The sequence below is a fragment of the Oncorhynchus kisutch genome, linkage group LG19, assembly GCF_002021735.2.
Source record: "Oncorhynchus kisutch isolate 150728-3 linkage group LG19, Okis_V2, whole genome shotgun sequence".
Taxonomy (NCBI): Eukaryota; Metazoa; Chordata; class Actinopteri; order Salmoniformes; family Salmonidae; genus Oncorhynchus; species Oncorhynchus kisutch.
In genome coordinates this window covers 60,283,599-60,571,956 of record NC_034192.2, presented here as the reverse complement: position 1 = coordinate 60,571,956, position 288,358 = coordinate 60,283,599, and the positions used below count along the sequence as shown (strand labels likewise).

General features: G+C 43.8%; 8 protein-coding genes and 1 pseudogene across 43 annotated transcripts in view; 5 read left to right on the top strand and 4 right to left on the bottom strand.

The window, feature by feature from the left end:
- Nucleotides 1–42,295, top strand: part of tnip1 (TNFAIP3 interacting protein 1) — a 52,147-nt gene extending 9,852 nt beyond the window's left edge. Inside the window, exons 1-19 of one of the 22 annotated variants that reach the window (XM_031798466.1) lie at nt 8,552–8,721; nt 9,223–9,280; nt 10,331–10,529; nt 12,088–12,237; nt 13,700–13,785; nt 17,937–17,993; nt 21,464–21,664; nt 23,575–23,669; nt 24,113–24,260; nt 28,408–28,506; nt 28,809–28,874; nt 30,316–30,447; nt 33,982–34,110; nt 34,193–34,336; nt 35,253–35,378; nt 35,612–35,695; nt 36,209–36,427; nt 36,763–36,853; nt 39,829–42,295. In XM_031798466.1, the coding sequence (XP_031654326.1) occupies nt 9,242–9,280; nt 10,331–10,529; nt 12,088–12,237; nt 13,700–13,785; nt 17,937–17,993; nt 21,464–21,664; nt 23,575–23,669; nt 24,113–24,260; nt 28,408–28,506; nt 28,809–28,874; nt 30,316–30,447; nt 33,982–34,110; nt 34,193–34,336; nt 35,253–35,378; nt 35,612–35,695; nt 36,209–36,427; nt 36,763–36,853; nt 39,829–39,893 (2,130 nt within the window). In that variant the 5' untranslated portion in view covers nt 8,552–8,721; nt 9,223–9,241 and the 3' untranslated portion in view covers nt 39,894–42,295. Of the gene's footprint in view, nt 1–8,400; nt 8,722–9,222; nt 9,281–10,330; nt 10,530–12,087; nt 12,238–13,699; nt 13,786–17,936; nt 17,994–21,463; nt 21,665–23,574; nt 23,670–24,112; nt 24,261–28,404; nt 28,507–28,808; nt 28,875–30,315; nt 30,448–33,981; nt 34,111–34,192; nt 34,337–35,252; nt 35,379–35,611; nt 35,696–36,208; nt 36,428–36,762; nt 36,854–39,828 lie in introns of those variants that run through there. The other 21 variants (XM_031798465.1, XM_031798468.1, XM_031798467.1 and 18 more) reach the window with 21 other exon arrangements.
- On the bottom strand, nt 42,295–51,864 carry LOC109865025 (glutathione peroxidase 3-like; annotated as a pseudogene). The gene is made up of 5 exons (XR_002251523.2): nt 51,516–51,864; nt 49,183–49,333; nt 47,261–47,378; nt 46,153–46,252; nt 42,295–43,414 (listed from the first exon to the last, which is right to left on the bottom strand). The product of XR_002251523.2 is annotated as a glutathione peroxidase 3-like (transcript).
- A 3,152-nt stretch (nt 51,865–55,016) lies between these two features.
- On the top strand, nt 55,017–67,521 carry gpr137 (G protein-coupled receptor 137). Of its 4 annotated transcripts, none has more exons than XM_020453136.2 (8): nt 55,017–55,122; nt 58,599–59,207; nt 59,446–59,501; nt 59,618–59,858; nt 61,543–61,692; nt 64,067–64,195; nt 64,910–65,025; nt 65,225–67,521. In XM_020453136.2, exons 2-8 carry the CDS (start codon nt 58,830–58,832, stop codon nt 65,322–65,324), a joined length of 1,170 nt encoding a protein of 389 aa, XP_020308725.1. In that variant the 5' UTR covers nt 55,017–55,122; nt 58,599–58,829; the 3' UTR covers nt 65,325–67,521. The 4 variants fall into 4 exon arrangements, with proteins under 4 accessions (XP_020308725.1, XP_020308727.1, XP_020308726.1 ...); XM_020453138.2 differs by having other exon boundaries at nt 55,052–55,131; XM_020453137.2 differs by lacking the exon at nt 55,017–55,122 and adding an exon at nt 57,818–57,971.
- Nucleotides 67,396–78,175, bottom strand: LOC109910207 (E3 ubiquitin-protein ligase synoviolin-like). 3 transcript variants are annotated; one of them, XM_031797316.1, is made up of 16 exons: nt 77,512–77,776; nt 75,743–75,894; nt 75,553–75,645; nt 75,094–75,246; nt 74,877–74,925; nt 74,398–74,501; nt 74,103–74,229; nt 73,369–73,468; nt 73,203–73,268; nt 72,916–73,032; nt 72,265–72,425; nt 70,052–70,201; nt 69,637–69,780; nt 69,224–69,407; nt 69,021–69,133; nt 67,396–68,860 (listed from the first exon to the last, which is right to left on the bottom strand). In XM_031797316.1, exons 2-16 carry the CDS (start codon nt 75,872–75,874, stop codon nt 68,661–68,663), a joined length of 1,893 nt encoding a protein of 630 aa, XP_031653176.1. In that variant the 5' UTR covers nt 75,875–75,894; nt 77,512–77,776; the 3' UTR covers nt 67,396–68,660. The 3 variants fall into 3 exon arrangements, with proteins under 3 accessions (XP_031653176.1, XP_031653177.1, XP_031653178.1); XM_031797317.1 differs by lacking the exon at nt 77,512–77,776 and adding an exon at nt 77,897–78,175 and having other exon boundaries at nt 68,402–68,860; XM_031797318.1 differs by having other exon boundaries at nt 68,402–68,860; nt 77,683–77,758.
- A 657-nt stretch (nt 78,176–78,832) lies between these two features.
- Nucleotides 78,833–98,906, bottom strand: LOC109865020 (mothers against decapentaplegic homolog 5). Of its 8 annotated transcripts, none has more exons than XM_031797980.1 (9): nt 98,627–98,906; nt 93,612–93,829; nt 93,187–93,380; nt 92,770–92,985; nt 91,823–92,095; nt 86,458–86,559; nt 81,493–81,714; nt 80,296–80,552; nt 78,833–79,979 (listed from the first exon to the last, which is right to left on the bottom strand). In XM_031797980.1, the coding sequence occupies exons 3-9, from the start codon at nt 93,371–93,373 to the stop codon at nt 79,836–79,838; spliced, it is 1,401 nt and encodes a 466-aa protein (XP_031653840.1). In that variant the 5' UTR covers nt 93,374–93,380; nt 93,612–93,829; nt 98,627–98,906; the 3' UTR covers nt 78,833–79,835. The 8 variants fall into 8 exon arrangements, with proteins under 8 accessions (XP_031653840.1, XP_031653841.1, XP_031653838.1 ...); XM_031797981.1 differs by having other exon boundaries at nt 93,187–93,377; nt 98,627–98,805; XM_031797978.1 differs by having other exon boundaries at nt 91,817–92,095; nt 93,526–93,829; nt 98,627–98,793.
- A 22,673-nt stretch (nt 98,907–121,579) lies between these two features.
- Nucleotides 121,580–152,055, bottom strand: LOC109865028 (transforming growth factor-beta-induced protein ig-h3-like). The gene is made up of 17 exons (XM_031797753.1): nt 151,835–152,055; nt 151,459–151,557; nt 141,144–141,208; nt 140,779–140,936; nt 137,185–137,349; nt 136,590–136,736; nt 136,221–136,362; nt 135,637–135,849; nt 134,353–134,490; nt 134,019–134,161; nt 132,708–132,844; nt 128,508–128,638; nt 126,748–126,872; nt 124,180–124,282; nt 124,001–124,059; nt 122,345–122,372; nt 121,580–122,245 (listed from the first exon to the last, which is right to left on the bottom strand). The coding sequence occupies exons 1-17, from the start codon at nt 151,948–151,950 to the stop codon at nt 122,184–122,186; spliced, it is 2,031 nt and encodes a 676-aa protein (XP_031653613.1). The 5' UTR covers nt 151,951–152,055; the 3' UTR covers nt 121,580–122,183.
- An 18,953-nt stretch (nt 152,056–171,008) lies between these two features.
- On the top strand, nt 171,009–198,918 carry LOC109865026 (START domain-containing protein 10). Its single transcript, XM_031798686.1, has 6 exons — nt 171,009–171,549; nt 184,927–185,074; nt 187,113–187,216; nt 187,746–187,863; nt 196,797–196,849; nt 197,394–198,918. The coding sequence occupies exons 1-6, from the start codon at nt 171,370–171,372 to the stop codon at nt 197,613–197,615; spliced, it is 825 nt and encodes a 274-aa protein (XP_031654546.1). The 5' UTR covers nt 171,009–171,369; the 3' UTR covers nt 197,616–198,918.
- Nucleotides 198,919–199,973: 1,055 nt separating this feature from the next.
- Nucleotides 199,974–255,706, top strand: LOC109910211 (arf-GAP with Rho-GAP domain, ANK repeat and PH domain-containing protein 3). Of its 2 annotated transcripts, XM_031797453.1 has the most exons (32): nt 199,974–200,100; nt 223,310–224,478; nt 224,924–224,961; nt 225,230–225,312; nt 225,651–225,724; nt 225,984–226,220; nt 230,737–230,806; nt 230,902–231,022; nt 231,607–231,898; nt 232,036–232,235; nt 233,002–233,087; nt 233,371–233,553; nt 234,620–234,770; nt 236,266–236,370; nt 236,877–237,030; nt 237,199–237,301; nt 237,687–237,885; nt 238,189–238,252; nt 238,491–238,654; nt 240,095–240,307; nt 244,395–244,503; nt 245,607–245,754; nt 246,010–246,078; nt 246,194–246,268; nt 247,241–247,358; nt 247,728–247,856; nt 248,051–248,187; nt 248,336–248,454; nt 248,828–248,891; nt 249,080–249,223; nt 252,781–252,819; nt 253,922–255,706. In XM_031797453.1, exons 2-32 carry the CDS (start codon nt 223,391–223,393, stop codon nt 254,369–254,371), a joined length of 5,226 nt encoding a protein of 1,741 aa, XP_031653313.1. In that variant the 5' UTR covers nt 199,974–200,100; nt 223,310–223,390; the 3' UTR covers nt 254,372–255,706. The 2 variants fall into 2 exon arrangements, with proteins under 2 accessions (XP_031653313.1, XP_031653314.1); XM_031797454.1 differs by lacking the exon at nt 252,781–252,819 and having other exon boundaries at nt 253,931–255,706.
- A 9,052-nt stretch (nt 255,707–264,758) lies between these two features.
- Nucleotides 264,759–266,525, top strand: neurog1 (neurogenin 1). The gene is made up of 2 exons (XM_020509346.2): nt 264,759–264,979; nt 265,103–266,525. The coding sequence occupies exon 2, from the start codon at nt 265,113–265,115 to the stop codon at nt 265,779–265,781; it is 669 nt and encodes a 222-aa protein (XP_020364935.1). The 5' UTR covers nt 264,759–264,979; nt 265,103–265,112; the 3' UTR covers nt 265,782–266,525.
- The last annotated feature ends 21,833 nt before the right edge of the window (nt 266,526–288,358 follow it).

Below are 288,358 nucleotides of genomic sequence, written 5' to 3'. Positions count from 1 at the left end.
AAGGAGTAGTGACGTCTATGTGACTGTACTACAGCCTCTACCTAGAGGTGTGGAGCTGTAAAGGAGTAGTGAATGTGTGACTGTACTACAGCCTCTGCCTAGAGGTGTGGAGCTGTAAAGGAGTAGTGAATGTGTGACTGTACTACAGCCTCTGCCTAGAGGTGTGGAGCTGTAAAGGAGTAGTGAAGTCTATGTGACTGTACTACAGCCTCTGCCTAGAGGTTTGGAGCTGTGAAGGAGTAGTGAAGTCTATGTGACTGTACTACAGCCTCTGCCTAGAGGTGTGGAGCTGTAAAGGAGTAATGAAGTCTATGTGACTGTACTACAACCTCTGCCTAGAGATGTGGAGCTGTAAAGGAGTAGTGAATGTGTGACTGTACTACAGCCTCTGCCTAGAGGTGTGGAGCTGTGAAGGAGTAGTGAAGTCTATGTGACTGTACTACAGCCTCTACCTAGAGGTGTGGAGCTGTAAAGGAGTAGTGACGTCTATGTGACTGTACTACAGCCTCTACCTAGAGGTGTGGAGCTGTAAAGGAGTAGTGAATGTGTGACTGTACTACAGCCTCTGCCTAGAGGTGTGGAGCTGTAAAAGAGTAGTGAATGTGTGACTGTACTACAGCCTCTGCCTAGAGGTGTGGAGCTGTAAAGGAGTAGTGACGTCTATGTGACTGTACTACAGCCTCTACCTAGAGGTGTGGAGCTGTAAAGGAGTAGTGAATGTGTGACTGTACTACAGCCTCTACCTAGAGGTGTGGAGCTGTAAAGGAGTAGTGACGTCTATGTGACTGTACTACAGCCTCTACCTAGAGGTGTGGAGCTGTAAAGGAGTAGTGAATGTGTGACTGTACTACAGCCTCTGCCTAGAGGTGTGGAGCTGTAAAGGAGTAGTGAATGTGTGACTGTACTACAGCCTCTGCCTAGAGGTGTGGAGCTGTAAAGGAGTAGTGAAGTCTATGTGACTGTACTACAGTCTCTACCTAGAGGTGTGGAGCTGTGAAGGAGTAGTGAAGTCTGTGACTGTACTACAGCCTCTGCCTAGACGTGTGGAGCTGTAAAGGAGTAGTGAATGTGTGACTGTACTACAGCCTCTGCCTAGAGGTGTGGAGCTGTAAAAGAGTAGTGAATGTGTGACTGTACTACAGCCTCTGCCTAGAGGTGTGGAGCTGTAAAGGAGTAGTGACGTCTATGTGACTGTACTACAGCCTCTGCCTAGAGGTGTGGAGCTGTAAAGGAGTAGTGACGTCTATGTGACTGTACTACAGCCTCTACCTAGAGGTGTGGAGCTGTAAAGGAGTAGTGAAGTCTATGTGACTGTACTACAGCCTCTGCCTAGAGGTTTGGAGCTGTGAAGGAGTAGTGAAGTCTATGTGACTGTACTACAGCCTCTGCCTAGAGGTGTGGAGCTGTAAAGGAGTAATGAAGTCTATGTGACTGTACTACAACCTCTGCCTAGAGATGTGGAGCTGTAAAGGAGTAGTGAAGTCTATGTGACTGTACTACAGCCTCTGCCTAGAGGTGTGGAGCTGTGAAGGAGTAGTGAAGTCTATGTGACTGTACTACAGCCTCTACCTAGAGGTGTGGAGCTGTAAAGGAGTAGTGACGTCTATGTGACTGTACTACAGCCTCTACCTAGAGGTGTGGAGCTGTAAAGGAGTAGTGAATGTGTGACTGTACTACAGCCTCTGCCTAGAGGTGTGGAGCTGTAAAAGAGTAGTGAATGTGTGACTGTACTACAGCCTCTGCCTAGAGGTGTGGAGCTGTAAAGGAGTAGTGACGTCTATGTGACTGTACTACAGCCTCTACCTAGAGGTGTGGAGCTGTAAAGGAGTAGTGAATGTGTGACTGTACTACAGCCTCTACCTAGAGGTGTGGAGCTGTAAAGGAGTAGTGACGTCTATGTGACTGTACTACAGCCTCTACCTAGAGGTGTGGAGCTGTAAAGGAGTAGTGAATGTGTGACTGTACTACAGCCTCTGCCTAGAGGTGTGGAGCTGTAAAGGAGTAGTGAATGTGTGACTGTACTACAGCCTCTGCCTAGAGGTGTGGAGCTGTAAAGGAGTAGTGAAGTCTATGTGACTGTACTACAGTCTCTACCTAGAGGTGTGGAGCTGTGAAGGAGTAGTGAAGTCTATGTGACTGTACTACAGCCTCTGCCTAGACGTGTGGAGCTGTAAAGGAGTAGTGAATGTGTGACTGTACTACAGCCTCTGCCTAGAGGTGTGGAGCTGTAAAAGAGTAGTGAATGTGTGACTGTACTACAGCCTCTGCCTAGAGGTGTGGAGCTGTAAAGGAGTAGTGACGTCTATGTGACTGTACTACAGCCTCTACCTAGAGGTGTGGAGCTGTAAAGGAGTAGTGAATGTGTGACTGTACTACAGCCTCTACCTAGAGGTGTGGAGCTGTAAAGGAGTAGTGACGTCTATGTGACTGTACTACAGCCTCTACCTAGAGGTGTGGAGCTGTAAAGGAGTAGTGAATGTGTGACTGTACTACAGCCTCTGCCTAGAGGTGTGGAGCTGTAAAGGAGTAGTGAATGTGTGACTGTACTACAGCCTCTGCCTAGAGGTGTGGAGCTGTAAAGGAGTAGTGAAGTCTATGTGACTGTACTACAGCCTCTGCCTAGACGTGTGGAGCTGTAAAGGAGTAGTGAATGTGTGACTGTACTACAGCCTCTGCCTAGAGGTGTGGAGCTGTAAAGGAGTAGTGAAGTCTATGTGACTGTACTACAGTCTCTACCTAGAGGTGTGGAGCTGTGAAGGAGTAGTGAAGTCTGTGACTGTACTACAGCCTCTGCCTAGAGGTGTGGAGCTGTGAAGGAGTAGTGAAGTCTGTGACTGTACTACAGTCTCTACCTAGAGGTGTGGAGCTGTAAAGGAGTAGTGAAGTCTATGTGACTGTACTACAGTCTCTACCTAGAGGTGTGGAGCTGTGAAGGAGTAGTGAAGTCTGTGACTGTACTACAGCCTCTGCCTAGACGTGTGGAGCTGTAAAAGAGTAGTGAATGTGTGACTGTACTACAGCCTCTGCCTAGAGGTGTGGAGCTGTAAAGGAGTAGTGACGTCTATGTGACTGTACTACAGCCTCTACCTAGAGGTGTGGAGCTGTAAAGGAGTAGTGAATGTGTGACTGTACTACAGCCTCTACCTAGAGGTGTGGAGCTGTAAAGGAGTAGTGACGTCTATGTGACTGTACTACAGCCTCTACCTAGAGGTGTGGAGCTGTAAAGGAGTAGTGAATGTGTGACTGTACTACAGCCTCTGCCTAGAGGTGTGGAGCTGTAAAGGAGTAGTGAATGTGTGACTGTACTACAGCCTCTGCCTAGAGGTGTGGAGCTGTAAAGGAGTAGTGAAGTCTATGTGACTGTACTACAGCCTCTGCCTAGACGTGTGGAGCTGTAAAGGAGTAGTGAATGTGTGACTGTACTACAGCCTCTGCCTAGAGGTGTGGAGCTGTAAAGGAGTAGTGAAGTCTATGTGACTGTACTACAGTCTCTACCTAGAGGTGTGGAGCTGTGAAGGAGTAGTGAAGTCTGTGACTGTACTACAGCCTCTGCCTAGAGGTGTGGAGCTGTGAAGGAGTAGTGAAGTCTGTGACTGTACTACAGTCTCTACCTAGAGGTGTGGAGCTGTAAAGGAGTAGTGAAGTCTATGTGACTGTACTACAGTCTCTACCTAGAGGTGTGGAGCTGTGAAGGAGTAGTGAAGTCTGTGACTGTACTACAGCCTCTGCCTAGACGTGTGGAGCTAATAGCTAGAATCCATAGTTGCTACATCATTTTTTTTATACTAATAATTAATTATATATACCCGTTGATTCCTGAAGAATACAATTGGTAAATGCCTCATGAGATTAGTTTAACAGTCATACCCCATCTGAACCCGAAATATAAACTTGTTTTACTCCAATGTTTGTAAACAACTTAAAAGTAAACTAACACTGTATAGCCTCATAACAATAAGTTATATCATGGATGGTCAGTCCTCCTTGCATCTACAGCTCTGTCTATGAATTGGAGAATGGTTACATGACTCCAGGTCCATATCAGAGGCGTGATAACACAGTGTGTTGTCTGCTTTGTTATTGTTTCAGCTAACCGTTGTAGCTTTGAAGCCCTGGGGCCTGTTGCACAAAACTAGGATAAGGGATTAAGCCAGGATCCTGGCTCAATTGATCCGTAATCCGGTTGCACTAAAGATGGATAGGGGGCAGGAGGATATGTTATGGTATAAATTACCATGGAGATTTATTCTGTGGAGCTAGCCTGCTCCAGACCAGGCTAAATTCCAGGATCTATTTAATCTCATCCCTAATGTCAGTCAGCAGTCACCACAAATGGAAACCAATAGTTATTTCACTGCTCACTATACATTGTTATCACATAACTAGACCCACTGTTATTTAAACGTTTGTGATCATTAATTTCAATGATTTTGGATAAAAAATGATTTTTAGATGATGTTGCTATCATTAGATAATTTACAGTTTCCCATAGACTATATATATAAAATGATAGAATATTAGGGCCACAGAGGGGAAAAAACACAAGTCATAATATTGTAACCAGTTGTTTTAAAGGAGGACAGTTGTTAAAATGACAGATGTGGGGCATTTCGTGAAATTGTACTTCAGTATGGTTTCATAAACAAAGACATGCTGATGTGCCAGAATATTAAGTATCACATTGTCATAAGTATCAAAACTGTAAAAACAATATGTAGCTTTTCTGCAGAAAGAACCAGCCTCATAAATGTATGACTTTATCCTTTTTCTTCAGTGTGGCCCTAGTACTCTGTCATATAAACAAATACACATTCCATATGAATATAAAAACACAATGTGTAACATTATGTTCCTTTATTGAATAAGGACAAAACAAAGCAGGTAAACCATCAGCTCCTTTCGAAACTGAAGTCACAGTGACTCTACAAGATGGAAAGCACAGAATCCAAGCATATTATACAAAATGATACATACACATTCAAAGGTCTGTATATAACACACCCTGCATGTCTGCACACTAAAATAAATGCAGGACAAATCCATACACATCAACTGAACAGACAAATGAATGGATGCAGTAGCCTCCCTGCAGCCTTGTATTACACACAGTATACCGCACAAACATCATAAGAGGCCAAATTCGTCAAAAAAACGAACCCAAAAAAACCCAAATTCCTCTGCCACCGCAGGACATATTTAACCAAAATTGAAAGCACACATACTAACTAAAATAATTCAACACATATTGGTCCCTCAGCAGCCGACCACTGTCGTCATCAGGGAAGATTGCCGGATTGTCCCAGTCCATGGCTGGTGGCACTCTGGGGGCCCTCTCCTTCCTCAGGCAGGCCACATTGTGGAGGACAGCACAAGCCACAGTAATATCACATGCCCTAACAGGGCTGACCCTTAATTTGTGAAGGCAGTGAAAGCATGCCTTCAGGAGGCCAAAGGTCATTTCAACTCTGGCCCTGGTCCTGGCATGGGCATGGTTGTAGGCCTGCTGTGCTTCCTGGGGGTCTGTGAAAGGTGTCAGGAGAAAAGGCTGGCAGCCATACCCCCTGTCTCCCAGCAACACACCAGAGAATTCACCTGTCAACACAAAATCTCATCATTACTACCTCATAAACACAGTGATATTCTTGACACAGCCATGATGGTTATAAATAGGGGTTGTGTGGCTTACCTTGTGATAGGCACTGATAGATTTCAGAGGCCCGAAAGATTCTGGAGTCATGGACTGAGCCAGGCCATTTTGCCACAACATTGCTGATCACACAGTCAGCATTGCAGACCATCTGAAATCATAAGATGAGGAATATTACACCAATCAATGCACATCACTGGCAATGCAGAGTGTTCGTCAATGGACAATATCAAAAAGTTATGTTCACCTGAACATTAATGCTGTGAAAGGATTTCCTATTCACAAAATCAGCCTCATGGGCACCTGAGGGGGCTTTTATCCTTATGTGTGTGCAGTCCACTGCACCAATGACATTGGGGAAACCTGTCACACAAAGTAATGAGTATCCTACTATGTGTTAACAGTTGTCCTGTAATTTGTAGATCCTCTTACCTGCAATCCTATAGAACTCCTCTTTGATGTCACAGAGTCTTCTGTGGCCAGGGAAGGAGATGAAGACATCTGCTAATGCTTTGATAGCCAGACACACACTCAGTGCATGGCTCCGTGCAGTGCGGTGCTTAATCCTGGGACCCAGTAGTCTGCATAGATACCTGATGCCATCTGCAGAAAACCTGTATCTTTCATATAGATGGTCATCAGGGAAGGCCAGTGGGTCCAACCGGTCCCTGAAGACCCTTTCTCGCCTGAAGGCTCTCCTCAGCACAAGTGCTTCTTCATCCACCACATCTCGCACGAATGGGCATGCCATTGTCAGAGCAGAAAGGAACACACAATTTTGGGCCTTCATATAGGCTAGTGGCCACACCTGGTGCTGGGGGGGTGGGCAAAAGAGGGCGATGCCTTATAACGATGACTTGGTTGTACTGATTGCTGGGAAAATAAAAAAAACCTTAGAAAGATGCCACCGTCCTGTGTGCTCACAATAAGAGCTCATATGTCATGGCTCACTTGACTTTACGAGAATATACCTAATTTTTATTTTGAGCCGTGTCATCTTCTTGGAGCTGGGGGAGGAAAGAAAAATAATGATTAATACATTTGTGTTACAGTTAGCATACAGTGTACATTAAAGGCATATCTCACCTCCCTCTCAAGTTTTTTTATTTCAAGGTCCAGTTTCCTAATTGTCCTCTTTTTTATTTCGAACTCCAGTGCAAGATTTTCCATCTTTTTCTTCTTGTACTGAATGTCTATGTCTGCCAGTTCTATTTGGCGCCGGAGGTGGTTGCCATACAACTTTCTGATAGCTTGTGAGCTCTGTGAACACAATACAATTAGCGCAGCTGGAATTTGGCAGGATGTGGTGTCCTTTTATTAATACGCACTATGTTGCCAGGCTGGTTTTCCCACTGTATAGCATCTGGGTCCTGTAAAAGAAATTAGATTTTTTGATTTTGATGAGGACTCCTCACCATTGTAGAGTAAATAGTACTTTCACAGTCTTAACATGATACCTCATGCCTTCTGGAATCCAGAGAGATGGTCTCCTCCTCCTCATCGTCTCCATCATGTGCTGTTGCTGCTGCACTGGGGCCTTCACCCTATCACATTTAATCGGATTCATATTGAAGCTAGTAGACAAGACATGCCAGGCCTACAGTATGCCTTTGATGGAGTACTCACTGGCTCAGCATCGTCTGGTGCTTGTGCTGGTGGCTCTAACAGGAACACAGTGCTGCCAGACACTGCAAGGCAATAGGTAAACCAAAGTCAGACAGTCCAAATTGATTCAATATGAATGTGGTTGTATCCCATGTAGAGATGGAAGGACATACCTTGAATGAAGCGGGTGGCATCTTGGGAAGAACCTATGCTCGTCTCTTTCCCCCCAGGGATCCCCTCTAAGACGGGCCTGCCTTTATTTAGCTCCAAGGCCATGTCCTCTGCTGGGGTAAGGTCAGCCTTTGGTGACCCACCACCCGTGCCTTGTCTGTGGGTATTCTTTTTCACTGCTAAAACAGTACAGACAATGTGTGAGCAGGCACCTTCTGGGTACAATATATGCTTGTGCTTTGTTAAATATTAGTCAGGGACCATACCATTCTGCAGAATGTTCTTGTATTTGATTTTGACCTGCTGCCATGTCCGTTTTGGCCCGTTCATGTTTAATCTACACACACACACACACACACACACACACACACACACACACACACACACATTTAATGGAGTCACACTGCAAAAAATTACTTGGTATTTTTGTCTTGTTTTCAGTAAAAATATCAAAAAATGTATCATAGCTTTATACAGTGTGATGGAGTTACTTTACACAATTTCACTCATATCTGCAGTGCATTTCAATAAAAAATTTAACCGTTTCATAATTACAGTACAACTGCATTTTTGGAGATGTGAATTAAATATTTGAATTGTAATTGTGATGTTTCAGCGGAGCGGTGAGTGTGTAATTGTGCACTACTTACGCATTCAGGCGGTCTGCAATACTTTGCCACGCTTTTTCTCTTTGCTTTATCACTGTGGCGGTGTTGCCTTTCTTCTTAATTATATCTTTTACCTCTTCGTATGCCTCCATGAGGATTTGTGCTTCCGACGGGGAAAAGTACGCGGCTCTAGTTGCCATGGTAAATCAGTTAATCTGTGATCTGTGGCGGGGTCTATTTGAGTGAGCCGTGAGCGCGCACCTATCCAGGATTGGTTTCACCTGGCTTAATGAATCCGTGTCTGCTCATCCTGGCTTGGTCTTTGCAACCAATTAAGCCTGGACGCACATGTTTTGGCTTCATTGAGCTCAGCTGAGTCATTTATCCCGGATGTCTTAATTCTACTTTTGTGCAACAGGCCCCTGGTGGTAGAAGGTAACCGGTCAAAGCCTTACTCTGACTGTAATCGTGCAGTCCCAATCCCTACATTACCAAGGTTTGGAGCAAAACCCTGCACTGTCTCTTTAAATATTACACCAGTCTGTGTCAAGCGTCTGCATTGGTCGGCCCGGTTGTCAACCACAGCTGTTTACATCAGACGAGAGCGAGGTGGACTTTCCCAGGTTACAGCAGAGACCACTTCCGCAATTGGTTGTCTGGGCAAATCGAAGGAGCCACTGAAGCAGAAAGGTAGCTAACACAAGCCAACGATCTCTTTGTTCTTTGGTTACCATGAAATTAATTTAAAGCTGGCTAGCTACGTTATCAGGAAACACACTGGTTTTGATGCGTAGCAAATGGCTAGTTAACGTTAGTTAGTTATCTGTAAGATATAATCTGTCATGTTAGCTAGTATTTGCATGACAATCAGCTAACGGGTTAGCCAGGTTATCTTGTAGAAATACTTTGACAGATAGCTAGCTAACGGATAATATGAATTAGCTATCGTTCAAGTAAGCATAATGTTAGCTTGCTAAACAGTCTGATGCCCTACTTGTTAGCTGACGGTTTTCCAACATCCTAGCATATAGCAACTGATGACTAACGTTAGTTAGCTTCATGCTAGTCATTAACATTAACTAAACTAGTGTAACAGTCGGATGTCGCTACTAACTACTGAACCGCGACAGATGTTGTTCTCGCTTGTCATCTAATCAGGGACCTTTATATTTTCTGGACTGGACACTTTAGCCGTTTCTTCTAATCAATAATGAACGAAGAAAGAAAGAGAGGCCGAAAAGACGCCAGAGTGAGTTGGATGATGATGTGGTGTTGTAACGTGAGGTTGATGTCATCACATCTCATGACAACATCCAGCTTCAATTGGTTTGAATGATGACGTTTTCTAAAAGAATGTCTTGTCTTTCATTTCATTATTATATTTTGCATCGGATGTCAACTGCACTAGCAAGGGTCTTTCAAATCATCTGGTTACTGTACAATGTCTTTGTTTCTCATCTGTCTGGCTGGAAGTTCAGTTTAAATATTGCATGGTCATTTTTCTGCCGGGCATTCTCCAGTGTGGCATTGTTACATCCTTCTTATCACTCAATGACTTGAACACATCGGTGTGTGTAAGTTACACATTCAAATGATTGTGTCTCAATAGCTTTTGCAGAAATCCCCTTTTGATGGTGGGGTTAAAGCCTCTTTACTTTGTAAATGGTTTAGGGTGGGGAACCAACACAATGCTTGTTATATAACCAAACTTCTTCCCCTGTATAAGGTTAGTACTTCTCCTTAGGCAGTATGAGGTTAGTACTTCTCCTTAGGCAGTATGAGGTTAGTACTTCTCCTTAGGCAGTATGAGGTTAGTACTTCTCCTTAGGCAGTATGAGGTTAGTACTTCTCCTTAGGCAGTATGAGGTTAGTACTTCTCCTTAGGCAGTATGAGGTTAGTACTTCTCCTTAGGCAGTATGAGGTTAGTACTTTTCCTCATGTATGTGGTATGCATTTTGTTATGGCAGGCTAAACATCTCAATGTCTATTAGTTTCCCCCTTAGCCTTGTGTGATATAGCTATTGATTTAGCCTGGTCCCAGATCAGTTAGTTAACTCCTTGTCACTCATTGCCATGCCAAGGAGGTAATGGTAAAAACAGATCTGGGATCTGGCTACTGAAGTATAGGTTCTCCCATGACAAACGGTAAACATGACATTAGCCTAGTTCCCCATACTGTCACAGAAGTTACTGAGCACAGTCAAAACACATTCCCTAACTGAAACCTCCCACACAGCTCTGCCTCTCTTTTTCTATTGGTTCTTTCCTATTGATGTTTCTGTTCTGTTGTTCCTCCAGTTCCCAGCACCATGCCTGGTAAGTGAATCAGTGGCAATGGAAGGAAAAGGGCCCTATCGTATCTACGACCCAGGCGGGGGTGAGGCTAAGCCCAGAGAGGCCAGGGAGGAGGGCAGCAGCGGTGGAGGGGGAAGCTACAGACTACTACTGGAAGAGAACAGCGTGCTCAGAGAGAGGATGAAGGGACTCAAGAGCTTAGGTCCGTACCTGCTTTTGTGATATATACTACCTCTCTGGTCTAGATCACCAGCTCTTTATTATGATCCTAATCTGATATATATACTACCTCTCTGGTCTAGATCACCAGCTCTCTATTATGATCCTAATCTGATATATATATACTACCTCTCTGGTCTAGATCACCAGCTCTTTATTATGATCCTAATCTGATATATATACAACCTCTCTGGTCTAGATCACCAGCTCTCTATTATGATCCTAATCTGATATATATACTACCTCTCTGGTCTAGATCACCAGCTCTTTATTATGATCCTAATCTGATATATATATATATATATATACTACCTCTCTGGTCTAGATCACCAGCTCTCTATTATGATCCTAATCTGATATATATATATATATATATACTACCTCTCTGGTCTAGATCACCAGCTCTCTATTATGATCCTAATCTGATATATATACTACCTCTCTGGTCTAGATCACCAGCTCTTTATTATGATCCTAATCTGATACATATACTACCTCTCTGGTCTAGATCACCAGCTCTCTATTATGATCCTAATCTGATATATATACTACCTCTCTGGTCTAGATCACCAGCTCTCTATTATGATCCTAATCTGATATATATACTACCTCTCTGGTCTAGATCACCAGCTCTCTATTATGATCCTAATCTGATATATATACTACCTCTCTGGTCTAGATCACCAGCTCTTTATTATGATCCTAATCTGATATATATATATATATATACTACCTCTCTGGTCTAGATCACCAGCTCTCTATTATGATCCTAATCTGATATATATATACTACCTCTCTGGTCTAGATCACCAGCTCTTTATTATGATCCTAATCACTTGTGGACAGAATGTAATCAGGCATTTGACCACATTATCTAAGATTTTAGTTCGGGCAATTTCAAATGATTTATATTCCATGTAAGACTACAGCTCTTTAAACAACCCCCCCCCCCCCCTCCATATATCTGTGTTAGAGTAGGTACTTGTGACGTTGTACCAATGCCATTGTACAGTACAGCAGTAGACCTGGGTTAACTACATGTGATCTGACGGATCTCGAGACCATACCCCACACAACCAGGACCTCAACCCTCATCACACTCATCTGTCTAGATTAGTGTTGTGACCTATACATTATAGCTACATATTCCATTCTCATAGCCTTGTAGGAACAATGTGGTTAGACCTGATTCCATTCTTTGGAATGTGCTGTAGTGTTTGCAGGGAGTTTCTCTGTAGTGACTTGGGACTAGTGAGTGTTGGCGTAGTCCATTCTTTGGTTATGTGCCGTTTCTCTGTAATGAGTAATGTTCTCAGGGTCGGCATGATTTAGTTGTTAGTCATCAGAAACACTAGCTACTGTCTATCCATCACGTATTATAGGTCATGTAGACTGTGAATAACATTCATCTATATGCCACAACCCATAATGAACAAGTGACTAGGCCTACTTCAAGTCAAGCTGTTTCTAGCTGTCTCTGGTGTGTAGGAGCAGTTTGTTACTGCTGTGAATACGGTTGTTACTAATGGTTTGGTGTGTAGGAGACCTGTTGGAGGAGTCTCAGTGGGAGGCTTCTAAGTTGCGTCAGCGTGTAGAGGAGCTGGTCAGAGACAACGAGGCCCTGAAGTCTTCTACCTCCAGCTTCGCTACCAGTCTGTGTATGGGAGGACCTGTTCAGACTGAGACACAAGGTATGCTATCAGAGATGGGTTTCTTACATGATTATTCATTATTTACAGCCGTATGTTATCATCAATGGCCCAGTGCAGTGAAAAACGTGATTATCCTGTGTTTTCTATATATTTACACTAGGAGTTGGAATAATTTTGTGAATATGACAATGGCATTTTAGTCTGCCAGCTGTTTTGACAAGGCCAGCTGTTTTGACAAGGCCAGCTGTTTTGACAAGGCCAGCTGTTTTGACAAGGCCAGCTGAAATTACAACCTGTTTTAGTTGGATGGAGTTTTGGCCTTCCATGGTGACATCACTATGCAGTCCATTTGTTATTAGACCAATAAGAATCTCTCTGCTGAACAATACATTTTCAGTTTCCCCCTCCCCACTCAGACCACTCCCAGACAGTCCTAGCAAAATTCTTTCTTGAGAAATTGCTCTTTGCTAAGGAACAATTTTTGTTTCTTATTGACCAAATAATTTAATATTGAGGTAAAAACGGCTGCATTGGACCTGTAACAGCAAGCTTTTCCTGAGGTTTCTATAGGCGGTTGCTAACACTATATAATGACCATATAACGGCAGGTAGCCTAGTGGTTAGCGAGTTGAGCCAGTAACCGAAAGGTTGCTAGATCGCATCCCGAGCTGACAAGTTAAAAATCTGTCATTCTGCCCCTGAACAAGGCAGTTAACTATATAACGACCCTGTAGCAGTGGAGTGACTATATAACAGTGGTGTGACTATATAACGACCCTGTAACAGTGGTGTGACTATATAACAGTGGGGCGACTATATATAAGGACCCTGTAACAGTGGTGTGACTATATAACAGTGGTGTGACTATATAACGACCCTATAACAGTGGTGTGACTATATAATGACCCTGTAACAGTGGTGTGACTATATAACAGCGCTGTGACTATATAACGACCCTGTAACTGTGCAGTGACTATATAACAACCCTGTAACTGTGCAGTGACTATATAACAACCCTGTAACTGTGGTGTGACTATATAACGACCCTGTAACAGTGCTGCGACTATATAACGACCCTGTAACAGTGGTGTGACTATATAACAGCGCTGTGACAGTGGTGTGACTATATAACAACCCTGTAACAGTGGTGTGACTATATAACAGTGGGGCGACTATATATATATATATAAGGACCCTGTAACATTGGTGTGACTATATAACAGTGGTGTGACTATATAACGACCCTATAACAGTGGTGTGACTATATAACGACCCTGTAACTGTGGTGTGACTATATAACAACCCTGTAACAGTGGTGCGACTATAACGACCCTGTAACAGTGCTGCGACTATATAACGACCCTGTAACAGTGGTGTGACTATATAACAGCGCTGTGACTATATAACGACCCTGTAACAGCGCTGTGACTATATAACAACCCTGTAACAGTGCTGCGACTATATAACAACCCTGTATAACGGCGACTCCTGACTGTTTCAGGTCAGGGGAAGCTTCACCGCCAGCCCAGTATGGACCAGAGAGAGAGTCAGCCAACGGGGAAGGCCCTAAATCATGAGCAGCCCAGCGTAAGTCAACAGATATTACTTTACAGCTTTAGAGTACTTCATATTTTCTAGATGTTATTGATCAGGCTGAGCAATCCAGCACATTAAGTACAGCCTTATTAGCCTACATCTGAAACGTAACATTCACATGTCAAGGTGGTGCTTTTAGGTCTGTGCCAACTGGTTTCTGGCTTCCAGCAAAGGCTAACTGAAAGTAGCAATAGTCTCTGGTTCTCTCTTTGTGTCCTGTTGTCTTACACTGCCAGGGTTAGTTAGACTGCCGGGGTTAGTTAGACTGCCGGGGTTAGTTAGACTGCCGGGGTTAGTTAGACTGCCGGGGTTAGTTAGACTGCCGGGGTTAGTTAGACTGCCGGGGTTAGTTAGACTGCCGGGGTTAGTTAGACTGCCGGGGTTAGTTAGACTGCCGGGGTTAGTTAGACTGCCGGGGTTAGTTAGACTGCCGGGGTTAGTTAGACTGCCGGGGTTTGGGTTAGTTAGACTGCCGGGGTTTGGTTTAGTTAGACTGCCGGGGTTTGGTTTAGTTACACTGGTCATTCTTCAGCACCGTTGTACAACGGCTGTGCAGGTGCTTTATGTTCAGAGAGGGAGGGAGCTCCCGTCTCACTTTGTTCATGGTGCCAGCCGGACTTGTTTTCTTTGCAAGAAACTTTTTGGCCCAATGACAGTGAAGTTAAGAAATTGTCCATGTAGCGGAGCAGGCCCTGTTTACTGTCGGGAGAAGTAGCAGAGCAGGCCCTGTTTACTGTCGGGAGAAGTAGCGGAGCAGGCCCTGTTTACTGTCGGGAGAAGTAGCGGAGCAGGCCCTGTTTACTGTCGGGAGAAGTAGCGGAGCAGGCCCTGTTTACTGTCGGGAGAAGTAGCGGAGCAGGCCCTGTTTACTGTCGGGAGAAGTAGCGGAGCAGGCCCTGTTTACGGTCGGGAGAAGTAGCGGAGCAGGCCCTGTTTACGGTCGGGAGAAGTAGCGGAGCAGGCCCTGTTTACGGTCGGGAGAAGTAGCGGAGCAGGCCCTGTTTACGGTCGGGAGAAGTAATGGAGCAGGCCCTGTTTACTGTCGGGAGAAGTAATGGAGCAGGCCCTGTTTACTGTCGGGAGAAGTAATGGAGCAGGCCCTGTTTACTGTCGGGAGAAGTAATGGAGCAGGCCCTGTTTACTGTCGGGAGAAGTAATGGAGCAGGCCCTGTTTACTGTCGGGAGAAGTAATGGAGCAGGCCCTGTTTACTGTCGGGAGAAGTAATGGAGCAGGCCCTGTTTACTGTCGGGAGAAGTAATGGAGCAGGCCCTGTTTACGGTCGGGAGAAGTAGCGGAGCAGGCCCTGTTTACTGTCGGGAGAAGTAGCGGAGCAGGCCCTGTTTACTGTCGGGAGAAGTAATAGAGCAGGCCCTGTCTACTGTCGGGAGAAGTAATGGAGCAGGCCCTGTTTACTGTCGGGAGAAGTAATGGAGCAGGCCCTGTTTACTGTCGGGAGAAGTAGCGGAGCAGGCCCTGTTTACGGTCGGGAGAAGTAGCGGAGCAGGCCCTGTTTACTGTCGGGAGAAGTAGCGGAGCAGGCCCTGTTTACTGTCGGGAGAAGTAGCGGAGCAGGCCCTGTTTACTGTCGGGAGAAGTAGCGGAGCAGGCCCTGTTTACTGTCGGGAGAAGTAGCGGAGCAGGCCCTGTTTACTGTCGGGAGAAGTAGCGGAGCAGGCCCTGTTTACTGTCGGGAGAAGTAGCGGAGCAGGCCCTGTTTACTGTCGGGAGAAGTAGCGGAGCAGGCCCTGTTTACTGTCGGGAGAAGTAGCGGAGCAGGCCCTGTTTACTGTCGGGAGAAGTAGCGGAGCAGGCCCTGTTTACTGTCGGGAGAAGTAGCGGAGCAGGCCCTGTTTACTGTCGGGAGAAGTAGCGGAGCAGGCCCTGTTTACTGTCGGGAGAAGTAGCGGAGCAGGCCCTGTTTACTGTCGGGAGAAGTAGCGGAGCAGGCCCTGTTTACTGTCGGGAGAAGTAGCGGAGCAGGCCCTGTTTACTGTCGGGAGAAGTAGCGGAGCAGGCCCTGTTTACTGTCGGGAGAAGTAGCGGAGCAGGCCCTGTTTACTGTCGGGAGAAGTAGCGGAGCAGGCCCTGTTTACTGTCGGGAGAAGTAGCGGAGCAGGCCCTGTTTACTGTCGGGAGAAGTAGCGGAGCAGGCCCTGTTTACTGTCGGGAGAAGTAGCGGAGCAGGCCCTGTTTACTGTCGGGAGAAGTAGCGGAGCAGGCCCTGTTTACTGTCGGGAGAAGTAGCGGAGCAGGCCCTACTGTCAGTCACCATATTCTTATAGGCAGACTCAGTAGCCTCGGAGGGCATGTTGTCCGGTCCTCTGGCAGTCTCTATGGGGGTGCCACAGGGTTCAATTCTCGGGCCGACTCTTTTCTCTGTATATATCAATGATATTGCTCTTGCTGCGGGCGATTCCCTGATCCACCTCTACGCAGACGACACCATTCTGTATACTTCTGGCCCTTCCTTGGACACTGTGCTATCTAACCTCCAAACGAGCTTCAATGCCATACAACACTCCTTCCGTGGCCTCCAACTGCTCTTAAACGCTAGTAAAACCAAATGCATGCTTTTCAACCGCTCGCTGCCTGCACCTGCACGCCTGACTAGCATCACCGCCCTGGATGGTTCTGACTTAGAATAAGTGGACATCTATAAGTACCTAGGTGTCTGGCTAGACTGTATCTCAGTTCACTGGTCACAATGGCAACACCCACCCATAGCACGCGCTCCAGCAGGTGTATCTCACTGATCATCCCTAAAGCCAACACCTCATTTGGCCGCCTTTTCTTCCAGTTCTCTGCTGCCTGTGACTGGAACGAATTGCAAAAATCCCTGAAGTTGGAGACTTATCTCCCTCACCAACTTTAAACATCTGCTATCTGAGCAGCTAACCGATCACTGCAGCTGTACATAGTCCATCGGTAAATAGCCCACCCAATTTACCTACCTCATCCCCATACTGTTTTTATTTATTTACTTTTCTGCTTTTTTGCACACCAGTATCTCTACCTGTACACGACCTTCTGATCATTTATCACTCCAGTGTTAATCTGCTAAATTGTAATTATTCGCCTACCTCCTCATGCCTTTTGCACACAATGTATATAGACTTTTTTTTTTCTTTTTTTCTACAGTGTTATTGACTTGTTAATTGTTTTACTCCATGTGTAACTCTGTGTTGTTGTCTGTTGACACTGCTGTGCTTTATCTTGGCCAGGTCGCAGTTGTAAATGAGAACTTGTTCTCAACTAGCCTACCTGGTTAAATAAAGGTGAAATAAAGAAATAAAACTGTTGGAAGAAGTAGGGGCAACTGGGGAAAACCATTAAAAAATGACCTCCTGTAACCGTTGGAAGAAGTAGGGGCAACTGGGGAAAACCATTAAAAAATGACCTCCTGTAACCGTTGGAAGAAGTAGGGGCAACTGGGGAAAACCATTAAAAAATGCCCTCCTGTAACTGTTGGAAGAAGTAGGGGCAACTGGGGAAAACCATTAAAAAATGCCCTCCTGTAACTGTTGGAAGAAGTAGGGGCAACTGGGGAAAACCATTAAAAAATGCCCTCCTGTAACTGTTGGAAGAAGTAGGGGCAACTGGGGAAAACCATAAAAAAATGCCCTCCTGTAACTGTTGGAAGAAGTAGGGGCAACTGGGGAAAACCATAAAAAAATGCCCTCCTGTAACTGCTTGTAACTCTAGTTTTGTTTGTGATTCTAACACCGTGTTATAGACTTATTTAGGAAAAATCAAGGACGGAGCGGGGCATGACTTACAAAATGGCAGAGACATAAATCAAATTCACGAGCAGTCAAAATGGCTGCTTTATCTGTTCTAGTGTTAAAGGGTTAGTTGTTTTTTTTGCCATGAAGCCCTTTTTCTACTTACCCGGAGTCAGGCGAACTCGTGGATAACATTTTTATGTCTCTACGTGTAGTTTGAAGTTTCTAACTAGCGTTAGCGCAGCATGCTAGCTGTTCTCATAGACTTCCAGTGCCGTTGCGCTAATGCTAGTTAGCATTGGCTCGCCAAACTACCTCTAACTATCCTTCTCACTGGACGCAGAGACATTAAAAATGCCATCCAGAAGTTCAGTCTGGATCTATTTACAGTTTGTCATTTTCCTGTTTGGTGCTTCTAGGAAGGTCTGTCAGAGTTTGAGGTGGTGAATATGGAGAAGACCTCCGATACCCAGACGGTAAGTACCATTTTTCACACGGGGCTAGCTAACAATAACGGGGCTCAAATGGGATGTTTGGAAACGATCCAGGTTCTTTATGGAATAGATTCAGTTTCATCTATAAAGGTGTGTGTGTGTGTGTGTGTGTGTGTGTGTGTGTGTGTGTGTGTAGCCTACATTCAGAACCACTCAATGCATCTGTGTCTAGAAGGATCACATTCAGCAAGATTGTAATATGTGTATATTCGGTGCCTTCGGTTACAGACTTATTCTGAAATAGATTAAATAAATAAAAATCCTCAGCAATCTACACACAATACCACCTAATGACATCACAATACCACCTAATGACATCACAATACCACCTAATGACATCACAATACCACCTAATGACAAAGTGAAAACAGGATTTTAGACATTTTTGTAAATCTATTTAAAAAAACAGAAATATGTTATTTACTTAAGTATTCAGACCCTTTGCGATGAGACTCAAAATTGAGCTCAGGTGCATCCTGTTTCCATTGATCATCCTTGAGATGTTTCTACAACTTGATTGGCGTCCACCTGTGGTAAATTCAATTCATTGGACATGATTTGGAAAGGCACATCTCTGCAGCACTCTACCACAAAGGTCTGATTGGTGGAGCACTCCACCAATCAGACCTTTGTGGTAGAGTGGCCGGACTGAAGGCACTCGTCAGAGAAACAACATTCTCTTGTCTGAAAAGCTACTTGATGAAAACCTGCTCTGGACCTTAGACTGCGGGCGAAGGTTCGTCTTCCAACAGGACAATGACCCTAAACACACCGCCAAGACAACACTGAAGTGGCTTCTGGACAAGTCTCTGAATGTCTTTGAGTGGCCCAGCCAGAGCCCAGACTTGAACCTGATCGAACATCTCTGGAGAGACCTGAAAATAGCTTTGCAGCGACGCTCCCTATCCAACCTGACAGAGCTTAAGAGGGTCTGCAGAGAAGAATGGGAGAAACTCCCAAAATACACGTGTGCCAAGCTTGTAGCGTCATACTCAAGAAGACTCGAGGCTGTAATCGCTGCCAAAGGTGCTTCAACAAAGTACCGGAAGAAAGAGTCTGAATACTTAAGTAAATGTGATATTTCAGTTTAATTGCTTTATAAATTAGCAAACATTTCTACAATCCTGTTTTTGCTTTGTCATTATGGGATATTGTGTGTAGATTGATTTGAGGAATAAGGCTGTAACCTAACAAAATGTGGAAAAAACCCAAGGGGTCTGAGTACTTTCCAAATGCACTGTATATATGTGTGTGTATATGTCATAACTTCTAGTCCACACAGTTAAAACATACCTGGTGATGAATGTAAGAGCTTGGAAGCAGCTCCTCGAGTTTCATTTCCTTAGTTCTCTGTTCTCTCTGGTCATTTCTCCCATATCAGGAACTTCTCCTCTGTCTCTCTGTCTCTTTTTGTTGAGTCAACCGCTAACTAACTCAATACTGGGAGCTCAACATGAGTCGTCAGCACAGGGAATGTCCACGATTATTACTGACTACACACACACACACACACACACCTGCTGTTAGGGAATGCTTGACAGGGAATATAATCAGTCACAGAATATTCCGGACAGATGTGGTATAGAGTCACATGACATATGACCGTCACTGACATATGCCTCATCACCCAAAGGATAGGAAACTAGGATGTATTTCTTCAAGGCTATACACTGAGCTTTTCTTATTTTATTTATTTATTTTGTATTTTATCCCCCCCCCCGTTCTCCCAAATTGTTCAATCTTGTGTCATCGCTGCAACTCACCAACGGGCTCGGGAGAGGCGAAGGTGGAGTCCATACGTCCTTCGAAACATGACCTGCAAACCGCGCTCCTTAACACCCGCCAGCTTAATCCGGAAGCCAGCCGCACCAATGTGTCGAAGGAAAACACCGTTCAACTGGCATCTGAGGTCAGCCCGCAGGCACCCGGCCCGCCACAAGGAGTCGCTAGAGTGTGATGAGCCAAGTAAAGCCCCACCGGCCAAACCCACCCCTAACCCGGACGATGCTGGGCCAAACCCTCCCCTAACCCGGACGATGCTGGGCCAAACCCTCCCCTAACCCGGACGATGCTGGGCTAAACCCTCCCCTAACCCGGACGATGCTGGGCTAAACCCTCCCCTAACCCGGACGATGCTGGGCCAAACCCTCCCCTAACCCGGACGATGCTGGGCCAAACCCTCCCCTAACCCGGACGATGCTGGGCCAAACCCTCCCCTAACCCGGACGATGCTGGGCCAAAGCCTCCCCTAACCCGGACGATGCTGGGACAATTGTGCGCCGTCCTATGGGACTCCCTACCATGGTCGGTTGTGGCACAGCCCGGGATATGAACCCAGGACCGTAGTAACGCCTCTAGCACTACTGCATGCAATGCAGTGCCTTAGACTTCTGCCCCACTCAGTAGCTCCCTACACTGAGCTTTTTATAAACGTTTCAACACCTCTGACTCAATCTTAAGGGAGTTTTGCATTATAGGATAGGGAGCATAACTTACATGACCTGTCAATAGGACACGGTGGGACTGAGACTGACACACAAGGGAGACTGACTATCTACAGGCTGTATGATTCAGATAGGATTTTTATACATCTAGTATCCACAAAACTGGAGAGAGAAATCTGTTGTGTTTTGACATGACTTGATTAGTAGCCAGTCAGTATGGTGGTACAGAGGCTCTGACAGTCCTGTCAGTATGGTGGTACAGAGGCTCTGACAGTCCTGTCAGTATGGTGGTACAGAGGCTCTGACAGTCCTGTCAGTAGGGTGGTACAGAGGCTCTGACAGTCCTGTCAGTAGGGTGGTACAGAGGCTCTGACTGTCCTGTCAGTAGGGTGGTACAGAGGCTCTGACTGTCCTGTCAGTAGGGTGGTACAGAGGCTCTGACAGTCCTGTCAGTAGGGTGGTACAGAGGCTCTGACAGTCCTGTCAGTAGGGTGGTACAGAGGCTCTGACAGTCCTGTCAGTAGGGTGGTACAGAGGCTCTGACAGTCCTGTCAGTAGGGTGGTACAGAGGCTCTGACAGTCCTGTCAGTAGGGTGGTACAGAGGCTCTGACAGTCCTGTCAGTAGGGTGGTACAGAGGCTCTGACTGTCCTGTCAGTAGGGTGGTACAGAGGCTCTGACTGTCCTGTCAGTAGGGTGGTACAGAGGCTCTGACTGTCCTGTCAGTAGGGTGGTACAGAGGCTCTGACTGTCCTGTCAGTAGGGTGGTACAGAGGCTCTGACTGTCCTGTCAGTAGGGTGGTACAGAGGCTCTGACTGTCCTGTCAGTAGGGTGGTACAGAGGCTCTGACTGTCCTGTCCTGTCAGTAGGGTGGTACAGAGGCTCTGACAGTCCTCTGTTGTTTTACTATTGTTTATCTCTCTTCTTTGATCTATCTTAATTTCATATTTGTCTAGAAATGTATTGTTTTGGAGGTGCTATATAAATCAAGTTTGATTTGATCTCCAGCCTGGTGCAGGAACAGGACAGCTTCCTCAGGAGAACCAAGAGTTAACCAGCCAGCTACAGCGTCTAGAGAGCTCCTTCAGTATCTTTGCTGAGGCGTCCAACCCCAACCAGCTCCTAGCCCACCTGGGACGCATGGCCGTCGAGTTCCACCACCTCTCCTCCAAGGTCCAGAAGAACGAGCAGAGGACCTCCCTCCTACAGGTAACTGACAGGGGAAAGGGGCAGATTGGGAGAAAGCCAGGCAGGTAGACAAATGGCTAGGCAGGCAGAGAAATTAACAGGTTGTGTCCACACCGGTATATTTTGAAAACTAGAAATTCAGCATGTCACCTGTATGTCATTCCCGATGCTGAACCAAATGATGTTGCAAAACCATACTCTTCCTGGGGTCCAAATAGGAATATGCACAATATAATAAAAAATACAATACATATACCTTTTTAAATGTCACGTGACAGTCCCTGTCGTTTAGTGAAGTGTTCTTTTAAGCTGGTTTCAATGCTAACTTGAGTTACCTGGAGTGGCAGAGTTCCATGTCGTCATGGCTCTATTTAATACTCTGTTTCCCAGCCTCTGTACAGGACCATCTGGCTGCATGGCTTGGTATTGATGAGTGTCCCGGAACAGTGTACCAACTGCTTGAACGGACAGTTTGGTTCCTTCGACATCTCGCACAAAGACCAACAGTGATGCAGGCTATCTCTCCTCAACTTTGAGCCCAGAGAGCTTGACATGCATGCAACTGACATTCGCCCTACATTTACATCTCAGTGCTGATCTGTTCTGGACCGACTGTAATTTTCCTATGTCCTTCTTTGCCGCACATGACCACACAACTGGGCAGTAGTGTAGGTGAAACTACACATGACCACACAACTGGGCAGTAGTCTAGGTGAAACTACACATGACCACACAACTGGGCAGTAGTCTAGGTGTCTTGTAGATGACAAGAAGTCAGTAATGCCTTATCATGGACAGACTATGAGAAACAAGATTATCTGGTCTGATGAAACCAAGGTCCTTGGCCTGAATGCCAAGCGTCTCATCTGGAGGAAACCTGGCACTATCCCTACAGTGAAGCATGGTGGTGGCAGCATCATGCCGTGGGGATGTTTCTCAGCAGCAGGGACTAGGAGACTAGTCCGGATCGAGGGAAAGATGAACAGAGAAAAGTACAGAGATGCTTGATAAAAACCTGCTCCAGAGCTCAGACTGGGGCGAAGGTTCACCTTCCAACAGGACAACGACCCTATGCACACAGCCAAGACAATGCAGGTGTGGCTACAGGACAAGTCTCTTAATGTCTATGAGTGGACCATCCAGACCCCGGACTTGAACCCAATCAAACATCTCTGGAGAGACCTGAAACTGCTGTGCAGCGATGCTCCTCACCCAACCTGACAGAGCTTGAGGATCTGCAGAGAAGAATGGGAGAAACTTCTCAAATATAGGTGTGCCAAGCTTGAGTCTGCCTGTCCCTCCCGCTGAAAAACATCCCCACAGGATGATACTGCCGCCACCATGTACAACGTGGAAGAAGTCAAGGGGTCAGAATACTTTCAGATGGCGCTGTAATAGGATTTCCATGTCCTCTGCTGCTTATTATGACCGGGAGGACTGGAACGCTACCAAACTCAGACCGTCAGTCTCTTAAGCAGTTCGCTCTGTTTGAGGTAATCCTTGAATCACTGCGGTTATGGTCACAAATGAGACATTCCTGTCCGAACCCCTTCTATAGCACGACATCGGGGCTGTAACGGTTCCGAACCCCTTCTATAGCACGACATCGGGGCTGTAACGGTTCAAACCCCTTTCTATAGCACGACATCGGGGCTGTAACGGTCCGAACCCCTTCTATAGTGCGACATCGGGGCAGAGAGTGAGTGACTATATGGTGCCAATATTAAAGTAATTGGCTGGAACAGTGGGGAGAAGAGAGGCCAAAGTCTCATCATCAATGTGCCCACGATGAGGATGGTGGATATGATATAATCTGATGGGGAAGGAAGTGGAGGAACCGAACAGGACTGCCTCGGTCAGGGGGAATGGTGTGTGACTTGGTACAGGCGGAGAGTACTGTCTCACTAATGTGTGTCCCTCTGTTTGTCTAGACTCTTTGTGAGCAGCTCAGACAAGAGAACAACGAGCTGAGAAAGAAGATGGAGGAAGACCTTCAGTACAGAAACGGAGACTTGGAACTACTGAGGTGAGTTGTATTTTCTGTGGATTCAGTTGGACTTCTTGCTCCCCAGGGGAGAGGAGGCGTTTGAGTTTATTATTGTGAATTTAAACTGAATGTTGACTTGGCTGTTTTCTGCTCCCACGTGAAGTTTAGGACTTTGTTTGAGTTTAAATAAAGGCAATAAACAGGTGTTATTCGGTAAACAGTGAGTGGGCTTTTCTTTTTAACGATGATTCTCTGTCCAGCGACTACAGAGCTTCAAGTCAAGTGACAGTTGGTCAAAGTCTATCGTTTTTGATGATTCAGGAATTGCCCTAATATTCTCCCTACCTCAGTGGGGTCTTCCTAGAGGATGTCCTGGGGCTCTGCCAAGCTGCACATTACTCTACTAAACACTGGGATATATATTCTAGATGTCTCTAACTGCCCAGTAACACTAACCTGTTTTCACTGTCTGGTCACTGCAGACAGGAGAACCTGAAGCTGAAAGAGCTGGTAACGGGAGCAGGAGAGACCGCGGCAGAGAGCGAGGGGCAGCCAGAAGCCAAAGAAGACGTGGTGAAAGAGGAAACTGCCAGCGTTAGATCCAAGATGGAGGTCAGCACACCACAGAAGGTATGGAAATCCTGTGGCAGAATGGATGGAAGGGCACCTGTCTTCTTCAGATTATTAAAAGCTGAGAGAGAGAGAGAGAGAGGTTACAGTAAATCCTGTACTTTCCATATTGGGTGTTGTCAGTATGAGTCAGACCATTGCCAGGCATCACAGTAGTGGAGTAGTTTACATGTTTACTTCATCCTCACGTACTGTACAGTAGGAGGATGTGACTGACTTCCCCATTTTCATATCACTTTGTAGTACTTCCAAGTACTACTGTACTGTTGGTGTGTGATATTTCTCACATTGTCTCATTGGTCCGTGTAGAATATAGCGACTTCCCAGGTCTTTCTTGCAAAAAAAAAATTTAAAAAAAAAATATATTTTTTTGTTTTATTCAAGACATGTATAAATGGTGATCTGTAGTAGGAGTGGGCTCTGTGAAGGATGTTTCATAGCCCTGTCCTGTTGCAGAGTGGGCTCTGTGAAGGATGTTTCATAGCCCTGTCCTGTTGCAGAGTGGGCTCTGAAGGATGTTTCATAGCCCTGTCCTGTTGCAGAGTGGGCTCTGTGAAGGATGTTTCATAGCCCTGTCCTGTTGCAGAGTGGGCTCTGTGAAGGATGTTTCATAGCCCTGTCCTGTTGCAGAGTGGGCTCTGTGAAGGATGTTTCATAGCCCAGTCCTGTTGCAGAGTGGGCTCTGTGAAGGATGTTTCATAGCCCTGTCCTGTTGCAGAGTGGGCTCTGTGAAGGATGTTTCATAGCCCTGTCCTGTTGCAGAGTGGGCTCTGTGAAGGATGTTTCATAGCCCTGTCCTGTTGCAGAGTGGGCTCTGTGAAGGATGTTTCATAGCCCAGTCCTGTTGCAGAGTGGGCTCTGTGAAGGATGTTTCATAGCCCAGTCCTGTTGCAGAGTGGGCTCTGTGAAGGATGTTTCATAGCCCTGTCCTGTTGCAGAGTGGGCTCTGTGAAGGATGTTTCATAGCCCTGTCCTGTTGCAGAGTGGGCTCTGTGAAGGATGTTTCATAGCCCTGTCCTGTTGCAGAGTGGGCTCTGTGAAGGATGTTTCATAGCCCTGTCCTGTTGCAGAGTGGGCTCTGTGAAGGATGTTTCATAGCCCAGTCCTGTTGCAGAGTGGGCTCTGTGAATGATGTTTCATAGCCCTGTCCTGTTGCAGAGTGGGCTCTGTGAATGATGTTTCATAGCCCTGTCCTGTTGCAGAGTGGGCTCTGTGAATGATGTTTCATAGCCCAGTCCTGTTGCAGAGTGGGCTCTGTGAAGGATGTTTCATAGCCCAGTCCTGTTGCAGAGTGGGCTCTGAATGATGTTTCATAGCCCTGTCCTGTTGCAGAGTGGGCTCTGTGAAGGATGTTTCATAGCCCTGTCCTGTTGCAGAGTGGGCTCTGTGAAGGATGTTTCATAGCCCTGTCCTGTTGCAGAGTGGGCTCTGTGAAGGATGTTTCATAGCCCTGTCCTGTTGCAGAGTGGGCTCTGTGAAGGATGTTTCATAGCCCTGTCCTGTTGCAGAGTGGGCTCTGTGAAGGATGTTTCATAGCCCAGTCCTGTTGCAGAGTGGGCTCTGTGAATGATGTTTCATAGCCCTGTCCTGTTGCAGAGTGGGCTCTGTGAATGATGTTTCATAGCCCTGTCCTGTTGCAGAGTGGGCTCTGTGAAGGATGTTTCATAGCCCAGTCCTGTTGCAGAGTGGGCTCTGTGAAGGATGTTTCATAGCCCAGTCCTGTTGCAGAGTGGGCTCTGTGAATGATGTTTCATAGCCCAGTCCTGTTGCAGAGTGGGCTCTGTGAATGATGTTTCATAGCCCTGTCCTGTTGCAGAGTGGGCTCTGTGAAGGATGTTTCATAGCCCAGTCCTGTTGCAGAGTGGGCTCTGTGAAGGATGTTTCATAGCCCTGTCCTGTTGCAGAGTGGGCTCTGTGAATGATGTTTCATAGCCCTGTCCTGTTGCAGAGTGGGCTCTGTGAAGGATGTTTCATAGCCCAGTCCTGTTGCAGAGTGGGCTCTGTGAAGGATGTTTCATAGCCCAGTCCTGTTGCAGAGTGGGCTCTGTGAAGGATGTTTCATAGCCCTGTCCTGTTGCAGAGTGGGCTCTGTGAAGGATGTTTCATAGCCCTGTCCTGTTGCAGAGTGGGCTCTGTGAAGGATGTTTCATAGCCCTGTCCTGTTGCAGAGTGGGCTCTGTGAAGGATGTTTCATAGCCCTGTCCTGTTGCAGAGTGGGCTCTGTGAAGGATGTTTCATAGCCCTGTCCTGTTGCAGAGTGGGCTCTGTGAAGGATGTTTCATAGCCCTGTCCTGTTGCAGAGTGGGCTCTGTGAAGGATGTTTCATAGCCCTGTCCTGTTGCAGAGTGGGCTCTGTGAAGGATGTTTAAAAGAAATGTATTGAAAAATGCATCATCGTAATGTGACCAGTGATCATTTGCATTTTGAAAGTCTTACATCAAATTGTATTTGTCACATACGCCGAATGCAACAGTTGTAGACCTTAGAGTGAAATGCTGAATACAACAGGTGTAGGTAGATCTTACAGTGAAATGCTGAATACAACAGGTGTAGGTAGACCTTACAGTGAAATGCTGAATACAACAGGTGTAGGTAGATCTTACAGTGAAATGCTGAATACAACAGGTGTAGTAGACCTTACAGTGAAATGCTGAATACAACAGGTGTAGTAGACCTTACAGTGAAATGCTGAATACAACAGGTGTAGTAGACCTTACAGTGAAATGCTGAATACAACAGGTGTAGGTAGACCTCACAGTGAAATGCTTACTTACAAGCCCTTAACCAACAATGCAGTTTTAAATAACAGTAGTAAGCAGTAAATAACAATAGCGGGGCTATATACAGGGGGTACCGGTACAGAGTCAATGTGGAGGCTATATACAGGGGGTACAGAGTCAATGTGGAGGCTATATACAGGGGGTACCGGTACAGAGTCAATGTGGAGGCTATATACAGGGGGTACCGGTACAGAGTCAATGTGGAGGCTATATACAGGGGGGTACCGGTACAGAGTCAATGTGGAAGCTATATACAGGGGGTACCGGTACAGAGTCAATGTGGAGGCTATATACAGGGGGTACCGGTACAGAGTCAATGTGGAGGCTATATACAGGGGGTACCGGTACAGAGTCAATGTGGAGGCTATATACAGGGGGTACCGGTACAGAGTCAATGTGGAAGCTATATACAGGGGGTACCGGTACAGAGTCAATGTGGAGGCTATATACAGGGGGTACCGGTACAGAGTCAATGTGGAGGCTATATACAGGGGGTACCGGTACAGAGTCAATGTGGAGGCTATATACAGGGGGTACCGGTACAGAGTCAATGTGGAGGCTATATACAGGGGGGTACCGGTACAGAGTCAATGTGGAAATTATATACAGGGGGTACCGGTACAGAGTCAATGTGGAGGTTATATACAGGGGGTACCGGTACAGAGTCAATGTGGAGGTTATATACAGGGGGTACCGGTACAGAGTCAATGTGGAGGTTATATACAGGGGGCACCAGTACAGAGTCTGTGTGTGGGCACTGGTGTCAAGGTAATTGAGGTAATATGTACATATAGGTAGTTATTAAAGTGTCTATGCATAGATAATAACAGAGTAGCAGCAGTGTAAAAGAGAGAGGGTGGGGCGGAGGCAATGCAAATAGTCTTCGTTGCCATTTTAATAGGTGTTCAGGAGTCTTATGTCTTGGTGGGAGAAGCTGTTTAGAAGCCTCTTGGACCTAGACTTGGTGCTCCGGTACCGCTTGCCTTGCGGTAGCAGAGAGAACAGTCTATTACTTTGGGTGGCTGGAGTCTTTGACAATTTTTTGGGGCCTTCCTCTGACACCGCCTGGTATAGAGGTCCTGGATGGCAGGAAGCTTGGCCCCGGGGATGTACTGGGCCTTCCTCTGACACCGCCTGGTATAGACGTCCTGGATGGCAGGAAGCTTGGCCCCGGGGATGTACTGGGCCTTCCTCTGACACCGCCTGGTATAGACGTCCTGACTGGGCCGTCTCTTGACAATGTGATTGCTGACATGAAAAAGTAAAACATTTTGGGAATGTATCAACAAGGTGACAAACCAAAAATAGTTTGAGTGCATTATTCCTTTTTAAAAATCGTCATTTTTTATATCCCTGTCCTACAGCAGAATGGGAATACCACAGAGAAGGAGAAAGCCCCAGCCAAGCCCTGTGACCCAGAGGCATACGAGAAGAAGATCAAGCTTCTAGAGAAGCAGAGGAAAGATGTGAGTCCCTCTCAACATTACATCAGCTGTCCTCTTTCCACGTGGAAAGGTCTTTGTGAGAGAAAAAAAAAACATTTCTAGATGCAGATCAAATAACACCCTATTCTCTTTATAGTGCACTACTTTTCACCAGGGTCCATACATAGTAGTGCACTATATAGGAAATAAGGTGCCATTTTGAAACGCACACTTGCTTAGGTGTCCTGTTTCGTTGTTGGGAAGTCTGTGAAAAATGTATAAATGACGTATTGGTTTCAGTCATATTTCCGTTGTGGTGATGATGATGATGATGATGATAACAGGTACTGGAAGTGAACAAGCAGTGGGATGTCCAGTGGAACTCGATGAAGTCACAGTTTGAACAGAAGGTTCGTTATCTCACACACACACACACACACACACACACACGGAATACAGAAGAGATGATCTAAAAACACTCATAGTAACTTGATGTAAATCACATTAGTAACCTGAGGTACAGTCTTGCTTACGCATAGTAACCTGAGGTAGTCTTGCTTACGCATAGTAACCCGAGGTACAGTCTTGTTTACTATGCAGTGTTTACACATATTAACCCGAGGCACAGTCTCGTTTACACACAGTGACCCGAGGCACAGTCTCGTTTACACACAGTGACCCGAGGCACAGTCTCGTTTACTCTGCAGTGTTTACACATCGTTCGTAAAGTTTTCAGACCCCTTGACTTATTATTAATTTGTTTGTTTGTATTTGAATCTACACACGCTATCCCATAATGACAAAGCAAAAACAGGTTGTTGTTTTGGGGGGGGGGGGGGGGGCAAATGTATAAACAGAAACCTTAAGTTTTCAGACCTTTTTCTATGAGACTCGAAATTGAGCTCAGGTTGCATCTTTTTTTCCCATTGATAATCCTTGAGATGTTTCTACAACTTCAAGTCCACCTGTGGTAAATTCAATTGAGTACAGCTGGCACACATGTCATGAGCATGAAAGGGAATTGGTTATTATTGGAACGGCGCATACAAGAGACTAGAGGCTGTTGCTTCAATTCAACTGACTTTATTAAAACAAGGGACAGCAGGTTCTTTTAGATCGGTAAGGCTACTTTATTAAAACAAGGGACAGCAGGTTCTTTTAGCTCGGTAAGGCTACTTTATTAAAACAAGGGACAGCAGGTTCTTTTAGATCGGTAAGGCTGGAAAAAGTTTGTATCATATGAAACGGTACTACGGTATTCTAAAATGTTTGGTATCATGACGTTTTGGTGCTGTGATATTACCGTGGTACCAGTATACCATGTAACACTAGTTATAACTAACTTAAAGCAGGTACAGCCTTAGTGTTCACAGTAAACGCGACCCTGGAAGTTGCACAGAATTTTCACAGCGTTCAAGTTTGCACTTAGTTGACCTGAAATTTGCTCAGTGACAACAACACTGAGGGGAAATTACCGTAGAATCTAAACCCCCCAAACCGCTCAACATATATTGTCTGTGGGTCTATACACTAACACAGCCCTGTGTAACTGCATAGGCCTGCTCTAACACAGCCCTGTGTAACTGCATAGACCTGCTCTAACACAGCCCTGTGTAACTGCATAGACCTGCTCTAACACAGCCCTGTGTAACTGCATAGACCTGCTCTAACACAGCCCTGTGTAACTGCATAGACCTGCTCTAACACAGCCCTGTGTAACTGCATAGACCTGCTCTAACACAGTTACTTTCTCTGCTACTCCAATCATCTCTATATAGAATGTTGACCTGTTTGTCTCATTGAAAAGACACCAATACCCCCTGTTTTAAAACTGTCTGAAAAAAACATCAGATCACAGACCTGCGTCAGCGGCTGGCGGACTCCCAGAAGGCCGTGCAGGAGCTGGAGGCGGAGCGAGAACAGAGGCAGCGGGATTACGATAAGAAGCTGCTGCTCGCCAAGTCCAAGATTGAGAACGTACAGGTGAGAACAGACAGAAACCTAGTACAGACCCAACCATGTCCTCAAGACGTATACAAACCCAACAACATTTTTGCTGTGTGTGTGTGTGTGTGTGTGTGCGGTCCTCACTGCTGGGAACACATGTGTGTCAGTGTGGAAGAGAACTGCTCCAGCCCACTCAGCCACGGTCCATTGAGTGTCTCACCTGTCTGTTTGTCACAATGACTGTATATGAATGGACTCAATAGTGCATTTGAAGCCAAGGAAGTCATAGATTTATGTAGACATAACATGCACAGATTAAGCTACTCCAGGAAGTGACGTTGTAGGCTAGCTCAGTGCTACCCACTCTCATTGATTATCTCAAGTTGAGGGCCGAGCGAGGTATTGCTAGGCTACCAGTAGCAACTGAATTATCCTTGTAACTTCTGTGTGCAGTTATTTTATTATATATAATAATAATAATAATAATAATAATAATAATAATAATAATAATAATAATAATAATAATAATAATAAATAAAAAATATGATTCTCTCAAGATTGACCACGAATAGCTGTTTTCCCATTCACTATAATGGGGATTCTGTTTTCTGAAAACTATGCCTACAGTACCATGGGAAGCCTGGAAGTTCATGGCTTCAATGAGAAGTGACAGTCACTCTCCCCTGGTCTATCAGCATCATTTGTAAAACGACTAGCTCCAGTGGTTCTGTCCTTTCATGAATCAGGCTGTTGTTCGTTATCACTTTTGGTTTATAGAATAGCCAATGTACTGTCCCCTGGTCTGGCCTTGCAGGACATCGAATTTCAGCTTCCAGCGATCTGGGATGCTGGCCTTCTAGGCAGAGCTGCAAAGAAAAAACTATATCTTAGACTGGCCAATAAAAAGAAAATGTTAAGATGGGCAAAAGAGCACTGGACAGAGGAACTGTGCCTAGGAGGCCAGCATCCCGGAGTCGCCTCTTCACTGTTGACGTTGAGACTGGACAGAGGAACTGCCTAGAAGGCCAGCATCCCGGAGTCGCCTCTTCACTGTTGATGTTGAGACTGGACAGAGGAACTGCCTAGAAGGCCAGCATCCCGGAGTCGCCTCTTCACTGTTGATGTTGAGACTGGTGTTTTGCGGGTACTATTTAATGAAGCTGCCAGTTGAGGACTTGTGAGACGTCGGTTTCTCAAACTAGACACTCTAATGTACTTGTCCTCTTGCTCAGTTGTGCACCGGGGCCTCCCACTCCTCTTTCTAATCTGGTTAGGGCCAGTTTGCGCTGTTCTGTGAAGGGAGTAGTACACAGCATTGTACGAGATCTAGAATTTCTTGGCAATTTATCACATGAAATTGCCTTCATTTCTCAGAACAAGAATAGACTGACGAGTTTTAGAAGAAAGTTATTTGTTTCTGGCCATTTTGATCCTGTAATCAAATAAACATTTATTTGATTTGATCCACACATGCTGATGCTCCACATACTCAACTAGTCTAAAGAAGGCCAGTTTAATTGCTTCTTTAATCAGAACAACAGTTTTCAGCTGTGCTAACATAATGGCAAAATGGTTTTCTAATGATCAATTAGCCTTTTACAATGATAAACTTGGATTAGTTGACACAACGTGCCATTGGAACACAGGAGTGATGGTTGCTGATAATGGGCCTCTGTACATCTATGTAGATATTCTGTAAAAAAGCTGCCGTTTCCAGCTACAATAGTCAGCGTAGCGTAGCCTAGTGGTTAGAGCATTGGACTAGTAACCGGAAGGTTGCGAGTTCAAACCCCCGAGCTGACAAGGTACAAATCTGTCGTTCTGCCCCTGAACAGGCAGTTAACCCACTGTTCCCAGGCCATCATTGAAAATAAGAATGTGTTCTTAACTGACTTGCCTGGTTAAATAAAGGTAAAAAATAAAAATAAATTGTTGATCCATCCTCATTTTTCTCCAATAACAGCCATTTAAACTCAGGACTGTTTTTAAAGTCACCATTGGCCTCTTGGTGAAATCCCTGAGCGGTTTCCTTCCTCTCCGGCAACTGAGTTAGGAAGGACACCTGTATCTTTGTAGTGACTGGGAGTATTGATACACTATCCAAAGTGTAATAAATTCACCTCAAAGGGATGTTCAATGTCTCATTTTTTATTTGTCCCTGTCTACCAATAGGAGCCCTTCTTAGCAAGACATTAGAAAACCTCCCTGGTCTTTGTGGTTGAATCACAACTTGACTGAAAACCATTTGCAATTATCTGTATTTGTGGGGTACAGAGATGAGGTAGTCGGTAGAAAAATCATGTTAAATACTATTATTTGCTTAAGTTATTAAGTTATTATTATGTAACTTAAGCACACAACTTATTTAGGCTTTTCATAACAAATGTGTTGAATACATTTCAGCTTTTCATATTTCATTTAATTTGTTTAAAAAATAATTCCACTTAGACATGATTGTGTGTGTGTGTGTGTGAGTGAGTAGGCCAGTGACAACAATCTAAATGTACTATATTTTAAATTCAGGCTGAAACAAGTCAAAAGGTGTGAATACTTCCTGAAGACGGTGTAGATACAGGTTAAAGTGACTTGGTAAAATCAGGATCGATAATAAACGGTAGCATAAGCGTGGGTGTTGTGCATTATGTGTGGGTAAAGTCCAGTGAGTGTACATAGAGCCGTTGCATGAGAGACCGTGCAAATAGTCCGTGTAGGCATTTGACTAACTGTTCAGCAGTCTTATGGCTTGGGGGATAGAAGCTGTTCAGGAGCCTTTTGGTCCCAGACTTGGCTCTCCGGTAACGCTTGCCGTGCGGTAGCAGAGCGAACTGGGATGCACGCACTACCCTCTAACTCCTTATGATTGGATGCCAAGCGGTTGGCATACCAAGCAGTGATGTAGCAAGTCAATATGCTCTCAATGTGCAGCTGTAGAACATGTTTTGAGGATCTAAGGGCCCGTGCCAAATCTGTTCAGCCTCCTGCTGGGGAAGAGGCGTCGTCGTGCCCATCTTAACCACGGTGTTGTGTTCGGACCATGATAGGTCCTTAGTGATGTGGATACCGAGGAACTTCACTTTCGACCCGCTCCACTACAGCCCCGTTGATGGGGATGTGCTCCACCCTCCGTTTCCTGTAGTCCACGATCAGCTTCTTTTTGTCTTGCTGACGTTGAGAGATGGTCAACAGACAGGTTTGAGGAAGGGAAAGGAGAAGAGGGGGAGAGTGGGACAAAGGGGTGAAAGGAGGGAGGGAAGAGGAGGTAGCGGGAGAGAGACAAAGGAGAAAAACGTCAACCCTCTTGACACAGCTTTTCACATTGACTGAAAAAAAGAAGACGAGAAAAACGTCAGCTACTGTGACATTTGACCTTTTTTCAAAAACATGCCAGGATGATGTTTTCCTATGATATCATCGTTATTGATAGGTCACCATTAGGTTACCGTCAGGTGAACTTTAACCTGACAGTCTCTGACACATGGAACTTTCACATCCTTCAGTCTGGTTTTAAACTGAGCTCTGAAACAGTGGAGTTGAAGCAGGTTGTGCCAATGTTGTATGTTGTGTTTTCAGGGGGAGAAGGAGTGTCTGAACTCTGAGACCACAGAGTTAAAGCAGAAGGTTCGTTACCTGCAGGATCAGCTGCTGCCCCTCAGTAAACAGAGAGAGTACCAGGAGAAAGAGATACAACGCCTCAACAGGGTCAGTACTGTGTGTGTGTACACTCTGTGTACTGTGTGTGTGTGTTATCTAACTTACTCTCTCTCCCCCTGCCACCCTTCAGGCTCTAGAGGAGGCCTTGAATCTGCACCCTCCCCCCTCCTCCCAGCAGCCACCGGTCCAGGGCGCCAGCGGTAACCACGGTGATGGGCCTAGTAACTTGAGGAGGCAGGAGCTGCTCACCCAGATAGCAGTGTTAATGGAACAGGTCAGTCAGACACTTTCTGATCTAATTGATCCAGTTCAGTGATTGGCTATATTTCATGGACCAAATGGCATGTGTCTTTACTGACATTTCCAACCTGTCCCTGACAGAGTCTGTAATACTTACATGTTTCAAGCAGACCACCATAGTCTCTGTGCCCAAGAACGTGAAGGTAACTTGCCTAAATGACTACCGCCCCGTAGCACTCACGTCTGTAGCCATGAAATACTTTGAAAGGCAGGTCATGGCTCACAACACCATTATGTCAGAAACCCTAGACCCACTCTGCCTATAGGGAGGAGGTCAGAGACCTGGCAGTATGGGGCCAGGACAACAACCTCTCCCTCAACGTGAGCAAGACAAAGGAGCTGATCGTGGACTACAGGAAAAGGAGGCCAGAACAACTCCCCCATTCACATTGACAGGGCTGTAGTGCAGCGCCAAGACAGTCGTGAAGAGGGCACGACAACGCCTATTCCCCCTCAGGAGATTGAACAATTTGGCATGGGTCCTCAGAGCCTCAAAGTTCTACAGCTACACCATCAAGAGCATCACTGCCTGGTAGGGCAACTGCTCGGTATCTGACCGTAAGGCGCTACAGAGACTAGTGCGTACGGCTCAGTACATCACTGGGGCCAAGCTTCCTGCCATCCAGGACCTCTATACTAGGAAGGAACCTGTACCCCTGCACATTGACACAGTATCCCCTGTGTATATGCCTCATTATTGTTAGTTTATTTTGTAATTTTCTTAACCAACAATGCACTTCAAGAAATAGAGTTAAGGGCTTGTAAGTAAGCATTTCACGGTAAGGTCTACACCTGTTGTATTCACGTACCTGGTGTCCCAGGTCTTCCGAAAAAAAGTTGAACTCACCAACTTAGTATCCGAGGTAATCGTCCTGCATCTACTCTCTCAGGTGAAGATCTTTGAGGAGGACTTCAGGAAAGAGCGGAGCGACAGGGAACGAATGAACGAGGAAAAGGAGGACTTGAGGAGACAGGTGGAAAGGCTGCAGGGTCAGATGACCAACCTCACCAATCAGGTTAGGAGCTGCTTTCTGCTGTGACCTAAATGGCACCCTATTCCCTATGTAGTGCACAATGCCATGGGCCCTGGTCAAAAGTAGTGTACTGTATAGGGAAGAGGGTGCCACTTGGGACACAGACTGTTTCACAGCAGTTTGCATTGAATAGGGAGGTTCTCATCTCCTCCACCTCCCATGTGTGGGTTTTCCTGATGTGTGTTCATAAATTTGAGTTGGTTTGTTCCTCTCAGCTTCACCAGGCCCAGAATGAGTGTCAGAGAGAGAGAACAGAGAGATGCAAGCTGGAGAGACTACAGATGCAGCATCATAAACAGGTACTGTAGTCACCGGGCCTCAGTCCCTTCTCACCTCCCATTATTGACAGATTTAGCTTGGCTTCAAATGGCTGTGGTGAACCTAGTCAATTAGCACAGGTGTTATAGGCTAACCCCTCAGTCCAACAGACAGACGGGGCTTGTCTTCACATGGCTGTGGTGGTAAACCTATCAGTCTCGTTTCACCTAGCACTTAGACCCTCTTTTGAAGTAATGACAGCAATAGGATGGATTTAGATGAGTAAAAATGGCTGTGTGCTGTGCTTCCCTTCCAATCTGTTTGAGGAGCACCAACTAGGGCTGTGCTTTACAACAGTTATATCTCAAACTAGTGCAACACTCCTCTGCCTGCCTGGAAACAACCCCCTCTGTATTTCCAGACGTAGATCAACTAGATCTGTTGCATAAGATCCAAGTGACTGGGTGCTGTGCTTCCTCTACCTGCCTGCTTGCCCTGCTTTACTCTGCTCTGACCGGGGTTACCGAGGTGTGTGTCCCTGTGTTCCCTGGTAGGGCCAGCAGCAGCAGGAGAGGCGTACCTCAGACCCCTCCTCAGGCACCATGAATGGCCCTCTGAGCCCTCCCTACTGTGGTCCCTTTGTGCAGGTGGCTCCAGGAGGAGGGCTGGACGGCTGGCCAATACATCCCAGGATACCCACCAACCCAACAGTTTCTGCCGGAAGCGTAGCGCCACCGGGACGTGGCGACTTCCCACCCCTCACAACGGTAAGGGTCCGTATCACAATATATCAGCGGGGAAATAAATACGTGTTTCTTCCTAGTTCAGGTAGTCTGTCCCCATTTCGGTCCTTTTGGTTCCTAGTGAATATGGTAACCTAATCCCAAATGGACCCCTAGCCGCTACTCTTAGATCATAGCTGCTGACAGAGGAGCTTTTTTCCCCCTTGCCAGTAAGCAGCTAGTTGCTCTTTGGCGGCTTCGGCCGGGTCACTGTAAAGCACTTTGTGACAATTTTGGATTACAGTTATAGGACTTAACTTAAAGGACTATATGAATAACATGTGATTGACTGACATTGTTCTCTCTGTTCTGCTTTGATCCATCAGGGAACACCGTGGCAGCAATCGTTTCCCCAGCCCAGAGGCTCCAGGGGACCCGGAGCAGGGGAAGGATCCAGACCACCTCCAGAGAACACAGGTATGCTGACACAACTTATGGCCAATGGAAAAAGGGTTGAACATTTCTGGAAACATTTCCAAAATTCGTGGAAATTGCCATTTAGATTATAGCTTGTAATCAAAAGGTTCTATACTTCTTTTAAATTAAGGGAAATCAACACAAAACCAGACATGTCATCACTTCAAACCCTTCATTCTGGGTTGTACAATCTAATTAGTAGGGTAACACTGTCATCATAATAAAGATTCAACTTCTATTAACGGGAGTGAATCTATCATAAATACACACACATACACAGCATGTTAAAAACACAATTAGGCAAACTAAGCTAAAAAAAACATACGCTGCTGCAGCCCATTTTGGTCATTTGGGATCCCCCACTTCCAAACACGAATGATGATGTTATGCAACATGCTATAAAGGGCCACATAATGGTAACATTGTAGTGAAATAGCTTTAAAGTTACTTTTAACATGCATTATAGGCATCGATATTTGCCAGTTATTTATGCTTACTAAATATTGGTGGGTTGTGTTGTCCGTCGTCATCATAGGGGTTATGGAGAGGGGAAAACTGCTGGGGAATCATCTCACATATCTTCTGGGTGATGGGGTCAATTTCCTTGGATTGAGGCCCCCCTCGGCAGGGTAGCCTAGTGGTTAGAGCGTTGGACTAGTAACCGGAAGGTTGCAAGTTCAAACCCCCGAGCTGACAAGGTACAAATCTGTCGTTCTGCCCCTGAACAAGGCAGTTAACCCCACTGTTCCCAGGCCGTCATTGAAAATAAGAATTTGTTCTTAACTGACTTGCCTGGTTAAATAAAGGTACAATAAATATATTTATTATTTTATTATTTATTATTATTTTAAAATGGATTAAATAAACAAACATGTCCCACATTAATCTACACACAATATCCCATAATGACAAAGTGAAAACAGGTTTTTAGAAATGTGTTAATTTATTAAAAACAGATGCCTTATTTACATAAGTATTCAGACCCTTTGCTATGAGACTTGAAATTGAGCTCAGGTGCATCTTGTTTCCATTGATCATCCTTGATATTTCTACAACTTGAGCTCAGGTGCATCCTGTTTCCATTGATCATCCTTGATATTTCTACAACTTGATTCGAGTCCACCTGTAGTACATTCAATTGATTGGACATGATTTGGAAAGGCACACACCTGTCTATATAAGATCCCACAGTTGACAATGCATGTCAGAGCAAATCTGTTCCTTCTGTCGAGGAACAGATCTGGGGAAGGGTACCAAAACATTTCTGCAGCATTTAAGGTCCCCAAGAACACAGTGGCCTCCATAATTCTTAAATTGAAGAAGTTTGGAACCACCAGGGCTTTTCCAAGAGCTGGCCAAACTGAACAATCGGGGGAGAAGGGCCTTGGTCAGGGAAGTGACCAAGAACCCGATGGTCACTCTGACAGAGATCCAGAGTTCCTCTGTGGAGATGGGAGAACCTTCCAGAAGGACAACCATTTCTGCAGCACTCCACCAATCAGGCCTTAATGGTTGAGTGGCCAGACGGAAGCCACTCCTCAGTAAAAGGCACATGACAGCCCGCTTGGAGTTTGCCAAAAGGAACCTAAAGGATTCTAAGAGAATGAGAAACAAGATTCTCTGGTCTGATGATACCAAGATTGAACTACTTGGCCTGAATGCCAAGCGTCACGTCTGGAGGAAACCTGGCATCATCCATACAGTGAAGCATGGTGGTGGCTGCATCATGCTGTGGAGATGTTTTTCAGCAGCAGGGACTGGGAGACTAGTCCGGATCGAGGGAAATATGAATGGAGCAAAGTACAGAGATCCTTGAATAAAACCTGCTCCAACAGAACAACGACCCTAAGCACACAGCTAAGACAATGCAGGACTGGCTTCGGGACAAGTCTCAATGTACTTGAGTGGCCCAGCCAGAGCCTGGACCTGAACCCGATCAAAAATCTCTGGAGAGACCGGAAAATATCTGTGCAGCGACGCTTCCTATCCAACCTGACAGCATGAGAGGATCTGCAGAGAAGAATGGGAGATACTCTCCAAATACAGGTGTGCCAAGCTTGTAGCGTCATACCCAAGAAGACTCAAGTTTTTGCTTTGTCATTATGGGGTATTGGGTGTAAATTGAGGGTAAAAAAACAAACAATTTAATCAATTTTAGAATAAGGCTGGAACGTAACAAAATGTGGAAAAAGTGAAGGTGTCTGAATAAATTCCGAAAGTACTGTGTATATACTGTGGTTCTTCCTTTTAAAAAAAAAGCAGTGTACTGCAGAACAGATTGCAGGGTGCTGCATTATTCTATGGCACGTTATTGAAGTGTCAGCCATTGTTGCCAGAATTACGCAATTTACCACAATCATTCACAGCATAAGCTCAAAACCTTTAAAGGAAGAACCACTGTACTGCTTACAATATATATTTGCTTGTTTTAGCTTATTCATTATTCATAAATAATTCATTAACATTTGGTTCATGCATGTGACCGACTAATACCTCACGAGGCTTCTTCTCTCCAAGCTGAGATCTTGAATCTGAGAGATCCCTTTCCGTTCTCAAAACAATGTTCTGTGCGTACTGCCAAGTTGCAGGTACTAATAGTGAGGATTCCTCCCACGCACGATCATTCAGTCACTTGCATGAACCCAGTTTAATTGGTTATTATAAACGCACAAACTATTTTCCTTCACACCTGGTTTGAAGGTCACCCGGAATAAGGCTGCATCAGCAGGAAATCCTGAATCTTCCAACCAGGATTTCTGGTTGGGAAAGTTCCCAAAATTTTGCAACCCTACCAGGGAAACATATTTTATTTTTGCAAATCTCTCACTCTTTTTTCTTCCCTCTCTCTCATCCATTCACAAATGGTCTATTTTTGCTTTCCCCATTCTCTCTCTCTCTTTCTTTTGTTCTCTGAGTGGCTGATTGTGTGATCAATGAGATGTTAAACAAACCTTTTCCTCTACTCTTGTCTATAGATCAGTCCACAGCAACTGGGTTTGTAAAAAGAGAGCGACAGAATATTGACCCTGGAAAGCACTAAGGGCCTCACCACCGCTGGTTCTTTCGTTGCCTCACCATGGAGCCAGCTGGGTGGTAGAAGCATGAATCACTTTTCTGTTGACCCGGTGTGATTTGAACTATAATTTTCCTACTGAACTGTAGATATCCTGTTGTAATGTTGTTTATACTTGCCTTTTTATAAGCCTACTTGTGAGACAAACACTGTTTTCGCTATTCAGAAATTTAATACATCAATATTACCATTTAGATGTTTCTTTTTTTTAACCTCGTATTATTTTTTGGGAGATTCAATATCTGCTTTAAATGATTCTATGCAGGAACTGAAGTCATTTTGTGTAATAGGTTGAAATGATGATATTAAAACAATATACCTATATGATTATCAGCTGTTGGCGATCGTCCCACTGCAAATATTATTATTTTATTTTTTACAAACAGTTTTGTTACTTGTAGGGTTAAGGGGTCCATTCTCCCATGTCAATAACATCCAATCCTACTTGTATTCATTCCAACGATATATAATTCTATAGATAAATTGCCTTGGAATTGGATTCATAGAAGCGTAACCGTGGTTCTTTTGTTTTTCCAGTACCATTGGTGTTCTAGAACTGTACTATAAGTGTAACTGTTCATAAAGTGATCGTTATAACACATCAAACTTGGGATGTGAATTTAGCTGGTATATCATGCCACAAAAACATGGCTGTGGTGATTTATTGATCATTTATTTATAATCTACTGTTTTGATGGTTGCATTAACTAAATGTGAATCACTTGTCTTTAGTAATGCTGTTCTTTCTATGTTAGTGTACTCCCAATATATTGTAGCTATTGACATCGTATGTTCGTTACACACACACACACCCTCACGAGCACCTGATTGGCCAAAAATGCACCTTTGCTTTGATTTCATTGGGTTAAATATTTGATAATCGATTCCTATATATATATCTATATCCATCCTCAACATATTTACCCACAAAGCTGTCCAGTCATGTGTGGAGAATTGGGTCATTGGTCGTAGTGTACCCAGGCTTTGCCCCAATAGTCTTGAATGGCTTCCTTTTCCTGGTCTCGTTTCCTTCCCTTCCTTCCCTACTGCTGACAGTTAGTACTACTGTAATGTGTAGGCCTGTTCTGGTGACGTTAAACGTTAGCCTGCCTGAGCGCTCCGCTAGCAGTATGGTCAGTATAGGCGCTGTAAGTGCATTAATATGTGAATTTATATCGCGTTAACAGGGTACAATTGGTCTCCGTCATATTGATTTAGCCTGTCAGTCATGTCCTTTTTGCATCAGTCAGAGGTGAGGAAATGAAGCGATTTTAAAACCGAGACTCGACTAACCCCTAAGGTTCAGTCAGTCAGCCATTACCTCAGTAACAGCCCAGTGATAAACCACCTCCGCCAGACAGGGACTGTTACCCAAATGGCACACTATTCCCTGTATAGTGCATTACCCTTGCTCTCCCGGCTCTGGTTAAAGGAAGTGCACTATATAGGGAATAGGGTGCCATTTGGGTCCCATTCCTGACTCAGCTGGCTTCTGTCTCAATGCACCTCTCAGACCAGCAGCTCCATACTATCTACAGTATCTACCCGACAGTCCTGTGAACCTTTGACACTGTCAACAGAGCCGGGCTTGAATTCCCAGCCACGTACCTTTACCCCAGGTACTTCTGTTGATCTGAGAGGATTGGATAGGTGTTGGCAAAATGGCAACAATGAAAACTCCTTGTACGACAAGGTGGATTTATTGTTACCGTATTTGCTTATACCTTGCCAATGCTTTATGTCGACTAGTGTCTAGAGGTTAGGGGGCGAGGGGTTGATTTTTTGGGGGGGATTGGTCACTACCCTAGAGCTCCAATCCTCCCGATGTGTGATTTGATGGTGAACTAATGTTCTGTGTCTCCTCCTGAATCAAACCAATAACTCAAAGCTATATAGGGTTGAAAATGTATCGTGTTATAATCCTTATTGTGTTTTGTTTCATTCAGACTGCTGGTAAAGATGGGTGTTTTATTCACAATGTTCACTGTAAATAGTTGGAACAGTCTTTTCTTTTAAAAGACCGATTCCGGAATGGTCCAATAGTTGGAACAGTCTTTTCTTTTAAAAGACCGATTCCGGAATGGTCCAATAGTTGGAACAGTCTTTTCTTTTAAAAGACCGATTCCGGAATGGTCCAATAGTTGGAACAGTCTTTTCTTTTAAAAGACCGATTCCGGAATGGTCCAATAGTTGAATGGTGATGTTTTAAAGGTTGAATTGCACTTTGAAAGGAATGCTTTGTTTTCCTCTGGCGGTTGTCTTTTTCTGGTTTGTAGTTCTGGAGTTTTTGCAGGAGGCAAAAGCACATTACTGATGTGATGAGACTTTTTCTATTTGACTGGCTTAATAAACATATCCTAAATGTCTGTTTATTTTCAATTAAAGTTTTTATTTATTTTATTTTTTTGACTTAAAAATAACAGATTCTCTTTAACAAAACATTGTTGACCTGGACATTTTGTGAAAGCATGTGAATGGCCACACACCACAGGGCATCATCGTTTACAGGAAGAAGTTGGCTCCATGTTGCATTGATGTGATTTATTGACATGAATTAGTCAGGCAGAAGCAGTGGATAACTAGGCATCTGGTCTGGGTGGCAGGACGAGGAGGTAGCATGGCTCCTAGGGTTACCAGGCCCAGCCTGAATGCACTGAAGGACTGGCCTGGACCCTAGAACTCAGGCTTGGCACCACAGAATCACTGTTTTCAAGCCTCACCTTCATATAACATGCCACCTCCTTTATGACCTACAACCCTTACCCAGTACCACCATCAACTGATTTCTACTCTGTATGGCTTGTCTGTTTGTTTTTTTTACAAGAGGGGGGGGGGGTTGAAAAGGATGGGGGAAAAAGTGTTGTAGGACCATTTTGGTTTTCCTGATCCAGATTAAGCCTACTCCTGAAATTAAAATTTGAAGCATAGTCATTGGAGGATTTCCATTTGAAAGTGCTGTTTAGTCTAGAAAGAAGTTTAATCTGAACCCTGGAAACCGTTCCACTGTGATTTCATGTATCTAAAGGAGCGATCTCTAATAAATCTATTTAAAAAAAAAAATCTAATCCAGCCTATCGGGGATGGAATGAATTCCATATCAATTCAGGAATTTACTCAACTGAAATGGAATTTGACCCCAGCCCTGATGACAACACAGGCTGCGTCGCAAATGACGCCCTATTCCTTATGTAATGAATTTCCAGTAATGCACTACATAGGGAATACTGTGCCATTTGGGACACAACCACAGTAAAACCTTAGTCAATGTTCTGCTGGGTGGACTGGGATAAGAGTTGATTGAAGTATTTGATGATGTCCATCCGAACCTCAGACACTGTGACCCGGGGGAACCACCTCATCACGGGCTTTCCGTCCGGTCCGACCAGGAACTTCTCAAAGTTCCACTTGATGTCGTTCATCTTCAGGGGCTCCCAGAACAGCCTGTTGGTGGGGTTCCCAAAGCTGTCCCCTACCGGTGGGCAGGAGTTCTAGAAGACAGGGTTATAGGGTTAGAACAGTTCTAGAAGACAGGGATAGAACAGTTCTAGAAGACAGGGTTAAAACAGTTCTAGAAGACAGGGTTAAAACAGTTCTAGAAGACAGGGTTAAAACAGTTCTAGAAGGCAGGGTTAAAACAGTTCTAGAAGGCAGGGTTAAAACAGTTCTAGAAGGCAGGGTTAAAACAGTTCTAGAAGGCAGGGTTTAAACAGTTCTAGAAGGCAGGGTTTAAACAGTTCTAGAAGGCAGGGTTAAAACAGTTCTAGAAGACGGGTTAAAACTTCTAGAAGGCGGGGTTAAAACAGTTCTAGAAGGCGGGGTTAAAACAGTTCTAGAAGACAGTGTTAGAACAGTTCTAGAAGAAATTACCTGTCTTAGGTCAGTTACGATCACCACTTTATTTATTTTAAGAATGTGAAATGTCAGAATAATAGTACAGAGAATGATTTATTTCAGCTTTTATTTCTTTCATCACATTCCCAGTGGGTCAGAAGTTTACATACAAATTGAGTGTATTTGGTAGCATTGCCTTCAAATTGTTTAACTTGGGTCAAATGCTTTGGGTAGCCTTCCACAAGCTTCCCACAATAAGTTGGTAAAATGTTGGCACATTTCTCCTGGCAAAGCTGTTGTAACTGAGTCAGGTTTGTAGGCCGCCTCGCTTGCACACACCTTTTCAGTTCTACCCACAAATTTTCTATAGAATTGAGGTCAGGGCTTTGTGATGACCACTCCAATACCTTGACTTTGTTATCCTTAAACCATTTTGCCACAACTTTGGAAGTATGATTGGGGTCATTGTCCATTTGGAAGACCCATTTGCGACCAAGCTTTAAATTCCTGACTGATGTCATAAGATATTGCTTCAATATATCCACATAATTTTCTACCTCATGATGCCATCTATTTTGTGAAGTGCACCAGTCCCTCCTGCAGCAAAGCACCCCCACAACATGACGCTGCCACCCCCGTGCTTAATGGTTGGGATGGTGCGCATTGGCTTGCAAGCCTCCACCCTTTTCCTCCAAACAAAACGATGGTCATTATGGCCAAACAGTCCTATTTTTGTTTCATCAGACCAAAAAGTATGATCTTTGTCCCCATGTGCAGTTGCAAACCGTAGTCTGGCTTTTTTATGGCGGTTTTGGAGCAGTGGCTTCTTCCTTGCTGAGCGGCCTTTCAGGTTGTCGATATAGGACTTGTTTTACTGTGGATAGAAGACACAGTATATAGATACTTTTGTACCTGTTTCCTCCAGCATCTTCACAAGGTCCTTTGCTGCTGTTCTGGGATTGTTTTGCACTTTTCGCAGCAAAGTACGTTCATCTCTAAGAGACAGAACACGTCTCCTTCCTGAGCAGGATGACGGCTGTGTGGTCCCATGGTGTTTATACTTGCGTACTATTGTTTGTACAGATGAATGTGGTACCTTCAGGCATTTGGAAATTGCTCCCAAGGCTGAACCAAACTTGTGGAGGTCTACAATTATTTTTCTGAGGTCTTGGCTGATTTCTTTTGATTTTCCCACAATGTCAAGCAAAGAGGCACTGAGTTTGAAGGTAGGCCTTGAAATACATCTACAGGTACACCACCAATGGACTCAAATGATGTTAATTAGCCTATCAGAAGCTTCTAAAGCCATTACATTTTTTGGAGTTTTCCGAGCTATTTAAAGGCACAGTCAACTTAGTGTAACTTCTGACCCACTGGAATTGTGATACAGTGAATTATACGTGAAATAATCTGTCTTGTTAGAAAAATGACTTGTGTCACGCGCAAAGTAGATGTCCTAACCAACTTGCCAAAACTATAGTTTGCTATTTAACAAGAAATTTGTGGAGTGGTTGAAAAACGAGTTTTAATGACTCCAACCTAAGTGTATGTAAACTTCCCGACTTCAACTGTAGATCTCCTCCAATGGACTCAAATTAATTAGCCTTTCAGAAGCCACTTGCTAATTGAAGGTAATTAATGAAGAAGAAAATGTTTATACTTTATTTTTATATATTTAAAAAAAAACATTTTTGGGGAAGCACGGCTTCCCTTGGTATCCGTGATACACCTACTGTAGTAGGCCTAGTGACAATCACCGAGTGTCATTACACTGTTTTTAACAGATAGTCTATTTCCATTCGTCAAAATGGCGCATGCACAGTGCACTGTTTGGGTGCTGTAATTATTTTGAAGTGGACACACATGTACAGCGGCAGGTAGCCTACTAAGTTATTTGTTTTTACAATCAGATGAAAACATAACTGGTTGTGTTCATGTCACATTAAAATGTCATACATTTTTACTGTTAAATGACACGTCTTTACTAATAAGCCTATTAAAAACTGGTGTGCACCCAATAGTCTCATCCCCCCCCTGAATGTCATGATATAATTCCCACTCTGTGTAACCCAGTTGCATATCTGTTACAGTGTGATTTTGCCAACTGTCACTTCCACATAGTATCTGTCCAAGAATTTAGTCAGGATTATAATGGGAAGTAAGTCGCCCAGAAAGGGTTATTGACCCCTTGTAGACTAGGATGACAACAGCAATCACATGAAGGATGGCCCATCCCTAAATGTTCCAGTTTTCCACAAGTCCTGGTTGGAGATTTTTGGGATTTCTTGCTTTTTTTTACCTCGTGATTCTAGGAATCTTCTAACCAGGATTTCTGTAAAAACCTGGACATTTTGGGTGTGTCCCCAGATTTTTGCAACCCTAATCACTTGCTTACTTTGAGGAAAGTGTAGACTCCTTGTTCTGTGTCTCCGTTCACATCCCCCCTCTGGAATAGCAGGAAGTTTGGAACGAATCCATTTCCTGGTCGGACATGCCTGGAACCCAAGGAGAGATAGATACGCTTATCACTGGTGTGCTTCCCAAGTGGCAATCTATTCCCTATATAGTGTGTTACTTTTGACCAGGACCCCATGAGGCTCTGGTCAAAAGTAGTGCACTATTTAGGGAATAGGGTGCCATTTGGGACACAACCATTGCCTAGACATGCTTTTGAGCCACTTAACGGACCTTTTTTAATGGGTGCCTCACTCACTGAGCTATTGCCTTAGATAGATCGACTATGTGACACGAACACGAACCACAACACCACAGCCTGTTATACATACAATCTCTGCTTTCACTAGAGAGGTTAACAACTCAGGTTATAAACCCAAATATACTGAAGGCGGACACTGGTGAAACCAGGGTTTCTAGTCTGGTATACATGGGGTTTAAACTGGCCAGGAGTAGAGTCTAGGGTGGGCTAGAGGGACCAGATACCATAGGAACGTTGTATATGTTTCTCAGAGTGGGTTATACCTTAGGGATTTGTATATCGCTCCTTAGATGTTCTTTTCCAAACTAAAAGAAGCTCTATTGATTGACAGAAGTATTGCTGTCTTGTTCCCTGCATTCAGGCATGCAGGACAATTGGATTAAGTGCTTCTACACCTGCATTGCTTGCTGTTTGGGGTTTTAGGCTGGGTTTCTGTACAGCACTTTGAGATATCAGCTGATGTACGAAGGGCTATATAAATACATTTTGACCAGGGCCCCAAATCAAATTTGATTTGATTTGATATACGAAGGGCTATATAAATACATTTGAAATTTGATATGATTTTTGATTTGATTAGTTTCAAGTGTCAGGTTTATTTCCCCTATGTAATAAAACATTGGTAATGTATATCGTATACATTACACCACTGTCTTTTTTACCCCCTAAGGTCGATGTCTGTGCCCCATCTAATTAGCATAATACACAATTCCCCATCAAAATCTGTCAGTTTAATGACGTATGTTTTTTTTCATGTTAACGGATCTCTGAGACAAACAATACTTACTTTAGAGTGGCCAGAATCTCATGATTTTCTCCTGGCTCCTGTTTTCCAAACTGATTGGAGGGGAACCCGAGAACGGTGAACCCATAATCCTTCATCTCCTTGTGTAGTGCATTCAACTCTGATTAGATGACACACACACACACACACACGCACACACACACAAACACACACACACACACACACACACTGATGGATTAAAAGTTGTATAATGACAACATAATAAACCCTTGGGTAAATTGAGGACAAAATCAGATTTCAAAACAACGTACATTAAGTAGGGCGTACACTATAGTTCTTCCTCTTCTCGTCACATATGGACTGGCCTCTTTCTCTTTGTTGAAGAGTGCTTTACGGGCTTCATTCAATCAGATCCACTTTAGCCGACAACTGGATTACGGGTTGTTTTGGGATGTCGGAGTTGGAACTGCGTTAGAGCTGTCAAATCCAAAAGCGACTCCCGGCATTGTACCTAAAGCGGACATTGCCATTGGCTGCACGGAGTTGCATTCACAGAAATCTCACGCAGCCTTTGTTTACAAGTCAACACTGGAATGGGAGATGTAATCTACACCTCCATTAGGCTGATAGAAATTGTGAGCGTCATTATTTCTACATGGCCTACACTTCCCTCCTGACTGCAAACTCAAGTGAGGTGGGTGTGGCTTCCTGACAACGATCACAAGAACAGCTGCTCACTGATTTTGACAGCTCCAATGCAGTTCCACCTCCGTCACTGCCAAAACATTAGTTATGTGGGTGTCAGCTAACGCCGGTTAACGCTTGATCTGATTGAATCTAGGCCTGTCTGTCAGTCAAGCCTGTCAGTCTATGCATGGACCTGCTCATTGTAAGAGGGATTTACAGTGAATCAGGTTGTGGGGTTTTGAGGGTAAACTAAGTGTGGGTAAGGTTGGGCTGTATCCAGATGTTCATACCGTCTCAACGTTTCTGTACCTTACCAGGGTATACCGAATGTCTACACAAGAGGCGGTATAAAAAAACAACAAACAATTTAGGCAACAGGGATCTTGTTCCAGGAGGGGGTTGAATGTCTCTGCTGTAACCAAGAAGCTTGATCTTGACATCTAGCCACTTAGCCAGCAAGTTAGTTAACCAAATGCATAGCAGGAGCCCTGATAATTTATTTGACACATCTTAGATTTCTTACAATTATAAGAATTGGCGTAGCACGCAGACCCTGCAAGGCGAGGCGGGGCTGAGGCACTACAGCTCCGGGTTTGATCCCAGGCTGTTTCACAGCAGGCCGTGACCGGGAGACCCATAAGGCGGTGCACAATTGGCCCAGTGTCGTCTGTGTTAGGTAAGGATTTGGCCAGACGGGATTTCCTTCTCCCAATCGTGCTCTAGTGACTCCTTGTGGTGGGCCGGGAACCTGCAAGCTGACTTCAGTCATCAGTTGGACGGTGTTTCCTCCGACACATTGGTGTGGCTGGCTTCCGGGTTAAGCGAGCAGTGTGTCAAGAAGCAAAGCGGCTTGGCAGTGTTGTGTTTCTGAGGACGCGTGGCTCTCAAACTTCGCCTCTCCTCTCCACCAATTTGATATCACGAAATTGGGGAGAAATAAGGTTAAAAGCACAAAAAAATATATATATAAAAAAAAATATATAATAATCATACCAACGGTATGTCGCCCAAGCTTAAGCGTGGGGCTAGTCTACTGTTAGCTAACTCTCCTGTTAGCCTATTATTAGCTAATTCAACTGTTAGTCTACCGTTAGCTAACTCAACTGTCAGCCTACTGTTAGCTAATTCAACTGTTAGTCTACCGTTAGCTAACTCAACTGTCAGCCTATTGTTAGCTAATTCAACTGTTAGTCTACCGTTAGCTAACTCAACTGTCAGCCTACTGTTAGCTAATTCAACTGTTAGCCTACTGTTAGTCTTAAGCCAGACAGTCTTACCCAGGTACTGGAAGGTGAGTCCTCAGTAAGAGGCTACGTTGACGAAGAGGACGGTCTTCCCCATGTACTCACGGAGGGAGACTGAACGACTCCCATTCAGGGTCTTAGCATTGTAGTTATAGATGGTGCCATCTTTTGATGGGTCACACACCTGAAGATCAAAACACACACACACACACACACACACACGTTTAAACATTTATGCATATTCTCTGCTGTATATGTATGCATGTGCTTTTTTTGTGGTGCGATCAGCTGTTAGTCTCAGAAAATAGGCCAAATTCATGTAGATGCAGTTTTCAATCTTCAACAAAAAATCTAAACTAATCAATGACATCCAATAGTGATGTTTACCATTCTAGTCTTGTAGACCAAGAATGTAAGCACTATTATTCTACTTGTTTTACATAATAAATCATATTTATCTGTCTAGGGCTGTCCCCGCTTAAAATACATATTGGTCAACCGAGAGTCGTCTGTTCTTTCAACCAATTGATTGGTCTAAATTTGTAAATGTGTATTTTTTCATATATAGACCCAACCTATGTGTTTTTTATAAAATCAACTACATGCACTAAGCTTGTCTGATGCTTTAAGCCAGAGGTGTTAATCTCATTTCGAGGAGGGGCAAGTGTCTGCTGATTTTTGTGTTTTTCTTTCGATTAAGACCTCGATGACCAGGTGAGGGGAGTTCCTTACTAATACCTAGACAACCAGGTGATGAGCGTTCCTTACTAATACCTAGACAACCAGGTGATGAGCGTTCCTTACTAATACCTAGACAACCAGGTGATGAGCGTTCCTAACTAATACCTAGACAACCAGGTGATGAGCGTTCCTTACTAATACCTAGACAACCAGGTGATGAGCGTTCCTTACTAATACCTAGACAACCAGGTGATGAGCGTTCCTTACTAATACCTAGACAACCAGGTGATGAGCGTTCCTTACTAATACCTAGACAACCAGGTGATGAGCGTTCCTTACTAATCAGTCACCTTAATTCATCAATCAACTACAAGGGAAAAGTGAAAACCTGCAGACACTTGGCCCTCTATGGATTGAGTTGGACACATGTGCTTTAAGCACACTGTTTGATGAAATAATTAAGACACACAAATGACTCAAAGAGGGAGCAAGAGATCAAGATAACCAGAACAAAAAAAGATATATTCCAAACCCTCCTCCTCCCACCTGTCATTATGCTCCTGAAGGTGTGGGTAATAGGCTACACCAGGAGTCACCAACCCTTTTTCATGTGGAGTGTCAATTTACAATTTATCTTAACATTTCTACCGATCTGCAGTGGAATGAACTTGTAAAGTTGTATCAACTATTCTGGGCCCTCAGAGTTTCCCTGCCAGAGTGAGCTCTGGACAGACACAGTTCTAGGTTATTTGCGCAAGGGATAAGAAGAAATCAGGTATTTTAAGATGAAAATACAATGAATAAATACACAAAACTCATAAATTGAATTAAATAAACCAAAACAATTTTTAAACCAAAAACACAAAACATCCACATCAAATAAAAAAATAAAAAGTTTTGATCAAATAATCACTTTTTGTGCCATATTAATTTACAATCCTTACAAACCGCTTAAAATAAATGTACATTACTGTATTGTACATAGGCTGATCATCTAGGTTTGTACCTGTAGACTTTCTATCACCATGGAGATAAAAACAATGACCAATACAGTAATTGATTACATTGAGACATCAAGTAGTTTGTGATGTGATGACGTGGCTCAGTTGGTAGCGCACGGTGTTGTGGGTTTGATTTCTATGGAAATGTATGCACTCCCTACTTTAGATCTCTCTGAATAAGAGCATCTACTAAAATTAAATAAACAGACCATTTCCGTTTTCTCATAGAAATTTGTTGCATTTGTGCAAAGAAACTAGAAAATATACACTACCTTTCAAAACTTTTGAACGGTAGTGAATATCAAGCAAGTATTTTTATATTCCACAAGTATTATCAGATTAACTGTTTTGTACAGATAATTATCAGACTCAAGTTACAAATGTTGATAGTAAAATACCAGGCGCGTTTTGCGTAATGGTTCGCGTGACGCTCCAAGCATAGGTAAATATTTAGTTTTGTTCCCAGATTGATTATTTCTATTTGAACAACACGCACTGGATTGTGAAATAAACAGAATAATATTTTAATACACCGAAACGATAAAGCAAATATGCCACAATGTAAAAGATTAGCCTGTGTCGCAATTTAGTTATCGCAGACATATTTTCAAATGAAATTATATTGTATCAATCGTAATATAACTAGGCTATATAATATATTCATCAATTTACAGCAGGAATTACCTGACTGAATGAGTCGCCTTCAGCCCAGTGCTGTAACAGCTCCAGTAGTATCAGGGGTAGGACCCACATACTCTCCTGCATGCCCCGCATCGTGACAGTGAGAAGGACCTGTGTATGTCCGCTCCTTTTCCTTCCACAAGGATGTAGTTTACAATCTGTCCAGCATGATTTATCCCTCTCCACGCAATGACAACAAGCTGACGTACACTTCCTTCTCAGCCAATACAAATCCAGAGCCCAGTCTCTAATGGGGTTTTTTCTTCTCTCACTGGGTTTCGTGCTGACGACTGCCTTTTGACAGAGTAGATAGACACCTAGACAGGTCAGTTACCACACACTGACAAATGGTAGAGTAGATATCAAGAGTCTGTCACCACACACTGACAAATGACTGCCTTTTGACACGAAATTGGGGAGAAAAGAGGGTGATAGTACACCTTTTAATTTTATTTTTTATAAATCTGATGTCTGTCATCATTATCATGATCATGTTTGATGTGGCAATGATAGTGCACTTACAATATGATGCAATTGATTAATTCTACTAAATAAACTACCATGTGTTGGGAGGGGGGGGCTACATTTTCTGTAACAGTTTTCTGCTGTTACCATGGTGAGCTGAGCCTCCAGCTGGCTACCCAGCAAACCCAAATTGGTTCAGTGAAAGTTCCCAGAACATTCATTAGGTTGCTGCAAATGTTCTCATAAAACAAAAACTGTCCAGTTGAGCAGATTATTCTACATTGCTTCTTTTAGGATGCAAAAAACATTCACCTGATGTTACAAGAACATTCCCAGAACACATTTGGTCAGTTCTTTAAAAGGTTCCCAGAATGTTTTGTTAGGTTGTGGGAAAGTGTGGACATGACAACTAGATATGTTCCCAAAACAAAAGAAACTGTCCAGCTGTGCTGATTATTACAATGTTGCTATTAGGTTGCAAAAAAAATACATTCTAATGTATTTTAGACTTATGTTTTTAGACAAATGTTTAAAATCCTAAAACATTTCTTTAGATTGTGGGAACATTGTGGGGATATGACAAGCGATAGGTTCCCAATAACACTAAAACAGTCAAGTGGCCGTGACGTCAGGGTGCACAAACCATTTCTTAGATGTTACAATGTTGACAGAACAGCCTTTCTGAGATCTTTAAATGTTCCCAGAACATTTCGACAGGTTGTCGGAACAGTGTGGGTATACATTACAAGAGATGTGTTCCCAAAATACAAAATATGCTTAGTTGTGATGACATTCCCTTAATGTTGTAAGAATGAAATGCCGTTTAAACGACGTTCATAGCATATTTGCAAAAATATACCATTGAGGTTCACGCAATATACATTTTACCTTGTCTTGGAGGTCCTCAGAGCATTTCAAGAACATTTAGAAAATGTTATACTTAAGTTTGACCTAATATTACCACAACATTCTCATTGCAAATGCGTATCTCCTTAAAGCAGATTGGAATACATACAAGATATGTTTCTCTCCAGATTTAATTCACATTTGAGAACTGTATTGTAGATGATATAAAGACAAATATTGACAATCTGCACATGTGGGGTTTTGAACCTGTATAGAGTTTGGTTCCTAAACCAGGTCTTTAATATTCTGCACCACCAGGGAAGCTCTCTTATATCTTATTTTTTTCAGTATGGTTGCTATGGCAGTATGGTCAATCAGCAAAAAAAATCCACCCTTTCTTTTTAGCCATAACCCAGGGACATACTGGTAACTGTCATTCACCCTCATTTCACCCACCCTCTTGTTATGCTGCATACTTCTGGGCCCAAGGTATCTAAGACTATGAGTGCTGATCTTGGATCATTGTAGCTCTCGAAAACCCTTCTTCTCCGTATGTCAGGTTTTCAGCGGTGACATTCGCCCACGATTGACTCCATTGTCAACTGCAATTCCGACGCTGTGTTTTAACGTTTATAAACGTCAATTATTTATTTATTTAACCTTTATTTAACTAGGCAAGTCAGTTAAGAACAAATTCTTATTTTCAATGACGGCCTAGGAACAGTTGGTTAACTGCCTGCTCAGGGGCAGAACGACAGATTTGTACCTTGTCAGCTCGGGGATTTGAACTTGCAACCTTTCGCCCCAATAATCATCATTGAAACAAATGCTGATATCCACCTTATCTTTTCAAAATAATGTTTTGAATAAAAAATATATTTTTTTGAACCTTTTTTTAATTAACTGTAGCAGTTTAGCACAGATCCACAAGCTATGTGTGTCTCCATTTGAACCACACTTCTTCCCCTGTTCGCTTACCGGTGTTCAGAGCACGCTAGATAGCAAATAAGCACAGGTAGTCTATGTCTTCCGTAACATGGAGATACTGTATGGCCGTGTGGAAACACTAACCCTGTAAATATGTGCAGTAATTTACCCTTTCGTTTTTATGAAAATAATGTCTCGCTAATATGGAAGATACTTTCCTTATGTTTCCAAAATCAAGTGATGCGTTTTAATGTTCATAGTGATGCGTTTTAATGTTCATAGTGATGCGTTTTAAGGTTCATAGAGATGCGTTTTATGGTTCATAGTGATGCGTTTTAATGTTCATAGTGATGCGTTTTAAGGTTCATAGTGATGCGTTTTAAGGTTCATAGTGATGCGTTTTAAGGTTCATAGTGATGCGTTTTAAGGTTCATAGAGATGCGAGTTGTAAACAAAAAGTGTTAAACAAATCAACATATATTTTATATTTGAGATTCTTCAAATAGCCGCCCTTTGCCTTGATGACAGCTTTGCGCACTCTTGGCATTCTCTCAACTAGCATCATGAGGTAGTCACCTGGAATGCATTTCAATTAACAGGTGTGCCTTCATAAAAGTTCATTTGTGGAATTTATTTCCTTCTTAATGCATTTCAGCCAATCAGTTGTGTTGTGACAAGGTAGGGGGAGTATACTCCCTCACCCTCTCCGTCCCTCTCACCCTCTCCATCCCTCTCTGTCCCTCTCTCCCCCTCCCTCAATCTCTCTCTCTCTCTCCTTCCTTACTTCCCTCCCTTCACCTTTCATCTCTCTCCCTTTCCCTCCTCTCTCCCCATCCCTCCTTCTCCCTCTCTCTCTCTCCTCTTCCCTCACTTCTCTCTCTCCCTGATTCTTTCCCTGCCTCCCCCACCTCTCATATTTCTCTATCCCACCTCTGTCTTGTGTGTGTGTAGAGAGAGAGAGAGAGAGAGAGAGAGAGAGAGAGAGAGAGAGAGAGAGAGAGAGAGAGAGAGAGAGAGAGAGAGAGAGAGAGAGAGAGAGAGAGAGAGAGAGAGAGAGAGAGAGAGAGAGGGAGAGGTGTGTGTGTGTGTGTGAGAGAGAGAGAGAGAGAGAGAGAGAGAGAGAGAGAGAGAGAGAGAGAGAGAGAGAGAGAGAGAGAGAGAGAGAGAGAGAGAGAGAGAGTGAGAGTGAGAGTGAGATCGAAAGAGTGATCACAGAGAGAATAGAACAAAGCTGACCCCTACAGGTTTGGTACTATAGTTGCTTTAAATGTAAACCCCGCCCACACTGTACTACGTCATGTCTGACTACTAGGAAGTAGATCGAGATTACATTTTGTCAACCTCCCTGTCCGAAGCGATATCTTCGAATAAGGTAACAAATGTTAGTATTTACTTATTTTGTCACTGGTCAAACTAACATTGCCACAATGTATGTATTACTATTGAGCTAGAGAGTAAAAGAAAGATGTAACGTTAGCTGGCCCACATAAAGTGAGTTTTCACAAAGCAAGTTGATCTAATTAGCTGCTGACTGTAGCTGGCTGACTAACGTTATCGCGCTGTTATTTTAGCTACGCAGATAATCACACCGTCAGCATTGAAGATTAGTTTAGTTTAGCTAGTCTTCGGGTTATATTTTTCAGCTGCTAGTTTGTGAAGAGGGTTAAATTGAAAGGGATAAAGTCACCTAGTTGGAGTGGGAAATCCCCAATGTAGAAAGTAAACAACACCGATTTGGACAATCTGATTAATCAGGCTGTAATACACAATTAGTTGGTATAAACAGCCTCAAACTAATGACTGCAAAATCGTTGAAATGTTTTACTACAAGCCACAATGTTGAATAAAATATATTTGAACTTAATCTACCGGTTGACGGTGGTGTTGGTCCTTTAGATGGTCGAAATTTAAGACAAGCCCTGCATTGTTAACCTGATTTAGAGCGCTGGGTGTTTTTATTTATTGAACCTTCATTTAACTAGGCAAGTCAGTTAATAACTAAATCTTAATTACAATAACGGCCTACCAAAATGTCTCGTGCGGGGACGGGGTCCTGGGGTTAAAATAGATACATAAATACAATATAAATATAGGACAAAACACATCACAACAAGAGACACCTTGGTTTGTTTACGTTTCTAGGTTTGTCTAGATGACGTAAACCTACAGCTCTGTCTTGTTGACAACTGTAGCAAACCCTAACTATTTTCCCTAACTGTAACCTATTCTCATAACCTGCTACGTTAATCCACTTAACCTCCACGTTAATTAACCTAACCTGCTACGAAAACAAACCATCTGTGCTGACAAATTGTCTGTAAGGTCCCTCAGTCGTGCAGCGAATTTCAAACACAGATTGAACCACAAAGTATTACCACACCGGTACTGAAGTTGACATTTCGATTACCTGGCACATGCACAAAACCATGTAAATGCCTGCTTGACTTCATTAGACGGAGCCATAATAAGAACAACCTAGTTAGTATGCCCATTGCCTGCATGTACTTCCGTCATGTGCTCATGCCTTCAGTCATGAACAAACATGTGTGCATGCGATGCATGCAGTCTAACTGCAGTCTGCAGGTACAACGACTTCAGAAAGTATTCACACCCCTTTGACTTATTCCACATTTTGTTGTGTTACAGCCTGAATTCAAAATGGATTAAATCATGTTTTTTCTTCTGTCGCCCATCTACACATAATGAATATGTTAAAACGTGTTTTTGAAAATGAAATACAGAAATATCTCATTTACATAAGTATTCGCACCCCTGAGTCAATGCATGTTAGAATCAACTTTGGCAGCGATTACAGCTGTGAGTCTTTCTGGGTAAATCTGTAAGAGCTTTGCACATCTAGATTGTACAACATTTGCCCATTTATTATTTTAAAAATTCTTCAAGCTCTGTCAAATTGGTTGTTGATCATTGCTAGACAACCATTTAAGTCTTGCCATAGATTTTCAAGCCGATTTAAGTCAAAACTGTAACTCGACTACTCAGGAACATTCATTGACCGCTTGGTAAGAAACTCCAATGTAGATTTGTCCATGTGTTTTTCGGGTTATTGTCCTGCTGAAAGGTGAATTAACCTCCCAGTGTCTGTTGAAAAGCATACTAAACCAGGTTTTACTCAACGATTTTGCCTGTGCTTAGCTCCATTCTGTTTATTTTTTATCCTGAAAAAGCTCTGCAGTAACATGATAACATAACATGATACCCATAACATGATGCAGCCACCACAATGCTTGAAAAGCGTGGGACTCAGTAATGTGTTGTATTAGATTTGCCCCAAACACAACACTTTGTATTCAGGACAAAAAGTTAATTGTTTGCCACATATTTTGCAGTATTACTTTAGTGCCTTGTTGCAAACAGGATGCATGTTTTGGAATATTTTATTCTGTACAGGCTTCCTTCTTTTCACTCTGTCAATTAGGTCAGTATTGTGGTGCAACTACAATGTTGTTGATCCATCCTCAGTTTTCTCCTATGACAGCCACTCTGTAATAGAGCGGTTTCCTTTCTCTCCGGCAACTGAGTTAGGAAGGATGCCTGTATCTTTGTAGTACCTGGGTGTATTGATACACCATCCAAAGTGTAATAAATTCACCATGCTCAAAAAAATAGTAAATGTCTCCTTTTTTGAATTCTTTTTTTTACCCATCTACCAATGGGTGCCCTTCTTTGTGAGGCATTGGAAAACCTCCCTGATCTTTGTGGTTCAATCTGCGTTTGAAATTCACTGCTCGACTGAGGGACCTTACAGATAATTTTGTGTGTGGGGTACAGAGATGAGATAGTCAATTCAAAAATCATGTTAAACACATTTTTTTTGCACAGAGAGTCCATGCAACTTATTATGCGACTTGCTAAGGACATCTATACTCCTGAACTTATTTAGGCTTACCATAACAAAGTGGTTGTAAACTTGTTTTATTATATTGGTAAACATTTCGAAAAATATAATTCCACTTTGACATTGTGTGGTATTGTGCATAGGTCAGTGCCCCCCCCCCCCAAAAAAATCTACATGTAATAAAAAATGTGGGAAAGGTCAAAGGGTATGAATACTTTGTGAAGGCGGTGTATATGAACTGTTTAGCTCATGGGCCAGGTGATAGAAACGCCAACGTCAGTACCTGGGCTCTAAAGGTCGGCTGATATGGATATTTTGTCTCACATTTCGAGCAGCTGAAAGACAAATGGCACAGAAAACAGGTAGAGAAAGTTAAAAAATAAATGTTATTCAACATTTGGGCTTGGAAAGGCACATGTGCACGATTTTGCAGTTATTAGTTTCAGGCTGTATATAAGTTACCAATTAATTGTGTATTACAGCGTGATTTAATCAGACTAAGTTGGACTGTTACTCAGCTAGCTATGTCTCAAACTCTCCAACCACGGGCTGGTGGCTCGTTAAGGCGCTTACAGATGGGCACGGATGGTCTCATAGACTTCAATGGGAGTAGCGCAGCAGGCGGAAAACGCAAGACGCACGGTCAGTGCTGTTCGCTCCAGTGAGCGGTGCTCATATATGAAATTAGCCGATGTCTTGAGCGGCGTTCATCTTGTAAACCAATTAATGACAATATTCGAGCTGACAACAATCGGGACCGTTTGTCACTACACACGGTAGGCGGATTTCCTCGCGGTTCAATTGCCTTTTACCCGCCTGTAAGCGCCTTAAGTTAAGTCAGCTGTACAACTTTTTCTTGTGACAACTTGTTCTGTACACTGAGTTCCATGTATTGCATAACGAGCTCCTTTTTTTATAAAGATAGCCGTGTAGTCTACTGTAGGGTTTCTGTCTTTTCACAACGTTTTTTTTTTTGTCTCTCTTTACAGTTCTCTACTACCTCTACCACAGTGACAAAGTGTTGAGGCAGAGGACCATGTTATTCAAACCACTCAGAAGATAGTTTTAATCGCACTTTTTAAAACATGGACACACTGAAATCCTCCCGTGTTTATTTCCAACGCTAATAAATGTGATCATTATTGATCATTTTATATACAAGGGAAATAACTATCTTATTGCCAGACAGTGAGTGGCACAGTACATTCCCATTCAACTCAATGGAAGTTCCAGTCACACCAATTCTACCCTCTAACTCTACCCTGCCTACACCTTTCCCTCTGCACCCGGCCGTGGCCCCATCAGTCCAGCTTGGATTTACCATCCTCTACACTACTCTCTACGGAAGTCTCTTCTTGGTAGTCTACGTTCAGCTCTGGCTCCTCTTTCTCTACCGACACAAGCGCTGGAGCTACCAGAGTGGGTTTCTGTTCCTCTGTCTTCTCTGGGCGGCTCTTCGTACCACTCTGTTCTCTTTCTACTTCCACAATGCCCTGGAAGCCAATCATCTGGCCACAGTGTTTTATTGGCTCCTTTACTGCTTCCCAGTCTGTCTGCAGTTCTTCACCCTCAGTCTCATCAACCTCTACTTCACTCAGGTAAGACGCATATATTATATCTTAGATCACATGACATGCTTGCGGGACATGTTTTTCTGAGTTATGATTTGTTATGAAAGCACTAGTCTTGACACTCGTGACAGATTTTTAAATCGAGAAGCTGGCCGGCGCACGCAAGTTTTGGTTTTCAGGTCTGAGACTATCTAAGTATTTGTTAAAGACTAGTATGTGTTCACTTGAACTATCGTCTGGTTTCTATTCTCCTTTGTGTGGACAGGTATTACTCAAAGTGAGAGAGAAGTACAACCCTGACACTGAGCCCGGCAATGGACTGTGAGTTCCACTTCCCTAAAAAAAAATGACTTGCTCTTGTGTGTCCTTTTTTTTTTTTGTGGTTTTGAAGTAGCTTTATTTAAAACATTTGCATTGACACGTCTCACTCTTCTCAGATGTTGGGCGCGGTGCTTCTATACCACCCTGAGTGGTGTGTTCCTGTGTGTCAACGTGGTGTGTGCTGCTCTCGGCTGGAACGGGGGCAGTGGAGGAGCAGGAACTAAAACATGGAGTCTGGTTCTGATTCGAGTGCTGGTCAACGACCTGCTTTTCATCTTTGAGGCTGTCTGTCTAGCTGCACTACTGCTTCTGTTAACCCGACGCTCCCCATCCACCAGCCCTTACCTGCATAGTAAGGTGAGTCCAGACTGTAGCCCTTACCTGCATAGCAAGGTGAGTCCAGACTGTAGCCCTTACCTGCATAGCAAGGTGAGTCCAGACTGTAGCCCTTACCTGCACAGTAAGGTGAGTCCAGACTGTAGATATCCACCTGCATAGTAAGGTGAGTCCAGACTGTAGATATTCACCTGCACAGTAAGGTGAGTCCAGACTGTAGATATTCACCTGCACAGTAAGGTGAGTCCTGACTGTAGATATCCACCAGCCCTTACCTGCACAGTAAGGTGAGTCCAGACTGTAGATATCCACCTGCATAGCAAGGTGAGTCCAGACTGTAGATATCCACCTGCATAGCAAGGTGAGTCCAGACTGTAGATATTCACCTGCACAGTAAGGTGAGTCCTGACTGTAGATATCCACCTGCACAGTAAGGTGAGTCCTGACTGTAGCCCTTACCTGCACAGTAAGGTGAGTCCAGACTGTAGATATCCACCTGCACAGTAAGGTGAGTCCAGACTGTAGATATCCACTTGCACAGTAAGGTGAGTCCAGACTGTAGATATTCACCTGCACAGTAAGGTGAGTCCTGACTGTAGATATCCACCAGCCCTTACCTGCACAGTAAGGTGAGTCCAGACTGTAGATATCCACCTGCATAGCAAGGTGAGTCCAGACTGTAGATATCCACCTGCATAGCAAGGTGAGTCCAGACTGTAGATATTCACCTGCACAGTAAGGTGAGTCCTGACTGTAGATATCCACCTGCACAGTAAGGTGAGTCCTGACTGTAGCCCTTACCTGCACAGTAAGGTGAGTCCAGACTGTAGATATCCACCTGCACAGTAAGGTGAGTCCAGACTGTAGATATCCACCTGCACAGTAAGGTGAGTCCAGACTGTAGATATCCACCTGCACAGTAAGGTGAGTCCAGACTGTAGATATCCACCTGCACAGTAAGGTGAGTCCAGACTGTAGATATCCACCTGCACAGTAAGGTGAGTCCAGACTGTAGATATCCACCAGCCCTTACCTGCACAGTAAGGTGAGTCCTGACTGTAGCCCTTACCTGCACAGTAAGGTGAGTCCAGACTGTAAATATCCACCAGCCCTTACCTGCACAGTAAGGTGAGTCCTGACTGTAGCCCTTACCTGCACAGTAAGGTGAGTCCAGACTGTAGATATCCACCTGCACAGTAAGGTGAGTCCAGACTGTAGCCCTTACCTGCACAGTAAGGTGAGTCCAGACTGTAGTTAATCAGCTATTCCTTAAAAGCGAATTCAACATAACAATTTTGTATTCTCTAGTCAGGGATGTGATTCTTCCCTAAAATAATTCATGCTTTTATGACATTCATTCTCCACTAACTGTAACTGACCTAGCTATTCCTAACCGTATCCCCAAGCAAATTGGGAGGAAGTGTCTGGTGAATGAGAAATGGGACAACCTTATAGTAGAATATCTAGTTATAGTGATGGAGAACGTTCTTATTGCTAAAAACATACCTGATAAATATGGACCATGCATGGTCTAATATGGTCAAATAATTTTACCAAAATGTTATTGGGTTTATTTCTGGAGGTGGAAATGTTATATTTTAGATGGTGTCAGCGTAATTTTATTTGAATTAATTTTGAAGTTGAATTGAGTAGTTCTAAGCCGATTAGTACTACATGCAGATTGGTATGTATCTTCTTCCCCCAGGGAACAACCGTGTGCCAGACTGCAGTACTAGGAGCAGGTGTAATATTGCTCTTTGCTAGTCGAGCATGTTACAACCTGGCTGTTCTCATACTGTCCCAGAATCACAGAGTGGAGTCCTTTGACTTTGACTGGTACAATATCTCTGACCAGGTAAAGTGCTTTATTCATGTACACTGAACAAAAAATGTCAAGGCAACATGCAACCATTTCAAAGATTTTACTGAGTTACAGTTCATATATATACAGTGGGGAGAACAAGTATTTGATACACTGCCGATTTTGCAGGTTTTCCTACTTACAAAGCATGTAGAGGTCTGTAATTTTTTAAAATCATAGTTACACTTCAACTGTGAGAGACCGAATCTAAAACAAAAATCCAGAAAATCACATTGTATGATTTAAATAATTAATTTGCATTTTATTGCATGACCTAAGTATTTGATACATCAGAAAAGCAGAACTTAATATTTGGTACAGAAACCTTTTGTAGGATCTCTGTAATTGTAAATGTTTCCTGTAGTTCTTGACCAGGTTTGCACACACTGCAGCAGGGATTTTGGTCCTCTCCTTCATACAGACCGTCTCCAGATCCTTCAGGTTTCGGGGCTGTCGCTGGGCAATACGGACTTTCAGCTCCCTCCAAAGATTTTCTATTGGGTTCAGGTCTGGAGACTGGTTAGGCCACTCCAGGACCTTGAGATTCTTCTTATGGAGCCACTACTTAGTTGCCATGGCTGTGTGTTTTGGGTCGTTGTCATGCTGGAAGACCCAGCCACGACCCATCTTCAATGCTCTTACTGAGGGAAGGTGGTTGTTGGCCAAGATCTTGCGATACATGGCCCCATCCATCCTCCCCTCAATACGGTGCAGTCGTCCTGTCCCCTTTGCAGAAAAGCATCCCCAAAGAATGAAGTTTCCACCTCCATGCTTCACGGTTGGGGGGATGGTGTTCTTGGGGTTGTACTCATCCTTCTTCTTCCTCCAAACACGGCGAGTGGAGTTTAGACCAAAAAGCTCTATTTTGGTCTCATCAGACCACATGACCTTCTCCCATTCCTCCTCTGGATCATCCAGATGGTCAATGGCAAACTTCAGATGGGCCTGGACATAAACTGGCTTGAGCAGGGGGACCTTGCGTGCGCTGCAGGATTTTTATCCATGACTGAGTAGTGTGTTACTAATGGTTTTCTTTTTAGACTGTGGTCCCAGCTCTCTTCAGGTCATTGACCAGGTCCTGCCATGTGATTTTGGGCTGATCCCTCACCTTCCTCATGATCATTGATGCCCCACGAGGTGAGATCTTGCATGGAGCCCCAGACCGAGGGTGATTGAACATCATCTTGAACTTCTTCCATTTTCTAATAATTGCGCCAACAGTTGTTGCCTTCTCACCAAGCTGCTTGCCTATTGTCCTGTAGCCCATCCCAGCTTTGTGCAGGTCTACAATTGTATCCCTGATGTCCTTACACAGCTCTCTGGTCTTGGCCATTGTGTAGAGGTTGGAGTCTGTTTGATTGTGTGGACAGGTGCAGTTAATACAGGTAATGAGTGGAGAACAGAAGGGCTTCTTAAAGAAAAACTAACAGGTCTGTGAGAGCCGGAATTCTTACTGGTTGGTAGGTGATCAAATACTTATGTCATGCAATAAAATGCAAATTAATTACTTAAAAATGTGATTTTCTGGATTTTTGTTTTAGATACCGTGTCTCACAGTTGAAGTGTACCTATGATAAAAATTACAGACCTCTACATGCTTTGTAAGAAGGAAACGCTGCTGATTTTGCAGGTTATCAAATACTTCTTCTCCCCACTGTATGTATGTGTGTATGTATATATATGTATGTATGGAAATCAGTCAATTGATATGATTACATTAGGCGCTAATCTATGGATTTCCTATAACTGGGCAGGGGTGCAGCCATTGGTGGGCCTGGGAGGGCAAAGGCCCACCCACTGGGGAGCCTAGCAACAGTTCTGGTGGACATTCCTGCAGTCATCATGCCAATTGCACGCTCCTTCAAAACTTGAGACATCTGTGGCGTTGTTGTGACACATCTGCACATTTTAGAGTTTCCTTTTATTGTCCCCACACCTGTGTAATGAACAAGCTGTTTAATCGGCTTATTGAAATGCTCACTAACAGGGACGGAAACGCGTTTGTGCACAACATTTGAGAGAAATAATGTTTGCGTCTGGAAAATAATTTCAGCTCATGAAACATGGGACCAACACTTTACATGTTGAGTTTTATATTTTTGTTCAGTATAGTTAACATACAAAACCGTTTAATTGATTCAGTGACATTGGCAAGATGTCACTGGGAAATCTGTCTAAGGGGATCTATTTGAGAAAGAATCTCTCTCTAATGTTGATACATTATCAGTAGTGATGTCGTCGTCCGTAGCGATGTCGTCCATAGCGATGGGGATGCAAGCTGATTTTTAGATCAGTGACTCTGGAGTCCGTCTGCAATGTAGTCTCAACCTCAAACATGTACAATAACACAGTGCTTGTCTTTCCTCAGGCTGACCTGCGTAGTGAACTGGGAGACCGGGGTTACTTGGCGTTCGGTGTAATTCTCTTCATATGGGAGCTGCTTCCCACCAGCCTCCTCATCCTCATCTTCAGAGTCCGCCAACCACCTCAAGAAGATGTTAGTTTCTGTTCTCTTTCTCTCCTGACCAGCCCTCTAGGGTCGCTCTCCCTACGTTTCCTGACCAGACCTCTAGGGTCGCTCTCCCTACGTTTCCTGACCAGACCTCTAGGGTCGCTCTCCCTACGTTTCCTGACCAGACCTCTAGGGTCGCTCTCCCTACGTTTCCTGACCACACCTCTAGGGTCGCTCTCCCTACGTTTCCTGACCACACCTCTAGGGTCGCTCTCCCTACGTTTCCTGACCACACCTCTAGGGTCGCTCTCCCTACGTTTCCTGACCACACCTCTAGGGTCGCTCTCCCTACGTTTCCTGACCACACCTCTAGGGTCGCTCTCCCTACGTTTCCTGACCACACCTCTAGGGTCGCTCTCCCTACGTTTCCTGACCACACCTCTAGGGTCGCTCTCCCTACGTTTCCTGACCACACCTCTAGGGTCGCTCTCCCTACGTTTCCTGACCACACCTCTAGGGTCGCTCTCCCTACGTTTCCTGACCACACCTCTAGGGTCGCTCTCCCTACGTTTCCTGACCACACCTCTAGGGTCGCTCTCCCTACGTTTCCTGACCACACCTCTAGGGTCGCTCTCCCTACGTTTCCTGACCACACCTCTAGGGTCGCTCTCCCTATGTTTCACTTCACCTATGTTTGGTTTCCATTTCTGGATTTGTATGTGTAGTCCCATTCTGACGTGTTTCTTCCTTCTGTCGCAGGGCTGTAGTATGCCCAACAGCAACAGAGTACCGCGGCCGTACTTCTTTGATGACCCAGCAGGGGAAGACGCTGACTCGGGTGTTCCTTGGGTCAACAGCTCACATCCACACCAAAGGTAATAAACTGTTGAACATTACCCGGGTTGGGGCAAAACCTTGTGAAAATTGGAATTTCAGTCTACTTTCTGAATTCAAATGGTATTTATTGGCCCTAACCTTGGACTTTTACCTAATTGTGTAATAATCAATTCACCTGTATGGTTATTTACAACAACAAATGATTTACTGTTCACACTGTTGTCTCCATTTCACCAGCTGGTATGGATCCATCAAGGAGACGACACCTCTCGTCTTCGCCAGTAACCCTCTGGACCAGAACCAACACCACTCCTTTTACTCTACACCACAGAACTAACTGATCCTCTGTCCCAAATGGCAACCTAATTCCCTTTTTATAGTGCACTACTTTTAACCAGGGACCATAGGGCTCTAGTCAAATGTACTGCACTATGTAGGTTAGAGGATGCCATTTGGGACGCGCCTTGATCCTGTCTGTCTGCAGTGAAGCGCTCTATCTCAGGTTGCTAAAAGGCGCTGCGCGGTCGAGCCGACATCTACTTTGGTCATGCAGCATTTACAGTGAGTCGGCGCGTCCGTACTTCGCCGAGCTGTTGTCAAGGAAGTGAGTTTATGTTTTTATACAGAACCTCCCGCCCTCGCCTACCGTCAACCAATCATTCCAATGCGGAGCTATACGGAACCTTCCGCATTGTTACAGCATTTGGGGAGGCGCACGGCGATTGTGGTACAGAGCTCAGTTTGGCCTCTGGAGGCTCTGAAATTGTCACCCTCCCATACGGAGCCTCAAACCACATTTTCAAATCCAGCATAAATTGGCTTTGATCGCTTCCAGCTGCAGACAGCAATACCTCCATTCCAATTGACTGGTGTTTTTGCACACACAAAAAAAACACAACCTCATCACTAAATAGAGTAACTATGCACCTTTTTTCTCAAATTTATTGATCAACTGATGACCGATATCTCCAACGGAGCCTCGTTTTTTTATTCCTATGATTGGTCGCAATGTGTTTTGTCCTCTGACCTGTGTATTCATTAGATTTGATTGCAGTCTCTGTGCTATTTCATGTCGACTCCTTGTCAGTCAATGCCATGTCAACGGAGGTGGTAAGAGGACAAACACTGACACTCAGGCTATATTCATTCCATTATAGAAAGTTTATTTTCAACTTTTCTGACAGGACTAAATGTCATTATTTTGTAAAGGTATTGTTTCCTACTTGCCGTCTAGCTTAAAGGCACTGTAAAATTGGCATGACCACTTTCATAAGTAATGCAGACAACAGATTAGTTTTGTCATTTTATGTGATTGTACATTGAAGTAAACTAACTTATTTAATCAGATATCACCTGTCGTTTTAGCAGTTATGGACCAAATACCTCTTCCTTCTCACCAGCATCCATTTTATAAGGGAATTTTCTAGGTGCTTCATAGCGAAACAGAATATACTCCGATTGTGTAAATGTGTGATTACACTGAACAAAAAAAGCACATGTAAAGAGTTCTCGTGTTTTTATGAGCTGAAATAAAAGATCCAGAAATGTTCCATACAAATGAAAAAGCTTTCTCTCGAATTTTGTGCAGTGAGCATTTCTTATTGTTGCCAAGATTATCCATCCACCTGACAGGTGTGGCATATCAAGAAGCTGCTTAAACAGCATGATCATTACACAGGTGCACCTTGTGCTGGTGGACAATCAAGGGCCACTCTAAAAATGTGCCGTTTTTGTCACAACACAATGCCACAGATGTCTCAGTTTGAGGGAGCATGGAATAAAATTTGATTAAAATTGGCATGCTGACTTGAATGTCCACCAGGATGGTCAATGTTTATTTCTCTACCATAAATTGCCTCATGTCATTTTATGGCTGCATTTCTGCCCAGTCATGTGAAATCCATAGATTAGGACATTTATTTCTATTGACTCCATAAATAATTGTTGCGTTTATATTTTTGTTCAATATGAGTCAACACAAGGGAACCAAAAAATCATTCTAGGTTGGTGCTCTTTTCCTCAGTTTAGGGCTGGATTCAATCGACATCGCCTTAAAGGTAATTTCCTAGAGCCGACATGTGCAGCGTTGACCGTGAATGCAGTCTCTGGGACTCCGGGAACATTACCTTTAATTGTCAATAGTGCTATGGAGCAAATTGTCAATGCTATGGATTGATTGAAGAGCCCCTACACTACCACTATAGTAAATGTGAAAAAACGAAGAGGGAACACAGGGGCGATAGGTTTTCCACCAGCTGAGTAGTTTGTGTTGGTCTGTCTTTTCTAGACAGCAGAGATGAATATTCGGCTCCCGATAGTGAACCCAGCCATGAATATTCGGCTCCCGATAGTGAACCCGTTGATGTAGTACATCCCAACAAAGACATGACGTGAGCTCTGACAACAGCAACATTTCATTGGTTTATTCTGCAGTATGTACAGATCATAGTAAAACTATACAGTATGTACAGGTTAAATCAACCCACTTCCTTATTAAGTTATAATAATCCCGCCCGCAGCAAAATCTTGAGAAATCAGAAATTACAAAAACAGAAAGTATAATCTCATCACTCAGGACGCTATGGCTACACCCTATTCCCTAGATAGTACACTATTTCCAACCAGAGACCTATGCACTACGTAGGGAATAGGGGGCCCATTTCAGACATTGCTTTAACTCAAAAAGGGTCTGGCTTCCATGTAACACAGTCTGACAAGCAGGACAATAAGGGGGATACATTTTACAGTGATGAAGAAAAAGCAACCTCTCACAGTTGGATTGACTCCACGGTAGAAGGAGAAGTAGCAGTGACCTGAGATTTAAAACACTCGTCCACTTTGCTGTCACTGACCAAGAAATCAGCTCTCCGGTGAAGTCTGTATTTGAAGAAGTCAGGTCTATTTAAAGAAATCAGGTCTGAGGTTCGGTCTGAATTTGAAGAAGTCCGGTCTCCGGTCAGGTCTGTATTCGAAGAAGTCCGGTCTCCGGTCAGGTCTGTATTTGAAGAAGTTCGGTCTCCGGTCAGGTCTGCATTTGAAGATGTCCGGTCTCCGGTCAGGTCTGCATTTGAAGAAGTCCGGTCTCCGGTCTGCATTTGAAGAAGTCCGGTCTCCGGTCAGGTCTGTATTTGAAGAAGTTCGGTCTCCGGTCAGGTCTGTATTCGAAGAAGTTCGGTCTCCGGTCAGGTCTGTATTTGAAGAAGTCCTGTCTCCGGTCAGGTCTGTATTCGAAGAAGTTCGGTCTCCGGTCAGGTCTGTATTCGAAGAAGTTCGGTCTCCGGTCAGGTCTGTATTTGAAGAAGTCCAGTCTCCGGTCAGGTCTGTATTTGAAGAAGTCCCGTCTCCGGCCAGGTCTGTATTTGAAGAAGTTCGGTCTGTGTGTTTGAATATCACTCCTCAGTATTGGGTGAAGAGTGGTGAAACAAAACACCTGCATATGGATCGTAAGATGTCAGGCAGTTGAAAAAGAAAATAATCTTGCTTTTAATATGTTCCAACAACAAAATGGTTGTTCCTTCTTCCTCTCTCTTTGGCTGTCTGAGTTTAAACAGCACAAAATGCAGAGCCAGGAGGGGAAAAAGAGAAAAAATAAAATACATCTCTTATTATTGATTGGTAATCAATAATGTATTGATTGATAAGTCAGTTCCCAGAATGCATCAGTAGGCATGTATCAGTGGTCAGGAGGAGGGGTTGTGGTCTCGAGCTTGCGGAGACGACGGCGCCTCAGCTCTGAAGGGTTGGGCTCTCCGTCTTCGCCGACTTCCTCTCCATCTCCTTCCTCTTCATCCCGCTTGTCTTCACTGTCGTCCATCGTGGTAGAGTCTGGCTGGGAGAAACCTGTGGCCCCATTCACAGCTTCAGGTTCAGCGGCTAGAGAGTAAGAGACAGAGGAGCGAAACAAAAGTGAGAAAATGTGTCTACAGTGTAAATAAAACACACCGCTTCAAAATCCCACTAACAGCTGGTCCAGATTCCTACAAAATGATTCATGTTCACTTCACAATATCAGTCAGTCAATAGGAGGACTTACCTGTACTGCTCTGAGAGTCATTCTCCTGGTTCTCCTGGGTTTCTGCACTAGTGGAGGGAGGAGATGATCCGCTGGCCTCTCCAGCAGCGCTGCTGGTTTCTGACTGAGGAGGACTGAGGAGCAAAGGAGTAGCATGATAATCATAGGCTAAACAATAAATGGAAATGTTGACCCACGTACAAATGAAAACAAGGCATCATTACGTGAGCGTGGCGACGGTAGTGAGGTAGTGGTGGATGTTGAGCATGGCAGCGTCCAGTAGAGTGTGGATGTTGTGGAGACACTGCAGTCTGGCCTCCAGGCCTCTACGGCCCCCCTGCTCCAGCTCCCTCAGCTCAGCCTCTGACATGGTGGACAGGGCTGGGGGAGGAGGGGGCATGGATGACACTGGGACAGAACACACAGCATAACAAGGTTATTCAAGATACCAGCCTTAATACAGATTTGTGAACATCTTAGCCCTCCCTCGGCAACAGCCCTCCCTTGGCAACAGGGTAGATAAGAACAAAACTGTTGCTAGAAATGTTGAAAATGGTGGCCCATCTACAATACTATTTTCATGATGGAGGCTTCCTTTATAAGTGAAGGAGTAAGTAGGAATGAATCCAGATCTTACCAAACGGTGGAGGTGGTGGCATAGTCAGCCACGGAGCTGAGGGGAATGGTGGGGGTGGGAAGGAGGGGAAGGGGAACCCAGGCATAGGGCCTCCTGGAGCAGGAGCAGCACCGACTGTACTGGCCCCTGTGGAATGACTGGTACCTGATTCACACAAGAAGAAATTATGACTTCAAATGTTCACAGAATGTTAGGACAGACACTTTAGGGCTGGTCTTCCAGACCCAGAGGAAGTCTAGTCCTGGACCAAAAAGCTCAATTGAGAATCTGTATTGAACGAGCCATTTCATCATCTAGGTCAGAGAAACCTCTAATTGACTAGAATGTAAAGATTGGTCTGCGTCTACCCTCCCATTCAGAAAAGACTGACAATTTGACAGGTTCCTTAGTACCAGAGAGTAGAAATGAGACTCACCAGCGCCCTGAGTCTGAGCCGCCTCTGTGGCCCCAGGGGCGTCTGTGGCCCCTGGGGCAACGTGAGCATCAGCAGGGGGAGCCGCTCCAGGGAAGGGGCCCCAGAAAGGAAACAGCCCTGGGGGGAAGTGGGGCATCATTCCAGGGCCAACTAGATGAGACAAGGGGACAAGAGGACACATGTCAGTCAGCCGCTTGAGAGTCAATCCAGTTTACAACTAGTAATTTCATGAAACTATTAGTGGGTTTCTATCAGAAATCTACTAACTTCATGAAACTAAACTCAGAAAAAAAAGAAAGGTCCCTTTTTTTAGGACCCTGTCTTTCAAAGATAATTTGTAAAAATCCAAATAACTTCACAGATCATTATAAAGGTTTTAAACACTGTTTCCCATGCTTGTTCAATGAACCATAAACAATTAATGAACATGCACCTGTGGAACAGTCGTTAAGACACTAACAGCTTACAGACGGTAGGCAATTAAGGTCACAGTTCTGAAAACTTAGGACACTAAAGAGGCCTTTCTACTGACTCTGAAAAACACAAAAAGAAAGATGCCCAGGGTCCCTGCTCATCTGCATGAACGTTCCTTAGGCATGGGCTTGTAGGCCTGTTGTAAGGCAGGTCCTCACCAGACATCACTGGCAACAACGTCGCCTATGGGCACAAACCCACCATCACTGGATCAGACAGGACTGGCAAAAAGTGCTCTTCACTGATGGAAAGTCGCGGTTTTGTCTCACCAGGGGTGATGGTCGGATTCGCGTTTATCGGCGAAGGAATGAGCTTTACACCGAGGCCTGTACTCTGGAGCGAGATTGATTTGGAGGTGGAGGGTCCGTCATGGTGTGGGGCGGTGTGTCACAGCATTATCGGACTGAGCTTGTCGTCATTGCAGGCAATCTCTTCTTTTTTTTTTCTTCCCTTTTTCTCCCCAATTGTTTAGTAGCTACCATCTTGTCTCATCGCTACAACTCCCGTACGGGCTCCGGAGAGACGAAGGTTGAAAGTCATGCGTCCTCCGATACACAACCCAACCTAGCCGCACTGCTTCTTAACACAGCGTGCATCCAACCCGGAAGCCAGCCGCACCAATGTGTCGGAGGAAACACCGTTCACCTGGCAACCTTGGTTAGCGTGCACTGCACCCGGCCCGCCACAGGAGTCGCTGGTGCGCGATGAGACAAGGACATCCCTACTGACCAAACCCTCCTTAACCCGGACGACGCTAGGCCAATTGTGCGTCGCCCCCGGTCGCGGCCGGTTACGACAGAGCCTGGGCTCGAACCCAGAGTCTCTGATGGCAGAGCTGATAGGCCTCCCGGGTGGCGCAGTGGTTATTGCAGGCAATCTCAACGCTGTGCGTTTCAGGGAAGACATCCTCCTCCCTCATTTGGTACCCTTCCTGACATGACGCTCCAGCATGACAATGCCACCAGTCATACTGCTCATTCTGTGCATGATTTCCAGCCAGACAGGGCGGCAGGGTAGCCTAGTGGTTAGAGCATTGGACTAGTAACCGGAAGGTTACTGAGCTGACAAGGTACAAATCTGTCATTCTGCCCCTGAACAGGCAGTTAACCCACTGTTCCTAGGCCGTCATTGAAAATAAGAATTTGTTCTTAACTGACTTGCCTAGTTAAATAAAGGTAAAATAAATAAAAATGGCCAGCGAAGACCCCGGATCTCACACCCATTGAGCACATCTGGGACCTGTTGGATCGGAGGGTGAGGACTAGGGCCGTTCCCCCCAGAAATGTCCAGGAACTTGCAGGTGTCTTGGTGGAAGAGTGGGGTAATATCTCACAGCAAGAACTGGCAAATCTGGTGCAGTCCATGAGGAGATGCACTGCAGTACTTAATGCAGCTGGTGGCCACACCAGATACTGACTGTTACTTTTGATTTGGACCCCTCCCCCCCTTTGTTCAGGGACACATTATTAAATTTATGTTAGTCACATGTCTGTGGAACTTGTTCAGTTAATGTCTCAGTTGTTGAATCTTGTTACGTTCATACAAATATTAAGTTTGCCGAAAATAAACGCAGTTGACAGTGAGAGGACGTTTCATTTTTTGCTGAGTTTATTACTATATCAGATATATAGTAACTTCATGAAACGACTTCAAGGTTACTATCAGATATCAAAATATTTAAACTGTTCCAGTTTAACAGATGGAGCAATGGACGTGTTGCTCTGTGTGGTGCTACCCACCGTTCCCAGGTGGACCAGGGACAGGGGCGTTGGCGGGTGCTGCTGGGGCAGGAGGCTGGGCAGGGGCTGGGGTGGGAGGCTGATTGGGGTTAGAGGCCCGGAGTACATCCATACGACATGTAGGACACGTCTGTTGTCTCTGGAACCAGGAGCGAAGGCAACTGGGACACAAAATGAAGGAAAAGGTTAGTTAGCTACACAGAGTCTGGAACCAGGAACGAAGGCAACTGGGACACAAAATGAAGGAAAAGGTTAGTTAGCTACACAAAGTCTGGAACCAGGAGCGAAGGCAACTGGGACACAAAATGAAGGAAAAGTTTAGTTAGCTACACAGAGTCTGGAACCAGGAGCGAAGGCAACTGGGACACAAAATGAAGGAAAAGGTTAGTTAGCTACACAGAGTCTGGAACCGGGAGCGAAGGCAACTGGGATGTAAAATGAAGGATTGGTTAGTTAGCTACACAGAGTCTCTGAACCAGGAACGAAGGCAACTGGGACACAAAATGAAGGAAAAGGTTAGTTAGCTACACAAAGTCTGGAACCAGGAGCGAAGGCAACTGGGACATAAATATCAAAAATATTATCTTATTTTCTACTTTCTGATACCGTTCTGTCTAAAACAGGAATAGTATAGTAGTATCCATAAAATACCTAGAGTGGAAGATATGGTTGCAGGGAAGTTTCTTGGCTCCAGTCACCATCTCTTCACGACAGATGATACATACGTTGTCTGAAGCCAGCAGATCTTCAGGAGTGGCATCTGGGTAACTGCAGAGATACATATCCAGCTCATTGACCATGGACTAAGGATGTTTAGTCAATGTTTATCATCCTAAAATGATGAAAATGGTAAAAGAGGAACACATTTTTTCTTATTTTCTTCTTCCTGTTGTGGATACCCCAAAATAACAAACAAAACAGATGAATTGCACACTCACAGTGTATTCATGTTGCGGATGGCTCGCCGGGACATTATGGCATCAGTTACTGCTTTCTTGAACTGCCTAAAGAACAGAGGACAGAATCCAGAAATTCCGGTGTTCTAATGGTATCTTTTAACGGTATCTTTTAATCTAGGGTTTAGAGATTAGCGGTGTTGCTCACCTCATAGCCAGGTACATGGGCCGGATGGCGAATAGGGGGAAGGTGTGCACCTTTATCATGATGGTCATGAATGCCATGTACAGGAGGACCTTGATGAAACCTGGGAGGGAAGAGTGGAGAGATTTTTTACTGAAGTGGAATGTTATACATACATATATATGACCAGTTTCCTGGACACAAAACAAGCCTAGTCTTGGACAAAAACATGCTCAATGAACATGCTTTTCATTCTAAGAAATGTGAATTAACAAAGCTCAATGTGGACCCAAGAAACTGGACCTTTAAAGTTGCATAGCAAGTGTAGAGCATCTTTAGCAATATAGGTATCATACCAGTGTAGAGCATCTTTAGCAATATAGGTATACCAGTGTAGAGCATCTTTAGCAATATATAGGTATCATACCAGTGTAGAGCATCTTTAGCAATATAGGCATCATACCAGACCAGTGTAGAGCATCTTTAGCAATATAGGCATCATACCAGACCAGTGTAGAGCATCTTTAGCAATATAGGCATCATACCAGACCAGTGTAGAGCATCTTTAGCAATATAGGCATCATACCAGTGTAGAGCATCTTTAGCAATATAGGTATCATACCAGTGAAGAGCTCGGTGTAGAGAGTATATTTAGTGATACAGGTATCATACCAGTGTAGAGTATATTTAGTGATACAGGTATCATACCAGTGAAGAGCTCGGTGTAGAGAGTATATTTAGTGAGACAGGTATCATACCAGTGAAGAGCTCGGTGTAGAGCATGTAAACTGCTTTGTTGTCCCAGGGGTTGTCACTCTGGAGGTGAACAGTGTGGAGGGTGTACTTGATGAAGGTGGTGAGCACCATTGTCATCAGGATGGCATACTAAACAACAACAGTGTTATTATTCTGAGAAGTGTGCTGAAGTATAACCAATTGCTTTGATTCATCAAGACAATGAAAACTACTAATATATATATATATATAGCAGGTATATAGGAGTAAAGTGTCACATGACAGATTCAGAAAATGACCATTTCTGGTTTAACAAACCTCAAATCCAAAGACTAGTTGGACAGAGGCCCCTCGGGTGATGATACTGTGACAGGCATGGTTAACAAACAGGAAGTCCAGGATTCCCAGCAACACCATGAGAGCTGTGTGAGAGAGACACAATGATTTAGATCATCTGTCCATTCCTCCCAGTTATTTTGACTGAACACACTAGTACAGGCCGAGACTTTCTTGCCCCAGATATGCCAGTTGCGTTATCAAGCAATGTCGTATATTTGCATATAGCTTTATTTTAAGAAACACACTTGGTACAAAAAACACCAGTTTCACATGGCTGTGACTAAATCACTAACACTCCAATAAGTAGTAACAATTACAGTACTGAGATACTGTCTTTTAATAGACCCTACAGTGTATGACCCATACTGTACTGTAAACCACTGAAGGGCCCATTACAAAGATACTGAATATCACTGGATGGGCCTTTAACACCTTGAAGAGATATAACCCATACTCACAGAACACCCTGAAGTGGAAGACCCAGGATATATTAGGACTTCTCTCCATCTGAGTGAGAAGGTGGGGAAAATACCATCAGAACAGACAGACAGGTGCTTTCCTTTCACATTCATTGTCACTTTATAGACGGTAAACATGCTTCTTGTAAAGTAACGAAAATGTCTGAACTATGTGAAATATCTATACAAATGTGTTTAACATGTAACAGCCTCTCACAAAGTCCACCCTGTCCTCAGCCAGCCAGTGGAAGCACTTGATGAAGAGCAGCAGGGTGAAGAGGCCTACGAAGCGGGGAGAGAAGTCATCCCTGAACACGGTAAAGGCCAGACACGTCTCTGTGACAGCATACCAGGATCGCTCTATCAGATGCTGAAGGAAGAGGAAGTTGAATCTTAGTGATAACCGTTTTACACTATCGTACTGACCCAACCTGTACTGGCTTTGACATTTTGTTTTCAGATTTCCCTTTCCAGCGTCAGTCTAACAAATATGGTGGATGTGTAACCAAGACAACACAGCTCAGGAATGAGTAGAGGGTATGATGGTTGCCTAAGCAACAACAGCATTACATTACATAGAAGTCCAGTTCCACTTATTGAGAAATCCAGATCTGGTAATCTAATAAACCAAGCAGGAGTAAACAAACGCTGAAATAACATTTAAATTGGTCCATACCTCCATCTCCGCAGCTCTCAGCTGTCCGAAGAAGATTTTACGCATGAACTTTCCCAACAGGAACACCAACACAAACGCCTGGATGTACAACACCTGACACAAAGAGGAGAGGGAGGGAAAGCCACGTTACAGACCATACATCTGATAAACATATCAAACAGGGGAATGTAGAGAACTAGTGTGTACTCACTGCCATACTGGGGCTACTCTTAGTGAGGTAGACCACAGTGGGGTAGAACTGGTGTTTGAGAAAGTAGGCATGGGCAATCACAGCGCCAGTCAGAGCCAGACTGGTGGCAGTCACCAGGCCTGCACGCACCATGGTGTAGGCAGTATCTACAGCTGTGTGGTAGGACACACATACATCAGAATGTAGAGCAGGTTAGGATATTGTCATTTCATAATCCTGGCTGTTGGATAATCCAATTGCTTCCTTATAGCTCACTAGATAGCTAACAAGTAACAGTCACTGAATAAATACATGTATGTTGACAGCTGCCTAGGGGCCAAGTGTAAACAGAGCAATGTTTCAACTGTACAAAAATATAAAAGCGTAACATGCTACAATTTCGAAGATTTTACAAAGTTAGTTCATACAAGGAAATAAGTCAATTGAAACAATTTTCAGCTTCCATGAATTGTGTACAGATCCTTGCGACATGGGGCTGTGCATTATCCTGAAACATGAGGTGATGGTGGCAGATGAATGGCACAACAATGGGCCATAAGATCTCATCACGGTATCTCTGTGCATTTCAAATTGCCATCGATAAACTGCAATTGTGTTCGCTTTCCGTAGCTTATGCCTGCCCATACCATAACCCCACCGCCACCATGGGCCACTCAGTTCACAACGTTGATATCCGCAAACCGCTCACCCACACAATACACGTGGTCTGCTGTTGAGAGGTCGGTTGGATGTACTGCCAAATTCTCTAAAACAACATTGGAGGAGGCTTGTGGTAGAGAAATGAACATTAAATTCTCTGACAACAGCTCTGGTGGACATTCCTGCAGTCATCATGCCAATTGAACGCTCCTTCAAAACTTGAGCCATCTGTGGCAATTTGTTGTGTGACAAAACTGCACATTTTAGAGTGGCCTTTTATTGTCCCCAGCTAAATCAAATCAAACTTTGTCACGTGGGCCGAATACAACAAGTGTAGACCTCACAGTGAAATGCTTATTTACAAGCCCTTAACCAACCGTGCAGTTCAAGAGTAAAACGTTAATTTACCAAATATACGAATGTACAAAATTATAAAAAGTAACAATAAAATAACGAGGTTATATACAGGGGGTACTGGTACTGAGTCAGTGTTCAGGGGATACAGGTTAGTTGAGGTGATTTGTACATGTAGGTAGGGGTGAAGTGACTATGCATAGATAATAAACAGCGAGTAGCAGTAGGGTACTCAGCTTCTTGATATGCCACACCTGTCAGGTGGATATATTATCTTGGCATAGGAGAAATCCTCACGAACAGGGATGTAAACAAATTTGCGCAGAATTTCATAGAAATAAGCTTTTTGTGTGTATGACACATTTCTGGGATCTTTCATTTTTGCTCATGAAACATGGGATCAACACTATACATGTTGCGTTTACATTTTTGTTGAGTCTAGATTGACATCTTCACTCAATTTAATCAAGCCTTAATTTCGTTCAAACTAAAACTGCATTGTTGATATGCCATATTTAAATCTACCAAGCTAGGTAGATGTATCGGATGACAAGTTAATAACAAGATAGCTAACAAGACAGCCAATACATAGCTAGTTAACAATGCAATGTTATAGCTGAGGGGGGGTGTTAGCTAATCTGGGTTGGAAGGGACAGCTAGCTTGGCTGCTCTTGCTCTGCATAGCCAGCTATTCTGGTAGTTAGCTGTACAGTAATGTTACTGCAGTGCGAAACTAATATGGACAGCTAGCTAGCTAGCTAACGTTAGCTACTCACGGACTCGATGTCGTTTTTGTCACGGAATTCACTTGTTGATCTTGTTCCAACGCTTTGATTGGGGCGTTCACTATGATTACAAGATGTATCAAGTCCCTCAACTATATTACGACCAATTACTTTTCCCTTCTTCAAGCATTTCGCTGTCTATTTTAACTAACATTTATATACCCCAAGTCCCAAAGACGCCTGAGTCTCCGATACGTGTTTATCTTTGGCTTGCTCCTCCGAGTGGCCACCTCACTTCCGGGGAAATCCAAAGTAGCAAGAGAGGTTGAAATGAAGTGTGCAGAGAACAAACCTCTTTTCACATTATTTAAAGATAAATATTTCAATTATTTTGAAATGATCAGTAAATGTAAAAACAAAAAAAAGCAATACTCACCACAAAAGTATTTAACAAATTGAAAATGAATCTTGATAAGTAAATACTTCCTCCCTGTCTGTTGGGTTAATGCACTCGTTTGTATATTTGTTTTTTTGTATTTGTGTTCATAATAAAAAATGAGAGATTGAAGTGTATATGCGCTCGATGGAAACCGTTTGTTGGCTGTTAAACGAAGAAAAGCAATTAGACAACAAGCTGACGTTGCATTCCAATAGAAACGGTGACACTCGATTTACAGAATTCCCGTCGGTGCTGTAGCTAACTACCGTTAGACTGTTATCAATGGGAGTGCATGGGTTTTCACACCAGCGTACCCCGGTTTATTTTTTGGGCATTGGATTTGTACCTTGGTGACAGTTAAGAGCATATTTTAGTAGATATACGGTAACTCAACGCGGACCAATAGATGACCAGGGATAAATATTTTACCAATGGTGGTCTGGCAAGTTGATTTCCTACCACGTACTAGCGCCAATCAAATGATGGGTTTTATTAACCGTAATGACTGTAGTGCCGCACCATCAAAATGTCAGCATCGCAACTAAAGTAACCACCAATGCTTGTTGTTCAATATAAGTTGTCGTGACAACAGACAAGTATTCACAAAAAAAAAGTGTTAAATATAAAATCAGGTGAACAAACATGCAGTCACTGTTACCCATTTCCGGTTAACTTTGTGCTAATGAAGTTGATTCTGTCATATCAGAATAATTCCACAAACTGTACCCTACACAGAAACTTACCTCCACAAGATACATTTTTTTTTTTAAAGATAGTTAGTGAATACAGAAAGTCAATCTGTCACTTGAACATATACTGTATGTACAGAGAACCGACCCAGCATCATTGACAACTTTATTGAGGAGTTCTCCTCTGAGAAGTGTGATGCTTCTAGCTTGACACCTGTTCAAAACATTCAGTAATGAACTCATATCATAGTTATCAGTTAGACATACTTTATTTAAAATGGCAGTAACTCAAGTTTTTCTAGTGATAGAAACTCTAAAATGGAAACATTGAGATCTGAGTCTTAATAGTAAAACATAATGATATCTATACCTTAGATGTAAAATATCTGGCATTAGAAAACATGGCAAGAAAAAAAAAAAAAGTAGTTTGACTGTGGTAAATTTGTAGTAGTAGTGATATACATTTCATTATTATTATTTTTTAACAAAAAAAAAAACTGAAAGAAAATAATTCAAACATTTTATGCAAAATCCTTAAAAAAACAAACGTTTGAAATATAAAGTAAGGTACATGCTTTCCAGTCCTACTACTCTCAATAGAATAAGCACATGGTTGGTAGTGGATGACTCAGAGCAGTACTTTGTGCCGCTACTCTACTTTAATCTTCTGCTTGTAGCCTCCATTTTTCTTTCTTTTAATTCTGCTGCTCTGGGTTCAACATCCCTTCTGCAGCCAGATACTGTAAACAGTTCAGCCTTTTATCATCTCATTTTACTCATTAAAACATACAAAAAATAAACAATGTTTAAAAAAAAAAATGTGTAAAAGAACCTCCCAGCCTGGCTGGTCTGGTCTTGGGGGGGGCACCAATAAGACACTGAAGAGATGGGGTTGAGAGTCTGGTCTGGGGCACCATTAAGACACTGAAGAGATGGGGTTGAGAGTCTGGTCTGGGGGGTAACCATTAGGACACTGAAGATATGGGGTTGAGAGTCTGGGGGGGGGCCCATTAAGACACTGAAGAGATGGGGTTGAGAGTCTGGTCGGGGGGGGGGGCACCATTAAGACACTGAAGAGATGGGGTTGAGAGTCTGGTCTGGGGCACCATTAAGACACTGAAGAGATGGGGTTGAGAGTCTGGGGGGTAACCATTAGGACACTGAAGATATGGGGTTGAGAGTCTGGGGGGGCCCCCATTAAGACACTAAAGAGATGGGGTTGAGAGTCTGGTCGGGGGGGGGCACCATTAAGACACTGAAGAGATGGGGTTGAGAGGAGAGCCCATCTGTGTCAGCACTTTATCCAGCCACTGCAGAGGGCCGTGAAGGTGCACTTCTATCCAACAGGGGGTGCTGGTGACATCTTGTCGGTGATACTCGGCTCCCCAGCCCTGTAGGGGGGGGGAGCGAGAGAGAAAGTTAAAGCTGGGTCATATTCAGTAAATGGTCAAAAAAAAGGAATGAAACAGCGAATTTGTCCAATCAGAAATGCTTGTTTTCCATTTCAGTGTTACGCCAGTGTGCCCCAGTGTTATTCTCAACATTGCCGAGTTGCTCTTTCAATGAAATTAAGATGACGGTTTTAAATTATTTCCACAAAAAATTGTATATATTTTTTAAATCAATGGACAAGATGATAAAGCAGTGAACTGTACATAGTACTGAAACTAATATAATTGTTGAATCAAAATGTAAATTGTATATCACCTTTACAAAGCTCATGCGGATGGTGCACATCTTGGTCAGCTCGTAGACCGCCTCAAAGCCATGGTTCACAGACTGGGCCAGTAGCTGAGCAAATTCCTGGTTGTTAAAGATCTTCAGACTGCAGCCACTAGGGATCTTACACACCGTGGTGGGGTGGAAACCATGATGATAGTTACAGTTACGACTCTGAACGAAGATACTGGTGTCACTCAGACACTCTGCATACACCTCACCTCCTACATAGTACAGGTGGACGCCTGAGGGAGAGAGAGAAAAGAGAAAAATGCTTGTGTTTCTAGCTCCATCAGTACAGTAATATCTAATGCTTGTGTTTCTTGCTCCAACAGAACAGTAATATCTAATGCTTGTGTTTCTAGCTCCATCAGTACAGTAATATCTAATGCTTGTGTTTCTTGCTCCAACAGTACAGTAATATCTAATGCTTGTGTTTCTAGCTCCAACAGTACAGTAATATCTAATGCTTGTGTTTCTAGCTCCAACAGTACAGTAATATCTAATGCTTGTGTTTCTAGCTCCAACAGTACAGTAATATCTAATGCTTGTGTTTCTAGCTCCAACAGTACAGTAATATCTAATGCTTGTGTTTCTAGCTCCAACAGTACAGTAATATCTAATGCTTGTGTTTCTAGCTCCATCAGTACAGTAATATCTAATTATTGTGTTTCTTGCTCCAACAGAACAGTAATATCTAATTATTGTGTTTCTTGCTCCAACAGAACAGTAATACCTAATGCTTGTGTTTCTTGCTCCAACAGAACAGTAATACCTAATGCTTGTGTTTCTTGCTCCAACAGAACAGTAATACCTAATTATTGTGTTTCTTGCTCCAACAGAACAGTAATACCTAATGCTTGTGTTTCTTGCTCCAACAGAACAGTAATACCTAATTATTGTGTTTCTTGCTCCAACAGAACAGTAATACCTAATGCTTGTGTTTCTTGCTCCAACAGAACAGTAATACCTAATGCTTGTGTTTCTTGCTCCAACAGAACAGTAATACCTAGCAAATAAATAACACAACCCAGAATACAAATCAATTAAAAAAAATGTTTTAGTTCAATATCTTGCATGTTTGTCACCATTCCTTCCCCACACTTTCTCTAAACCCCTCATCTAATTTCAATCTTCACAACCTCATCAACTAATCTATTAATCTCAATGTGTTGCCGTGTTCACCTTTGCCGATGTGGCGGCGTGTGTTCTCTATGGTTGAGTTGCGGTTGACGTTGGAGAGCAACCCCAGGCAGAAGCGGTTCTTGTTGTTGGAGGGGTCGGTGAAGCCGTCCACCAGGACGCTGGTAGAAGAAGCATGGTAGGCCTCACCCACTCTGTTGTTCAACTCATAGTACACAATACTGCACCAGTGGCTCGGTTCCTCGTACTCCACTGGCTGCACATCTACAGGGAGAAGGTAGAGCGGAAGTTTAACTCATAGTACACAATACTAGACCAGTGGCTCGGTTCCTCGTACTCCACATCTACAAGGATCCTTCTTTGTTGTAAAGGAAAATGGATGCGTAAATCTTGAAATGTACAATTTAAAATGTGATCAATTCATGAATGATGTGGTGCCCATAGTTCCTTTTCAGTCAGGCAACTTCGGTACAACATATTATGGGGAGTCGCACTCTTGAGACAATCACGCCTGACGAGGACAATGAAATCTGTGCCTCACTGGGAGCCAAAGCATTCCACAGGTGATAAACGTGAGGCTTGGATTCATTCCTTCAATTATTCAGCTCATCACCTCGGTGTGAACGCTACCTTAAAACAAAACTGGAAAACGAGACTGTCTCACACGTTGCACCAACTAAACGGTCCCTAGGTGGTATATTCTCATTCTAAAAAGGGAATAAGTTCCAAGATGTTATGGTCTCTATTTAAGGCTCTTATACATGTTACTACAGCCTCTCCTGGTATAAGCTGCAATTGGTCTGGTGTCAAGTTCACCAGTGTCGCCATATTTAAGTTACCGTCTTCGCCATAATCAAAAATGAAAGGTATGTAGAAAGTTGAGCTCCACTCCATTTTGGGATATAACATGTTATAATCCTTTATAATTGTCTCGTCTAACTGTATAAAGTGCCTTATGTATACGGATCAAACTGTCCCTAGTGGTTAGAGTGTAGAGGCGGCAGGGTAGCCTAGTGGTTAGAGCGTAGAGGCGGCAGGGTAGCCTAGTGCGTCGAGGCACCAGGGTAGCCTAGTGGTTAGAGCGTGGAGGCGGCAGGGTAGCCTAGTGGTTAGAGCATAGAGGCGGCAGGGTAGCCTAGTGGTTAGAGCGTAGAAGCGGCAGGGTAGCCTAGTGGTTAGAGCGTTGGACTAGTAACCGGAAGGTTGCAAGATCGAATCCCCGAGCTGACAAGGTACAAATCTGTCATTCTGCCCCTGAACAAGGTAGTAAACCCACTGTTCCTAGGCCGTCATTGAAAATGAGAATTTGTTCTTAACTGTCTTGCCTAGTTAAATAAAGGTAAAATAATAAAAAATATAATAAATTGCCAGGTATGTTGTAATCTATGTGGTGATTTTTTTACAAAGTTTTTATAATGGCATCTCTGAAGCTAGCTGATTGGTTGTATTTTAAGCCTTGGTTCACGTTACTGTAAAATACAACACGTGTTCTCGTGATGTGCATTCTTTGTAAAACTATAGGATAGCATTGTGTTATTATATCCATGTTGGTCGTTCATTTATGACTATGGTGAAGACCGAGCTGGAGGAATGTAAATTCATTAACTGAACACCTACGTTGTGTGTTTTATTGCCAGACTAAGAAAAACAGGGCACTCGTCTGAACTCGATGATCCTGTGTGTGCGTATCAGTCCTGCAAAGTAGTGACAGTCAAGAATCAAGGGGTTACACTCACATTTATCGTCTTGTATGTCTCGGCGCACGGGTCAAGCTGCCCTCAGTTTGTGCTCGAGACTAGGGGAAGGCTGGCACTGTTCCACTACTAGTCCGCAACGCAGGTTCTCTTGACAATTGTGTAGCATTCTTTAGGGGGCTTGGTTGTCCAGATACGGACTTCCTCTCCCGGGTGGCCGTACCTCAGCTGAGTCTAAGTTGAGGGACGCGGAAACGGTTTGGGTCGGTCTGGTCGAATGTCTCCCGGCTCTTGTATGCTCTGTCCCGGGTTACGGGTCGGTCTGGTTGAATGTCTCCCGGCTCCTGTATGCTCTGTCCCCGGTTACGGGTCAATCTGGTTGAATGTCTCCCGGCTCCTGTATGCTCTGTCCCGGGTTACGGGTCGGTCTGGTCGAATGTCTCCCGGCTCCTGTATGCTCGGTCTCCGGTTACGGGTCAATCTGGTTGAATGTCTCCCGGCTCCTGTATGCTCTGTCCCGGGTTACGGGTTGGTCTGGTCGAATGTCTCCCGGCTCCTGTATGCTCTGTCCCCGGTTACGGGTCAATCTGGTTGAATGTCTCCCGGCTCCTGTATGCTCTGTTTCCGGTTACGGGTCAATCTGGTTGAATGTCTCCCGGCTCCTGTATGCTCTGTCCCCGGTTACGGGTCAATCTGGTTGAATGTCTCCCGGCTCCTGTATGCTCTGTTTCCGGTTACGGGTCAATCTGGTTGAATGTCTCCCGGGCTCCTGTATGCTCTGTCCCCGGTTACGGGTCAATCTGGTTGAATGTCTCCCGGCTCCTGTATGCTCTGTTTCCGGTTACGGGTCAATCTGGTTGAATGTCTCCCGGCTCCTGTATGCTCGGTCTCCGGTTACGAGTCGGTCGAATGTCTCCCGGCTCCTGTATGCTCTGTCCCGGGTTACGGGTCGGTCTGGTTGAATGTCTCCCGGCTCCGGTATGCTCTGTCCCCGGTTACGGGTCAGTCTGGTTGAATGTCTCCCGGCTCCTGTATGCTCTGTCCCCGGTTACGGGGAAGTATCCGAAGAGAGAGGGCGACCGGGTTCATGTGTTTGCCTTGGTTAAGCACCGCTTGACTCTCTTTCCCAGAAGGGTCCAGGTCCCACCTTGGTGATCCGGGTCTTACGTAGACCTGAGACCAAATTAGCAAACAAGCGCTGCATATCGTGCTAGCCAGGTTTAACCAACTTGCAGAGGCAAGCTAGCTACTGGCTAGCTACCGGCTAGCTACTGGCTAGCTACCGGCTAGCTACTGGCTAGCTATTTCGGCTTCCTTTAACAGTGGAATTGCGTTGATAGCTCGCTTGTTTAGTATTAACGTAGCTAGCGTTAAATCGCTTGGTTATTCTAAACGGAACATGCTGCTGTCAGAGGACAGCTAGCCTAGAAGCCTTATCATGGCTAACATACATAACAATGAGCTGTATTCGCCGGAGGTTATGGCAATCACATTTCTATTTCCAATTCCTGGAGTTGGAGGGAATGGGGCTTGCGGGCACCTATCAATGAGGAAGCAGCCGCCGAGTGCTCGGCTCAGGTAACCCCCCTGGAGCGAGGGGCCTTAGCACGGGTCTGAGCCCCTCCACACAAACATTACAGTAACATCGATGCCCCCCCACCCCCCGGTCCCGGCCAAACGGGGTGCTACGTCAGCCATTGTCGGAGCCCCATGTACATAGATGAGGTAAAGCAGAAGTTGTAGAGGTAAACAGGCCCACAAATGTGGTTACTTAAGTTCGATTTGGCTGCATAACATTTAGAATAGGGGTGTGCAGACAATGGCCATACTCGTTTTCATAATCATATCCGGAAATTGAAAAGTTGATAGTTGGATAGGATGATAGTTGTAATGAACATACATTTTTTTAAAACAGTGTTTTAAGTCGATTTTGGCAAAATACCTCCATGCACAATCTCGCTGCTAACTTTGTCAGATTAAACATCCTCGTTTACATACCCTTGCCCTGCTTATTAGATATTATGCACATCGATAGCTTGATAGCAAACGTCCTCGCCATGTGATGCATCGTAGCAGGCAGCAGTAAACTAAATGATCAGACCGAAAACATTAGCGAAAAAAGTGATAGGGGTGTAATTATGAAGCGAGTGGGCGGAGAAATACAGCGTCACTCTATCCAATCAGAGCAGCAGGATCAACGTACAGCCCGCCCTTCTCTTTCCAGACAGGTAAACTAGCCAGTTGAGTTAATTAGACCATGTAAAACCTTAATACGACTGACTGACATGAGATAGTCGTTTTTGTAATTATCAGTGATCATAAATCCTATCCAGAAAATTGCCCATTTCTGTTACAAGACTCATTTGGTCAGCACACCCCCTAATGTAGTAGTAGTCTCCTTTCATGTTTAGAAGAAGTGGCGGCTAAATGCTAATTCCCGTTCCTATAAGGTGATTAGCATAGCTAGCATACAGAAATCGGTGGTGTTTTGTAAATGTATTTTTACTGTAGTGCAGTTCATTGGTGTTGACATGAACAATGTGTTGGTCTTGACATTCATACAAGCATTATACTCCGATTTTTACTTAAACACTGACATACATGTAAACAATTCCCTAAATGTAGGTTCGTTTTTCTGGGGGGGAAATGAGGAGACACTGGATTTCCCCCCCCCCCCCAAACGTTTCCATGGCAATTCCATTGTAAGTCCATATAAGGGGTCTGACTTCATCCAAGCTATACAGTCTCACGTTTGAAAACCTGTCCATGTTTAACCTCTAAAAGTACAAGCCGTTGGGGGGGGGGGGGGGGGGGGCTGTCCCTGTTCCAACTGGGTTACAAAACTGGCCATTTTAGAGTGGCCTTTTCTTCTCCCCCAGCACAAGGTGCACCTATGTAATGATCCAGCTGTTTAATCAGCTTCTTGATATGCCACACCTGTCAGGTGGATGGATTAGCTTGGCAAAGGTGAAATGCACAGGGATGTAAACAAATTTGAGCGAAATCAGCTTTTATCTTTCATTTTAGCTCATGAAACCAACCCTTTACATTCTGGGTTTATATTGTTGATCAGTATAGATCCTTCAACTGAAGTCACGAGAGTGCGACTCCCCGTAGTATGTTGTACCTCGTTTCTCTCCTTCAGGGAACAGTAGGATTTCAGTTTGTATTGACTGCCATGTGATCAGGTCAACGTAGACAATTAGGATAAATCAGTTCCAATGAATGAAGTATATGATGTCAGGAATAAGGAATTCCCGATTGATTAAAGTAGAGGTAAAAACATCATAAAGTGTAAGGTCAGACTCCTCACCCCCACTAGGCATGTTCCTGGGCCCGCTGCTGCTGGTCTCCATGGACCCCTCCTGTCCCATCTGCTCGTCGGGGGGCATGTAAGCCGGGGGTGGGGTATCAGCTGGAGAAAAAAAAAACACCACAATGGACAGATAGTTAAGAGACCAGATGCAGCTGATGACAAATGGCTGTCCACACACACACACACAGACAGAGGACGGACACATATACACACACACACACGGACGGACAACTCCCAAGAGGAGTTAAAACCCATCCGCCACCACAGGATCTTTCTCTACCCGGAAACAGGTGTAGGGTTTCACACACATCCGCCACATGGAACACTAATGTATGGACAGTCCCATAAGTGTTGTATTACACAACCACTGATGAGGACTGAAATTGAGAAACGTTTCAAGCGAGGTATGGGTGGGGACTGTTGGTAATGTTTTCTAATGAGAAGACTGGTCTTCCTACAGACCAAGCACCAAAGACTCGGTCAATAATTTAAAAAAATAAATAAAAAAAGTGGTCAGATGAAGCAGATGCTAAGCTACAGGTCTGTTGTGCTAGCACAGACTGGTTTTATGTTCCGGATTCTTCCAATGGCATTGAGTACTACACCACATCAGTCACTGGCTTTATCAAGAAGTGCATCAAGGAGGTCATCCCCACAGTGACTGTACGTACAAACTCCAACCAGAAGCCATGGATTACAGTCAACATCCGCACTGAGCTAAAGGGTAGAGTTGCCACTTTCAAGGAGCGGGGACTCTAACCCGGAAATGTAAGAAATCCTTCTATGCCCTCCGACAAACCATCAAACAGGCAAAGCGCCAATACAGGACTAAGAGCGAATCGTACTACACAGGCGCCGACACTCGTCGGATGTGGCAGGGCTTGCAAACCATTACAGACTGAAGGGAAGCACAGTCGAGAGCTGCCCAGTGACAGGAGCCTATCAGAAGAGCTAAACTACTTCTATGCTTGCTCCAAGGCAAATAACACTGAAACAAGCATGAGAGCACCAGTTGTTTCCAGATGACTGTGTAATCATGTGATCCGCAGCCAATGTGAGTAAGACCTTTAAACAGGTCAACATTCAGAAGGCCGCAGGGCCAGATGGATTACCAGGACGTGTACTTCGAGCATGCGCTGATCAACTGGCAAGTGTCTTCACTGACATTTTCAACCTCTCCCTGTCCGAGTCTGTAATACCAACATGTTTAAAGCAGACCACCATAGTCCCTGTGCCCAAGAATACTAAGGTAACCTGCCTAAATGACTACCGACCCGTAGCACTCGCGTCTGTAGCCATGAAGTGCTTTGAAAGGCTGGTCATGGCTAACATCTACACCATTATCCCAGAAACCCTAGACCCAATCCAATTTACATAGCGCCCTAACAGGTGATGCAATCTCTATTGCACTCCACACTGCCCTTTCCCACCTGGACAAAAGGAACACCTTTGTGAGAATGTAATTCATTGACTACAGCTCAGAGTTCAACACCCTAGTGCCCTCAAAGCTCGTCAATAAGCTAAGAACCCTGGGACTAAACATCTCCCCCCGGGACATCCGCCAAGCTGATCCTCAACACAGGGGCCACTCAGGGGTGTGTGCTCAGTCCCCTTCTGTACTCCCTGTTCACTCATGACTGCATGGCCAGGCATGACTCAAACACCATCATTAAGTTTGCCGATGACACAACAGTGGAAGGCCTGATCACCGACAACGATGAGACAGCCTATAGGGAGGAGGTCAGAGACCTGGCCGTGTGGTGCCAAGACAACATCTCCCTCAATGTGATCAAGACAAACGAGATGATTGTGGAATAGAGGAAAAGGAGGATCGAGCACGCCCCCATTCTCATCGACGGGGCTGTAGGGGACCATGTTGAGAGCTTCAAGTTCCTTGGTGTCCACATCAACAAACTAACATGGTCCAAGCACACAAAAACAGTTGTGAAGAGGGCACGACAAAACCTATTCCCCCTCAGGAGATTGAATTTTTTTTGGCATGGGCCCCCAGATCCTCAAAAGGTTCGACAGCTGCACCAGAGCATCCTGACGTTGCATCACCGCCTGGTATGGCAACTGCTCGGCATCTGACTGTAAAGCGCTACAGAGGGTAGCGAGTAAGGCCCAGTACATCACTGGGGCCAAGCTTCCTGCCATCCAGGACCTCTATACCAGGCGGTATCAGAGGAAGGCCCCCCCAAAAAATTGTCATAGACTCCAGCCACCCTAGTCATATACTGTTCTCTCTGCTACCGCACGGCAAGCGGTACTGGAGCGCCAAGTCAAGGTTCAAGAGGCTTCTAAACAGCTTCTACCCCCAAGACATAAGACTCCTGAACATCTAATCAAATGGCTACCCGGACTATTTGCATTGTACCCACCCCACCCACTCTTTTACACCAATGCTACTCTGTTATCTATGCATAGTCACTTTAATAACTAACTACATGTATACATTACCTCAATTAACCGGTGCCCCCTGTATATAGCCTCTACATTGATTCTGTACCAGTACCCCCTGTATATAGCCTCCACATTGACTCTGTACCAGTACCCCCTGTATATAGCCTCCACATTGACTCTGTACCAGTACCCCCTGTATATAGCCTCCACATTGACTCTGTACCGGTACCCCCTGTATATAGCCTCCACATTGACTCTGTATATAGCCTCCACATTGACTCTGTACCAGTACCCCCTGTATGTAGCCTCCACATTGACTCTGTACCAGTACCCCCTGTATGTAGCCTCCACATTGTACCAGTACCCCCTGTATATAGCCTCCACATTGACTCTGTACCGACACCCCTTGTATATAGTCGGCATTGTTATTTTACTGCTGCTCTTTAATTACTCGTTACAGAGTCAATGTGGAGGCTATATACAGGGGGTATCGGTACAGAGTCAATGTGGAGGCTATATACAGGGGGTACCGGTACAGAGTCAATGTGGAGGCTATATACAGGGGGTACCGGTACAGAGTCAATGTGGAGGCTATATACAGGGTATTACGGTACAGAGTCAATGTGGAGGTTATATACAGGGGGCACCGGTACAGAGTCAATGTGGAGGTTATATACAGGGGGCACCGGTACAGAGTCAATGTGGAGGCTATATACAGGGGGTACCGGTACAGAGTCAGTGTGCGGGGGCACCGGTTAGTCGAGGTAATATGTACATGTAGGTAGAGTTAAAATGACTGCATAAATTCTAAACAGAAAGTAGCAGCAGTGTAAAAGACGGGTCTGGGTAGCACATAGAAGTGACAGCACTGCAGTGATTCAACCCTGGGGGTAATTCACCATAATTAAAAAGACAAAAAGCTATTTTCCCTGCTGCCATTATGCTACAGCGGCCCATGCATCTTTTCATCAGCAAATCTCACTGGCTGGGGATATGTAGTTGAAGTCGGAAGTTTACATACACTTAGGTTGGAGTCATTAAAACTCGTTTTTCAATCACGCCACAAATTTCTTATTAACAAACTATAGTTTTGGCAAGTTGGTTAGAACATCTACTTCACGCATGAAAAGTAATTTTTCCAACAATTGTTTAGTCAGATTATTTCACTGTATCACAATTCCAGTGGGTCAGAAGTTTACATACAATAAGTTGACTGTGCCCTGGAAAATTCCCAAAAATGATGTCATGGCTTTAGAAGCTTCTGATAGGCTAATTGACATCATTTGAGTCCATTGGAGGTGTACCTGTGGATGTATTTCAAGGCCTACCTTCAACCTCTGTGCCTCTTTGCTTGACATCATGGGAAAATCAAAAGAATCAGCCAAAAACTGGTTCATCCTTGGGAGCAATTTCCAAACGCCTGAAGGTACACAAGTACCATTACAAACAATAGTACACAAGTACCATGGGACCACGCAGCAGTCATACCGCTCAGGAAGGAGACGCAGTCGGTCGCCTAGAGATGAACGTACTTGTGCTAAAAATGCTAAATCAATCCCAGAACAACAGCAAAGGACCATGTGAAGATGCTGGAGGAAACAAGTACAAAAGTATCTATATCCACAGTAAAACGAGTCCTATATCGACATAACCTGAAAGGCAGCTCAGCAAGGAAGAAGCCACTGCTCCAAAACAGCCATAAAAAAAGGCAGACTACGGTTTGCAACTGCACATGGGGACAAACATCGTACCTTTTGGAGAAATGTCCTCTGGTCTGATGAAACAAAAATAGCCATAATGACCATCGTTACGTTTTGAGGAAAAGGGGGAGGCTTGCAAGCTGAAGAACACCATCCCAACTGTGAAGCACGGGGGTGGCAGCATCATGTTGTGGGGGTGCTTTGCTGCAGGAGGGACTGGTGCACTTCACAAAATAGATGGCATATTGGGGGGAAAAAATTATGTAGATATATTGAAGCAACATTTCAAGACATCAGTCAGGAAGTTAAAGCTTGGTCGCAAATGGGTCTTCCAAATGGACAATGATCCCAAGCATACGTCCAAAGTTGTGGCAAAATGGCTTAAGGACAACAAAGTCAAGGTATTGGAGTGGCCATCACAAAGCCCGGACCTCAATCCTATAGAACATTTGTGGGCAGAACTGAAAAAGCATGTGTGAGCAAGAAGGCCTACAAGCCTGACTCCGTTACACCAGCTCTGTCAGGAGGAATGGGCCAAAATTCACCCAACTTATTGTGGGAAGCTACCCAAAACATTTGACCCAAGTTAAACAATTTACAAGGCAATGCTACCAAATACTAATTGAGTGTATGTGAACCTCTGACCCACTGGGAATGTGATAAAAGAAATAAAACCTGAAATAAATCCTTCTCTGTACTATCATTCTGACATTTCACATTCTTAAAATAAAGTGGTGATCCTAACTGACCTAAGACCAGGAATTTTTCCTAGGATTAAATGTCAGGAATTGTGGAAAAACTGAGTTTAAATGTATTTGGCTAAGGTGTATGTAAATTCAACTGTATTTATACACACACTAGAATAGGAGCTATGTTGGGCCCAGCGATGAGCACAGTGACTGACAGCCAACCTGATGCCAGGCTTTGTTACACTAGTTTAGTTGGCATTTTGATTGTTCCCCCTGGTTGTCAGAGGACCCTGGTTTGTATCATGGACAATCATCCCAAACTGTTAGAAATCAAACACAATTGTCCTCCACTGATTTCTAAAATCACATTTTCACCAGGAAAACACTTTCTTTTATTTTTTTTTTACATTCTCAGGGGTCAAAGGGCAGTGTGAGACCAGGTGAAGTGTACAAGTGTGAATATATGACATAAGCTAACAACATATTATGTTGTAATAGCAGCCATGGTAACGGACTATCAATAAACACATAGGTGCATGATATATGATAGGAGTGAATACTGACATCTACCTGGGAGCTGGAAGGGGCTGGAGGGTCCGGAGCTGGCAGGAGAGTTGGGGTAGGTGCCCACCCCTCCGCTGGAGGCTGGGGAGGGAGGGTAGGGGGAGTTGGGGGAGATTGGGAAGGAGGAGCCGCTGCCCCCGCTGTGCTGCTGGAAGGACTCTGGGAAGGTGGCGTTCAGGGGCATGTGGGGCTCGTTGTGAGTCATGTTCCTGAACTGGACCAAGAGGCTGTGTTGGGGGTTGAACTCACTGTGGCGAGGCACCAACACCGGAGGCAGCACTGGTGGAGAAGATATTTTATTTTATAATATATACACTGGGATTGAAGAGACTTAAAAAGAAACCTTGAGACACTACAGTATTTCATCTGAAACCAGTGAAAACATATGTTCTCATCAGCATGACCGGTCATCATTTGGCACTGTTGTGCATGTCAATTGAAAGGACTTGCATCTAGCCTTCACATCTGAATGAAAGTGCTTTCAATACCAGTTCTCTTCTTATTTCCATTACATTCAACAACAAAAAATATACTATGATGCAGATCGTATTAATCAGGTCATTTTTGAAAGTCCTTGTCCTGTGCTCTGCTCCTCCCCCTCCCTGACTGACAGCTCTGCATTAACCAATTCAAGGGTAGATATCACGTCACTCACGAGGAGACAAGAGAACACTTCCTATCTCTAAGGAAGCAGCCAGAATGTCCCATATTGTTTTGATGAAATCACCTTGAGGGATATTTATTGGAAACTCTAATCTATATAGTGTGAATAGTCCGTACTCTCCTTCACTTAATTTAAACAGTAACTTAAGACAGATTAGCCTTACTGTGTCCTACACATTTCTTGTTGAAAGACGTGGACAACAGCCACAATTTAATCACATATATATGCTAAGGTCTTGCAATGCATTAGATTGAGTCAATACTGTAATAGGAATGAACACATGACGTACCTGGGCTCTCTACTCTCTTGTAGTGGTAGGGGTTAATGCAGACCTCCTTCTGCTTGGAGCCGAAGGGGTAGTCACACACCTCCAGAGGTTTGAGCTCGTGGTGAGACTGTAGGTCGGGCCACCTCCACACTCTGCAGTAGATAACGTGGGGGAGACCCTTCCTGTGAGACACCTGGAGACGACCGTCCAGAGACCGAGGGATGGTCACACACTTACCTGGCAGGGCAGGAGGTAAGAGAGACGGGTTCAAGGGAAGGTGAGAAAATATCTGGACCAAGTATTATGATGATCGCTCTCTTCGTCATCTAGAATACTCTATGATCCAGAGAGAGAGAGACACACACACCTGGCCTGAAATGGACCAAGTATGACACCGCACACACACACAGTACACTACAGACAGACCGGGTCACTCACTGGGTTGTCCTGGGCTGCTGAGGGCTTTCTCCAGGTCCTCCATGGCTCCCTTCTTCTTCTTCAGTTTCTTGACCAGAGCGTCAACAGCCTTCTCAGCCCATTTCTCCTCCTCGTCCCCCTGCTTCCACCCCAGCAGACGCTTCACAGCTGGACTGGTGAAGGAGAACAGGCTGGACATAGAGGTCATGGTGCTGCTGTCCAGGGTGAGAAGGAGTGGAGGGAGAGAAATGTACCAGGAAGTTAAGGGATTGACGATTCCTCTTCTTGGATCATGTACAACAGGGAGAGTGTGTGTGTTTGGGGAAGGGGAGTGTAGAGAGGAGGCTTAGCCTTGCACACCAAGGACAGGAAATAGAGGCAGGACGCAGGCAGGACACAGCTGCTGCTGCTCAGGAAAGGAAAGCCTGCCGTGAGGTGGGATGTACCTTGGAGCTGGGTCACAACCAACCCCACTGAGGGGAGTGCAGTTTGGGGAACAAGTTCAGCTGAGATCAGGCCTCTGGGACACAACAGCCCAGAGGATTTACAAACGTAGCTAGTCAATAGGCAGACATAAATAGGAAAAGGACCCTCCTCTTCTCCCTCTGGTTAGGTCCGTACCATATGAGGTGGCCAGAGCCTGGGTAAAGGTCTAGTGTGGAACCTGGAGGGGGAAAAAGAAGAGAAGCTGTGTTGGAAATATATTGCACAACAGAATCCTCAGGTCAGGTGACATAATGTGAATTAATATAATGTTTACATACCCTACATTACTCATATGTATATACTGTACTCGATATCATCTACTGCATCTTGCCATATTTATGTAATACATGTATCACTAGCCACTTTAAACTATGCCACTTTTATGTTTACATACCCTACATTACTCATCTCATGTATATACTGTACTCGATACCATCTACTGCATCTTGCCTATGCCGTTCTGCACCATCACTCATTCATATATCTTTATGTACATATTATTTATCCCTTTACACTTGTGTGTATAAGGTAGTAGTTTTGGAATTGTTAGGTTAGATTACTCGTTGGTTATTACTGCATGGTCGGAACGAGAAGCACAAGCATTTCGCTACACTCGCATTAACATCTGCTAGCCAGGTGTATGTGACAAATAAAATGTGATTTGATCTAAGCCCGGGACGATACTAGTATCACCATACTCCTTTGTATCATGGCAAGGAAACAAAACACATAGTGGATTTGACTTGTTTAGGAAAACAGCACAAATTTTGGAAACACAAGTCATCATGCAGTTTTGTCATTTACCAACCTATAGCAGACAATATCTCACATACAGCCGCTTTTTAAGGCCCCAAAGAGTTGGTCGACCAAGATGTTTTTTTGTCGAACAGTGGCAAATATTTAAGTAATAAGGCACGAGGGGGGTGTGGTTTATGGCCAATTTACCACGGCTAAGGGCTGTTCTTAGACAACGCAATGTGGAGTGCCTGGACACAGCCCTTAGCAGTGGTATATTGGCCATATACCACAAACTCCCGAGGTGCCTTATTGCCATTATAAACTGGTTAACAACATAATTAGAGCAGTAAAAAAATTAATATTTTCTCAAAACCCATGGTATACACTCTGATAACATCACAGCTGTCAGCATTCAGGGCTCAAACCACCCAGTTTATCAATATTTTATGGCACACGTGATGCCTGTCTGAGTGGACTAGTCTCTAGTGGAGGCCGCAGGGATGGCACACCAGATGCCTGTCTGAGTGGACTAGTCTATAGTGGAGGCCGTCACTCTCTGATCCGGTGTAAACGTCATAAAATAGGCCTACCTGATTACTTCTTATCCCTTGCACAAATAGCCTACAGCTGTGTCTGTCTGGGGCACACTGGTGTTAATAGCTCATACAATGTTTCAGGTTCTGTGAAGACAGGCCATGCGTGGCCAAGGTGATTTATAGAATTTTTATATATATATATATATTTTTTTAAAGAGGCTATTTTCTACCTGTGAGCTGCAATGTTTTTATTTGTTGGCTTTATGTGGGCTACTTTTACATATTTTTTATTATTTTATTTTATTTCACCTTTATTTAACCAGGTAGGCTAGTTGAGAACAAGTTCTCATTTACAACTGCGACCTGGCCAAGATAAAGCATAGCAGTGTGAGCAGACAACAAAGAGTTACACATGGAGTAAACAATTAACAAGTCAATAACACAGTAGAAACCAAAGGGGGAGTCTATATACAATGTGTGCAAAAGGCATGAGGAGGTAGGCAAATAATTACAATTTTGCAGATTAACACTGGAGTGATGAATGATCAGATGGTCATGTACAGGTAGAGATATTGGTGTGCAAAAGAGCAGAAAAGTAAATAAATAAAAACAGTATGGGGATGAGGTAGGTGAGAAAGGGTGGGCTATTTACCAATAGACTATGTACAGCTGCAGCGATCGGTTAGCCGCTCAGATAGCTGATGTTTGAAGTTGGTGAGGGAGATAAGTCTCCAACTTCAGCGATTTTTGCAATTCGTTCCAGTCACAGGCAGCAGAGTACTGGAACGAAAGGCGGCCAAATGAGGTGTTGGCTTTAGGGATGATCAGTGAGATACACCTGCTGGAGCGCGTGCTACGGATGGGTGTTGCCATCGTGACCAGTGAGCCGAGATAAGGCGGAGCTTTACCTAGCATGGACTTGTAGATGACCTGGAGCCAGTGGGTCTGGCGACGAATATGTAGCGAGGGCCAGCCGACTAGAGCATACAAGTCGCAGTGGTGGGTGGTATAAGGTGCTTTAGTGACGAAACGGATGGCACTGTGATAGACTGCATCCAGTTTGCTGAGTAGAGTGCTGGAAGCCATTTTGTAGATGACATCCCCGAAGTCGAGGATCGGTAGGATAGTCAGTTTTACTAGGGTAAGCTTGGCGGCGTGAGTGCGGAATAGAAAGCCGACTCTTGATTTGATTTTCGATTGGAGATGTTTGATATGAGTCTGGAAGGAGAGTTTGCAGTCTAGCCAGACACCTAGGTACTTATAGACGTCCACATATTCTAGGTCGGAACCATCCAGGGTGGTGATGCTAGTCGGGCATGCGGGTGCAGGCAGCGACCGGTTGAAAAGCATGCATTTGGTTTTACTAGCGTTTAAGAGCAGTTGGAGGCCACGGAAGGAGTATTGTATGGCATTGAAGCTTGTTTGGAGGTTAGATAGCACAGTGTCCAAAGACGGGCCGAAGGTATATAGAATGGTGTCATCTGCGTAGAGGTGGATCAGGGAATCGCCCGCAGCAAGAGCAACATCATTGATATACACAGAGAAAAGAGTCAGCCCGAGAATTGAACCCTGTGGCACCCCCATAGAGACTGCCAGAGGACCAGACAGCATGCCCTCCGATATTGCCAATGGCAACAAACGTTACATTTAAATAGAATTTTGATTAACCACATGCCATTGATTTTGAGCTATGAAGACTATAAAATAATCTGTTCCACGAAAATGTGCATATGAAAATCGTAACTGACACACAGACCAGCGAAAATGGTACGTTAACTTGGCACTCAGTTGTCTATTACCGGCAACTGCAGGAACATAAAAGGCAGAATCTGCAACGGCCAGCAGCAGCAGAAGGATCGGGAAGAGGTTTATTTGCTATATTGATCTCTGGCTCCCTCTTTAGTAATTTGAGTCTTAATTTTTTATTCGCAGTGCTTAAAGCATCAGACTTGCTCAGTAGCCTACATATAGTTGATTTTATTCAAACACAGGGTGTGTCTATATATGGAAAAACTTTTTTTTAAATTGGTCGAATCGATTGGTTGAAAGAACAGACTCCTCTCAGTCGACCAATATATATATATATATTTTTGTCTGGGACAGCCATACTGGGTGGACAGAGACAGAAAGAAGACAGAAAATACAGGCATTGCTGCACAGCTGTTGAAAATAGCCCTAGCAGAGAGGATGTGAGGCCACTGAAAGCTCCTTTCTCATCATATCCCTTCCCTTACGGCACACAGCTGTCCAACAGCACCAGGCAGTTTAGAGCTTCATGTTTCATTGTTACAATAGGGAAAAAAAGCAATAGTGGAGTCCTATAGGGAATGAAATATACCCTACACTTCAGTCAACACAGGAAAAAAATTGTGAGCTTTGCATGTGTGAAGAAGTGAGATGGCAGGGAATACAAGGACAACCAAATGTAGCAGATACTAGCTAGGCTATTCACGGACTCTCTAAAGATCCATGTAGGTGTGTTGTTTCATCCATGAACATATGGATAACTTGGTAAGCAAGCTCTCTGGACACAGCCTGTCTGGTTTCTGTTGCTGTGAGGCTGTAACGCCAAGTGAGCGATGACAGCAATACAATAACATTAACGACAGGAAACGAGGTGCACAGAGCCCTGAGTCCAGTGACTTGATAACATCACTTCACACCTAAGTATTTTCCTGCCTGGCTGTCCTTGTAAGCAGGGTCAGGAAGCAACAACACAAACAGTGTCTGGATGAAGAGTCTGACCGTCACCATGGGTACCAGGTTTGGAGAGTGCCTCACTTCAATAACCATTGGGCAGAACAACATAATCTTGTTGAGATGAAGCTGAGAAATTCAGCAAAATGTATAGCAACATTCAACAGACTTGAGAAAATACTGAACGTTGAGACAATTCTGACATGGCCATGCTCTGGCTACACGATGAAAGTGAAGGGCGAAACAAAGGATGGTTCTGGTAACTAAGCATGAGATGTCTCCCCATCCCCACCCAAGGTGATACTCGACCAATAATCACAACCATTATACCACTGAAGCGTGAAATCAACACAACATGTCCCGATTCCCTGGAATACACATTTTGTCGACGTTGAACAAAGTCGCTAACTTCCAAAGTAGACATTACAGTAACATTTTTTGTTAACTAGTTTTCCATTTGATTCAATACACATAGCTAGCTAGCCATGTGTATTTCGTTTTCAGATATTCTTTATTAATTTTACGTATGTAGCTAAGTTTGAGTGATTATGGCTAAGAGTGGAAAATATGAATTTTATATCCATTTCGCAAATTTTGCTAGTTCGTTAGCTCGTTGGCTAACCTTAGCCAAGTAGCTACCGTTAGCTAGCTCGACACGCTACAAGTTAATTAAGTCAGCCAGTTGGGTTATCGAGTTGAACCGAATTGATGGTACAATCAAAAGTTGTTCGTGTGGTTTTATATGGCTGACGTTAACGAGAACACGTCCTATTTTGACCACAAATATCGTCTTTATCCCCACCCCAATTCCTAGCTAACTTGCTATGTTCTCCTTCCCCACCATTCCAGAGATAACTTTTTCAATCACTTCTCCAGCTAGCTACACCCCACCCCCCTCTGGAAAAGTACCCAAGCCTAGCTTTACTGATTAAAACTTGGTAATTGTGTAGCCTACCCATGGAAACATGCTTATCTAGTGGGTAAGCTATCATTTCATCGCATACCTTTCAAGAATTGAGGCAGGCTGGTCGCTTCCTTAGTACTTTTCTCTATTTAAAGCCGGGTTTTTTTTGTGTTTTTTTTTGTGTGACTTTTTTCCCCCTCCAAAGCCTTCGCCTAACTCTCCCGACTCATCTGTCCCAGCGTCAAATAGACTGGGAGGCGGAGCGCATATCCCTCCGCTAAATGAGAGATTTGACTCTCAAATGTTCTTCATCATCTGTTTCTTCTTCTTCTATTTTACACTTTGTCACGAGTCTTCTTCAAATGAGGGCTATTCCATGTTAACAGAGTGATGCTGATACATTTTAAAGTGAAACATCTGAGTATGTCAAACAAAAGCCGACGATTGTAACCATACACAACTCTATGTAAAATGATGACATTTAAACAATTTCAACAGAACATTTTACAAAAATACATTTACTTAAAGAACAGTGCAGATGCAAAGTTTGGTAACAGAATGACGGTTTGTGCTGTCATTCTGTTACCAGAATCTGCACTGCTCTTTAAGTAAATAACAATAATAATTTATTACATTTGTAAAACACTTTATTATATAAAATAATCTCAAAGTGCAGAAAATAACAAATAAAACCAAATAGAAAAAAAATACTATAAAAATGTGTTTTATCTCAAATGTTCTGTGAAAATAATTAAAAGCAGTCCTTGTGCATAGAGTTGTATGATTTGTTTAACTTTGCAATGATTTGTCTTTATTGCACATACATTTTAAAATGAAAAATCTGAGTCTCAGCATCACTCTGTTCCTGTGGAATTGCTCATGAGCAGCTTGTGTAAAAAAAATATATTGTAAAGAAAAATGATCATAATCGTACATCAGCAGATGCTGTGATCTGTGGTCCACTGAAGCAGACAATACAGGACTGTTTCGCTAGCACAGACTGGAATATGTTCTGGGATTCATCCAATAAAATTGAGGAGTTTACCACATCAGTCACCGGCTTCTTCAATAAGTGCATCGATGACATCATCCCCACAGTGACTGTACGTACATACCTCAACCAGAAGCCAATGAATTACAGACAACATCCACAATGAGCTAAACGCTAGAGCTGACCCTTTCAAGGAGCAGGGCACTAATCCAGACGTTTATAAGAAGTCCCACTATGGCCTCCGACGAGCCATCAAACAGGCAATGCATCAATCCAAGACTAAGATTGAAACGCCGACTCTGACAATCACGTGTGTTCCCTCTCCAGCCTCTAGATCACCAGGCTGCTCGTTATGCGCACACCTGTCACCATCGTTACTGCGCGTCAGATTCACCTGGACTCCATCACCTCCTTGACTACCTGCCCTATACAGTGGGGCAAAAAAGTATTTAGTCAGCCACCAATTGTGCAAGTTCTCCCACTTAAAAAGATGAGAGGCCTGTAATTTTCATCATAGGTACACTTCAACTATGACAGACAAAATGAGGAAAAAAATCCAGAAAATCACATTGTAGGATTTTTTATGAATTTATTTGTAAATTATTTTCTCTTTTTTTTCTACTGTGTCATTGACTTGTTTGTGTTATTGGCTTGTTTATGGTTTACTCCATGTGTAACTCTGTGTTGTTGTCTGTGTCACACTGCTTTAGTTTATCTTGGCCAGGTCGCAGTTGTAAATGAGAACTTGTTCTCAACTAGCCTATCTGGTTAAATAAAGGTGACATTTAAAAAATGTAAGACCCATCTCTTCAGTGGGTCCTATGATTGAGTGTAGTCTGGCCCAGGAGGGTGAAGGTGAACAGAAAGGCACTGGAGCAACGAATCACAGTTGCTGTCTCTGCCTGGCCGGTTCCCCTCTCTCCACTGGTATCTCTGCCTCTAACCCTATTACAGGAGCTGAGTCACTGGCTTACTGGTGCTCTTCCATGCTGTCCCTAGGAGGGGTGCGTCACTTGAGTGGGTTGAGTCACTGACGTGATCTTCTTGTCCAGGTTGGCGCCCCCCTTGGGTTGTGCCGTGGCGGAGATCTTTGTGGGCTATACTCGGCCTTGTCTCAGGATGGTAAATTGGTGGTTGAAGATATCCCTCTAGTGGTGTGGGGGCTGTGCTTTGGCAAAGTGGGTGGGATTATATCCTGCCTGTTTGTCCCTGTCCGGGGGATTCATCACACAGGGCCACAGTATCTCCCGACCCCTCCTGTCTCAGCCTCCAGTATTTATGCTACAGCAGTTTGTGTCGGGGGGCTAGGGTCAGTCTTATATCTGGAGAATTTCTCCTGTCTTATCCGGTGTCCTGTGTGAATTTAAGTATTCTCTCTCTCTCTCTCTCCCTCTCTCTCTCTCTCTCTCTCTCTCTCTCTCTCTCTCTCTCTCTCTCTCTCGGAGGACCTGAGACCTAGGACCATGCCTCAGGACTACCTGGCCTGATGACTCCTTGCTGTCCCTAGTCCACCTGGTCGTGCTGCTGCTCTAGTTTCAACCAGTCTGCCTGTGGCTATGGAACCCTGACCTGTTCACCGGACATGCTACCTGTCCCAGACCTGCTGTTTTCAACTCTCTAGAGACAGCAGGAGCGGTAGAGATACTCTGAATGATCGGCTATGAAAAGCCAACTGGCATTTACTCCTGAGGTGCTGACCTGTTGCACACTCGACAACCACTGTGGTTATTATTATTTGACCCTGCTGGTCATCTATGAACATTTGAACATCTTGACCATGTTCTGTTATAATCTCCACCCGGCACAGCCAGAAGAGGACTGGCCACCCCTCATAGCCTGGTTCCTCTCTAGGTTTTTTCCTAGGTTCAGGCCTTTCTAGGACGTTTTTCCTAGCCACCGGGCTTTCTTGGGGTATTAGGCTGTGTTTCTGCAGTCTCTCCAGGTCCTGATTGGCTAGCCAGTCTGCCCCACACTCTCCAAGGGAGTAAATATGGGCTCCCGAGTGGCGCAGCAGTCTAAGGCACTGCATCTCAGTATTCGAGGCGTCACTACAGATTCTGGTTAGATTGCCGACTGTCTCACAACCGGCCGCGATTGGGAGTTCCATAGGGTGGCGCACATTTGGACCAGCGTCGTTATGGTTTGACCCGGGGTAGGCCGTCATTGTAAATAATAATTTGTTCTTAAAACCTCTTTGGGATAGGGGGCAGCATTGGGAAGTTTGGATGAAAAGCGTGCCCAGAGTAAACTGCCTGTTACTCAGGCCCAGAAGCTAGAATAGGTATATCATTAATATATTTGGATAGAAAACACTCTAAAGTTTCCAAAACTGTTAACATAATGTCTGTGAGTATAACATACCTCATATGGCAGGCGAAAACCTGAGAAAAATCCAACCAGGAAGTGGGAATTCTGAGGTTAATAGTTTTCAAGTGAATGCCTATCGAATATCCAGTGTCTGCGGGGTCAGATTGCACTTCCTAAGGCTTCCAGTAGATGTCAACAGTCTTTAGAAGTTGTTTCAGGCTTCTATTGTGAAAGGGAAGAGAATAAGACCTCTTAAAGCAAGTGGCTCAACTGAAAGCCATGAGTTGTTTATTGCGCGTGGCCGTGAGCGCGAGCTCCGTTCCCTTTCCTTTCTAATGAAAACAGTATTGTCTGGTTGAAGTAGTATTGAATATTTATGATAAAAACACCCTAAGGATTGATTTCGAAACATCGTTTGACATGTTTCTACGAACTTTAATGGAACTTTTTTGACTTTTCGTCTGGACTTTGTGCCCGCACTTGTGCATTTGGATTACTGGACTAAACGCACAAACAAAAAGGAGGTATTTGGACATAAAGATGAACTTTTTCGAACAAAACAAACATTTATTGTCTAACATGGAGACCTGGGAGTGCCATCAGATGAAGATCGTCAAAGGTAAGTGATTCATTTTAACGCTATTTCTGACTTTTGTAACACCTCTCCTTGGCTGGAAAATGGCTGTATGGTTTTCTGTGGCTAGGTGCTGACCTAACATAATCACATGGTGTCCTTTCGCTGTAAAGCCTTTTTGAAATCGAACACAGCGGCTGGATTAACAAGAAGTGTATCTTTAATCCTATGTATAACACTTGTATCTTTCATCAATGTTTATGATGAGTATTTCTGTAATTTGATGTGGCTCTCTGCAATTTCACCGGATGTTTGTTTGAGACAATGCATTTCTGAACATAACACGCCAATTTCAAATGAGGTTTTTTATTATCGAACAAAACAAACATTTATTGTGTAACATGGAGTCCTGGGAGTGCCACCAGATGAAGATCATCAAAGGTTAGTGATTAATTTTAGCGCTATTTCTGACTTTTGTGATACCTCTCCTTGGCTGGAAAATGTTTGTATGGTTTTTGTGGCTAGGCGCTATCCTAACATAATCGCATGGTGTGCTTTCGCCGTAAAGCCTTTAACTTTAAAATGGTGTATAATACTTGTATGTTTGAGGAATTTTAATTATGAGATTTCTGTTGTTTGAATTTGGCGCCCTGCAATTTCACTGGCTGTAGGCCAGGTGTTCCGCTAGCGGAACCCCCTTCACAGAAAGGTTAACTGACTTGCCTAGTTAAATAAAATAATATTGCTGTATCTGAACGGTGTTATTCTAGTCTGTGAGTGTGGGTGGACATACAGTATGTATATGGGATGTGTGAACACCGATTAAGTTGTTGTTCAGCTTGTCTTTATATATCTCTACGTAGCTATTACAATGTTATATGTTATTATTATTAGTTATTAGTATTGGTCATTAATACTATTTGTGTAATGCTTGCTTTTTATGTTGCCCATTTCCTTACTCATTGTATGGTATTAAGTAACTCTGCTGTTATAATTGTAGTATTATCTAAACCCTGGTTATTTACAGTCCTTACCTATTGTGCTATTGCAGTTCTGCTCCATTTCATACATTCATCCATAACATCTCCCCCATTGAAATGTTCCTTATTGACTGACCTTTATGTCTTAACGTAATTTTTATTGGATTTAATTTCACCTTTATTTAACCAGGTAGGCTAGTTGAGAAGATACTCTCATTTACAACTGTGACCTGGCCAAGATAAAGCAAAGCAGTTCGACACATACAACAACACAGAGTTACACATGGAGTAAACAAACATACAGTCAATAACACAGTTGAAGAAAATCTATGTACAGTGTGTGCAAATGAGGTAAGAAAAGGGAGGTAAAGCCATAAATAGGCCACGGTGGTGAAGTAATTACAATATACCAATTAGACACTAGAGTGATTGATGTGCAGAAGATGAATGTGCAAGTAGAGATACAGGGGTGCAAAGGAGCAAGATAAATACATAAATACAGTATGGGATGAGGTAGTTGGATGGGCTATTTACAGATGGGCTATGTACAGGTGCAGTGATCTCTGAGCTGCTCAGAAAGCTGGTGCTTAATTCTAGTGAGGGAGGTAAGAGTCTCCAGCTTCAGTGATTTTTGCAATTCATTCCGGTCATTGGCAGCAGAGAACTGGAAGGAAAAGCGGCCAAAAGAGGCATTGGCTTTGGGGGTGACTATGATGGATGATGGACTGTTGTTTCTCTTTGTTTATTTGTGCTGTTCTTGCCATAATATGGACTTGGTATTTTACCATATAGGGCTATCTTCTGTATACTACCCCTACCTTGTCACAACACAACTGATTGGCTCAAATGCATTAAGAAGGAAAATGTGCCAAACTAGCTTGACACAGCAATGAAATTTTGCCTTTACAAACATCGCATGCCACAGATTTAGGACCTGCATATAGAAATTGTGGTCTGCTGGCCAGTGCCAAAATTCATTATGTTCAGTATGTAAATCTTGGTAGAGCAAACTCACATTGTTTATTTATATGCATGCTAGCAAAGCCACAACACAACACTACACAACACAACACAACACAACACAACACAACTACACAACACTACACAACTACACAACCCTACACTACACAACACAACACTACACAACACAACACTACACAACAGAACTACACAACACAACACAACTACACAACACTACACAACACTACACAACACAACACAACACAACACAACTACACAACACTACACAACACTACACAACTACACAACCCTACACTACACAACACAACACTACACAACACAACACTACACAACAGAACTACACAACACAACACTACACTAAACAATTCTTGGATGGGCACTTTTAATGTAAATCTATGGCAGCACCCAGTGGTGGAAAAAGCAAGGCGGCTTGAACCTCGTAGCTCTCTATGTAGATTTAGCAGTGACATAGTGTCCCCATGAGTGACAGAACACTGAGCCAATCACGGCGCAACTAGAGAAGATTACTAACCCCTACACTCTGTATTTTTTGCGGCCTTACTCAAGAAAGCAAAAAGAGACTACTTTATTAACTCGGTATATTTTTTTATTTTTTTTACATTGTTTGCAAACTGTTATGTGTCATGACTCTCATGTGTGGATCCAAGGATCAGGTTACAGTGGACCAGCGTTCAATAGAGCCCACTCACCCGTGATTAATGTGGGGGTTTTATGACACCTCACGTCGATCGTAAATTGTAATGCAGCAGACCGACTCCTTCCTGGTTTCTAGTTTGGGTGAATGGAATGTTCTGTTTTTACAGAAGATGTTGCCGCCCAAAACTTCAGCAATGGACACTGTGACAATATATTTCAACATCCGAATGTTGGGAATGATGAGAGATGGAATATGGAAAATACATTTTTTGTGATGCCATTAAAATGGTTGAAAAGACATTATAATGAAAACATTGTAACTGGAAGAGCATTTACACAGTGTATAGGTTTATATTCTTTACGTTGTGTAGAAAATATCAAGGATATTTTTTGGTGATTGATTATAGGATTGTGATTTTAGTTCTATAACGAGACCATAGTAATTATGATGCCTTGCCTCGTAACTAGCCACGCCCCCAGAGAGCGTTTTACCCGAGGGTATAAAAGATTGAGTTAAAAACGAACATATCAGACTAAAATGGACCACAGCTGCAGCGAGGTCTATGATAGTCACGACCCCCGGAACGCAACACGAGGTTGAAGTAGACAAACGATCCTCTAACGATCCGATGCTACGGTTGAGTACTGTATCTAAGAAGGGGAATTTAAGTAGGATCATCCGGTTATTCTCTTCAAATCATCGTCGCCTACCACTGCTCTCATCACCACTGCTTACGTCCCTGCATATCAGTCCCTTTCAGATGATCCCCCCCCCCCAATAAATTTTGACTTGACGTTCCCCTTTCAATCCCCATGTTTTAGACATGAGGCGTGACATGTGGAACATCAGGCTCCTCCCACGAGAAGCATTGCATGATCAATAACACCCTCAACAATGAGAACTGCTGGAAGTGATGTACTCTCTCTTCTGGCATTTACCAGAAAAGGAAGATCCACACAACAAAGGGGGGTAAGAAATCATTTAAATTTGTATGTAATATAACCTATTCTGGCAGCCTAGTTTGTGTGTGTGTGTGTATGAACAGGTACTGACAGGAGTACCGATGAGAATGCTGATTCAGTGCCCCCCCCCCCCCCCCAAAAAAACTGATTGGAATAAAAAAGATTTCTAAGAAATCTACAGATGTCCACTGTTCAGTGCCAACTTTGGGAGCATGTGGTCTATGACAAAATCCTGCAGTCCAGCAATATGTGTCTCCCAGCAGTCGTCATGGGAATGGTGATGGAGGCTTTGGTGGTCCACATGACGAAGAAGCAAGAGTCTCCTTCCAGTGATGTACACCTGCCCTTGGACCTGGTCTCCTCCTCCTGGATATAGAAGTCCTTCGACTTAAGTGCCTCTGCAATGGTTCAATGGTAAGGTCGCCTTGCACCATACGGACACTTGACATCCACCACTGCCGTGGTTCCCACCAGACCGTCCGGTGAGGTGCCCAGGATCCCAGACCCCGCGACCCAAAGCCCTGACTCCTGCATATCCATCCCTGTAGACATTTTGAATGCCTTGATACCCTCATCTTCATTATCTGGGTGGCAGGGTAGCCTAGTGGTTAGAGCGGTGGACAGGTTCAAGTTCAAATCCCCCACCCGTAGCACGCGCTCCAGCAGGTATATCTCACTGGTCATCCCCAAAGCCAACACCTGCTTTGGCCGCCTTTCCTTCCAGTTCTCTGCTACCAGTGACTTGAACGAATTGCAAAAATCGCTGAAGCTGGAGACTTACATTTTCCTCACTAACTTTAAACATCAACTATCTGAGCAGCTAACCGATCGCTGCAGCTGTACATAGTCCATCTGTAAATAGCCCACCCAATCTACCTACCTCATCCCCATATTGTTTTTATTGTGTTATTGATTGTATGTTTGTTTATTCCATGTGTAACTCTGTATTGTTGTATGTGTCGAACTGCTTTGCTTTATCTTGGCCAGATCGCAGTTGTAAATGATAACTTGTTCTCAACTGGCCTACCTGGTTAAATAAAGGTGTTCTCAACTGGCCTACCTGGTTAAATAAAGGTGTTCTCAACTGGCCTACCTGGTTAAATAAAGGTGTTCTCAACTGGCCTACCTGGTTAAATAAAGGTGTTCTCAACTAGCCTACCTGGTTAAATAAAGGTGTTCTCAACTAGCCTACCTGGTTAAATAAAGGTGTTCTCAACTGGCCTACCTGGTTAAATAAAGGTGTTCTCAACTAGCCTACCTGGTTAAATAAAGGTGTTCTCAACTGGCCTACCTGGTTAAATAAAGGTGAAAAAAAATATATATATATATATATAATAATAATAAAAAATATGGGGAAAAAAGGATCGGAACCATTACCGGGTTTTAACGCTAGGTTTTATGGGAATTATGACACTTCCACTGTGCCGGACTACATGGAGGAGGTCAGAGACTGCCAGGACAACAACCTCTCCCTCCACATTAGCAAGACAAAGGAGCTGATCATGGACCACAGGAAATGGAGGATCTAGCACGCCCCCCATCAACATCGATGGGGCTGTAGTGGAGCAAGTCGAAAGCTTCAAGTTCCTCGTGTCCACATCACTAAGGAATTAACATGGTCCACATAAACCCACACAGTTGTGAAGGGGGCACGACAGTGCCTCTTCCCCCTCAGGATGCTGAAAAGATTTTGGCATGGTCCCTCACATCCTCAAAGACCTCTATACCAGGCGGTGTCAGAGGAATGGCCCAAAAAATGTCAGACTCCAGCCACCCAAACCATAGACTGTTGTCTCTACCACCGCACGGAAGGCAGTACCAGTGCACCAAGTCTGGAAACCAACAGAGCCCTGAACAGCTTCTACCCCTAAGCCATAACACTGCTAAACAAGACTGCTAAATAGTTCATCAAATGGCTATAATTTTTTGCACTAACTCTCTTGCACTGACTTTGTACACATACTGGACTATACCCACGCACTCACACATACTCACGCTGACACCCCAACACACACACTCACACATACTCACGCTGACACCCCAACACACACATACTGGACTCTACCCACACACTCACACATACTCACACTGACACCCCAACACACACAAACTGGACTATACCCACACACTCACACATACTCACACTGACACCCCAACACACACATACTGGACTCTACCCACACACTCACACATACTCACACTGACACCCCAACACACACATACTGGACTATACCCACACACTCACACATACTCACACTCACACCCCAACACACACACTCACACATACTCACACTGACACCCCAACACACACATACTGGACTCTACCCTCACACTCACACATAATCACACTGACACCCCAACACACACATACTGGACTCTACCTACACACTCACACATACTCATACTGACACCCCAACACACACATACTGGACTCTACCCACACAGTCACACATACTCACACTGACACCTCAACACAGACACTCACACATACTCACACTGACACCCCAACACACATACTCACACGGACACCCCAACACACACACTCACACTGACACCCCAACACACACATTCACACATACTCACACTGACACCCCAACACACACATACTGGACTCTACCCACACACTCACACATACTCACACTGACACCCCAACACACATACTCACACGGACACCCCAACACACACACTCACACACACTGACACCCCAATACACACATTCACACATACTCTAACTGACACTCCAACACACACATACTGGACTCTACCCACACACTCACACATACTCACACTCACACCCCAACACACACACTCACACATACTCACACTGACACCCCAACACACACATACTGGACTCTACCCTCACACTCACACATAATCACACTGACACCCCAACACACACATACTGGACTCTACCTACACACTCACACATACTCATACTGACACCCCAACACACACATACTGGACTCTACCCACACAGTCACACATACTCACACTGACACCTCAACACAGACACTCACACATACTCACACTGACACCCCAACACACATACTCACACGGACACCCCAACACACACACTCACACTGACACCCCAACACACACATTCACACATACTCACACTGACACCCCAACACACACATACTGGACTCTACCCACACACTCACACATACTCACACTGACACCCCAACACACATACTCACACGGACACCCCAACACACACACTCACACACACTGACACCCCAATACACACATTCACACATACTCTAACTGACACTCCAACACACACATACTGGACTCTACCCACACACTCACACATACTCACGCTGACACCCCAACACACACATACTGGACTCTACCCACACACTCACACATACTCACACTGACACCCCAACACACACATACTGGACTCTACCCACACACTCACACATACTCACACTGACACCCCAACACACACAAACTGGACTATACCCACACACTCACACATACTCACACTCACACCCCAACACACACACTCACACATACTCACACTGACACCCCAACACACACATACTGGACTCTACCCACACACTCACACATACTCACACTGACACCCCAACACACACATACTGGACTCTACCTACACAGTCACACATACTCACACTGACACCCCAACACACACACTCACACATACTCACACTGACACCCCAACACACATACTCACACGGACACCCCAACACACACACTCACACTGACACCCCAACACACACATTCACACATACTCACACTGACACCCCACACTCACACATACTCACACTGACACCCCGACACACACATACTGGACTATACCCACACACTCACACATAATCACACTGACACCCCAACACACACATACTGGACTCTACCCTCACACTCACACATAATCACACTGACACCCCAACACACACATACTGGACTCTACCCACACAGTCACACATACTCACACTGACACCCCAACACACACACTCACACATACTCACACTGACACCCCAACACACATACTCACACGGACACCCCAACACACACACTCACACTGACACCCCAACACACACATTCACACATACTCACACTGACACCCCAACACACACATACTGGACTCTACCCACACACTCACACATACTCACACTGACACCCCAACACACACATACTGGACTCTACCCACACACTCACAGCCCAACATACACACTCACACATACTCACGCTGACACCCCAACACACACAAACTGGACTATACCCACACACTCACACATACTCACACTGACACCCCAACACACACATACTGGACTCTACCTACACACTCACACATACTCACACTGACACCCCAACACACATACTCACACGGACACCCCAACACACATACTGGACTCTACCCACACACTCACACATACTCACACGGACGCCCCAACACACATACTGGACTCTACCCACACACTCACACATACTCACACTGACACCCGAACACACACATACTGGACTCTACCCACACACTCACACATACTCATACTGACACCCCAACACACACAAACTGGACTATACCCACACACTCACACATACTCACACTGACACCCCAACACACACACTCACACATACTCACACTGACACCCCAACACACATACTCACACGGACACCCCAACACACACACTCACACTGTCACCCCAACACACACATTCACACATACTCACACTGACACCCCACACTCACACATACTCACACTGACACCCCGACACACACATACTGGACTATACCCACACACTCACAGCCCAACATACACACTCACACATACTCACACTGACACCCCAACACACACATACTGGACTCTACCCACACACTCACACATAATCACACTGACACCCCAACACACACATACTGGACTCTACCCACACACTCACACATACTCATACTGACACCCCAACACACACATACTGGACTCTACCCACACACTCACACATACTCACACTGACACCCCAACACACACAAACTGGACTATACCCACACACTCACACATACTCACACTGACACCCCAACACACACATACTGGACTCTACCCACACACTCACACATACTCACACTGACACCCCAACACACACAAACTGGACTATACCCACACACTCACACATACTCACACTCACACCCCAACACACACACTCACACATACTCACACTGACACCCCAACACACACATACTGGACTCTACCCACACACTCACACATAATCACACTGACACCCCAACACACACAAACTGGACTATACCCACACACTCACACATACTCACACTCACACCCCAACACACACACTCACACATACTCACACTGACACCCCAACACACACATACTGGACTCTACCCACACACTCACACATAATCACACTGACACCCCAACACACACATACTGGACTCTACCCACACAGTCACACATACTCACACTGACACCCCAACACACACACTCACACATACTCACACTGACACCCCAACACACATACTCACACGGACACCCCAACACACACACATACTCACACTGACACCCCAACACACACATTCACACATACTCACACTGACACCCCAACACACATACTCACACGGACACCCCAACACACATACTCACATGGACACCCCAACACACACACATACTCACACTGACACCCCAACACACACATTCACACATACTCACACGGACACCCCAACACACACACATACTCACACTGACACCCCAACACACACATTCACACATACTCACACTGACACCCCAACACACATACTCACACGGACACCCCAACACACATACTCACACGGACACCCCAACACACACACATACTCACACCCCAACACACACATTCACACATACTCACACGGACACCCCAACACACACACATACTCACACTGACACCCCAACACACACATTCACACATACTCACACGGACACCCCAACACACACACATACTCACACTGACACCCCAACACACACATTCACACTAGGGGAGGCAGCTGAGGGGAGGACAGCTCATAATAATAACTGAATTCTTCGTACTGATTCTGCTCCAGCCATTAGCACGAGCCCGTCCTCCCCAATTAAGGTCCCACCAACCTCCTGTGATACACACACTCACACACACATCCATACTGACGCCACACACACTCACACACACATCCATACTGACGCCACACACACTCACACACACATCCATACTGACGCCACACACGCGTTCATACCCACCATATAATACTGCTGCTACCGTCTATCCTGTTGTCTAGTCACTTTACCCCTACCTACAGTATACTGCTGTTACTGTCTATTATCTATCCTTTACCCCTACCTACAGTATACTGCTGTTACTGTCTATTATCTATCCTTTACCCCTACCTACAGTATACTGCTGTTACTGTCTATTATCTATCCTTTACCCCTACCTACAGTATACTGCTGTTACTGTCTTATCTATCCTTTACCCCTACCTACAGTATACTGCTGTTACTGTCTATTATCTATCCTTTACCCCTACCTACAGTATACTGCTGTTACTGTCTATTATCTATCCTTTACCCCTACCTACAGTATACTGCTGTTACTGTCTATTATCTATCCTTTACCCCTACCTACAGTATACTGCTGTTACTGTCTATTATCTATCCTTTACCCCTACCTACAGTATACTGCTGTTACTGTCTACTATCTATCCTTTACCCCTACCTACAGTATACTGCTGTTACTGTCTATTATCTATCCTTTACCCCTACCTACAGTATACTGCTGTTACTGTCTATTATCTATCCTTTACCTCTACCTACAGTATACTGCTGTTACTGTCTATTATCTATCCTTTACCCCTACCTACAGTATACTGCTGTTACTGTCTATTATCTATCCTTTACCCCTACCTACAGTATACTGCTGTTACTGTCTATTATCTATCCTTTACCCCTACCTACAGTATACTGCTGTTACTGTCTATTATCTATCCTTTACCCTACCTACAGTATACTGCTGTTACTGTCTATTATCTATCCTTTACCTCTACCTACAGTATACTGCTGTTACTGTCTATTATCTATCCTTTACCTCTACCTACAGTATACTGCTGTTACTGTCTATTATCTATCCTTTACCCCTACCTACAGTATACTGCTGTTACTGTCTATTATCTATCCTTTACCCCTACCTACAGTATACTGCTGTTACTGTCTATTATCTATCCTTTACCCCTACCTACAGTATACTGCTGTTACTGTCTATTATCTATCCTTTACCCCTACCTACAGTATACTGCTGTTACTGTCTATTATCTATCCTTTACCTCTACCTACAGTATACTGCTGTTACTGTCTATTATCTATCCTTTACCCCCTACCTACAGTATACTGCTGTTACTGTCTATTATCTATCCTTTACCCCTACCTACATTATACTGCTGTTACTGTCTATTATCTATCCTTTACCCCTACCTACAGTTTACTGCTGTTACTGTCTATTATCTATCCTTTACCCCTACCTACAGTATACTGCTGTTACTGTCTATTATCTATCCTTTACCCCTACCTACAGTATACTGCTGTTACTGTCTATTATCTATCCTTTACCCCTACCTACAGTATACTGCTGTTACTGTCTATTATCTATCCTTTACCCCTACCTACAGTATGCTGCTGTTACTGTCTACTATCTATCCTTTACCCCTACCTACAGTATACTGCTGTTACTGTCTATTATCTATCCTTTACCCCTACCTACAGTATACTGCTGTTACTGTCTATTATCTATCCTTTACCCCTGTTATTACCTCATACCCCTGACCATTGACATGGTACTGGTACATCCTGTATATAGCCATGTTATTACCTCATACCCCTGACCATTGACATGGTACTGGTACACCCTGTATATAGCCATGTTATTACCTCATACCCCTGACCATTGACATGGTACTGGTACACCCTGTATATAGCCATGTTATTACCTCATACCCCTGACCATTGACATGGTACTGGTACACCCTGTATATAGCCATGTTATTACCTCATACCCCTGACCATTGACATGGTACTGGTACACCCTGTATATAGCCATGTTATTACCTCATACCCCTGACCATTGACATGGTACTGGTACACCCTGTATATAGCCATGTTATTACCTCATACCCCTGACCATTGACATGGTACTGGTACACCCTGTATATAGCCATGTTATTACCTCATACCCCTGACCATTGACATGGTACTGGTACACCCTGTATATAGCCATGTTATTACCTCATACCCCTGACCATTGACATGGTACTGGTACACCCTGTATATAGCCATGTTATTACCTCATACCCCTGACCATTGACATGGTACTGGTACACCCTGTATATAGCCATGTTATTACCTCATACCCCTGACCATTGACATGGTACTGGTGCACCCTGTATATAGCCATGTTATTACCTCATACCCCTGACCATTGACATGGTACTGGTGCACCCTGTATATAGCCATGTTATTACCTCATACCCCTGACCATTGACATGGTACTGGTACACCCTGTATATAGCCATGTTATTACCTCATACCCCTGACCATTGACATGGTACTGGTACACCCTGTATATAGCCATGTTATTACCTCATACCCCTGACCATTGACATGGTACTGGTACACCCTGTATATAGCCATGTTATTACCTCATACCCCTGACCATTGACATGGTACTGGTACACCCTGTATATAGCCATGTTATTACCTCATACCCCTGACCATTGACATGGTACTGGTACACCCTGTATATAGCCATGTTATTACCTCATACCCCTGACCATTGACATGGTACTGGTACACCCTGTATATAGCCATGTTATTACCTCATACCCCTGACCATTGACATGGTACTGGTACACCCTGTATATAGCCATGTTATTACCTCATACCCCTGACCATTGACATGGTACTGGTACACCCTGTATATAGCCATGTTATTACCTCATACCCCTGACCATTGACATGGTACTGGTACACCCTGTATATAGCCATGTTATTACCTCATACCCCTGACCATTGACATGGTACTGGTAGACCCTGTATATAGCCATGTTATTACCTCATACCCCTGACCATTGACATGGTACTGGTACACCCTGTATATAGCCATGTTATTACCTCATACCCCTGACCATTGACATGGTACTGGTACACCCTGTATATAGCCATGTTATTACCTCATACCCCTGACCATTGACATGGTACTGGTACACCCTGTATATAGCCATGTTATTACCTCATACCCCTGACCATTGACATGGTACTGGTACACCCTGTATATAGCCATGTTATTACCTCATTCCCCTGACCATTGACATGGTACTGGTACACCCTGTATATAGCTACGTCATTTTTACTCCTTATTGATATTCGTTATTCACTGTGTATTTATTCCTTGTGTCATTATTTAAAATGTTTATTCTATTTTCTCTCTGCATTGTTGTAGATGGACCCGTAAGTAAGAATTTCACTGTTAGTTTACGAAGCATGTGACAAATACGATTTGATTTGATAAAAAAAAACAAGATAAGATAGATTTTGATTCAAGAATAGGGCTAGCTAGAAGAACGTGTGAATGCATTTATTTTCATGGATGAAATAAATTCTAATCATATTTCATTCATATTTTGAACATATGTGGTATGTATACTTGCAATAGGCTCCATTCCCTGTAACAATATTTCGAGATTTGAATTCTAGGGTTGTGCTTCGGCTCTGGTACGTCACACAAGTTGGCTCCATGTTGTCTGGGGGTCACTTCACGAGAGAGGGGCATCTAATAGAAAGTGTGTACGCAAGTTATATTGCAATCCCTACCAAATGAATTTACTTACTTGTGTACCCGTGACACACGTTTTCCAGCTGCTATCTTTTCTATGGCACTTGTCTTTTCACCTTAGAAAAAAATGATCAAGTTATTTGTATCCTAGTGAGAATCACGTCAAGCCGTTTGCACACCCCCACAACAAACTGAAACAAACGCCATTGAACGAAAAGCAGAGTTGGTGATATGTGCGCGGCTCATCTGTGTGGCGTTTTGTTTTGTCTCATTCGACACGTCCAATCGGCGTTTGATAAGACAGTGGCTACAGCTGCTCCAATAGATTCCGAACTGGAACTGGAAAGATCAGCCACTAGTGGGCAGTCTTCCTTCACTCGTAGCAAGTTCTCTTCTGATGAGACAGCCTGACAGAGACAGACAGGAAGGCCGACAGACAAATTACCAACAATATACTGTATTAAACATTGGAATATTGAAGATAATTTATAAAAAAAATGAAGTATGTAGATTAAATGATATCTTAATCAGACAATGGACATGATACAGCTGTAACCTATGCTGCCCTACCAAGCAAAAAGGAGTACGTGCTCTTTTTCTTTTTTTAACCAGGCAAGTCAGTTAATAACAAATTCTTATTTACAATGACGGCCTACCAGGGAACAGTGGGTTAACTGCCTTGTTCAGAAGGGCAGATTTGTACCATATCAGCTCAGAGATTTGATCTAGCAGGGTAGCCTAGTGGTTAGAGTTCAAACCCCCGAGCTGACAAGGTACAAATCTGTCGTTCTGCGCCCTGAACAGCCAGTTAACCCACTGTTCCTAGGCCGTCATTGAAAATAAGAATTTGTTCTTAACTGACTTGCCTAGTTAAATAAATAGCAACCTTTCAGTTACTGGCCCAATACTCTAACCACTAGCCTACCTGCCACTCACTGCATGGATCTGAGAAAAATTGTTTTGATTTTACACTAACTATGCAGTTACTTCTAACATGACCCCCATTTTCTCCAAAACACAATACAATAGAGGCAGGATACTTGTCCACATGATTAAGCATATATTTAATGTAGCAAAAAATGACATTAACTCATTTTCGACCTGTTACAGTCTTTTTTACTTGGTAGGGCAGTTTGGGAGAATCATGTACCTACAGTATCCTCAGAATGAAAAAGCCTAAGAGTAAGATAATGCTGTCGGGGAGGTAATGCTGTCGGGGAGGTAATGCTGTCGGGGAGGTAATGCTGCTGTCGGGGAGGTAATGCTGTCGGGGAGGTAATGCTGCCGGGGATGTAATGCTGTCGGGGAGGTAATGCTGTCGGGGATGTAATGCTGTCGGGGAGGTAATGCTGTCGGGGATGTAATGCTGCCGGGGAGGTAATGCTGTCGGGGAGGTAATGCTGTCGGGGAGGTAATGCGGTCGGGGAGGTAATGCTGTCGGGGAGGTAATGCTGTCGGGGAGGTAATGCTGTCGGGATGTAATGCTGTCGGGGATGTAATGCTGTCGGGGAGACCCAAACTCCTTCAATGGGTTCTAGAACAGAACTGCGAGGGACGGTGCGTTCTGCAACAGAATGTAAGTACACAGCAATGTCAATAACAGATGGAAGCGACATGGTGATACTGTATTCCAAGGCTTGAGGTACAGAAAACCTGTTTGGTGTCTGTCTGTTTTGTGGTTTTCATTCATTCATTATCTCTCATTTATGTTAATATCTTTTTTTAATATGGTTTAAAATAGGACTACAGTTTACTCTGTCCTCATTTATTTACTTAGCCTATAGGCTATTATTTTAGCCAATAAGGTCTCCTGAGTGGCGCAGCGGTCTAAGGCACAGCATCTCAGTGCCATGGGGTGTTACTACAGACCCTGGTTTGATACCAGGCTGTATCACAACCGACCGTGATTGGGAGTCCCATTGTGAGGCGCACAATTGGCCAAGTGTTGTCTGGGCTAGGGCCGTCATTGTAAGTAATAATTTGTTCTTAACTGACTTGCCTAGTTAAATATATATATATATTTTTTTAAGTCCCATGCTCTATGAATCACCCAATACACAGATACTCTCCCTTTGATGGAAGGAAATTAATTGGTTTGTAGATTTTCATTGACAGCTCTTTCACAATAACGCAAGAGATACAATACCTATTTGATCTGTTCCCTAAATTACCGTCCGCATCTTGGGTGTTCTCTTGACATAAGTGGGTCATTGTAGGTCAAGCCTGGCCAAGCCTGGCCAAGCCTGACCAAGCCTGGTCAAGTTAATAGGGTGTATCAGGGGGCAATAGGTGGACCACAGATCAACCATGGTACAGGGAGGCTGGAGGTCTTCCGTTCTGGGGAGAGACATCTGCCTCTATCAACACAGAGAGAAGGACATCATCTTATGTAACAAGTCTCTGAGGAGCAAAAGCTTAGTCCCAGATCTGTTTGTGCTGATCATCAATATGGTGATCAATGACCTTTAGAAGTTGGAAATACAGCATAAACTGACCTGGGGCCCCACAAGGGTGCGTTCTCAGCCCCCTCCTGTACTCCCTTTTCACCCATGACTGTGTGGCCATGCACGCCTCCAACTCAATCATCACGTTTCCAGACGACACTACAGTGGTAGGCTTGATTACCAACAACGATGAGACGGCCTACAGGGAGGAGGTGAGGGCCCTCGGAGTGTGGTGTCAGGAAAATAACCTCGCACTCAATGTCAACAAAACAAAGGAGATGATCATGGACTTCAGGAAACAGCAGAGGGAGCAGCCCCCTATCCACATCGATGGGACAGTAGTGGAAAAGGTGGAAAGTTTTAAGTTCCTTGGCGTACACATCACGGACCAACTGAATTGGTCCACCCACACAGACAACGTGGTGAAGAAGGCGCAACAGCGCCTCTTCAACCTCAGGAGGCTGACGAAATTTGGCTTGTCACCAAAAACACTCACAAACTTCTACAGATGCACAATCGAGAGCATCCTGTCGGGCTGTATCACCGCGTGGTACGGCAACTGCTCCACCCACAACCGTAAGGCTCTCCAGAGGGTAGTGAGGTCTGCACAACGCATCACCGGTGGCAAACTACCTGCCCTCCAGGACACCTACACCACCCGATGTCACAGGAAGGCCAAAAAGATCATCAAGGACAACCACCACCCGAGCCACTGCCTGTTCACCCCACTATCATCCAGAAGGCGAGGTCAGTACAGGTGCATCAAAGCAGGGACCGAGAGACTGATAAACAGCTTCTATCTCAAGGCCATCAGACTGTTAAACAGCCATCACTAACATTGAGTGGCTGCTGCCAACACACTGACACTGACACTGACTCAACTCCAGCCACTTTAATCATAAAAAAATAGGATGTAATAAATGTATCACTGGTCACTTTATACAATGCCACTTTTTAAAATGTTCACATACCCTACATTACTCATCTCATATGTATATACTGTACTCTATACCATCTACTGCATCTTGCCTATGCCGTTTGGCCATCGCTCATTCATATATTTATATGTACATATTCTTATTCATTCCTTTACACTTGTGTGTATAAGGTAGTTGTTGTGAAATTGTTAGATTACTTGTTAGATATTACTGCATGGACGGAACTAGAAGCACAAGCATTTTGCTACACTCCACATTAACATCTGCTAACCATGTGTATGTGACCAATAACATTTGATTTGATTTGGTACCAGGCTATTAAAAAAAACTTTAGGTATAAAAACATTAGGTTGTGAAACATCCTGCTCTTTTTTTAAATTATTATTATTATTTTTAACCTTTATTTAACCAGGCAAGTCAGGCTTGTTCAGGGGCAGAACGACAGATTTGTACCTTGTCAGCTCTGGGGTTTGAACTTGCAACCTTCTGGTTACAAGTCCAACGCTCTAACCACTAGGCTACCCTGCCGCCTCTACACTCTAACCACTAGGCTACCCTGCCGCCTCTACACTCTAACCACTAGGCTACCCTGCTGTCTGTCAGAGACGAGTAATCATTGTTGTAATTTCAACTTTTAATATAGGAAGAACAAAGCTCTTAGGCTTAGTAAGCTCCCTGTCTTTCCTCTCCTAGGAAGGGTAACAGCTGTCTTCAGGGATGAGAATGTTATGGCTGGGTGTCTCGTAGAAGTGTTAAAGCCACGGGAACAGGACCAGTAGAGGAATACATGAGGTGAAAGCAGTACTAATACCATGGTGTTTTTAATAGTACCACATGTGCTCCATGTTACAGGGCTAATAACGGGCGCTAGGCCGGACTTCATCATAGTCCGGGAGGGCACAGAATAAAGAATAAATGAAACAGAGGATTGAACTTAAACAATGGTCACATTGACATGGAAACCCTCTGAACTTGCATGACTTTTGCTTTTAAAATGGTGTGCCAATCTACCATGTCTTGCTGAAACAATATACTATAGGCTACTAGTAGCAATAAATAACGTAATAAATTACATGACATCCAGCAACAACATTGAGTCTCTACATGTTTGGTTACGAATGTAATGGTGAAGATGTAACAGCAGTATTATTCTCCCGGACGGTCTTTGCTCCATCTATTACCTTGAGCTCTAAGTCTCGTATAGAATCCGAACTCTGACATTCGAGAGAGTTCTAGAATCCGGTGGGAATTCCAGAGCTCTAAAGAGTGCCGTGACCTTTGCCTTCTCCATAATCTGTCTCATAATATTTAGACTTGTTAAATTGTTTCTTGGCATCCAGACCAGTCAGTGGCCTTCAGTTCCTGAGCAGGGCTCCTAGTCAGTGGTCTCTCTGCCCCCTGTAGCTCCAACAGCTTGGTAGTGTCTGCTCCAGAGTGTAAAACACTTTTGGAATGTTTCATTCATTGTTCCGGATCATTTGCCGTGAGACCTGCCAACTGGGTGCTAGCTATTGCATGCATATATCTGTCTCCCCCTCGCTCCCTTACAACACTCCTATACACGGCCCTTCCCAGGCGCTCAACCAAGAAACTGGAACTCACAGTAGGGGTTCCTATGTTCTAAATTCTTTACAAAGAACAATTCTTCTTTTTCCCCCCTCCAGAGAAAATACAGAAACAAACTTCAAAAGAGTTTTTAAAACTTAACATTAAAGTCAATGTTAGTGAGTGGTGAGTTGAAGGTATCGGTCTTGGATTCAATTATTATTGATATCACATGGATGGGATTAACTTTGAAAAATGTCCCAATTCAGTTTTCAGTTCCTGTACAGTGAGGTGTTGACGTTGTTCTACAGATGGACCTGTGTCGGTGGTTTTCAGCAGGAGTTTGTCTAATTCAAACAAAAGAAAGACATTGTTCTCAGACATTTTTGCCCATCTACCATTCCAGTGTTTAATTGCTATATTGTAATTACTTCGCCACCATGGCCTATTTATTGCCTTAACTCACCTCATTTTCACTCACTGTACATAGACTTTGTTTTCTTTTGTTCTACTGTATTATTGACTGTATGTTTGTTTATTCCATGTGTAACTCTGTGTTGTTGTATGTGTCGAACTGCTTTGCTTTATCTTGGCCAGGTAGCAGTTGTAAATGAGAACTTGTTCTCCACTAGCCTTCCTGGTTAAATAAAATGAAATTGTGAAAGTGAAATTGAGTATGGTACGTCCCAAAGGCACCCTATGTCCTATACAGTACACTACCGTTTGACCAGAGCCCCTATGGACCATGGTCAAAAGTAGGTCTTTAAACAGGGAATAGGCGTTTTTGATGCAGATAATATAGACAAGTGCCGTGCCAATATCTTGAAACACGTAGGTGTCGTCATGGATAGAACTTGAATAAATCCCAACAAACTACAAAATGAACATTTAATTTTTTGGGATGTGCAGACATTGCTCTTTGGTTTCCACACATAAATATATTGCTACAGTGTGTTACAAATGGAAAGCATGTGACATAACTATGGGTGCATTATTGTTTTTAACAGGTTTAATGGAAGAAGAAAAAATATCAAAGAGAAGCAGAACTTATTTGCCCGAATAGCTTTTCCGTTCCAGCCTAAATATGAAAACATACTACATCTGTCATATCAAAACAAAATACAGTATATATTTCTCAAGAAAATCCGCTCTGCGTTTACATTTAAAATCAGAAGTCACGTGTGAACATTCAAATGAAACTACAGTATATGTAGTCATAGCTAGTTGCTGTGCTTTGGTTGTCCATTTTTCACATCAAAGAAAATACACAAGTAATTCAATTCTTTGGTTTATATGAAAGTAATTATGGAAGATATTCCACTAAAATATACCCCAACTCTGTCTTCATCTAGAGATTGGTTAATATTTACCATCTTTGACAAAATGTGATCCATTACACTTTATTTTTTTCCCCCCAGATAAGAATATATTCCATAAACAAACAATCCACTGATTTGTGTTGATGTTTTTCTCTTCATTTACTGGATGCGAGTCATCGTTCTGCTGGAGATACTTTTCCTGACCTTCTGGAAGAGATCATCTGAAACAAAAGATCAAAACAACATTTAACACCAGTTCAACAGTAGTTTGTTTTGTGGAATGCACCACACGAGACTGTGAGAGATCCAAGAATATTTACCATTTTTGACTCCGATTCTTGAGTCCGTCTGTGAATAAAGAATACAACAACATATAGAGATGAAGTTGGAAGTTTACATACACCATCAGCCAAATACATTTAAACTCAGTTTTTCACAATTCCTGACGTTTAATCCTAGTAGAAATTCCCTGTCTTAGGTCAGTTAGGATCATCACTTTATTTTAAGAATGTGAAATGTCAGAATAATAGTAGAGAAAATTATTTCTTTCATCACATTCCCAGTGGGTCAGAAGTTTACATACAGTCAATTAGTATTTGGTAGTATTGACTTTAAATTGTTTAACTTGGGTCCAACGTGTCAGGTAGCCTTCCACAAGCTTCCACAATAAGTTGGGTGAATTTTGTCCCATTCCTCCTGACAGAGCTGGTGCAACTGAGTCAGGTTTGTAGGCCTCCATGCTCGCACACGCCTTTTAATTTTTGCCCACATATTTTCTATAGGATTGAGGTCAGGGCTTCGTGATGGCCACTCCAATACCTTGACTTGTTGTCCTTAAGCCATTTTACCACAACTTTGAAGTATACTTGGGGTCATTGTCCATTTGGAAGACCCATTTCGACCAAGCTTTAATTTTCTGACTGATGTCTTGAGATGTTGTTTCAATATATCCACGTAATTTTTCTTCCTCAAATATGCCATCTATTTTGTGAAGTGCACCAGTCCCTCGTGCAGCAAAGCACCCCCACAACATGATGCTGCCACCCCCGTGCTTCCTGGTTGGGGTGGTGTTCTTCGGCTTGCAAGCCTCCCCCTTGTTCCTCCAAACATAACGATGGTCATTATGGCCAAACAGTTCTATTTTTGTTTCATCAGACCAGAGGACATTTCTCCAAAAGTACGATCTTTGTCCCCATGTGCAGTTGTAAACCATAGTCTGGCTTTTTTATGGGGGTTTTGGAGCAGTGGCTTCTTCCTTGCTGAGCGGCCTTTCAGGTTATGTCGATATAGGACTCGTTTTACTGTGGATATAGATACCTTTGTACCTGTTTCCTCCAGCATCTTCACAAGGACCTTTGCTGTTGTTCTGGGATTGATTTGCACTTTTCGCACCAAAGTACGTTCATCTCTAGGAAACAGAGCGTGTCTCCTTCCTGAGCGGTATGACGGCTGCATGGTCTCATGGTGTTTATACTTGAGTACTATTGTTTGTACAGATTAACGTGGTACCTTCAGGCGTTTGGAAATTGCTCCCAAGGATGAACCAGACTTGTGGAGGTCTACAATTTATTTTCAGAGGTTTTGGCTGATTTCTTTTGATTTTCCTATGATGCCAAGCAAAGAGGCACGGAGTTTGAAGGTAGGCCTTGTAATACATCCACAGGTACACCTCCAATTGACTCAAATTATGTCAATTAGCCTATCAGAATCTTCTAAAGCCCTGACACAATTTTCAGGAATGTTCCAAGCTGTTAAAAGGCACAGTCAACTTATTGTATGTAAACTTCTGACCCACTGGAATTGTGATACAGTGAAATAATCTGCTGTAAACAATTGTTCGAAAAATGACTCGTGTCATGCACAAAGTAGAAGTCCTAACCGACTTGCCAAAACTATAGTTTGTTAACAAGAAATTTGTGGAGCGGTTGAAAAATGAGTTTTAGTGATTCCAACCTAAGAGTCTATAAATGTCTTACTATCATGGAAGAAGCAGTCCTGATGGGGTCATCAGCCTGTTCCCTGTCAACCTTAGGAGCTGGAGGAGAGAGAACAAGACAGGGTTAAAATGACAATTGGAGGATAATACAGTATGCCATATACAGTAATGTGAGATGGTTTATTCAGTATTTATGGACAGTGAAGCGATTGCTCTTACACAGTGGCTTTATGATGGCTCCCACAGCATGGACAACTCCATTGGTGGCCATCAAGTCGGCTTCAACCACTGGGACCTTGTTGATGTACACGGTCTGGTTCCTCTGAAGAAGAAAAAGATAGAGGGTATATATATGTAAGGTGATACTTAATATTTTCATAACAGGGGTTCACGACAATCAAGTCATGTTGAAAGAATGTACAGTACCAGTCAAAAGTTTGGACAAACCTACTCATTCCAGTAGTTTTCTTTATTTCTTTTTACTATTTTCTACATAGTAAAGAAAATAGGGTTTTTCTTTATTTTCTACATTGGCTTGGGATGACTCGGTCCGCAGAGTGAAGGAAAAGCAGCCAACAAGTGCTCAGCATATGTGGGAACTTTTCTAAGACTGTTGGAAAAGCATTCCAGGTGAAGCTGGTTGAGAGAACGCCAAGAGTGTGCAAAGCTGTCATCAAGACAAAGGGCGGCTACTTTTAAGAATCTCAAATATGAAATAGATTTAGATTTGTTTAACACTTTTATGGTTACTACTATATGTGTTATTTCAAAGTTTGATGTCTTCACTATTATTCTACAATGTAGAAAATAGTAAAAAATAAAGAAAAACCCTGGAATGAGTCGGTGTGTCCAAACTTCTGACTGGTACTGTATATCAATACATTGTGCACAATGTAAATTATGTAAGTCATAGAAGTACACAATAAAAAAAGTAGCATTTTCTCCACTGAAAACAAAATCATAAATAGTAGACTGGTTTCATAAACTGGTAGTACATGTTATACTGGTAGTACATGTTAATACTGGTAATACATGTTAATACTGATAGTACATGTTAATACTGGTAGTACATGTTAATACTGGTAGTACATGTTAATACTGATAGTACATGTTAATACTGGTAGTACATGTTAATACTGGTAGTACATGTTAATACTGGTAGTACTGGTAGTACATGTTAATACTGATAGTACATGTTAATACTGGTAGTACTGGTAGTACATGTTAATACTGGTAGTTCATGTTAATACTGGTAGTACATGTAATACTGGTAGTACATGTTAGTACTGGTAGTTCATGTTATACTGGTAGTACATGTTAATACTGGTAGTACATGTTAATACTGGTAGTACATGTTAATACTGGTAGTTCATGTTAATACTGGTAATACATGTTAATACTGATAGTACTGGTAGTACATGTTAATACTGGTAGTATATGTTAGTACATGTTAATACTGGTAGTACATGTTAGTACTGGTAGTACTGGTAGTACATGTCAGTACAGGTAGTACATGTTAGTACTGGTAGTACATGTTAGTACTGGTAGTACATGTTAATACTGGTAGTTCATGTTAATACTGGTAATACTGGTAGTACATGTTAATACTGGTAGTATATGTTAGTACATGTTAATACTGGTAGTACATGTTAGTACTGGTAGTACTGGTAGTACATGTTAATACTGGTAGTTCATGTTAATACTGGTAGTACATGTAATACTGGTAGTACATGTTAGTACTGGTAGTTCATGTTATACTGGTAATACTGGTAGTACATGTTAATACTGGTAGTACATGTTAATACTGGTAGTACATGTTAATACTGCTAGTTCATGTTAATACTGGTAATACTGGTAGTACATGTTAATACTGGTAGTACATGTTAATACTGGTAATACTGGTAGTACACATTAATACTGGTAGTTCATGTTAATACTGGTAGTACATGTTAATACTGGTAGTTCATGTTAATACATGTTAATACTGGTAGTACATGTTAATACTGGTGGTACACATGTTAGTACTGGTAGTACATGTTAGTACTCTTATTACATGTTAATACATGTTATAGCAGTATTAACATGTACTACCAGTATATGTTAGTAGCCTTTCAGTTCAGATCATGTTAGTACTGGTAGAACTGGTGGTACACATGTTAGTACTGGTGGTACACATGTTAGTACTGGTAGAACTGGTGGTACACATGTTAGTACTGGTAGAACTGGTGGTACACATGTTAGTACTGGTAGAACTGGTGGTACACATGTTAGTACTGGTAGAACTGGTGGTACACATGTTAGTACTGGTAGAACTGGTGGTACACATGTTAGTACTGGTAGAACTGGTGGTACACATGTTAGTACTGGTAGAACTGGTGGTACACATGTTAGTACTGGTAGAACTGGTGGTACACATGTTAGTACTGGTAGAACTGGTGGTACACATGTTAGTACTGGTAGAACTGGTGGTACACATGTTAGTACTGGTAGAACACATGTTAGTAGTATCAATATCAAACATTGTGTTGCAGGATCAAATTGTTCCAGGATCGTGTGTTCCAGAATCGTGTGTTCCAGGATCAAATTGTTCCAGGATCGTGTGTTCTAGAATCGTGTGTTCCAGGATCGTGTGTTCTAGGATCGTGTGTTCTAGGATCGTGTGTTCCAGGATCATGTGTTCCAGGATCGTGTGTTCCAGGATCATGTGTTCTAGGATCATGTGTTCCGGGATTGTGTGTTCTAGGATCGCGTGTTCCAGGATCAAACAGTCATGAGGGCCTACTGTACCATGTTCAGCTCCAGCTTGTCTCCCTGCAGAGGCTTCAGTCTGGTATGGGAGCCCACTCCTCCACTGACCAGAATCTCCTTAGCCATGTGGTACTTCAAAACACTGGCCAGCTCCTGGGGGTTGCCTAGACAATAAGCTGATATTTGAACACCTACCAGATCATGTTGTATCTCTATGGTCTAGACGTTTACAAACAGAGGAAACTGAGGAACACTGCTGAGGAATGAATGCTTAAAAAGTGAAAAGGAATTGGTTGTGCAACATGGAACTGATGAGTTAAGGTACTTCGCATAACTTTAGCATTACAGCTACATTCTCAGGTCATTCAACATGAAGTCATTGAACATGATGCCATTGAACATGAAGTCATTGAACATGAAGTCATTGAACATGAAGTCATTGAACATGATGTCATTCAACATGATGTCATTCAACATGATGTCATTCAACATGATGTCATTCAACATGATGTCATTCAACATGTCATTCAACATGAAGTCATTCAACATGAAGTCATTCAACATGTCATTGCACATGAAGTCATTCAACATGATGTCATTCAACATGAAGCCATTGAACATGAAGTCATTCAACATGATGTCATTCAACATGAAGTCATTCAACATGAAGTCATTCAACATGATGTCATTCAACATGTCATTGCACATGAAGTCATTCAACATGAAGTCATTCAACATGTCATTGAACATGAAGTCATTCAACATGTCATTGAACATGAAGTCATTCAACATGAAGTCATTCAACATGATGTCATTCAACATGATGTCATTCAACATGATTCTATTTGTCTAAACGTGTCCTGCTCATCTAAACAGTTGTTGTTGCAAAACAGTTACTCAATCATTAACAAACAGCAGTGTTTATTCTTTACACATTATTTTATATACCCAAAAAGAGTAATTGTAGCTGCAGTATACTGTAGGTAGGTCATACTGTAACTGAACAACTGGCTCCAGTTAACCACAGCTGTTTGGCATTCATACATGTGCTAGCTTCCAAGATGCATTCTACCATGTCATCATTTCCTGAGTGTAGATAGGTTATTAGGTTCATTCAAACAGTACTGTCTGTCTGCCGAACATAGTTTCACTGTGGGACAAATCAGATTGTCCTTAGGTATCATTGATTTTTCTTTGCTGGAAAAGTACAGTGTTTTGCAAAGCCAGTCATGTGAAACCTGTTCACAGTTTGGTTGTTTGTAAGGCAGGATGCCAGTCACCCAAATACACTACATAAATGATATACACTACACTACACATGACATACACTACACATGACATACACTATACTACACATGACATACACTACACTACACATGACATACACTACACTACACTACACATGACATACACTACTCATGACATACACTACACATGACATACACTACATAAATTATATACACTACACATATGACATACACTACACATATGACATACACTACATATGACATACACTACACATATGACATACACTACATATGACATTCACTACATATGACATACACTACATACATTATATACACTATACATATGACATACACTACATATGACATAAATTATATACACTACATATATGACACACTACATACACAACATACATGTGATAGAGCACATATGGCGGAGAGGTATCTGTTATAATTATCCTAGTCTTACATTACCAGACCTCAACCCTGTATTCTCGTTTGAGACTGGCTTTGTTCTAGAAAAACTAGAATGTCTGGAGCCAGGGCTGTCCTTACCCATGAGTTTGTTAAGGTCAGCCTTTGGCAAGGCGCTGAAGGCATCGTTGGTGGGAGCGAACACGGTATGGGGACCGGCCTGGTTCATCAGCTCTGTCAAGCCAGCCGTCTGGATGGCACCGACCAACAGACTGGAAAAAAGAAGGGAACACACACTTAGAAAGACCACCCTCAGAGCAACAGAGAAGACTTGACAACTGACTGATTTCCAACACACACAGTTTGCTAAAAAAAAAAACATCTTCAGAGGAAGAAAGAGTATCGGGAAAGTTTTTACCACATCGAAGAGCTGTGGTTTCTGATGTGCCAAATATACCAAACATGTATCAGTTGAATCATGGCAGAACAGAACAGATCAATGGTAGTAAAAACACACAGAGTAAACGGAAAAGAACCAGGACTCTGAACGTGGGTGGAAATGAAGCAGCATATTGCCTTTTGAGCTTTTCAGTTCTGGAAAAACCATTAAGACGCTTGGAGGTCTATAGCTACAGAAGAAGAACACACGCTGTGCTACGTAGGCAGAAGCTACACTGTTAAAATGAAGTGTATTGTAACACCAAAACCAGTGGCAACTGAGCTGCCACCAACTTGAAGGAGACAAAAACCTTCACTTTGCTGCAGTATTGAAACACATCATCCTGAGATGTTCTGAAACATAACAAGGTGTGTCCTAACACATCATCCTGAGATGTTCTGAAACATGACAAGGTGTGTCGTAACACATCATCCTGAGATGTTCTGAAACATAACAAGGTGTGTCCTAACACATCATCCTGAGATGTTCTGAAACATGACAAGGTGTGTCGTAACACATCATCCTGAGATGTTCTGAAACATGACGAGGTGTGTCGTAACACATCATCCTGAGATGTTCTGAAACATGACAAGGTGTGTCGTAACACATCATCCTGAGATGTTCTGAAACATGACACGGTGTGTCGTAACACATCATCCTGAGATGATCTGAAACATGACAAGGTGTGTCCTAACACATCATCCTGAGATGTTCTGAAACATGACAAGGTGTGTCATAACACATCATCCTGAGATGTTCTGAAACATGACAAGGTGTGTCGTAACACATCATCCTGAGATGTTCTGAAACATGACAAGGTGTGTTCTAACACATCATCCTGAGATGTTCTGAAACATGACAAGGTGTGTCGTAACACATCATCCTGAGATGTTCTGAAACATGACGAGGTGTGTCGTAACACATCATCCTGAGATGTTCTGAAACATGACGAGGTGTGTCGTAACACATCATCCTGAGATGTTCTGAAACATGACAAGGTGTGTCGTAACACATCATCCAGAGATGTTCTGAAACATGACAAGGTGTGTCGTAACACATCATCCTGAGATGTTCTGAAACATGACACGGTGTGTCGTAACACATCATCCTGAGATGATCTGAAACATGACAAGGTGTGTCCTAACACATCATCCTGAGATGTTCTGAAACATGACACGGTATGTCGTAACACATCATCCTGAGATGTTCTGAAACATGACAAGGTGTGTCGTAACACATCATCCTGAGATGTTCTGAAACATGACAAGGTGTGTCGTAACACATCATCCTGAGATGTTCTGAAACATGACAAGGTGTGTTCTAACACATCATCCTGAGATGTTCTGAAACATGACAAGGTGTGTCGTAACACATCATCCTGAGATGTTCTGAAACATGACAAGGTGTGTCGTAACACATCATCCTGAGATGATCTGAAACATGACAAGGTGTGTCGTAACACATCATCCTGAGATGTTCTGAAACATGACAAGGTGTGTCGTAACACATCATCCTGAGATGTTCTGAAACATGACAAGGTGTGTCGTAACACATCATCCTGAGATGTTCTGAAACATGACAAGGTGTGCCGTAACACAACTTAATCAAGAGTTGTGTAACACCTTGCCAGGGACTAGGAGCACTAACCAAAAAAAGATTGAAAACACTATTATGGTGTTTCGTGTCCTGTTCAGCGCAGAATTAGATACCGTCTCTTTTGGTGTAGTTTCCTCTCTCTAAAGCTTATAAACCCCATTATGATGTTTTGAATCCTGTCTAGTGCAGAATTAAATCCCCACGTCTGGTGTCTTAATGGTAACATTGTTTTATGCATTTGATCATTTGCCATTTTATACCGGTTTGGCAGGCACTGTGTTTAAACCACCGGCACTAACTGGATGTAGAACTGCAAGACATGAGGATTCTGTACTTGCCTCTTCCACTGACAATCATGAATGTCGGAATGGGTGCTGTGCTCATTGAACGTCAATTTGTCTTGACGGTTCCTGATATGCGTTCATCACGATCCATTACACCTCGTGGCACAACAAGCTTAATACTCATTTAGAAATATACTTTTCTTTCTTCAAAACATTCATACCACATTGTGTCTTTTAAAAAAAAAGAAACCACAATCCTCTAAAAACAGAATCACGTGGCAAGATAAGGAAATGCAATGTGGTTTAAACAAAAGATTTCCAATGAGTTCAATCTTGTTGGTTATACTCATGAAAGATAATTATGTTTTTAACAACATATTCAGTTTGATTCTTTTTTTACATTATTTTTGGTAACTTGAAATGAATAAATAATTGAAACGACTAGCATACATTTAAATAAAAAGAAGACAGTTATGAAATGAAAAAGGGGACACAGATAAGATGGGAGAAACAGACTGAAGGGTTGGAAACAGACTGAAGGGTTGGAACAGGTGATTACAGGTAGATGGGAGAAACAGACTGAAGGGTTGGAACAGGTGATTACAGGTAGATGGGAGAAACAGACTGAAGGGTTGGAACAGGTGATACAGGTAGATGGGAGAAACAGACTGAAGGGTTGGAACAGGTGATACAGGTAGATGGGAGAAACAGACTGAAGGGTTGGAACAGGTGATACAGGTAGATGGGAGAAACAGACTGAAGGGTTGGAACAGGTGATACAGGTAGATGGGAGAAACAGACTGAAGGGTTGGAACAGGTGATTACAGGTAGATGGGAGAAACAGACTGAAGGGTTGGAACAGGTGATTACAGATAGCTGGGAGAAACAGACTGAAGGGTTGGAACAGGTGATTACAGGTAGATGGGAGAAACAGACTGAAGGGTTGGAACAGGTGATTACAGGTAGATGGGAGAAACAGACTGAAGGGTTGGAACAGGTGATTACAGGTAGATGGGAGAAACAGACTGAAGGGTTGGAGAGGGGAATTTAACTTCGGTCTTCGGTTGGGAGAGGGATGATGTCTCTCATCCGGGGGCGTTACCTCTAGACAACGGGTTTAGCACAATTTTCATTCATTTTTTATTAAGTATATGTTTTTGTGTGTGTGTGTTAATTCCAATTAACCCAAGAATAATTTTTAATAGTGTGGCTGTGTGAGTGAGTGGGTAAAAATCAGTACCACTGTAATGCCCCTCCTGTTTCTAATCTGTCTAAATAAAGCATTGAGCGGGGCGGCAGCGTAGCCTAGTGGTTAGAGCGTCGGACTAGTAACCGGAAGGTTGCGAGTTCAATCCCCCGAGCTGACAAGGTACAAATCTGTCGTTCTGCCCCTGAACAGGCAGTTAACCCACTGTTCCCAGGCCGTCATTGAAAATAAGAATGTGTTCTTAACTGACTTGCCTGGTTAAATAAAGGTAAAAAAAAATAATAAAAAAATTGAAAGGTGGAAAAAAGGTGGAAAAAAAGGTGGAAAAAACGATTCTCCATAGGCCTCCTCCATCAATCAATATTTAGACTATTAAACCCTTTGCATTTCTAAACTGATTGTATGAGAACTTCACGTGTTTTGACGTTGCCTTTTACATTCACTGAAACCCCCAAAAGTGTTTCACAACTCTTAAAATTATCTATATTCAGGTTGAAGAACCACTTTGGATGTTTCAGAGTACTTCTGTTTTAAAATCTATGATGTGTATCATACCATTTACATTGGGTTTACATTCAAACACCCTCCAAACACCAGATTTCAGTTTAGGTGTACTACTTGTCACGTTTTCATTACACAACCATGGTGTTTTAAGACTTTTTATTTTTACACTGTACCCTCTTTTGTGCATATGCTACATCTACATACGTCTGTTCTTGTTCTTCTGAAATTGAATCATGTTGCCTCAAGATATTATTAAAGAAAACCTTGGTAAGCCTTTCCATTGAATCATTCACTGATTCATTGACTCTCACCTGAATTGGTCATCAGCCTTCAGGACATCCATGATGGTGCCCATTGGGGGAGTCAGGACCTTGTCGACTGTGAACATGCTGCCAAAACGTCCGGTCTTGTCATGGGCAGCGATACAGGAGTTCTCTATGCACAGGCTCTGTTATTGAGAGAGATAGAGAGAGAGTGTGAGTGAGTGAGTGAGTGAGTGAGAGGTTGGAGTAATGTTTGCTCTACCCTCACCATGATTGCATCCCAAATGGCATCCCAAATGGCATCCCAAATGGCATCCCATTACCTCAATCAATCAAATATATTTATAAAGCCCTTTTTACATCAGCCGATGTCACAAAGTGCTGTACAGAAACCCAGCCTAAAACCCCAAACAGCAAGCAATGCAGGTGTAGAAGCACGGTGGCTAGGAAAAACTCTCTAGAAAGGTCAGAACCTAGGAAGGAACCAGGCTATGAGGGGTGGCCAGTCCTCTTCTGGCTGTGCCGGGTGGAGATTATAACAGAGCATGGCCAAGATGTTCAAATGTTCATAGATGACCAGCATGGTCGAATAATAATAATAATCACAGTTGTTGTACAGGGTGCAACAGGTCAGCACCTCAGGAGTAAATTAATTCTCTCTCTCTATCTCTCTCTCTCTCATAACTATTCTACAGTATGAGGATGTGTAGAGGGACTCTCTCGTGTCATTGGCTCAACATCTGTTTTAGAGGTTATAACTTCACGTAACTTCACGCCTTCTTCCCTGACTCATTTGGAGAATTGACCAGCCAGAAACTGTTCATTGTTAATATGAAAACAGCACAATCACGCTTTGTATAATTTGGTATAGTGTATTTTGGGTAATCTATGTAATGAGTTAGCCCTTAGGAAGAGAGTAATCTACATAACAAGTTTACCCTCTTCCTAAAGGTTAAAGGTTATCTACACAATGAGTTAACCTTTAGGAAGAGAGTCATCTACATAATGAGTTAACCTTTAGGAAGAGAGTAATCTACATAATGAGTTAACCTTTAACCTTTAGGAAGAGAGTAATCTACATAATGAGTTAACCTTTAACCTTTAGGAAGAGAGTCATCTACATAATGAGTTAACCTTGAACCTTTAGGAAGAGAGTCATCTACATAATGAGTTAACCTTTAGGAAGAGAGTAATCTACATAATGAGTTAACCTTTAGGAAGAGAGTAATCTACATAATGAGTTAACCTTTAACCTTTAGGAAGAGTATTGTCTTCTCTTAATTCAGCTCAACCTGAGTCTTTTGCATCATGGGATGCCCGCTGTAGGTCCTCCAGAGGGATTTGATCTGTGGTACTTACGTTACGGTAGACCAACACTCTGAGTTTGATTCCTCCCAGAGTCTCTAGCTCTTGTCTGTGGTACAGTACACCGGAAGACAGTTGCTCCTTCAGGATGTGGTTCTTCAACAGCTTCTTCAGCTCACCAGTCATCGTCACACCCTCTGTTAACAATAGATACAGAAGTTATCAGATTTATGAAATGGCTCAAGAATCATGGCTAAAGTCACTCCTGTTTGTTAGCATAGAGAGAAGGAGACAGAGAGAGCGAGAGAGAGAGAGAGAGAGAGAGAGGGAGAGAGAGATGGAGATGGGGGGAGAAAAAGATGGAGGGAGCGCCATCGATCAATGATACCTTTGAAAGCTTCATTCTGAGGGGTCAGGATGGTCAGAGCCTCTGAGCCAGAAAGGTGGGAGCCTAGACCAGCATCAACAAACAGCTTGGTCGCTGTGGTAACGGCGGATCCCTGGGCCAGCTCCAACAAGGTTTTAGCTTAAAAAGAGATCAGTACATAAATGAACATTTCTCATTGAACAGAGATGGAGAAGACTCTTCATTAAGTAGCCTTGAGGTCTTGTCTCAACATGAACCATTGAGTTGAATCTACTTTATATTCGCTGCAGTAGCATTCCATACAGACACACGTAGACTAAGACTCTCAACTCCTATGGCAGTCGGAGACCTTCCAGACTAAACTCTCAACTCCTATGGCAATCAAGGACCTTCCAGACTAGACTCTCAACTCCTATGGCAGTCGGAGACCTTCCAGACTAAACTCTCAACTCCTATGGCAGTCAGAGACCTTCTCAGACTAGACTCTCAACTCCTATGGCAGTTAGAGACCTTATCAGACTCTCAACTCCTATGGCAGTCAGAGACCTTCTCAGATTAGACTCTCAACTCCTATGGCAATCAGAGACCTTCTCAGACTAGACTCTCAACTCCTATGGCAATCAAGGACCTTCCAGACTAGACTCTCAACTCCTATGGCAATCAAGGACCTTCCAGACTAGACTCTCAACTCCTATAGCAATCAAGGACCTTCCAGACTAGACTCTCAACTCCTATGGCAATCAGAGACCTTCCAGACTCTCAACTCCTATGGCAGTCAGAGACCTTCCAGACTAGACTCTCAACTCCTATGGCAATCAAGGACCTTCCAGACTAAGACTCTCAACTCCTATGGCAATCAAGGACCTTCCAGACTAGACTCTCAACTCCTATGGCAATCAAGGACCTTCCAGACTAGACTCTCAACTCCTATGGCAATCAGAGACCTTCTCAGACTCTCAACTCCTATGGCAATCAGAGACCTTCCAGACTCTCAACTCCTATGGCAGTCGGAGACCTTCCAGACTAAACTCTCAACTCCTATGGCAGTCAGAGACCTTGTCAGACTAGACTCTCAACTCCTATGGCAGTTAGAGACCTTCTCAGACTCTCAACTCCTATGGCAGTCAGAGACCTTCTCAGACTAAATCACCCTTACTAATAATCTCCTAAAAGAAGGCAGAAGTCCAATAATTATATATATATATATAATATCCTTATATATATATATAATAGCCTTATATTTGGGCATTGACGCAACAACTCTCAACAACTCTCAACTTAAGGATCTGACTCTGATTTGAATACCCGAGTCTGGGATGAGGAGCTCGTTGATGTAGTGGACGACTCCGTTGGTCCCCAGCTGGTCTTTCTTCTGGATGATGGCCTTCCCGTTGAGGGTCATGTCACTCCCATCACAGCCCACCTCTAGAACGGTCCCCTGTAGGGTCTCCAGGGGAGTACCAGATGTGATGGACTCTGCACACTGCATGTTCTTCAGGATGTGGTAGTTCAGCAGGTCTGGATGGAGAGTACAGACACAAGTAGAACTTAGTTCACGTTAATAAGTCATTGGGTTCCCATCTTCGATATCTATCTCCCTGTTCTATATCCAATATCTATCTCCCTGTTCTATATCCAATATCTATCTCCCTGTTCTATATCCAATATCTATCTCCCTGTTCTATATCCAATATCTATCTCCCTGTTCTATATCCAATATCTATCTCCCTGTTCTATATCCAATATCTATCTCCCTGTTCTATATCCAATATCTATCTCCCTGTTCTATATCCAATATCTATCTCCCTGTTCTATATCCAATATCTATCTCCCTGTTCTATATCCAATATCTATCTTCCTGTTCTATATCCAACTGTCCTGAGATTCACCTCTCAGAGCCACGGGGTCTCCTAGGATCCTCTTGAGCATTTCAGGGGGGATCTTCTCGAAGGCTTCGTTGGTTGGAGCGAACACCGTGTAGTGACCATCGCTCTCCAGCATTTGGGTCAGACCAGCAGCAGCAACAGCAGTCTAAAAAACATAGAATCACAAACTGAATCACAAACTGAATCAACACCGAATCAACACTGAATCATATCATATGTTCAACATGTATAAAATGGTAAGCGAGTTCTGTATGATATACTCTTCTGTGAATGAATTAATGAATGAATGGATGAATGAATGGATGAATGGATGGATGAATGGATGAATGGGTGGATGAATGAAGTGACAAACTGCTAAAGTCGTTTACTTACACGAAGAGTCTCCAGATCATCATCGGTGTCGATGAAAGTGTGCACGTTGTTGGTAACCGCGGTGATGACTCTGTCCACGACGTGCACGATCCCGTTGGTCGCATGCTGGTCTGTTTTCACCAGACGAGCACAGTTCACTGTTACAATCTGCAATGACAAGAGAACATTTTGTGATCTTTTGTTCAGTCGGCTTTTCGATCGATGGTCTACGTGACCATTTGAAAGATTACCAAAACAACATATCCGTTCATGTCTCTTTTGTTGTTGAGCTGTCTCTCTAGAGGCTCCAACTTGCTTGGTCATATTGCACAAATAGATCTGGGACCAGGCCAAGTCACAACATCATATACCTACCTTCAATCACAGGAGGCTGGTGAGAGCAGGGTGGCTCATAATAATGACTGAAATGAAGTGAATGGAATGCTATCAAACAGATAGAAACCCCTGTGTTTGATCTGTCGATGCCATTCTTCTACCATTCAATACCATGCAATTCCAGTCATTACTATGAATCCGTCCTCCCCAAATGAAGGTGCTACCAGCCACCGGTGCTTCCAACAAATTGCAACATTAACATTGGACAGATGCTACTCACTCCGTTGGGGTAGTGGTGGATGTGAACGTTGAAGTCTTGGTACATGGAGGGGAAGGCAGATCCGTGCTTCAGATCCTCAGAGGTCAAACGACGGTTCACCATGTGGTAGTGGAGCGCGTTGAGCAGCTCAATATTCACGTTGCTCACCAGAGCATCCAGGATTTCCTACATAAAAACCAGAGTCATATTTTCATCAGATTAACAAATCAGTCACAAGCTAACAAGATATAGTGAACAAAAATATATGAACAAAACATGTAAAATGTTGGTCCCATGTTTCATGAGCCGGAATAAAAGATCCCAGAAATGTTCTGTACACACAAAATGTTTATTTCTCTCAAATGTTGTCCACAAATTTGTTTACATCCCTGTTAGTGAGCATTTCTCCTTTGCCAAGATAATACATTCACCTGACAGGTGTGGCATATCAAGAAGCTGATTAAACAGCATGATCATTACACAGGGGACAATAACAGGCCACTCTAAAATGTGCAGTTTTGTCACAGAACACAATGCCACAGACGTCTCAAGTTTTGAGGGAGAGTGCAATTGGTATGCTGAATGCAGGAATGTCCTCCAGAGCTGTTGCCAGATAATTTAATGTTAATTTCTCTACCATAAGCCTCCTCCAATGTTGTTTTAGAGAATTTGGCCTCAACAGCAGACCACGTGTATTGTGTCGTGTGGATGAGCGGTTTTCTGATATCAACGTTGTGAACTGAGTGGCCCATGGTGGCGGTGGGGTGGTATGGGCAGGCATAAGCTATGGACAACGAACACAATTGAAGTTTATCGATGGCAATTTGGATGCGCAGAGATACCGTGATGAGATCCTGAGGCCCATTGTTGTGCCATTTATCCGCCGCCATCACCTCATGTTTCAGCATGATAATGCACAGCCCCGTGTCGCAAGGATCTGTACAAATTTCCTGGAAGCTGAACATGTCCCAGTTCTTCCATGGCCTGCATACTCACGAGACATGGTCACCCACTGAGCATGTTTGGGATGCTCTGGATCGACGTGTATGACAGAATGTTCCAGTTCCTGCCAATATCCAGCAACTTCGCACAGCCATTGAAGAGGAGTGGGACAACATTCCACAGGCCACAATCAACAGCCTGATCAACTCTACACGAAGGAGACGTCGCGCTGCATGAGTCAAATGGTGGTCACACCAGATACTGACTGGTTTTCTGACCCACGCCCCTACTTTATTTTTATTTTTTAAGGTATCCATGACCAACAGATGCATATCTGTATTCTCAGTCAAGTGAAATCCATAGTCTAGGGCCTAATGAATTTATTTCAATTGACAAATTTCCTTATATGAACTTTTGTTGCATGTAGCGTTTATATTTGGTTCAGTATACACAGTGCATTTGGTTCAGTATACACAGTGCATTTGGTTCAGTATACACAGTGCATTTGGTTCAGTATACACAGTGCATTTGGTTCAGTATACACAGTGCATTTGGTTCAGTATACACAGTGCATTTGGTTCAGTATACACAGTGCATTTGGTTCAGTATACACAGTGCATTTGGTTCAGTATACACAGTGCATTTGGTTCAGTATACACAGTGCATTTGGTTCAGTATACACAGTGTATTTGGTTCAGTATACACAGTGTATTTGGTTCAGTATACACAGTGCATTTGGTTCAGTATACACAGTGCATTTGGTTCAGTATACACAGTGCATTTGGTTCAGTATACACAGTGCATTTGGTTCAGTATACACAGTGCATTTGGTTCAGTATACACAGTGCATTTGGTTCAGTATACACAGTGCATTTGGTTCAGTATACACAGTGCATTTGGTTCAGTATACACAGTGCATTTGGTTCAGTATACACAGTGCATTTGGTTCAGTATACACAGTGCATTTGGTAAGTATTTAGACACCTTGATTTTTTCCAAATTTTGTTACATTACAGCCGTATTCTAAAATGGAGTAAAACATTTTTCCCCTCTCATCAATCTACACAATAATGACAAAGTAAAAACAGGTTTTTAGATGTTTTTGCAAATGTATAAAAAATAAAAAACTGAAATATCACATTTACATCAGTATTCAGGCACTATCCTCAGTATTTTGTTGAAGCGCCTTTGGCAGCGATTACAGCCTCGAGTCTTCTTGGGTATGAATGACGCTACAGCTATTTTCAGGTCTTACCAGATATATTCGATCGGGTTCAATTCCGGGCTCTGGATGGGCCACTAAAGGACATTCAAAGATTTATCCCGAAGTCACTCCTGCGTTGTCTTGGCTTTGTGCTTAGGGTCGTTGTCCTGTTGGAAGGTGAACCTTCGCCCCAGTCTGAGCCCTGAGTGCTCTGGAGCAAGAATTCATCAAGGATCTCTGTATTTTGCTCTGTTCGTCTATCTCTTGATCCTGACTAGTCTCCCAGTCCCTGCTGCTGAAAATTATCGACACAGCATGATGCTGCCACCACCATGCTTCACCGTAGGGATGGTGCCAGGTTTCCTCCAGACGTGACGCTTAGCATTCAGGCCAAAGAGTTCAATCTTGGTTACATTAGACCAGAGAATCTTGTTTCTCATGGTATGAAAGTCCTTTAGGTGCCTTTTGGCAAACTCCAAGCGAGTTGTCATGTGCCTTTTACTGAGGAGTGGCTTCTGTCTGGCCACTCTACCATAAAAGATCTGATTGGTAGAGTGCTGCAGAGATGGTTGTCCTTCTGGAAGGTTCTCCCATCTCCACAGAGGAACTCTGGAATTCTGTCAGAGTGACCATCGGGTTCTTGGTCACCTCCCTGACCAAGTCCCATCTCTCCCGATTGCTCAGTTTGGTCGGGCGGCCAACTCTAGGAAGAGTCTTGGTGGTTCCAAACTTGTTCCATTTAAGAATGATGGAGGCAACTGTGTTCTTGGAGACCTTCAATGCTGCAGAAACATTTTGGTACCCTTCCCCAGATCTGTGCTTCAACACAATGCTGTCTCGGAGCTCAATGGACAATTCCTTCGACCTCATGGCTTGTTTTTTGCTCTGACATGCACTGTCAAATGTGGGACCTTATATAGACAGGTGTGTGCCTTTCCAAATCATGTCCAATCAATTTGAATTTACCACAGGTGGACTCCAATCAAGTTGTAGAAACATCTCAAGGATGATCAATGGAAACAGGAGGCATCTGAGCTCAATTTTGAGTCTCATAGCAAAGGGTCTGAATACTTATGTAAATAACGTATTTCTGTTTTATATTATTGATACATTTGCAAAACATTTAAAAAAAACGTTTCGCTTTGTCATAACGGGGTATTGTGTGTAGATTGATTAGGAAAATGTAATTAAATGTAATCCATTTTGGAATAAGATTGTAACGTAACAAAATGAGGAAAACGTCAATGGGTCTGAATACTTTCAGAATGCACTGTATATATTAAAAAAGACATGAACTTGGTTATAGCTACTGCTCCTGAAAAGGAACTTTGAAATGCTAGTGTGGTTGGTTACGTAGTCTGAGGTCAGAATAATACAAAATGTCTAGATGCAACAGGATTGGGTTGAATTATATTTCATTTTCTGGTTTCTCTCTCAGTGTATCCCTCTCCTGTGAAGATGAGACTCACAGTGGGTAGGGCCGCCCAGGCCTGGTTGCTGGGAGCGAAAAAGGTGAAGCTCCCTGGTCCCTCGATCTCCTCCCTCAGCTGAGCCCTCTCTGAGTACATCTTAGTGGTGGCGGCTCCAACCACACCCAGCGTGTTGTAGATGTTCACCAATGGCAGGGCTGGGAAAAAATACACTCTTAAACGTCATATGGGGGGGAATGTATGAAAATCAAATGGATGTATATTTCACAACCAAAGTGAGATGCCATGTTTCGTTTGACCAAGCCTCTTGTCCAGAAATAATTATCCTAAATTGATAACTAGATGTTGCATCATACGGATTATAAGTGACTGAGCTATAACTTGATTTGCATATTTCTTCTTACCAGCAGGACAACCCTTCTCTCCTGAAAGCTTCTCGTAACCGGGGCAACACTCATAGCTGATCACCCTGTCGACCAATAAGAACACAGGTTGAGGATGACTGCAGCCAATCAGAGATGAAAACAACAGGTCAGTTTCTCATTACCCTTTCAAATCAAAAGACTCTAGCCTTGTCCCAGATATTGTTTGTGTTGTCTTGCCACAAACAGATCTGTGACCGGGCAAAAAAAGATTGAGCAATGTGTCTTAGGCTAAATGATTCAACCACATGCTATACACAAAGTTCTGCCATTTTGTGCATTTAAGATATTTCCACAATAAATCTAAACTGGGCTCAGCTGGAAGGTCATAAAAGCTCATTTCCTCAGAGAGAGACAAAGAGGGAGCAGAGGAATCCACTGACCCAGGGTTGGCCAAAGGAAACTCCAAAAAGGGGACTAAGGGACCGATACTGAAACACAGGCTCCCGTCCAGTAAAAACAAAAGGAGAACAGACAAGCAAAGGTGTACCACTAAGCTACCAGATAAAAATGTGAACCTTAACGCTACGTAAACAATAAGTGGTCTATCTCCACGAAAAGGAAGCTTTTAACTAGCTACAGTTGAAGTCGGAAGTTTACATACACTTAGGTTGGAGTAGTTAAGGGCGGGGTAGCCTAGTGGTTAGAGTGTTGGACTAGTAACCAGAAGGTTGCAAGTTCAAACCCCCCGAGCTGACAAGGTACAAATCTGTCATTCTGCCCCTGAACAGGCAGTTAACCCACTGTTCCTAGGCTGTCATTAAAAATAAGAATTTGTTCTTAACTGACTTGCCTGGTTAAACAAATAAAACTCGTTTTTAAACCACTCCACAAATTTCTTGTTGACAAACTATAGTTTTGGCAAGTTGGTTAGGACATCTACTTTGTGCATGACGCAAGGAATTTATTCAACAATTGTTTTCAGATGTCACGCCCTGACCTTTGAGTTCCTTATTATTCTCTATGTTTGGTTAGGTCAGGGTGTGACTCGGGTGGGGAAAGTCTATGTTGTCTATTTCTTTGGTTTTGGCCAAGTGTGGTTCCCAATCAGAGGCATCTGTCTATCCTTGTCTCTAATTGGGGATCAGATATAAGTTGTAATTTTCCTTTTGGGTTTTTGTGGGATCTTGTTTTCTGTTTAGTGTTTTTTGCCTGACAGAACTGTGCACTTTCTTTTTCACTTTTTTGTCATTTTGTTTGAGTGTTTTTTTTAACATTAGAATCATGAACACTTCCCACACTGCACCTTGGTCCACTCTTCATTCAACAAACGAGAGCCGTTACAACAGACAGTTATAATCACTTATAATTCACTGTATCACAGTTCCAGTGGGTCAGAAGTTTACATACACTAAGATTACTGTGCCTTTAAACAGCTTGGAACATTCCAGTAAATTATGGCATGGCTTTAGAAGCTTCTGATAGGCTAATTGACATAATTTTAGTCAATTGGAGGTGTACCTGTGGATGTATTTCAAGGCCAACCTTCAAACTCAGTGCCGCTTTGCTTGACATCATGGGAAAATCAAAAGAAATCAGCCAAGAAAAAAACGTTGTAGACCTCCACAAGTCTGGTTCATCCTTGGGAGCAATTTCCAAACGCCTGAAGGGACCACGTTCATCTGTACAAACAATAGTACGCAAGTATAAACACTATGGGACCACACAGCCGCCATACCGCTCAGGAAGGAGACGCGTTCTGTCTCCAAGAGATGAACGTACTTTAGTAAAAGTGCAAATCAATCCCAGAACAGCAGCAAAGGACCTTGTGAAGATGCTGGAGGAAACAGGTACAAAAATATCTATATCCACAGTAAAACAAGACCTATATCGACATAACTTGACAGGCCGCTCAGCAAGGAAGAAGCCACTGCTCCAAAACCGCCATCAAAATGCAGACTACGGTTTGCATCTGCACATGGGTACAAAGATCGTACTTTTTGGAGAAATGTCCTCTGGTCTGATGAAACAAAAATAGAACTGTTTGGCCATAATGACCATCATTATGTTTGGATGAAAAATGGAGAGGCTAGCAAGTCGAAGAACACCATCCCAACTGTGAAGCACGGGGGTGGCAGCATCATGTTGTGGGGGTGCTTTGCTGCAGGAGGGACTGGTGCACTTCACAATATAGAGGAGGGAGGGAAATTGTAGATATATTGAAGCAACATCTCAAGACATCAGTCAGGAATTTAAAGCTTGGTTGCAAATGGGTCTTCCAAATGGACAATAACCCCAAGCATACTTCCAAAGTTGTGGCAAAATGGATTAAGGACAACAAAGTCAAGGTATTGGAGTGGTCATCACAAAGCCCAGAAAATTTGTGGGCAGAACTGAAAAACTGAAAAAGCGTGTGCGAGTAAGGAGGCCTACAAACCTGACTCAGTTACACCAGCTCTGTCAGGAGGAATGGGCCAAAATTCACCCAACTTATTGTGGGAAGCTTGTGGAAGATTTAAAGGCAATGCTACCAAAAACTAATGGAGTATGTAAACTTCTGACCCACTGGGAATGTGATAAAAGAAATAAAAGCGGAAATAAATCACTCTCTCTACTATTATTCTGACATTTCACATTCTTAAAATAAAGTGGTGATCCTAACTGACCCAAGACAGGGTATTTCTACTGGGATTGAATGTCAAGATTTGTGAAAAACTGAGTTTAAATGTATTTGGCTGAGGTGTATGTAAACTTCTGACTTCAACAGTACATTCGGTGGCAAGTTCTTCATACAACCACAAAACAAGCAAAATGATGACAAAGGATGCTAGTCCATTGTGTAAACATTAGTATTACTAATCCAACAGTGGGACACATAGGTTATAGTGTGGAACACAGAGTGGCAATATTAACAATACATAAGACGTAAAGAAAAGCTGTGGAAAGCTACACAAAAATAATCTGCCATTTTGCAGCCCCTTGCAAAACACTCCAACCCAAGTACTCCCAAGGGAGGTCAGATCCCACTCAGATCAGTCAAAGCTCTTTAGCAGAGTACCTGCCCATCTCCTGAAAACATCTGAAACCCTCTCTTCAAACTGTAGCCCCCCCCCCCCCCCCCCCCCCATAGCTTCTTTACTGAGGAAAATGTAGGAAAGGGAGATACCAGTCGTACAACTGAATGCCTTCAACTGAAATGTGTCTTCCACATTTAACCCAACCCCTCTGAATCAGAGAGGTGCGGGGGGGGCTGCCTTAAATCGACATCCACAGCGCACAGGGAACAGTGGGTTAACTGCCTTGCTCAGGGGGGCAGAACAGATTTTTTACCTTGTCAGCTCAGGGATTCAATCCAGCAACCTTTTGGGTACTGTCCCAATGCTCTAACCACTAGGCTACCTGCTGGTTACTGGCCCAACGCTCTAACCACTAGGCTACCTGCTGGTTACTGGCCCAACGCTCTAACCACTAGGCTACCTGCTGGTTACTGTCCCAATGCTCTAACCACTAGGCTACCTGCTGGTTACTGTCCCAATGCTCTAACCACTAGGCTACCTGCTGGTTACTGTCCCAATGCTCTAACCACTAGGCTACCTGCTGGTTACTGGCCCAACGCTCTAACCACTAGGCTACCTGCTGGTTACTGTCCCAATGCTCTAACCACTAGGCTACCTGCTGGTTACTGTCCCAATGCTCTAACCACTAGGCTACCTGCTGGTTACTGTCCCAATGCTCTAACCACTAGGCTACCTGCTGGTTACTGTCCCAATGCTCTAACCACTAGGCTACCTGCTGGTTACTGTCCCAATGCTCTAACCACTAGGCCACCTGCTGGTTACTGTCCCAATGCTCTAACCACTAGGCTACCTGCTGGTTACTGTCCCAATGCTCTAACCACTAGGCTACCTGCTGGTTACTGTCCCAATGCTCTAACCACTAGGCTACCTGCTGGTTACTGTCCCAATGCTCTAACCACTAGGCAATTTACTATGACTGAGATATGTGATTGTCACACCTAGCTATTTTAAGATGAATACACCTAGTGTAAGTCACTCTGGATAAATGACTAAAAAAGTCATTAAAAGTCCTAACATTGATGAAAGTCAATGGAAAACTACCCAGATACAGTCTATACCCACTTGTTACGTCAACCCTAGTTAACCACACCATCCCCACAATCCCCTTCAAGCATAATGAACTATACAGTATAAGCTGTTTCAGACCAGACAATGATCTGAGCAATCAGCTACTGTTATACTCCTAGGGAGAGGGTAGTTGGTTGCTCAGAAACATGGTTAGGGGACAATCCTAACATTCAGCGAGGGGGGGACCCCTGTAAAACACAGTAGCCAGGAAACCAGCCCAGACTGATTATCAAAACAGATGATCACTCAACTTAGATTTATTTTCTCCGCAAGCATAAACAAAGATGGTAGCCATGGATTTCTGTCTAAATAAACAGCACGGTTGTATAATTCCAACACTGTGTACATTGAGATGTCTGAGTGTTGAGGCAAGCTGTCCACCATGTAGAAGTACTAAAGAAGTACACTGAAGGTCCATTTGACTTTACGGGGTCCATGTTGAAATCAGCATGCTAGATAGATTTGGATTTCCCACACAGTCATCTCTCACTTGGCTTTATCTTCATAGGTACTGTATCAACAAAATATATATGTTTTCTTGCTTTATTGATTAAGAATAGACAACAAAAAACGTTTCTTTCCCAGACAATATAACAAGATGTAATTTGTTGTAAAAGTTAACGTGTATAAAGCTTTACAGACTAGTTAGCTCTGCGATTCACCTTTAGTCAAATGCTACTACTTCAAAACATAGTGTGATTGCTGAGAAAAACAGAAGAACCAATGCATTGGTGTTGAGAGTGGGGCTTTGGGAGGTAACTAAGGGGTGTTGTTAGGGTTATTGGTGACTCAGAGTTATGGGTTTCTCCCCTCAAGTGACCTGTAACCTCTCTAGCACCAGCAGCACCACGTCCCCATGGACTACATCTGAACCCATTACCTTTCGGCTGCTAGTCCAACACTCTAACCACCAGGGTAGCCTAGTGGTTAGAGTGTAGAGGCGGCAGGGTAGCCTAGTGGTTAGAGTGTAGAGGCGGCAGGGTAGCCTAGTGGTTAGAGTGTAGAGGCGGCAGGGTAGCCTAGTGTTTAGAGTGTAGAGGCGGCAGGGTAGCCTAGTGGTTAGAGTGTAGAGGCGGCAGGGTAGCCTAGGGGTTAGAGTGTAGAGGCGGCAGGGTAGCCTAGTGGTTAGAGTGTAGAGGCGGCAGGGTAGCCTAGTGGTTAGAGTGTAGAGGCGGCAGGGTAGCCTAGTGGTTAGAGTGTAGAGGCGGCAGGGTAGCCTAGTGGTTAGAGTGTAGAGGTGGCAGGGTAGGCTAGTGGTTAGAGTGTAGAGGTGGCAGGGTAGCCTAGTGGTTAGAGTGTAGAGGCGGCAGGGTAGCCTAGTGGTTAGAGTGTAGAGGCAGCAGGGTAGCCTAGTGGTTAGAGTGTAGAGGCGGCAGGGTAGCCTAGTGGTTAGAGTGTAGAGGCGGCAGGGTAGCCTAGTGGTTAGAGTGTAGAGGCGGCAGGGTAGCCTAGTGGTTAGAGTGTAGAGGCGGCAGGGTAGCCTAGTGGTTAGAGTGTAGAGGCGGCAGGGTAGCCTAGTGGTTAGAGTGTAGAGGCGGCAGGGTAGCCTAGGGGTTAGAGTGTAGAGGCGGCAGGGTAGCCTAGTGGTTAGAGTGTAGAGGCGGCAGGGTAGCCTAGTGGTTAGAGTGTAGAGGCGGCAGGGTAACCTAGTGGTTAGAGCGTTGGACTAGTAACCGAAAGGTTGCAAGTTCAAATCCCGTGCTGATAAGGTACAAATCTGTCGTTCTGCCCCTGAACAAGGCAGTTAACCCACTGTTCCTAAGCTGTCATTGAAAATAAGAATTTGTTCTTAACTGACAGTGTGACCGTGGGCACCGAGGAAGAGAGGCATCGGACAGACAGACAGCTGGACAAGATGGAAACGGACACAGTGACAGTGGCCACCGAGGAAGAGAGGCATCGGACAGACAGACAGACAGCTGGACAAGATGGAAACGGACACAGTGACCGTGGGCACCGAGGAAGAGAGGCATCGGACAGACAGACAGCTGGACAAGATGGAAACGGACACAGTGACCGTGGGCACCGAGGAAGAGAGGCATCGGACAGACAGACAGCTGGACAAGATGGAAACGGACACAGTGACAGTGGGCACAGAGGAAGAGAGGCATCAGACAGACAGACAGCTGGACAAGATGGAAACGGACACAGTGACAGTGGGCACCGAGGAAGAGAGGCATCGGACAGACAGACAGCTGGACAAGATGGAAACGGAAATCCTGGTTGAGAATGAAACAACTGAACAAATAGATTTTGATGATGTTTTACTGGTAATGGGGACATACGTAAATGGCAACAAAATAACTTTTGGGTCAGTGTGGTGTGTGTGTGTGTGTGTGTGTGTGTGTGTGGTGTGTGTGTGTGTGTGTGGTGTGTGTGTGTGTGTGTGTGTGTGTGTGTGTGTGTGTGTGTGGTGTGTGTGTGTGTGTGGTGTGTGTGTGTGTGTGTGTGTGTGTGTGGTGTGTGTGTGTGTGTGTGTGTGTGTGTGTGGTGTGTGTGTGTGTGTGTGGTGTGTGTGTGTGGTGTGTGTGTGTGTGTGTGTGTGTGTGTGGTGTGTGTGTGTGTGTGTGGTGTGTGTAACCTTTATTTAACAAGGCAAGTCAGTTAAGAACACATTTTTATTTACATTGACGGCCTACACCGGCCAAACACGGACGACGCTGGGCCAATTGTGTGCCGTTCTATGGGACTCCCAATCACGGCCGGTTGTGATACAGCCTGGATTCGATCCAGGGACTGTAATGACGCCTCTTGCACTGAGATGCAGTGCCTTAGACCGCTGCGTCCATGTGTGTGTGTTAACTATTTAACTGTACTAGAATGATTAAAAGGCAGCTAAAATTTGAAATATCGGTTATCGGTATCGGACAAAAATGTAATATCTGTGCATCCCTTTTTGAAATCTTTTTTTTTTAAACGTTCTGTGATTTGTTTTTTGCTTGCCTGGCCTAACAGGACAATCTAATAGTCCCAAACGTGCAAACCCCTGCACATCCGGCACTACAGACAGGCTAAAGGATACAAGGATTAGAAATATTCTACATAGTATTTTAACTCAACTCTCTCTTGTCTGTCTCTGTCTGGAAATGTAATTAAATGTAATTAAATGTAATTAAATGTAATTAAATCCAAACTGATAAAAGCTTTTTGGAATCTTTGTTGACACAAGCAGGTTTGTCCTTTCGAACGCAACTCTCAATCTCCCAGTCCCAGCCCTCTCAAATTGACACAGTTAGGCCTGGCTTGCTATGGAAAAAGTACATTTTTCATGGCTCCCTTATGAATGATTAGTGTGCGTTTAGGGACGGAAGTCTCTCAACAGTACCCTCTAAAGCCATCATTTCCTCCAAACATCCCAGCGCCCACAGCAAAGTTTCACTTCCTCTTCAACTTTCATGAGATTTCCAATGAAAGAAACACTGTTCTGAATCGCCAGCAAACGTCTCCCGTTACAAAGACATCAAGTTTGTGTCTGTGGTAAAAACAATTCTACAGGAAACATCCAGATCATTTCACAATACTCATCAAGGGAGATCAAATGACAAGAAAAATCCAGGAACAGAAGACTCTATCTCTCACACAACTCACACACTCACTCTCACACAACTCAGACTCTCACACAACAAGACCCACTTATTTTAAATAGCGAATGCCTGTTTTCTTAACACACCCATTCCCATGCACTGCAGGGCAAGGCAGTATAATGGTGCATTGGTCGACACACGACTTTCCCATGCCACACAAAACCTACAACACAATCTGTCTACGGAATGTTAGACAGAGCAATAACCAATAGCATCTTGCCCCCTGCAGGGACGTTAACATTGACGTCGATCAAACCGCCGCTACTGTGGCTACTCTCCCCCAAAACTAACTACCTAGCTAACCCAGCTATTTGTCTCCCCCAAACTAACTACCTAACTAAACCAGCTATTTGTCTCCCCCAAACTAACTACCTAGATAACCCAGCATTTCTCTCCTCCAAACTAACTAAGCCAGCTATTTATCTCCCCATACTAACACTAAAACGTATCAAACTTCCAGTCCATGTCAACGTCACAAAAAGAGAAGAGGACTCAGCAACAAAGCGGATGACTCAATGATTGATGGACGAGTCATTTCGCAATTTTACATCAAACTAAGATTTTTGGTGCAGTATTTCTAAATGGAAAAAAAATGTGATTGAAAACGAGTCGTCTCACGTTGAATGACAACAATGTCTTTATTGAAGAATCGCTACTGTTGACAAATCACCAATGGAGGGGTGTATACCTTGGCTACTGACTTCGGCTTGCTTCAAGAAAAAGATGTTGTGTGCTCGAAGTGCAAAACGAACAGAAATGTCATCATAATATATGCACAAACTCTTTCGGCTGGGAGGCATGCGGACACCTTTCTGCTGTCAAATTCACATTTGATTTATTTAACTAGGCAAATCAGTTAAGAACAAATTCTTATTTACAATGACGGCCTAGGAACAATGGGTTAACTGCCTTGTTTAGGGTCAGAACAACAGATTTTTACCTGGTCAGCTCTGGGATTCGATCAAGCAACCTTTTGGTTACTGGCCCAATGCTCTAACCACTAGGCTACCTACCGCCCTTACACTCTAACCACTAGGCTACCTGCCGCCCCTACACTCTAACCACTAGGCTACCTACCGCCCCTACACTCTAACCACAAGGCTACCTGCCGCCCCAACACTCTAATCACTAGGCTACCTACCGCCCCTACACTCTAACCACTAGGCTACCTGCCGCCCCTACACTCTAACCACTAGGCTGCCCACCGCCCCTACACTCTAACCACTAGGCTACCTACCGCCCCTACACTCTAACCACTAGGCTACCTGCCGCCCCTACACTCTAACCACTAGGCTACCTGCCGCCCCTACACTCTAACCACTAGACTACCTACCGCCCCTACACTCTAACCACTAGTATACCTGGACCATTAAGTCATTAACATTTTTAGAAGATATTTTCTCTCCCAGGACTGTTGGGACATCTTGCATAATAGCAGACTATACATCCCAAATGGCACCCTAGGGTCCCTGGTCAAAATGAATACGTTTCTGGTTTAAAGTAGTGCACTATATAGGGAATAGGGTGCCAATTGGTACACTCTCACTGTCTCATCTACACTGGCATCAGACTGTCCTGCAGGACCCAACGACCGAAGGAGAAGTTCTCTCCCATTTCGAACGCACTCACTGTCTCATCTACTCAGGCATCAGACTGTCCTGGCAGGACCCAACGACCGAAGGAGAAGTTCTCTCCTATTTCGAACGCACTCACTGTCTCATCTACTCTGGCATCAGACTGTCCTGGCAGGACCCAACGACCGAAGGAGAAGTTCTCTCCTATTTCGAACGCACTCACTGTCTCATCTACTCTGGCATCAGACTGTCCTGGCAGGACCCAACGACCGAAGGAGAAGTTCTCGTAAAATGATGAAGAAAAAGCATTGCCCACTTCAACATTCTGGTTACCAACTGAACCAATCTTAACAAGGTTTTGAAACCTCAATCCCAGCAGATGATTGAAAACAGACCTCACTGCATGTCATTTTACCACAGCGAGTCATTATGGTCAGCGACTTAAATAGTTGGGCTACTGATTCAGGAAGGAATTTCACTAATGTGCTCTTTAAAACTGTCACCTTCATCATACTTAACTCTTTGAAGATGGAGATTTTATGCAAAATGATGTTTGGGACTAATTTGAGCATAACTCAAAGACAAATCAATTCCTTCTCACTGTATGCCATTTACTGCACCTCTATGCTATGGTTACGTCCCAAATCAGTTTGTTTCTGTCCTTACCCCCTGCTGCTTCCAGCAGAATAGAGGTGAAGGTTCAATGTTTTCACTTGACAATCTTAGTTGGGAGTTCTCCTTCATGAAGCCCACACGAAAGGAAAATTCCTCATTTAAACCAGTGGAAAACTCAGAAATCCTTCTTAAAATCTATTGTTTGCGTATCTAAATGAACAATAAAGACAGTGGTCTGCTCAGCACAAATTACAAAAGAAAGTTTGGGCTCCTCATCCTTTCTGACGAAGGACATCCTATCCATCCACACTAGATTTATAGTCTACACCAGTAGGCTAAAATACAAAATATATTGACGCAACATGTTATAATAAATCAACTCACTGTCGACCATTTAAAATGAACACGCACGTTAATAACATGTTTATATTACACTCACGTTGGTTTGCCGCAGATCTTGCGATGGTACCATTGCTTGCAGTTGGTGAAGTATTTCTTGTCGGTCCCTTGTATCTTTTGCATCGCGCACACGTTTGGTCTAAAAAGAGATGCGGCACATTTTGCGGCACATTACAGTAGACAATGGTGAGTTTGCCCATCACATCGAATTACTTGTTCACTGTACTACAAAGCAGTTGTGAAGCACAACAAAGTATGCCATTAAAAATCAGTAGGCGTAGTAAGTCATATATTTTCTAACATAAAACATTAATCATCCTTCGTAATTATACGAACAAAAGTCATGTTTGCTTGAAATTGCATAGCGCAAAACGTTCTAAGGGCACATCATCATTTGAATAAGTAAGCAGCCTTACCCATGCTGCCTGCCTCTTATCCTGCTGTGCTGAAGAACTGATTGGTAGGGTGACTTTGCCAAACAAATCGTTGCAATCAAGGTGATCGCCAAAGTGAATAAAGTTAAGTGCTGCATTTTTTGACCTTTTCCCCTTATTCCGTCCGCCTCCACACTCCAGACAAGACCGAGGACGATGCGACCATGAATATATGGTGAAGGAAACCGTTCTGGGGAGGGGCGTGGGGAGTGAGCCAAGATAGGCGTGGGGAATTAAAACCTTTTGCACAAAAAAAGAAAATAAGAAAATAGGTATAACTAACGGAGTCAATCTTATTTTACCACAAATACAGTAATGATATGGAAAGAAAATAGATTAATTAATGTGAACGAATATATTTTTTGAGATACATTTTATTGGTCATCAAATTAGTCCCAAATGCAATGCCATCCCTCAAATTAGTCCCAAATGCAATGTCATCCCTCATCTGAGACATGAAGACTAGCATCAGCTCCTCAAGCTAATGCCTGGGTCAGGCATTAGATACATGGATATTTCACCTTCTGAGGACATCCACTGTAGAGTATCATCACCAGGACATCTAGCCTTCTGGGGACATCCACTGTAGAGTATCATCACCAGGACATCTAGCTTTCTGAGGACATCCACTGTAGAGAGTATCATCACCAGGACATCTAGCTTTCTGAGGACATCCACTGTAGAAAGTATCATCACCAGGACATCTAGCTTTCTGAGGACATCCACTGTAGAGAGTATCATCACCAGGACATCTAGCCTTCTGGGGACATCCACTGTAGAGTATCATCACCAGGACATCTAGCTTTCTGAGGACATCCAGTGTAGAAAGTATCATCACCAGGACATCTAGCTTTCTGAGGACATCCAGTGTAGAGTATCATCACCAGGACATCTAGCCTTCTGGGGACATCCACTGTAGAGTATCATCACCAGGACATCTAGCTTTCTGAGGACATCCACTGTAGAGAGTATCATCACCAGGACATCTAGCTTTCTGAGGACATCCACTGTAGAAAGTATCATCACCAGGACATCTAGCTTTCTGAGGACATCCACTGTAGAGAGTATCATCACCAGGACATCTAGCCTTCTGGGGACATCCACTGTAGAGTATCATCACCAGGACATCTAGCTTTCTGAGGACATCCAGTGTAGAAAGTATCATCACCAGGACATCTAGCTTTCTGAGGACATCCAGTGTAGAGTATCATCACCAGGACATCTAGCCTTCTGGGGACATCCACTGTAGAGAGTATCACCACCAGGACATCTAGCTTTCTGAGGACATCCACTGTAGAAAGTATCACCACCAGGACATCTAGCTTTCTGAGGACATCCAGTGTAGAGAGTATCATCACCAGGACATCTAGCTTTCTGAGGACATCCACTGTAGAGAGTATCATCACCAGGACATCTAGCCTTCTGGGGACATCCACTGTAGAGTATCATCACCAGGACATCTAGCTTTCTGAGGACATCCAGTGTAGAAAGTATCATCACCAGGACATCTAGCTTTCTGAGGACATCCAGTGTAGAAAGTATCATCGCCACGTCATCTAGCCTTCTGAGGATATCTACTGTAGAGAGTATCAAAGCCAGGACATCTATTTTACCACAGAAATTCTCAGTTTGACCTGAACAAAGTTTCTCAGCCAATAGTTTCAGTCATTGGCTTGGACTGGGAACCCTGGACTGGGAACCCTGACAAAACTGCTTTTTGTTAATACATCTGTCTCACCCAGAGTGTTTCAGCAGGGATGAGTTCATTGCTAACTTGTATTGTCTTCCTCTGACCCTATTGCGTGGGCTGAGTCACTGGCTTACTGGTGCTCTTCCATGCCGTCCCTAGGAGGGGGGGGCGTCACGTTGTGCCAGGCTTTTTTCACTATACACAACTTTGAGTGGGTTGAGTCACTGACGTGATCTTCCTGTCCGGTTTTGCGCCCCCCCCCCCCCCCCTCGTGCGGTGGGGGAGATCTTCGTGGTCTATACTCAGCCTTGTCTCGGGGTAGTACGTTGGTGGTCTGTTGATATCCCTCTAGTGGTGTGGGGGCTGTGCTTTGGCAAAGTGGGTGGGGTTATATCCTGCCTGGTTGGCCCGGTCCAGGGGTGTCGTCAGACAGGGCCACAGTGTTCCCCAACCCCTCCCGTCTCAGACTCCAGTATCTATGCTGCAGTAGTCTATGTGCCGGGGGGATAGGGTCAGTCTGTTATATATGGTGAAATTCTACACTTGAAGGCAATATAATCACAGATGAATGATTTCTAGTAATATTATGCACATTTATGAAAAATGCATCAAACTATTCAAGAGTGAATCCAAATATGTTTTAGTAAAAGGATAATGATGACACAAGCTAACAGTGATAGGGAACATACTAGATTACACTGCCAGGGTTAGTTACACTGTCAAGGTTAGTTACACTGTCAGGGTTAGTTACACTGTCAGGGTTAGTTAGACTGACAGGGTTAGTTACACTGACAGGGTTAGTTACACTGCCAGGGTTAGTTACACTGCCAGGGTTAGTTAGACTGACAGGGTTAGTTAGACTGCCAGGGTTAGTTAGACTGCCAGGGTTAGAGTTAGTTAGACTGCCAGGGTTAGTTAGACTGCCAGGGTTAGAGTTAGTTACACTGCCAGGGTTAGTTAGACTGCCAGGGTGCCAGCTACAGGATCTAGACCACATTTCAACTAACTGCACAGAGCTCTGCTGTCTGCCCTGTCTGTCCGGTCTGCCCTTGATGGGGAGAATTTGGGCAAATGGAACAAGACACATTCCAAGGTGTTTCCCTCAGACACGGCTTTAGCTTTTATGCCAAACAGAAAACTTTTAAAGCCCTCAAGATCCAGCGAGGGAGACTGGGAGTGGCTGCAGCTTTGATGCCAACCCTGAAGTTGACTTAGGCTGCTGTAAAGTAATACGTCTCTACCGCTACAGCCTTGGTTCTTCCTCACACTGGAGCTAATAATTAAATTAATGTTGATTTAGGTCTACCACACAAATATTTGACTGAACACACAGGAGGTCTTGCCAAATCGACCAAGGCGACCATGAAGCATTTGGTTTCTAGAGGGTCCAGCAAACAAGGTAGACTAAAGCTTAAAGTCCAGTCAGTCAGAGAAACTTTAGGAATCATTTCTACCCAGCTGTAGGATCCTGTAGATTCCAGTGTGTGTCAGGTATGAAGGATGACCAATAAATCCACAACACCAGTCTCTAAAAGACCTCTCTTGTTCCCCTCCATACCATTATAATGCTTCATTGACCAAATGGTATTTTATACTAGCTCACTTTCACACAGAGAGAGAGGGAGCAGGGAGGTTGGAGGGTTATTTCCTCACAGAGAGAGAGCAGGGAGGTTGGAGGGTCAGAGGTCAGGGGTTAGTTCCTCAGAGAGAGAGGGGGGGAGCAGGGAGGTTGGAGGTTCAGGGGTTAGTTCCTTGGAGATAGAGGGAGGTTGGAGGGTCAAGAGTTAGTTCGGGGAGGTTAGAGGTTCGGGGGTTAGATCAGGATGGTTGGAGGGTCAAGGGTTAGTTCAGGGAGGTTTGAGGGTCAGGGGTTAGGGGTTCTGATCAATATTAGTAGACTACAGTGCATTCGAAAGTATTCAGACCTCTTGACTTTTTCCACATTTTGTTATATTACAGTCTTATTCTAAAATTGATTAAACAGGTTTTTTTCCATCATCAATCTACACCCAATACCCCATAATGGCAAACCAAAAACAGGTTTATAATTTTTTTCTCACACATTTATACAAATTTAAAAATGGAAATATCAGATTTACATAAGTATTCAGACCCTTTACTCAGTACTTTATTGAAGCACCTTTGGCAGCGATTACAGCCTCGAGTCTTCTTGGGTATGACGCTACAAGCTTGGCACACCTATATTTGGGGAGTTTCTCCCATTCTTCTCTGCAGATCCTCTCAAGCTCTGTTGATGCTGCCACCACCATGCTTCACCGTAGAGATGGTGCCAGGTTTCCTCCAGGCGTGACGCTTGGCATTCAGGACAAATAGCTCAATCTTGGTTTCATCAGACCAGAGAATCTTGTTTTTCATGGTCTGAGTGTCCTTTAGGTGCCTTTTGGCAAACTCCAAGCGGGCTGTCATGTGCCTTTTACTGAGGAGTGGCTTCCGTCTGGCCACTTTACCATATTTGCCTGATTGGTGGAATGCTGCAGAGATGGTTGTCCTTCTGAAAGGTTCTCCCATCTCCACAGAGGAACTCTGGAGCTCTGTTAGAGTGACCATTGGGTTCTTGGTCACCTCCAAGGCCCTTCTCCTACGATTGCTCAGTTTGGCCAGGCGGCCAACTCTAGGAAGAGTCTTGGTGGTTCCAAACTTCTTCCATTTAAGAATGATGGAGGCCACTGCAGTCTTGGGGACCTTCAATGCTGCAAAAATGTTTTGGTCTCATAGCAAAGGAACTGAAGACTTATGTAAATAAGGCATTTCTGTTTTTCATTTTTAATACCTTTTGCAAACATTAAAAAAAAATGTTTTTCCTTTGTCATTATGGGTCATTGTGTGTAGATTAATGAGGGGAAAAATGCATTTAATACATTCTAGAATAAGTCTGTAAGACCTCATCCTTCCTATGTGTTCTAGAGTGACCTTTACACATAGGAGTCATTAGACAAAGGGGTCTTCTGTACTGGTAAGTTTAGTTAACTCCTTAAGGAGCCTACCATTAGTCCTTAAGGAGCCTACCATTAGTCCTTAAGGAGCCTACCATTAGTCCTTAAGGAGCCTACCATTAGTCCTTAAGGAGCCTACCATTAGTCCTTAAGGAGCCTACGATTAGTCTTTAAGTAGCCTACCATTAGTCCTTAAGGAGCCTACCATTAGTCCTTAAGGAGCCTACCATTAGTCCTTAAGGAGCCGACCATTAGTCCTTAAGGAGCCTACCATTAGTCCTTAAGGAGCCTACCATTAGTCCTTAAGGAGCCTACCATTAGTCCTTAAGGAGCCTACCATTAGTCCTTAAGGAGCCCATCATTAGTCCTTAAGGAGCCTACCATTAGTCCTTAAGGAGCCTACCATTAGTCCTTAAGGAGCCTACCATTAGTCCTTAAGGAGTCTACCATTAGTCCTTAAGGAGTCTACCATTAGTCCTTAAGGAGCCTACCATTAGTCCTTAAGGAGCCTACCATTAGTCCTTAAGGAGCCTACCATTAGTCCTTAAGGAGCCTACCATTAGTCCTTAAGGAGCCTACCATTAGTCCTTAAGGAAACTACCATTAGTCCTTAAGGAGCCGACCATTAGTCCTTAAGGAGCCTACCATTAGTCCTTAAGGAGCCTACCATTAGTCCTTAAGGAGCCTACCATTAGTCCTTAAGGAGCCTACCATTAGTCCTTAAGGAGCCTATCATTAGTCCTTAAGGAGCCTATCATTAGTCCTTAAGGAGCCTACCATTAGTCCTTAAGGAGCCTACCATTAGTCCTTAAGGAGCCTACCATTAGTCCTTAAGGAGCCTACCATTAGTCCTTAAGGAGTCTACCATTAGTCCTTAAGGAGTCTACCATTAGTCCTTAAGGAGCCTACCATTAGTCCTTAAGGAGCCTACCATTAGTCCTTAAGGAGCCTACCATTAGTCCTTAAGGAGCCTACCATTAGTCCTTAAGGAGCCTACCATTAGTCCTTAAGGAGCCTACCATTAGTCCTTAAGGAGCCTACCATTAGTCCTTAAGGAGCCTACCATTAGTCCTTAAGGAGCCTACCATTAGTCCTTAAGGAGCCTACCATTAGTCCTTAAGGAGTCTACCATTAGTCCTTAAGGAGTCTACCATTAGTCCTTAAGGAGCCTACCATTAGTCCTTAAGGAGCCTACCATTAGTCCTTAAGGAGCCTACCATTAGTCCTTAAGGAGCCTACCATTAGTCCTTAAGGAGCCTACCATTAGTCCTTAAGGAGCCTACCATTAGTCCTTAAGGAGCCTACCATTAGTCCTTAAGGAGTCTACCATTAGTCCTTAAGGAGTCTACCATTAGTCCTTAAGGAGCCTACCATTAGTCCTTAAGGAGCCTACCATTAGTCCTTAAGGAGCCTACCATTAGTCCTTAAGGAGCCTACCATTAGTCCTTAAGGAGCCTACCATTAGTCCTTAAGGAGCCTACCATTAGTCCTTAAGGAGTCTACCATTAGTCCTTAAGGAGCCTACCATTAGTCCTTAAGGTCCATGGATCTTCTGTGATATGTCAGAGGTACACCGGCTCTGGCAGCCAAAGCAGCCAAATACTCCATCTAAACGTGAATCAATTCTCAATTGCGGTACGGTTATAGAAACAGCAATTCCTCTACTTTCATATCACAAAAATTATTTCACAAATGCAAAATCTACACTTACTGTCCCGGTTTTAACCGGATTTATCACATTTGCAGATGACAGTATTTTTTCAGTGCCAACATATTTCTGGAGGTCCTTCTTCCACTACACACAGGAGCATGCTAGATAGCTAAGTAGCACAAGTGGCCCCTCTGTCTTCTGCCTGTCTTCCACAAACAAGCCCTGTAACATGGAGATATGGCTGTGAGGGAACACTAACCCCTTAATTAAAAAGGTGTGTATCAATTTAACCTTTTGTTTTTTTGAAAATGATTTCTTACCGATATGAAGGGTAAGATCCTTATGCTCTCAAAAAAGTTCAGACCGAGCGTCAGGGCTCTTAAAGTAGGATCCTTAAAGGCTCCTTAAGGAGTCATGGTAGGATCCTTAAGGGCTCCTTAAGGAGTAATGGTAGGATCCTTAAGGAGTAATGGTAGGCTCCTTAAGGAGTCATGGTAGGATCCTTAAGGGCTCCTTATTAAGGAGTAATGGTAAGATCCTTAAGGAGTAATGGTAGGCTCCTTAAGGAGTAATGGTAGGATCCTTAAGGAGTAATGGCAGGATCCTTAAGGAATAACGGTAGGATCCTTAAGGAATAACGGTAGGATCCTTAAGGAGTAACGGTAGGATCCTTGAGGAGTAACGGTAGGATTCTTAACAGTACATCTTGGGTTAGTGTGCTATATGTTTGTGGGTCTCTTTACTGGCTGGAACATTCTAATTATTTTATGGGCATTTCTCAGGGAGGGGTGGGTTAGCATAGAGCTGGACAGCGGAGGACCCCTCTACATCATCAGGGAAGGTTGTGACGCCCCTGAGACCTGTTTAGGTACACTGTTACCCTCCTCAAACAAACAGAGAAACACTACATGAGCGCGTGCGCGTGTCATAGTATTTGCTGTGCGTACAGTTATTTATTTAATCATGTTTTAAATAATGGTCAGGAAGGGAGGAAAGTATTTGTAATTTGTCACATTTTCAAAGTAACACATACCAATGGATAGATATACCATTTTATCTGAGAGAGTGGTTGTTGGGGCTGCATCTCTTCTATTGTTATTGAAAGAAGACCGAGATGAAATATGACAGGTTAACTTGTGGACAGTCATCTGTTTCTTCTATCAGGGTTTTATGGCCATGTCCAACTGGAGTGACTTACCATGGGGCCTAGAGCTGAACAGTTAACTATACTGCTGCCATGGGGCCTAGAGCTGAACAGTTAACTATACTGCTGCCATGGGGCCTAGAGCTGAACAGTTAACTATACTGCTGCCATGGGGCCTAGAGCTGAACAGTTAACTATACTGCTGCCATGGGGCCTAGAGCTGAACAGTTAACTATACCGCTGCCATGGGGCCTAGAGCTGAACGGTTAACTATACTGCTGCCAAGGGGCCTAGAGCTAAACGGTTAACTGTTCTTTACACTTTCCTTATTTTGCACACAGAGAGAATCAAACAGAGCAATGGAATGATAACGCACAGATTTATTTTAATTTATTTATATTGTTTGTTTGCGTAGGGAGTATACAATTCAAAGATTTTAGAAAGGTAAATTGGATGATATCATCACATTTTATCTGGGTTTTCTACTGAACACCTGGGTGAAAACACTATTTGAAATCTTTCAAATACTGCAGTTTCAGATGCCTGCCTGGAGGTTCGCAGTTTTGGGACTACTCTGTTGGTTCCATTAAGCCAGACAAAGTCGATCAAGCACAGATGAAGTATTTGGAACGATGTTTCATAGTGTTTGATCCCATGCAGCTGTGTTTTCCTCCCTAAACCAGAATACTATTTGAACCCATGCAGCTGTGTTTCCCTCCCTAAACCAGAATACTATTTGAACCCATGCAGCTGTGTTTCCCTCCCTAAACCAGAATACTATTTGAACCCATGCAGCTGTGTTTCCCTCCCTAAACCAGAATACTATTTGAACCCATACAGCTGTGTTTCCCTCCCTAAACCAGAATACTATTTGAACCCATGCAGCTGTGTTTCCCTCCCTAAACCAGAATACTATTTGAACCCCTCACTTCACTGTATCACGTCCACTATGCATTCTGTAACTACACCGACATGCAATGTACCCCCAAAGCTAATAACCAAACAAGGAGAAAGAAGATCATGTGTCTTATAGGCACAATATGAAGAAGAGTTGGTCAATGGAAACAACTCCACAAATGTAGGTATTTCATCCAGTAAATTCTCAAAAGGTTACAAAAGGAGAGTTACTGTAAGAGTGCATGTGTTGTGGTATAGTGAAGGTCGTGAGTGGAAGCAATAGCTAGCGACTCAACAAAGAGCTTAAAAGCATAGAGAGATCCTCAGTTCAGACAAACAGGTGTCTTTGTGTATAAAGACAAAGCTGATGTAATGGTTGAGTAAGTTCTCCAGAAGCTCTCCTGTAAACATTCTCAGAGCATAAATCTGAGCCTTTTCAACACTCGTCCTCGCCAAACCTTTCGAAACAAAGTAGCAGGGACCAAATATTTGTCAAATGGTCACTCCAACATCTCTAGGAATGGAATAAATAGTATACATTTTAATTTTTAAGCATTTTACTTTTTTTGTCTAGTGTTTTTTTAGTTGCCCACTGTATCTCACTGACAATTGTAGTAGACCTTCCGTCAATCAAAGTCTCAAATGATACAGCAGGGCTTTATCAAATCAAATTTTATTGGTCAGTTATACATACTTAGTACATGTTATTGGTCAGTTATACATACTCAGCACATGTTATTGGTCAGTTATACATACTTATTATACATACTCAGCACATGTTATTGGTCAGTTATACATACTTAGCACATGTTATTGTGGGTGTAGCAAAATGCTTGTGTTCCTAGCTCCAACAGTAATATCTAACTAAATGCTTGTGTTCCTAGCTCCAACAGTAATATCTAACTAAATGCTTGTGTTCCTAGCTCCAACAGTAATATCTAACTAAATGCTTGTGTTCCTAGCTCCAACAGTAATATCTAACTAAATGCTTGTGTTCCTAGCTCCAACAGTAATATCTAACTAAATGCTTGTGTTCCTAGCTCCAACAGTAATATCTAACTAAATGCTTGTGTTCCTAGCTCCAACAGTAATATCTAACTAAATGCTTGTGTTCCTAGCTCCAACAGTAATATCTAACTAAATGCTTGTGTTCCTAGCTCCAACAGTGCAGTAATATCTAACTAAATGCTTGTGTTCCTAGCTCCAACAGTGCAGTAATATCTAACTAAATGCTTGTGTTCCTAGCTCCAACAGTAATATCTAACTAAATGCTTGTGTTCCTAGCTCCAACAGTAATATCTAACTAAATGCTTGTGTTCCTAGCTCCAACAGTAATATCTAACTAAATGCTTGTGTTCCTAGCTCCAACAGTAATATCTAACTAAATGCTTGTGTTCCTAGCTCCAAAAGTAATATCTAACTAAATGCTTGTGTTCCTAGCTCCAACAGTAATATCTAACTAAATGCTTGTGTTCCTAGCTCCAACAGTAATATCTAACTAAATGCTTGTGTTCCTAGCTCCAACAGTAATATCTAACTAAATGCTTGTGTTCCTAGCTCCAACAGTAATATCTAACTAAATGCTTGTGTTCCTAGCTCCAACAGTAATATCTAACTAAATGCTTGTGTTCCTAGCTCCAACAGTAATATCTAACTAAATGCTTGTGTTCCTAGCTCCAACAGTAATATCTAACTAAATGCTTGTGTTCCTAGCTCCAACAGTAATATCTAACTAAATGCTTGTGTTCCTAGCTCCAACAGTAATATCTAACTAAATGCTTGTGTTCCTAGCTCCAACAGTAATATCTAACTAAATGCTTGTGTTCTTAGCTCCAACAGTAGTATCTAACTAAATGCTTGTGTTCCTAGCTCCAACAGTGCAGTAATATCTAACTAAATGCTTGTGTTCCTAGCTCCAACAGTGCAGTAATATCTAACTAAATGCTTGTGTTCCTCGCTCCAACAGTGCAGAAGTATCAAACAATTAACACCAATACACACAAATCTAAAAGTAAAAGAAGAGAATTAAGAAATATATAAACATTAGGACGAGCAATGTTGGAGTGGCATTGACTAAAATACAGTAGAATAGAATACAGTATATACATATGAGATGAGTAAAGCAGTATGTAAAGAACATTAAAGTGACTAGTGATTCCATTATTAAAGTGACTAGTGTTCCATTATTAAAGTGACTAGTGTTCCATTATTAAAGTGACTAGTGTTCCATTATTAAAGTGACTAGTGTTCCATTATTGAAGTGACTAGTGTTCCATTATTAAAGTGACCAGTGATTCCATTATTAAAGTGACTAGTGTTCCATTATTAAAGTGACTAGTGTTCCATTATTAAAGTGACCAGTGATTCCATTATTAAAGTGACTAGTGTTCCATTATTAAAGTGACTAGTGTTCCATTATTAAAGTGACTAGTGTTCCATTATTGAAGTGACTAGTGTTCCATTATTAAAGTGACCAGTGATTCCATTATTAAAGTGACTAGTGTTCCATTATTAAAGTGACTAGTGTTCCATTATTAAAGTGACCAGTGATTCCATTATTAAAGTGACTAGTGTTCCATTATTAAAGTGACTAGTGTTCCATTATTAAAGTGACTAGTGTTCCATTATTAAAGTGGCTAGTGTTCCATTATTAAAGTGACTAGTGTTCCATTATTAAAGTGACTAGTGTTCCATTATTAAAGTGACCAGTGATTCCATTATTAAGTGACTAGTGTTCCATTATTAAAGTGACTAGTGTTCCATTATTAAAGTGACTAGTGTTCCATTATTAAAGTGACTAGTGTTCCATTATTAAAGTGGCTAGTGTTCCATTATTAAAGTGACTAGTGTTCCATTATTAAAGTGACTAGTGTTCCATTATTAAAGTGACTAGTGTTCCATTATTAAAGTGACTAGTGTTCCATTATTAAAGTGACTAGTGTTCCATTATTGAAGTGACTAGTGTTCCATTATTAAAGTGACCAGTGATTCCATTATTAAAGTGACTAGTGTTCCATTATTAAAGTGACTAGTGTTCCATTATTAAAGTGACCAGTGATTCCATTATTAAAGTGACTAGTGTTCCATTATTAAAGTGACTAGTGTTCCATTATTAAAGTGACTAGTGTTCCATTATTAAAGTGGCTAGTGTTCCATTATTAAAGTGACTAGTGTTCCATTATTAAAGTGACTAGTCTTCCATTATTAAAGTGACTAGTGTTCCATTATTAAAGTGACTAGTGTTCCATTATTAAAGTGACTAGTGTTCCATTATTAAAGTGACTAGTGTTTCATTATTAAAGTGACTAGTCTTCCATTATTAAAGTGACCAGTGATTCCATTATTAAAGTGACTAGTGTTCCATTATTAAAGTGACTAGTGTTCCATTATTAAAGTGACCAGTGATTCCATTATTAAGTGACTAGTGTTCCATTATTAAAGTGACTAGTGTTCCATTATTAAAGTGACTAGTGTTCCATTATTAAAGTGACTAGTGTTCCATTATTAAAGTGGCTAGTGTTCCATTATTAAAGTGACTAGTGTTCCATTATTAAAGTGACTAGTGTTCCATTATTAAAGTGACTAGTGTTCCATTATTAAAGTGACTAGTGTTCCATTATTAAAGTGACTAGTCTTCCATTATTAAAGTGACTAGTGTTCCATTATTAAAGTGACTAGTGTTCCATTATTAAGTGACCAGTGATTCCATTATTAAAGTGACTAGTGTTCCATTATTAAAGTGACCAGTGATTCCATTATTAAAGTGACTAGTGTTCCATTATTAAAGTGACTAGTGTTCATTATTAAAGTGACTAGTGTTCCATTATTAAAGTGACTAGTGTTCCATTATTAAAGTGACTAGTGTTCCATTATTAAAGTGACCAGTGATTCCATTATTAAAGTGACTAGTGTTCCATTATTAAAGTGACTAGTGTTCCATTATTAAAGTGACTAGTGTTCCATTATTAAAGTGACTAGTGTTCCATTATTAAAGTGACTAGTGTTCCATTATTAAAGTGACTAGTGTTCCATTATTAAAGTGACTAGTGTTCCATTATTAAAGTGACTAGCCTTCCATTATTAAAGTGACTAGTGTTCCATTATTAAAGTGACTAGTGTTCCATTATTAAAGTGACCAGTGATTCCATTATTAAAGTGACTAGTGTTCCATTATTAAAGTGACTAGTGTTCCATTATTAAAGTGACCAGTGATTCCATTATTAAAGTGACTAGTGTTCCATTATTAAAGTGACTAGTGTTCCATTATTAAAGTGACTAGTGTTCCATTATTAAAGTGACTAGTGTTCCATTATTAAAGTGGCTAGTGTTCCATTATTAAAGTGACTAGTGTTCCATTATTAAAGTGACTAGTGTTCCATTATTAAAGTGACTAGTGTTCCATTATTAAAGTGACTAGTGTTCCATTATTAAAGTGACTAGTGTTCCATTATTAAAGTGACTAGTGTTCCATTATTAAAGTGACTAGTGTTCCATTATTAAAGTGACTAGCCTTCCATTATTAAAGTGACTAGTGTTCCATTATTAAAGTGACTAGTGTTCCATTATTAAAGTGACCAGTGATTCCATTATTAAAGTGACTAGTGTTCCATTATTAAAGTGACCAGTGATTCCATTATTAAAGTGACTAGTGTTCCATTATTAAAGTGACTAGTGTTCCATTATTAAAGTGACCAGTGATTCCATTATTAAGTGACTAGTGTTCCATTATTAAAGTGACTAGTGTTCCATTATTAAAGTGACTAGTGTTCCATTATTAAAGTGACTAGTGTTCCATTATTAAGTGGCTAGTGTTCCATTATTAAAGTGACTAGTGTTCCATTATTAAAGTGACTAGTGTTCCATTATTAAAGTGACTAGTGTTTCATTATTAAAGTGACTAGTGTTCCATTATTAAAGTGACTAGTCTTCCATTATTAAAGTGACTAGTGTTCCATTATTAAAGTGACTAGTGTTCCATTATTAAAGTGACCAGTGATTCCATTATTAAAGTGACTAGTGTTCCATTATTAAAGTGACTAGTGTTCCATTATTAAAGTGACTAGTGTTCCATTATTAAAGTGACTAGTGTTCCATTATTAAAGTGACTAGTGTTCCATTATTAAAGTGACAGTGATTCCATTATTAAAGTGACTAGTGTTCCATTATAAAGTGACTAGTGTTCCATTATTAAAGTGACTAGTGTTTCCATATTAAAGTGACTAGTGTTCCATTATTAAAGTGGACTAGTGTTCCATTATTAAAGTGACTAGTGTTCCATTATTAAAGTGACTAGTGTTCCATTATTAAAGTGACTAGGCTTCCATTATTAAAGTGACTAGTGTTCCATTATTAAAGTGACTAGGTTCCATTATTAAGTGACCAGTGATTCCATTATTAAAGTGACTAGTGTTCATTATTTAAAGTGACCAGTGATTCCATTATTAAGTGACTAGTGTTCCCATTATTAAGTGACTAGTGTTCCATTATTAAAGTGACTAGTGTTCCATTATTTAAAGTGACTAGTGTTCCATTATTAAAGTGGACTAGTGTTCCATTATTAAAGTGACTAGTGTTCCATTATTAAAGTGACTAGTGTTCCATTATTAAAGTGACTAGTGTTCCGACTAGTGTTCCATTATTAAAGTGACTAGTGTTCCATTATTAAAAGTGACTAGTGTTCCATTATTAAAGTGACTAGTGTTCCATTATTAAAGTGACTAGTGTTCCATTATTAAGTGACTAGTGTTCCATTATTAAAGTGACTAGTGTTCCATTATTAAGTGACCAGTGATTCCATTATTAAAGTGACTAGTGTTCCATATTAAAGTGACTGTGTTCCATTATTAAAGTGACCTAGGATTCCATTATTAAAGTGACTAGTGTTCCTTATTAAAGTGACTAGTGTTTCCATTATTAAAGTGACTAGTGTTCCATTATTAAAGTGACTAGTGTTCCATTATTAAAGTGGCTAGTGTTCCATTATTAAAGTGACTAGTGTTCCATTATTAAAGTGACTAGTGTTCCATTATTAAAGTGACTAGTGTTCCATTATTAAAGTGACTAGTGTTCCATTATTAAGTGACTAGTGTTCCATTATTAAAGTGACTAGTGTTCCATTATTAAAGTGACTAGTGTTCCATTATTAGTGACTAGTGTTCCATTAATAAAGTGACCAGTGTTCCATTATTAAAGTGACCAGTGTTCCATTATTAAAGTGACTAGTGTTCCATTATTAAAGTGACTAGTGTTCCATTATTAAAGTGACTAGTGTTCCATTATTAAAGTGGCTAGTGTTCCATTATTAAAGTGACCAGTGATTCCATGTCTATGTATATAGAGCAGCAGCCTCTAATGTGTAGGGTTGCGTAACCAGCTAGCGATGGCTTTTTAAGAGTCTGATGGCCTTGTGATAAAAGCTGTTTTTCAGTCTCTCTGTCCCAGCTTTGATGCACTTGTACTGACCTCACCTTCTGGATGATAGCGGGGTGATCAGGCCGTGGCTTGGGTGGTGGATGTCCTTGATTATCCTATAACATCGGGTGCTGTAGGTGTCCTGGAGGGCAGGTTGTTTGTCCCCGGTGATACGTTGGGCAGACCGCACAACCACTCTGGAGGTTGTAAAAGTTTGTGAGGGTTTTAGCTGCCAAGCTACATTTCTTCAGCCTCCTGAGGTTGGAGAGGCACCTTCTTCACCACATTGTCTGTGTGGGTGGACCATTTCAGATCATCAGTGATGTGTATGCCGAGGAACTTGAAGCTTCCTACCTTCTCCACTGCGGTCCCGTCGATGTGGATAGGGGCGTGCTCCCTCTGCTGTTTCCTGAAGTCCACGATCAGCTCCTTCATTTTGTTGACATTGAGGGAGAGGTTATTTTCCTGGCACCACTCTCCCAGGGCCCTCACCTCCTCCTTGTAGGCTGTCTCGTCGTTGTTGGTTATCAGGCCTACTACTGTTGTGTGGTCTGCAAACTTGAAGATTGAGTTGGAGGCATGCTTGGCCACGCAGCCATGGGTGAACAGGGAGTACAGAAGGGGGCTGATCACGCACCCTTGTGGGGCCCCTGTGTTCAGGATCAGCGAAGTGTAGGAGTTGTTTCCTACCTTCATCACCTGGGGCGGCCCGTCACGAAGTCCAGAACCCAGTTGCACAGGGCAGGGTTCAGACCCAGGGCCCTGAGCTTAATGATGAGTTTGTAGGGTACTCATCAATAAGAAAAACAGGTTGTTTAATCTGTCCATTTGAAGTAGCATATGGTAATTTAGATGAATCGGCTATCATACTGGTGTAGCTTTGTGCTTGTAGTTGGGTCAGGTTACCAGGGCAGATGTCTTGAAGTGACAAGGGTCAGTGGCTCACAAAAGTGCTCTGAGCCATGTTTACTGCAAGCTCCCACTGAACTACAATGAATTGTGTTGGTGGGATCAACTCCCTGCCTACCTGTAGACTCACAAAGCCTGTGGCCTCACGTAAACTGTGTTAAAGTTGAACAGCCTTCCCTTGAAAGGGAAACCCGTCTGTATAGTTTCATTGATAACGTCTGTCCACCTGGATCCAATATCATCAACCATTGAGGTAGTCAATTGTGGTCAGGTTTCATTGTTAGAAAGGCAATGAATCGGGTCCTATTATCATGGATGAATAGCAAGCTAAGAGAAATGTCACACACATCATCATCATCATGACTGCTTTTCAGGTGGATGAGTGGTAGAATGTATTCTCAAAACCACTGTTTATATTTTTTTACATTTATTTCAGGTGCCAACTAGAGGGGTTGTGGCAATGCGAAACTGAAGAAAAAAAAACGTAAAACACATCTAAAATAATATGCCTAATCTGTAGGAGCCCACATCGTTGTCCTTATATACAGCGACTCATTAGTGGACAGAGTGACGTTTTTAAATATGCAGAATTAATACAAATGTGATTATAAAGTGATTATCCAAATCAAATCAAATTTTATTTGTCACATACACATGGTTAGCAGATGTTAATGCGAGTGTAGCGAAATGCTTGTGCTTCTAGTTCCGACAATGCAGTAATAACTAACAAGTAATCTAACTAACAATTCTAAAACTACTGTCTTATACACAGTGTAAGGGGATAAAGAATATGTACATAAGGATATATGAATGAGTGATGGTACAGAGCAGCATAGGCAAGATACAGTAGATGGTATCGAGTACAGTATATACATATGAGATGAGTATGTAAACAAAGTGGCATAGTTAAAGTGGCTAGTGATACATGTATTACATAAGGATGCAGTAGATGATATAGAGTACAGTATATACGTATGCATATGAGATGAATAATGTAGGGTATGTAACATTATATTAGGTAGCATTGTTTAAAGTGGCTAGTGATATATTTTACATCATTTCCCATCAATTCCCATTATTAAAGTGGCTGGAGTTGAGTCAGTGTCAGTGTCAGTGTGTTGGCAGCAGCCACTCAATGTTAGTGGTGGCTGTTTAACAGTCTGATGGCCTTGAGATAGAAGCTGTTTTTCAGTCTCTTGGTCCCAGCTTTGATGCACCTGTACTGACCTCGCCTTCTGGATGATAGCGGGGTGAACGGGTAGTGGCTCGGGTGGTTGTTGTCCTTGATGATCTTTATGGCCTTCCTGTAACATCGGGTGGTGTAGGTGTCCTGGAGGGCAGGTAGTTTGCCCCCGGTGATGCGTTGTGCAGACCTCACTACCGTACCAGGCGGTGATGCAGCCCGCCAGGATGCTCTCGATTGTGCATCTGTAGAAGTTTGTGAGTGCTTTTGGTGACAAGCCGAATTTCTTCAGCCTCCTGAGGTTGAAGAGGCGCTGCTGCGCCTTCTTCACGATGCTGTCTGTGTGGGTGGACAAATTCAGTTTGTCTGTGATGTGTACGCCGAGGAACTTAAAACTTGCTACCCTCTCCACTACTGTTCCATCGATGTGGATAGGGGGGTGTTCCCTCTGCTGTTTCCTGAAGTCCACAATCATCTCCTTAGTATTGTTGACGTTGAGTGTGAGGTTATTTTTCTGACACCACACTCCGAGGGCCCTCACCTCCTCCCTGTAGGCCGTCTCATTGTTGTTGGTAATCAAGCCTACCACTGTTGTGTCGTCCGCAAACTTGATGATTGAGTTGGAGGTGTGCATGGCCACGCAGTCGTGGGTGAACAGGGAGTACAGGAGAGGGCTCAGAACGCACCCTTGTGGGGCCCCAGTGTTGAGGATCAGCGGGGTGGAGATGTTGTTGCCTACCCTCACCACCTGGGGGAGGCCCGTCAGGAAGTCCAGTACACAGTTGCACAGGGCGGGGTCGAGACCCAGGGTCTCGAGCTTGATGATGAGCTTGGAGGGTACTATGGTGTTGAATGCCGAGTTGTAGTCGATGAACAGCATTCTCACATAGGTATTCCTCTTGTCCAGATGGGTTAGGGCAGTGTGCAGTGTGGTTGAGATTGCATCGTCTGTGGACCTATTTGGGCGGTAAGCAAATTGGAGTGGGTCTAGGGTGTCAGGTAGGGTGGAGGTGATATGGTCCTTGACTAGTCTCTCAAAGCACTTCATGATGACGGAAGTGAGTGCTACGGGGCGGTAGTCATTTGGCTCAGTTACCTTAGCTTTCTTGGGAACAGGAACAATGGTGGCCCTCTTGAAGCATGTGGGAACAGCAGACTGGTATAGGGATTGATTGAATATGTCCGTAAACACACCGGCCAGCTGGTCTGCGCATGCTCTGAGGGCGCGGCTGGGGATGCCGTTTGGGCCTGCAGCCTTGCGAGGGTTAACACGTTTAAATGTCTTACTCACCTCTGCTGCAGTGAAGGAGAGTCCGCATGTTTTCGTTGCAGGCCGTGTCAGTGGCACTGTATTGTCCTCAAAGCGGGCAAAAATGTTATTTAGTCTGCCTGGGAGCAAGACATCCTGGTCCGTGACTGGGCAGGTTTTCTTCTTGTAGTCCGTGATTGACTGTAGACCCTGCCACATACCTCTTGTGTCTGAGCCGTTGAATTGAGATTCTACTTTGTCTCTGTACTGACGCTTAGCTTGTTTGATAGCCTTGCGGAGGGAATAGCTGCACTGTTTGTATTCGGTCATGTTACCAGTCACCTTGCCCTGATTAAAAGCAGTGGTTCGCGCTTTCAGTTTCACGCGAATGCTGCCATCAATCCACGGTTTCTGGTTAGGGAATGTTTTAATCGTTGCTATGGGAACGACATCTTCAACGCACGTTCTAATGAACTCGCACACCGAATCAGCGTATTCGTCAATGTTGTTATCTGACGCAATACGAAACATATCCCAGTCCACGTGATGGAAGCAGTCTTGGAGTGTGGAATCAGATTGGTCGGACCAGCGTTGAACAGACCTCAGTGTGGGAGCTTCTTTTTTTAGTTTCTGTCTGTAGGCAGGGATCAACAAAATGGAGTCGTGGTCAGCTTTTCCGAAAGGAGGGCGGGGCAGGGCCTTATATGCATCGCGGAAGTTAGAGTAACAATGATCCAAGGTTTTTCCACCCCTGGTTGCGCAATCGATATGCTGATAAAATTTAGGGAGTCTTGTTTTCAGATTAGCCTTGTTAAAATCCCCAGCTACAATGAATGCAGCCTCCGGATAAATGGATTCCAGTTTGCAAAGAGTCAAATAAAGTTCGTTCAGAGCCATAGATGTGTATAAACGTTATTACATGTTTCTGGATAAAAAGCTACGCTTTTTCACCTACCCTCACCAGCAGACAATTAGACAAACCAAACACATCATAAACATGACACCTGATCATGTTGTTCTTCTGTCAGTCTGACTAACTCCGCGGCCATGTTGTCTAGGACTGCCGCACCGCACCTGAAAGCAGGATATTGGTAACCTGACGCCTCTACCTGTTTACCGCCTCCACCACCGTGACTAGTGATGGACTGTGAGAGCATCAGAGGTAGGGGACGTTAGTAAGACGTAGGTGGCAGTATCAACAGGACTCCGGACAAAAGTCCACGTAAATTAGTCTTACCTCTACCTTCACATGAGTTTCTACTTGTTATTGGGACTTTAATTGTTACAGAATTTCCCCCGCAAAGCACTTTGTGCTGACATCTATCATAACCATCGAACTCAGCATTGCAGTGGGAGATAACAAAGCCAAATGAAGATCTAATGCAAAAGGAGAACCACTTTCTGTCTGTCGTTAGTCTCCAACTGTTACATGTGTACCACATCACAAGGAGGGAACAAGAAGATGCCCGTTCAGATACCAGACGATACAGACTTTACCTCTTTCAAGGAACAATGTGAAAACCAGGAAGGATGGACAGCGCGCTACAACAAGGGAAACGTGACGGTGTGGTGCAGGGATGAAGAGTGTAAAACGATCCAGAAACTAAAGGCAAGTGTGTCGCTACGTTCCGGTACGTCTGGTGCAGTGCTTTAAGCACCGCGGAGAGGAGAGAAGACTGGACGTGTAGAACTTGAGGTTTCCAAGAGAAACCGAACTACTGTAGCGCTTCTCAAGATTAGTATATATATTTTTTCTACAGAACAGGTTTGAATCTAACGTGTGGAATCATAATGATACTTTTCCTAATGTTAAAATTAATACGATCATCAATACATCCTGTATAAAGCCGTGTTCATGATACTGTGTCTGGAGTAGACTTGAGCAGTTAGACTTGAGATGTAGGTTTATCTTTGTGAATAACATGGCATTGAGTAATTCCCCAGTTCATACAAAGTTTATATTTTCTGATTAGATAGGTGATTAAGTACACCAGGGTTTAGGCTTCATAATACACGGGTGACTGTTAACATAGTCAACCATAAGTTGTTACAGTATAATGTATGCTTGTCTCTTAACCATATTAGTGGCACATAATGACAAATACTGTCAGTGTCTCTCCATCACTTGGGATGCATCTCAATAGTCTACAGTTGACTTAGAGACCCCTGGAGAATTATATTACCCATACTGCTGTGGCTCTCTTCTGTCCCCCCCCTTAGAGACCCCTGGAGCATTCTATTACCCATACTGCTGTGTTTCTCCTCTGCCCCCCCCCCCCCCCCACCTTAGAGACCCCTGGAGCATTCTATTACCCATACTGCTGTGTTTCTCTTCTGTCCTCCCCCCTTAGAGACCCCTGGAGCATTCTATTACCCATACTGCTATGTTTCTCCTCTGCCCCCCCCCTCCTTAGAGACCCCTGGAGCATTACATTACCCATACTGCTGTGCTTCTCCTCTGTCCTCCCCCCTTAGAGACTCCTGGAGCATTACATTACCCATACTGCTGTGTTTCTCCTCAGCCCCCCCTCCCCTCCTTAGAGACTCCTGGAGCATTACATTACCCATACTGCTGTGTTTCTCCTCTGCCCCCCCCCCCCTCCTTAGAGATCCCTGGAGCATTACATTACCCATACTGCTGTGCTTCTCCTCTGTCCTCCCCCCTTAGAGACCCCTGGAGCATTACATTACCCATACTGCTGTGTTTCTCCTCTGCCCCCCCCCCCTTAGAGACCCCTGGAGCATTACATTACCCATACTGCTGTGCTTCTCTTCTGTCCCCCCCCCCTTAGAGACCCCTGGAGCATTACATTACCCATACTGCTGTGTTTCTCTTCTGTCCCCCCCCCCCCTTAGAGACCCCTGGAGCATTACATTACCCATACTGCTGTGTTTCTCTTCTGCCCCCCCCCCCTTAGAGGCCCCTGGAGCATTACATTACCCATACTGCTGTGTTTCTCTTCTGCCCCCCCCTTAGAGACCCCTGGAGCATTCTATTACCCATACTGCTGTGCTTCTCCTCTGTCCTCCCCCTTAGAGACCCCTGGAGCATTACATTACCCATACTGCTGTGTTTCTCCTCTGTCCTCCCCCCCCCCTCCTTAGAGACTCCTGGAGCATCACATTACCCATACTGCTGTGTTTCTCCTCTGTCCTCCCCCCCCCCCCTCCTTAGAGACTCCTGGAGCATTACATTACCCATACTGCTGTGCTTCTCCTCTGCCCCCCCCCCCCCCCCCTTGGAGACTCCTGGAGCATTACATTACCCATACTGCTGTGTTTCTCTTCTGCCCCCCCCCTTAGAGACCCCTGGAGCATTCTATTACCCATACTGCTGTGCTTCTCCTCTGTCCTCCCCCTTAGAGACCCCTGGAGCATTACATTACCCATACTGCTGTGTTTCTCCTCTGTCCTCCCCCCCCCCTCCTTAGAGACTCCTGGAGCATCACATTACCCATACTGCTGTGTTTCTCCTCTGTCCTTCCCCCCCCCCCTCCTTAGAGACTCCTGGAGCATTACATTACCCATACTGCTGTGTTTCTCCTCTGCCCCCCCCCCCCCCCCCCCCCCTTGGAGACTCCTGGAGCATTACATTACCCATACTGCTGTGTTTCTCCTCTGCCCCCCCCCCCCCCCCCCCTTGGAGACTCCTGGAGCATTACATTACCCATACTGCTGTGTTTCTCCTCTGTCCTCCCCCCCCCCCCTCCTTAGAGGCTCCTGGAGCATTACATTACCCATACTGCTGTGTTTCTCCTCTGCCCCCCCCCCCCCCCCCCTTGGAGACTCCTGGAGCATTACATTACCCATACTGCTGTGTTTCTCCTCTGCCCCCCCCCCCCCCCCCCCCCCCCTTGGAGACTCCTGGAGCATTACATTACCCATACTGCTGTGTTTCTCCTCTGTCCCCCCCCCCCCCCTTAGAGACTCCTGGAGCATAACATTACCCATACTGCTGTGTTTTCTCCTCTGTCCTCCCCCCCCCCTCCCTAGAGACTCCTGGAACATTACATTACCCATACTGCTGTGTTTCTCCTCTGCCCCCCCCCCCCCCTTGGAGACTCCTGGAGCATTACATTACCCATACTGCTGTGTTTCTCCTCTGTCCTCCCCCCCCCCCCCCTCCTTAGAGACTCCTGGAGCATTACATTACCCATACTGCTGTGTTTCTCCTCTGCCCCCCCCCCCCCCCCCCTTGGAGACTCCTGGAGCATTACATTACCCATACTGCTGTGTTTCTCCTCTGCCACCCCCCCCCTTGGAGACTCCTGGAGCATTACATTACCCATACTGCTGTGTCTGCTCTAATACACTCTCTCCTATACTGTAACACTCACTAGATAAATAACTGCTGAGGTTTCCCATCTTCTCATCTTGCAGCAAATGCTTGTTGATACAACAGTAGTTTATTCAGTGTCAGAGCATCATGTCCTGTGAATAAGACTGACATAATGATAAGCTAGGGAGGAGGAGGAGGAGGAGGAGAGAAAGAGATAGAGAGAGGAGAAGGGGCTTATCAAGGATGATGAAGAATGATGAAAGTCCTAAATGATTAAAAGGAGAGCTTCCTCTCATTTATGATAATTTAGGACAGCAACGTTATGCAGTACAATGTACCAAGAATATTGCAGTTTCCAAAAACATTGCCTACAAAATGGTTCCAAAGGGGTTCTTCGGTTGTCCCCAAATGAGAACCCTTTTTGGTTCCTTGTATAATCCTTTTTCAGTTCCAGGTAGAACCCTGTTGGGTTCCATATAGAACCCTCTGTGGAAAGGGCCTTACATGGAACCCAAAAGGGTTCTACCTGGAACCAAACAGGGTTCCACCCTTCTTCAAAGGGTTCTCTATGTGGACAGCCAAATAACCCTTGTAGGTTCTAGATAGCTCATTTTTGTCTAATTCTGTACTCATGTCCTAAAATACTCATCAGTTCCAGAGGATTCATTCATATTTCATGGAAGGTTTGTTATTGCACCATTGGATAGGAATTCAGGTGGATCTCAATTCTGCATTACAGTATAGCAGTATAGCAGTAAAGTAGAATAGCAGGATAGCAGTATAGCAGTAAAGTAGAGTAGCAGGATAGCAGTATAGTATATCAGTATAGTAGTATAGCAGGACAGTAGTATAGCAGTATAGTTGTATATTAGTATAGTTGTATAGTAGTATAGCAGGATAATAGTATAGCAGTATACCGGTATAGTAGTATAGCAATATATTAATATAGCAGAATAGTAGCATCGTAGGATAGCGGTATAGTAGTATCCTGGTATAGTATTACTGTAGTATAACAGTGCAGTAGTATAGCACTATACTAATATAGCAATATAGTAGTATAGTGGTATAGCAGAATATTAATATAGCAGTATAGTAATATAGCAGTATACCAGCATAGTAGTATACTAGAATAGCAGTATATTAGTATGGCAGTACATTAACATTGTGGTATAGCAGTATAGGACTATAGTAGTATAGTTGTATAGTAGTATAGTATTATAGTAGTGTAGCAGTATATCAATATAGCAGAATAGTAGTATGGTAGTATAGTAGCATAGTAGAATAGTTGTATAGCAGCATAGTAGTATAGTATTATTGTAGTGTAGTAGTATAGTGGTATAGTAGTGTAGTAGTATATTAGTATAGAGGTATAGTAGTATATTAGTATAGCGGTATAGTAGTGTAGTAGTATAGTGGTATAGTAGTGTAGTCGTATATTAGTATAGTGGCATAGTAGTGTAGTAGTATATTAGTATAGTGGTGTAGTAGTATATGAGAATAGTGGTATAGTAGTGTAGTAGTATATTAGTATAGTGGTATCGTTGTATAGCAGCAATGGAATATATTAGTATAGCGGTATAGTAGTGTAGTAGTATATTAGTATAGTGGTGTAGTAGTATATGAGAATAGTGGTATAGTAGTGTAGTAGTATATTAGTATAGTGGTATAGTAGTATAGCAGTATAGTAGTATATCGGTATAGAAGCATAGTAACATAGTAGCATGGGAGTATAGTATCATGGTAGAATATTAGTATAGTAGTATGGTTGTATAGCAGTATATCAGTATATCGGTATATAAGTATAGTAGTCTAGTAGCGAATTAGTATATTGGTATAGTAGTATAGCAGTATAGCCTATGTAGACCTAATGTTGATGCATACTGTAACAAAGTAGGGCCCAAAAAATTAATTCAGAAACAGAACCCTCAACACACTAGACGACATTACACAATATGTATTCTATACTTCTATATTATATAGAAGTCCTACAGTAGGTAAGACTCGATCATCTGACCATACGTCTGTAGCAGCCAGCTATACTGTAGTCCTAGGTAATACTCGATCATCTGACCATACGTCTGTAGCAGCCAGCTATACTGTAGTCCTAGGTAAGACTAGGTCATCTGACCCTACGTTTGTAGCAGCCAGCTATACTATAGTCCTAGGTAAGACTAGGTCATCAGACAATTTCTGTCTGTCAGAAAGGAAAGGCAGGCTGGGTCTCTAATGTGACGTCCACCCAGGAGAGGTCCTGAAAAATGAAGAGTGGAAAACTGTGGTAATGGCTAGAAGCTAGTAACGAGGAAACCGGATTCCCCCCTGCTGCCAGGCCAAGAGGGTAACGGCCCTTACTGAAGAACCTCCAGCTGACCCCGTCTGGAACCCAGATGGGGTAAATAAAGAGGAAACACAGGAAACAGGGTATGAATGATGGATTGTTTAGAAGGATGAATGAGAAAACAAATGTTGACAAACGTCAACAAAACAGGAGATGATGTCTAGATAGACCTCTCTTTATACTGCATGAATCTTTCCGGGGCAGTGATGCAATTCTTTGCTCATGAATAACAGAACGTAAAGGTAGGTATTGACGACATTCCATTCAGAGGGACCTAACCTAAGGAGGAAACCCAGTCAGAGGAGCGACTAAGCCTTCTGTTAGAAGCCAGGCCTGGACGGGAGTTGGACAGGAGGGGGATGTGATGGTGAATTATTAACTCAACCTAACCGATCAACTGATTGAGTTACATGGACCGTTTGCTACGTTGACCCGACACACAATATGTGATTGTGTCACACCAGGCATGATAAACAGCACTGTAGTCCCTGCCCACTGATTAACTAAAGTTATCCTGTAACATTTAGAATGGAAGGAAGTGGAATGCTTATTCCGGGCTAGACCTAATGGAAGGAAGTGGAATGCTTATTCCGGGCTAGACCTAATGGAAGGAAGTGGAATCCTTATTCCGGGCTAGACCTAATGGAAGGAAGTGGAATGCTTATTCCGGGCTAGACCTAATGGAAGGAAGTGGAATCCTTATTCCGGGCTAGACCTAATGGAAGGAAGTGGAATGCTTATTCCGGGCTAGACCTAATGGAAGGAAGTGGAATCCTTATTCCGGGCTAGACCTAATGGAAGGAAGTGGAATCCTTATTCCGGGATAGACCTAATGGAAGGAAGTGGAATCCTTATTCCGGGCTAGACCTAATGGAAGGAAGTGGAATGCTTATTCCGGGCTAGACCTAATGGAAGGAAGTGGAATCCTTATTCCGGGCTAGACCTAATGGAAGGAAGTGGAATCCTTATTCCGGGCTAGACCTAATGGAAGGAAGTGGAATCCTTATTCCGGGCTAGACCTAATGGAAGGAAGTGGAATCCTTATTCCGGGCTAGACCTAATGGAAGGAAGTGGAATCCTTATTCCGGGCTAGACCTAATGGAAGGAAGTGGAATCCTTATTCCGGGCTAGACCTAATGGAAGGAAGTGGAATGCTTATTCCGGGCTAGACCTAATGGAAGGAAGTGGAATCCTTATTCCGGGCTAGACCTAATGGAAGGAAGTGGAATCCTTATTCCGGGCTAGACCTAATGGAAGGCAGTGGAATGCTTATTCCGGGCTAGACCTAATGGAAGGAAGTGGAATGCTTATTCCGGGCTAGACCTAATGGAAGGAAGTGGAATCCTTATTCCGGGCTAGACCTAATGGAAGGAAGTGGAATGCTTATTCCGGGCTAGACCTAATGGAAGGAAGTGGAATCCTTATTCCGGGCTAGACCTAATGGAAGGCAGTGGTATGCATATTCCGGGCTAGACCTACCTAACCCTTCTTTATAATATTCCTATCCTGTACTTTACAGACAATGACAATGGGTCAAATTGAATTGAATGAATCAACTCTTTGTCTTGTAGTTTCCCCTTGAATCTTGAATTCTGTCTCTTCTTAATTCTTTACTCACAAAGAGTCCAACATTTGATGAGCCGTTGATCAGCCAAATAACTGGTGGTCCCCACTGAAGATGACTTTCATAGAATTAAGCTCATTGGTCACAGAAGAGACAAAATAAACATATTTACTTCAGCTATGAAGAGCACCAGGAAAATAAACTATGTTCTGCATTATAATGCATGTTGTGTGTTAGAAATGCGCTTATAATGCTTAATGAAGAGGGTATCCATACGAAGTGTTATGGAAAATCCTGTTGCAGCCTCATGGTTAAATACAAACACTAAACTTCTGACCACTGGCCCCTCTCTCTCTGTCCTTCCTTCCTCTCCCAAACACGAGGAAAGGCCTGGGGCCACCATCACTGGCCCCTCTCTCTCTGTCCTTCCTGACTCTCCCCAACACGAGGAAAGGCCTGGGGCCACCATCACTGGCCCCTCTCTCTCTGTCCTTCCTGCCTCTCCCCAACACGAGGAAAGGCCTGGGGCCACCATCACTGGCCCCTCTCTCTCTGTCCTTCCTGCCTCTCCCCAACACGAGGAAAGGCCTGGGGCCACCATCACTGGCTCCTCTCTCTCAGTCCTTCCTGCCTCTCCCCAACATGGGGACTACAGATCCTGGTTCGATCCCAGGCTGTGTCGCAACCGGCCACGACTGGGAGAACCATGAGGCGGTGCACAATTGGTCCAGCATCGTCCGGGTTAGGGGAGGGTTTGGCCCAGCGTCGTCCGGGTAAGGGGAGGGTTTGGACCAGCGTCGTCCGGGTAAGGGGAAGGTTTGGACCAGCGTCGTCCGGGTTAGGGGAGGGTTTGGCCCAGCGTCGTCTGGGTTAGAGGAGGGTTTGGCCCAGCGTCGTCTGGGTTAGAGGAGGGTTTGGACCAGCGTCGTCCGGGTAAGGGGAAGGTTTGGACCAGCGTCGTCCGGGTTAGGGGAGGGTTTGGCCCAGCGTCGTCTGGGTTAGAGGAGGGTTTGGCCCAGCGTCGTTTTGGAATGCTTAGCAGGACAGAAAAATGGTCTAATTCACACAGTTATCAAGAGAACATCCCTACTGCCTCTGATCTGGAGGACTCACTAAACAGAGAACATCCCTGGTCATCTCTACTGCCTCTGATCTGGAGGACTCACTAAACAGAGAACATCCCTGGTCATCCTTACTGTCTCTGATCTGGAGGACTCACTAAACAGAGAACATCCCTGGTCATCCTTACTGTCTCTGATCTGGAGGACTCACTAAACAGAGAACATCCCTGGTCATCCCTCTGCCTCTGATCTGGAGGACTCACTAAACAGAGAACATCCCTGGTCATCCTTACTGTCTCTGATCTGGAGGACTCACTAAACAGAGAACATCCCTGGTCATCCCTACTGCCTCTGATCTGGAGGACTCACTAAACAGAGAACATCCCTGGTCATCCCTACTGCCTCTGATCTGGAGGACTCACTAAACAGAGAACATCCCTGGTCATCCTTACTGCCTCTGATCTGGAGGACTCACTAAACAGAGAACATCCCTGGTCATCCCTACTGCCTCTGATCTGGAGGACTCACTAAACAGAGAACATCCCTGGTCATCCCTACTGCCTCTGATCTGGAGGACTCACTAAACAGAGAACATCCCTGGTCATCCCTACTGCCTCTGATCTGGAGGACTCACTAAACAGAGAACATCCCTGGTCATCCTTACTGCCTCTGATCTGGAGGACTCACTAAACAGAGAACATCCCTGGTCATCCCTACTGCCTCTGATCTGGTGGACTCACTAAACAGAGAACATCCCTGGTCATCCTTACTGCCTCTGATCTGGAGGACTCACTAAACAGAGAACATCCCTGGTCATCCCTACTGCCTCTGATCTGGTGGACTCACTAAACAGAGAACATCCCTGGTCATCCTTACTGCCTCTGATCTGGAGGACTCACTAAACAGAGAACATCCCTGGTCATCCCTACTGCCTCTGATCTGGAGGACTCACTAAACAGAGAACATCCCTGGTCATCCTTACTGCCTCTGATCTGGAGGACTCACTAAACAGAGAACATCCCTGGTCATCCCTACTGCCTCTGATCTGGAGGACTCACTAAACAGAGAACATCCTTGGTCATCACTACTGCCTCTGATCTGGTGGACTCACTAAACAGAGAACATCCCTGGTCATCCCTACTGCCTCTGATCTGGAGGACTCACTAAACAGAGAACATCCCTGGTCATCCTTACTGCCTCTGATCTGGAGGACTCACTATACAGAGAACATCCCTGGTCGTCCCTACTGTCTCTGATCTGGAGGACTCACTAAACAGAGAACATCCCTGGTCATCCTTACTGTCTCTGATCTGGAGGACTCACTAAACAGAGAACATCCCTGGTCATCCTTACTGTCTCTGATCTGGAGGACTCACTAAACAGAGAACATCCCTGGTCATCCTTACTGTCTCTGATCTGGAGGACTCACTAAACAGAGAACATCCCTGGTCATCCCTACTGTCTCTGATCTGGAGGACTCATTAAACAGAGAACATCCCTACTGTCTCTGATCTGGTGGACTCACTAAACAGAGAACATCCCTGGTCATCCTTACTGTCTCTGATCTGGAGGACTCACTAAACAGAGAACATCCCTGGTCATCCCTACTGTCTCTGATCTGGAGGACTCACTAAACAGAGAACATCCCTGGTCATCCCTACTGTCTCTGATCTGGAGGACTCATTAAACAGAGAACATCCCTGGTCATCCTTACTGTCTCTGATCTGGAGGACTCACTAAACAGAGAACATCCCTGGTCATCCCTACTGCCTCTGATCTGGAGGACTCACTAAACAGAGAACATCCCTGGTCATCCCTACTGCCTCTGATCTGGAGGACTCATTAAACAGAGAACATCCCTGGTCATCCATACTGCCTCTGATCTGGAGGACTCACTAAACAGAGAACATCCCTGGTCATCCCTACTGCCTCTGATCTGGAGGACTCACTAAACAGAGAACATCCCTGGTCATCCTTACTGCCTCTGATCTGGAGGACTCATTAAACAGAGAACATCCCTGGTCATCCCTACTGCCTCTGATCTGGAGGACTCATTAAACAGAGAACATCCCTGGTCATCCTTACTGTCTCTGATCTGGAGGACTCACTAAACAGAGAACATCCCTGGTCATCCTTACTGTCTCTGATCTGGAGGACTCACTAAACAGAGAACATCCCTGGTCATCCTTACTGCCTCTGATCTGGAGGACTCACTAAACAGAGAACATCCCTGGTCATCCTTACTGTCTCTGATCTGGAGGACTCACTAAACAGAGAACATCCCTGGTCATCCTTACTGTCTCTGATCTGGAGGACTCACTAAACAGAGAACATCCCTGGTCATCCTTACTGTCTCTGATCTGGAGGACTCACTAAACAGAGAACATCCCTGGTCATCCTTACTGCCTCTGATCTGGAGGACTCATTAAACAGAGAACATCCCTGGTCATCCTTACTGTCTCTGATCTGGCGGACTCACTAAACAGAGAACATCCCTGGTCATCCCTACTGTCTCTGATCTGGAGGACTCACTAAACAGAGAACATCCCTGGTCATCCCTACTGTCTCTGATCTGGAGGACTCACTAAACAGAGAACATCCCTGGTCATCCCTACTGCCTCTGATCTGGAGGACTCACTAAACAGAGAACATCCCTGGTCATCCTTACTGCCTCTGATCTGGAGGACTCACTAAACAGAGAACATCCCTGGTCATCCTTACTGCCTCTGATCTGGAGGACTCACTAAACAGAGAACATCCCTGGTCATCCTTACTGCCTCTGATCTGGAGGACTCACTAAACAGAGAACATCCCTGGTCATCCTTACTGCCTCTGATCTGGAGGACTCACTAAACAGAGAACATCCCTGGTCATCCTTACTGCCTCTGATCTGGAGGACTCACTAAACAGAGAACATCCCTGGTCATCCTTACTGCCTCTGATCTGGAGGACTCACTAAACAGAGAACATCCCTGGTCATCCTTACTGCCTCTGATCTGGAGGACTCATTAAACAGAGAACATCCCTGGTCATCCCTACTGCCTCTGATCTGGAGGACTCATTAAACAGAGAACATCCCTGGTCATCCTTACTGCCTCTGATCTGGAGGACTCACTAAACAGAGAACATCCCTGGTCCTCCTTACTGTCTCTGATCTGGAGGACTCACTAAACAGAGAACATCCCTGGTCATCCCTACTGCCTCTGATCTGGAGGACTCACTAAACAGAGAGCATCCCTGGTCATCCTTACTGTCTCTGATCTGGAGGACTCACTAAACAGAGAACATCCCTGGTCCTCCTTACTGTCTCTGATCTGGAGGACTCACTAAACAGAGAGCATCCCTGGTCATCCTTACTGTCTCTGATCTGGAGGACTCACTAAACAGAGAACATCCCTGGTCCTCCTTACTGTCTCTGATCTGGAGGACTCACTAAACAGAGAACATCCCTGGTCATCCTTACTGTCTCTGATCTGGAGGACTCACTAAACAGAGAACATCCCTGGTCATCCTTACTGTCTCTGATCTGGAGGACTCACTAAACAGAGAACATCCCTGGTCATCCTTACTGTCTCTGATCTGGAGGACTCACTAAACAGAGAACATCCCTGGTCATCCCTCTGCCTCTGATCTGGAGGACTCACTAAACAGAGAGCATCCCTGGTCATCCTTACTGTCTCTGATCTGGAGGACTCACTAAACAGAGAACATCCCTGGTCATCCTTACTGCCTCTGATCTGGAGGACTCACTAAACAGAGAACATCCCTGGTCATCCTTACTGTCTCTGATCTGGAGGACTCACTAAACAGAGAACATCCCTGGTCATCCTTACTGTCTCTGATCTGGAGGACTCACTAAACAGAGAACATCCCTGGTCATCCTTACTGTCTCTGATCTGGAGGACTCACTAAACAGAGAACATCCCTGGTCATCCCTACTGTCTCTGATCTGGTGGACTCACTAAACAGAGAACATCCCTGGTCATCCTTACTGCCTCTGATCTGGAGGACTCACTAAACAGAGAACATCCCTGGTCATCCTTACTGTCTCTGATCTGGAGGACTCACTAAACAGAGAACATCCCTGGTCATCCTTACTGCCTCTGATCTGGCGGACTCATTAAACAGAGAACATCCCTGGTCATCCTTACTGTCTCTGATCTGGAGGACTCACTAAACAGAGAACATCCCTGGTCATCCTTACTGCCTCTGATCTGGCGGACTCATTAAACAGAGAACATCCCTGGTCATCCTTACTGTCTCTGATCTGGAGGACTCACTAAACAGAGAACATCCCTGGTCATCCTTACTGTCTCTGATCTGGCGGACTCACTAAACAGAGAACATCCCTGGTCATCCTTACTGCCTCTGATCTGGCGGACTCATTAAACAGAGAACATCCCTGGTCATCCTTACTGTCTCTGATCTGGCGGACTCATTAAACACATGCTCTGTTTGTAAATAATGTCTGAGGGGTGTTGGAGTGTGCCCCTGGCTATCCTTAAATTAATTAAACAACAAATTATGCCGTCTGGTTTGCTTTATATATAGATGTAGAAATTATTTATACTTTTACTTTTGATACTTAAATATATTTAAAAACTAATACATTTAGACTTTTACTCAAGTAGTATTTTACTGGGTGTCACGCCCTGACCTTAGTTATCTCTGTTCCTGACCTTAGTTATCTCTGTTTTCTTCATGATGTTGGTTAGGTCAGGGTGTGGCAAGGGTGGTTTGTTTACTTTTTGTATGTCTAGGGGTTTTTCTAGTCTTGGGGTTTATATGTCTATGGTTGCCTAGATTGGTTCTCAATCAGAGGCAGCTGTTTATCGTTGTCTCTGATTGGGGACCATATTTAGGTAGCCATATTCCTTGGGTATTTTGTGGGTTGTTATTCTATGTTGAGTTGCCTGTCTGCACTAGCCATATTAGCTTTATGGTTCGTTTTGTTGTTTTGTATAGTTTGTTCAGTGTTTATTCTTCATTAAAAGATGTATGTATTCATATCACGCTGCGCCTTGGTCTCCTCGTTATGACGAACGTGACACTGGGTGACTTAAACTTTACACTGTATGTATGTATATATATATATATATATATATATATACAGTGCCTTGCGAAAGTATTCGGCCCCCTTGAACTTTGCGACCTTTTGCCACATTTCAGGCTTCAAACATAAAGATATAAAACTGTATTTTTTTGTGAAGAATCAACAACAAGTGGGACACAATCATGAAGTGGAACGACATTTATTGGATATTTCAAACTTTTTTAACAAATCAAAAACTGAAAAATTGGGCGTGCAAAATTATTCAGCCCCCTTAAGTTAATACTTTGTAGCGCCACCTTTTGCTGCGATTACAGCTGTAAGTCGCTTGGGGTATGTCTCAATCAGTTTTGCACATCGAGAGACTGAAATTTTTTCCCATTCCTCCTTGCAAAACAGCTTTAGCTCAGTGAGGTTGTATGGAGAGCATTTGTGAACAGCAGTTTTCAGTTCTTTCTTCTTCAAGTCTGGACTTTGACTTGGCCATTCTAACACCTGGATATGTCACTGTTCTACCTTGTTATTCATAGCTAACCTAGTCCTATGTAATTACACAGTAAATAGCAGTAGCAGAAAAGTAGTGACATCGTCATTTCTAGGTAATAACACGATGACAGGGTTTAAGGTTATTGCACAGATATATTTCTCAATACGTTTTTAAAAATATAATGTGTTGTTTTACTTATGGTTTCAGATGAGGATAGTGTGTAAGGACGTGACTGCCGAGACCCTTTACGACGTCCTTCATGACACCAGCTACCGGAAGAACTGGGACAGCAACATGATCGACACCCACGACATCGGCAGGCTCACTGTCAACGCAGATGTTGGATATTACTCCTGTGAGTTAGTGTCAGACGTAGGATATTACTCCTGTGAGTTAGTGTCAGACGTAGGATATTACTCCTGTGAGTTAGTGTCAGACGTAGGATATTACTCCTGTGAGTTAGTGTCAGACGTAGGATATTACTCCTGTGAGTTAGTGTCAGACGTAGGATATTACTCCTGTGAGTTAGTGTCAGACGTAGGATATTACTCCTGTGAGTTAGTGTCAGACGTAGGATATTACTCCTGTGAGTTAGTGTCAGACGTAGGATATTACTCCTGTGAGTTAGTGTCAGAAATAGGATATTACTCCTGTGAGTTAGTGTCAGACGTAGGATATTACTCCTGTGAGTTAGTGTCAGACGTAGGATATTACTCCTGTGAGTTAGTGTCAGACGTAGGATATTACTCCTGTGAGTTAGTGTCAGACGTAGGATATTACTCCTGTGAGTTAGTGTCAGACGTAGGATATTACTCCTGTGAGTTAGTGTCAGACGTAGGATATTACTCCTGTGAGTTAGTGTCAGAAATAGGATATTACTCCTGTGAGTTAGTGTCAGACGTAGGATATTACTCCTGTGAGTTAGTGTCAGATGTAGGATATTACTCCTGTGAGTTAGGGTCAGACGTAGGATATTACTCCTGTGAGTTAGTGTCAGACGTAGGATATTACTCCTGTGAGTTAGTGTCAGACGTAGGATATTACTCCTGTGAGTTAGTGTCAGACGTAGGATATTACACCTGTGAGTTAGTGTCAGACGTAGGATATTACTCCTGTGAGTTAGTGTCAGACGTAGGATATTACTCCTGTGAGTTAGTGTCAGACGTAGGATATTACTCCTGTGAGTTAGTGTCAGATGTAGGATATTACTCCTGTGAGTTAGTGTCAGAAATAGGATATTACTCCTGTGAGTTAGTGTCAGACGTAGGATATTACTCCTGTGAGTTAGTGTCAGACGTAGGATATTACTCCTGTGAGTTAGTGTCAGACGTAGGATATTACTCCTGTGAGTTAGTGTCAGACGTAGGATATTACTCCTGTGAGTTAGTGTCAGACGTAGGATATTACTCCTGTGAGTTAGTGTCAGACGTAGGATATTACTCCTGTGAGTTAGTGTCAGACGTAGGATATTACTCCTGTGAGTTAGTGTCAGACGTAGGATATTACTCCTGTGAGTTAGTGTCAGACATAGGATATTACTCCTGTGAGTTAGTGTCAGAAATAGGATATTACTCCTGTGAGTTAGTGTCAGACGTAGGATATTACTCCTGTGAGTTAGTGTCAGACGTAGGATATTACTCCTGTGAGTTAGTGTCAGACGTAGGATATTACTCCTGTGAGTTAGTGTCAGATGTAGGATATTACTCCTGTGAGTTAGTGTCAGACGTAGGATATTACTCCTGTGAGTTAGTGTCAGAAATAGGATATTAGGAGGAGGAAGAGGAAGAAGAGGGGGAGGAGAAGGAGGAGGAGGATGAAGATGAGGAGGGGGAATAGGAGGAGAAAGAGGGGGGGAAGAGGGGGAGGAAGAGGAGCAGGGGAAGAGGAAGAGGGGGAGGAAGAAGATGAGGAGGGGGAATAGGAGGAGAAAGAGGGGGAGGAGGAGGAGGAAGGGGGGGAGTAGGAGGAGCAGGGGAAGAGGAGGAGGAGGAGGAGAGGAAAGAAGAGGGGGAGTAGGAGGAGGAAGATGGGGAGGGGGAGTGGGAGGAGGAGAAAGAATGAGGGGGAGAAGGAGGTGGAAGAGGATTCTAAACTGCGGTACGTGAACACCAGTCAGTATTAGTCAATATGCAACAGATGTAGTAGACTAAACCATATTTCTCAAAGTAAAGGGTGTTTTTATGACTAGGCCTACTGTAACCACGTTGCAGATGAAATGTACAGCGATCTAATCAGGCATATAAATAGACTGAATAGACTGGGTTGTGAGGCAGTTTGTCACTGAGAATCATTGAGAACTTTACAGAATTAGACAATAGAATACTACAGTATGTGGACATTTGGACTCAATGGAACATCTTCCACGAAAGTCATGTTGTCATTGTGTTTTGTAGGGAAGTGCCCGAGCCCCCTGAAGAACAGGGACTTTATCACTATGAGATCATGGCTTCCTCTGGGCAACGACTACCTGATCATCAACTACTCTGTCAAACACCCGGTATGTACCTTTATCTACACACGGTGTTGGTTTGCTCTGAATATTATCAACCGCGGGGCTCCCGAGCGACGCAGTGGTCTAAAGCACTGCATCTCAGTGCAAGAGGCGTCACTACAGACCCTGGTTCGAATACAGACTGCATCACATCCGGCCGTGATTGGGAGTCCAATAGGTGTAGGCCGTCATCGTCAATAAGAATGTGTTCTTAACTGACTTGCCTAGTTAAATAAACTGGATGGATCTCTTTTTCATACCAGTAGGATTACAAAGATAATTTGATTTATCTAAAGTTGTACATGTCGTCTAGTGAATTTTGTACAATAGATAGATTCCATTAGTGCTGTTTGGCAGACTCAGTAAGAAAGCTCTGCCAGAGGCCCATTCTACTGCAGAAGTCGGGTCAACATCTCCACATGTCTCAGTTTGTTAAACAGAAGAAGTCTAAACATAATGTGAACAGCTGACTGGTTTCATTTGTTATGGTAATCCATGTATGAATAATACTTTCATTTGATTGGTCTTATTCCAGCAATATCCACCCAGAAAGGACTGCGTGAGAGCAGTGTCTCTACTGACAGGATACCTGATTCAGTCCAGCGGAGAAAACTCCTCCACTCTCTATTACCTGACGCAGGTCGATCCCAAAGGTAAATGTTTTTGGTGTTGACAGTACAGCTCTATGCTGGTCCACAGCAGTTCTGAATACAGTGCATCACTGTCATAGGGTGCTATGAGAAGACTGCTCTGTCTGTTTGTGTACGTAACACCAGTTAGCTGAAAGACCCCTAGCTTCACTCCACACTGAGAGAGTCCTGTTGAAACACCTCTGTGTACACAGACACAGGTCTTATGCAGCAAGATTATGTTTCATCGGTAACTTTTTGAAACCTATTAGGTGGATGATACGACCTGTGGCATATCCTTCCTATCCAAGATATTTAAGGTGCTTTTAACATCCGTGTTTTAAAGAAGGCCATTACAGACAGAGAGTTTAACCATTTAAATGCTGACATTGCATCTGATTAAAGTGTGGAGAGACCGTTTCACTATAGTATACAGTATGACTGTCACGCCCTGGCCATAGAGAGGGGCGTTTTATTCTCTATTTTGGTTAGGCCAGGGTGTGACTAGGGTGGGCGTTCTATGTTATTTTTTTCTATGTTTTTGTATTTCTTTGTTTTTGGCCGGGTATGGTTCTCAATCAGGGACAGCTATCTGTCGTTGTCTCTGATTGAGAACCATACTTAGGTGGCTCTTGCCCACATGGGTTTTGTGGGTAGTTTTGTGTGAGTACCTGACAGAACTGTTGCGTTTTGTTCCACTTTTGTTTCGGTGTTCACAATAAACATGAAGACGTACCACGCTGCGCTTTGGTCTACTCCCTCTTCCTCAGACCAACATCCTTACAATGTCTTCTCTTGCACCTTTTGTAAACCCCATGTCAGGGTGCAGCAGATCACTACGCTGTCTGAAAGGACCCTGTGTGCTCCATTGTAATTTAACAACAGCTTTCATCATCGGACCTATATTACAGCTTAACTCCAGCCTAATGTCTGTCCTTGAGGGAGAAGAGACTCGGTGTGTGTGTCCTTGAGGGAGAAGAGACTCGGTGTGTGTGTGTTTCCTTGAGGGAGAAGAGACTCGGTGTGTGTGTCTGTCCTTGAGGGAGAAGAGACTCGGTGTGTCTGTGTCCTTGAGGGAGAAGAGACTCGGTGTGTGTGTCTGTCCTTGAGGGAGAAGAGACTCGGTGTGTCTGTGTCCTTGAGGGAGAAGAGACTCGGTGTGTGTGTTTCCTTGAGGGAGAAGAGACTCGGTGTGTGTGTTTCCTTGAGGGAGAAGAGACTCGGTGTGTGTGTGTTTCCTTGAGGGAGAAGAGACTCGGTGTGTGTGTCTGTCCTTGAGGGAGAAGAGACTCGGTGTGTCTGTGTCCTTGAGGGAGAAGAGACTCGGTGTGTGTGTGTTTCCTTGAGGGAGAAGAGACTCGGTGTGTGTGTGTTTCCTTGAGGGAGAAGAGACTCGGTGTGTGTGTCCTTGAGGGAGAAGAGACTCGGTGTGTGTGTCCTTGAGGGAGAAGAGACTCGGTGTGTGTGTCCTTGAGGGAGAAGAGACTCGGTGTGTGTGTGTTTCCTTGAGGGAGAAGAGACTCGGTGTGTGTGTCTGTCCTTGAGGGAGAAGAGACTCGGTGTGTCTGTGTCCTTGAGGGAGAAGAGACTCGGTGTGTGTGTCTGTCCTTGAGGGAGAAGAGACTCGGTGTGTCTGTGTCCTTGAGGGAGAAGAGACTCGGTGTGTGTGTTTCCTTGAGGGAGAAGAGACTCGGTGTGTGTGTTTCCTTGAGGGAGAAGAGACTCGGTGTGTGTGTGTTTCCTTGAGGGAGAAGAGACTCGGTGTGTGTGTCTGTCCTTGAGGGAGAAGAGACTCGGTGTGTCTGTGTCCTTGAGGGAGAAGAGACTCGGTGTGTGTGTGTTTCCTTGAGGGAGAAGAGACTCGGTGTGTGTGTGTTTCCTTGAGGGAGAAGAGACTCGGTGTGTGTGTCTGTCCTTGAGGGAGAAGAGACTCGGTGTGTCTGTGTCCTTGAGGGAGAAGAGACTCGGTGTGTGTGTCCTTGAGGGAGAAGAGACTCGGTGTGTGTCTGTCCTTGAGGGAGAAGAGACTCGGTGTGTCTGTGTCCTTGAGGGAGAAGAGACTCGGTGTGTGTCTGTCCTTGAGGGAGAAGAGACTCGGTGTGTGTGTCCTTGAGGGAGAAGAGACTCGGTGTGTGTGTCCTTGAGGGAGAAGAGACTCGGTGTGTGTGTCCTTGAGGGAGAAGAGACTCGGTGTGTGTGTCCTTGAGGGAGAAGAGACTCGGTGTGTGTGTCCTTGAGGGAGAAGAGACTCGGTGTGTCTGTGTCCTTGAGGGAGAAGAGACTCGGTGTGTGTCTGTCCTTGAGGGAGAAGAGACTCGGTGTGTGTGTGTTTCCTTGAGGGAGAAGAGACTCGGTGTGTGTCTGTCCTTGAGGGAGAAGAGACTCGGTGTGTGTGTTTCCTTGAGGGAGAAGAGACTCGGTGTGTCTGTCCTTGAGGGAGAAGAGACTCGGTGTGTGTCTGTCCTTGAGGGAGAAGAGACTCGGTGTGTGTGTTTCCTTGAGGGAGAAGAGACTCGGTGTGTGTGTGTTTCCTTGAGGGAGAAGAGACTCGGTGTGTGTGTCTGTCCTTGAGGGAGAAGAGACTCGGTGTGTCTGTGTCCTTGAGAGAGAAGAGACTCGGTGTGTGTGTTTCCTTGAGGGAGAAGAGACTCGGTGTGTGTGTTTCCTTGAGGGAGAAGAGACTCGGTGTGTGTGTGTTTCCTTGAGGGAGAAGAGACTCGGTGTGTGTGTCTGTCCTTGAGGGAGAAGAGACTCGGTGTGTCTGTGTCCTTGAGGGAGAAGAGACTCGGTGTGTGTGTGTTTCCTTGAGGGAGAAGAGACTCGGTGTGTGTGTGTTTCCTTGAGGGAGAAGAGACTCGGTGTGTGTGTCTGTCCTTGAGGGAGAAGAGACTCGGTGTGTCTGTGTCCTTGAGGGAGAAGAGACTCGGTGTGTGTGTCCTTGAGGGAGAAGAGACTCGGTGTGTGTCTGTCCTTGAGGGAGAAGAGACTCGGTGTGTCTGTGTCCTTGAGGGAGAAGAGACTCGGTGTGTGTCTGTCCTTGAGGGAGAAGAGACTCGGTGTGTGTGTCCTTGAGGGAGAAGAGACTCGGTGTGTGTGTCCTTGAGGGAGAAGAGACTCGGTGTGTGTGTCCTTGAGGGAGAAGAGACTCGGTGTGTGTGTCCTTGAGGGAGAAGAGACTCGGTGTGTGTGTCCTTGAGGGAGAAGAGACTCGGTGTGTCTGTGTCCTTGAGGGAGAAGAGACTCGGTGTGTGTCTGTCCTTGAGGGAGAAGAGACTCGGTGTGTGTGTGTTTCCTTGAGGGAGAAGAGACTCGGTGTGTGTCTGTCCTTGAGGGAGAAGAGACTCGGTGTGTGTGTTTCCTTGAGGGAGAAGAGACTCGGTGTGTCTGTCCTTGAGGGAGAAGAGACTCGGTGTGTGTCTGTCCTTGAGGGAGAAGAGACTCGGTGTGTGTCTGTCCTTGAGGGAGAAGAGACTCGGTGTGTGTCTGTCCTTGAGGGAGAAGAGACTCGGTGTGTGTCTGTCCTTGAGGGAGAAGAGACTCGGTGTGTGTGTGTTTCCTTGAGGGAGAAGAGACTCGGTGTGTGTCTGTCCTTGAGGGAGAAGAGACTCGGTGTGTGTCTGTCCTTGAGGGAGAAGAGACTCGGTGTGTGTCTGTCCTTGAGGGAGAAGAGACTCGGTGTGTGTGTGTCCTTGAGGGAGAAGAGACTCGGTGTGTGTTTGTCCTTGAGGGAGAAGAGACTCGTTGTGTGTCTGTCCTTGAGGGAGAAGAGACTCGGTGTGTGTGTGTCCTTGAGGGAGAAGAGACTCGGTGTGTGTGTGTGTCCTTGAGGGAGAAGAGACTCGGTGTGTGTCTGTCCTTGAGGGAGAAGAGACTCGGTGTGTGTGTGTCCTTGAGGGAGAAGAGACTCGGTGTGTGTGTGTCCTTGAGGGAGAAGAGACTCGGTGTGTGTGTGTCCTTGAGGGAGAAGAGACTCGGTGTGTGTGTGTCCTTGAGGGAGAAGAGACTCGGTGTGTGTGTGTCCTTGAGGGAGAAGAGACTCGGTGTGTCTGTCCTTGAGGGAGAAGAGACTCGGTGTGTGTGTTTCCTTGAGGGAGAAGAGACTCGGTGTGTGTGTTTCCTTGAGGGAGAAGAGACTCGGTGTGTGTGTGTCCTTGAGGGAGAAGAGACTCGGTGTGTCTGTCCTTGAGGGAGAAGAGACTCGGTGTGTGTGTGTTTCCTTGAGGGAGAAGAGACTCGGTGTGTGTCTGTCCTTGAGGGAGAAGAGACTCGGTGTGTGTCTGTCCTTGAGGGAGAAGAGACTCGGTGTGTGTGTGTCTGTCCTTGAGGGAGAAGAGACTCGGTGTGTGTGTGTTTCCTTGAGGGAGAAGAGACTCGGTGTGTGTGTGTTTCCTTGAGGGAGAAGAGACTCGGTGTGTGTGTGTCCTTGAGGGAGAAGAGACTCGGTGTGTGTGTGTCCTTGAGGGAGAAGAGACTCGGTGTGTGTGTGTCCTTGAGGGAGAAGAGACTCGGTGTGTGTCTGTCCTTGAGGGAGAAGAGACTCGGTGTGTGTGTGTCTGTCCTTGAGGGAGAAGAGACTCGGTGTGTGTGTGTTTCCTTGAGGGAGAAGAGACTCGGTGTGTGTGTGTTTCCTTGAGGGAGAAGAGACTCGGTGTGTGTGTGTCCTTGAGGGAGAAGAGACTCGGTGTGTGTGTGTCCTTGAGGGAGAAGAGACTCGGTGTGTGTGTGTCCTTGAGGGAGAAGAGACTCGGTGTGTGTGTGTCCTTGAGGGAGAAGAGACTCGGTGTGTGTCCTTGAGGGAGAAGAGACTCGGTGTGTGTGTGTCCTTGAGGGAGAAGAGACTCGGTGTGTGTCTGTCCTTGAGGGAGAAGAGACTCGGTGTGTGTGTTTCCTTGAGGGAGAAGAGACTCGGTGTGTGTGTGTTTCCTTGAGGGAGAAGAGACTCGGTGTGTGTGTGTTTCCTTGAGGGAGAAGAGACTCGGTGTGTGTGTGTTTCCTTGAGGGAGAAGAGACTCGGTGTGTGTGTGTCCTTGAGGGAGCAGAGACTCGGTGTGTGTGTGTCCTTGAGGGAGAAGAGACTCGGTGTGTGTGTGTCCTTGAGGGAGAAGAGACTCGGTGTGTGTGTGTCCTTGAGGGAGAAGAGACTCGGTGTGTGTCCTTGAGGGAGAAGAGACTCGGTGTGTGTGTGTCCTTGAGGGAGAAGAGACTCGGTGTGTGTCTGTCCTTGAGGGAGAAGAGACTCGGTGTGTGTGTGTCCTTGAGGGAGCAGAGACTCGGTGTGTGTGTTTCCTTGAGGGAGAAGAGACTCGGTGTGTGTGTGTGTCCTTGAGGGAGAAGAGACTCGGTGTGTGTGTGTGTCCTTGAGGGAGAAGAGACTCGGTGTGTGTCTGTCCTTGAGGGAGAAGAGACTCGGTGTGTGTGTGTGTCCTTGAGGGAGAAGAGACGCGGTGTGTGTGTGTGTCCTTGAGGGAGAAGAGACTCGGTGTGTGTGTGTTTCCTTGAGGGAGAAGAGACTCGGTGTGTGTGTGTGTCTGTCCTTGAGGGAGAAGAGACTCGGTGTGTGTGTGTTTCCTTGAGGGAGAAGAGACTCGGTGTGTGTGTGTGTCTGTCCTTGAGGGAGAAGAGACTCGGTGTGTGTGTGTGTCTGTCCTTGAGGGAGAAGAGACTCGGTGTGTGTGTCTGTCCTTGAGGGAGAAGAGACTCGGTGTGTGTGTTTCCTTGAGGGAGAAGAGACTCGGTGTGTGTGTCCTTGAGGGAGAAGAGACTCGGTGTGTGTGTGTGTCTGTCCTTGAGGGAGAAGAGACTCGGTGTGTGTGTTTCCTTGAGGGAGAAGAGACTCGGTGTGTGTGTGTGTCTGTCCTTGAGGGAGAAGAGACTCGGTGTGTGTGTGTTTCCTTGAGGGAGAAGAGACTCGGTGTGTGTGTGTGTCTGTCCTTGAGGGAGAAGAGACTCGGTGTGTGTGTTTCCTTGAGGGAGAAGAGACTCGGTGTGTGTGTGTTTCCTTGAGGGGTAAAGAGACTCGGTGTGTGTGTGTTTCCTTGAGGGAGAAGAGACTCGGTGTGTGTGTTTCCTTGAGGGAGAAGAGACTCGGTGTGTGTGTGTTTCCTTGAGGGAGAAGAGACTCGGTGTGTGTGTTTCCTTGAGGGAGAAGAGACTCGGTGTGTGTGTGTTTCCTTGAGGGAGAAGAGACTCGGTGTGTGTGTGTTTCCTTGAGGGAGAAGAGACTCGGTGTGTGTGTTTCCTTGAGGGAGAAGAGACTCGGTGTGTGTGTGTTTCCTTGAGGGAGAAGAGACTCGGTGTGTGTGTTTCCTTGAGTGTGAAGAGACTCGGTGTGTGTGTGTTCTTGAGGGAGAAGAGACTCGGTGTGTGTGTGTTTCCTTGAGGGAGAAGAGACTCGGTGTGTGTGTGTTTCCTTGAGGGAGAAGAGACTCGGTGTGTGTGTGTTTCCTTGAGTGTGAAGAGACTCGGTGTGTGTGTGTTCTTGAGGGAGAAGAGACTCGGTGTGTGTGTGTGTGTGTCCTTGAGTTTGAAGAGACTCGGTGTGTGTGTTTCCTTGAGTGTGAAGAGACTCGGTGTGTGTGTGTGTTTCCTTGAGTGTGAAGAGACTCGGTGTGTGTGTGTTCTTGAGGGAGAAGAGACTCGGTGTGTGTGTGTGTCCTTGAGTATGAAGAGACTCGGTATGTGTGTGTGTGTGTGTCCTTGAGTGTGAAGAGACTCGGTGTGTGTGTGTGTTTCCTTGAGTGTGAAGAGACTCGGTGTGTGTGTGTGTGTCCTTGAGTGTGAAGAGACTCGGTGTGTGTGTGTGTGTCCTTGAGTGTGAAGAGACTCGGTGTGTGTGTGTTCTTGAGGGAGAAGAGACTCGGTGTGTGTGTGTGTGTGTCCTTGAGTTTGAAGAGACTCGGTGTGTGTGTTTCCTTGAGTGTGAAGAGACTCGGTGTGTGTGTGTGTTTCCTTGAGTGTGAAGAGACTCGGTGTGTGTGTGTTCTTGAGGGAGAAGAGACTCGGTGTGTGTGTGTGTCCTTGAGTATGAAGAGACTCGGTATGTGTGTGTGTGTGTGTCCTTGAGTGTGAAGAGACTCGGTGTGTGTGTGTGTTTCCTTGAGTGTGAAGAGACTCGGTGTGTGTGTGTGTGTCCTTGAGTGTGAAGAGACTCGGTGTGTGTGTGTGTGTCCTTGAGTGTGAAGAGACTCAGTGTGTGTGTGTGTGTGTCCTTGAGTGTGAAGAGACTCGGTGTGTGTGTGTGTGTGTGTGTCTGTCCTTGAGTGTGAAGAGACTCGGTGTGTGTGTGTGTGTGTCCTTGAGTGTGAAGAGACTCGTTGTGTGTGTGTTTGTGTGTGTGTGTGTGTGTGTCCTTGAGTGTGAAGCATCAGGAAGCCTTTGATGCTCCCTGCACCAGTGTAACACCACTGCTACTGAAGACATGTTTTCTGAATCTGCTGATTTCATCTGTTTTCTGTGCTGCTCCAAGCTACCCCGTTGATAATAAATGCCTTCTATTCCATTGGTGTGTGTGTGTGTGTGTGTGTGTGTGTGTGTGTGTGTGTGTGTGTGTGTGTGTGTGTGTGTGTGTGTGTGTGTGTGTGTGTGTGTGTGTGTGTGTGTGTGTGTGTGTGTGTGTGTGTGTGTGTGTGTGTGTGCGTTGCTGTTAAAGCTCATATTCATGGCATGGAATCCCCAGAAGCTATGAACAGCTGGAACAGTATCGTCACACTTCTGTACTGTCTCCTGTCCTTACTGTAAACCAGGGGTCCTGTAAGAACTATATCTACTGTCCTTACTGTAAATCAGTGGTCCTATAGGAACTATATCTACTGTCTACTGTCCTTACTGTAAACCAGGGGTCCTGTAGGAACTATATCTACTGTCCTTACTGTAAACCATGGGTCCTGTAGGAACTATATCTACTGTCTAATGTCCTTACTGTAAACCAGGGGTCCTGTAGGAACTATATCTACTATCTACTGTCCTTACTGTAAACCAGGGGTCCTATAGGAACTATATCTACTGTCTACTGTCTTTACTGTAAACCATGGGTCCTGCAGAAACTAAACCTACTGTATACTGTCCTTACTGTAAACCAGGGGTCCTGTAGGAACTATTTCTACTGTCCTTACTGTAAACCAGGGGTCCTATAGGAACTATTTCTACTGTCCTTACTGTAAACCAGGGGTCCTGTAGGAACTATTTCTACTGTCCTTACTGTAAACCAGGGGTCCTATAGGAACTATTTCTACTGTCCTTACTGTAAACCAGGGGCCCTATAAGAGCTATATCTACTGTCTACTGTCCTTACTGTAAACCATGGGTCCTGTAGGAACTATATCTACTGTCTTTACTGTAAACCATGGGTCCTGCAGAAACTAAACCTACTGTATACTGTAAACCAGGGGTCCTATAGGAACTATATCTACTGTCAATTGTCCTTACTGTAAACCAGAGGTCTTATTGGAACTATATCTACTGTCCTTACTGTAAACCAGGGGTCCTATAGGAACTATATCTACTGTCTTTACTGTAAACCATGGGTCCTGCAGAAACTAAACCTACTGTATACTGTCCTTACTGTAAACCAGGGGTCCTGTAGGAACTATTTCTACTGTCCTTACTGTAAACCAGGGGTCCTATAGGAACTATATCTACTGTCTACTGTCCTTACTGTAAACCAGGGGTCCTGTAGGAACTATTTCTACTGTCCTTACTGTAAACCAGAGGTCTTAATGGAACTATATCTACTGTCCTTACTGTAAACCAGGGGTCCCGCAGGAACTATATCAACAGGAAGCAGTGTTTTTTTAAGGAGTGAAAAACACATTTTTGCTAGTATTGTATTTGCTATCGTAGGCCTGCCTACTAGACATACTTGAGCAGTATTGTATTTGCTATCATAGGCCTGCCTACTAGACATACTTGAGCAGTTTGTATTTGTGTTGTACCTTCATGTTTTTGGTTTGGACTTGCAGGTTCCCTTCCCAAGTGGGTGGTGAATAGAGCGTCTCAGTTCGTAGCACCGAAGGTAATATTGTCATATGAATATGATAATCAATCTGATCCATCCGCCAGTGTATTATGGCTGTTTGTAACAGTGTGTTATATGTGAAAATGTGATCGTATTATTTAAATGTTTAAGGAAAATGAGTTCAAATGAGGACGAAAAGAGATCCTAATAAAATCTAATCAAATCTGTCTTAGAAATGTAGTATCTCGAAAGCGAGAACTAGAGAGACTGTTCCTAACAAATCACAGAGGTAGCCTATATTATCCCATCTCTGGTTAGGGAAAGCAATTATTGTATACCTCTTCCTCCATCTATTGGTTTCAGGAAGTACATGCATTTCCCAAAGATGTTTTGATTCCAAAATCACTAATCATGGACACCAAGTAATACTGTGGAGTTATAACTCATTATTACACATTTAACAACTATTTATAAAAACACATCATTTACAGTTTAATGCTTACTTATAAAACCTTTCAAAACATGTCTACATGACTTATCTAAGAGGCTCTTAATTAACCCATTCATTTAGAATCTGAATATTTGTGCTCCTTCCCCCTAGGCCATGAAGAAGATCTACAAGGCCTGTCAGAAGTATCCAGAGTGGAAGAGGAAGCACAACCCTAACCTGAAGCCCTGGATTTATCCCGAGCAGAACACCTTACCGTGTATTAACGTGTCTGACCTGGTACTACAGAGAGCCGACTCACTGGAGAACATTGACGAGAGCCGCCTGACGGAGGAGAAACAAGCACAACGTCACAGCGATGATGAAGAGACCTAGTCTGAGTGAAGAAACTGTTTGTATGTAATTGTGTGGCTGTGTTTAAAATGGCACCCTATTCCCTATATAGTGTATTACTTTTGTGCAGGGCCCATCATATTTCCTATATAGTGCACTACTTTTCACCAGAGCCCAATAGGTAGTAGTGCACTATATAGGAAATATGATGCCATTTAGGACACACACTCTGTTGAGTTTGGTGTGTGTGTATGTGTGTGAGAGTGTGTACAGTACTTATAATGTACATGTATGATTGACTATAATTTTGATCTGCAAATTTGTCTTGTTGCGTTTAGCTGGTAAACTTATTCAATCAGAGGGGTTTAACAGGGTATTTTCATATAGCATGACAAATTAGAGAATATATATTCCTCCAACAATGGACGACGTATTTACGGTGCTATCGCTCAATTAAATAGTATAATATCTCACTGACAGTAATAATAGACTAAACCTTTGAGTAAAACTTTGTGTCTCTTTCACAAAAAAATGAATTTGAAGACAATATTTCAAGGCCCTATTCACATTTGATTTGACTAAGCTTTAATTTGGCTCTTGGGGCGGTGCAGCGGTCCAAGGCACTGCATCTCAGTGCAAGAGTCTTCACTGCACAAATCCAGGCTTCATCACATTCAGCTGTGATTGGGAGTCCCAGAGGGCGGCGCCCAACATCGCCCGGGGTACGTTGCCATTGTAAATAATTATTTGTTTTTAACTGACTTGCCTGGTTAAATAAAAACAAAACAAAAAACACAGTAGACTTTACCAATACAGGCAGTCTACTAAAGTATATTTCCAGTTCTCTAGTGCCTCCCAGTGGCAGTAATATGTCATAACATTTCCTCATCCCCCAGTGTTCCGGAAGCCATGAGCTGTTAGAACAATGGAATGTCAAGTTTGTTAGGAAGTGAATTAGCATAATGCACCAAGACATGTGTTCTTTTGTACAGTGAATGGCCCACTGAGGCTCCTAATGACAGTCACAGGGGAGGAGAGATGGCATCATAACCTGTTTGGAATCATTATAATCAGTCATAATCTGTTATAGTTTTTTATAACCTTAGGGGGTCATGAAGCATGTTTAGCTGTTATTAAAAGGTCATTACATCACTTATACTTTGGTGTTGCCTGTTCTGACTGAATATCAAAGATGATGTCTTTATGAATGAATAAAGTTGTCATTAGGCATGTGTTTTCATTTCATTCAAACGGTCTTTTTGTAGGATTTTCTGACGTGTTTCCAGAATGGAGCGGCATCATGTCCATACTGACTGATGTTAAATAAAGAGAAGTTGTCTCCTGATTTTAAGACCTTCGCGGCTGATGTTCTGGTGTGACTGTATCCTTTTTCAGACTTAAAAATGTAGCTGGGGGCCAATCCTCAGAAACTGTATTGTCTCAGGCACTTCCTGTTTCCCCAAGGCTACTTCCTGTCACACTTCCTGTCCACATCAGTCAGGTTTTTTTTTTAGGGAAAGGAAACGCCACTAGTGTCTAGATTTCTCACACGGCACAAAAGCTTCTCGTTGCTTTTAGAACTCCCAATTCATTGCTTTGTCTAGCATAAAACGTCTTCCATTTTGAGTGATCTTTGAGAAGTAAAGTGTGTGATGTTATTGTATTGTGTGCAACCATTTATTTTCCATAATCTGAGCTGCCGTTAATTTTTGAATAACAATGTGTGTGATTCATGATGTCCCTGGAACTTGAACAACATTTTTAATGTAACCTTTATATAACTATTTAACGTAGTGTGTGTGTCTGTGTGTGTCAGGAAGGGTGAGGGGGCTCAGGAAATATCCAGGACCACATTTTAGTTACACATTAACATCCAAATTTTTTGTAGATATTCAAAATTCTGATCTCTCATCAGGTTGTCTATTGTATCAGTAGGCCTATTGAAGCCCACATCACATGGTCTATTGTATCAGCAGGCCAATTGAAGCCCACATCACATTACTTTTCCCAACATGCAGCTAAACTAAACTAACCCTAAACTGCAGGCTACATATTGCACATACTGTGGAGTCTTTTTTGTTATTTTGCAGGCAATAGGGAATGTTTTTAAAATAAGAGCATGGGGCCCCAACACACTATAATTAAATTACCTGATGGCAAGCTGTCAGTTCTTTGGCATCATGACTATTATGAAAGTGAAACAAAAAAAATGAAATATATATATTTTTTTCTTGCAAAAGCAAAGTAATGGAGTCAAAAGATTGAATTTCTGTTTATGAATTACCATTATGTCTTTAAAGTTGTGGGATAATGAGTTTGTTGAACAGGAAAAATGTCGGCAAAACTCCTTCGCCGCCCTCCCCTTTAAGTGCGATATCCTTGATACTTTGCAGAGTAAACTGACCATTGCAACAAAGTTGCCGACAGGGATAGTTCTTCCTCCGCTGCTCAACCAAAAAACAGAGCGATTCAAGAATGTAGACGTTCCATTGGGATAACAACCACGCACATCGAAACACAGCTAAAGGTAATGCATGCTTATCATATTATTAGACTCACAGCGTTTCAGAGTTCGCACTGTGTGTGGGCGACATGCGGCAGTATGAGATTGTGCTCTTTTTCCAATACATTATTATTTTTTGCTATAGGACTAATAATGATTTAAATTATCAGTATTATTTATCAATATTGTCGTCATATGTTACTTGTGGAGTTGTGTAGGCCTACCGCAGAATAATTAAATAGATTCTGTGTAATGATTAATTTGACCATTTAAAAATATATATTTTTATTACCATGTTTAAGAGTAGCCTATCTTATGACACCACATTGGCTTGGCATGTGAGCCTATTGTAAAATTTCACCCATTATACTATCACCTGTCTGTTTTGCTGTAGGCTATGGGTTTACAGACCCAACCCCATTGTAGATTTGCCAGGGGCACATCAGATCCTTTTCATCTTGAGTGGGTTTTGGGGTCTTGGAATCTGTCTGTTGTTTCACAGCTGAAACCTGATTGAATCAGTAAGTTATTTGTTAGACAGTGCACCAGCAGAGGATGGAGAGACATAACAACTTTAACATTCTTACTGGAATTTCTCATTTAAAATACTTCCCAATTTTAGCTATGTTTTTTGGGATTGTGGTGAGTGAAATTATTAATTTAAATTAAAATGTCATGAATGGCTGAATGTTATGTTGTTCAGTGTCAGTGCCACTTGTATCAAGGCCCAGATGATAGTTCCTCTATATTCCTCCTGTATGAGTGTCTCAGAGCTGCTTGGGTCATTAGATGTTCAGTGTGACGGACAACGTTTCACTGATCAGAATCATTGACCTCCAGAGGCCTCTCTCTCTGTCAATAGATGGACACTACAGCCATCATTATCTGTGACCCTGTTTTAGGTGTTATATGTGGCGTAGTGTAGCATAGGTTTGTAACAGCGTTTTACATGTCATTTTGCTTTGTGTAATGTATTGTTTTCTCTATCTTCTTGCACTTTGTGCTATTGTCCATGCCCAATAATGTTGGTACCATGTTTTGTGTTGCTACCATGCTGTGTTGTCATATGTTGCTGCCTTGCTATGTTGTCATGTGTTGCTGCCTTGCTATGTTGTCTTAGGTCTCTCTTTATGTAGTGCTGTGTTGTCTCTCTTTATGTAGTGCTGTGTTGTCTCTCTTTATGTAGTGCTGTGTTGTCTCTCTTTATGTAGTGCTGTGTTGTCTCTCTTTATGTAGTGCTGTGTTGTCTCTCTTTATGTAGTGCTGTGTTGTCTCTCTTTATGTAGTGCTGTGTTGTCTCTCTTTATGTAGTGTTGTGTTGTCTCTCTTTATGTAGTGCTGTGTTGTCTCTCTTTATGTAGTGCTGTGTTGTCTCTCTTTATGTAGTGCTGTGTTGTCTCTCTTTATGTAGTGCTGTGTTGTCTCTCTTTATGTAGTGCTGTGTTGTCTCTCTTTATGTAGTGTAGTGTTGTCTCTCTTTATGTAGTGTAGTGTTGTCTCTCTTTATGTAGTGCTGTGTGTTTTGTCTTAATTTTTTTTTATCCCAGACCCCACAAGGCTTTTTGCCTTTTGGTAGGCTGTCATTGTAGATAGGAATTTGTTCTTAACTGGCTTCCTAGTTAAATAAAGTAAAAGTAATTCACGCTACGGATCAATACAGAACTATTTCCAATTACATTTACTAATCAACAAAGACGACTTCAAACCTCCAGAGTTAACATTACATTCACTTTGATTTTCTGTTCTGCTTTCCTTAATTGAAATGCATTCCTGGTGACTACCTCATTGAAGCTGTTTGAGAGAATGCCAAGAGTGTGCAAATCTGTCATTAAGTCAAAACGGGACTACTTTGAAGAATTTCAAAAACGAAATATATTTTTGAATTGTTTGACACTTTTTTCCCCCGTTACTACATGAATCCATATGTGTTATTTCATAGTTTTGATTTCACTATTATTTTACAATGTAGAAAATGGTAAATATAAAGAGAAACCCTGTACTGAGTAGGTGTGTCCAAACCTTTGACTGGTACTGTACATAAAGAACCCTGCCAACTAATATAAACACTTTGTATTTTAGTTTTGGGTCAATTCTTTGCCTTCTGTAAGTTTTTAAGAATCATTGCATTGTAATTCCGTTACCAAAAAAACGAACGTTTTAAAGATATTTTCTCATTTTCAACACCGATACCGATTATAGGAGGACCAGAAAAGCAGATACCGATTATAGGAGGACCAGAAAAGCAGATACCGATTTATAGGAGGACCAGAAAAGCAGATACCGATTATAGGAGGACCAGAAAAGCAGATACCGATTATAGGAGGACCAGAAAAGCAGATACCGATTATAGGAGGACCAGAAAAGCAGATACCGATTATAGGAGGACCAGAAAAGCAGATACCGATTTATAGGAGGACCAAAAAAGCAGATACCGATTCATTGGCCGATTTAAAAATAATAATAATAAAAATAAAAAAATCCAAATATTTTTTTACATTTATTTATTTGTACTAATGACAATTACAACAATACTGAATGAACACTTATTTTAACTTAATATAATACATCAATAAAATCTATTTAGCCTCAAGTAAATAATGAAAGATGTTCAATTTGTTTTAAATAATGCAAAAACAAAGTGTTGGAGAAGAACGTAAAAGTGCAATATGTTAGCACATTTTGCACTTTTACTTTCTTCTCCAACGTTCTTCTCCAACGTTCTTCTCCAACGTTTCAGTTCCTTGCTCAGAACATGAGAACATATGAAACCTGGTGGTTCCTTTTAACATGAGTCTTCAATATTCCCAGGTTAGAAGTTTTAGGTTGTAGTTATTATAGGAATTATAGGACTATTTCCCTCTATACCATTTGTATTTCATTAACCTTTGACTATTAGATGTTCTTATAGGCACTTTAGTATTGCAAGTGTAACAGTATAGCTTCTGTCCCTCTCCTCGCTCCTCCCTGGGCTCGAACCAGCAACACAACAACAACAGCCACCACATCGAAGCAGCGTTACCCATGCAGAGCAAGGGGAACAACTACTAGAAGGCTCAGAGCGAGTGACGTTTGACACGGTATTAGCGCGCGCTAACTAGCTAGCCCTTTCACTTCGGTTACACCAGCCTCATCTCAGGAGTTGATAGGCTTGAAGTCATAAACAGCGCAATGCTTGACGCACAACGAAGAGCTGCTGGCAAAACGCACGAAAGTGCTGTTTGAATGAATGTTTGCGCGCCTGCTTCTGCCTACCACCGCTCAGTCAGATACTTAGATACTTGTATGCTCAGATTATATGCAACGCAGGACACGCTAGATAATATCTAGTAATATCATCAACCATGTGTAGTTAACTAGTGATTATGATTGATTGTTTTTTATAAGAAACATTTTTAATGCTAGCTAGCAACTGACCTTGGCGTTATTGCGTTGGACTAGTTAACTGTAAGGTAGCAAGATTAGATTCCCAGAGCTGACAAGGTGAAAATCTGTTGTTCTGCCCTTGAACGAGGCAGTTAACCCACCGTTATTGAAAATAAGAATGTGTTCTTAACTGACTTGCCTAGTTAAATAAAGGTGAAATAAAATAAAGAATGGCATATTTCTAGTTTTGTGTACTTATTCAGGATATATCACCATGAAATTATTCCATGGAAAATAGTACAAAATTAAGAAAAACCCTTGACTGGTACTGTATATATATATAAATATATATTTATTTTCAGCATTTTGGAAATTCTCTTGCATCCTCATATCATAGCCCTAGTTTGGGAACAGCTGCTCTAAATTAATCTGGAAATAACCCATTCAAACATGACCTTCCAGATACGTAATGTCTCCCAACTCCAACTCTCCACTCGTAAATCAAGTCAAACAATTAGCGGAAGTGGACAAGAGGTAAAGTCAAAATGTATTTTCCAAATGGAGGAGGACGGAGGGAGGATCCAAACAGGCCTCTGGGTTACATACAGGATGCTGGCTGGCTGGTTGGGGGTAGGCTGTAGATAAATAACAGTGAAGCACTATTGTGAGACACAATATGTCATTGTTCAGCGCTAGGCTAGCTATGGCCTCCACGCTGCCTGGATGACAGTACAGGCCTGTGTACTAACTAGCTAACAAGCTCAGTCACATTTTAGTCTCTCTCTCGCTCTCTCGGGAAGACATCTGACTGAGACAGTGTTTTAGTCCAGCACACGCTGTCCCTCTTTCTTGGGAAAAAAACAACATTAAGACACAGAGTGGAAGGAGCTTCTTCTGAACACACATGGTTAGATCAACCACTTAGAGCAGTAAAACAAAACACTGACAAAACTCCCAGAAAGTCATAAATCAGGAGTTCATCTGTGTCGTCCCTGTCGCTCTACGAAGGAGGAGAGATGGCAGTACGAGACATAGATCTGTACACCTAGATGACAGGCCTAAGTATCCCTTTCTGACGCATACAGCAATCTACATTACTTACTGTACACCCTTGTTATTTTACTGCTACTCTTCATTATTTGTCAGTTTTATCTCTTACTTTTTTTGGGGGGGGTATTTTCTTAACTGCATTGTTGGTTAAGGGCTTGTAAGGAAGCATTTCCTGTTGTAATTCGGTGCATGTGACAAATAATAACTGTAGTCAAATCAAATTGTATCAGTCACATGACAATCAGTCCAATGCTGTGAAATCCACCTCTTCTCTCCCTCAAAATCACATGTTATTGGTCCCATACACATGGTTAGCAGATGTTATTGTTGGGTGTAGCGAAATGCTTGTGAGTGTAGCGAAATGCTTGTGAGTGTAGCGAAATGCTTGTGAAAAGGATTTTCTGGGCTAACAATGTAAGAGATAATACATAAAAACATTTTTAAAATACTGCAAAGTTTCCTGTAATCATTAGAATGTGCCCCCTTTAATTTATCATGTATATTTGCATGGCGGCTCTGGAGGACAATTCCAAGGCAAAGGAATTATGCTTTGGCTCAGATTCTTCACTTAAAAAAAAAATTCTCCAAACAAACGTTTAAATATCTGCTCCGAATTCAGATTCAAAAGATAGCCGACACCCCATTCTTTATGCAGACACGACACCTCGAGTTTGAAAATATATATATGGGTTGTTGAACTAGAAAATGCGTAATTATGAAAACAGGTTTGTAGACGATTTTGCAAATGTATATAAAAAAATTAACTGAAATATCACATTTGCATAAGTATTCAGACCCTTTACCCGGTACTTTGTTGAAGCACATTCGGCAGCGATTACAGCCTTGAGTCTTCTTGGGTATGACGCTACAAGCTTGGCACACCTGTATTTTGGCAGTGGTGGAAAAAGTACCCAATTGTCATACTTGAGTTAAAGTACAGATACCTTAACAGAAAATTACTCAAGTAAAAGTACTACCAAATACTACATGAGTAAAAGTTAAAAAGTATTTGGTTCTAAATATACTTAAGTATCAAAAGTAAATGGAATTGGTCAAATATAGTTAACCTCTTGTAACTAGGGGGCAGTATTTTCATTTTTGGAAAAATAACGTTCCCAAAGTAAACGGGTAATTTTTCAGGACCAGATAATAGAATATGCATATAATTGACAGCTTAGGATAGAAAACACTCTAAAGTTTCCAAAACTGTAAAAATATTGTCTGAGTATAACAGAACTGATATTGCAGGCGAAAGTCTGAGAAAGATCCAATCAGGAAGTGACTCTTATTTTGAAACCTCTGCGTTCCTATGCATCCCTATTGAGCAGTGAAAGGGATATCAACCAGATTCCTTTTTCTATGGCTTCCCTAATGTGTCTAGTGTCACAAGACATACAGTGGGGCAAAAAAGTATTTAGTCAGCCACCAATTGTGCAAGTTCTCCCACTTAAAAAGATGAGAGAGGCCTGTAATGTTCATCATAGGTACACTTCAACTATGACAGACAAACTGAGAAAACTAATCCAGAAAATCACATTGTAGGATTTTTTATGAATTTATTTGCAAATTATGGTGGAAAATAAGTATTTGGTCACCTACAAACAAGCAAGATTTCTGGCTCTCACAGACCTGTAACTTCTTCTTTAAGAGGCTCCTCTGTCCTCCACTCGTTACCTGTGTTAATGGCACCTGTTTTAACTTGTTATCAGTATAAAAGACACCTGTCCACAACCTCAAACAGTCACACTCCAAACTCCACTATGGCCAAGACCAAAGGACACCAGAAACAAAATTGTAGACCTGCACCAGGCTGGGAAGACTGCATCTGCAATAGGTAAGCAGCTTGGTTTGAAGAAATCGACTGTGGGAGCAATTATTAGGAAATAGAAGACATACAAGACCACTGATAATCTCCCTCAATCTGGGGCTCCACGCAGGATCTCACCCCGTGGGGTCAAAATGATCTCAAGAACGGTGATCAAAAATCCCAGAACCACACGGGGGGACCTAGTGAATGACCTGCAGAGAGCTGGGACCAAAGTAACAAAGCCTACCATCAGTAACACACTACGCCGCCAGGGACTCAAATCCTGCAGTGCCAGACGTGTCCCCTTGCTTAAGCCAGTACATGTCCAGGCCCGTCTGAAGTTTGCTAGAGAGCATTTGGATGATCCAGAAGAAGATTGGGAGAATGCCATATGATCAGATCAAACCAAACTCAACTCGTCGTGTTTGGAGGACAAAGAATGCTGAGTTGCATCCAAAGAACACCATACCTACTGTGAAGCATGGGGGTGGAAACATCATGCTTTGGGGCTGTTTTTCTGCAAAGTGACCAGGACGACTGATCCGTGTAAAGGACAGAATTAATGGGGCCATGTATCGTGAGATTTTCGAGTGAAAACCTCCTTCCATCAGCAAGGGCATTGAAGATGAAACGTGGCTGGGTCTTTCAGCATGACAATGATCCCAAACACACCGCCCGGGCAACGAAGGAGTGGCTTCGTAAGAAGCATTTCAAGGTCCTGGAGTGGCCTAGCCAGTCTCCAGATCTCAACCCCATAGAAAATCTTTGGAGGGAGTTGAAAGTCCGTGTTGCCCAACAACAGCCCCAAAACATCACTGCTCTAGAGGAGATCTACATGGAGGAATGGGCCAAAATACCAGCAACAGTGTGTGAAAACCTTATGAAGACTGAAAACGTTTGACCTCTGTCATTGCCAACAAAGGGAATATAACAAAGTATTGAGATAAACTTTTGTTATTGACCAAATACTTATTTTCCACCATAATTTGCTAATAAATTCATTAAAAATCCTACAATGTGATCTTCTGGATTATTTTTTTCTCATTTTGTCTGTCATAGTTGAAGTGTACCTATGATGGAAATTACAGGCCTCTCATCTTTTTAAGTGGGAGACCTTGCACAATTGGTGGCTGACTAAATACTTTTTTGCCCCACTGTAGTTTCAGGCTTTTATTTAGAAAAATGAGCGTGAGCGACAACATTGCATCAGTGGTCAGCTGGTGGCTCTGAGTGATTTGTGCGTAATAGACAAATGCGGCCATTGTTTCTCTCGCTCCTACTAAGAAGCCAACTGACCCGGTTGATATATTATCGAATAGATATTTGAAAAATACCTTGAGGATTGATTATAAAAAAACGTTTGCCATGTTTCTGTCGATATTATGGATCTAATTTGGAATATTTTTCGGCGTTGTCGTGACCGCAGTTTCCAGTGGATTTCTCAACCAAACGTGAAGAACAAACGGAGGTATTTCGGCTATAAAAATAATCTTTATGGAACAAAAGGAACATTTTCTGTCTAACTGGGAGTCTCGTCAGTGAAAACATCCGAAGATCATCAAAGGTAAACGGTTAATTTGATTGCTTTTCTGATTTTCGTGACCAAGCTTCCTGCTGCTAGCTGGACATAATGCTATGCTAGGCTATCGATAAACTTACACAAATGCTTGTCTTGCTTTGGTTGTAAAGCATCATTTCAAAATCTGAGATGACAGGGTGATTTAAAAAAGGCTAAGCTGTGTTTCACTATATTTCACTTGTGATTTCATGAATATGAATATTTTCTAGTAATATTTTTTTGTCCGTTGCATTATGCTAATTAGTGTCAGTTGATGACAATTCTCCCGGATCCGGGATGGGTAGTTCCAAGATTAAGTACCAAAAATAAAAGTATAAATCATTTCAAATTCCTTATATTAAGCAAAGCAGGAAGCACCGTTTTCTTGCTTTTTAAAATGTACAGATAGCCAGAGGTACACACCAGCACTCAAACATAATTTACAAATGATACATTTTGTGTTTAGTGAGTCTGCCAGATCAGAGGCAGTAGGGATGACCATGTGTTCTGTTGATAAGTGTGTGGCTAGGACCATTTTCCTGTCCTGCTAAACACTCAACATGTAACTTTTGGGTGTCAGGGAAAATGTATGGAGTAAAAAGTTTAAAAAAATTGGGGGAGGAATGTAGTAAAGTAAAAGTTGTCAAAAAATATAAATAGTACAGACCCCCAAAAATTACTTAAGTAGTAGTTTAAAGTATTTTTTACTTAGGTACTTTACACCACTGTATTTAGAGAGTTTCTCCCATGATTCTCTGTAGATCCTGTCAAGCTCTTACAGGTTGGATGGGGAGCTAGTAATCAAGAGGAAACTGAATGAACGACTCAACTCCCCAGCTCATGCTCTCCAAATGGACGTTAGCTGTGAGGGCCAAGATGCCCATGCATTGACTTCTGTTTGCTATACATGTCTGGGGGTTCTACTCACGAGGACATACTGTTCTGTCTCACGATTCACAAGCATGAAACAGCACAGGGGATGTTCAGTGTGATGCGTGGCAATATTGATGAAAAACAGATTCCATATTGGCTGTCTAGTGTGCTGCGTGGCCATATTGATGAAAAACAGATTCCATATTGGCTGTCTAGTGTGCTGCGTGGCCATATTGATGAAAAAAAGATTCCATATGGGATCGAATGGTGGGCTTTTACACAGATGGGGCTCCATCTTGGGCGGGTTGGAGGGCAGGACTCTGCACTCTAGTTATGAATATGTCTCCATATGCCATATACACCCACTGTAATGGATACACCCACTGTAGTGGATGCACCCACTGTAGTGGATACACCCACTGTAATGAATACACCCACTGTAATGAATACACCCACTGTAGTGGATACACCCACTGTAGTGGATACACCCACTGTAATGAATACACCCACTGTAATGAATACACCCACTGTAATGGATACACCCACTGTAGTGAATACACCCACTGTAGGGGATACACCCACTGTAGGGGATACACCCACTGTAGGGGATACACCCACTGTAGGGGATACACCCACTGTAGGGGATACACCCACTGTAGGGGATACACCCACTGTAGTGGATACACCCACTGTAGGGGATACACCCACTGTAATGGATACACCCACTGTAATGGATACACCCACTGTAATGGATACACCCACTGTAATGAATACACCCACTGTAATGGATACACCCATTGTAATGGATACACCCACTGTAATGAATACACCCACTGTAATGGATACACCCACTGTAGTGAATACACCCACTGTAGGGGATACACCCATTGTAATGTATACACCCACTGTAATGTATACACCCACTGTAGGGGATACACCCATTGTAATGTATACACCCACTGTAATGGATACACCCACTGTAATGGATACACCCACTGTAATGGATACACCCACTGTAATGGATACACCCACTGTAGGGGATACACCCATTGTAATGTATACACCCACTGTAGGGGATACAGCCATTGTAATGTATACACCCACTGTAATGGATACACCCACTTGTAATGGATACACCCACTGTAATGGATACACCCACTGTAATGGATACACCCACTGTAATGGATACACCCATTTTTTTTTTTTATGCAGCAGACTGGGTTGACAGCATGGCCAATGTATTCAAACGTTTCTGGCCCATGTTGTTGAATGTTTATCCTTTTTAAGCTTGGAAAAGAGACCCTTAAACCCAGACTTGGACCACACACCCACCATCACTGAATAGCAGGCTAGTGATTGCTTTGTAACGCTTAGTAGCTAACGCAGTTGTTGACATGATCAGTCCAATCAAAGCTACGGTAGATGTAACGTGATTTGACGTCATTTTATCTGTGTCCAATGACCTTGAGCCTTCTAGGAAGGGCACTTCTAATGTATCTCTATGGCAACCACCACTGGTGGGAAAAGTACCCAATTGTCATACTTGAGTAAAAGTAAAGATACCTTAACAGAAAATGACTCAAGTAAAAGTCACCCAGTAAAATATTGCTTGAGTAAAAGTATTTGGTTTTAAATATACTTAAGTATCAAAAGTAAATATAATTGCTAAAATGTACTTAAGTATCAAAAGTAAAACAGTATAAATAGTTTCAATTTCCTTATATTAATTAAGCAAACCAGACGACACAATTTTCTTGTTTATTAAATTTAGTTACGCATAGCTAGGGGCACACTCCAACACTCAGACATAAATTACAAACGAAGCATTTGTGTTTAGTGAGTCCGCCGATGAGAAGCAGTAGGGATAACCAGGTATGTTCTCTTGATAAATGTGTGAATTTGGACCATTTTACTGTCAAAATGTAACAAGTACTTTTGGGTGTCAGGGAAAATGTATGGAGTAAAAAGTACATTTTCTTTAGGAATGAAGTGAATTAAAAGTAAAAATTGTCAAAAATATAAATAGTGAAGTACAGATATATTTTTAAAAAACGACTTAAGTAGTATTTTAAAGTATTTTTTACTTAAGTACTTTACACCACTAGCAGCACCCAAGGGGCTTGAATTTTCGAGCTCTACCCTTAGACTTGGCAGTGACCTAGTGTCCCCATGAGTGACAGAACACTGAGCCAATCACGGTGCAACTAGAGAACATTACCAAACCCTCTGTTTTTTCTGGCTGCCCCACCACCACAGAAAGCACTGAGCTAGGCTGAAACACCTACATTTTGGAGCTGCCTTACACAAGAAAGCAAAAAAGAGACCATGTTTGTATGCAGCTTTATCAACTTAATAAAACAATTTTTATTTTTTGACTTAGTTTGCAAACTGATATGTGACCCCTATAAATGCCAAAATAACATGCAAAACAGGCAACAAGCTCTTTAAAACATATTTTTTTTTAGCTAAACACGTGGGGCTCAAAACCCTGCCCTGAATGACAGGCCGCCACTGTTTATTAATTTAAAAAATATATATATATTTAACCAGGTAGGCTAGTTGAGAACAAGTTCTCATTTGCAACTGCGACCTGGCCAAGATAAAGCATAGCAGTGTGAACAGACAACACAGAGTTACACATGGAGTAAACAATTAACAAGTCAATAACACAGTAGAAAAAAAAAGAGTCTATATACATTGTGTACAAAAGGCATGAGGAGGTAGGTGAATAATTACAATTTTGCAGATTAACACTGGAGTGATAAACGATCAGATGGTCATGTACAGGTAGAGATACTGGTGTGCAAAAGAGCAGAAAAGTAAATAAATAAAAACAGAATGGGGATGAGGTAGGTAAAAATGGGTGGGCTATTTACCGGTAGACTATGTACAGCTGCAGCGATTGGTTAGCTGCTCAGATAGCAGATGTTTGAAGTTGGTGAGGGAGATAAGTCTCCAACTTCAGCGATTTTTGCAATTCGTTCCTGTCACAGGCAGCAGAGAACTGGAACAAAAGGTCGGCCAAATGAGGTGTTGGCTTTAGGGATGATCAGTGAGATACACCTGCTGGAGCGCGTGCTACGGGTGGGTGTTGCCATCGTGACCAGTGAACTGAGATAAGGCGGAGCTTTACCTAGCATGGACTTGTAGATGACCTGGAGCCAGTGGGTCTGGCGACGAATATGTAGCGAGGGCCAGCCGACTAGAGCATACAGGTCGCAGTGGTGGGTGGTATAAGGTGCTTTAGTAACAAAACGGATGGCACTGTGATAAACTGCATCCAGTTTGCTGAGTAGAGTATTGGAAGCCATTTTGTAGATGACATCGCCGAAGTCGAAGATCGGTAGGATAGTGAATTTTACTAGGGTAAGTTTGGCGGCGTGAGTGAAGGAGGCTTTGTTGCGGAATAGAAAGCCGACTCTAGATTTGATTTTCGATTGGAGATGTTTGATATGAGTCTGGAAGGAGAGTTTACAGTCTAGCCAGACACCTAGGTACTTGTAGATGTCCACATATTCAAGGTCGGAACCATCCAGGGTGGTGATGCTAGTCAGGTTGAAAAGCATGCATTTGGTTTTACTAGCGTTTAAGAGCATTTGGAGGCCACGGAAGGAGTGTTGTATGGCATTGAAGCTCGTTTGGAGGTTAGATAGCACAGTGTCCAAGGACGGGCCGGAAGTATATAGAATGGTGTCGTCTGCGTAGAGGTGGATCAGGGAATCGCCCGCAGCAAGAGCAACATCATTGATATATACAGAGAAAAGAGTCGGCCCGAGAATTGAACCCTGTGGCACCCCCATAGAGACTGCCAGAGGACCGGACAGCATGCCCTCCGATTTGACACACTGAACTCTGTCTGCAAAGTAGTTGGTGAACCAGGCACGGCAGTCATCAGAAAAACCGAGGCTACTGAGTCTGCCGATAAGAATATGGTGATTGACAGAGTCGAAAGCCTTGGCAAGGTCGATGAAGACGGCTGCACAGTACTGTCTTTTGTGTGGAGATATGGGATCAGAGCATGACCATGTTCTTTCACACCGCGGCTTGGTGGTTATCGAGGGGGAACAATGGATGTAAAAAAATAAAGACTTGGTTGACTTTCTGTGTAATAAAAAATAAAATGTCTGCTTGCCTATGTAACTGAACAAACTGAATGCAAGCATTCAGGGAAAATACAGAAACATTCTACAGACGAGTGACCAAATCAGTGTACCCAGAGGGAATCATTCTCATTGGAGAGTCTTTCAAAAGTTAACCACGCCCCCTTCCCTTGGCATATTTCTAACAGACAACAACATCAGTAAGTGTCCCACACCAGTGATGACTGCTCACTTCCAACGCTTCGAAGAGCACCTTGGAACCTACTTCCCGATCTGTTTGACTGTGATCCTGGCTCAGTTGACATGCCCGTATGCCCGTATGTGAAAGTGGACAGCTGATCGAGCTGTCGTATGACCGAATGCAGTCACTGGTCACTACTGAGGAGTTTTGGTTCCTGACTGAAAGGGAATACCCTGCTGTCTTTCTCTGGGCATTAATGCTGCATTCAAGACAACTGGGAACTCTGGGTGGGGGGAAAAACAAGCTCCTACTGGGAATGATCGTTTTGAACGGTTACCCAACTCGGAAACGTAGCGATGCTCATCGGCCTTTGGAGATAAACATTACAAAACAAGTTGGAAATGGCAAATTCAACAATAAGGGGTTTGGAAGGAATTAGTCTAACTACCAAGCGTTGCAAAGCAATCACTATTTTGCTTCCCCTGCCATTCGGTGGAGAGGGTGTGTGGTCCAACTCTGGGTTTAAGGGTCTCTTTTCCAAGCTTAAAAGAACAAACATTCACATGCAACACCATGGGCCTGAAAAGGTTGAATACATTGGCCCGGCTGTCAATCCAGCATGACTTCTGCTTGTTCAAGACAACTTGTAACTCTGGAAAAGAATTAGAATGGTCATCCAACTGAGAATTCCAACTCCGGAACTCTGGCCTCTTTTTAGAGCTCTAACATTCCGACGTCATGATTTGATCTCTTATTTCTTACGAGTTCCCAGTTGTCTTGAAAGCACCATAAAACTCATTGTACCCTTCATAGCTGTGTGAAGCTGAACTCGGTTCTCTCGCCTGCATTAAAAACCCAAATATCAATCCAGGTAGGATGTGACAGCAGAGATGAGGTGCTCACTGTCGACCACGCCCCCCCTGACTTTGAGAAGCTCCGACCCGACATCAAGCCACGCCCATCTCATTAGTGGTGGTGAGAGAAGATGCATTGCCAGACTAATATGCAATTGGCTGTCACAGACCCACATTACCAGTATGTGATGGTGAGTTGAGAAGACAACCAGAAGTACTGATAGAATGTTTTTTAATTGGCTGTCACAGCCCCACATTACCAGTATGTGATGGTGAGTTGAGAAGACAACCAGAAGTACTGATAGAATGTTTTTTAATTGGCTGTCACAGCCCCACATTACCAGTATGTGATGGTGAGTTGAGAAGACAACCAGAAGTACTGATAGAATGTTTTTTAATTGGCTGTCACAGCCCCACATTACCAGTATGTGATGGTGAGTTGAGAAGACAACCAGAAGTACTGATAGAATGTTTTTTAATTGGCTGTCACAGCCCCACATTACCAGTATGTGATGGTGAGTTGAGAAGACAACCAGAAGTACTGATAGAATGTTTTTTAATTGGCTGTCACAGCCCCACATTACCAGTATGTGATGGTGAGTTGAGAAGACAACCAGAAGTACTGATAGAATGTTTTTTAATTGGCTGTCACAGCCCCACATTACCAGTATGTGATGGTGAGTTGAGAAGACAACCAGAAGTACTGATAGAATGTTTTTTAATTGGCTGTCACAGCCCCACATTACCAGTATGTGATGGTGAGTTGAGAAGACAACCAGAAGTACTGATAGAATGTTTTTTAATTGGCTGTCACAGACCCAAATATTCTTATGGTTGGGGTCGGGAGAATTTTTTCAGATATCAAAATAGGGTTGTGGGCCAAAAAAGGTTTGAACCCCATGAGGTTTGAACCTCTGAGGCATATTGCATATTTTCTTTCACAATGTTGTTGAGTCCCCTTTCCATGTAACTTCCTGTTTACCTAGGGTGGCGTCATCATGTAGACTAACGTCAGACCGTTAAGGGTGAGAGTACGGTTGTTGTTTGTTCCTTTACATTCAGACCACTAGAACATACCAGTGAATCACTTACAGCCTTCTCAGTCACTGTTATTTTGCCTATCAACATGCTTGATTTTGCAAAGCATTACTTCGTGGTAACATAATGAATTAAAGTCCATAAGAAAAAGACAGCAGCCAATCTCTCTGTAATGTAAAGTGTTGCCAGGGACTGGATTTGTGGTCAGAACTCATGGTGCCTAGCTGTTAACATGGCTTAGTTGCAATTAAGAACAAATGAACCCAGTAAGTCTGTCAAGATATTAATTTCTTCAGATGCTTTTATGTAAAGCAATTTACATTTGTACGAGCTAATGTCAGACAGAGAGACACCGACAAGCTCTGAGAAACGATTGACTCTGTACTGTAAACAGAGTCCTGAATAGGACAACTTGAAATAGAATTTTAGTTGGCTAAATGTAACCACATGACCACTACTGTAAACAGGGAAGGGGATACTGTCATGACCTCTTCATGCAGACAAAAGTTTCCACTAAGACTGGGTTCGTAGCTGCATGTTGTCTTGTGTGAGACGTTATGAGGTCTGCAATAATGAAAAAGGGAAGGACATTTTAGATTTGTGTGAATGACGCAAACTGTCTGTCTCCGAGTGTAAAAATGAAAAGCTGATTCATTGCATAATGCGCTGAGAGTTTGAAATATATTTTAAAGTCACACTCTGTGAGATGGTTACCCCCCCCACCCAAAAAAATGATAATGTTAGTTTTGAATGACATCATTTTTTGATTAAGATCATTTGAAATCAGGGGGAGGCTATTTTGTTCCTCCCTTCCCAACCCTCCTTTCAGTACAGTAGCCTGACATACAGATGTTATGGGAACTGAAAATAATTCAGCTACTATCACAGATGACCACCATCCTACCACCTCTGCTAGCCTACAACACTTCAGTTTCCTGTCATCCTACCACTAGAGGAGGGTGGGGCGTCTCTGTTTTCCTCCAGTGTGTGAGTGACAGCTGTATCCTGTGTTTTCTGTAGCTCTGACAGAGCCCAGATCTCTAGCCCAGATAAGTACTATGGACAGGGGAGAAGAGGAGAGAGATGAAGACTATTGAATTGGAGAGAGATGAAGCAAAGGCCTGATTTTGTTTGTTTGTTGCAGGCGAAACAGGAACTACATTCAGGTTATTTAAAACGGACTAGTCACTGTAAAAAAAAAAAAACTCCCCATGTTTTGTCAGGAGTTGACTATTTATTTTATTTATTTATTTATTTTACCTTTATTTAACCAGGTAGGCAAGTTGAGAACACCTTTATTTAACCAGGTAGACTAGTTGAGAACACCTTTATTTAACCAGGTAGGCAAGTTGAGAACACCTTTATTTAACCAGGTAGGCTAGTTGAGAACACCTTTATTTAACCAGGTAGGCTAGTTGAGAACACCTTTATTTAACCAGGTAGGCTAGTTGAGAACACCTTTATTTAACCAGGTAGGCTAGTTGAGAACACCTTTATTTAACCAGGTAGGCTAGTTGAGAACACCTTTATTTAACCAGGTAGGCCAGTTGAGAACACCTTTATTTAACCAGGTAGGCTAGTTGAGAACACCTTTATTTAACCAGGTAGGCTAGTTGAGAACACCTTTATTTAACCAGGTAGGCTAGTTGAGAACACCTTTATTTAACCAGGTAGGCTAGTTGAGAACACCTTTATTTAACCAGGTAGACTAGTTGAGAACACCTTTATTTAACCAGGTAGGCCAGTTGAGAACACCTTTATTTAACCAGGTAGGCCAGTTGAGAACACCTTTATTTAACCAGGTAGACTAGTTGAGAACACCTTTATTTAACCAGGTAGACTAGTTGAGAACACCTTTATTTAACCAGGTAGGCAAGTTGAGAACAAGTTCTCATTTACAATTGCGACCTGGCCAAGATAAAGCAAAGCAGTTCGACAGATACAACGACACAGAGTTACACATGGAGTAAAACAGACATACAGTCAATAATACAGTATAAACAAGTCTATATACAATGTGAGCAAATGAGGTGGGAAGGGAGGTAAAGGCAAAAAGGCCATGGTGGCAAAGTAAATACAATATAGCAAGTAAAACACTGGAATGGTAGTTTTGCAATGGAAGAATGTGCAAAATAGAAATAAAAATAATGGGGTGCAAAGGAGCAAAATAAATAAATAAATTAAAATTAAATACAGTTGGGAAAGAGGTAGTTGTTTGGGCTAAATTATAGGTGGGCTATGTACAGGTGCAGTAATCTGTGAGCTGCTCTGACAGTTGGTGCTTAAAGCTAGGGAGGGAGATAAGTGTTTCCAGTTTCAGAGATTTTTGTAGTTCGTTCCAGTCATTGGCAGCAGAGAACTGGAAGGAGAGGCGGCCAAAGAAAGAATTGGTTCTGGGGGTGACTAGAGAGATATACCTGCTGGAGTGTGTGCCACAGGTGGGAGATGCTATGGTGACCAGCGAGCTGAGATAAGGGGGGACTTTGCCTAGCAGGGTCTTGTAGATGACATGGAGCCAGTGGGTTTGGCGACGAGTATGAAGCGAGGGCCAGCCAACGAGAGCGTACAGGTCGCAATGGTGGGTAGTATATGGGGCTTTGGTGACAAAACGGATTGCACTGTGATAGACTGCATCCAATTTGTTGAGTAGGGTATTGGAGGCTATTTTGTAAATGACATCGCCAAAGTCGAGGATTGGTAGGATGGTCAGTTTTACAAGGGTATGTTTGGCAGCATATTAAAGATATTGTATCTAGTGATTGAACAAAACTCCCCGTTCCTCTTCATAATCTGTGTCCCCTTCAGATCTCTCCTCCTCTGTTAATCTCAGTGTCCCCTTCAGATCTCTCCTCCTCTGTTAATCTCAGTGTCCCCTTCAGATCTCTCCTCCACTGTTAATCTCAGTGATCCCTTTAGATCTCTCCTCCTCTGTTAATCTCAGTGTCCCCTTCAGATCTCTCCTCCTTGTTAATCTCAGTGTCCCCTTCAGATCTCTCCTCCTCTGTTAATCTCAGTGTCCCCTTCAGATCTCTCCTCCTCTGTTAATCTCAGTGTCCCCTTCAGATCTCTCCTCCTTGTTAATCTCAGTGTCCCCTTCAGATCTCTCCTCCTCTGTTAATCTCAGTGTCCCCTTCAGATCTCTCCTCCTCTGTTAATCTCAGTGTCCCCTTCAGATCTCTCCTCCTCTGTTAATCTCAGTGATCAGCAGCTCTCACTTTCTCTCCTGCTGAAGGAGGCCAGTATGAGAATGTCCATTTACTACTGAGTTGCTTCATCTACAACCCTCCCCCAGTCATCACTCCTTTGGCCTTGCATGGAGGGGACTTGGAAGCAGTGTTGGGGAGTCGTGAACCACATGCAGTTCAACTAGTAGGTTATCTATATTTAAGAGTAGCTTGGTGGACGTTTAACTATATTCAGCAGTAGCTTGTGTAACCGGTGCTATACTGCACCGCTGTAACTCTGCGTTGTGTGTGGTTGATTGAGACTAGACGTGGGACTTTGGAGATCAGGTAGTTTTAATTCAGCAGAATTCACTCTCTGCATCCTGCATCTGCATCCAAAAGGAAATAAAACATTTGTAGAGCAACATTATGTTCTGAGAATCGTCGCCTCTTTCTACAACAGATACACAATAGGAGGGACTGGGATCATTCGAGGAGCTAGCCATCGTTCACACATACAGTAGCCTGCTAATACCTTAGCTAGCTATTAACCACATGTTGAATTCAGAATGTTGATATCATCCTAAAAAGTACAATCGCAAGTGCATCTTAACAATACCATCCACTTATGAGTAACCTCTAAATATACATCATTATTCATAAACAAAACACTGTGTATGACTTTGTACTTAAAAGAATCAAACTTTTCTGAAGACAGTAAAAGCGTGCCTACCTCTCTCATTGCATCAAAATGATGTGAGCACGAGCACCGCAGGACAAAACGTAAGTACACACTCCCCTACTCCCAGGATGCAGGCATGCATAATAACAAATCAACACGACATATTAATATATGAACCTGGTGAAATTCACATAGTACTTTAACAACTGTTACACTTGGTGGTAGTTGAACTAAATTCGAACATAGGTAGTGTTTTCAGTAGTTCATTACTGTTTTACCATGTAGCGGTGCAGCTAACTACTGGAACTACACTACTGTTTTACCATGTAGCAGTGTAGCTAACTACTGGAACTACACACTACTGTTTTACCATGTAGCTAACTACTGGAACTACACTACTGTTTTACCATGTAGCAGTGTAGCTAACTACTGGAACTACACACTACTGTTTTACCATGTAGCTAACTACTGGAACTACACTACTGTTTTACCATGTAGCTAACTACTGGAACTACACTACTGTTTTACCATGTAGCTAACTACTGGAACTACACACTACTGTTTAACCATGTAGCGGTTTAGCTAACTACTGGAACAACACACTACTGTTTTACCATGTAGCTAACTACTGGAACTACACACTACAGTTTTACCATGTAGCGGTTTAGCTAACTACTGGAACTACACACTACTGTTTTACCATGTAGCTAACTACTGGAACTACACACTACTGTTTTACCATGTAGCGGTGTAGCTAACTACTGAAACTACACACTACTGTTTTACCATGTAGCGGTTTAGCTAACTACTGGAACTACACACTACTGTTTTACCATGTAGCTAACTACTGGAAATACACACTACTGTTTTACCATGTAGCTAACTACTGGAACTACACACTACTGTTTTACCATGTAGCGGTGTAGCTAACTACTGAAACTACACACTACTGTTTTACCATGTAGCTAACTACTGAAACTACACACTACTGTTTTACCATGTAGCTAACTACTGGAACTACACACTACTGTTTTACCATGTAGCGGTGTAGCTAACTACTGAAACTACACACTACTGTTTTGCCATGTAGAGTACAGTCCGATGGCAGCCATACTCGTATCATTTACAGATTACTGAGGCATGCCGTGCTGAGCCGAACTGTACTGGGCTGGCCTTGTTATGCATCCAGTCAGGTTTGGGTTGAGTCGGGTCGGCACAATGTCTCTCACCATGGATGGAAGCAGGGAGCAGGCAGCAGGGAGCAGGCAGCAGGGGAATGGGAGCAGGCAGCAGGGGAATGGGAGCAGTGAGCAGGGGAATGGGAGCGAGCAGTGAGCAGGGGAATGGAAGCAGGCAGCATGGGAATGGGAGCAGGCAGCAGGGGAATGGGAGCAGGCAGCAGGGGAATGGGAGCATGGGAATGGGAGCAGGCAGCATGGGAATGGGAGTAGGCAGCAGGGGAATGGGAATGGGAGCAGGCAGCATGGGAATGGGAGTAGGCAGCAGGGGAATGGGAATGGGAGCAGGCAGCATGGGAATGGGAGTAGGCAGCAGGGGAATGGGAATGGGAGTAGGCAGCAGGGGAATGGGAGCAGGGGAATGGGAATGGAAGCAGGGGAATGGGAGCAGGCAGCATGGGAATGGGAGTAGGCAGCAGGGGAATGGGAGCAGGGGAATGGGAGCAGGCAGCAGGGGAATGGGAGCAGGGGAATGGGAGCAGGCAGCAGGGGAATGGGAATGGGAGCAGGCAGCATGGGAATGGGAATGGAAGCAGGGGAATGGGAGCAGGCAGCATGGGAATGGGAATGGGAGGCAAGATCCTGAAAAAGGTCTATGAGTCACATCCTTCGCTTCCTCTGTCTCCACTCTGTAGGTTAACCTTTGCTTCCAGCCCACTGATACACACAGAGAAAACACAGGGCTCCGGTTCTGTGCTGAGAACAGACCTGGTTTCAAATACTATTTGAAATCAATTAAATAAATACTTTGAGCATTTTCTCTAACTTGCTTCGAGAACCAGCTGGACAGAGTTTACAGTTTTGGGGACTGTTCTATTTGTCCATTTAGCTAGGCAATCTCAATCAAGCACATATTAATTAAGTATTTGAAAGATTGCAAATAGTATTTGAACCCAGGTCTGGTGCTGAGAGCAGGAGGGAGAGAGCGGAGGGATGGAAATGGGAGAGAGGATATTGTCCCTCCCATCCCACTTCCCACTGCAAAAGGTATTGTGATGATTACCTGGCTGCCATGTAACCGCAACATGGCGGCTGTAATGGAACTGAATTAGCAACCTCACAGCATTATTAACCTAGATGTATCTAACGATTTGACCAGATTACAAGGATTCAGATGAACTCCTTTCCCACATTAAACTACCAGGAAACAGGAAGTGTGACATACCAACGTAACAGCCAGGCCACAACTTCTGCTTAGGTTGCTGAATGCAAGTCATAACAGAGGAAGAGATGTGGCAAGATGAGCAATGAAGTGGGAAAATGATTGTGTACGTGTACAGTATGTTCAATGGCGTCCTCCTCCCTCTACACAAACCACACTTTAGTTCAAAGATAGTTCCTACAGACATCTGTAGCTCTGTTGGAAGTCTTCACATTCTGTTCTGGTGCCCATAACTAATTTAATAAGAATCTGTCTTAATCTGTCCAAGGCCTCATAAATTACTATTTTCTATCCTAAACTCTGTTCGAATGTGTTATGTGCTGTGCTGTGTACCTCCCCCTCACAAGGCTGGCAAACTGCCCCAGTCAGCCTTGAGATTCTCTTTAGTTCTGACTAGGTTCCCAAGCTGAGTCACCCACAGGGACACACACTCCAAACCTGGGTTAAAATACTATTTGAAATCATTTGAAATACTTTATCTGTGCTTGATTGAGCATGTTTGGCTTAATAAACCAATAGAATAGTCCCATAACTGCAAACCCTACCCATTATGGGACTCCAGGCAGGCTAGAGCAAATGGTCAAGGCATTTGAACGATTTCAAATGGTATTTGAACCCAGGTCTAACACACACACACCAGCCAGGGAAAAGTAGCCATTAAAACTTAACGCATTCCAAGCTTTTACAGGAAGTGTTTCTACCAAGGCTTTCAAAGAGCTGTGCACCCAAACCTGACACGCAGTACAACCGCCTGCAGCTAGGGAGGGGTATCCCTGGACACTGTACGTTGTTTCTCCATTACTTGTATCATTTACATTATTGCATACATGTTGAATAAGAATACACTTTAAAATGGTGCCTTGTCGTAAACTAAATGGTACACACCTTCAATGAATTTTCATAATTCATTACATAATTGCAGTTTTCACATGTTACCTTATTAGATTTTTCTCATGCTGTCTATTCATCTCTATTCATGCCATAACCCCCTACTTCCTTCTTCCTGGTCAGCTGGTGCCATAACCCCCTACTTCCTTTTCCCTGGTCTGCTGGTGCCATAACCCCCTACTTCCTTCTTCCTGGTCAGCTGGTGCCATAACCCCCTACTTCCTTTTCCCTGGTCTGCTGGTGCCATAACCCCCTACTTCCTTTTCCCTGGTCTGCTGGTGCCATAACCCCCTACTTCCTTCTTCCTGGTCTGCTGGTGCCATAACCCCCTACTTCCTTTTCCCTGGTCAGCTGGTGCCATAACCCCCTACTTCTTTCTTCCTGGTCAGCTGGTGCCATAACCCCCTACTTCTTTCTTCCTGGTCAGCTGGTGCCATAACACCCTACTTCCTTCTTCCTGGTCAGCTGGTGCCATAACACCCTACTTCCTTCTTCCTGGTCAGCTGGTGCCATAACCCCCTACTTCCTTCCCTGCCTGCTTTCTCTCCTCAGCCATGCTAACTTTACAAGCCCGTCTTAAAACTGAACAATCACGTGTTTGTGTGTTCAATGACATCAGTCTTTGTTCCACATCTGTGATTTTAAGTGGCTGGCTGGAAGATGGCTGGTCACCTGCTGTGGAAAGGTCATGATAATGCCATTTCAGTGGTCTTCCATTTCAGTGGTGATGCCATTTCAGTCCATTTCAGTGGTGATGCCATTTCAGTGGTCTTCCATTTCAGTGGGGGTGCCATTTCAGTCCATTTCAGTGGTGATGCCATTTCAGTCCATTTCAGTGGTGATGCCATTTCAGTGGTCTTCCATTTCAGTGGTGATGCCATTTCAGTGGTCTTCCATTTCAGTGGTGATGCCATTTCAGTCCCTTTCAGTGGTGATGCCATTTCAGTGGTCTTCCATTTCAGTGGTGATGCCATTTCAGTCCATTTCAGTGGTGATGCCATTTCAGTCCATTTCAGTGGTGATGCCATTTCAGTCCATTTCAGTGGTGATGCCATTTCAGTCCATTTCAGTGATGATGTTTAGTACATGTTTACAGTGTTACTCTGTGAGAATTTCACTGTGCCCGTTTACACACACTGTATCCTGTGCATATGATGAATAAACTTTGATTTGAATTATAGTAAGGGAATGTAGTGAATTAGTTATTTTGTCAGAACAATTGACCAGTTGGAACACTAACTCAACATGAACCAATTATATTGTTGTTCATTTCAGATGGAGAGGAGTCTCCCTGTGTAGGTCCATGATGGACATCGTCTTGACCACAGCAGCTGAAGGCCCCCTCCAAGCTCATGTATGTACGTTGTTATGGCAACAATGGATAGAAACACGGACGTTGAGACCCTGTTGGCTGCGATCCACCTGGAGCGATACCTGAAGACCTTCCGCCAGTCTGGCTTCCTCTTGGCCAGGGACCTCAGCCACCTAGACAATGGAGCTCTCATCCAGCTGGGTGTAACTGCCACCGGACACAGGAAGAGAATACTGAGGCTGGTCCAGCACATTCAGAGGGCTACCAATCAGAATCAGTCGATTCCGGAGCCATTAGAGCCCTTATTGGACCGTTGTCAGTCTGAGTCTGACATTAATTCCACACCCATCCAATCAGGAGGGCCGAGGTCTGACCAAGGGGGCGAAACAGGGGATATTCCGTTTGAAGCTTTCTGGAATAGTTCTGTTCCTAACATTCCATCCATGTTGATGAACTCCGGGTCAGAACAGCAGCAGTACAATGGGAATGTTGTCATAAAACCGGTTCCAAAACCTAGAACGGTATTCTACATACACAAAACAGAACCCGCCCGGTTTCTCTCCTGTCCCGCATCACTGACACCACCAGATCCCCTGGTTCTAACCCTAACCAGGAAACCTTCTCAGGAATCTCTCTGCTTCACCATATTGGAAGGTTTGGCTTCAGGAGAATTTAACACTGACACAGTGGTGGTGGGGCCTGCCCCTAACCCTGCCCCTAACCCTACACCTACCCCTGCCCTGAGACACAGCCTAAGCCTGAGAGAGAGGAGGCTGAGTAACTCCTCAGACTCTGGAGGTCCCCTGCCCCCTGTTCCCCCTCGGCTGAACCGAGGTACCCCTCCAGCCATGTTTAGTGGACCTACATCCACACCACCATCATCTGGTGGAAGGACTGAACAAAACCAGGACCAGTGCATGACAACTACACCTCCCTCATCCCCTTGTAACTATGACGACACTGGATTCCCCTCTTTGACCACTTCCCCTCCCGGCTCCCCGATGGAGATGGTCTCCAATGAGATCTACTGTGGCACTTCACCTGGCACGGCAGCTAGTAGTGGACGGATTCCCTGCAACGCTCCTCAAACACCCCCACGGCCAGAGATCCACACCTCTCCTGAAAGAAATAGGTAGGTCAACGTCTGACTTTAACATCGTATACCTAATAAAGTAGGAATATAGGCCTCCGTCGAGAGAGAGAGACAGAGAGAGAGAGGGGGAGAGAGAGAGAGAGAGAGAGAGACAGACACAGAGAGAGAGAGAGAGAGGGGGAGAGAGAGAGAGGGGGAGAGAGAGACAGAGAGAGAGAGAGACAGACACAGAGAGAGAGAGAGGGGGAGAGAGAGAGAGAGACAGAGAGAGAGACAGACACAGAGAGAGAGAGAGACAGACACAGAGAGAGAGAGGGAGAGAGACACACAGAGACAGAGAGAGGGGGAGAGAGAGAGGGGGAGAGAGAGAGACAGAGAGAGAGAGACAGACAGAGAGAGAGGGGGAGAGACACAGAGAGAGAGAGAGCGACACAGACAGACAGACAGTATTGTGTATCTAATGCTTTGTGTTGTGTGTCTGCAGCACTTTAAGGAACAACTCTCGTGAATCGTCCCACGGAGGTAAGTCTTACACATCACTTTCTGAAAGTAACCGTACAGATGGTTTAGTAACACCTTATATGGACGTGTCATTCAGGCCTATAAATGACTCTTGACCTGTTTAATTTTTTTTTTATCAAGATCATTAGAGTTTTGCATTGCTAAAATGTTACTTTTTCGCTTACACTTGAGCATACAGTTTAAATGCTTTTATAACTGGTTATAATCATATATAAACCTTTTTTAAATAATATATTATATCAAGGCTTATAATCTTCCTCCACCACAGTCCCCATGGAGGACCCAGAGGAGGAGATCAGTCCCTACTGTGAAACAGTCTTCCAGACCAGACGACCACTGCAGCACTCTGAGGTGAGACTGGGACTCTGAGGATGTGTCACAAACGGCACACTATTCTCTATACAGTGCTCTACGTTTGACCAGAGCCCCATAGGCTTTCCAGGAAAACATCAAATGGTGTCTGAAAAGGGTCCAAGTAGTGCACTATATAGAGAATAGGGGGCCATATAGAGAATAGGGGGCCATTTGGAAAAGGACCTGAGTCTGTTATCAGGTTACGAGAACCCATCAGGACCTGAGTCTGTTATCAGGTTACGAGAACCCATCAGAGTTATATTGTGTTTAGTGTTTGTGGTCACTTTGGCTCTCCTGACATTGATGAATGTGTTATCCATGTTGTGTTCTCAAAGGCGGAAAGGACCAACAGTGAAGGAAAGACCAGAATGACAAGAAAGGAGGAAGAGAAGCACAGAGAGGATCATGGGTAAGATTATTGTTTCTAGAGGAGTGGATAATACTTCAGGCTTTCCAATTTAACATCTTCTCACACAACTCTGACTACAGCCATAGACAGAAAATGGTCTACTGTAGATTTAAAATGTTCCATGTTCTCCATCTTTTCAATCCAATGTTGGTACCTGCTATCAGACACCGTATTCTTACACTAGAGAAACGTAAAGCGGCTAGAGTCAAGGTTATTACAAATGCATCAATCAATTGTGGAGACTGTCTTTACACTGTAGGACACCCAAACTCTCCTGGGCCCAACGTCTGTCCCACGCCCTCCACAGTGAGTCCCAGGGCTACAGCACAGTAGGAGAGGCAGCACCACCCCCTCGCTGCCTCTCCTTACCCTCCAACCTGTACCCGTCGGAGCCAGATGAGGACCAGACGATATCCCCCTACGCCAGCTACACATCTCTCTCTGAGCAGACTGAACCCATCATCTGTGGCTGGCTGGATAAGCTATCACCACAAGGGTATGCCGGGTCCTGGTCCGGGTCCTGGTGTGGGCTGATGGTCCTATCCTCCTTTCCTCACTCCGTCTTCTCCTCCCTTCTGAGGAACTGTCTTGTGTCTGTCCTCTCAAACCGGTGTGTGTCTCTTCTTTCGTTCATTCGTTCTTGCTTTCTTTCTTCTCATTGTGTTTCTCCAGTCTGTGTCTATGTTTCTCCAGTCTGTGTCTGTGTTTCTTCGGTCTGTGTTTGTGTTTCTTCAGTCTGTGTCTGTGTTTCTCCAGTCTGTCTGTGTTTCTCCAGTCTGTGTCTGTGTTACTCCAGTCTGTGTCTGTGTTTCTCCAGTCTGTGTCTGTGTTTCTCCAGTCTGTGTTTCTCCAGTCTGTGTTTCTCCAGTCTGTGTCTGTGTTTCTCCAGTCTGTGTCTGTGTTTCTCCAGTCTGTGTCTGTGTTTCTCCAGTCTGTGTCTGTGTTTCTCCAGTCTGTGTTTCTCCAGTCTGTGTTTCTCCAGTCTGTGTTTCCCCAGTCTGTGTTTCTCCAGTCTGTGTTTCCCCAGTCTGTGTTTCTCCAGTCTGTGTCTGTGTTTCTCCAGTCTGTGTCTGTGTTTCTCCAGTCTGTGTTTCTCCAGTCTGTGTTTCTCCAGTCTGTGTCTGTGTTTCTCCAGTCTGAGTCTGTGTTTCACCAGTCTGTCTGTGTTTCTCAAGTCTGTGTTTGTGTTTCTCCAGTATGTGTTTCTCCAGTCTGAGTCTGTGTTTCTCCAGTCTGTCTGTGTTTCTCAAGTCTGTGTTTGTGTTTCTCCAGTCTGTGTTTCTCCAGTCTGAGTCTGTGTTTCTCCAGTCTGTCTGTGTTTCTCAAGTCTGTGTTTGTGTTTCTCCAGTCTGTGTCTGTGTTTCTCCAGTCTGTGTTTCTCCAGTCTGTGTCTGTGTTTCTCCAGTCTGTCTGTGTTTCTCCAGTCTGTGTCTGTGTTTCTCCAGTCTGTGTCTGTGTTTCTCCAGTCTGTCTGTGTTTCTCCAGTCTGTGTCTGTGTTTCTCCAGTCTGTGTTTGTGTTTCTCCAGTCTGTGTCTGTGTTTCTTCAGTCTGTGTTTGTGTTTCTTCAGTCTGTGTTTGTGTTTCTCCAGTCTGTGTTTCTCCAGTCTGTGTCTGTGTTTCTCCAGTCTGTGTCTGTGTTTCTCTAGTCTGTGTGTGTGTTTCTCCAGTCTGTGTTTGTGTTTCTCCAGTCTGTGTCTGTGTTTCTTCAGTCTGTGTTTGTTTGTGTTTCTCCAGTCTGTGTCTGTGTTTCTCCAGTCTGTGTCTGTGTTTCTCCAGTCTGTGTCTGTGTTTCTCCAGTCTGTCTGTGTTTCTCCAGTCTGTGTCTGTGTTTCTTCAGTCTGTGTTTGTTTGTGTTTCTCCAGTCTGTGTCTGTGTTTCTCTAGTCTGTCTGTGTTTCTCCAGTCTGTGTCTGTGTTTCTCCAGTCTGTCTGTGTTTCTCCAGTCTGTGTCTGTGTTTCTCCAGTCTGTGTCTGTGTTTCTCCAGTCTGTGTCTGTGTTTCTCCAGTCTGTGTCTGTGTTTCTCCAGTCTGTGTCTGTGTTTCTCCAGTCTGTCTGTGTTTCTCCAGTCTGTGTCTATGTTTCTCCAGTCTGTGTCTGTGTTTCTCCAGTCTGTCTGTGTTTCTCCAGTCTGTGTCTGTGTTTCTCCAGTCTGTCTGTGTTTCTCCAGTCTGTGTCTGTGTTTCTTCAGTCTGTGTTTGTGTTTCTTCAGTCTGTGTTTGTGTTTCTCCAGTCTGTGTTTCTCCAGTCTGTGTCTGTGTTTCTCCAGTCTGTCTGTGTTTCTCCAGTCTGTGTCTGTGTTTCTCCAGTCTGTCTGTGTTTCTCCAGTCTGTCTGTGTTTCTCCAGTCTGTGTCTGTGTTTCTCCAGTCTGTGTCTGTGTTTCTTCAGTCTGTCTGTGTTTCTCCAGTCTGTGTTTTTCCAGTCTGTGTTTCTTCAGTCTGTGTTTGTGTTTCTTCAGTTTGTGTTTCTCCAGTCTGTGTTTCTCCAGTCTGTGTCTGTGTTTCTCCAGTCTGTCTGTGTTTCTCCAGTCTGTCTGTGTTTCTCCAGTCTGTGTCTGTGTTTCTCCAGTCTGTGTTTGTGTTTCTCCAGTCTGTGTTTGTGTTTCTCCAGTCTGTGTCTGTGTTTCTTCAGTCTGTGTTTGTCTGTGTTTCTCCAGTCTGTGTCTGTGTTTCTCCAGTCTGTGTCTGTGTTTCTCCAGTCTGTGTCTGTGTTTCTCCAGTCTGTCTGTGTTTCTCCAGTCTGTGTCTGTGTTTCTCCAGTCTGTGTTTCTCCAGTCTGTGTCTGTGTTTCTCCAGTCTGTGTCTGTGTTTCTTCAGTCTGTGTTTGTGTTTCTTCAGTCTGTGTTTGTGTTTCTCCAGTCTGTGTTTCTCCAGTCTGTGTCTGTGTTTCTCCAGTCTGTGTTTGTGTTTCTCCAGTCTGTGTTTGTGTTTCTTCAGTCTGTGTTTGTGTTTCTCCAGTCTGTGTTTCCCAGTCTGTGTCTGTGCTTCTCCAGTCTGTGTTTGTGTTTCTTGCTAAATGCTAAACAGTTGATATTTACAGAGCCTTCAGAAATGATTCACACCTCTTGACTTTTTCCACATGTTGTTGTGTTACAGCCTAAATTTAAAATTTATTAAATTGAGATTTTGCGTCACTGACCTACACACAATACCTCATAATGTCAAAGTGGGATTATGTTTTATAAATATTTACTAGTTCATTAAAAATGAAAAGCTGAAATGAGTCAATAAGTGTTCAAACCCTTTTGTTATGGCAAGCCTAAATAAGTTCAGGAGTAGAAATTTGCTTAACAAGTCCCATAATAAATTGCATGGACTTTACCATAACAGTGTTTAACATGGTTGTTGAATGACTACCTCATCTCTGTACCTCACACAAGTATCTGTAAGGTCCCTCAGTCGAGCAGTGAGTTTCAAACACAGATTCAACCACAACCAGGGAGGTTTTTCAATGCCTCGCAAAGAAGGACACCTATTCGTAGATGGGTAAACATTTAAAAGCAAGTTTTGAATATCCCTTTGAGCATGGTGAAGTTATTAATTACACTTTGGATGGAGTGTCAATACACCTAGCCACTACAAATATACAGGTTTCCTTCTTAATTCAGTTGCCGGAGAGGAAGGAAACTGCTCTGGGATTTCACAATGAGGCCAATGGTGACTTTAAAACAGTTACAGAGTTTAATGGCTGTGATAGGAGAACACTAAGGATCAACAACATTGTAGTTACTCCACAATACTAACCTAAATGACTGAGTGAAAAGAAGGAATCCTGTACTGTACTGGTTCTCAATCCTGGTCCTGTTTTTGCCCTAGCACTACACAGCTGATTCAAATGGTCAACGTGTCATTTTACATTTTTAATTTTACCTTTATTTAACCAGGCAAGTCAGTTAAGAACAAATTTCTTATTTTCAATGACGGTCTAGGAACAGTGGGTTAACTGCCTGTTCAGGGGCAGAACGACAGAGTTGTACCTTGCCAGCTCGGGGATTTGAACTTGCTAGTCCAACGCTCTAACCACTTGGCTACCCTGCCGCCCCAATTATATCAATCATGAGGCTTTAATTCGAATCATGTTCGTAGTTCTAGAGCCAAAATTAAAATGTGCATCCCTTTGGGCACCCAGGACCAGGATTAAGAACCACTGCTGTACAGAGTAAAACTATTCCAAAAAATGCATCCTGTTTGCGATAAGCCACTAAAGTAAAAAATGTGGCAAAGAAATACACTTTTTGTCCTGAATACAAAGTTGTTATGTTTGGGGAAAATCCAACAAAACACATCACTGAGTACCACGCTTCAGATTTTCAAGCATGGTGGTGGCTGCATCATGTTATGGGTATAATTGTCATCGGCAAGGACTAGGGAGTTTTTTTAGGATACAAATAAACGTAATTGAGCTAAGCACAGGTAAAATCCTGAATGTTCCTGAGTGGCCTAGTTACAGTTTTGAATTAAATCGGCTTAAATCTATGTCAAGACTTGAACATGGCTGTCTAGCAATAATCAACAAACAACTTGACAGAGATTGAAGATTTTTTTTAAATTGTACAATCCAGGTGTGCAAAGCTCTTAGAGACTTACTCAGAAAGACTCATAGCTGTAGTCACTGCTAAAGGTGCTTCTGCAAAGTATTGAATCAGGGGTGTAAATGACCTGCATTTCTTAAAACATGTTTTCCCTTTGTCATTATGGGGTATTGTGTGTAGATGGGTGATACGTGTTTTTATATTTAATCCATTTGAAATGCTGGCTGTAACACAACAAAATGTGGAATAAGTTAAGGGGTATGAATACTTTCTGAAGGCTCTGCCTCATGTCTGTCTTCTCAACCCTGTCTCTTCCTACATCCCACTGGTTCTCCAGTCTGTTTTGGTGTTTCATGTTAAATGCTAATCAGTTCCTATAGGTCAACAGCTCTGCTTTGCTCTTGAAATGTTAGATTTCTTTTCTCCTTTTAAAAAAAATCAGTGGTATGAGAATCTAATCATTGTTATATTTGGCATTCTAGGAACTATGTATTCCAGAAACGCTATGTGAAGTTTGATGGCAAAAATCTGCTGTACTTCGGCAGTGAAAAGGTAGGCTCCTTTTTTCCTGAATGACGGACTGTTCAGCATATTGATTGTGAGAACCAGGATTGTTCATCATGTGCCTCTTTACTATTGTCTCCAAGGACCCGTACCCCAAAGGAGTGATCCCTCTGGCTGCGATACAGATGGCCCGCATGGCCAAAGACAATAAATTTGAGATAGTGACAAGTCACAGGACATTTGTCTTCCGGGCTGATAACGAAGGTAAACAAAAAGTACCTTAACAACAGCAATTCAAATCTCACACACAAGCAACTACAGACGTCAGTTGTCCCACTTCTCTACACTTCTCCCAAAGTGCGTTTCTTGCAAATTCCCCATCATTATTTTCAAAGCATTGGATATGTGTTGTTAAATCCAAGTGTGTGCAAGTGCATATTTTTAGGAGAATGGTGTCGGATCGGGACACAGCTATAGAGGAGTCCTCAGGGCATACAAGCAGAGACCAACCAACCTCTATGTTGGACAAAGGTTGACCTCAGTGAGACAAGATTGTTTCAGTTACTGTCATAAACATCTTGTTTAGGACTTTATTTTAGGCTACTGATTCCTCTGGTATTTACCTATTAGGAAATCTGTTGGTATCAATAGATAGTTTCTGATACAATTGGTAACTGACTGGTACAGAAGGGTAGTTGGTTTGAATCCATACGACGCAAACAATAAATTCACATATTTTTCTTGTGTTATTACCATTTTACCATATACTTTCATAGTAAATACCTGGTATTTTTTTGTACTATAAAATAGTTAGTGGTAATACTCTCTTTCTACCTGTCCCCTCTCAGTGCAGAGACATCAGTGGTGCAGTACCCTACAGGGGAGGGTGAAGGAACAGCTTGTGTTCGGGCGCCCTCGCTTCGGTCCTGGCAGCCACTGTCAGAGGAGTGGTCCTCTGGAGCTCAAAGGAACCAAGTCAAAAGTCTACGTGGCCATCAACACAGAGCAGGTCTGGCTGTACAAGACTGAGCAGTGTTTTAGGAATGGGATTGGAATCACGCTGATCGAGGCCAGAGGAGCTACGATCAGAGACGGAAAAGGAAAAAGCTTTGACCTCATCACACCTTACAAAACATTCAGGTTCGTATTTACCGACGTGGGAATAACACACATTTCTTTAGTTTTAGCAACAATAAAGTCTGTTCATCATGGACTTCCTACACTGCTGTTTCTGAAAGAAAATGAAAAAAATTGTGATTGATTGATTGTCCCTGTAGTTTCACAGCTGAGTCTGAGCGGGATAAGAGGGACTGGATGGAGGCTGTACAGGAGTCCATAGCAGAGACCCTGTCTGACTACGAGGTGGCTGAGAAGATCTGGTCCAACAGGTTTAATAAGCTCTGTGCTGACTGCCAAGCAGTCAACCCTGACTGGGCCTCCATTAACCTCTGTGTTGTCATCTGTAAGAACTGTGCAGGTGAGACAGCGTTTCCCCTACTATTGTATAGGTGGGGCGGGCTCCCCCTCTCTAGCTCTGTGCTGACTGCCAAGCAGTCAACCCTGACTGGGCCTCCATTAACCTCTGTGTTGTCATCTGTAAGAACTGTGCAGGTGAGACAGCGTTTCCCCTACTATTGTATAGGTGGGGCGGGCTCCCCCTCCCTAGCTCTGTTCCCCCCCCCCCTGCCTAAAAGAGTGGGGTTGCAGTTTGATGCCTGAGGGCCTAGTTGGGTGTTGCTTTGGGGGACTTAGCGTCCCGCCTGGTGAGTGTGACTGATGAGATGGCATTGGCAGCTGTTGGCCAGGTGTCTTAGTTATCAGCCCATTGTCATGAGCCACAACAGTTTAATTCTCACCTGTGGTGTTGTAGCACACCTGTGTTGTTGTAGCACACCTGTGTTGTTGTAGCACACCTGTGTTGTTGTAGCACACCTGTGTTGTTGTAGCACACCTGTGTTGTTGTAGCACAACTGTGGTGTTGTAGCACACCTGTGTTGTTGTAGCACACCTGTGTTGTTGTAGCACACCTGTGTTGTTGTAGCACAACTGTGGTGTTGTAGCACACCTGTGCCAGGTGACGTGCTATGTTGCTCTAGAAGTGTTTCCAAATACAAGCATCATGTCCCTCTCTCGTGGTTCTCTCTAGCGAGGCAGCGCCTTGAGTGTCCTGTTACCAACACAATACCACTGTCTCGTACCAGGAGAGTGATTATGGAGGTCTTTTGTCCCCTTTTCCCATGCAGGTCAACACAGAGGTCTGGGGACTATGGTGTCTAAAGTACAGAGTCTGAAACTGGACACCAGCGTGTGGAGCAACGAGATCGTCCAGGTGAGAGGAAAGGGAACGGTTCTTCAGGGAAGGGGGTGGGAAAGAATCAGGGCGTGTTTATTTTAGTCAAGCGGCAAAATATTTTCCAGGATACTGAAATGAGTTTGTTTTTGTTGTGTATCAGGTACTTCTCGCCACTTTTACCTCCCAAATAAAATCATATTATATTGGAACAGTTTAAATATATTTTGTACGTTTTTAAGTTGAAAGTCAGATGATAGACTGTGAATATACTAAAACCCTCATGACTTCCCTTTTTTTATTCTGTGTTTGTGTTCGTCAGCTCTTCATAATGTTGGGGAACGACCGAGCCAATGAGTTCTGGGCGGCCAGGTTATCTCCAGCCGACGGGTTAGACCGTGACGCCACACCGGACCAGCGGAAGGAGTTTATCATCCATAAGTACCGTGAGGGGCGCTACCGACACCCCCACCCCAACTTCAACACACAGGAGGAGCTGCTCAAGGTACAAGGAACACCATTGTTTAGCTGTCAGATGTATAGCTGCTATAAGAGGATTCAAAGGACGTGTGTTGCGGGCTCCCGAGTGGCACGGCGGTCTAAGGCACTGCATCTCAGTGCAAGAGGCGTCACTACAGTCCCTGGTTTGAATCCAGGCTGTATCGCAACTGGCCGTGATTGGGAGTCCCGTAGGGTAGCGCAGAATTGGCCCAGTGTCGTCCGGGATTGACCCTGGGTAGGCCGTCATTGTAAATAAGAATTTGTTCTTAATAACTGACTTGCCGAGTTAAATAAAGTTTCAATATAATACAAAGTATAGGCTATAGTCGTATCATTAAACCCTTCATACTAGTGTACAAGGTGCACGAATGGAAAACATTTTCTAGTTTGTTATGAAGGAACAATTCAATTACTATCTGTCTTGACAGCCTTGGCTGACTGCTGTGCCTCACAGTAGAAACACATGGAGGGACCCTACCCTCACAGTAGAAACACATGGAGGGACCCTACCCTCACAGTAAAAACACATAGAGGGTTCCTACCCTCACAGTAGAAACACATGGAGGGACCCTACCCTCACAGTAGAAACACATGGAGGGACCCTACCCTCACAGTAGAAACACATGGAGGGACCCTACCCTCACAGTAGAAACACATGGAGGGACCCTACCCTCACAGAAATAAATACATATTTAGACTAGATGGTATTGGTGGTAGTTTTAGTATCTGTAACCTATCATGCAGCTAGACATTTACCCCAACAATAATGACATGGAATGTGCTTTTGAAACTAAAACAATTAGTGTAGATTAAAGGGGGGGGTACACATTTAGGGGGGCAGTTGAATGGAGAGGGGACTTTTTGGAATTTGGGCTGAATGTCTGTCCCTGTGGCTGTGGATGCTTTTAGTGGTGTGTGTGGTGCGTCAGCCTAATGCTTTCTACTCTCTGTCTCTCTGTCTCTTTCTCTCTCTCTCTCTCTCTCTCTCTCTCTCTCTCTCTCTCTCTCTCTCTCTCTCTCTCTCTCTCTCTCTCTCTCTCTCTCTCTCTCTCTCTCCCTCTACCATGCAGGTTCTGTGTACTGCTGTGACCCAGCAGAACCTGCTGAAGACAGTCACCCAGATCTTCACCGAGGCAGAGGCGGTCCGATCCCGCCTCGCTGCCTCTAATGGATATGACAAGCATCTGTCTCAGGAATACTCCCGCTCACAGGACACCTCGGGTAAGGAAGGGGACAGGCTTTATCTGCCTCCTGGACATTATTTTTACTGCATTTTATATATATATATATATATATATATATTGTATTTACTTTGCCATCATGGCCTTTTTTGCCTTTACCTCCCTTCTCACCTCATTTGCTCACATTGTATATAGACTTGTTTATACTGCATTATTGACTGTATGTCTGTTTTTACTCCATGTGTAACTCTGTGTCGTTTTATCTGTCGAACTGCTTTGCTTTATCTTGGCCAGGTCGCAATTGTAAATGAGAACTTGTTCTCAACTTGCCTACCTGGTTAAATAAAGGTGTTCTCAACTTGCCTACCTGGTTAAATAAAGGTGTTCTCAACTAGCCTACCTGGTTAAATAAAGGTGTTCTCAACTAGCCTACCTGGTTAAATAAAGGTGTTCTCAACTTGCCTACCTGGTTAAATAAAGGTGTTCTCAACTAGCCTACCTGGTTAAATAAAGGTGTTCTCAACTTGCCTACCTGGTTAAATAAAGGTGTTCTCAACTAGCCTACCTGGTTAAATAAAGGTGTTCTCAACTAGCCTACCTGGTTAAATAAAGGTAAAATAAAAAAAATTTAAAAAAATGTTTACTGCATTATGTCACTATTATGCGTCCGTGCAGTATAAGGTTGTGTAACTCAGCAACCGGCAATGGTTTGATAAAGAAACTCATATAACCATCCAAAAGGTTATCATCAGAACATCTGTCTGTCCAGTTTGTGAAATCTATACATACATTTGTATATTTCTGTGATTTAATATTTTTTTTTTTTAAAGAATTCTGTGAAATGATTACATCGTAGAGGTATTTGGGGCGGCAGGGCAGCGTAGTGTTTAGAGCGTTGGACTAGTAACCAGAAGGTTGCAAGTTCAAATCCCCGAGCTGACAAGGTACAAATCTGTCGTTCTGCCCCTGAACAAGGCAGTTAACCCACTGTTCCTAGGCCGTCATTGAAAATAAGAGTTAGTTCTTAACTGACTTGCCGAGTTAAATAAAGGTCCAATTTAAAAAATTCACCAAGAGCTGCTTTTCTGGAAGTTTTTGAGTGTTTTTTTGTTGCAGGTTTGTGTATCCTGGAACCGTTTTGCTAGCCGAGCCTTTGTGATGTAACAGTTGGGTTTTCCTCTGTATGTTCGCCTGTAGAGCTGCTGGAGTAAAAGATTAACCGAGTTCAAGCTTTCTCTGTTCAAACAGCACAACTAGAATAATGGTGGGGGAAAAACACATTTTAAAAACAGAAACATTTCCAAACAACCCATCCGCATTTCAATTAAGAAGTTAAATGAAATGAAGCATCGCATTTCTTATCATTTCTAAAGTATGTATCGTCTTGTAACTGTGTTTTTATTATGACTTATTCATGAAAGGTGCTCTAAAGTGTAACTTAATGTTTTGCCCTGTTTGCCTTCGACCACAACGTGATGGCTAGACTCAAAACTTGTCCATATCTTCTTCATGTTGTTCTCTGCTGTTTTCCTCAGACCACTGTGTCTATGATGAGATTATGCAGGCCGTGCTGCACTCCGGCTACCTCTACAAGTCAGCCTCAATGAACAAAGGGACATTATCCAGGAAAACCAGAGAAGGTAGGCGTGTGTGTGTGTGTGTGTGTGTGTGTGTATGTGTGTGTGTGTGTGTGTGTGTGTGTGTGTGTGTGTGTGTGTTGATGGGTGATAACAGCACACCACTTGGCACAGATTGAATAGAGGAATACTGCCTCCTCAGTAACATCAGTATAAAGGCCTGTAGAGAACAAAGTACTTTATAGGACCAAATACTGACTGGGCCAATACTGTTCTGTTAGGAAATACACTACTCACTGTTAGTGGCTGTAGTCTCTACAGTAAAACAGAGTTTTGTGATTTAGAAAGTTACTCATAGTTATTTGCAGTTTATTTCTTTTTCAAAACACAGCCTGTCATAAAATTCAAAAAGTTAATTTATTTAGAAAGGTACCTCGATTTCCCGTCTTCATTGTATTTGTTTCGCTCTAATACCCGAAAGATGGAGATTCTGAAGTATGGCAACGCATGACTATCAAGAAAGTAACAGGCTATATTTTTGCTGTTATTTGCCCCCCCCCCCCCCACAGATTTCCAGAAGTACTGGTGCACGGTGGAGAGGTCTCTTCTGTTCTATGAGTCTGACCGATGTCCTGATCCTAGCATGAAGATCAACGTCAAAGACATCGTCTGTCTGGGGGTCAGCAGGCCGGACTCCTGCAACAACAACGGCTTCATTGACAGGTTAGAGGACCAATCACGGCACAGTAACTAACGTAGGCGGCCAATCACACTGTCTATCTCAAACACGCACGCGGAAAGGATACCTTTAGCGTGAAATGGTCATGCCACTCAATGTACAGGCATCTACGATCTAATGCCCTTCGCGTATGTTCCTGTGTGTTATTGTAGGTTCCTCTATACGTTTCAACTGTACTTGTCCTCAGAGAAGCTCTATCAGTTTGGATTGGAAACTCCTGATGCGCTGCAATGTTGGGTCAAGGCCATCGGAAAGGTATGAGATGACTTTCTATCCCCAAAGAGTGCGATGGCTGCACACTGATTACGGGCCAATTCTCAGCTTTACTGGTGTAGTTAGAGCTCTTCCAGCTCACAACGTTGTAATGTCCCTCTACATAAAGCCCCCCCCCCCCCTTACAGTGAAGTGTGCCCTCTTTTCTAACCAACACCATCTATGTACTGTACTAGCCTGGGATGTGTCTGTTCAGTGTGCCCTCCTTTCTAACCAACACCGTCTATGTACTGTACTAGCCTGGGATGTGTCTGTTCAGTGTGCCCTCCTTTCTAACCAACACCGTCTATGTACTGTACTAGCCTGGGAGGTGTCTGTTCAGTGTGCCCCCTTGTATTTGAACCACTTCCTGTGTTGTCTTCCTCAGGCCGCCACACCTTTAAGCTGCCATTGCCTGCTAGCGAGGGAGTTTGAGCGGGTGGGAGTGCTGCGTTACAAGGCCATGCGAGACCCTTCTCAGTGGAAAGTGGGATATTTTGTCCTTCAGAAGTCTAACCTCTTCATCTGCCCAGGGAACGACGGAGCAGCTGAGGACATTATCAACCTTAAACGTCTGCAAGAGCTCAGTGAGTCTCCTGTCCTGACCAAAGCTTTACGGGCACTGTGTGGTAATGCAGTTGCTCAAATACTGTTTGGCAACTCCTTACTGAAACATTGACCATGTTATGCCCCAACTAGGCATTGCAGTTAAGCTGCCAACAAAGGAAGTACTATAGTCATTCAAAACCCGTCCGACTATAAAGAGAAAGCCTACTGCCAGCTTGAGACATTTCTCTGCCTTAACTACACCAAGCACTGTTTTCTTTGAGCAACTGTTTGCTGATGAATGATTTGGTCCGTCTTCCATTTGTTCTGTGTTTGTCTCCTAGGTATAGTAACTGAGAACCAAAACCATGAGAAGAAGGACATTCTGGTTTTGGTTGAAAAAGGAAGGTTGGTTTTCAGTCTCTTCCTGTTTTCATTCAATACATATGTAATTACACAAGTATGTCAACATATCAAGGCTAGTTTGACACCTAAAGTATACCCAGCCAGGGGGGAATGGAAATTCCAGGATGAGAATAATTTGACCATAAAAATAATTTTGGGGGGGGGAGCTGGATTGAGTGATTTTACAGTAGTGATTTTCTCTGAAACTTCACCTCTTGAGTATCGACATGTCCCACCCCAGAACGCTTCACCTCCAGGGGATGGGTCGGTTAGACTTCTCCCTGTGGTACGCAGACATCCAGAGAGCTGCTGGAGGGAAGGGCAACACCCTGAGAGAACAGCAGCTCAGCAGGAATGATATCCCCATCATCGTAGACAGCTGCATCGCCTTCATCACACAGTATGGTAAGGGAAGAGTCTGGGTATTCTACTCCATTACACAGTATAGTAAGGGAAGAGTTTGGGTATTCTACTCCATTACACAGTATAGTAAGGGAAGAGTCTCTGTATTCTACTCCATTACACAGTATGGTAAGGGAAGAGTCTGGGTATTCTACTCCATTACACAGTATAGTAATGGAAGAGTCTGGGTATTCTACTCCATTACACAGTATAGTAAGGGTATTCTGGGTATTCTACTCCATTACACAGTATGGTAAGGGAAGAGTCTGGGTATTCTACTCCATTACACAGTATGGTAAGGGAAGAGTCTGGGTATTCTACTCCATTACACAGTATAGTAAGGGAAAAGTCTGGGTATTCTACTCCATTACACAGTATAGTAAGGTAAGAGTCTGGGTATTCTACTCCATTACACAGTATAGTAAGGGAAGAGTCTGGGTATTCTACTCCATTACACAGTATAGTAATGGAAGAGTCTGGGTATTCTACTCCATTACACAGTATAGTAAGGGTATTCTGGGTATTCTACTCCATTACACAGTATGGTAAGGGAAGAGTCTGGGTATTCTACTCCATTACACAGTATGGTAAGGGAAGAGTCTGGGTATTCTACTCCATTACACAGTATAGTAAGGGAAAAGTCTGGGTATTCTACTCCATTACACAGTATAGTAAGGGAAAAGTCTGGGTATTCTACTCCATTACACAGTATAGTAAGGGAAGAGTCTGGGTATTCTACTCCATTACACAGTATAGTAAGGGAAGAGTCTGGGTATTCTACTCCATCACACAGTATAGTAAGGGAAGAGTCTGGGTATTCTACTCCATCACACAGTATAGTAAGGGAAGGGTCTGGGTATTCTACTCTATTACACAGTATAGTAAGGATCCACAAGAACACTGGAAAATGCAGAATCCTCTATCCCTCTATCCTCTGGGTATTCTACTCCATTACACAGGGAAGACTCTGGGTATTCTGCTCCATTACACAGGGATAGAGGATTTTGCATTTTCCAGTGATAGGATCCACAGCATTTAATACATTTTCAGTGGAGGTAATCCCCCCCTGTTAAAGTATACAATACAGGACTCTCATAAATAGTTCATCCATTCATTATAACTCTGCAGTGGCCTGTGTACTGAAGGGTTTCATATCCCAGTTTAACTGTACTTTACGCCAGCCAGAGACAGGAGATACTAGCTGATTTTATTTTATTTGACCTTTATTTAACCAGGCAAGTCAGTTAAGAACAAATTCTTATTTTCAATGACGGCCTAGGAACAGTGGGTTAACTGCCTGTTCAGGGGCAGAACGACAGACCTTGTCAGCTCGGGGGTTTAAACTTGCAACCTTCCGGTTACTAGTCCAACGCTCTAACCACTAGGCTACCCTGCCGCCCCGATGACTGATGTACTGGATCTGATGTGTGATCTGCTCGTCAGGTCTGGGTCACGAGGGGATCTACAGGAAGAACGGAGCCGCGTCCAGGATCAAACTACTGATGGAGGAGTTCAGGAACGATGCTCGGAACGTCAAGCTCCGGATCGGGGATAACTTCATAGAGGATGTGACTGACGTGCTGAAGAGGTTCTTCAGGGAGATAGACGACCCCATCTTCATGGCTGACCTGCATCAGCTATGGAAAGAGGCTGTCAGTAAGTACAGGAGTCTCTGGCAAAAAGAGATTTAATCTCAGTGAGACTAACATCTATTAATTAAAGCTGTAATCTCAGATGGCGCACATGAAGCTATTATTACATGAAGCTATTATTACATGAAGCTATTATTACATGAAGCTATTATTACATGAAGCTATTATTACATGAAGCTATTATTACATGAAGCTATTATTTTGTTGTGTCACTGACTTAATCAAATCAAAGTTTATTTGTCACGTGTGCCGAATACAACAGGTGTAGTAGACCTTACAGTGAAATGCTGAATACAACAGGTGTAGTAGACCTTACAGTGAAATGCTGAATACAACAGGTGTAGTAGACCTTACAGTGAAATGCTGAATACAACAGGTGTAGTAGACCTTACAGTGAAATGCTGAATACAACAGGTGTAGTAGACCTTACAGTGAAATGCCGAATACAACAGGTGTAGTAGACCTTACAGTGAAATGCTGAATACAACAGGTGTAGTAGACCTTACAGTGAAATGCTGAATACAACAGGTGTAGTAGACCTTACAGTGAAATGCTGAATACAACAGGTGTAGTAGACCTTACAGTGAAATGCTGAATACAACAGGTGTAGTAGGCCTTACAGTGAAATGCTGAATACAACAGGTGTAGTAGACCTTACAGTGAAATGCTGAATACAACAGCTGTAGTAGACCTTACAGTGAAATGCTGAATACAACAGGTGTAGTAGACCTTACAGTGAAATGCTGAATACAACAGGTGTAGTAGACCTTACAGTGAAATGATGAATACAACAGGTGTAGTAGACCTCACAGTGAAATGCTGAATATAACAGGTGTAGTAGACCTTACAGTGAAATGCTGAATACAACAGGTGTAGGTAGACCTTACAGTGAAATGCTGAATACAACAGCTGTAGGTAGACCTTACAGTGAAATGCTGAATACAACAGGTGTAGTAGACCTTACAGTGAAATGCTGAATACAACTGGTGTAGGTAGACCTTACAGTGAAATGCTGAATACAACAGCTGTAGGTAGACCTTACAGTGAAATGCTGAATACAACAGGTGTAGTAGACCTTGCAGTGAAATGCTGAATACAACAGGTGTAGTAGACCTTACAGTGAAATGCTGAATACAACAGGTGTAGGTAGACCTTACAGTGAAATGCTGAATACAACAGGTGTAGTAGACCTTACAGTGAAATGCTGAATACAACAGGTGTAGGTAGACCTTACAGTGAAATGCTGAATACAACAGGTGTAGGTAGACCTTACAGTGAAATGCTGAATACAACAGGTGTAGTAGACCTCACAGTGAAATGCTGAATACAACAGGTGTAGGTAGACCTTACAGTGAAATGCTTACTTTACAAGCCCCTAACCAACAGGGCCACATTTTAAGTTAAAAAAAAAAAGGTATTAGTTGAACAATAGGTAAGTAAATAACAGTGAAAAATAACAGTAGAGAGGCTATATACAGTAGAGAGGCTATATACAGTAGAGAGGCTATATACAGTAGAGAGGCTATATACAGTAGAGAGGCTATATACAGTAGAGAGGCTATATACAGTAGAGAGGCTATATACAGTAGAGAGGCTATATACAGTAGAGAGGCTATATACAGTAGAGAGGCTATATACAGTAGAGAGGCTATATACAGTAGAGAGGCTATATACAGTAGAGAGGCTATATACAGTAGAGAGGCTATATACAGGAGAGAGGCTATATTTATTTTTTATTTTTATTTTTTTATTTTTTTATTTCACCTTTATTTAACCAGGTAGGCTAGTTGAGAACAAGTTCTCATTTGCAACTGCGACCTGGCCAAGATAAAGCATAGCAGTGTGAGCATACAACAAAGAGTTACACATGGAGTAAACAATTAACAAGTCAATAACACAGTAGAAAACGAAGGGGGGGTCTATATACAATGTGTGCAAAAGGCATGAGGAGGTAGGCAAATAATTACAATTTTGCAGATTAACACTGGAGTGATAAATGATCAGATGGTCATGTACAGGTAGAGATATTGGTGTGCAGAAGAGCAGAGAAGTAGATAAATAAAAACAGTACGGGGATGAGGTAGGTGAAAAGGGTGGGCTATTTACCAATAGACTATGTACAGCTGCAGCGATCGGTTAGCTGCTCAGATAGCTGATGTTTGAAGTTGGTGAGGGAGATGAAAGTCTCCAACTTCAGCGATTTTTGCAATTCGTTCCAGTCACAGGCAGCAGAGTACTGGAACGAAAGGCGGCCAAATGAGGTGTTGGCTTTAGGGATGATCAGTGAGATACACCTGCTGGAGCGCGTGCTACGGATGGGTGTTGCCATCGTGACCAGTGAGCTGAGATAAGGCGGAGCTTTACCTAGCATAGACTTGTAGATGACCTGGAGCCAGTGGGTCTGGCGACGAATATGTAGCGAGGGCCAGCCGACTAGAGCATACAAGTCGCAGTGGTGGGTGGTATAAGGTGCTTTAGTGACAAAACGGATGGCACTGTGATAGACTGCATCCAGTTTGCTGAGTAGAGTGTTGGAAGCCATTTTGTAGATGACATCGCCGAAGTCGAGGATCGGTAGGATAGTCAGTTTTACTAGGGTAAGCTTGGCGGCTTGAGTGAAGGAGGCTTTGTTGCGGAATAGAAAGCCGACTCTTGATTTGATTTTCGATTGGAGATGTTTGATATGAGTCTGGAAGGAGAGTTTGCAGTCTAGCCAGACACCTAGGTACTTATAGACGTCCACATATTCTAGGTCGGAACCATCCAGGGTGGTGATGCTAGTCGGGCATGCAGGTGCAGGCAGCGACCGGTTGAAAAGCATGCATTTGGTTTTACTAGCGTTTAAGAGCAGTTGGAGGCCACGGAAGGAGTGTTGTATGGCATTGAAGCTTGTTTGGAGGTTAGATAGCACAGTGTCCAAAGACGGGCCGAAAGTATATAGAATGGTGTCGTCTGCGTAGAGGTGGATCAGGGAATCGCCCGCAGCAAGAGCAACATCATTGATATACACAGAGAAAAGAGTCGGCCCGAGAATTGAACCCTGTGGCACCCCCATAGAGACTGCCAGAGGACCGGACAGCATGCCCTCCGATTTGACACACTGAACTCTGTCTGCAAAGTAATTGGTGAACCAGGCAAGGCAGTCATCCGAAAAACCGAGGCTACTGAGTCTGCCGATAAGAATATGGTGATTGACAGAGTCGAAAGCCTTGGCGAGGTCGATGAAGACGGCTGCACAGTACTGTCTTTTATCGATGGCGGTTATGATGTCGTTTAGTACCTTGAGTGTGGCTGAGGTGCACCCATGACCGGCTCGGAAACCAGATTGCACAGCGGAGAAGGTACGGTGGGATTCGAGATGGTCAGTGACCTGTTTGTTGACTTGGCTTTCGAAGACCTTAGATAGGCAGGGCAGGATGGATATAGGTCTGTAACAGTTTGGGTCCAGGGTGTCTCCCCCTTTGAAGAGGGGGATGACTGCGGCAGCTTTCCAATCCTTGGGGATCTCAGACGAGATGAAAGAGAGGTTGAACAGGCTGGTAATAGGGGTTGCGACAATGGTGGCAGATAGTTTCAGAAATAGAGGGTCCAGATTGTCAAGCCCAGCTGATTTGTACGGGTCCAGGTTTTGCAGCTCTTTCAGAACATCTGCTATCTGGATTTGGGTAAAGGAGAACCTGGAGAGGCTTGGGCGAGGAGCTGCGGGGGGGGCGGAGCTGTTGGCCGAGGTTGAAGGAGGGAGGCTATATACAGGAGAGAGGCTATATACAGGAGAGAGGCTATATACAGGAGAGAGGCTATATACAGGAGAGAGGCTATATACAGGAGAGAGGCTATATAAAGTAGAGGGGCTGTATACAGTAGAGAGGTTGTATACAGTAGAGAGGTTGTATACAGTAGAGAGGCTATATACAGTAGAGAGGCTATATACAGTAGAGAGGCTATATACACGGTTAGTCGGGCTGTTTGACCTAGTCGTCTTGGTCCCCTTATAGGGCTTCCAACAAGCTGTGTCACTGCTGCTCATCAGGATGTACCACAACGTTTCCTTTTGAAATCTAACTGGTTCCCGTTTGTCCCTTTTTGTATAGGAACAGCCAAGGATAAGAACCAGCGTCTGGACAGATACAAGGAGATCATCCGTAGTTTACCTAGAGTCAACCGGACTACCCTGGCTGCTCTCATCAGCCACCTCTACAGGTCATTATACCCTCAGTGTTAACAGGTCTCTCATCAGCCACCTCTACAGGTCATTATACCCTCAGTGTTAACAGGTCTCTCATCAGCCACCTCTACAGGTCATTATACCCTCAGTGTTAACAGGTCTCTCATCAGCCACCTCTACAGGTCATTATACCCTCAGTGTTAACAGGTCTCTCATCAGCCACCTCTACAGGTCATTATACCCTCAGTGTTAACAGGACTCTCATCAGCCACTTCTACAGAGCCTCAAACAGGACCTGTTGTAATGTTTAGACAATATCACTGGAAACTAAGCAGAGTTGGGGTCAATTCAATTTCAATTCAGTCAACTGAAATGTACATTTTCATAATTTTTCAGTCTACTTCCTGAATTAAATGAATTGACCCAAACCCTGAACAGTACCATTTATCCTACTTCGACAACCTTACTGCCAAGTTGTCAACTTTTTGCCATTATTTGTTCTCTCTCTGTCTCTGTCTCTCTCGGTCTCTCTGCCTCTCTCTCTCTGCCTCTCTCTCTGCCTCTCTCTCTGCCTCTCTCTCTCTGCCTCTCTCTCTCTGCCTCTCTCTCTCTGCCTCTCTCTCTCTCTCTCTCTCTCTCTCTCTCTCTCTCTCTCTCTGCCTCTCTCTCTCTCTCTCTCTCTCTGCCTCTCTCTCTCTCTCTCTCTCTGCCTCTCTCTCTGTCTCTCTGTGTCTCTGTCTCTCTCTGTGTCTCTGTCTCTCTCTCTGCCTCTGTCTCTCTCTCTGTGTCTCTCTCTGTCTCTGTCTCTCTCTGTCTCTGTCTCTGTCTCTGTCTCTGTCTCTGTCTCTGTCTCTGTCTCTGTCTCTCTCTCTCTCTCTCTCTCTCTCTCTCTCTCTCTCTCTCTCTCTCTGTCTCTCTCTCTCTCTCTCTCTCTCTCTCTCTCTCTCTCTCTCTCTCTCTCTCTCTCTCTCTCTCTCTCTCTCTCTCTCTCTCTCTCTCTCTCTCTCTCTCTCTCTGTCTCTCTCTCTCTCTCTCTCTCTGTCTCTCTCTCTCTGTCTCTCTCTGTCTCTCTCTCTCTGTCTCTCTCTGTCTCTCTCTGTCTCTCTCTGTCTCTCTCTGTCTCTGTCTGTCGGTCCAGGGTTCAGAAGTGTGCAGACCTGAACCAGATGTGTACCAAGAACCTGTCACTGCTGTTCGCCCCCAGCCTCTTTCAGACAGACGGGAAAGGAGAACACGAGGTGAAGATCGTTGAAGACCTCATAGACAACTACCTGTATGTCTTTGATGTGAGTATAGTCGAACCAGAGAAGGTCTAAGCTCAAATGCTTCACATAGAAATCAGGGTTGTGTTCCATAGGTAGAAAGCATTTTTGAATGGATTGAAATGGGTACTACCTACCAGAATTTGTCCAATCAGAGCACAGATGTTCACATTCCACTGCAAACTGTTTTGCTACAGTGTGCCCTGCTGAACATGGCCCAGGTCAATCTGTTCTGTAATCTAATGAATCATTAGTAAATGTTTAACTGTGTTTGTTCAGATTGATGAGGAGCAACAGACCCAGATAGAACTGGAGCTCAGCCTCATCACCACCTGGAAGGACACACAGGTACACTGTGCGAAGGATTTCTGAACCGTTTATAAAGATTTATGAAGGGTTGTAAAGGGTTATAACAGATTGGTTTGACAAACAGTTGTCTGTAATGAGTATCCTGTCTGTGCAGCTGTCCCAAGCAGGTGATCTGATCATTGAAGTGTACCTGGAGAAGAAGATGGCAGACAGCTGCATCACTCTCAAAGTAAGTGGAGACAGGTTATCTTCTCATTTTATTTCATGACAGGTGCTGTTGTTATTTAGCCACATGGTGATGCCCCCCCCCCCCCCCCCCCAGCTCACCAATCAATTCTACATGTCATTAACATAAAGCTACTGGGGAATCCAACCAAAGCCATATGGACATTATCCCACCCCTGCTTAGCCACTGTTGACTTAAAAAAGCAAAAAAAAGCCAATTCATTTCCAACGACATTGCACCGTCTGTTTGTTTGGTGCGCACGTTTGTCTAGCACTCTGTATGTAGCCAGTTAGCGACGCTTATGATAACCTTCTTGTGGGTAGACAAAAACCTTTACCCCCCCCCCCCCCCCCCCCCCCCAAAAAAAAACTTCTCATTTAAATGCAAAGTAGTTTTACCCAACAAAACTAAAGGGAAAGAGGGATACCTAGTCAATTGTACAACTGAATGCCTTCAACTGAAATGTGTCTTCAACTATACCGTGATTATTTGTATCAATTGGGTGGAGATTGTTCTGCCTTGGCACGTGCTGCAGCAGTAGACCTAACGGCAGAAACATCACGAGTCTGACACATTCCTTTCTTGCTAGATGCGCAGTTGAAGGGGAATTACACTTAAACATTTTTATTAGTTTTTTATTCCAGACCTTTACGGTGTCTGGTTCTGTGTAGCTATCTCTTTACGGTGTCTGGTTCTGTGTAGCTATCTCTTTACGGTGTCTGGTTCTGTGTAGCTATCTCTTTACGGTGTCTGGTTCTGTGTAGCTATCTCTTTACGGTGTCTGGTTTTGTGTAGCTATCTCTTTACGGTGTCTGGTTCTGTGTAGCTATCTCTTTACGGTGTCTGGTTCTCTGTAGCTATCTCTTTACGGTGTCTGGTTCTCTGGAGCTATCTCTTTGGTGTCAGGTTCTCTGGAGCTATCTCTTTGCCGTCTGGTTCTCTGGAGCTATCTCTTTGCCGTCTGGTTCTCTGTAGGTATCTCCAACCATGGGTGCTGAGGAGTTGACTAACCAGGTCCTGTACATGAGGAATGTCCCAGCAGGGGAGAAGGACGTGTGGCTGACGTTCGAGGCCATATATGAAGGACAACTGGGTAAGTTGCATTATATTACCATCTCTCTGACTGGGTGAGGAGCAGTATATTACCATCTCTCTGACTGGGTGAGGGAGCATTATATTACTATATCTGACTGGGAAATACTATAGAAAGTCTAAAAACATCTTGAAATAGCATTTAGTTCTAATAACTAAACTACCACTGTAAAAAAAAAAAAAAAAGTGAAACTATACAGTATCATGTCATTCTGTGAAATACAAGTAGAATACAACTGGACTGTGAGAAAGTCTTCATGTTTCAAAGAGAAGCTATCCCAGAATGGTTGTTTATATTCGGTAGAGCGCCCCCTACACCCCAAAGAGAAGCTATCCCAGAATGGTTGTTTATATAATGTTTCTTCTGCAGAGCGCCCCCTACACCCCAAAGAGAAGGTGCTGGAGCAGGCTCTACAGTGGTGTAAAATGGCTGATCCTAGTTCAGCTTACCTGGTGGTGAAGAGAGTTCCCAGAGGAGAGGGCATCAACATCCTCACTGGTAAATACTGCACAACACAGAGAAAGAACAAGCTATTGAGCTGTATCTATAGAAACAATCACAATCAAAAATAATAAATAATTTGATTGTCGATTTTTGATTTTGCTCAATTTCTTGTTGCTCTTACTTTCATACGTGACATATTTTATTCATGTTTTGTCATTGTTATACACAGTGTGATTTTCTATTCACAGCCTACAAGAGTGAGATCATGAAAATGGGAGTTCTGAAGTGTCGTGAAGATCCTCCCAAACTCCTCCACGGAAAAGTCTTTCAGGAACACACCTTTCAGATCAAAGACCACAAGCTGCTACTGCTGAGGGACAAAAAGGTATTTCTGCTCTCACGTCACGGTCACATCTTGGTCATCTGCACTATTTTGGACCCGATGTAAGTTATCGCAGGTGGAGCTGTGATTTGTCAGTTTATTGTCTGTCCTATACATCTTTTCTTACTGTACAATATGTCTGTGATTTCAGAGCATCAAGCCGGAAAAGGAATGGCCTCTGAAGTCTATGAAGATCTACATGGGAATTCGAAAGAAGCTGAAACCCCCAACTAGATGGGGCTTTACTCTCATGATGGAAAAACAGCAACTGTTAGTGTTCACTCGCTACACATTATTTTGGTCATTGCAAAGGATGTCTGGAAAATATTCAATACAACTTTTATTGGATAAGAGTGAAACATTATATGTTTATTGGACATACAATGTTTTCTCAAGTATTTGAAATTCGTCGTTGAGTTCCTCATTGTTTACTGTAGTGACTGGTTTTGCATGATATCAGATGTGATGATATGATGTAAGTGAACTACATTGTTTTTGGAGGGAGGCTGGAATGTCTTGTTTAAGATCTGCCTCTCCCCTCCCCTTTAAATGACATCTCCTTCCCCTCCCCTTTAAATGACATCTCCTTCCCCTCCCCTTTTTTAAGAGTCAATCGCTGCTTTTGTGTTTTTGTGTCTCCCAGGTACCTTTGTTGCTTTTGTGAGTCCGACCTATGGGACTGGGTCACCAATTTCCTCAAAGCACAGGTATGCTGTGGAGCCTAGTTCCCCTCCCTGGCTTGTGTTGCATCACTTTTACATGATTTAGAGTTTGCTTTCCCCCATATTCTTTGGGGTATAACACCTACGATTTAGATTTGTACTTTTGTCTGTTTAATTTGATCCATTTGATTCTGTTTTTGAGTCATTTCTATTCACTTGATTGCTTCTAACAGAATGATGACCCCCGACCTCCGGTGTTGAGGCGTCACTCTTCCTCAGACATCTCCAAACAGAAGTTTGGGACCATGCCTCTAATACCAATCAGAGGGGACGGACACGAGAGCAACTCTACCATGCTGTCGGCCAATCAGACTCTGGTACGTTCCAACTGTACCATGCTGTCAGCCAATCGGACTCGGTTATGGTTCTGCAGGAGACAACCACCCACACCCTCTACCTACCCTATACTTTTAAGCCTGTCACACGCTTCCCAGTTGAAATAGTTTGCACATATATTATGATGACACTTTTGGTGGTTGTGGGTAAAAAATATTTGATATTTTTGTTCGTTTTGGTGTGGCAGTTTTTTCGGCTGTTCATGCACACTACATTTTTTTTAAACTTCGGTAGCCGAAAAGTCTACGCCTCTTTGTCTGTGATTGGTCAACAGTACTGCTCCTAGTAGGAGCGGGAACAATGGATGGGATTCTTAATGACGTGTTTGTCGTCATCCAATGAGAGACAACTAGTTTTCATGCATATTTCTTCACATGAGAAATACTGCACCATCTTAGTCAGATGTTAAATTGGTAAAACGTCAATTATGTTGAGTAAGTGTATAATGGCTATGTTTTTGCTATGGCATCTCAAGAGGGACAAACAGTATTATTGCCGCTTTTTTTCTTGTTTTTCAAACAAAGTTTTTTTTTTTAAGGGAGTTTTCAAGGTACAGACGTTCACTCTGGGGAGACAGTCTGGGGAGACTTTAGCTAACCGAACCTAGTCTGGGGAGACTTTAGCTAACCGAACCTAGTCTGGGGAGACTTTAGCTAACCGAACCTAGTCTGGGGAGACTTTAGCTAACCGAACCTAGTCTGGGGAGACTTTAGCTAGCCTGAACCTAGTCTGGGGAGACTTTAGCTAACCGAACCTAGTCTGGGGAGACTTTAGCTAACCGAACCTAGTCTGGGGAGACTTTAGCTAACCGAACCTAGTCTGGGGAGACTTTAGCTAACCGAACCTAGTCTGGGGAGACTTTAGCTAACCGAACCTAGTCTGGGGAGACTTTAGCTAACCGAACCTAGTCTGGGGAGACTTTAGCTAACCGAACCTAGTCTGGGGAGACTTTAGCTAACCTGAACCTAGTCTGGGGAGACTTTAGCTAACCGAACCTAGTCTGGGGAGACTTTAGCTAACCGAACCTAGTCTGGGGAGACTTTAGCTAACCGAACCTAGTCTGGGGAGACTTTAGCTAACCGAACCTAGTCTGGGGAGACTTTAGCTAACCGAACCTAGTCTGGGGAGACTTTAGCTAACCGAACCTAGTCTGGGGAGACTTTAGCTAACCGAACCTAGTCTGGGGAGACTTTAGCTAACCTGAACCTAGTCTGGGGAGACATTAGCTAACCGAACCTAGTCTGGGGAGACTTTAGCTAACCGAACCTAGTCTGGGGAGACTTTAGCTAACCGAACCTAGTCTGGGGAGACTTTAGCTAACCGAACCTAGTCTGGGGAGACTTTAGCTAACCTGAACCTAGTCTGGGGAGACTTTAGCTAACCTGAACCTAGTCTGGGGAGACTTTAGCTAACCGAACCTAGTCTGGGGAGACTTTAGCTAACCGAACCTAGTCTGGGGAGACTTTAGCTAACCTGAACCTAGTCTGGGGAGACTTTAGCTAACCGAACCTAGTCTGGGGAGACTTTAGCTAACCGAACCTAGTCTGGGGAGACTAAAGCTAACCGAACCTAGTCTGGGGAGACTTTAGCTAACCGAACCTAGTCTGGGGAGACTTTAGCTAACCGAACCTAGTCTGGGGAGACTTTAGCTAACCGAACCTAGTCTGGGGAGACTTTAGCTAACCGAACCTAGTCTGGGGAGACTTTAGCTAACCGAACCTAGTCTGGGGAGACTTTAGCTAACCGAACCTAGTCTGGGGAGACTTTAGCTAACCTGAACCTAGTCTGGGGAGACATTAGCTAACCGAACCTAGTCTGGGGAGACTTTAGCTAACCGAACCTAGTCTGGGGAGACTTTAGCTAACCGAACCTAGTCTGGGGAGACTTTAGCTAACCTGAACCTAGTCTGGGGAGACTTTAGCTAACCTGAACCTAGTCTGGGGAGACTTTAGCTAACCGAACCTAGTCTGGGGAGACTTTAGCTAACCGAACCTAGTCTGGGGAGACTTTAGCTAACCGAACCTAGTCTGGGGAGACTTTAGCTAACCGAACCTAGTCTGGGGAGACTTTAGCTAACCGAACCTAGTCTGGGGAGACTTTAGCTAACCGAACCTAGTCTGGGGAGACTTTAGCTAACCTGAACCTAGTCTGGGGAGACTTTAGCTAACCGAACCTAGTCTGGGGAGACTTTAGCTAACCGAACCTAGTCTGGGGAGACTTTAGCTAACCGAACCTAGTCTGGGGAGACTTTAGCTAACCGAACCTAGTCTGGGGAGACTTTAGCTAACCGAACCTAGTCTGGGGAGACTTTAGCTAACCGAACCTAGTCTGGGGAGACTTTAGCTAACCGAACCTAGTCTGGGGAGACTTTAGCTAACCGAACCTAGTCTGGGGAGACTTTAGCTAACCGAACCTAGTCTGGGAAGACTTTAGCTAACCGAACCTAGTCTGGGGAGACTTTAGCTAACCGAACCTAGTCTGGGGAGACTTTAGCTAACCGAACCTAGTCTGGGGAGACTTTAGCTAACCGAACCTAGTCTGGGAAGACTTTAGCTAACCGAACCTAGTCTGGGAAGACTTTAGCTAACCGAACCTAGTCTGGGGAGACTTTAGCTAACCGAACCTAGTCTGGGGAGACTTTAGCTAACCGAACCTAGTCTGGGGAGACTTTAGCTAACCGAACCTAGTCTGGGGAGACTTTAGCTAACCGAACCTAGTCTGGGGAGACTTTAGCTAACCGAACCTAGTCTGGGGAGACTTTAGCTAACCTGAACCTAGTCTGGGGAGACTTTAGCTAACCGAACCTAGTCTGGGGAGACTTTAGCTAACCGAACCTAGTCTGGGGAGACTTTAGCTAACCGAACCTAGTCTGGGGAGACTTTAGCTAACCGAACCTAGTCTGGGGAGACTTTAGCTAACCGAACCTAGTCTGGGGAGACTTTAGCTAACCGATCCTAGTCTGGGGAGACTTTAGCTAACCGAACCTAGTCTGGGAAGACTTTAGCTAACCGAACCTAGTCTGGGAAGACTTTAGCTAACCGAACCTAGTCTGGGAAGACTTTAGCTAACCGAACCTAGTCTGGGAAGACTTTAGCTAACCGAACCTAGTCTGGGGAGACTTTAGTTAACCGAACCTAGTCTGGGGAGACTTTAGCTAACCGAACATAGTCTGGGGGAGCCTTTTGATACATCAGTACCACTAATTTTTAACTTTGAGAAGATTCCGTTAACCCAAGTTGTGTACTTCACACACAAAGCTAGTTTTTATTTTTGTATCACTCCTTTCTGTAACCCTTTGGTGTCCAGTATGTTTCTTATTCCTTATACTTCAGTATCCCCCAAATGCTATCCCTTTACTGTATAGTATTCACTATGGACCAGTTTCCCTGACACAGATTAAGACTAGTTCTGGACTGAACAGCAAGTCAAAGTGTCATTTTGGAGTCCAGTAATGGGCTTAATCTGGGTCAGGGAAACTGTCTCTGCGTGTCTGTATCTCACGGGGTTGTACTGGTGTCCTTCTGTCTGTTCTCTGCAGCGAAAGCTTCACGCCAGAAGGACACTCTCCATGTTTTTTGTAAGTATACACACCCTGGTGCTCTGTCATTTCAATGTTGCATGTTTATGTTACATGCTGTTTTGAATGTTCATGCTTACCTTTTATTCTGTGTGGCTCAGTTGGTAGACCATGGCGCTTCAAACATCGGGGTTGTGTGTTTGCTTCCCACGGGGGACCGGTATGAAAATATATGCACTGACTACTATAAGTTGCTCTAGATAAGACCGTCTGCTAGATGACTAAAATGTCAAATATATACAGTATAAATGTGGACTTCTCTGCTCATCTAACAAGAAGGATGAGAATGGGATGTTTATTTTGAAGGTTGCTATTGGATTTATTTAACGTTCTCCTAACTTCCCTAACTAACAGTTCTCCAAAGCACCTCTCTATCTGTGTAAAGAAATTCCCTTGGTTTATACAGGGACTATATCTGACTCAGCCACACCTCCACTTCCTGACAGAAGCCCTGACTTCCTGGTTTTAGAGCATCAGGATGTTGATGTTTGAAGTGTAGACAACAGGATGGACTGGGAGGAGATATTGTTCTCCAGTATTGTTCTGGTTCTGTGGCCCTTTGCCTTGAGGGGGAGGCCTGAGAGGCTTAGTGAAGTACCTTCTTGTGTTTTACAGAACACAGTCTGCTGTGTCTATTAGTCTACTGGTGTACCTACTGGAACTAGCCCAGCCCCAGCCCCAAATGCATTTACAAGGGAATTGTTTTGCTTGAATTTTTCTTTTGTCCCTCTGCGTTTTGAGTAATTGTCTTGAGGTTGTTGCTGAGGCGCTAGAACAATGGCCAGACCTTAATAAGAGGAAGTCTATTGTTTTCTAAAGTAGTTGTCAAAGAAGGGCAACTCCCTTCCATGTTTGTCTCATTTAAATGAACCACACGTGTTTCTTTGTCACTGTAATGGCAGATCATCTCCTTAATACCTACCTAAAGTTCCTAACAGATAGCTACTTCTCAACCCCCTTATTATTATAATAGCTCTACTTCTGCTTTTGCCTCAGGCCTCCCAGTTCTTTACATAGTGTATAATCAAACATACAAATAACTCTGGGATGGGTTCAAATTCTAATTCCCTCCGTTCCCCCCCCTACCCCAACCTCCACCCAGCCCATGAAGGTGCAGCAGGACTCGTTCGCGGAGCGTCCAGAGAGTACAGAGCCAGAACCCCCAGAGCCTCTGTATGAGGAAGTAGGAGACTTCGGCCTGCAGGTCCTCAAGTCCCTGGAGACCAGCTTCCTCTCCAATAACACCTCAGAGACCCAGGTCCCTCTGGGCCCACGGAAGACCTGCTCCCTGGACCGCATGATCGGCCTCAACCTGGTGCACTCTCTGGGGCCGGGAGGGGAGGGTCTGCTGCCCCCTGCTGGTTCTCTGGATACCCTGGTCCTGGGTGGAGGAGGGGACCTCCAGGAGTCTCCCCAGCCAGCGCCAAGGAGGAGGCAGCAGCACAGGCCCTGTACCCCCTCTCAGGAGCTGCTCCTCCAGGAACTGTCCTCCGTCTTCACCAAAAAAACAGAGAAGGAGGAGAAACTGCCAGGAGAGAAGAACGTAATCTGAGGAGAGGAAGAGATGTGTGCACATGTATTGTAGACTATTAGACTGTATTGTAGCCCAGACAGACAGAATACTGTAATAGCATGGGCGTATGGACACAACCCATTTGTTTGGGTGGTGTGTCAAAAATACATGATCAGATATGAATAAGCATTTACTTATGTTTTATCCTACAAACTACTTACTGTTCTGCTATCACTGTATGTATGTACAGATCCGTTTTATATTGAAAGATGCCTTTTTGGATTATAACGACCTTGCTAATTGCTTTAGCTATGAACTACGTTTTCGTACTTGTTTTTTTGAATTGTTTACTAAACGACAGAGGGAGAGGAGAAATGGATGCTTCTCTCATCAGGCATGTCTGGTGGTGATGCATTAGGCATTAAACGATTATTTTTGCTAGTATTAAACGACTGGACTTTAAATATAAATGTGTTACAGTCTCTGTATGTAATAATTTATTTTTCAATAATATTTTATCAACTTTTTTTTGTAAAAGCTGTGAAAGTAAGAAAAGGAGAGCTTTGCTTCTAGAAGCTACACTATCTAGCCAGTAGGTGGCAGTATGCACTATCTCCTAGACAGCCACAGATAACCCCATGTGTTGCTACACTATCTGGCCAGAAGGTGGCAGTATGCACTATCTCCTAGACAGCCACAGATAACCCAGTGTGTTGCTACACTATCTCCTAGACAGCCACAGATAACCCCATGTGTTGCTACACTATCTGGCCAGAAGGTGGCAGTATATGCACGATCTCCTAGACAGCCACAGATAACCCCGTGTGTTGCTACACTATCTGGCCAGAAGGTGGCAGTATACACTATCTCCTAGACAGCCACAGATAACCCCGTGTGTTGCTACACTATCTGGCCAGAAGGTGGCAGTATGCACTATCTCCTAGACAGCCACAGATAACCCCGTGTGTTGCTACACTATCTGGCCAGAAGGTGGCAGTATACACTCACTATCCTTTATATAGTACAAATGGATCCTTTGTTTTATTCACCGTTGCACAACCACTGTCTGATGTGAATAAAGCCAAATATAACGATTGTTAGTGGCACTACATCTGAATATTCTGAATTCATGTATACACTTCCAAGTCTAATGCTTTTTCATCAGTCTAAATAGACAATAATATATTCCAATTGGACTGCCTTTGCCAAGTGTGTTATAATGCATTTGCCTGCATTGTCGTCCATTAGTCATTATTCACAACTTACTGTAAATAGTGTACATTCTTCTGTATGCTTATACCACTTCAATATTCATAATGCAGTATTTTACGTTGCTACATGAAGGACTATATTAAATGTGATATTTTTGTTTTATGATGTGTCCAATTTCTTAATTTTCAACTGTTTTTAAGGGTTGAGAATTTGACTCTCATTTTACATTATTTGTAATAGATGAGAAAAAAATAAGAAACCCGCACACTGCTCTTTTAATATATCATGGTCCAAACATACCAAGACAGTCGTGAAGAGGGCACAACAAAACCTTTTCCCCCTCAGGAGGCTGAAAAGATTTGGCATGGGTTCTCAGATCCTCAAAAGGTTCTACAGCTGCACCATCGAGAGCATCCTGACCGGTTGCATCACCGCCTGGTATGGCAACTGCTCTGCATCTGACCGTAAGGCGCTACAGAAGGTAGTGCGTACGACCCAGTACATCACTGGGGCCAAGCTTCCTGCCATCCACGACCTCTACACCTCTACACTTATTTTCCACCATAATTTGCAAATAAATTAATAAAAAATCCTACAATGTGTTTTTCTGGATTTTTTTCTCATTTTGTCTGTCATCGTTGAAGTGTACCTATGATGAAAATTACAGGCCTCTCTCAGCTTTTTAAGTGGGAGAACTTGCACAATTGGTGGCTGACTAAATACTTTTTTGCCCCACTGTAGCTCAGATGTACGAGTGCCTTTTTAAAAATGTTACATTATTTGTATATGCAATTAGAGTGTGAAGTAGCACAGAGCTAGTGTCTGAGTAAGTGACGTTTAAATGTTTTGTCATGGTTCTTTCGTTACCTGGTGGTCTTCTGTCTTCTTACTGCCTTGATGGTGACACCTCGTGCTAAAGAATCACCATTCTCTGTTTATCCTCTTTGTCCAATCAGATTCCTTTTTTTTAAAGTCAGACTTTGTTTTTAGTGGTTTGTTTTAATCTAGCATGGGGTCTAGATTAAAGAGCAACGAATGACAAAGGACACCAGGAATAGGAGATGAGTTTAACAAGTGCCTGTTGTCATCTGTACATTGTCAGTTTGTTTCTTCTTCTACTCTGACCTGAGAAGCCTTTTCAAACCTGAGACAGATCTATATTTAGAAACATGTTCAACAAATAACCAGGTAGTGCAGAAGGCTTCCCTCATCAGTCCTCCTCCTCCTCCTCCTCCGCAGAAGGCTTCCCTCATCAGTCCTCCTCCTCCTCCTCCTCCGCAGAAGACTTCCCTCATCAGTTCTCCTCCTCCTCCTCCGCAGAAGGCTTCCCTCATCAGTTCTCCTCCTCCTCCTCCTCCTCCTCCGCAGAAGGCTTCCCTCATCAGTCCTCCTCCTCCTCCTCCTCCGCAGAAGGCTTCCCTCATCAGTTCTCCTCCTCCTCCTCCGCAGAAGGCTTCCCTCATCAGTTCTCCTCCTCCTCCTCCTCCTCCGCAGAAGGCTTCCCTCATCAGTCCTCCTCCTCCTCCTCCGCAGAAGGCTTCCCTCATCAGTTCTCCTCCTCCTCCGCAGAAGGCTTCCCTCATCAGTCCTCCTCCTCCTCCGCAGAAGGCTTCCCTCATCAGTCCTCCTCCTCCTCCTCCTCCTCCTCCTCCTCCTCCTCACGGTCAATGATTGTGGGTTTTAAAAAATACCTAATGAACGGTACACTTTATTACTTGTTGCCAAACGGTCATTTTCTACTGTTATAAAATCTTTAATTACAACTTCCATCTCTGACACCAGTTTGTTCCAGTTGGAATAGATGCAGTCAAAAAGACTATCCCTCCCTGATGTCGAAGCTTCTACCACTCTCCCCTTCTATCTACCACTCTCCCCTTCTATCTACCACTCTCCCCTTCTATCTACCACTCTCCCCTTCTATCTACCACTCTCCCCTTCTATCTACCACTCTCCCCCACTCTCCCCTTCTATCTGCCACTCTCCCCTTCTATCTGCCACTCTCCCCCACTCTCCCCTTCTATCTGCCACTCTCCCCTTCTATCTACCACTCTCCCCTTCTATCTACCACTCTCCCCTTCTATCTGCCACTCTCCCCCACTCTCCCCTTCTATCTGCCACTCTCCCCTTCTATCTACCACTCTCCCCTTCTATCTACCACTCTCCCCTTCCATCTGCCACTCTCCCCTTCTATCTGCCACTCTCCCCCACTCTCCCCTTCTATCTGCCACTCTCCCTTCCTATCTGCCACTCTCCCCTTCTATCTGCCACTCTCCCCTTTCTATCTACCACTCTCCCCTTCTATCTACCACTCTCCCCTTCTATCTACCACTCTCCCCTTCTATCTACCACTCTCCCCCACTCTCCCCTTCTATCTGCCACTCTCCCCTTCTATCTACCACTCTCCCCTTCTATCTACCACTCTCCCCTTCTATCTGCCACTCTCCCCCACTCTCCCCCTCTATCTGCCACTCTCCCCTTCTATCTACCACTCTCCCCTTCTATCTACCAACTCTCCCCTTCCATCTGCCACTCTCCCCTTCTATCTGCCACTCTCCCCCACTCTCCCCCTTCTATCTGCCACTCTCCCCTTCTATCTGCCACTCTCCCCCTTCTATCTGCCACTCTCCCCTTCTATCTGCCACTCTCCCCTCTATCTGCCACTCTCCCCTTCTATCTGCCACTCTCCCCCTTCTATCTACCACTCTCCCCTTCTATCTACCAACTCTCCCCTTCTATCTGCCACTCTCCCATTCTATCGTCACTCTCCCTTCTACCACTCTCCCTTCTATTCTACCACTCTCCCCTTCTATCTGCCACTCTCCCCTCTCCATCTGCCACTCTCCCTTCTATCTACCACTCTCCCCTTCTATCTGCCACTCTCCCCTTCCATCTGCCACTCTCCCCTTCTATCTACCACTCTCCCCTTCTATCTGCCACTCTCCCCCTTCTATCTGCCACTCTCCCCCACTCTCCCCTTCTATCTGCCACTCTCCCCTTCTATCTGCCACTCTCCCCTTCTATCTGCCACTCTCCCCTTCTATCTACCACTCTCCCCCACTCTCCCCTTCCATCTGCCACTCTCCCCTTCTATCTACCAACTCTCCCCTTCTATCTGCCACTCTCCCCTTCCATCTGCCACTCTCCCTTCCATCTGCCACTCTCCCCTTCTATCTGCCACTCTCCCCTTCTATCTGCCACTCTCCCCACTCTCCCCTTCCATCTGCCACTCTCCCCTTCCATCTGCCACTCTCCCCTTCCATCTGCCACTCTCCCCTTCCATCTGCCACTCTCCCCTTCTATCTGCCACTCTCCCCTTCTATCTGCCACTCTCCCCCACTCTCCCCTTCCATCTGCCACTCTCCCCTTCTATCTGCCACTCTCCCCCACTCTCCCCTTCTATCTGCCACTCTCCCCCACTATCTGCCACTCTCCCCTTCTCTCTGCCACTCTCCCCCACTATCTGCCACTCTCCCCTTCTATCTGCCACTCTCCCCCACTATCTGCCACTCTCCCCTTCTATCTGCCACTCTCCCCTTCTATCTGCCACTCGCCCCTTCTATCTGCCACTCTCCCCTTCTATCTGCCACTCTCCCCTTCTATCTGCCACTCTCCCCTTCTATCTGCCACTCTCCCCTTCTATCTGCCACTCTCCCCTTCTATCTGCCACTCTCCCCTTCTATCTGCCACTCTCCCCTTCTCCAGGGGTGGACTCAGTGATTTGGAGGCCCCGGTCAGAGGCCAGTCTGAGTCCCCCCTCACCCCTCCTATGTGTGTGCACAACATTTTGTTATCGGTTTTATATTAATGACACGTAATTTAACTGTACAAATGTGTTACCTTTTAATGTGCCATGCGCACAACCAGTCACGTTGTCATCGGATTGTCAAGACATAACCTACTCTTTCAACTGTTATCTTTGCACGTTCACCCAAAGTAATTCTGTCATCTGAACAGTGCACTGTGCAACCCGTCAACTTGCCTTAGTTTCAGCCACCTGCAAATGTATCTCACCAGAGAAAGCATTGGAGAGAGTGAAACAGTGCCCTTGTGTCTTACTATCATCTGTAGCCTATGTATCTGATGACACGCCATACTCTTATTGGACAGAAAGCATCAGGACAGACATGTCCTCTGCCGTCATGGCGATGGCAGTATTATCAGCAGCACCTGTCTAAAGAAATGCTTTAATTTAAGTCATTTTTCTGTTCAAATTAAATCCTCTTTATTTTTTATTTTCTTTGCCCACGCTAAAAGCACCTCATTGCTACCTGAAGTGGAACATGGGGGGGGGGGGGGGGGGCCTTGATGATGTGAGACCTGAGGCAGTTGCCTCTCCTGTCTAATAGTAAGTCCGCCACTCCCCTTCTCTCCCTTCCTCTCCTTTCCTCTCCTCTTCTCTCCCTTCCTCTCCTCTCCTCTCCTCTTCTCTCCTTTCCTCTCCTCTCCTCTTCTCTCCCCCTTCTCTCCTTTCCTCTCCTCTTCTCTCCCCCTTCTCTCCCTTCCTCTCCTTTCCTCTCCTTTCCTCTCCTCTTCTCTCCCCTTCTCTCCCCTCCTCTCCTCTTCTCTCCCCTTCTCTCCTCTTCTCTCCCTTCCTCTCCTCTTCTCTCCCCTCCTCTCCCCTTCTCTCCCCTTCTCTCTTAACCAGTAGCTTTCAGATGCAAAATAAGCAGACATATGGAGAGGAGGGCTTTCTCCGGCCCTCCTAAAGTTTCAGATTGTATGACAAATCACGTCCCCCTGCCCCCCCCCCAACCCCACACAGACTCAGCAGACAACAGCTTCATTAGAGTGAAAGAGGGAGTTTTTGCAGCTTTGTCGAGTCAAGCTCAGACCCTTTCCCCTTCTCAATTACTCCATTGTTGGCACCGGCTTCAAGTTATTGCACTCCAAACCATATGGCTCAGTCGAGGCGCCACAAGTGATGCCATCTCTGCATCAGAACCTTACCAGAGAAGTCCAGTTCAGGGTCCTAGACAGGCTAGCACCAAGAGTTGTGGTATAGAAACATATAGGAATATAGTCAACCATTGTCAACATACAGGGAACGGTCAAATGTAACATAACGGTTGAAACTCCAAAAATGTATTTTAATACTGTTCTTACTATATTATAACCATGATCAGCATTATTATTCAGATGAATCATATGAAGTCATGTAAAAGGTGATAACACACCATTCAACTAGAATCCTACCATAATAAACTGCTGTTAAATAACAGAAAGCCGTCTCCTGGGTGTACAGCACATAGACGTGGTGTTGCCAACAGCTCTAGGGACCCACATCCCTTCCAGGGGCCTATGGCCATACGGTGGTGTTTACTCTGCTGATGAGGTCAGGTTCTACATCACAGTAAAGTATTGCTGTATATTTGTTCTTCTTTTAACACTGTTTAAACCTGCAGCAAACCGTTTCCTCAATCTGCTCAATCGTTGCCATGGATCTTTAGAATTAGAACGCGTTTAGAGACACCATGCTCACTGTGGACCCTAATTCAGGGTAAACTAGAGGTAAATTATGCATTTGTGTAAATACATGAAGACAAGTGAATAGGATTTGTATTTAGACCAGAACATGTGATTGATAGCAGCAGGTTCACGAACTGCGGCAGTCTAGAAACCGCTTCACAGTGAGGCCACGCCATTAGCATTCAGACTACCCTAAATGAGATTCCATCACATTATAATAATAGCACCTGTTTGGAAATCTAATTGTGCTAAGATGTTACCAAATCAAAACAGACGGGTATCACAGATAGAAGCATAATTGAGGGATGGCTGACTCTCTCGCAAAACACAAACAAGCAGGTTTATGGTTAAATGGAGGAAGGTGGGTGCATATAGATAGGCTACCCGTAGGTAAACAATAACGTCCATCCACAGACAGCATGCCCCGTTTACGTGTTCAGCATACTTGCTTTGGAAGTAGCTATATATGCTTTCATATAGACTAATACAAAATAAATATTTATTGAAACAAAAACATTTCATTTGCATAAATTGTTTTTCACTCTAATTATGGAAAATGTACACACAAAAAACAACTATTAAATGTAACGTTTGAATGATTGTGTTGGCGAAGTAGCATAACCTACAACATAATAGATTATGTGGGAGAAGGAGAATCACCAAAAACAGAATTAAACACCTATTTATTTATAACAGAGTAGTGATGAAAGACACACTACCTTGTTGTATCATAAAATAAGGCAATGTGACTAATTGGCCAATCAAAGTCAACTAATGATGTGTTAATTTGTTATGTGCACCAATCAACACTTGACCTGAAAAAAAAAAACATGATCTAGAGTTTATTCTAACATAATTGTTCTCCAGACATGTTGCATGGAAGATGTCATTCGTTTTAAGGTTAGGGACATTATCCTGCCTGATTTTTTGGAAGGGTTTGGAAGCTGTGGTTTTTCCCAGGAGAATATTCAACGTATTTAGTTTCTTTAGAAATGAACACAGTGGGAATAAAACGGAACCGAACTGTCCAAGAAACCGTGAATCCGTAGTTACAACAAATACATTTGTTTCCATCACGGTTGTAAAAGCAAAGGGAACGTTATTTAATTTTTCTCTCTTTCTGGCTAATGCCTTTAAAAGATGAAGGGGATCTTTGAGATGTGGAGAGTAGTGTCTGGGTACAATTGAAGCACTGGAGTAAGGAATGAATTACCATTGAAAAAAGTAATGGCCCTATTCTGCCCTGCGTGAGTTTTTAACAAGGAGGAAAAAAAGCTCTGCTGGCCTGGGCTCCTGCCTGAACGCCAAGGGAAGGGATTAAACAACGGATTAACATCTGAAAACTCCGTTCAGACTTTCTGACTCAAAGATCTTTTGCAGACAGTAATCGCGTTAATACCCGGGGATTAATGCTTTTGCAAAAATACTCAATTTAATTTTAATTCAGGTTGTATAAATAGATATAAAAATAAATGGAGGAATATTCCGCTAGAGAATAGAGAGAGTCTATCCCCCCACACTTCATTTGCTCTAGTGTCAATAGAGGTATTATGACCTCACCCGTATAACACCTTGCACAAGGCATGTATTTATTCCTAACTACGAGTTCAGCACCTGCCGTGTAAACGTGATATTACAGCCTACTCTTTAAATAAATCAACACGGATTCAACATAATTAATGCTATAATATTTCAAATCAAATCGAATAATACATCAAATTGATCACAGCGGTGGTCTAATAATACAATTGAATTGATTTTATTTTCTCAATTGAATAACTTTTTCGTTGTCATTTGTTTCGGCTTGAGACCCTACTTTGGTTAATTCGGTTGTTTTATTTTCTCACGTGTTTCTGCTATTGAAATGTAATCACATCTCGTGCACTTGTGGCTAATCCTGTCACAGCGTCACCCAGGCAACCTCTCTCAAGTGTGGGCAGAAAACTCTGCTTTCTCTACACCCCCGGCCGATTTGTCCTAACCGCAATACAAGCCTGGTCTCCATGCAGGCTCACGCTTCTAGTGCAAACCAACTAAGTCATATTGTAAAAATGTTATCTTTTATCACTTTATAAGAGCAATAACGTATGACCACCTACTAATGTCCTAACTAAAACCAGAATACTCCTTCCAGCTGCTCCTCGTCTTTGATGTTATTACTGACAGTTTGGTGTTGTAATAATAAAATCGATCCCAATCCCTGTCGTTTGGCACTTCCGAGCAACAGGATTGGTCTGTAAGGGTTTAACATTTTATTTACCTCATAAACCAACCTCCGGCGTGTGGCAACATCATCAATAGTCAGTGTGTCACAACGTCAGCCTTCTACTAAATCGAAATAATTATCATATAGTCAGGCCTATCGAAATAAGTCAAATATATGACGTTGACATGCACCAATTTAGTCCAGCAGATATTAAGCAGATGGGCAGGTAAATACAACGAAACGATGAGATATGGAACCGAGGAACATGCCTCAGAGACGGGCTCTTTTTTGCTCCTGCTGAGACTATTTGAATAAGAATAACGCCAATAGAGTGGCTCAGGCTGAAAAAAAGTGTGACAAAAGCCCAGAGGAGCCCGAATTTGGACGAGGGACAACGCGTATAAGGAGTGAAAAGAAGTGAGGGGAGACGCGTACAATGGAACAATTCACCTTATAATCGCTTTGATATATTATACATGGCCGAAGACTCTAAACATTGTGTAATTATTTATAAATGACTGTCCCTCTACCCTCATTATACTGCCAGCAGAAAGGCACTGCAGGTCCCTGGCCAAACTATTTCTAAATAGTGCCCCCATCCACTTTTTCAAAGGAGAGGCGAGATCCTGGACATGGAATAAATAGAATAATTAATGGATATTGGTATGCCTGTCTCATAAAGATGTCTTTAAAAACCCTTTAAAAAATTGCCCTTTGCATGCGCTAGACGTTTTTACTGCTGTGCCCTTCATGTTTTGAATGTTAATTAGCCAGGTTTGACTGTGGATTTATGGAGAAAGTTGTGAAGATGAAGTAACCTGTCCTGCTTTAGATGCTAGATAGGCTAGATAGCCTATAGCTCTAAAATACGAATGCTTATGCATGCGTGAAACATTGTGCGCAATTACGCATTACGCATTACGCACACTAGTTCAAATATGTTGGGGTGGTGGATTTCCTTATCTTTAATCAGAGTTTTTTGTGTATAAACTTGTTGAATACACTGTCTAAATGTTTGGTATACTTGTTATGTCTATCAAATTTTTCTACAGCAACTTTTGTGTTTTGTTCGATAACTTGGAAAACAGTCCCATTTTCCAACATTTACTAAATCTAATTTTCCATTTAATTTCGATGTATTGTCAATTTTTGACAAATATGGTAGTGGATATGCCTATTGCTTTTATATGTTCGATTTTAGCTGATACTCATGCAGGTTTATAGGTATATAGACCGAATCTTGGACAGAAGATAGGCTAATTTATTTTTGGAGCGTGACCTTGCCTCCGGGGCTAAGCGTTCTGTCATTTGCTCCTTTTCTTCTTTCATTTAACTTTAAAGGTTTAACTTAAAGTGGGCTTGGTCTTTGGTCCAGGGATGGATAGCAACAGTAGTGCTCGCGTGGCTGGGCAGCGGTCCCCTGCTCTCATTGGACGGTCGTGATTACAGGCACGCTTCGGAGCTCGAACAAACAACAGGCATACATTATGCTAATGAGATGGCAGTGCGGCACGGGGCAGACCTGATGCACCCCATTCATCCATCCTTCACACAAATGCCAGCGCGAGAGGGGTACGACCATTGTCTGACCAGGGTATATAAGGTATCTGAGGCCAGTCGTGTGCCAGGCTCATTCGCTCACACGAGCTGATTCAAGCGCAAGAGAAAGACACGTGCCTTGTACTCATCATACAAACTACTTTTCGGACTTTGGCTCCTTGAAAGACAACTGATACTGTACCTTCTTCAACCAGATTACTAAGGTGGGTTTCGTTCTGCTCCCAGAGTCCTTCGCCATTGCCTTGACTAGGCCTGCTTTCCAAACTTGACCATGCGCTCTTGCATTTTCAGTGTTTAACCCATTCCCTCTCCTCTTATTTCTGCAGGAAAAACATAATGTGCACCGCAATGGAGACCGTTTACTCTGACATGGACAGTTCGAGCTGCGACTACTTTACGCACGATGACGAAGACTCGTGCAGCAGCATGCACGCTTCCTCCCCGTCATCCTCGATCGGCAAGCCCGCCTCCCCTGCTAGCGACAGCCAGGGCCCGTGCGCTACCGATATGGGACAGAAGAAGAGACGCAGAGGCAGAGCGAGGAATGAAGCCACCGTGCACGTGGTGAAGAAGAACCGGCGCGTAAAGGCAAACGACCGCGAGAGAAACAGAATGCACAGCCTGAATGACGCTTTAGAGACCCTCCGGACCGTTCTACCGGCGTTCCCCGATGACAGCAAACTCACCAAGATCGAGACTCTGCGCTTCGCTCACAACTACATCTGGGCGCTCTCCGAGACCATACGCATCGCGGACATTGAACAGCGCCAAAACAAATCACGGGCTGATGCGTCTCTCTTGCTTCCCAGCCCGTGCGTGATTGACGCCCCGAGTCCGGGCAGTGATGCATGCTCCTGGAGCTCCAGCGCGTCCTCCTCTTCCTCCTCTCCGTCTTATTGCACTTCAAGCCCCAGCAGCCCAGCCACCCATGATGACTATGGATGTTTCCAGACTGATGTTCTACAGTACAGCTATCACAACTTTGTACCAGGCATGTCCTACTAACTGAACTAAAGCCTTACCACAAACTTTTGTAGACTGCGAGATTGTTACAATAGAGCGATAGCAGAATGATGACTGAATGCATTCTTCAGTTAGTCTGTTGAAAGGGGGGAAAAGGGAATGATATTATTCACTGTTTGCCTTAACCCATGTCTCTGTGGGTGTGTTTTATACAGTTTGTTTGTTTTCCTATTTTTACATTCGGATTGAACATTAATTTAATTTGGTCGACTTTTCCAAGTTGAGTATGATTGTTTTGCTATACGTTTTGTATTCTTCCAAAACATTTGCACTTTTTCCAGCGCATACGACGCCTACTAGAAGTCCACTTCACAGATCTTAACCTCAACCTCTATTACAAGAGTATTATCATTAAAAAGAAGACCGATTTGCTTTTGTAGACTGAGGTGAAAAGTCAATTTTACAATTAGTAGAGCGATAATGCAGAAAAACGAGCGTGGAAATTCAGTTTCGCCGCTCTGACAATAGAGTGAAAGGCCGTCAGAAGACAAGGAGCTGGCTTCATACATTATGGAGATTGACCCCCTGAAAACGGCAATCCTGTTCAATAGAATGACTCAATCCCAAGAAGAGGCTAGAGAGGACCCTTCTACGACGTTTTTTTATTGTATTTATTCAAGTTTCGCCTGTCATAATGTATTTTGTATATAAATAGATTTCTATTCTATTTACATGAAAAGTGTGTGAATCATTTTTCTACAAATAAAAATATAACTTTAAAAAATATATATTTCTCCGTTTTTGGACTCTTCGAATGTTTTAGTTGCTGAGAGTTGAGCACTCAAAGCGTGCTGATTATCACACTGATAAAGCGCATTGCAAGCCCCATGAACACAACAATCATTGTTTTAATACTACAAATAATAACAGGGGCAGTTAGTGTCCTCGCGTGGCCTGTTCATGAAACAAAAGGGTGTGATAATAAGATAACGGTTTTAGAGAGAGAGAGCACAGCAGGTGCATCCATCAGTTGAGGTTTTATTGCAGCTCATCACCCATGACCATCAACACTGTTGAATACATCATCTTTGGGGACTTTCTACAGACAAAATAGGAAAATATGAGATTGTTTAATGTGACCAAAAAAATCTGATAAATATTTCAGATTTTTTTGGCCACATTAACAATCTCAGAATTTCCTATTTTGTCTGTATATATATTGTAGAAAGCAGATTAAAATAAATATTCAACTTGTTACACTATTTACACTGATAAATTACATTTCATCCCGTTAGGAAAATGTATTGAAGCCTTTGTATGAGTGGGACCAGTTTATAACATTTTCTTTTGAAAGTTTCTATAGAACTGTCTTCTCTCAACCCAGATATGCATTTAAAGAGATTTTCCTTAGAGTTTTTTGTTGTTGTTGTGATCATCCATCCCGCCCGGGATGATTTTATTTCTAAAGGGATTCAGGTTGAATTCTCCAGTTGGGGGTTCGGCGGCGTGAGGTCTTGCCAAGGCTCTTGTATCTGCACGTGTCGGGGATAGACGAGGATAATAGGAGAGCTGCGATCCCCAGGGGGACAAGCACATGCCAACTTACATGAAGAAAAATAGAAAGAAACCTGCCAAGGACCAAATACAATCATCTAGCTATTCAGGTCTTCTCATGGAGTAGTTATCCAATTTACTTATTTCACCCAGACACTGTAGGCGTCACCTTTCTACCACTAACTTGAATTTAATTCAACCGTTTAAAAACATTGTTTTTAAATAAACATCTTGTGACCAAGTTATTTTCTGTAGATTCGTGTCTAGTTAGTTGGACTACTGTATGTAATGCAATGCCACCTGTTTCTCGGTTGTGTTCTATAATAATGGGTTAATGCGTTGCATCAGTGGTGACGTGTTATTGTGTACACTCTATATGAATATGGCGCTTTGTTCATATGCACGAGGCCATAAGCAATAGGACGAGCGGGATTAACCGATGCCGAGCTCGTGCACCTGCCAGCTAATTGCCACCAGTCAGCCCCATGCAGTTCAAAAGACATTTGAATTGGATTGGTAGGCTATTGTAATTATCATTATCAAACCAAAAAACAACTTAGTATGCACTGGTATTACTATTTCTCCTTATACAATATTAGTTGTTTACCTAAATATGGTGTTACATAATGTGAAAGATAGAGAAGGGGGATTCATGTCTGAATTATTTCCATTCTGGTTTTCAGCTCATCCCAGATAGATTGAGTAGAAAATGGCCACCTTTGAACATTCTTCTTCTTCTTCTTATTCCCTCCCTCCCTGCCTGTTTGGCTGGCTGGCTTCGTGAACACCATGATTCTTCTTCTTCTTCTTATTCCCTCCCTCCCTGCCTGTTTGGCTGGCTGGCTTCGTGAACACCATGATTCTTCTTCTTCTTCTTATTCCCTCCCTCCCTGCCTGTTTGGCTGGCTTCGTGAACACCACGATTCTTCTTCTTCTTCATATTCCCTCCCTCCCTGCCTGTTTGGCTGGCTTCGTGAACACCACGATTCTTCTTCTTCTTCTTATTCCCTCCCTGCCTGTTTGGCTGGCTTCATGAACACCACGATTCTTCTTCTTCTTCTTATTCCCTCCCTCCCTGCCTGTTTGGCTGGCTGGCTTCATGAACACCACGATTCTTCTTCTTCTTCTTATTCCCTCCCTCCCTGCCTGTTTGGCTGGCTGGCTTCATGAACACCACAATTCTTCTTCTTCTTCTTATTCCCTCCCTCCCTGCCTGTTTGGCTGGCTGGCTTCATGAACACCACGATTCTTCTTCTTCTTCTTATTCCCTCCCTCCCTGCCTGTTTGGCTGGCTGGCTTCATGAACACCACGATTCTTCTTCTTCTTCTTATTCCCTCCCTCCCTCCCTGCCTGTTTGGCTGGCTTCGTGAACACCATGATTCTTCTTCTTCTTCTTATTCCCTCCCTCCCTGCCTGTTTGGCTGGCTTCATGAACACCACGATTCTTCTTCTTCTTCTTATTCCCTCCCTCCCTGCCTGTTTGGCTGGCTTCATGAACACCACGATTCTTCTTCTTCTTCTTATTCCCTCCCTCCCTGCCTGTTTGGCTGGCTTCATGAACACCACGATTCTTCTTCTTCTTCTTATTCCCTCCCTCCCTGCCTGTTTGGCTGGCTTCATGAACACCACGATTCTTCTTCTTCTTCTTATTCCCTCCCTCCCTGCCTGTTTGGCTGGCTGGCTTCATGAACACCACGATTCTTCTTCTTCTTCTTATTCCCTCCCTCCCTGCCTGTTTGGCTGGCTGGCTTCATGAACACCACGATTCTTCTTCTTCTTCTTATTCCCTCCCTTCCTCCCTGCCTGTTTGGCTGGCTTCGTGAACACCATGATTCTTCTTCTTCTTCTTATTCCCTCCCTCCCTGCCTGTTTGGCTGGCTGGCTTCATGAACACCACGATTCTTCTTCTTCTTATTATTCCCTCCCTCCCTCCCTGCCTGTTTGGCTGGCTGGCTTCATGAACACCACGATTCTTCTTTCAGATGCACAAAAGGCCACATTTCACCAGGGTCAGGCAGGGAGACCCCTAACCAGACCCACAACCTAACCTCCCAACGAGACAGAACTCTCTAGTCTACAAGCTCCATTAAACATCTTCACTTTCTATCTCTTCAGACATCACACATCTTAACATTCTAGCTCTTCAGCCATCACACATCTTAACATTCTAGATTTTCAGCCATCACACATCTTAACATTCTATCTCTTCAGCCATCACACATCTTAACATTCTAGCTCTTCAGCCATCACACATCTTAACATTCTAGATCTTCAGCCATCACACATCTTAACATTCTAGATCTTCAGCCATCACACATCTTAACATTCTAGCTCTTCAGCCATCACACATCTTAACATTCTAGATCTTCAGCCATCACACATCTTAACATTCTAGATCTTCAGCCATCACACATCTTAACATTCTAGATCTTCAGCCATCACACATCTTAACATTCTAGCTCTTCAGCCATCACACATCTTAACATTCTAGATCTTCAGCCATCACACATCTTAACATTCTAGATCTTCAGCCATCACACATCTTAACATTCTAGATCTTCAGCCATCACACATCTTAACATTCTAGCTCTTCAGCCATCACACATCTTAACATTCTAGATCTTCAGCCATCACACATCTTAACATTCTAGCTCTTCAGCCATCACACATCTTAACATTCTAGATCTTCAGCCATCACACATCTTAACATTCTAGATCTTCAGCCATCACACATCTTAACATTCTAGATCTTCAGCCATCACACATCTTAACATTCTAGATCTTCAGCCATCACACATCTTAACATTCTAGATCTTCAGCCATCACACATCTTAACATTCTAGAACTTCAGCCATCACACATCTTAACATTCTAGCTCTTCAGCCATCACACATCTTAACATTCTAGATCTTCAGCCATCACACATCTTAACATTCTAGATCTTCAGCCATCACACATCTTCACTTTCTAGAACTTCAGCCATCACACATCTTAACATTCTAGCTCTTCAGCCATCACACATCTTAACATTCTAGATCTTCAGCCATCACACATCTTAACATTCTAGATCTTCAGCCATCACACATCTTCACTTTCTAGATCTTCAGCCATCACACATCTTAACATTCTATCTCTTCAGCCATCACACATCTTCACATTCTATCTCTTCAGCCATCACACATCTGAACATTCTAGAACTTCAGCCATCACACATCTTAACATTCTAGCTCTTCAGCCATCACACATCTTAACATTCTAGATCTTCAGCCATCACACATCTTAACATTCTAGATCTTCAGCCATCACACATCTTAACATTCTAGAACTTCAGCCATCACACATCTTAACATTCTAGCTCTTCAGCCATCACACATCTTAACATTCTAGATCTTCAGCCATCACACATCTTAACATTCTATCTCTTCAGCCATCACACATCTTCACATTCTAGATCTCTTCAGCCATCACACATCTTAACATTCTAGAACTTCAGCCATCACACATCTTAACATTCTATCTCTTCAGCCATCACACATCTGAACATTCTAGAACTTCAGCCATCACACATCTTAACATTCTAGCTCTTCAGCCATCACACATCTTAACATTCTAGATCTTCAGCCATCACACATCTTAACATTCTAGATCTTCAGCCATCACACATCTTAACATTCTAGATCTTCAGCCATCACACATCTTCACTTTCTAGAACTTCAGCCATCACACATCTTAACATTCTAGCTCTTCAGCCATCACACATCTTAACATTCTAGATCTTCAGCCATCACACATCTTAACATTCTAGATCTTCAGCCATCACACATCTTCACTTTCTAGATCTTCAGCCATCACACATCTTAACATTCTATCTCTTCAGCCATCACACATCTTCACATTCTATCTCTTCAGCCATCACACATCTGAACATTCTAGAACTTCAGCCATCACACATCTTAACATTCTAGCTCTTCAGCCATCACACATCTTAACATTCTAGATCTTCAGCCATCACACATCTTAACATTCTAGATCTTCAGCCATCACACATCTTAACATTCTAGAACTTCAGCCATCACACATCTTAACATTCTAGCTCTTCAGCCATCACACATCTTAACATTCTAGATCTTCAGCCATCACACATCTTAACATTCTATCTCTTCAGCCATCACACATCTTCACATTCTAGATCTCTTCAGCCATCACACATCTTAACATTCTAGAACTTCAGCCATCACACATCTTAACATTCTATCTCTTCAGCCATCACACATCTGAACATTCTAGAACTTCAGCCATCACACATCTTAACATTCTAGCTCTTCAGCCATCACACATCTTAACATTCTAGATCTTCAGCCATCACACATCTTAACATTCTAGATCTTCAGCCATCACACATCTTAACATTCTAGATCTTCAGCCATCACACATCTTAACATTCTATCTCTTCAGCCATCACACATCTTAACATTCTATCTCTTCAGCCATCACACATCTTAACATTCTAGTAGAATAGAAAAGAAGAGATATGTGCTGCAGCACCAAACCTTTTCACAGTATGTATGCTGTTTTTCTGTCTGCTACGTTGGTCTCGCTTACTCAACTTCTAAGACACAACTGCAATCTCATTTTCTGAAATGATTTGATATTTCAACCGTGTTATAGATGGTTTGTCTTGAACTATTGTACGGACCATGTTGTAAAGGGAGCTTTTATACATGTTTGGAGACAACAGAGGGACATTTCTGGATGGTTTTAGGTCTACTTAGTGGTACCTCTATTTCATACATCATTTAACAACAGCCATTACATATTGATTGTGTCAAGATGGTAGTAGCAGCAGGTTGCCAACCCCCAAGGCTCATATTTGCCCAGGAAAGAGCCTCTGGCTCAGAGCATTAAGGACTGTCACCCCAGGGAGGAGTGGAGAAATGGGCTCACTTGGGGCAGACAGGGAGAGATGAATGAGCGTCAACTGGAACATTTAAACTGGACACCTAGTGAGTCATAATGTAGCTGTGAACAATAACATCCAGGTCATGATAAACAGATGAGAAGGATAGCATGATATTTACATTCACAATTATGCAATTAAATCCAATATAAGAGGAATAAAAAGTGATTCTTGTGTACTCAGGACTACAATGGAGTACTCACATCTTTTTTGTATACAATATATCCAGGGAGCATAGAAGCAGTTGAAAAGGTCTGATCAAATACATACATTCACTCTAATCATGTTTAATTAAAATATACCTTTGGATACACATATCCAGATAATATGCCCAACCCTCCTCCCCTGATTGGTTGTTTTGGGTTGTCACCTCTCTTTGAAGATCATGTGAGTTTAAGTCTATCAGTAGTCTCATCCCAAACACAGGGATTAGCTAAAGCTTGCTAACAACAACACCCTCCACCTGCCCTCTACTACTCATGCAGATACCCCTGTCTGTCTCAACCCACACCACCTCAAGGTCAGGGAGGGGAATGATCCCCAGGTTGCAAGCCTCCCCTAAGGACTCATCAGGACCCATCAGACAGACTCTAACCCCTCACACCTTGTCAGTCTGTCATCACCAGGATGGTTCCTGAAGACCTGAGGTTAGCTGGCAGCTTGGCTGGATGATTAGGAGGGTTAATGACTTGTTGGTAAAATAGAGGCTTATTTTCTGTCTAATTGGTGTTGTCACCAGGTCTAAGTATCACAAACTCCTTCTTAGCACCTAGTTGTCTTGACAGCATGCGATACTTAGCCAACACGTTGACTGTATAAATAAATAAATCATTATGGAGTCGTTAAGATAAGAACTAATACATACAGTATTTCCCAATCAAATGATAAATAACAGTACTAGTACTCGCACATTAAAGTATTCCAGATTTACAGTATACTATGCTCTTATTACGGAGTCGAGAAGTACTCTACTGAAGACTACAGTCAGAAGAACGGCTCCTATCAAGACATTAGTCTGATTAAAAAGTGCTGGTATTCAACAGAGTAGCATTTTACATGTTTAAATGTTTTTATTTAACCTTTATTTAACTAGGCAAGTCAGTTAAGAACAAATTATTATTTACAATGACGGCCTAGGAACAGTCTTATCAAGATATTAGTCTGATTTAAAAAGTGCCGGTCTTCATCAGAATAGTATTGATCTAAATTGTAAATTCCTTAACATTGTTCTCAACTTAAAGCCCATTTTATGTGCTTTGTCTGATGAAACCAAAGGCTCTGCAGTGTACATTTTACTGTCAGTTTTACGAAGGGGTGACATCTTTTTGTCTTCCCACTGTATCAGTTCTTCAACCACACAGTGTGAGGGAGAGAGAGAGAGAGGAATTTATCAACAGAAGCCTAAAGTTAGTCTGCTCTGAGCTAGTGTTATTGACTGTGTTCCTCCAAGCACTCTGACTAGCTGTTCTTAGACCTCTCACTGTTTACGGCAGGGGATATAGGTCAATGACTGTTTTATACCAGTTGAGGTGGCGATAAAGACTCACAGTGAGTGAAGTTGATGGAGGGCACTGTTACACGGAGTTATAATGCCATAATATTGGTTATAACATGAACTCTTCATAAGCATGTTATAATGCCATAACATTGGTTATAACATGAACTCTTCATAAGCATGTTATAATGCCATAACATTGGTTATAACATGAACTCTCATAAGGATGTTATAATGCCATAACATTGGTTATAACATGAACTCTTCATAAGCATGTTATAATGCCATAACATTGGTTATAACATGAACTCTTCATAAGCATGTTATAATGCCATAACATTGGTTATAAGGATGTTATAATGCCATAACATTGGTTATAACATGAACTCTCATAAGGATGTTATAATGCCATAACATTGGTTATAACATGAACTCTTCATAAGCATGTTATAATGCCATAACATTGGTTATAACATGAACTCTTCATAAGCATGTTATAATGCCATAACATTGGTTATAAGGATGTTATAATGCCATAACATTGGTTATAACATGAACTCTTCATGAGGATGTTATAATGCCATAACATTGGTTATAACATGAACTCTCATAAGGATGTTATAATGCCATAACATTGGTTATAACATGATCTCTTCATAAGGAGGTTATAATGCCATAACATTGGTTATAAGGATGTTATAATGCCATAACATTGGTTATAACATGATCTCTTCATAAGGATGTTATAATGCCATAACATTGGTTATAACATTAACTCTCATAAGGAGGTTATAATGCCATAATATTGGTTATAACATTAACTCTTCATAAGGCCGCTTTGTGAAATGAGCAGACAGGATAACTGAGCTCACTGACTAGATATCAATAGGCTTTTATTTGACAGGTTTGTGAAGTGTAATATTGATCAGTTGTATCTTCATAATGCAGAAACTGTATGGTCTAATAAAATAACTCTATTCCTCAGAAAATCATTTTTAAGAAGACAGCTACTCTATTTCGTCTTTTTGTGGGATGCCATAAACACCTTCATTGCTTGTCCCTGTAGTTACACTGATGTCCTGGTCATTTGAGATGGAACACATACAGCTGTAGTGAAAGACACACTGTGAGTGCAGATGTTCACCATGCTAGATTAGGCATATGCCACCCATAACCTGAGGTAGAGACAGGCCAACCTCATTTAGGGGGAGAATGTTCACTTGAGAACGGGGAGGAAACAACGACAAAGAGGGTCCTAGCCCCAGGCCCTGACTGTTCCAACTGACTGTTCTCAGTATGGGAACATTACTTGTCTTCATTTGAAACATAAGCTCCCAAACACACACCTACAGCCATATGCCCCTCCCATTAAACACACACCTACAGACATATGCCCCTCCCACTAAACACATATCTACAGCCATATGCCCCTCCCACTAAACACACACCTACAGCCATATGCCCCGCCCACTAAACACACATCTACAGCCATATGCCCCGCCCACTAAACACACATCTACAGCCATATGCCCCGCCCACTAAACACACATCTACAGCCATATGCCCCTCCCACTAAACAAACAATCACAGCCCTCACACACGTGTATGCATACAGACGAATACACACATAGCTGCGTTTTTAATAAGTCTTTTTACTTTTCGTTTAAAATAGCTGAGAAAATTAATTGCCTTTTCAGTCACAGAAATGTAGTACTGTCATCTAATGTAGTACTGTCATGGAATGTAGTACTGTAATATAATTGTTACAAAATACGCTTCAAAGTCATTGAAATCAAATCAATGAAGATCTTGTTAATTTGTTATTATGCTCAGGAATAATACAGAATTCAAATTGTTAGAGAACGGATGTCACACACACTTGAAGGTAAGTGGTTAGCATTGAAGGTAAGTGTGTGTCAGGCCAGGTAACAAGTGCTCTTGACCATGATAAGTGCTGCCTAATTAGTCTAGAGTGGCTGGAGAGAGACAGAGAGAGATAGTGTGTGTGTGAGAGAGAGAGAGAGAGAGAGAGAGAGAGAGATAGTGTGAGAGAGAGAGACAGAGACAGAGAGGGAGAGAGAGAGAGAGAGAGAGAGAGACAGGGAGATAGAGCGAGAGAGAGACAGAGAGAAGGAGAAGGAGTGGCAAGACGATAGAGGGGTGGAGGTACACCTACCTGAATGGATACGCACTGTCACCTATGCCTGCAGAGCGAGTGAGCGACCCCACCCCACCCTGCCTCCACCTCCCTTAAACACAGCTTTTCTCTGCAGGCAAACGGGGGGGCGACCAGGTGTCCACAGAGGCAGAACAGAGCCACAGGAAAGTGTCAATCAAGAGGTTAGCCATCCAGCTAGCTGCCCATATTCAGTTTTATTCCTCTCCAAAATAGAGGTCTGTCTAACCTAACCCCCTGCCCTTCCCTTCCCCACCCTGAGAAGAGAGGAGGTCCTCAGAGACCAGAGAGATAAACATCAGAGAAACCAGATCTCCATCCCAGTACTCAGGATAAACAGATGGGATGTTTCTTCTCAAATCACGAGAAGATAACCTCTTCCCCTCTCCTCCCATCTTTTACTGCCGGCGCTTGCACCTGTACCCACGCCTCAAGCGCCAGATTGTAGAAGATCATTATAGTTGCACTACGCTGATTCAATCTCTATATTTGTTTAATCATTTATTAATTCCACTGTGGATGCTAGAATTGATTATACACGGGGAAAAGAGGTGTTCTGAATATACAAACCTCATTCTTTGCTAGGGAACATACTGTATTTTATAATGCATACCTATACAATTCATTTGTAGAAATGTATTTACAAATGCAAAATGTATTGGCTTTCTTTCAAGTCAAAGTGAGAATAGGAGGGAAAAATAACACTGGTGGCCTGTGACTTGAGGTGGACTGTGGTCTGAGGTGGCGAGTGACCTGAGGTGGACTGTGACCTGAGGTGGCCAGTGACGTGAGGTGGCCTGAGATCCGAGGTGGCCAGTGACCTGAGGCGGCCTGTGACCTGAGGTGGACTGTGGTCTGAGGTGGCGAGTGACCTAAGGTTTGCAGTGAGCTGGGGTGACCTGAGGTGGACTGTGGTCTGAGGTGGACTGTGGTCTGAGGTGGCGAGTGACCTAGGGTGGCATGTTGCCTTAGGTGGCCAGTGACCTGAGGTGGCCTGTGGTCTGAGGTGAACTGTGACCTGAGTTGAACTGTGACCTGAGGTGGACTGTGACCTGAGGTGGCGGTATATAGTTCCTGAAGCCCTAGGAAGATCCATCTATTTCTATTGTGTGTTTTACTGTCTGGGCTGGGGCCATTACTGAGGTCAGGCTGTGAGGTTTTTATGAGAACTTAATCAGGACTGAGGAAGGCAGGCCCCCCTCCTTGTCTTCAACAATTACCATGAAATTCTAAATGTCCACACGGCCCACAGAAACCCCACGTTTCACAAGTGTCAAGCAGAGGGCGAGGACTCTGGCTGTGTGTGCCCCCACCCCTCTCCTTCCCCCTTACATTTCTCTCCTACCAACCCTCCTGAGCTGAGCTGAACTAGGACACCAATACAGCGCAGGGATATTTAGGGTGCTGCGTTCAGTGGGGCTGAGCTGAACTAGGACACCACTACAGCGTAGGGATATTTAGGGTGCTGCGTTCAGTGGGGCTGCAGCTGAACTAGGACACCACTACAGCGTAGGGATATTTAGGGTGCTGCGTTCAGTGGGGCTGCAGCTGAACTAGGACACCACTACAGCGTAGGGATATTTAGGGTGCTGCGTTCAGTGGGGCTGAGCTGAACTAGGACACCACTACAGCGTAGGGATATTTAGGGTGCTGCGTTCAGTGGGGCTGCAGCTGAACTAGGACACCACTACAGCGTAGGGATATTTAGGGTGCTGCGTTCAGTGGGGCTGAGCTGAACTAGGACACCACTACAGCGTAGGGATATTTAGGGTGCTGCGTTCAGTGGGGCTGCAGCTGAACCCCTGACCTCTGTAGTTTGAAGAGAAGAGGCAATTTCCAGGGCAATAAACAGTACCATGGCAACAGCTACTGCAATAGCCACCCTTCTAGAATGCTACTTTTATGTCTCCTGTGTTGTGCGTTGACGTTGACTATCCATCCATAATCAGTGGGAATTTAAATGTATTTAGTCTTTAGATGTAGCGTTTGTCAATATCCTGTTCGTAAAAGAACAAGTTAAGTGAAGAAGAGAGGTCATCTACAGCTCATGTTGACTTTCTGGAATTATTTGAGAGAAAATTTAAATTAAAAAAACTAAGTTAAAAAAAGTATATCATATTTTCGTACGCTTCGAAGAGTACAATTTTTAAAGGTGCAATGTTGCATAAAAATAATTTCAGCAGCATTGCAGTACAATAAACGTTTCCTATTTTTTGTAACAGTTGTCTCTTTCTACAGTCGCTGGCTCCCTGTTGCTGGTTGAATGAGGAGGCCCGTTTTCCAGCTCATACAATAACGCTGAATCCTCCATTCATTTGGATCTCTCTTTTAGTTTAAAAAAAAAAGTTTAAATTCACCATGAAGACAAGTATAAATCAGACATGTAAGTTGGGTCTACTGCACGGTGGGGCCAAACAATGCTGCTGGAAGAAAAGAAAAAGAAGGCTAACGCCATAATGTAAAATAGTTAAAACCTTATTAGAGCCATTGAAGGGCGGCCTGATTTCCACTTTGTTTCGGAACACCCTGAGCTCGGCCTTTCAAGTGATTGTGAAGGGGGCAATTCAAATCTCTTTGGACCCATATGAATGAAGGCCTCTTAAAGCTCTTTTATAAGCCAGCAAATTCCCCACAGGCGTATGCCCTTTAGGTCCATTACTGATTTACCCAGAGCATTCATCTCAGGCCTTCTGCTTCTCACAGACCCATTGTTCTCCCCTCGCCACCCCAGCACCTGACAACTCTAGAACCAGGCTTCTCAACTGCTACTTAAAACGTATAGGCCCAAAATAATTATACAATTTTGCTATATATATTTTTTCACCTTCTCTCTTATCTTTTATTTACTTTTTTTGCATGAAAAAACTGAATATAAAAAAAGAAATGGATCAATTTTCTTTCTCCTCACCAATGGGGTAGACAGAGCTAACATAGTGGTTGGTAATGTTAACACTGAGGTCTGAATGAGACGGAGGCGGATCCGGCCCTCTTCTCTCTCTCTCTCTCTCTCTCTGGGCAGAAAAGAAGTCTTGATCCTTTTTCTTTCTTGTCCTTCAGATAAAGGAGTGAAAAACTTCCAAGTGGGCCCATTCGGTCTGTACTTAGATTAATTAGGGTTTCTTCTACAGTCTATTCAGACCATCTCTCAAACAAGGCTCCAAGTTACATTATGGAAAGTTTTTCACAGTCATTTGCATTTGTTTGTGTGTCCCGGGTGAATGTTGAGGAGCACTTGGAGAGAGACAGAAAGAAATTATAACAAAGAGAGAGAAAAAAATATTCTGTTAATAGCTTTTTCACTGTTTCTATACTGTTGTCGTTGCCCATTCATGTTAACAACACTCCAAAAAAATAAGTGCTTTTGAGAAAATAAAGAAATGATGTAAAAGGAGAATTATGAACTAGATCTGTGAATGGTTGGTTGAAATATCTAACACTCAAAGAAATGTGAGAATACGTTTCTGAATGTGTGTGTGTGTGTGTGTGTGTGAACTCATGCATTATAATCACATTGAACAACTAATGTTGCTAATAACGCATCTATACCGCATCCAAAAAAGCCTCTGAAAAATAATTGACACAAAACACAGTTGGAGATTTGTCATTTCATGGTATTCTATTGTCAATACAATAGTATTTATTTAGCCTCATTTTGATCTGCTAGAGGGGGGATGCTCAACTATTTCACTGTGGTGTAATTTATTCAAACACCTGTTACAAAGCAGTGAAGGTATATCTTTTTGTTGTTGTTGCTTAATCTTGAAATACAGCTACTTAAGATATTGTCATATTGCTAATCTTTGATCATACTCCACTGACAACAAACAAATTATCGACCCACATGTTGGTCTTGTAGGCAGCGCAATTAATGAACTTGAATCATCGTGGAGTCCCTTTTCTCCATCTGAGTACATCTCGTGTCAATAGCTGAGACCGCCACCGGGCACGTGAGACAACAACGGATCAGTCACTCGTCCGAGACGAGTGCGGGGTCCCGTGCAGTGCTGCAGGCTGAGACGAGTGAGGGGTCCCGTGCAGTGTTGCAGGCCGAGACGAGTGAGGGGTCCCGTGCAGTGCTGCAGGCCGAGACGAGTGAGGGGTCCCGTGAAGCGCTGCAGGCCGAGACGAGTGACAACAGTGGTGTTGGGGTGAGACCCACACTTCCACTGTCTCTATATTAAATGATACAGTCAGCACTGTGCACATTTGGTGACATTTTGATTGAGTCCTAATCTTCAAAGATATTTCGGAATCTATAGCCATCAGTCTTGGCTGTAATACTCCTCACACCTGCCAAAGATGTTGTAAACTGACCAATTCTTCCAACTTTATTTGTCATGATCTCTTTACTGAACATAGTGGATTGGGCTTGGTGAATTTGTGGATTTGTACAGTTATTTGCATTGGCACATCTTGGATAATGTGTAGCACCTGCTTCTCCCTGGCAGGGAGACTCACTCAACTGGAGCTGCATCAATCACATTGTTAGCAGAAGGCAGACAGACAAACAGACATGATCCACAGGCCATCTCATCAACCTCTATAGTATGCAATAGGATTTCAACAATGAGAGAGAGGGAGAGAGAGTAGAGAGTAGAGAGAGAGAGAAGAGAGTAGAGAGAGAGAGAGAGAGAAGAGAGTAGAGAGTGAGAGAGAGAGAGAGAGAGAGAGAGAGATTTTCTGATCTTTTGGTGAGAAAGTGTTTTTTAATAAGAACTTTTCATTGAAATGGTTTGAAGTGTTTGTTGTGGAGTAAAAAGCTTGATCGGTATAAAATTATCTTTGTTACGGCAGTAGTACTGCTCCAAGAGCGGTTTCTTTACCTCAAGGATACATAGCACAAAGAGGCAAAAAGGGTGAATGGAAACAGTGTATTACAGACTTGCAAAACAAGGAGGTCGTCTGTGGACATCAAATCTTCCTGGTTCCTCCAGCCCTCTCATGCGTCCAACAACATCTTCCCTGGTTCACCTTTGTACCTCGCCCTCACCCTCGACAGCTCCTTGGGGAATGGCGCTCATGTGCGTTTGAACTCTGCTTCCCTCTCTCCACAATACAGCCCACCCGAGGCCCCTCTCCATTTCCTTGCAAAGCTATAAGCACGTCCACACAGGGGTCACAAGGGGCATCCCAAAGTGGATAACAAAGCTTTGAAAAGCTTCGCCACTTGAAGATCGCCTGACGGAACCCCCTGGCCCAGTCCCCCTCCTCCCCTTCCTCCCTCACAGAGAGGCTCAAAGTGTTGCCTGTCAGATTGGCCCACCCTCACTCACATCAGGTCCTGTAGCCTGGAGCTGTTTCTGTCCAGCTACCAACACAAAGAGAGCCCCTCACTGCAGAACGCTCTGTAGTCTCCACTCTGCAAGCTCCTCAATACCTAGCCTCATAACAATAGACATGGCAATGGTGGCTATGGTCCAAACAGTAATTGTGGATAGTGTGTCGGTCATGAAAAGTACAGTCTTCAGATTTGATCTCTAATTCTTGGTGGTATAAGAAAATACCCCCGCCTATCCACCCCTCCCCACCAGGGTCAGAGAGCGCCTCAACAACTGGCAGTAGTCACGGTTCTGTGACCTCTACTGCTGTGGTGTATCAGCTTACTCTCAGAGATTTAGCCCAAGCTTGGCGACTGCAATAAACTTTTCCATTTTAGTTTAATCTTTGTGCTATCTTAAATTCAATATCTTTTCTTTATACCATTCTGATTGGCTCACATTCTTCCAATTGCACAGTAATCACTTTTTGAGCATTGTGAACATTTCTAGATTTTAATTTTCAAATAATTTGTTTCATTGTGAGAAGAAGAAAAACAAATCTCTCTCATGACCTGCATCTTTTTGATACAAATGAATTCAGATCAATTCTATTTGTTTTTCCTAAAATGTCCCAGCTGATGACAAGTAGCCACGCAGACCCACCTGCAATCCAGGAGAGAACTGGCACCACTTCCCCTAATGTCACCCACTCTGTTCCCTCATCCCCTGTACTCCTATCCTAATGTCACCCACTCTGTTCCCTCATCCCCTGTACTCCTATCCTAATGTCACCCACTCTGTTCCCTCATCCCCTGTACTCCTATCCTAATGTCACCCACTCTGTTCCCACTTCCCCCCCACCTTGGCGACTTGGAATGGGGACTTAGTATTACCTGTAGCGGTAACTTCTAAACCCAACTCATCTGCTCCCTCCGTCCATCTTTGGGTTTGGGGCCCCCCACTGTGCACACAGGACAGAACAAGGGTGGACTGAGATGGGATGGGTATGGGATATGGGGGATGCAGAAGTGTGCCGCCTGGCAGCCAAAAGCCTCCCTGAAAGAGCCAAACAGGAGATCAATGCAAGCCCCCTGAAAATCCTGTTAGCTCTCAAAAGGCACTTGTTGCCTTGGCTTAGACCTCTGGCTCTCACTAGCCTGGCCGGCCTAGCCTGCCCTGGGCTACTCTTTGTGCACCTTGTCTTTTTCATAGATTTTATCACATTAGTTCCAGGGTGAGCTGGAAATCGGCAATAATTACGAGTTCTGTGATGCTGTCAAGACGGAGGGGGACGGGTGCAAAGGGGCACGCTGCAGGGTGGGGTGGGGGTGCTGCAGGGTGGGGTGGGTAGGGGGTGGGGGTGGGGTGGGTAGGGGGTAGGGATGGCAGTGCTGCAGGGTGGGGTAGGTAGGGGGTGGGGGTGGGGTGGGTAGGGGGTAGGGATGGCGGTGCTGCAGGGTGGGATGTTGGTGCTGCAGGGTGGGGTGGGGGTGCTGCAAGGGGGGTGGGGGTGCTGCATGGTGGGGTGGGTAGGGGGTGGGGGTGCTGCAGGGTGGGCTGAGTAGGGGTGGCGGTGCTGCAGGGTGGGGTGGGTAGGGGGTGGCGGTGCTGCAGGGTGGGGTGGTTAGGGGGTGGCGGTGCTGCAGGGTGGGGTGGGGGTGCTGCAGGGTGGGGTGGGGGTGCTGCAGGGTGGGGTGGGGTGGGGGGGGGGTGCTGCAGGGTGGGGTGGGTAGGGGTGGTGGTGCTGCAGGGTGGGGTGGGTAGGGGGTGGCGGTGCTGCAGGGTGGGGTGGTTAGGGGGTGGCGGTGCTGCAGGGTGGGGTGGGGGTGCTGCAGGGTGGGGTGGGTAGGGGGTGGCGGTGCTGCAGGGTGGGGTGGTTAGGGGGTGGCGGTGCTGCAGGGTGGGGTGGGGGTGCTGCAGGGTGGGGTGGGGTGGGGGGGGGTGCTGCAGGGTGGGGTGGGTAGGGGTGGTGGTGCTGCAGGGTGGGGTGGGTAGGGGTGGTGGGGTATCTGTTCAATAGGGGAGACTTTTTGTTAGTTCTTGATGCTTCAAAAAATATATATATTGAGGCGGGCAGGCGGACAGACAGAAACAGCAAGATGAAAAAAATGAAACAAAACATTGAACATGTTACCTAATGATAATCACAATGTAACCGTAGAAAACATTTTAAAGGTACTCCGTCCTTGACAAGCATCCTTGAAAACATTAGTAATTTTCTGTTTTGTGCATATTAAAGAGCCTGGGTAAAACAAGGACCAGGAGAGCATTACATCGTTGTGGGCTGTGTGTCACGCTTCAGCTGTCACAAACTGACATTCCAACTCTCCAGAGTATGCCAGATAAATGATCAACTAGTCCTGTTGACCAATCACTGCTCTCCCTTTCTTATGCGTGGATGCATGGGCAGCAGCGGCCCACTCCAACACTTGACGTAATGCTTCTCTGGCAGATCCTCAAATCCTCCAGTTTCCTGTTTCTCATTATCAGAGGACCAGGGGAGACAATTGATCACTGACTCCTGTGGGGCTTTGGTCTGACGTTGATCCAGCAGCAGTAGCAGTAGTGGTGGGTTGGTTTAAGTAGGGCCACTGGGCATCCATCATGGTCCATCATGGCTCCTGAGGACCTGTCAGTGGGATGAGGTAGCAGATAGGCTGTCGCTATCAGCCTGACAATAGAATGATTCCCCAAACGGACTAATATCCCCAGCCAGGCCAGGCAGGACTTTCCTCTTTCACAGTGAAATACAGTAGGAGGGAGCAGAGGGGTGAGGAGGATGTCAATACGGCAGGGGGAAATGACCTGGAAGAGGAAGGGTCATCTTTCTATGCCATCCAGATTCCAGACGCATATTCTTAAAGATGTTCCTAAATGGTGGCTTTATTACTGAATAAGTAGAGAGTTCAAAAGATACACTGAAATCATGAAACAGAATAACTCAAGAAGGCTGAGGTAATACGGTTAATTGAATCCATGCTGGAAAGAATACCAAAGGGTGACATTACTGATAAAGGTTTGGTTTGTTGACATAGTTCTTGTCAGAACTCAATGGAACATGTTGATGAATTGTAAATGAACTGTATACAATAGCTAGCACAACTAGTGGGGATGACAAAGACCAGAAATGTTGTATGGACAATTTGTTTTTGTTAACCTTTCTTTAACATGAAAAGACAGTTAAGAACAAATTCTTATTTACAGTGACTGCCTACCCCGGGGCCGACGCTGGGCCAATTGTGCGGATGTGATGCAACCTGGAGTCAGGGACTCTTGCACTGAGATGCAGTGCCTTAGACCACTGGGCCACTCAGGATCCCATACTAAAAGGAGAAGGGTCCATTCTAGTGTCTGTTATAATGACTGTCATAAAACAACACTTTCAGGGCTCTAAAGTGCGACATTTTGGTTGCATATGCTCCTAGATATTTTGCTGTGCGACCTGAAGTGGTGGTGAGGGTAGGCAACAACATCTCCTCCCCGCTGATCCTCAACACTGGGGCCCCACAAGGGTGCGTTCTGAGCCCTCTCCTGTACTCCCTGTTCACCCACGACTGCGTGGCCACGCACGCCTCCAACTCAATCATCAAGTTTGCGGACGACACAACAGTGGTAGGCTTGATTACCAACAACGACGAGACGGCCTACAGGGAGGAGGTGAGGGCCCTCGGAGTGTGGTGTCAGGAAAATAACCTCACACTCAATGTCAACAAAACTAAGGAGATGATTGTGGACTTCAGGAAACAGCAGAGGGAACACCCCCCTATCCACATCGATGGAACAGTAGTGGAGAGGGTAGCAAGTTTTAAGTTCCTCGGCATACACATCACAGACAAACTGAATTGGTCCACTCACACAGACAGCATCGTGAACAAGGCGCTGCACAAACTTCTACAGATGCACAATCGAGAGCATCCTGGCGGGCTGTATCACCGCCTGGTACGGCAACTGCTCCGCCCTCAACCGTAAGGCTCTCCAGAGGGTAGTGAGGTCTGCACAACGCATCACCGGGGGCAAACTACCTGCCCTCCAGGACACCTACACCACCCGATGTTACAGGAAGGCCATAAAGATCATCAAGGACATCAACCACCCGAGCCACTGCCTGTTCACCCCGCTATCATCCAGAAGGCGAGGTCAGTACAGGTGCATCAAAGCTGGGACCGAGAGACTGAAAAACAGCTTCTATCTCAATGCCATCAGACTGTTAAACAGCCACCACTAACATTGAGTGGCTGCTGCCAACACACTGACAATGACACTGACTCAACTCCAGCCACTTTAATAATGGGAATTGATGGGAAATGATGTAAATATATCACTAGCCACTTTAAACAATGCTACCTTATATAATGTTACTTACCCTACATTATTCATCTCATATGCATACGTATATACTGTACTCTATATCATCGACTGCATCATTATGTAATACATGTATCACTAGCCACTTTAACTATGCCACTTTGTTTACATACTCATCTCATATGTATATACTGTACTCGATACCATCTACTGTATCTTGCCTATGCTGCTCTGTACCATCACTCATTCATATATCCTTATGTACATTTTCTTTATCCCCTTACACTGTGTATAAGACAGTAGTTTTGGAATTGTTAGTTAGATTACTTGTTGGTTATTACTGCATTGTCGGAACTAGAAGCACAAGCATTTCGCTACACTCGCATTAACATCTGCTAACCATGTGTATGTGACAAATAAAATTGGATTTGATTTGATTTATTTTGGCAGCACCAGTTGCGATCAGGAAATAATAAATACCCAAATGCTAATTGTTGTAATAATAGGCTTTGCTGTGCAGTTGTTTCCAAGTGCCCTGGAGAGAAAAAAAAAACAAGGCAGATTTTTTCAATCCAAAGCCTACATATAAAGAAAATAATAAATAATGAATTAGGGATTTGTATTTCGTGCATCTTTCTGAAGATGTAATAGCATGGGAGTGCCTGTCTGCTACTTTGCGTCGCCATTTAGTGACGCCAAAACAGTTATTTCTCAAGGCTTTCCCATAAAACCTTCCAAATGAAATGATAACTGCAAAGTAGGCTTAGCGGGAAGAATGACATGATTTCACGATGATTTGTATTAATTGGGTGGTGTTTGTTTTTGCAAACTCTGCTATTGAGCATGCGGTACAGAAACACTCTGTTGTGGTGTCCATTTGAATTAAAGGGCAACTTTACCCTCCAAAAATAAATTTGGTATTTTCTTCCCCAGACCTCAAAAGTGGTTTCTTCATGCGGTTTAAGCATTGTTGTGGACTTAAAACATCCAATCTGGTTGTTTTTCTAATAAAACAAGCATTATTTTGAGAGTAGAAACCTGGGTGGGGGTATTATTATTACATGTATTGACTGGGAAGAATTCTGAGTGTGTGGTAGATCTATCTGCCTCAGAGGCTGGTGGACCAAAAAGTTTGTTTTTAGGCCCTATTCATAAATTATGTTGTGGGTCATTCCAAAACAAACCACTCGCAGACATTTGCTTACACCTTGTTCAGTCATGTTAACCTGGTAACTTTACCAGTATATCTAATCCTCAGGCATGTTACCTCATTAGCTAGCTAGCTAACAACATGGTAACTTTACCAGTATATCTAAACCTCAGGCATGTTACCTCATTAGCTAGCTAGCTAACTAACAACATGGTAACTTTACCAGTATATCTAAACCTCAGGCATGTTACCTCATTAGCTAGCTAGCTAACAACATGGTAACTTTACCAGTATATCTAAACAGCTGGCAGCACAGAAATAAAGTAAAAAGGATAGCTTCTTCACTCAAAAACTTGGCGCTCTTAAAGAGACAGCGTGGAATTTTCTATGTAATAGATCTCTATAGGTAGTGGTTTTACACAATATAGAAACATAATATTCCACAAATTAATTTGTCATTTCAATGACAGGTTTTTGTATCAACGTTTTAGATTTTTACAATAAACAATTGTCTTTACAGGGTTAAATAATAGTTTCTAGAACACAACATGTGCTTCAAAAGTAGCTAGAACGTGTTCATATATGTAGGTCCAATACTCTATATCTCAATCAATTAAAAAATATACAGTACCAGTCAAAAGTTTGGACACACCTGCTTATTCCTGGGTTTTTCTTTATTTTTACTATTTTCTACATTGTAGAATAATAGTGAAGACATCAAAACTGTGAAATAACACATATGGAATCATGTAGTAACCAAAAAAGTGTGAAACAAATCATAATATATGTCATATTTGAGATTCTTCAAAGTAGTCACCCTTTACCTTGATGACAGCCTTTACTATTGGTATTCTCTCAACCAGCTTCATGAGGTAGTCACCTGGGATGCATTTCAATTAACAGGTGTGCCTTCTTAAAAGTTGTGGAATTTCTTTCCTTCTTAATGCACTTTGAGCCAATCAGTTGTGTTGTGACAAGGTAGGGGTTGTATACAGAAGATAGCCCTATTTGGTAAAAGACCAAGTCCATATTATGGCAAGAACAGCTCAAATAAACAAAGAGAAACGACAGTCCATCATTACTTTAAGATATGAAGGTCAGTCAATACGGAACATTTCAAGAACGTTGAACATTTCTTCAAGTACAGTCGCAAAAACCATGAGGCGCTATGATAAAACTGGCTCTCATGAGGACCGCCACAGGAAAGGAAGACCCAGAGTTACCTCTGCTGCAGAGGATAAGTTCATTACAGTTACCAGCCTCAGAAATTGCAACCCAAATAAATGATTCACAGAGTTCAAGTAACAGACACATCTCAACATCAACTGTTTAGAGAAGACTGCATGAATCAGGCCTTCATGGTCAAATTACTGCAAAGAAACCACTACTTAAGGACACCAATAAGTAGAAGAGACTTACTTGGATGATCTCCATGCTTCACGGTGGTTCCCACCGTGAGGCATGGAGGAGGAGGTGTGATGGTGTGGGGGTGCTTTGCTGGTGACACGGTCAGTGATTTATCTAGAATTCAAGGCACACTTAGACAGTATGGCTACCACAGCATTCAGCAGGGATACACTATCCCATCTGGTTTGCGCTTAGTGGGACTATACTTTGTTTTTCAACAGGACAATTACCCCAAAAACACCTCCAGGCTGTGTAAGGGCTATTTGACCAAGAAGGAGAGTAATGGAGTGCTGCATCAGATGACCTGGCCTCCACA

Bases quoted from the DNA above. Each gene is read 5' to 3' on its own strand.
- gpr137 (XM_020453136.2), top strand. From the start codon at position 58,830: ATGGAAGTTCCAGTCACACCAATTCTACCCTCTAACTCTACCCTGCCT. The intron at 64,196-64,909 runs GTTAGTTTCTGT...CTTCTGTCGCAG, and splicing joins GCCAACCACCTCAAGAAGAT to GGCTGTAGTATGCCCAACAG. The intron at 65,026-65,224 runs GTAATAAACTGT...CCATTTCACCAG, and splicing joins AGCTCACATCCACACCAAAG to CTGGTATGGATCCATCAAGG.
- LOC109910207 (XM_031797317.1), bottom strand. From the start codon at position 75,874: ATGGTGCGTGCAGGCCTGGTGACTGCCACCAGTCTGGCTCTGACTGGC. The intron at 73,469-74,102 runs GTATGATACCTG...CTTCCCTCCCAG, and splicing joins CTACACCGAGCTCTTCACTG to GTTTCATCAAGGTCCTCCTG. The intron at 72,426-72,915 runs GTATTTTATGGA...TTTGTGTCCCAG, and splicing joins AACCATATCTTCCACTCTAG to TTGCCTTCGCTCCTGGTTCC.
- LOC109865020 (XM_031797978.1), bottom strand. From the start codon at position 93,373: ATGACCTCTATGTCCAGCCTGTTCTCCTTCACCAGTCCAGCTGTGAAG. The intron at 92,096-92,769 runs GTACGTCATGTG...CTTCTCCACCAG, and splicing joins CAAGAGAGTAGAGAGCCCAG to TGCTGCCTCCGGTGTTGGTG. The intron at 79,980-80,295 runs GTGATATACAAT...CCCCCCCTACAG, and splicing joins TCCGCATGAGCTTTGTAAAG to GGCTGGGGAGCCGAGTATCA.
- LOC109865028 (XM_031797753.1), bottom strand. From the start codon at position 151,950: ATGCAGCACTTAACTTTATTCACTTTGGCGATCACCTTGATTGCAACG. The intron at 136,363-136,589 runs GTAAGTAAACGA...TATGTTTTTTAG, and splicing joins ATGATCTGGAGACTCTTCGT to ACTGCTGTTGCTGCTGCTGG. The intron at 122,373-124,000 runs GTAAGACATTTA...CTTTATTCACAG, and splicing joins GGACTGCTTCTTCCATGATA to ACGGACTCAAGAATCGGAGT.
- LOC109865026 (XM_031798686.1), top strand. From the start codon at position 171,370: ATGTGTACCACATCACAAGGAGGGAACAAGAAGATGCCCGTTCAGATA. The intron at 187,864-196,796 runs GTAAATGTTTTT...TTGGACTTGCAG, and splicing joins GACGCAGGTCGATCCCAAAG to GTTCCCTTCCCAAGTGGGTG. The intron at 196,850-197,393 runs GTAATATTGTCA...CCTTCCCCCTAG, and splicing joins CTCAGTTCGTAGCACCGAAG to GCCATGAAGAAGATCTACAA.
- LOC109910211 (XM_031797453.1), top strand. From the start codon at position 223,391: ATGTACGTTGTTATGGCAACAATGGATAGAAACACGGACGTTGAGACC. The intron at 232,236-233,001 runs GTGAGACAGCGT...TTTCCCATGCAG, and splicing joins CATCTGTAAGAACTGTGCAG to GTCAACACAGAGGTCTGGGG. The intron at 247,359-247,727 runs GTAAGTTGCATT...TTTCTTCTGCAG, and splicing joins CATATATGAAGGACAACTGG to AGCGCCCCCTACACCCCAAA.
- neurog1 (XM_020509346.2), top strand. From the start codon at position 265,113: ATGTGCACCGCAATGGAGACCGTTTACTCTGACATGGACAGTTCGAGC.